Here is a 288358-nt window from a genome sequence, read left to right on the forward strand (position 1 = left end):
TCTGCAGGATTACATTGTAGCTCTTACTTAGCATCATTTGCTATGTTATAAACATTCATACATAAACACACCTTCCCGCCATTCTCTCACCACTTCACTCAATATTGTTATATTTGATCTGGTCCAGCAATTCTCCAAAAAAACTTGTTTTCCTAGTACTCTGTATGTCGTGCATTGAATCCTTTTTAGTCTCCATAGTATTGTGATGGACAGGGACAGCTGCTCAGCCACTGTGTGCTCCGCCAGCCTGCCTGTATTACATTTTTAGCACAGACTGCAGTCACTGTGTGCTTTGAGCAAAGCTAACTACAATTTAACAGTTTTACAAATATATACATCTAAATAGTTATTTGCACCTTATATTTCAATCCTAACTATGTTTAGTGAGCCCCCCCCACCAGACTCTTGTAGTGCTTAGAAAACAGTTAACAGAAGTCTTGCCTAATTCTAAAGCGCTTGAGAAACTTGGGAATGAAGGAAAGCACTAGGCTCCTTCCCAACAGGGGTTGCATTGCAACTCCTTCTCCCACTCAAGTAACCTTTCGTTACGCTGATTAAACCTAAATGGCTGATGGTAGTGATTAATTTGTACTACATTTTGTGCAGGTTACTAGCAGGCAGATTTCTGAGCTGCGTACAGCACCCCTGGGTGACCATTTTCTCAAAATGGTCCCAGTCTTCTTGTTTCGCTATTTTTCATTTGTATGTTTCTTTTGGGCCCTTCTTTGATCGTTAAAAGTAGATTTGAGTCCTTTGTGAGTTTTGCCTTCGGCGGGCTTCAGCCCTGAAATCCGCCCAGGCTCCAGTGTGTCTGGGAAGGCAGGAAGTGAGGGAGGAGCCCCAAACGTTGCTGTCCTTTGTAGGTGTGCCTTACTGTAACTAGTTCTAACTGGGTGGCTGGCTGTCCTGCAGGACAGCCTACCCCAGGTGAATGAATGGGTTCCAGCATATAAGGCTAGGATTTTTGGACTACAGGCAGAGTCAACAAATGGAACAAGGAATCCAAAGCAGAAGACAAGCAGAGATGCCAGCAGCACCTTCAAGAACCGCTGAAGTACCAGTGACACCTGCAACTGTGCCGACCCCGTTTTCATCTCGACAGGGAAGGCCCACCAAGGATGTCCTCCTTTAGGCTGGTGAGACCAACTACACTCTAGACCTTCCTTTTGGGCTATCCCCCGACATCCTGCGACTTTCCTGGGCTGCAGAATACCAATACCCAGGTTGCCTGGACCATTATCGAGTGCATCGTCTTCCGAAGATCGAATCCGGCTGACACTTTACACTTTGCAGGCATGCGTGTGGAACCCAGAGGCAGGTATTCTTCACCTAAAGGTACCCTCACAAGAGTTAAGGACTGAGTAATCTAAGAAAATCCAACCAGCAATATTAATTTCTTCGTGGTGCCAAGTAAAAAAGCACAAAAACCACATAGAGCTGCTGGAGTGAGCTGAATCCTTTGCTGGTGACCCGTTCTCCAGAGTGCTGCCACCAAAGCCCGTCACAGGTACCCCCGTTAGTCACCACAACCAAGAGCAGGAATTAGGGTCTGCATTGTTGCACTTGGAAGAGGACCAGCTACATTTTGGATCTTCGCTCTTAAGGTACTGGGGGCTTGGGTTGTACTTACTGTATGTCATTTCCGGGGTGCCTTTGCTTGGGAGTGCTGTTTTCTTCAATTGAGAGTGGGTCTCAACTCCACTGTGCAGGTCTTACAGCCTGTGTGCTATCAAGAAAGCTCATCTTGAGTTCCTGTGTTTTCTCCATGAACCACTGACTAGTTACCTAACTTTTCCTCTGATGATTATCAGAACTGGTGCTGTCCATTCGACTTTGGCTTTGCTGATTTCCCAAATGTACATTTTCTGGATCCTACTGGCTTTGGCAATGCTGGTTCCTCTATAGACTAATTGTGAACACTTTATTGTTAGGAAACAGACTGACTAAATCCCTCTGGGAGACTGTACTTGTTTTTAACAGTTACACGCTGTGTTCTGTCTAACCTTTATTTCCCTCCACACTCAATTTTGCAAAGGTGATAACTTGTAAGTGCTTTTACACAACCTCAACCGACGTCACTCATTGTGCTGGATATGAAAAGTATATGAAAAGCTACTCACCTGCATTATTGTTCCTTCTCTAACTGGATTCTATTTCTTATTCAATGTTATTGTTAGTTGCTGCATTTTAGATTTTGCTACTTCACAGGTGAGGAAGGGTGGGCGCGTGTGAATATAAGCAGATACAATCATCAGAAATAAGATCACGGTGAGTAATGTATCCCTTCTGAGGTTTGTGGATCTGCTTAGATAACATGCTATGCATAGATTAGCGAGCAGTGTCTGGAGAAGGTGGTGGGTTGTGAGAAGGTACAGCAGAAAATAAATGTTTTAGCACCGCTTGTCCCACCTGTGAATCTGCTTTAGAATGTGTGTCAATGCAGTAGTACTGAGTGAAAGTATGTATAGAGCTCCATGTAGCTGCTTTGCAAATGGCATCCGGGAGGACGTTGGCAATAAAGGTCAAGTAGCTCCTGTACCCCTGGTAGAGTGAGCTCTTGTTGTGAAAGGCAGATTTTTGTTTGATACAGAGTAGTAGAACTGTATGTATTTCACTATCCATCTGGAGACAGTGTTTTTTAAAATGTAAATCACCTTCCCTGCCAGGTGCTATGGAGCCAAAAAAGTTGGTCTGTTTTTCGTAGCGGTTTTGTTTTGTTTACATAGTAAAGAACCGCCCTCCTTACATCTAATGCATGGAGGTTTTTTGCAGCCGAGCTTGAAGGGTTTTGAAAAAGAGCGGGTAGTTCATTGGACTGGTTGACATGGAACTTAGATATGAACTTAGGTGAAAACTTAGGGTGTGTGCTTAGTACCAACTTGTCTTTGTGGATAACAAAGAAAGGGTCTTGCACACCCCAGTTTTATATATGGAAGTTATTAGACTCTTCTCAGGATTGACCAATCTTGTGCTGCTACTATCTCTTGACACACTTTCTCCGGTTCCCATAAATGTCCCACTTTCTCAGGCTGTCTTCAGATAACACCAATCCTCCAAAGACTTTGGTTCTCACAGCATTGCATGATTGACAATACCCCTCTGCTTACTCCATCCCTCACCTGGTCTCCACAGCCACAAAAGCCAGATAAGTATTTTCCAGTCACAACTACTAAGCTCATTGACATGTTCAATGCATGGCATTGCACATCCCTGAGATGGTTTGTCCTCTTTTATTCCAGCAATGATTTTTTCACACAATCCCCTCTTGCAGACATCAGTGTAATTCGAACTTCCACAACAGCTGAAGACATGGCTGTTTAGGCAAGCTGAAGGGATTGCCCATCATCCGCAGTCATTTAAGCACACTAAATTGATTAAACGTGGATGCTGGGCAAACACAGACAAAGACAAACATCCCGAGAATAGTATAAGAAATATTTTATTGGGTCTATACGGACTCTGTGCAAAAGGCATTACATGAACAATAGAAGTCTCAGGATAACGCTCGTAAAAAAGTATCTCAAAATAAAATATCTCTAGCTGTAGATTAGGATCAGAATGAACCCAATATGTAACAGTGCAGCATATACCAAACCATGGGAAAGTTAGAGTGACCTCAAGACATCTCACTTCACCTATAACCCCAATTTCTCTCTGCATGCCCTGGGATCTTAAGAGACTTGTGTCCACGTATTAAAGCCTGGGACAAACAGGGTGCCTGTATCACTTCTAGTCCAAGTCATCGCTTCAGTAATGTGTCCAACCATTTGCAAGCTCTTGGAAATTAGTTCATGTAACAATCCTGAAGAAAGGGCAGGGGCACAACACCTACTCCAGCCCATAACTCCAGATGCTTATTCCCAGCCTTCTTTGAGATCTTAGACCCTGAACCGTTGCACAAAACCAGGAGACAGACAACACTTCCAACTTGGTGTTGACCATAGCCCCAGGTCTCTGTCCCAAAAGAAGTTTACTTTGGTATTTCAGTCACTGCACTACTGTACAAATTCGAGGAAAGAGGGTCTTCTGAAAGAACACAGCCTATAACCCCAGTTGTGAATCTACTATCAGCGCACACTGGGACCTCAATCACTCTACATAGATCATAGTATGGGGGTGGGAGAAGAGGAGTGATCGCACCACTCTGAACTTAAACCCAGAGGTCTAGTTAATTATCACACCAAAAGCATGCTCCGAGACCTCAATCTCAGCACACATGTATCAAAAGGGGGCAACAAAGAGGAGGTAACCACACCACTTCCAACCCTGCCCATAGCCCCTAAAATGTGTGCTAGCTGGTATATCCTCTGATATAACAGTCACAGTAGCAATTTTACCCAAGAAAGATGCCATTGCAGGACACTGGTAGAATATAATCTGAAGCAACACCTTTTCACTTTGCTACCCTTCCCTCAACCTTTGAACCTCAGTTACTCTCAACTATTCATGGGAAGAGGCTGCATAGCTAGGAAATCTCGATGGACTTCACTAGTCTGGATTAAAAAATAAATATTAACATTTTTCCAAGTAATTTTAAAATGAAACTCATGTACAGATGAAGTGGTTTAAAAACAACAACAAAAAGAATATTGCACAATGCTAAAGATCAGCACTGATCTTGCCTGCCCACTGGAGACTCCAGCATTGGGAGCAGAAACCCACCTGGCGAGAGACTGCTTTAAACTGGGAAAGCACCACTCCATAGGACCAAAGAATGTGCCTTATACTGGGAAAGCAGACCACATAGGGAAAGGGGGCTGTGCTTCAACAATGTCAGCAGGACACAACAGAAAGCGACAACAATATACAAGAAGAGAGACTTTACCCTTTACTCAGAGAATAAGGTCACAGGATGAGGGACTGACATGAAATACTTGGAAGCACATACTACATGAAAACAAGACAAACAGGACCCAACACGAAATCTTACACTGGGAGAACACACAACATGGCAGACTGCATCCTTTACAAGGAGGGGGATAGACCCTAAAGAATGAGAGACTGACACACTTCAAGCACTGGGAGAGCAGGACCACAGTATACTTGTATACAAAAGCACAGGCAGAGCAGGGTCTATAGGGTAGTAGCATGTGCATCTTAACACCAAGAGTGAGATGCACAGTACAAGAGCCTGTGCAGCCCAACACTCAGAACAGGAAACACAGTATAATAGGCCATGCAAAGCACGCGTTACATAAAGGCCAGGGAAAGACTGCTCAGCTGTAGAGGTAGGGTTACCGCCAGGTGGTGAGTTGTACTGGGTGTGGAAATATCCAGCATCAGCTGAGGGGGCTGTGGGGTATGCTATGTTAGCATGAAGGCATTTCCCTTGTTAATATGCATCCTTCTAGCCACCAAAGCCCCCCAATTGTAGAACATATTGTGAGGGTGAGGGAGGCTACCACCAGAAACCTCAGGTGTGGGAGGTTTTTCGCTGGGAACCTTCACTACACCCTCCACCCCTTTCCCTGGAATGTAGCCACAGAGGGTCCACCACATGGCTCAATTTAGCCAGGTGCAGACATTAACACTGAAGTCCCACGGGCCACTAGAGAAACGACTCGGCAGTTGGTGAAAATGGCCCTTTTTCTTAATGCTCTCAGTTGGAATGGGATTTCTTCATGCAATTCCATCCAGTGTGGGTTTACCACTCTGTGAAAAGAACGTCTGTGTATCTCGGTGCAGGGTTATTCCTTTGTAATGCAGGCCCAAGAGTCTGGCCATTTCAGCACTGGAAAATCAGGCTGCAATATACATGTTTCCTGGTTTTCTTGTTCAAGGCCATGCACTGTTGGAAAGCAGAGCTCAGGAGGGGTGCAGAATTTGCATATCCTGGAGCAGGTCTATGGCTCTGTGTCCGCTGCATGTGAGTGCTCCGCATCAATTTTCACAAGCTGGAAAGGTGATATAGGGTGTGAACTAGCAGGGCTGAAACGGCAGCATGAACTGGGGTCTCGGCCATCGGGTGACAAACTTGCATTTGATGAGGGGGTGTGTGTCTTTGCCTCAGTGGGTACCCCTGTATGTAATGGGGATCTCAATAAATGGTTGTGGCAGTATCCTATGGCAAAGGTATAGTCTGTAGTATGTAGGTGTGCCTGCGCCCTAGGAGTGCTGCACACGCATTCTCCTGCAGCAATCATAGGTCTCTGCTACTCTTTCTCCCCCTGGCCACCAAATCAGGGAAAACTACTTTCCTGGAAATATTTCCTCCCACAACTCTTCCTCAGGGAGGGGAGATGGGCGGTCGGGCGGGCAGGAGAGTCTGCAGTCCATATCCCAGTGATGCACACATTCCATTTACTTGTGTCATAATTCTCAAACATGCGTTGAGATTTTGCCCCATCACCAGAGTTTATAAAGCATAGTGAGTGGCTAGTGTTTATGAAGTCTGGTGCTGCAGAATATGGCCTGCTGAGTGCATGGAGTGTGTGAGGTATACTGCACATCAGAGAGCATGGTGCACAGATGGCATTTGCCTGGTATGCTGCTGCATTCAATCGGTCCTAGAGTGTAGCTGGAGTTTACATGGTATGGCGGGGAACAAGAGTGGGCATGGCAAGATACTGTAATGGGTGTTGTACAGTGCTACGTGATAGGAGGCAAGCAAGAGGCTGGAGAGTGCGTGATAAAGTGCCAACACAAATCGATATGATAGTCTATAAGCATAAATGTGCCATGGTGATTTGCACCAGTGTGTGGAATATTAGTTCTCACTGGTAGGTCCCCCACACAAGTGGGGCACAGTACGTTCTGTTGGAGCATGTAATGCATAGTCTTCAGCCAAAGCATGCCTAGCATTGTTTTCCATGCAAGTGCTGAACTTCACTGGCTGCCACACGTTATGGCTACTTGCAGCACCAGAACTATTTTCCGCCAGTTCCTGCATCCACGGTAAACCAGGCATAACTCTCTTACTGCAGTGAGGATGATTGGTTGTCACAATTCTTGGTTTTCCAGTAGCTGAGGAATGACTTCTAACACTGAGGGTGCTCAGCTGACACTTCTTCGTTTACCGGTGGCATAGGCACGGCTCTTCTTGAACTGTGTAACAGTGCTCCATGCAGCTCTTGTGAAGTTGCAGCATTCTGCAAGCAGGTACATCGGTCAATTTCTAATCCGAAAAGCATAAAGCACACTCCCCTCTCTTGCACACACTCTCTCTATATATTATACTTTGGGTTTTAAATTAGTGTTTCTTATTGCTATGTAACAGTCAGGTAACTGCTTCAAGTCCACAAGCAGCAAAGAGTTCAATCCACGGTCATCCTAGGCTGAGAGAGAGTACAACCATCACCAGCACTCCACAGCAGAGTAGAGACACCTGCAGCAGTGAGTACCTGAGGAAGAGCAACACACAAGAATTAATCTCAGGAAACAAAGGGTCTGTCCAGCCCTACATTGGTTATTTATATTTTATGAACATTGAAACAATTATGCAATGTGAAAAATCAATTGAGATTAACAAGGATAGCAAAATTATAGTATTCCAATCTTCCCATTCTTTGGTTTCCTTTCTATGATGTAAACAAACATCAGACTAAAATATCTCCCATCGGGGCCTGGTTTGGTCTCATTCATCAATGGACAATCTCTGAAGAGCCATGGTTCCCTACCACTTCTCACACTGATCTAAAACACTTTCCACATTTTTTTTTTTTTTTACAAGTGTTAATCTGTCAAAAACAATTCAACGGAGATGGTCGTTCACGCCAAGCTCCCCCACCCTTCAGCACTAGCCCCACACATTCACCTCAGATGTCTGGCATTGCGCACTACTACAAGAATTGAAGCATTTAAATGATCCAACCCTAGCTTTTTGCCCCAGATCTCAGGACTACAAAGGAAGGACAACAGACAAGCAACAGAGTAGAGATGATCGCTCTATAGGACACAGGACACAGCAGTACAGCTTAGCACTCAGACATATATGTTCAAGGTAAAGTTCCAACATCCAACCTGGGAGACTTGAGCTCCCAGGTTATTTTATTTATTTGAACAATTGTTTTGCGCCTATACAACCCAATGGTGTTTCCAGGAGCCACACGACAAAAGAGGGAGGTAACAAGGGGAGTAATAAACAATAGTAAAAAGCAGTAAATACTCAAACAATCATGGTCCTACTAGGCCTTGTGACATTCGGATGTGCAAGTGCAGTGACGAGAGGACAGGGGCAAGGGAAGGGAGGGTACAGGTAAGGGCAAGTGTTAGGAGTGAGCCCAGGAGGGGAAGTGCCAAGGGGTGCCACTGGCTAAGTGCAGGGGTGGGGGGGTGTCTCAAGAATGTGGGGGGGGTACACCTCTGCCGGGCTGGGGCCCAGAGGGTAGTGGTGAGGGGGTTCTGGTGTCAACTGGGCAGAGGGCCTGGTAACCAGTGGGACTCATGAAGGACCAGGCCGCCAGTCTCAGCTGCAGTAGGGTGATGGAGGGTGAGAGGAAAGGAGGTAGAACAAAAAAAAGAGTTTTGAGAAGTTTCCGGAACTTAAGCAGGTCCGGCTCAAGTCTGAGAGGGACAGGGAGGCTGTTCCAAAGAGGCGCCAGCCAAAAGAGAGACACCTGCCCCCCACTCTCTGATTGGAGAAGCGTTTAATCAGGAGAGGGTTTGAGCTACAAGAGCGGAGGGCTCGAGCAGGGAGGTATTTGGGGAGAGAGAGTTGGAGATAGCGGGGTCCTAGGCCCCAGAAATCGTTGTGGATTTAGCATAGGGTCTTGAATTTGATCCTTGCGGTCACCGAGAGCCAGTGGAGAGATTTTAGGGCTGGAGAGAGGTGATCTCTGGTCTTGAGGCTAAGGGTAAGTTTTGCAGCCCTATTCCGGATTAGTTGGAGGGGGTAGAGGGAGGAAAGAGGCAGATTGAGTAAGAGGATGTTGCAGTAGTTCAGCCCGGAGAGGAACAGAGCTCTGGAGACATGGAGCTTCTGGGGAACGTTAAGGAAAGGAAGAATGCCTCCTAGGAGATGAAGCGGAAAGTGGGCCTTCTTGGCAATGTCCAAGATGTGAGGGGTGAAAGAGAGAGAGAAGAGACGATTTTTGGCCTCACTGGATGGTGAGGGTAGAGGGCCCAAGGAGGGCGGCTAGAGGGCAGGAGGGCAACAGGGCACAGGTGTCCCAATAGGGAGATCTCAGTCTTACTGGCATTAAGACAGAGGTCATTAGCACCACACCATGCCTAAATAGCAGTCAGACAATCAGGAATGAGAGAGGAGGAGGAGTTAGTAGAGAGAAATTTGAAGGAAAGCTGAGTCATCAGCATAGTACTGGAAATGAGGAGAGAAGGAGGAGATCAGGTGGGCAAGAGGGGAGAGGTAGATATTGAAAGCCACAGCGAAAGGATATAGCCATGGGAAACGCCAGAGTTAGAGAGTGAAGTGGTGGAGGAGAAAGGGCCAAGATGCACCTTGGAAGGGCGATTAGTTGGGAAGAAGGTCAGCCAATCCAGTGCCTGGTTCGTGATGCCAAGGGTGTCACGGAGCCGTGTTATGAGGATAGACTGGTTGACCGTGTCAAAGGCAGAGGAGAGAACAAGGAGAATTGGGGTCAAGATTAGAGAGCAGATCTTCACGGGTGTTCAGGATAACAGTTTCTGTGCCTCTGGAAGCCCGGGAATACAGATTGATGGTCATGGAGGCAACCAGCAAGTTCAGTGTGACGGATCAGTTGGGGGAAGACCAAGTTTTCCAAGAGTTAGCCCAGGAATGGGTGGTAGAGATGGAGCAATAGTTAGCCGGGTAGGAAGGGTCAGCAGACGGCTATTTTTTAGGAGAGGGTGACGAAGGGAGTGCTCGAGGGATAGAGGGAAAGAGCCAGTGGCGAAGGAGTGGTTTCAGAGATCGGCTAGAGCCGGGGGGAGAGAGGAGATGTTGTCCTTAATAGCTCTGGAAGATAATAGGAGCACCTATTTGGAGGAAACCTTCATAGAGCGGCCAACTTTATGAGACTTCATCAGGTACTATAGGCAAGAAAAAGGAGAGTGCAGGGGTTGAGGGGGGAGGCAAAAGAGCCGGCTGGGGAGTGGGGGTGGTGGAAAGGGAGGACAGGATAGAGTTTTAAATGTGAAATGGGAGGGGGAGGACAAGGCAGTTTAGAGAGTATGGGAAGGAGGGAGAGAGGTACAGACTGCATTTGGATTGGCAAGTTCCTTGCAGATTTTGAAAACTTCAGCCATATAATTAGTGGTTCCATAGATGCAGGCTTGAATGTGGGCCCTCTTCTTGGAGCGGGCAGAGAAACAATATTGGCTTTGGAGCAGGTGAAAGGCCAGTTTGTCAGCAGATCAACCCGAAGGTCTGCCACTTCTGTTCAGCAACTCTGCACTTTCGCTTCGGCTAAGCTAGATCCGAGTCATACCAGCCACTACGCTTGGAGGCAGGCTTCAGGCCGATCCTCATGACAGGGGCAAGGACGTCAAGAGTATTAGAGATGGAGAGGTGAAGGTTAGCAAGGACAGAGTAAGAAGCAGGGGTTGGAGTGGGATGAAAGTGGGACCAAAAGCAGCGACTGACACTCCATTCATCAGAATGATGGAGAAGGAGGCTGGCAGTGCGGGAGGTTAGGTTAGATGTTCCCTTCCCAAATTCACAGCTTCAATAAAGGTTTGGAAAGAACTCTTTCAATGGTCAGATTTCTACAAAGGGGACAGTCGATCGTACAGATTTTAACTCCAAAATGTGAATTTGGGCATGTATCAGGGACCAAATTCCCATTAAGGCCAATGGCATAGTCCCCTGTATATGTCAGAGACCCTTTGATAGGGGTCACAGTCTCCAGTATGGGTTACAACGCATGGATGATGGAGCACAGTCACCTTTAAACGTCAAAGCGTCAAGACAGTGTGTACAAGGCAGTTCTCACTCAGTCAGAGCTCCAACAGAGGGTAGGAGACAGTCCAATATACAGATCAGACCTTCCACGAAATTGGGGCGGTGGTGGCATCACAGGACAAAGAGGACATTTAACAAGAAACACCCTTTTGGGCACAAATCTAAAAAATTGAATAAAAACCAAACCTGTAGTTTAATAAGAAAAATGCATGCCATTTGCAGTCAACTCTACAAATACACAGAGCTAGAAAACAATCTCTGCAGTTCATAATGGTTTGGTGGAGAGGGAGAGATAAAGATGGGGCACATAGTACCAGAAATAAAATGGAAGCTGTCTTTACAGGTACAACCTCACAATATGTTCTACCTGACAATCTTCCATGAGGCGAGATACCAAGAACCTGCTTCACTTGTTGTTTAGGAGGCATACACCTAGAGGGGAGGTTGCCCCAGGTACATTGTTCACTCGAGTAAAGGCATACAGGAGTTGTACTACACATGTATGGCAGCTATGCTAGTCGGCAGGTGCTCCCACAGGGCCAGAATGCCGTTAAGACTGTCCAAAATCCCACATAGACCCAGAGAACTCAGTCAATCCAAACAAGACTCAGTGGGCCTCATTACGAGTCGGGCGGTCCGGAAATAACAGTGGCGGTTAACCCGCCGCCACTGTTATTTCCGGACCGCCTGATCTCGAGTCCTGGAGGCGGGAGGTGGCATTCCCGCCAGATATGACCTGGTGGGTTTAACACCGCCCGCCTGCAGGCGGACGTGGAAACACCAGCACCATCACGAGATGGTGCCAGTGTTTCCACTTCCCCATTGAGTCCTATGAGACTCATTGGGAATGGGGATTTACCGAATTCCGCCTCCAGAATTCCCGGGACACCAGGGTCGTAATGCCCTGGTAATTCCAGGAGGCACGGAGGCGGAATGGTAATACGAGTCTGGCGGTAACCGAGCCGTAAAAACCGACTGGTTGCCGCCGGACACGTAATGAGGCCCAATGAGTGAGTAGACAAAGTGCACGGCAAAAGTCAACTTTATTCACATCGAAACAAAGCCGGGACAGCATACAAGCAATGAATTCTCATTGCTATCGACATACTAGTAAAAAACAATTGCTTTAGTACTATAAACTCGTCATCACCAATGTCATAACATAATATCAATTTACAAAATCTACAGGGACTGGGGATAGGTTAGTGGGTTTGGCTACATATATATATTCCATAAGGTTTAAACATTTTATTGGGTTACAAGTATCTGATGGCTCCACCTGGAGCCACTCCTATATGGATAAAAGTTGAACTACATTTTCACAGTAACTAGTTGGTTGGCAACTACTTGATTGGCAGCATGTTCCTAAGGATTTTGATTGGTTGGCACATTGCTAACCAACCTTGGACACTTAACAGGTCAGGATATGAGCCAGACATTGAGTTGGGGTGGCAGAGGACCATTGCACGTTTTTCCTTAAATTAAAACTTACTATCCCTCATTCTCAGGCCATGAGATCAGGCAATTCCCTTTGTACTTGACCTTGTGTGACATCTCGGGTCTACATGTGCATTTAGGGAGTACAGCAGCTGTCCTATCTGTATTTGCTTTTAATTAATGGCCAGTGTTCACAAATTAGGGGTCACGTGCTATGAGACCGGGTTTGGAATAGATCTACCTTCCGATTATCAAGATTTCAGCTAATGTGTGTTGTGGTTTCTATTGCCACTACCGACACTGTTGGGTTATGCTTCATAGAGTATTTTGGCTTACTGTTGTACTGCACCTGGCTAACAAAGGTTGGTTGTGATCTTAGAAAACCTGTAATTAATCTGGGAGCATACTATTTGTGTCTTGGGAAATGCCATCTTGTGCCTTCATTCTGCCGTTCCAATCCTACCTAATTTCACTCTAACCTTGGCACTGGTTGCCAGCTATTATCGATGCAGAGCTCAGACATGATTTTCTGTGGATTCAGCCTGAGCTTTTTCGAGGCCTTGAGGCTTGTGCTCATTCAGAGACGTGCTTGCGCATCCATTTTTAAGAAGACTCTTCTTACTGTGTTCGTGAGCTATATTCGCGTGGCGTTCATGTTGCATTCACCTTATACATTGATCATGTTAGTGTTCTTCATGTCTGTGCATGCCATGTTAATGTTCTTCATGCCTAAATGCATATATTACCTATTGTATGTGTTAATGTGGAGTGCAGGTTTGCTTTGTGTTCAATGCATGCTCTGTTACTGTTCCGTAAGGTTGAATGCTTTTGCCATCTTCAGCTCACATTGTTTCCAAGCCCTGCTGTACCTGTGGGGGATAAGGGCAGAATGGCTGTCTCAATGAGTAACGTCTCTCACCTTTGCGGTATTGGTGCAGGGGAGGGGCAAAATCTATGGATGACATTCATCTGCCTCCCAACAATGCCCACCTGAAAGCTGTACAAAACGTAAGGCAAAGATCACACCTGCGTAGGAAGAAGTGCAGCAACCTATTTTAAACTCTGTCACTCTAAGGTGAGAGGGTATCCTGATAACAGCAAGGTGCTGCCCTCCGACGTCACCTTAGTCCTTGATTTTGCCATTGGAACCAAGTGAAAAAACAATCACCAAGATCTCAAATGCTTTAGTGATGGCATACAGGACACAGGCCGATTAAAAGATGAATACAGCGGTGAAAACAGACTGGCATTGCAATCAACCAGGTACATTGACAGTGCCCCCAGTGAAACCCACGTTTAACGGTAAGGGCATCAGACAGTCTTCTGGGAGCTTCTAGAAGTTCCAAGAGGATTGCCTATTCTGGTGAACAGGGAAATACAAACTATCAAGATAATGTGAATGAGCTCTGTTAGCGAGCTTTACTGAAGTCCACCCGTGGTAGGACTGTGGAAGACTCGCTCTTAGATGTACATGGCTCCAACTCTTCGGTTTTCTCTGAACTACCCAAAAGGTTTGGTAGCTATGGTTGAGCAACCAGACTTAGTCTAGGTAGCAGGAGGGCTGTAGTTTGAGTACAAAGTCCCTTGAGTGCACATATAGTCAACGAAACACACACTGTAGTTATATAAAAATTGGGTTATTTGGTGGGGAGTGGCTAGGCAGCACCCCGTGCGGTCGTAGCCGCCGTGAGCTCCGCTCTAGGGTGCCCGATTCAGACACTTCCAGGGGTATTAAAGGGAAAGTCCTCCCCCTCCCCCCACAACGATGCCTGAAGGTGTCCCGGTTTGAGAAACAGTGCAGAGGGGCAAAATCGCAGCTGGAGAAGCTGGCTTGGGAGCACCCACACAATTGCAGCGATCCGTCTCCTGCGGGGGATGCAAGATGGCGGGCAGTCCGACAAATCTTTGGTGCTGAAGCGTTAGACCAGACGATGCACCATATGAAGTAGCGGCTACAGTCTGGGCCGAGTGAGGAGTCGGGGATTGGAGACGACATGAACGGACCCACGACCGCTGCCTGGTAGAGCGGATACCGCAGCGCCCGGATGTGAGGAGCGCGGGTGGGGTGGGTGCCAGAGCCTGCAACCTGGGGGAGCGACACGCGGGAAGGTTTCTCTCCCCCACCCCGCCCAGTCTGCTCCTGCAGGACGGTGCAAACGGAGGAAGACTTTAACAACAACGCCGGGAACGGAGGACCCAGTAGGAGTTCTGGCCCCCATCTCTCTAATCGGCGGTCGCCACCTCCTGCATTCGGGCAGGCAGTGAAAAGAGACTGGTGCCCCGGCAAAGCCACCTCCTGATATGCCTGCTACTCGTAACACACGCAATGAAGCAGTAGGTCGTGCCCAACACCCGTTGCGGCATGATCCTGGCTTCTCCCCACTCTCTGTGGATATGAACGGGTGATCAATGTCGAGAAGCACTGATCGGATATAAGGGGATAATCAGAAACTATTGCTGCTGAAAACAACCAGGCACTCTGCTGATCATCACATTCATCAACAAGGCTCTGACACCGGCAAACTCCTAAAGAACACCCCCAGGAATTCAGACAGTACCGTTAAACCGGATTGCCTTTGCCCACCTGTGGGGCACACCAATAAAAAATCCTGAGCAATGCCCAAGGCTGCAATAAAGAACAAGGGGAATGAAATTACAGCTTTTTGGACACCCCAAGCACCACCAGACCAGAGGATGCAGGCTACGAAGGCTGACATACACGCATCCCTGGCAGCTGCCCTGCTCCCAGAACCCACCCTCTCCAAACGGGACTTTGAGGATATGCTGGAGCCCTCAAACAGGATATCACGCAGGAAATAAAGTTGGAGATAAAAACATCCAAGGACTCTCTGGCACGATCAATCGCCGATCTGAACACCCACTTGGTGAGTCTAGAGGCTAGAGTCAACAACCTGGAAAACGTGACCTGTGAGCAGGTGCATGATTGCGCAGAACTCACCAAAAGACTCGAGGGTGTGGAGGACTGGCTCGAGGAAATATGAGCAAAATAGGCTGACCTGGAAAACAGGTCTAGAAGGAATAATGTTCACCTGCGAGGGGTTCGGCGGCAAGTCTTGGATCAAGACTGTTGGGGAGAATTTTCAGTTTAGTGCTAAATTCCTCCCACCTTAGAGACCAGACCCCCAGCTCTTTTGCTGAACATTGTGCTTTTAATTCTATTTGTTTTTTGTGTTTCTTTTTAACTTTGGAGTCTGACAAACTCCATAGGCATCATCTTTTACATTGTGACATACAGCACCTTCCCTGCAGTAGCACAGAGAAGCCTCTAAGATTTCCCAAAGGTTTAAATACCTTCTCTTGGTGAAACCAAGAGCAGGGAAGTGAAATTGACTTTACTTACATTGTGCAACTTTCTAGACCCAGCACACACTACTTTCTAGACCCAGCACACACTATTTTACCATAGGGTGCTGGAGAGGTTACTTAGTATCCCCTTTGTCTAGTTTCTCATGTAACATTTTTATGTTACCCTTTCTACAATTAATGGCTGGTGGCAGTGGTTACTACTGTGTGTTTTTACCGTGGGCTGCGTTTCTAAGGCACCCATGGGTGCCCATTTCGTCAAAATGGCCCCGGTCTTCTTTCTTCACCATTTCTTGTTGGAAAGGTCCTTCTTGAGATTTACTCTGTGCGCCAAACCAGGTTTGGTCCCTTTGTTTGTTTTGTCTTTGGCGGGATTCACGAGTGAAGCCCGCCTCTGGCTCCAGTATGTCTGGCAGGGGCAGGAAGGGAGGTAGGTGCCCGAACTCCCCGTGCTTAATCCCCTTGGTTACAGGAATGCACCCAAAGGTGATTGGCCATCTGGCTGTCCAACAAGGACAGCCATCCTGCTTTGTGATTCACAGCTTGGCTGAAATGAATGGGAGAAACCTGCATAAAAGGCAAGGCTTTTTGGCTTTGAAGGTAGAGTCAATCACTGGATGAAGGAATCTGAAGAAGAACTTGGAAGAGGCGCTTGCTGCAACTCCTGGACCGTTGGTTTGCCCGGTGAAGCCCTGCTGCTGTGCTGAAGCTCTGAATTCGCCTCGACTAGAGAAGCCCTGCAAGGACGACTTCTCCCCTTGAGTTGGTGGGACCAATCAACTCCAAAGTAAGCTTGTCTGGACAGCCTCTCGGAGCTGGCTGTACTTCTGCTGCTGCTGGAACTGAAGTGCCATGGAGAGGAACACCAGATTGTGTGAGTTGCTTTTAAGTCAGACTCGAGCGCCAGGAAGATCCTCCGGACTTCCCTGAAGCAGGACTGACCAAGCCTGAGCCACCTCAACAGAGTGCTGGAACCAAGATGCGAGGAAAGTCCAGAGTGCTGACCTTCTCATTGCAGAGTAGGAGTCCCCAGATGTCCTCCCTCTTGTCCCCACGACTGAGGCTCAGGAACAACAGGATCTGCAGAGCTGTACAGGAACAGAAGCCAGCTGGAACCATTTCTTCTAACCATCGGTACTGTAAAGTCTAAGAAGAGATTCCGGAACTGTCAGCCTCAGAGATGGCAGCTTAAGTGCTGAGCTCCTGTGCCTGTTGAATACTTTTCCTAATGATTATGGCAGAGATTTCTGAACCTGTGGACACTATTCAGCCTGCTAAGAGGCAGAAGGGTGAGGAGGAAAAGAGAGATGATAAGATACTGGATCTGCTCACAAAACTAACACTTGATGTTGCAGATATCAAATCAAGGCTAATAAAAGCAGAGGAGAAGTTTATGGACCTTACTGCCAAGGTGACTGCTGTTGAAGATCATCTTAATCTGATGGATGACAAGACTTTACGTTTGGCTGATCAAGTGAGGCAATTGGAGATCAATAATGAGAAGCTCTTACTCCCGCTATCTGAGCAGGAACACCTCTCAAGGAGAAATAACATCAGGATTGCAGGATCTCCTGAAAATGCAGAGAGGGAATCCAATCTCCTTCCAGGAAAAGGCACTGGTCTCCATGCTACATTTGAATCCTAAGATATCACTGGATACTGAAAGAGTTCATAGGTCCCTTGGTAAGAAACCTGCCTTGGGTCAGCGCCCTAGACATTTTATTGTTACATTTTTGAGATTCCCAACAAGAGAACTAATGCTGAGGAAGTCTTGTGAAATTGGAGACCTGGCATGGGGAGGGAACACAATTATGATATTTGCTGACCTAAGTAGAGATGTCATGGAAAAAAGAAAATGTTTTGGAGTGGCAAAAGAAAAGACACGGCTCAAGAAAGTAAAGTATTATATGATTTATCCAGCAATTTTTCATGTGGTTGTGGATGGTCAATTACAATCTTTTCCTGATCATAGGAGTACAGAGGCTTTTTTGTCTGATTTGACTGATGTGGATTGTGAGCCTATGGAAGCTTCATCTACAAATCCAAAAACAACAAAAAAGAAGAGACAATTTTCTTTTCAGCTTGGTGTATTAACAATTTCAAAAGAATGTTTTCAACTTTGTTAATTTGCCTTTGGATTGCTATTTTGATGGGTTTACAGTTATAAAAACTGTTGGAGTTATGATTTGACTGCAACCTGTGCACAGGATGCCGGAGACTTCATTTTATGGATATCTGAGGAAGGGACCTTCAGTACGTGCTCCTATGCATGTTGTTTCAGGAAGGAGGTGACTTCGGGTTGGCGGGCCGTTAATGTGTTATAATTGTGGTTTGTTTATTATTGCGGCTGAGAGCATGGAATGCCGTTCGCTTTGATTGTGCTCTGGTGGCGGTGAGGATTGCCCGAACATCCACGGTGCTGGGTCTCGCTGAAACGTATGTATCTTGATTGAGAGACGTTAGAGGGTGGACTGATGCATGGGCCTCAGCGTCTTGGATGAAAGTGCAGCCTTTAATTATACATGACGGAGTGGTATGGGGAACATGGCGGTGATGCGACCGGGTTTCAGATGGTATGTCAGCGAACTAATGAATTTAAGTGCACATTTCCCACCATCTTAACGTACTGTCAAACTGGCATTTTGTCTCTTGATCGTGTCCAACAGCGGAGAGAGTGAGCAAGCCATGCATGTGTGCATTACCTGGCGCGTTCTGGAATTCTGCCCCATCGCGGCGCTTGCCATAGTTACTTTGCCAACAGAAAACGCATGTTCGGTGGCCGAGCAGTGAACAGGGGTGTACGCTGGCAGTACTGAATCTTGCCTGTACATGTTGTCCGTGTTATTGCACCTTCCTGGTGTGCAGCACCCTTTTGCTTTACGTCTAGACCTGCGGGAGGAGCGGCGGGGGGGCTTGCATTCACATTGAGCACAGCTCCTGGTGAGGGTCCCTCCCCGTGGAGTGCTGAGACTCTGGGATTAGCAGAGAGAACCACCAGACAATTGCAACTGATGGAGAGGCTAAGGGTGGGGGAACTGCCTACATTAAGTGGCCTCATTTTTGCTGCAGTCTTGTTCCTTGTTGGCTCCTGTTTACCCATGACTTCATTTGTTGCATTTATACCTGCACCTGTGAATTAATGAGGTATGGGTGTTGGTGTAGCAGGGACATTGGAAGTGACAAGAGACTGTGGGTACATGCAGTACAGTTATGTTAATGCCAGCTGGAGATGAATTGTGCAGGATGCTCCCAGACTTTGCCTGGTGCGGAATGGCAGTATCTAAAATGGTTATGGATTTCATTGTTGTTGGAGTTGGGGTTATTGATGGTATGGTGGATTGGGAATGTTCTTTTACCCCATTAGCAAGCTTTTTTCTGGATGCCATCGCTTTTTTGTATACTCGCCGTCTCTAGATGTGATTGTTGTGCTTCTCATTACAACCCCCGTACTTTACTGTTAGTTGTGTCTGGGGGCAGGTGAAGAACTTATGTTACCTTATGGGGCCGCTGTGAAATGGGAGGTTGGTGGTTTGGGAAGTGGGGCACAAGTTTAAAATGCACTTTACTGTTCCTTGCAGCTTTGGGATGGTTGTTATTTGCTTTCTACAAGACACTGATATGCTGCAGTTGGGTGGAAGTGTCCAATGACTATACTTAATTCTGTGAGGGCATGTCTGTAATTTTTATGTGCTCTTAAGCTAATTTTGGGTGATTTGAACTTTTCCTCCTTGCTAGTTTGCTACAAAAAAATAAATAAATAAGTGTTAGGGGTTGGCTACTAGATTAAAGGGTGCACATGGGTTAGGAGTTGTTTGTGTGCATCATTTGGCATTAGTCTTATTTATTTTGATGATTCTTACTGGTGGGTTGGGTCTTTTGTTCAATATCTTGGAAATATACGTTTTTGGATTGAAATTCTTTTGACATGCAAGGGGGGATTTTATAGTTCATAGTAGAGGGTCTTTATGCAGGGGCTGTTTAGGTTTGGTGAGGGCTCTGGGACTCGTTACTAAGGGTATTTAAAGTGAGTATGGATGGTGAGGGGCGAATCATACTTATTGACCTTAAATACGAGGGCATGTTATTGACAGTTGGATCTATATATGGCCCATGTGTGGGAGGAGGGGACTTTCTTGTCACACTGAAGGAGATGCTTGGTGATATGGGAGGTGAAATGATTGTTTTGTGAGGGGATTTTAATTGTGTGATTGCCTCCAAAATGGATAGGTCCTCGACGTGTAAATTTACCGGACAGAAATCAAGTAAAGAGTTTCGAGATTTTTTTGGAAGTATATGATTTGATTGATGTATGGAGAAATTTTCAGTGGGGGGATAGGGAGTTCTCGTTTTACTCACCGGTTCATAATTCTTATTCTAGGCTTGATTACACACTAGTGTCGGATAGGCTAATTGAAAATGTAAAAGGAGGTGTCTATGGGGGAACAACACATTTTAGACCACTCAATGGTAATGGCTAAACTGATGTTATCCGCTGAGAGGCAGGGATCTAGTAGATGGAGGTTGAAATCTTTTGTGTTAAACAATAAAGAAGCCACTGACGCATTACTGAATTTTATACCAAATTTCTTTGAAATAAATGATGGCACTGCGGACAATATGGTGGTGTGGGATGCTTTTAAGACTTCTGTTGGAGGGGAACTGATGAACTGGATTGCATGGATGCATAGGGTGGGTGAAGCCAAATTGGTAGAGCTTGAAAAAGAACTGGGAGATTTACAACGAAATTATGCTTTATCAAGAGAGGAGAGTATTAGACTTAAGATATTGGATGTTAAGGAATTACTGAAAAATGAGGTGAACTCACAAGTTGAGAAGGGATTGTATTACGTGAAGCAAAAGTACTGGTAACAAGGTGATAAGGCAGGGAAGGTATTGGCAAGTAGATTAAAGAGTTATTCAGAGGGTGTATGTTCAAAATAATTGTTGATGAATCTGGAAATATGGAGATTAATAAAGGTAAAATTGTTGAATGTTTTCATTCATTTTATGCTAAATTGTATACGGAAGATATTGCTCCGCGAATAGGATTTTTTGATAGATTCTTTGGAAAAATTGCCCTCCCAGTACTTTCTGAAGAAGGTAGATGTTTTATGGAGGCCCCGATTACCATCCTACAGGTTTTGTCAGTAATTGAGGAAATGAATAAAGGTAAATCTCCGGGGATGGATGGTTTGACAGTGGAATTTTATCAAAAATATGGCGAAGTGTTGGCACCGATTTTATTTGAGTTATGTAACTGTTTTTTGAGGGAGGGGAGGTTATGCGATTCAATGAAAGAGGCAATCATCACGGTGATCCCGAAACCTGGAAAGGATGCAACTAAGTGCAGTAATTATCGACCCATCTCTGTACTTAATGTGGACCTAAAAATCTTTACAAAAATACTGACGGCGAGGCTCAAAAAATATGGGTGAGTTAGTAGAGCGATCTCGGACAGGATTCATGGAGCGAAGGTATGGATATGATAATATTCAAACACTGTTAGATATTTTGAGTTTGCCAGACTCCGAGATAAAGGATATTTGTTTATTTTTTTAGATGCTGAGAAGGCCTTTGATGGGGTGAATTCGGGCTTCCTGAATTATACACTGTCAAATTAGGTTTTGGTCCTTTCTTTATTAAGGCTATTTAAGCACTTCAGAATGGCATATCGGCAAAGGTGTGGGTGAACGAGGGGTTTTCTATGTCATTTCCATTGTATAGAGGCACTCGCCAAGGTTGCCCTTTGTTGCTGCTGTCATTTAATTTGGTATTAGAGCCCTTGTTAGCGTATATATGTCAGATGAGGTGCATCAGAGGATTTGCTGTGGGAGATGGGGAAGTTAAGGCTCTGGCTTATGCGGATGATGTAGTGGTCATCTTGAATGATCCTGTTGTAGGGGGTCATGTATTGAGTGAGGTCTTTGAGGAAGTGGGTAAGCTATCTGGTACCGGATCAACTGGGATAAGACGGTAGTATTTCCGGTGAGGGCTTCGACTGGATGTGAACATCTGCTGGGGTGGAATTGTAAATGGGAATATTCTAGTGTGAAATATTTGGGTATCTATATTACTCAAGATGTTAGAAAGTTAGTAAGTTATAATGTGGATAAAATCATTGAGGTCCTTAGGCGGGATATTATGAGATGGGGACGTGTCAACCTAACTCTTTGGGGTAAAATGAATGCTATTAAAATGATTTTGCTGCCAAAACTTCTGTATGTTGTTCAATCTCTGCCTTTGCATTTTACAAAGGGAGCATTTGCACATATCGATAGATTGTTTCAGGATTTTTTGTGGGGATTTGGGAAAAGGGCCAGGATTCCCCGATACATTATGGTCCGGATAGTCAAAGATGGGGGTTTTGGGTACCCGGTCTTAAAAAGGTTTGTGGGAACTGGACAAGGTCTATATCTTTATGAAGAGGCTTCACTTTGGCATAATCCTGGTCTGCAGTTTAATAATAAGGTCCTGAATTGGAAAAGTTGGATTCAGAGGGATGTTCTAACTATTGGTGATGTGTGGAGTGATGCAGGGGTAGTACCTTTTGGAAGTTTAGTTGAGAAATTTGGGTTAAGGAACAGAGAATTAAGAAGGTATGATATTTTGGTAGCTTTACTATTAGAACGGAGAGACATGTTGGATGCTCCATTTTTGAAAAAGCCAGAGAATTTTAATATATTGGACATTGGATTTCAAAAAGTGTCTACTTTTATGCAGTTTATGCAACCTGATGACAATGGTTGGATTCATGGGAAAAGTTGAGGTTATCATGGACAGAGGAATTGGGAAGGGAACTTACACCAAGAGAATGGGAAAAGATTTGGAGAGTGCCGACGACTGCCAAAGTGGATTTGCAATAACGCTATATACGTCAAAGGATATTGGGCAGAATATATTGGACCCCAGTACATATGTGTAAATTGGGATTAGTTGGTGATGACCTGTGTTGGGGTTGTGGGAAAGAACAGGGTACTCTGTTACATATGTTGTGGTATTGTGAAAGGGTGGTGAGTTTTTGGAGGGAGGGAGGTTATTGACAGGATCGACCAGACTTGGGACATTGTTTACCCACGCAATCCCTTAGCGGTCATCTTACTGTTATACAGTGGTGGGCGCGATGTAAGTTGGGTGATATCGTGTGGGGTGAGCAAAGTTTTGTTGGTGGCGGCTAAACAGGTGTTGAAGGTCTGGAAGACGCGGAAGAAGCTGACAGTGGACGAGTGGATTTTGGATGTTAAAGCTTTATCAAGATTTGAAAAAATGATGTTTAGTAAACAAAACAAGGAAACCCTTTATGAGGAAATGTGGGGGGGGGCTTTATTGATCTTTATGGATGATGCTAGATTGGGTTATGGACTAGAGTGGAATGGTCTATTTTCAGGTAACATACATATAGGGAGGGAGTGTTTGTGTGGTTGTTTTGTGTAGTCTTATTTGTCTGTTGTCATTTGTTCGGTGCATCTGGTTTTGTTTTAGGTTAGTCTTAAAATGTAATATGGTGGAATACAGGGTTATGGTTTGGAATTCTACTAAATTTGCCTTCCGCTGTTGTGTATTTTGCAATTCAATGACCTATGCATTGATACTGTTTATATTTTATTAAAAATAAGAAATAAAGTGTTTAAAAAAATTTAAAAAATAAAGTCTAAGAGAACTTACCTCTTGTTGTGTAGCCTTGCTTGCTCTCTGTTGAGACCCGTCTTGGTTACCTTGCAGAGTTGCTGTAGCTTTGCCCCTCACAAGAGGAAGGAAGGAGCCCTTAAACTTAGCTTCAGTTGGTACCTATCCCCAAGCAGACTCCATGCGATGAACCCCGCCTACCTGGATGCATGCTGGCACGAATGTGGCAAATGAGGTGACCTGGCCCACATGTGGTGGCACTGCCCAGTCATACAATCATTCTGGCTGGAGATACAATCAAAAATTAAAGAAATCACTGGCGCCTTGCTCCCCATGGACCCACGAGTTTTCTACTAATCCTAACAATTTAGGATTCTCCCCTTTCATCTGCATTAACCATCTCAAGGGTTGGTGGTCGGTTTGTATTACAAAAGTAGACCCATGAAAGTATAGTCTAAACATCTTCAAAGGCCACACAATGGCAAAACACTCACGTTCTATGGTTGCCCACCTTGTTTTTCGGTCCTTCAGTTTCCTACTGATGAAACAGATAGGGTGTTCCCTGCCTTTCTCACCCAGCTGACTCAGAACTATATCTGTATTGGAAGCATCAGTTTGAACTATAAAGGAATGGTTGTAGTCAGGAGCTCTTAAGATTGGAGCTTGACAGAGGGCTTTTCTAAATCCTTCAAATGCCTTAGTTCACTCATTCCACCTGAACTTTCTGGGGAATTTGGGTGAGGAGATCACATTCAAGGGAGAAGCTTTGGTCCCATAGTTCTCTGTGAAGTTCCTATAGTAACCAGTGAGACCTAGAAAGACTCTCACCTGGGTTTGAGTAGTAGGGATGTCCCAGTCTTGTACTTTGCTAGGCAATGGCCTTATTTCACCTCCTCCCTCCTAATGTCCAAGTTAGACCACTTTACTCTAACCAATTTCAACATGTACTAGCCCTTATGGTCAGATGGGCCTGTTCAAGAGCCTGCAAAACATATCCTCGGTGGTAAAGATGCTCTTCCCAAGTGGGGCTGAACAATGCAATGTCATCCAAGTATGCCATGCATAAGTCCCCCATCCCATTCCAAACTTGATTCACCATCCTCTGAAATGTAGCAGGTGCATTTTTGAGTCCAAAAGGCATAACCCTAAACTGGTAGAGGCCTCCTGCGGTAGAAAATGCAGTTTTCTCCTTGGCATGGTCTGTCAGAGTTATTTGACAAAAGCCTGTATGTACTGAGGAACTTGGCTGAACCAAGTTTTTCCACCAGCTCATCTGTCCTGGGTAAGTGATGGGCATCAGTCGTGGTGACAGCATTAAGAGCTCTATAGTCCACACAGAATCTCAACTCTTTGGTTCCTGCGTTTGGCACTAGTACAAATGTACTAGCCCATGGACTTGTAGATGACTCAATAAACCCAGGCATCTTCTTGACCTCGTCCTTAATGTGGGATCTTACATGATCAGACATTCTGTAACCCCTGCTTTTGACAGGGAGACCGTCACCAGTGATGATATCATGCTCGCTCCAAGGGGGCAAGCTTGGTGTCAGTGAAAACAGGGAGGCAAACTGATTTAAGAGAGCCTTGCACTCCTCCTGTTGTTGCAGGGTCAGATCTGAAGAGAGTTTTACTCCTTCAATGGCCTCATCGGAGGGTTGTCCCCTGAGGAGATCAGGGAGAGGCTCACTCTCCTCCTCCTCCTCCTCCTCCTCTTGATCAGAGGCCAGAAGCAAAGCTCCTAGTTCTAGTCTGGAAATATAAGCCTTCAGGCGGTTAGTGTAATAGACCCTAGGGGTCCTCCTTGGGATTGCTCAAGTCGACAAAATAATTGACTGCTCCAAGTTTACCCACAAAATTCAAGGGTCCAATCCATTTGTCCTGTAAGGCCCTCTCCTTGTAGGTACCATAACCAAAACTAGCTGGTCTGGAGTAAACTCCACCATGTTGGCCTTCTGGCCATGCCAATGTTTGACCAGAGCCTGGCCTTCTTTTAGGTTATCAGAAGCTTCTGTCATCATGAGTGCCATTCTCCTCCAGAGACCCAGCACATAGTCAGGGACTCTCACTGGCTGTAGGGAAGGAACTCTCTCCAACCCTTCCTTGATCAGTGCCAAAGGGCCTCTAACCGAATAACCATAAAGCAGTGCACAGGGGCTGTACCAAACCCCTGCTTAAGGGACTTCTCTACAAGCAAAGAAAAGGCATGGCAGTAGAAGGTCCCACTTTCGTCTCAGGGGTTCCTATAAAGCACCCATCATGCTCTTCATAGTTCTATTAAACCTCTCTACCAACCCATTGGTTTGGGGACAGTAGGCTGTTGAGAACACGTAGGTCACTCCACAGATTTCCCACATGGTCTGCACGTAGTGAGACATACAATTTGACCCCCTTTCAGAGGACCTACCCTGGTAAAGATTCCATGGAGGGAGTCAGCCACTGCTTGAGCAGTAACAGTTCTCATAGGTATTGCTTCAGGATATTGGTAGCATGGTCTACCACAACCAATATAAATCGGTTGCCTGAAGAAGTTGGAGGGTCTAGGGGACCAACATGTCAATCCCCACCCTCTCAAAATGGACTCCCACCACAGGGAAGGGCACTAGGTGCCACATTCTTGCCTCCACTCTTGCCAGAAGTCTGACAAGTGTGGCAGCTCTTAAAGAACATTTCTACATCAGCCCCCACCCTGGGCCAGTAGAAATACAGATAACCTCTCTTTGGTGCTCTTGAAACTCAAGTGGCCAGCCAGAGGGATCTCATGTACCAACTTTAGGATCCTCTGTCTCACCACCTGGGGCACTACAAGGTTCCTGTAGTCTCCTGGGATAGACTCAGTAGGTTCACTGTAGAGGAGGCCATCCTCCCAGTAAAGCCTATGCTTCCCTGGCTCTTGCCCTTTGGCGAAGACTTTCTAGAGAGGAACACCCTCTTTGATCTCTGCCATATAGGGTCCACCTTCTGCAGGTAAAGTTTGCAGCTCAGGATGGTCTTTAGGATCCAGATTTCCAACATAGGGAAGGTTTTCCTCTAGCTCTGCGTCACCAGTAGCTGACTCTTTGGAGTTTGGTTGGTCTTCCCACTCAGCCTCAGCAGGGGAAGGGGAAGGGGTCACTGGGGTGACCTGGGACTGTCCTCTCAGGGACTGTCCTCTCAGGGATGTCCTTGTCCTGTGAACAGGTTTAGGTTTTAAACCTTTCTTTCACCCAGAGACTTTAGATTTCTCCTTTGTCTTTCTTTTTCCTGGGAATAGAAGGGTGGTCTTGCTGTGGACTGGGGGTAAGAGGAATCTCCTCAACCTCCCATTGAGAGTCACTCAGTGTTGCCTCTCTGGCCAATCGTTTGCTCCTGCTTCCTTTTACTGCAGGGCCTAGGGGTACTAGATACAACTCCAAGAGTTTTCAAATCATTCCTCAACAGGACTCTCCCAGGTACTTCATTCTGTACACTGACAGGTATTCTAACAGTCATATTATTGCACTGGATGAGAACTGGCAGAATAGGAACCATTTGGATAGGGCTGACTGCAAGTTTCGTTGGACCGTTTGGTGCCTTAGCCACATTCTCATGTTTGAAAATACTTTCAACCACTGTAATGCTTGCACCAGTGTCTCTAATGGCAGAGGTCTCCTGGCCATTTACAAGTACACTGTCCTAATAATATTCTGTGTTATCTGGTATGGAGTTGTACACAACCACATTCTGTTCCCACAGACCCAGGGACACTAAAGAAATACTGACTTGAACTCCAATGGGGTCTTCAGCCAGTAATTGAAAGCTACCACTTGCCATATCAACTTCATATGAACTCCCTCAGGGATAAAGCCTGAGGTGGCAGTGTGGACCCCTGAAGGTTTCCCCTTACATCTGGGTTCCCCTTTCACATGGTCAGTAGAGCCACACACAAAACAGTTCCCAAATGTTCTTTGGAATGGGGGTTTCTGACGACCTCCCTCTGGTTTAGCTCCATAGGTTTCACTAGATTTAAAAGTTTCCCCATGGTACTTACCCTTACTATGTTTGTGGCCCTTTTTTGGATGGTTGGAACTAGAATTCCCTTTCCCTCTTTCTTGTGCCGCTTCCAGTCTTTCTTTTTTTGAGTTGCCCCAGCGACCTTGTGAGTGGACCAGTTGGCTACCCACAAGCCAGCAGCCTGTGCTAGCTTTTTGGGATCAATCTCTTTTGATCAGCCAAGTGCTGTCTCAGCTCAGGAGACCCAACCATCTTCTTTAAACACTCACATACCCAGGTAGCCCAAGGGTTATCAGTAATTTTGAGGGTCCTAAACCTCTAAAGGTACCGGGAAGGAGTTTTCCCAAATCTGGCTATTAATACCAGCTTCACTGATTCAAAGTCCTCTCTCTCAATGGCGCCTAACTCCATTACAACATCACATCCATTCAGAGGGAGCCTAGAAATGAGCCAAGGGATTAAATCATTCCCACCGACTCCTTGAAGACCATATGTGTATTCTAACGTACCCAGCAAATCCAACACATTAGGTTTAGATTCACACATACTCACTGCTTCTTTGGGAAGGCGCGGCCTCTTGGGACTAGCAGACCTAGAGGACCCTGGAAGGGAAGCAGAATCAAGGGACAGTCTTTTCATATCCATCTCATGTGGCATTTCCCTCTCCCCAAGTTTGATATCTTGATGATTGGCTTCAGTTGAGCATTCAACTTTTTGAACTCCAACTCTAACTTCATTCTTTCAAGAGAAACATATTCTGGGCTTAATGTTGGACCTTGTGGGGTCCCAATGCAAACAGACAGAGGCAAAAGGGCAGGTTGTGGCAGAGAGGGGCTCTCTTCCTGAGACTCCTCTGGCTCCTCTTGCAGATTGGAGTTAGTCTCTAAACTCATCATCATTTTCCACATTACTTGGGATAGTAGGTGTTACAGGCCTACTACCCAAACATTGGTGATTCAACAACCTTGCAATCAATTTACATTTCTTTCCTTTTACAGGCAGACCCCTGATTTTGCACATATCCTTCAGTTGATCTACTGTCAGAACAATCAGGGCTGCCTCATCAAAGGTATCCATATTTGGCATGATACAATTGCTTCACTTTTTGATGGAGCATAGCCTTGTGGCTGGTTTAGTAGGGTACAAGTACAGCAAATAATCAATTTAACCACCCTACACAAATCCTCACCGCCTGCCACCAGTGTTAGGCAAGAATTGGAGTAGTAACCCTGTGGGAGACTACACAATCCTGGTCCTCTTGGTTTTAGGTAGCCCACCTATTGGTATAGGTCTTTACTACACAAGTTGGTAGTGTGACTGAGCAGCCAGACTTATCGCAAGAGGGGTAAATGTGAGCTGTAGAGCTGCAGCATCGGAATACACAAATACAAGTATCCAAATAACACTTACAATCAAGGTTCTCTAGTAAAATAATTATTTAAGGGTCAGTTTTAAATAAGCATTCTTTAAAAAGGACAATGTGCAACGATAAAAATACACTTCAAATACTTTCTCAGAATCAAGGTCAAGCAAGTAGATAATCTTTAGAGATGCTTCATACACACTTCCTACACCCTGAGGTGACTTCACTAACTAGGATATTAATGGCATTTATACATCACTTTGGCACTTGGTAACATTCTGAGGTTGGTAGAAAGGAAAGGTTAAGGGAAGGAAAAAGGTTAACAGGTTCTCAGAGCATGTGAGCAGTTTTCAATCTCCCAATGAAGTCTAGATAAAACCTTTACCAGCAAGGTTAGTTAAAAAACCAATGCATCACCTATGAGGGATAGTTCGAATCAAAGTCAATGGACGAGAAACGTTTGCAGGGAGCCAGGACAGCCAGAGTCAATTGGAGCAAAGTCTATGGAGCAAAGTCTGTCTATGGAGCAAAGTCTGTCTATGGAGCAAAGTCTGTCTATGGAGCAAAGTCTATCTATGGAGCAAAGTCTATCTATGGAGCAAAGTCTATCTATGGAGCAAAGTCTATGGAGCTGAGGCACTTCTTAGATAGCAAAAAGTATTGCACAAAGTTAGAGAATTGTTGTAGAAAATCACTGTTGGGCCACAAGCTGTTACACTTGTGAAAGTTAGAGCTAGAATCAACTCTAGAAAAGCAGTTACTGCAAATCTCAACCAAGAAAAGCAAGCTACAGAAAAAGAGGCAAGTACCCCTTAGTCAGAACAGTACCTTAGGTTTGAAGAAAAGGATCCAGCTAGCTTCTGTCTTGGTTGCAGTGTTGCAGATCCTGTGTTCCTTGGCCTCAGTCGTGGGGACAAGAGGGAGGACGCCTGGAGGACTCCTGCACAGCAGTTCGGAGGTCGGCAGCAGCTACGGGCGCTTTTCAATTCAGCGGCGCTTTGCGGTTTCAGAGTGCGGGAAACGGCATCATTGCAGATCTTGGACACCGGTTGGGCTTCCTTCACTCCTTGAGTCCAGCACTCTGGTGAGTTGACTAGAGCTTGGGTTGCCCTGCTTCAGGAGGGTCCTCAGGAGACTCCTGGAGCTTTTGGCTGGTTTACAGACGTTGCACTAGACTATGGATTTCACAACCCCCAGGTACTCCGTTCCAGCAGCAGCAAAGAAGTACAGCCAGTTGGGGAAGGTCTTCCAACAAAGTCAGTCTCTGGGTTAGTTGGTCCCACTAACCCAAGGGAAGAAGTCGTCCTCTCCGGAGCTTCTCTTGTCGCTTCGGAAAAGGAGTTTCAGCACAGCAGCAGGACTTCACTGGGCAGTTCAACAGTCCATGAGGATGCAGCAAGCTTCTCTTCACGATTCCTTCATTGGATGTTTCGTCCAGTGGTCGACACTGCCTTCAGTCCAAAAAGCCTCACCTTTTATGCAAGTTTCTCAGATTCATGCACAGCCTAGCTGTCACTCACACAGCAGGATGGCTGTCCAGCCAGGACAGCCAGCCAATCAGGACTGGGTGCATTCAGGTAACCAAGGAGACTGAGGACAGTGAGTTTCAGGCACCTCCCTCACTTCCTGCCCTGCCAGACACACTGGAGTCAGAGGCCAGATTCAGTACTGAAGCCTGCCAAAAGCAAAACGAACAAGGGCTTAAGCCTGGCGCAGAGTAAAACCCAAGAAAGACCTCACAAACAAGAAATGGCAAAAAAGTTTTGACACAATGTTCACCCATGGGTGCTATACTGCGGCTAAGGATTCAGCCTGCGGTACAAAAGCACAAAGGTAAGAAAATTGAACCACTGCCACCAGCTATTTAAAATAGTGAGGGTAACATAACATTTTTTACATGAGTAAGTAGAAAAAGTGGCTACCAAGTAACCCCCCAGCACTCCACATAAGATAGTGTGTGCTTGATCTACAGAGAGAAAAGGTAAGTAAAGTCAATTTCACTTTACTATTCTTGGGAACAGTAGTTCTCACAAGAAAATTTATCTAAACCTTCAGAGAAATCTGAAGGTGCTGTGTGTCACCATACAAAAAGTAGATGCCTATGGAGTTTGTCAGACTCCAAGGAAACAGATAATCCAAATCAGATCAAAATGCATGAGAGACTGAGAAAAAGAATTCACTCTCTTCAGGGTGAAAATTAAAAAGTCCTTAAATCCAGCAAAAGAACTGGTGGTCTCTAGGATTGAAAGGAATTTGCACAGAAATGAGAATTCTCCCAAACACTGTCCCCACCTCCACTAGGTTTGAGGGTAAGTGCTTACCAACGCTGCCCATAACCACTCTACTTCTTGAGATACTGCTGTCAATGTTTCTCTGGGCTGCTGCCTGCAGTGCTAAATCCATGCTCTCTATTCAAGAGAGGCGGCGGGTGTCTCTGTGATGCAGTCAGGCACTTTGCTACTTGCGCGTAGTTGGAAGTTCGATTCTTCTGTTCTTCCCGTGTGCTTTCGCCGTCACTGCTACTCCTCTTCCGTTCAGTCCAGGGCAGCACCTCCTTTCCCTCTGCCTTCTACTTTCACCAGTCTTTTACCTGCTTAAATAACTCTTCTTTCAGTCTCCGCTACTCCCACCTCCCAATCTACTGCTATCACTCCGGCTACTACTACTTCGAGAATCAATGTTTCGTCCCTCTTCTGTTTTTATTGGACAAATATTCTCAGTAGTTGGGGAACAACTAAAACGTTGTTGATTCTTATCTATTTTATCTGTGGAGGGCCTCTTCATCCTAGTACTACCCATTCTTGCCACTGGTGTTGGTCTGCACAAGTGTCTTGCTTGTTATGGCAAAACATTTTTTTTTTCAAAAAGAGTTTAGATTAGTATGTTATTGTAGACACTTTCGGTCATGTGTATTAAATAATGCTCATTGGTGAAAAAAAACGAAGTCATTCTTGGATTCGTCATAGGGGTTAACATTGTATCCCCTGTCTCACTGCCCCTGTAACATTTCTGTTACAGTAACAAGCACACCTGAATGACTGGTGGCAGTGGATGTGGCCTACCGACCTTAGTGTTATTTTTACCCGCAGTCTGTGCTTACAGTCACAGTAATGCACAGAAGGATCACCATTGACCCAAAATGGTGACTGTTTTCTTTTTTTTCGCCATTTCTTGTTTGCTTGTCCTTTCTTGGTCCTTCTGCCGTGCTGGGTTGGGGAGGTCCTGGTTGGACTTTTGCTTTCGGTGGGAATCCTTTAAGAAGCCCGCCAAGGCTCCAGAGTGTCTGCGAGGACAAGAAGCAGGGGAGGATCCCAAAACTCTGCTCGTCTTCGTCTTCTGGCATGCCTGCCTGGAACCAGTTCCAATGGGGAGACTAGCTGGCCTCAAAGGACAGCCACCCCCCAAAGCTTGAATGTAGCATGAGTGCCGATTGGCTGGGTTTCTGGATAAAAGGCGGACCTGGTGCACAGACAGTCGACCACTGCAACAGAGGATCCGAAGACGACAACCAGAGATGCCTGCAGCACCTTCTGGCAACCGGATAAGCCTGTTGTAGTGACCGCTGCTGTCCTGACCAAGTTTTTGAATCGACAGGGAAGCTCCGAAGAGGACTACTTCTTCCTTGGACTGGTGGGCATAATCAGTCCCAAGATGACCTGCAATTTGAGCCATCCCACGATGACCTGCGATCTTCCTGGGCTGCAAACAGTCAACACCCTGGTACCTGCGACCATCCTGCAGTGCATTGTCTTCCGAAGAACAAATCCTCCCGAAACCTTGGTACACTCCTTCTGGACCGCCAGAGGCAAGATTACACTCCTCAAAGTCCCCTCACCACAGTGCAGGATCGAGCAAGTGAACCGAATCGACTGGGCAGTAACCATTCTTTATTGGTGTCTGTGAAAAGGCGCCAAAACCACAGATCTGCGCTCGAGCACAAAGAATCCTTTGCTTGTGGTCCCTTATCTCGACTGCTGCTGCAAAACCCCTCCAAGAGTCCCTCCTTTCATCACCATGACCAAAGAACAGGAGACTGGGTCTGCAGTTGCTGCATCGTTAAAGCGTCCGGCTTCATCATATTTATCGCTCCTCAAGTACTGTGGGACTCGTGGTAATGCTTGCCTTGAGTCATTCGGTCGCTCCTTTGCTGCTGGTGTGCCGATTCCAGCATTTGAGTGTTCGCCCATACACGTTCGCCCAGGCCTAAGGTTTGTGCGCATTCAGGGAGCCTTTTTCCGAAATCCCTGGAACCTTTTTAATCAACAAAAGCTTGCTACTTATTTGTAACTCAAGAATTCTCTGGAACGTTGACTTTTCTAAAGCTGTGCCTTACATGCGTTTCCCTCCACTTTGACTTTGAAGAACTCATACCTAGATAGGGACGGACTGCTAAATTCTTTAGGCATCTGAAACGTATTAAAAGTCTTGAAAAGTGCTTACCTGCTATTGTTGGTCTTGTTGATTCAGTTTACTTCTACAACTGAATATTTTGAGTTACTAGAACAGTTGTTTTACTTACCTTTTTGCATTCATTAACCTTATCAGTTTTTACATTCACCTGAATTATTGTATTGGTTTTCTCTTGTGCCTAATGAGCTTTGAAATATTACTTACCCATGTGAAGATTTATCTTTGCCTTGTGTACATATAAAATAAATAACTGTTTTGATATAACTCAACTGTGTAAGTGTTTCTTTGGGACTATGTATATTCTAAGTTGTCTGTGCTAACCTACAGCTCACATCTCTCCTAAAATAAGCCTGGCTGCCCTGTCATACTACCAAACCCTTGAGTGGTACAGGCCTATGCTAGAAGCTGGAGCACTGTATACCAAGGGGACAGTTTCATAAAGTCTTACCATGGATGGACTTAAGAAAAACTCCCTAACAATATGCAAGAAGAAAGGAGTTAAAACACAATACACAATCTTATTATAAGCTTCTACACATTAAAAGCCCTTCCTTTACAAGATGAGCTGGGGCCTAGTGCCCTTAGATTTATAAATCCCAATGAAGCCCTTTGCAGGAGGCTAGGAGTCCTTAAGGTAGTCTGCACAAGTGTGGCAAAGCCAACAGGTCGTTTTTAAGTGTTTAAGGTTGAAGACCAATAGCAGTAATATTCTTAGGAGAACCTTTCCCAATCCAACCACTTTAGGGGAATCCTAGGAGAGGATCCTTTACCAAAACTCCACTGATCACGGCCGGTCAATTGCGAGGTAGGACAAGGACTTTAACTCCTGTTAAACCCTATGGATGAAAAGGGTGCCACCGGGAGGTGGAGGGGGATTTAGGTACAGCTAGTCAGCAGTTCAGCACTCTGGCAGGACAGTGCTGGACCGCTGGAAGACCCTGGAATGGTGAAGAAAGGACCACCATGTTGTCGATGACCCCAGTGGACCACCAGGATATGATGCAGGCAGAAACCAGCGATGGCCACTGCAATGAAACAGTGGAAGTCTATCCTTGTGTTGGAAACAAAGAATCTGGTCCTGCGAGACCCCTCTTCATGCAGGAGAGCAGGAACTGATTTGCAAGTTGAGGGTCTGCAGAGTTCCAATTCCGAACTTAGGACGGTGACTGATGTAGTGAGGTAGCCGCCAAGAAGGCTGGTCAGCACACAGGATAGTTTCTGGGATGTTTCTGAAGGCAACCAAGGGCATGATCTTCAAACAGTGGTTGAATCAACGATGAAAGCCTTCTGGATATCCGCAAAGGAGAAGGGTATAGTAGGGACAGTTGAAGATAATGCTGAGCTCCAGGTCTTCAGCAGGATGCTTCTCTTTGAAGGGGTCATGGCTTCAACAACTCTCTAAGGAAGAAGTCCAAAATACAAGATGGCCAAAGGACAGGGTGAAATCTTTTGGCAGAGCCATTTTAGGTACTCTATGGAATTATGCTGTCAAATGCAAAACGATCTGAAGAATGAATACAGGAGTCCTTATCATCCACGATTCGAGCTGGAGTCGCCACAAAGCCCATCAATGGAAATGATCTGCACCATTTAAACTGACAGGGGCTGTCCAAACATGGACAATCTCTGGCCACCACATCTACCAAGAAACAGATATACTTTTGCCAGGATGTGGACTGTGACCAGACAATCTCAGCCCCCACATCCAGCCACAAACATACCACTGCTTTGCCTGGAAAAGCTGAGGTTTTATCCAGGAAAGGGCATGGCATATATGGCAAATTCGGCCGGAGAGGACAGGAAGAAGTCCAAAATACAAGATGGCCAAAGGACAGGGTGAAATCTTTTGGCACAGCCATTTAAGGTACTCTAAGGCATTATGCTGTCAAATGCAAAAGTGCACATGAGAATATAAAAAATTAAAGAGGTATAAAATATCCACTGCCACTAGACGTTCTTGGAAACATCATGCAAGTAACCATAGTTGCAAAAGACCAAGTTAAAACGTACTTCTGCACCTCACTAAAGTGATGTATGCAGTTTAAGTAAACCAGGAATTCATGATGGGGAACATCCCTGCACTGATATCCATACCGACGTATTAGGGCCCACAAAACCGATTGAGTTTAGCAAGGTAAGTAGTTCCCTCCAAAAGTCGGTTCATGTTCAAATCAAAAAGTTGGGGGATTCCATAGAGGACTATGAAGGGAAAGCAGAAAAAAGACAACATCTTTCCTAACAGTGGCGATGTTACCCTTAGACCCCAGGATGCCCCAACTTCCACGTATTACTTTACAAATAATTCATGGGCTTATCTCCAAGGGCTCAATTAGGATTCATAGGACAAAAGAGCAATTACCTCCATCAAGAAACATGATTAAAGAGGCAATTGCATCACCATCACAAGATGTTACACTGCACGACTTGTACTAATCGATACTCCCTTGTTTTACCATGCACTCGTATTATCGTGGGACAGGCATAGAATGGTCACCAAGCACAACTTACCAAGGATTCTCCTCCTCCAAGAGATCAGGCACAACGTTCACCAGTGCAATGTAGAGGAATCCCCCAGATGTGAATGGCAGAATCCAGGCTATGGTTTCACCTACATAAAAAGAGACTAGAACCATAAATACCAACAGTAAAGTGGAAAATGCATGAACAAAGTGTGTATATGACTAGAATCCTAGCTAATATCGGCAAATACTTTCCAATGAATGGTAAACATGCACTCCTATCTGGAAGAACTTAACTTTTTGTTTTCAGGGAACAACCAGAGGCTTTTAGACAAGGCTCTTCATATCACTTCCTTTTCATGATAGATACTCTACATGGTCTTCAACGTTACCCTAGCATACTCCGCTCTGGTGTGTTAGGACAGTTTTTCTGAAGTCCAACTAAGGGCTTAGTAAAACCATTCAATTGAGACAGTACAAGACCCCACTCTTAGTATAAGGCTGTATCACCGGAGTACATGGTAGCTTAGACCGAGCAGCCAGGCTTATCTTAGGAGGGAAAGAGGACTGTAGAAATAGTACAAACAATTGTATTATACGTATGGTCCAAAGAAACACTGATACACTATGTATTGTTAAAGATCAAGCGTTTATATTATATAGAAGCAGACCAATAGATTCCTGATTAAGTACTATCAAAAAGCATATAAACACATTATAAAACACAACACCATGCTTTAAAGTTCACAGACCAACGCGGAGACCTTATTTAGAACACCTAACAATATTTCTAGTTAAGTCGGACATTTGTATACACATTCAGTATAGGGAACACATATTCTTGGGGAATAAAACCATAAGTTACTTTCAGTAATACAAGGGTAGTAGACCCTGTCAGGTATGCAGTGACACAACAAGGAAATCACAGTCAACCAACTTCCAAAAATACTTTTCTGAATAGTGGAACACAGATTCAAGGAACAGTATATACCTCTACTACTTTTGTGATGCCACACAGTTATACTAGGTGAGTAAGACCTTTTTGGGGTAATATACAATTACAGCTGCTTTTTTAGCTAAGTGGATCACAGGCTAAAATAAGATGCTCCGGGCAAATCAAGGTCAGCTACACCTAAAGAAACACTTTTCAGGAATGGCACACCACTATTCTAGGCAGGTAAAACCTAATGTTGCAACATACTATTACAGCTGCTTTTTAAGATCGGTGGAACACAGATTGAGAAGCAATAATAACTTGTTTTAGGATGGCACACACCTAACACAAGGTAAGTAAAAAATATATACTTTTTAAAGGGGCTATCAGCAACTTAAAAGACAAGTATAACCTTAGGCGGACACTCATTCACCTATCCTAACAGGAATAGTAAAGTGAAACTAACATTACTTTTGGGAGTGGGGGGGGGAGAAATAAGCACAACCAATTCACAGGTGAGTAAATTAACTTTATATGTACTTTTCAGAATAGTGCAACACATATATTCAAGCTAAGTACTAACTTTTGTAACTGTTCACTCAGAGTTACAGTTACCAACTAACTTCTTTTACAAGTAACTTTGCGCACTTATTATTCTTTTCAAGGCAAACCCCCTTTCATATCCAGTCCATCCCTTATTCTATGCCATGAATTCACACAGAGGCAATAGAGGGACCCTAGTGGTCTAGATGCCGGCTGTACGCAGGTTGATATAGGATTCAGTTGTAGGCAAAGTCAGAGTTCCAGAGGAAGACTGTTCAAACAAGTAAGTATTTCACTTTAAAGAAGGGGGTCCAGGGACTTAGAGGATTCCGCAGTGGGCCTGGGTGAACGGGATGAGTGCCCCTCCCCCCCCCAATCACAGATAACAACCCAAAGCTATACAGAAATCACAAAGGCTTAAGGTAGGTAAAATACCACAGCCAACACAGTACCTCAGCACAGAAGAAGAGTTGCATAAGGAAGACTTCAGGATCTGCAGCCAAAAACCCGGTCGATAGATTCCTTTGTCAATAAGACGGAAGACAGGACTTTGTAAGGACTTTTGCAGCAGGTATCACAGGAGAAGGTTCCAGGCAAGAGTTTCCTTGCAGCTGGATGCGGCTGTAGTTTTGGCGCTTTTTCAGGAGCACAGAAGATTGCTGGTCGGATTGTCGTCATTTACAAGGTCCAGCACTCTGGTGAGGGGATTCAGACCTTAATCGTGCCTCTGGAGATCCAGCATGATATCAAGTTTCAGCGAGATTCGGAAGACCGTGCACCGCCAGATGGCTCGAGGTCCCAGGGTATTGTGGTTTTTTGCAGCACAACGTGGGATAGCTCAAAATGCAGGTCTTCTTGAGTCTAGTGGGTTTCACCAGGCTCTGGGTCGGGGTCATTGTTTTTGGAGTCCCCAGGTCGATTGGGAGGAAGGGCTGCAACAGGCTCCCGTTACACAGCAGGTTCTCAAGTGGCTGGAAATAGTCACGGCTGTGGTTTGGTTTCTTCATCTTCCTCTTTTGTTTTGGTTCCAGTGGTCGACTACCTCTTCAGCTTCCAGGATCAGACTTTGATGCAGGAACCCAACCAATCAAACAGCCATGCAACATTCAAACTTGGGGGGTTGACAGTCCTTTCAGGATAGCGAGTCTTCCAGTTTGAACTGGGTTCCCACAGTCAGGCTGGAAGACAAAGGGCTGCAGAGTTCTGGACTCCTCCCTCGCTTCCTGCCTTCACAGACACTCTGGAGGATTCCCTGCCGAAGATAAAAATCACACAAAGGAATTTCCCACCCTGGATGTCAGGAGAAGGGAGAAAGGACAACCAACACGGAAACGGTGGAAAAAGAAGACGGGGGCATTTTGGTAAAATGAGCACCCATGGGTGCATTTACCAGGACTGTGGAAGCAGCCCATGGGGAAAAAGGTGCACCCAATTAATAAAAAACGTTCACTGCCAGCAGCCATTAAAAGCAAGTTTGCCCTTGTAACATAAATGTTACACTTACAATGATAAAGGGGATACTCAGTATCTCCCCAGCACTCCACATAGGGTGGGGGGTGTTGGTCCCACCTAATAAAATGTAAAAAGGATCCAAAGATCCTTTCTTCCCTTGGGAAATGTAGCTCTCACAAGGTTAGCCAAGTTTAAAGGGGAGCCCCTAGGGCAGCCCAGCAACAATAGGCACTTACTGCCCAAATATTTTCAACAAGGTGCCTTTTAAAAGACACTATGAAGAGTCTTAAAAATGACACCCATGAAAAGAGTAAGACTCAAGTGTGGAAAAAGTATCCCACTCACTGAGGTGTAGGGCCAAATCTACAAGTTCAGCAAAAAGATCAGGGGTTGACACAGTTCAGGAAGATTTATCATTGATATGAAAATCTTACCCAACATAGTGCTGCCATGTACTATTCACCGTTTTTACATCATACATTTACTCAGGGATGTCGGCAACTTTCACGGCACCTTTGGAAAATATTTCGGAATGCCAATGAGTATCACCTTCGAGGCTCATATTATGTACTCATCACTGAATTAGATTTCATTTAAAACCCTAACCTTTTCCAACCTATCATGTCTCATTGCTTTGCTAAAGTTTTGCATAACAAGCACTGACAGAAACATAATTTGGCAGAGTGGTTTAGGAATTCAGCCAAAGGTGATGGGAAACATATGGAGGACCGTGAAGAGGATGGGAAGCATTTGGTTTTACACATTGAACATATAGGCAACGAAGAGTCGGACCCAAACCAATTAAAATGTATATGAATTGATGGCAAGGGTTTAGGGTAATACAGTCTTACTGTATACCATACTATCAAAAGAGGGATATAGATAAGTACTGATATAGTATTTGATATTGGTTAAAACAGAAATCAAATCAGGAGCATTCAGAATGATGAAAATTGACTTGGTTGGGGATCGCAATCCAAGATGACATTTGGGTACATGGCAAGAATCTAGTTAAGCATGACAAGCTATGAAGGACAGTTTTGACGAGAGTGGTGGAGTTTGGGCTGACAGTAAACTAAAGAGTCAATTGGGTTGGGGAACATGCAATAGTATTTGCATAGGATATCGAGATTGAACTTGCAAAGTTAAAAAGGACCTCAACCCAAGAATAAGGAGTAACTAAGTTCGTTCCTGTACCCGAGAGAATACAATTTCAAATATTTCAGTTTAGGTAGGAGCTTTGCAACGTATAATGAAGGAAGCTGTAACCTTTGAATGAACAGAGTATAGAACAAGTGACTGGTGAGCTATTTCTGGCATTTCAGTGTGCCAACAGGGTTGAGGGTCCATCTTCTCTCAAATGGTAGATACCAAAGAGCAAGTCTTGAAAGAATCAGAAACACATTATTCCACAGTGGAGCAAGGGGCTTTATTTATCTATTTATTGTGCATTTGTTCTGACAAGCATTTGAAATAAACCTGTTTCAGTAACTCTTTGCAACCCTTGCTCGTTCCCCAGCCACCTTGCAAGACCAGGTGCGTGTTGGTTTCATTTGTCTTTATTTTTGGAGCGTTTTTCAGCCTTCACCCCCAATACCCCCATCTACCATGCACCCAGCCCAAATCACTTCCTCTTTCATCCAAAGCATGCCCCCTCTTCTCTCCATCTTGCTACCAACTTCAGTGACTCCAACGGCGTTCCTGTGGTAACAGGATTACACTTCCCCCTAAAAGCACTTCACTCGTGAATCCCACCAAAGACGAAATGAACGAAGGGACCAAACCTGGTTTGACGCGCAGAGTAAATCTCATGAAGAAACTTTCCACAAAGAAATGGCCAAAGAAGAAGACTGGGGCCATTTTGACAAACATGGCATTCTTGGGTGCTTTACTGCAGCTGTGAAAGCAGCCTGCGGTAAAAGCGCTCCACGGTAGTTAAAAGCAAACCAGTGCCACCAGCCATTCATCAGGAAAGAGTAACAAAATTGTTACATGAGAAGCTAGACAAAGGGGATACTAAGTAACCCCTTCAGCACCCCATTGTAAGGTAGTGTGTGCTGAGTCTAGAAAGTTACAAGTGTAAGTCAAGTCAATTTCACTTCACTGCTCTTGGAAACAGTAGCTTTTTCCAAGAGAAGGTATTTAAACCTTGGGGAAATCTGAAAGACTTCCCTGTGCCACTGCACTGAAGGTGCTGTGTGACAAAAGATGATGCCTATGGAGTGTTCAAATCACATAAAAAATACATGAGAGTGTGGGGAAAAGGGTCTCACTCTCTCCAGGTAAAAAATTCAAGTCCTCAAAATCCAGCAAAGTTGCTGGGGGTCTCCAAGGTAGAGAGGAACTAGTACATGTATCAGAATTCTCCCTAAGACCCCTCTTCCCCAATTCTCCAATGCTCTGGTCATCAAGAAGAGACAAGGTAGGCAAAGAATCGCAGGAACAAACTACAGGGCCCCCCTATCAAATACAGCGCACCCAAAAACAGAACCCCACAACACACAAAGCAATGTAAATTGCTGTAGCAGGATAAAGAACAACAAGAGAACACTGCCAACTCAGCATCTTTTCATGGACTAAAAACCCTCATGGTCAATTAATTGATTGTCATGAACATGGACTGATTGCGATTTCGTTATATTCCCCTGTGTTTTTATGTCTGTTAGTTTTGCCTAGCGCTACTATGCCCATGGGTTCGTCTCATGTGCCATATAAATATAACTAAATAAGCACTTCTACTGAAGTCCAACAGCCACTGCAACCCTTTTTTAGTATATTTAGTATATGGTTGCCTATAGCTCCCCTAGGACAAGGTTGCTTTCAGCAACCCGTTTTGGCCATAGGTTGATTAGATCACACTACTACAGAGAGTAGGTTGGTGGCAGACGCAATTTACTTCAGACTTTGCCAAATACAGCGCTCTGCCAATTTCTCTATTTTTGTTACTTGTTTTTATTAATTTTCGACTGATATCAGGCTTATATATATATATATATATCCCAATTTGCAACATTTACAGCACAATTTAAACTGCAACGCAATGCCCTCCCTGCCCCCCCCAAGGAATGACATGCATAACTCACCGTGATAGCATTTCTGATGATTGAATCTGCTTAGATTCACATGCTGTGCATATAGTCCAACAACTAATGGAAATAGCGGAGCATTGCATCTTTTCTTCAAAGATCGAAAGCGATGTCGACATGGGCATGTCTAACACTATCCCTAACATGACTTGTAGTGTACCCAAAATCTCTAACGCGTTGAGGTCCCACTGGTTGTTTTTTCTGCCGTCAGGAAGCCGTATGGTCTGCATGAGCAAGAACAGAAGAGAGAAGGTGTAAGAAGTATAGGTTCCTTCTACTCCATGAAGGGAGGCAGGGTGGGTACATGTGAATCTAAGCAGATACAATCATCAGAAATGCTATTACGGTGAATAATGCATGTCTTCTGATGCTTGTGGATCTGCTTAGAACACATGCTTTGCTTTGACTAGCGAGCAGTACCCAAAGATGGTGGTGGGATGTGTGACCTAACAGTAGCAAAGAGATGTCTTAGCACTGCTTGTCCCACCTGAGAATCCGACCTAGAGTGTATATCCAGGCAGCAGTGTTGTATAAAGGTGCGTACAGAACTCCAGGTTGCTGCTTTGCAAATGGAATCTAGAGGAACATTTGCAATGAATGCCATGGTAGCCCCTGTGCCCCGAGCAGAGTGTGCTCTGGGCATGAAGGGTAGATCTCTCTTGGCAAGAGTGTAACACAGTTTGATGCAGTTTACGATCCACTTGCAAATAGCCGATTTAGAAACAGGGTCCCCTTCTCTACCAGCTGCCACTGAAATGAAGAACTGGTTTGTTTTTCTTCGTGGCTTTGTCTTTTCCAGATAGCAGATAACCACTCTCCTTACATCCAGTGTGTGGAGGATTCTTTCTGCCACATTAGTGGGGTTCTGGAAAAAGGTGGGTAGTTCTATAGACTGGTTTCCATGGAACTTACATTTGGGTGCAAAGTGAGGGTGTGTGCGTAAAACCACCTCGTCTTTGTGAATCGTGACGAATGGGTCCTGAACTGGAAGGGCCTGCAGATCACCAACTCTCCTTGTAGAGATGATCACCACCAGGAAGGCGATCTTGTAGGCAAGTGCTTTACACTAGCCTTGTGCATTGGTTCAAAGGGCGGTCCCATACGGCTGATAAGAACATTCAGGTCCCACCCGGGAGCTGGTTTGGAGATACAGGGATGAAATCTCTTCACCCCTTCCATACAGATATGATATATGATATGGCATTTGTAACGAACCTATACACAAGTGTTTCAAGGCGCGACGAGGCAGGGGGGGGCAAGGGGAGACAGACAACGATCCTACTAGGCCAGGTGTCATTCAGATCGCGCAAGGGTAGAAGGGACTGGGGAAAGTGCAAGGGGAAGGGGAGAGGGGGAAAGGTGCTGTACATGGTTAGTAGAATACAAGATAAATAATAGGGCCAGCTGGTGGCAAGTGCAAGGAAAGTGCAGTACATGGTTAGTAGAATACAAGATAAATAATAGGGCCAGCTGGTGGCAAGTGCAAGGAAAGTGCAGTACATGGTTAGTAGAATACAAGATAAATAATAGGGCCAGCTGGTGGCAAGTGCAAGGTAAGTGCCGGGAGAAGGGGCTGTAGGATACAGAGACAGTCCCGTAGTGCAGGTAGGCAGTGCAGGGAAGAGTGGCTGGGCCAAGGACCGAGATCGGTGAGTGGCCCAGTAGCAGATTCAGTGCAGGTTCAGTGATTTTAGCAGGGGAGAGAGGGAGAGAAAGCGGAGGCAAAGAGGAAGGTTTTGAGGTGCTTCCGGAACCGGAGATGGTTCTCCTCAAGTTTCAGGGAGGCAGGAAGGCTGTTCCAGAGGGAGGCCCCTGCTGCGGAGAGAGATCTACCCCCAGCTCGTTGCTTGGAGAAGCGGCTGACCCTGAGGTAGTTGGAGGTGGATGAGCGAAGAGCTCGAGAAGGAAGATATTTCGGAAGAGAGAGTTGAAGGTATTTTGGCCCAAGGCTCCAGAAGGCCTTGTGGACAATGCAGAGGGTTTTGAACTTAATCCTCGCAGCCACTGGGAGCCAGTGTAGTGATTTCAGTCCTGGAGAGATACGGTCCCTGGGCTTGAGGCCAAGGACAAGTCTCGCAGTCCTGTTCTGGATGAGTTGCAAAGGGCGGAGAGTAGAGGCAGGAAGATTTAGATAGAGGTTGTTACAGTAGTCCACCTTCGAGAGAACCAGGGCTCTGGAGACAGTGAGCTTCTGGGGGAAGGAGAGGAAAGGAAGGATATCTCTGAGGAGGTGTAGCTGGTAGTGTGACTTCTTAGAGACGTCAGATATGTGAGGAGAGAAAGAGCGTGGAGTCGAAGATGACCCCAAGGTTTTTTGCCTTGCAGGTAGGCGCAGGAGGAGGGCCAAGGGAGGCCAGCCAGAGAGCTGCAGGGAAGGAGGGAGTGGGTGTGCCGATAAGTAGAATCTCAGTCTTACTGGTATTAAGGCAGAGGTCGTTGGCGGCACACCATTCCTGGATAGCAGAGAGACAGTCAGAGATGAGGGAAGGGGAAGAGGAGGCCCAAGGGTAGCCTGAAAATGAGCTGGGTATCATCCGCGTAGCACTGAAAGTTGGGACAGAGAGCGGCGATGCAGTGAGCAAGAAGAGACAGATACTGGTTGAACAGCCAGGGGGAGAGGTTAGATCCCTGGGGGACACCACAGGTAGAGAAAAAGATGTCAGAGGAAGGAACCCAGTTGGACCTGGGAGGGTCGATTGGAGAGGAAGGAGGTCAGCCACACCAGAGCCTGACCAGTGATAGCCAGGTTATCACGGAGACGGTTGAGCAGGATGGTGTGGTTGACAGTGTCAAAGGCAGAAGAGAGGTCGAGCAAAATGAGAACACAAGGGGTGTTTGAGTCAAGGTTAGAGAGCAGGTCCTCACGGATGTTCAGGAGAGCAGTTTCCGTGCTTCTGGCAGCTCTGAAGCCAGACTGATGGTCATGAAGACTACCAACAGATTCAGCATGGAGATTAAGATGGGAGATGGCCAGTTTCTCCAGGACCTTGCCCAGGAAGGGAGTGATAGAGATTGGGCGATAGTTAGCTGGGCAGGAGGGGTCGGAAGAGGGTTTCTTAAGAAGAGGGTGCACAAGGGAGTGCTTGAGGGGGGATGGGAAGACTCCAGAGGCGAAGGAGTGATTGCAGAAGTCAGCCAGGGCAGGGGCCAGGTAGTCGATGTGGTCCTTGATAGTTTTGGAGGAACAGGGGTGGACCTGTTTTGACGAGACGTTCATAGATCGGACTTGTCTCGAAACCTCGTCAGCAGAAAAAAAGGGGAAAGTCAGAGGAGGAGGGAGGAGGGGTGGCTGCAGAAGGGCCAGAGGGAGAGCAGGGAATAGAGGGGGGGGGGGGTAATAGGAGGAGAGTGAGGACAGGATGTCATGAGTTTTTGAAATTAAGTGAGAGGCCAGTGCCGTGCAGAGGGCCTGGGAGGGGACAGGAGAGGTGGAGACTGCAGCAGGGTTGGCCAGCTCCTTGCAGATTTTTAAGAGTTTGGCCGAATTGTTAAATGCCGCAGAGATGCGGGCTTGGATAAAGGCTCTCTTCTTAGTGAGAACAGAGAGCCGGTACTGCCTTTGGAGCAGGCAGCAGGCCAGTTTGTCAGAGGATGAACATGAAGCACGCCATTTCCTCTCTGCCACCCTGCACTTGCGTTTAAGGGTGACGAGATCTGAGTCATACCAGGAGTTACATTTGGCTTTGGGCTTCAGGCGGATCCTCATGACAGGGGCAAGGATATCAAGGGTATCAGATATAGCAGAGTGGAGAGTGGAGAGGGCTGTGTCAGGGTGGGAGTCAGCTGAAGGGGGAGGCTTTAATTACAGGAATTGTCCACCCATGAGATCTTGCTCTGTGACGTGGTAAATGCCAAAAGCGTGGCTAAGTGGACTTTAAGAGAATTGAAATAGAGTCCTGAATCTAACAGGTGGGTTAGGTAAAGGACGATATCTTTAGGTGAGCAATCAGTAGGATTGATGCCCTTGACATTACACCAGATAACAAAGCACTTCCATTTGCTGGAGTAGCAATGTCTGGTGGTAGGTTTCCGTGCCTCTCTGAGTAACTCATGCATCTCTGAGGGAGCTGAAGGTGCACAAACTATGACCTCAGGAGCCAGGCTGCTAAATTGAGATTGAGAGCATTGGTGTAGTGTCTCTCCATGATCTTGAGCCAGCATGTTGTACGGGCACAGCAGCTTCCTGGGAGGGGAGACTGGCATTGCCATGAGATGGGAGAACCAAGGTTGGCGGGCCCACATAGGGGCTATCAGCATTATCGTGACTGGTTCTTGGGGCATCTGGTTGCACTATTCTGTTGAGCAGGGGAATCGGGGGGCGGGGAAGCGTAGACAAATCTCCCGGACCATGTTATCCAAAGACCATTCCCCTTGGAGCGGTTCTGTGGGTACATGGAGGTGTAATCTGGGCATTGGGCGTTTTCCAGAGTGGAGAATAAGTTGATCTCTGGGAAGCTCCATTCTGCGAAGACGTTGAGTAAAATGTCCTCCCGTAGCCGCAAACTCGTGCTCTACAGGTTGGCGGAAGTCTCTGCGGAGTACGTCTGCCAGAAGATTGAGTTCCCCTGGAACATGTTGCGAAAGCAGGAACATGTGTTTGAGTGCCCACTTCCAAATGTTTTGGGACAGTTCAGACAGCCCTAGAGACTGAGGCCCCGTTGTTTAATGTAGTACATGGCCGTAGTACTGTCCGTAAGGAATAGAACTGAATTCCCCTGGAGGTGCATTTGGAAGGCCTTCAGGTTGATGTGATTGGATGCTACTGCTGGAGAACACATGCCGTGCTTCGTCTGTTGAAGGAGGCGAGCTTCCTACCCCTGTCAGATATGCGTCTGTGGTGGGAGTGGCTTCCACTGCGGGGGTGGTGAAGGTTTTCCCCTGCAGACTGTTTTCCCTTGACCACCACTGCAGAGACTGAACAAGGGCTGCAGAGACGACTACTATATCATCCCACTGGCCTGACACCATTGGCTTGAAAGCCAATCTTGCATGGGACGCATGCGCAGACGAGCATGAGGAACTAGATAGACGCAGGAAGCCATCATCCCCATCAGTCGCATGGCTTTGCGTACGGTCACTTGGTGACTGGCTACATAGTGTGGGATCTGGAACACCATGTTTCGAAGCCTTTCGTTGGAGGGAATGACGTGTCCATATTGTCTGGATTAGAGCGCCAAGAAACTTGACTTGGCTGGGGTTTAGACTGGATTTGTTCTCGTTGATAGAGAATTCTAGGTTGAAGAGGAGATCTACCATCTTCTGGGTATTTGTCTGCCATGTTCCGTACGAATCCCCGGTTATAAGCCAGTTGTCCAGATAAGGATACACTAGGATGGACTGCCTTTGCAGGTGAAGTGCTACTACCACCAGTACCTTTGTGAACACCCTTGGGGCTGAGGCAATGCCGAAGGGGAGAACCTTGAACTGATAGTGGGTGTCCTCTATCATAAACCTGAGGTACTTTCATATTTCAATGCTGCCAGTGCACAGAAAGTATGCATCTTTCATGTCCAATGTGGCCATGTAATCCCCCCCTCGTGCAGCAGTGGGATTACCTCTTGAAGTGTTGGTCATCCTGAACTTTGGAGGTTTGACATACTGGTTTGCAGGGCGCAGGTCTCAAACAGGGTGCATGGTGAGATACTTGTTGGGGTACAAGGAAGTACACTGAATAAATACCCTTGTTTACCTGGAGAAAGGGGGGGGGGTGACGTTGATGGCGCTCTTTTCCAGCAGGACCTGAACTTCTTCCAGCAGGATGCGCAGGTCATCTACCGACAGGGGTCTGCTTCTCGGTCGGTAGTAGCGAGGTGGTCAGAGAAACTCTATACAATACCCGTGAAGACAAGGGACTCCCGACCAGGAGTCCCTTGTCTTCACGGGGAGGGCACCGGAACCAGTGAGTCACTTTGAGGTGGAGGCCGGGGAGCCTCTGGGAGTAGAGTTTCTGCCTCTACCCATGTCCCTACGAGAACCTCTTTGCTGGTATTGGAAGTTACCAGAGGAACCTTGACCGGAGGACCAGGAATTATTTCATGAGCCGTATTGCCCTTGGGGTGAGCGGGGAAAGGATTGGCCATGAAAGGACCGGCGTGCGTTAGAACCTCCACGCTGGTGAAAGGGTTTAGCCATGATCTGGCTAAGTGACTTTAGAGTCTTGTGCTCTTTCTTTGACGTCTGTAGAGCATCGTCAACCGCTTTCCCAAAAAGGTTTGAATCCTCCACTGGCTTGTTAGAGAGGCCCGAGTTTCGAGTTTGAACCCAGAGTTTTTTAACCGGGCAAGTCTTAAGCAGGGTACCCTGAGCAAGGGTGCATCAAGCGGTCTCAGCAGAGTCCAGTGTGTTCTTCAGTATGTTTTGTGTAACTTGTCTACCTTCAACCACAAACGCCAGCAGGCGTAATCGGGTGGGCTCTGGAACGTCCTGAAGACCATCCTGCACTAGGCCCCACTGGACATCACTAACTTGCCAGGGGCGTTGTTTTATTTGCGATCCTTGTGGAGTAGGCCTTAGAGGCGGTGACCTGCTTACCCAGGCCGTAAAGCTTCTTGCAGTCTTTGTCCGGAGGGGATTCTACCGAGGACAGAGGTATCCGGTCCTTTTCCAAGTGGTCGTAATGACTAAGGAGTCTGGTGTGGCAGGACCCTTGATGTAGAGGGGGTCAGAGGGCGATGGACGAAATAATTTCTCAACCCGGGCTTTAACTGCCAGTGTGAGGGACGGGGACAGAAAAGCAGGGGCCAGGCGCTTCTTCACAGAATTCAGTAAAGGGATGGCGTGGCTAGTTGGAGCCTTCTCCTTGAGGATATCCTCCAGGAAGTCCGAGTCTGAAGCGGCTTCATGCGTTGCAATTTCGAAATGGTCAACTGCTCTTTTTGAAATGGAGTGGAAAAACATCTGGTTGACATTGTACCGGATGTTTGTATAAATTTTGCAGTCCTTTGCGGCTTTGCTTTCCTATAATTGGCGATTTCTTACTGTGCAGTAGTGAATAATTTCTTTGTTACCTGGATGCTGCACCTGTTGGAGTGTATATTGCGGCTGCTGCAATATTAAACAAACAATTCTTTTTAACTGTACACTTCCTTGGAGTGCGCTTCCGGTATTCCTTTTCTGAACTTTTAAATCATACAAAGATACTTCTTTGATTGGTTATGCACATCTTTGTTTATTATTTCCTTTCAAACATAAACTTTCTTCTTCAAATAACCATATCCCTTTTATCTCTCCCACAGGGTTACTACAACAATTCTTGCCTAACACCCTTCCATCCACAATGAATTCCCTGAAAGGGGAAACATTTATGGAAAACATTTATGGAAAACACTAAAACAAGACAAGAACTGGCTCCACCCAGCAAGGCAGCATATGTTATGGTACCTCAACGTTAACCCTCCAATGGACTGCGCTCTCAACACAAATGTAGGTTACAGAGTATCCTCCATTTGCTTCTTTCATCTTCCTGCTGATGCTTACAGACAGAATAGAGCATAGAACAGAAGTAGCATCTTGAAACCACGAAACAGCACAACTCTTAACGGTTGTATACGAATTGTTCGTTTTACAACTGTTTGAATTACAATTGACCTTTTCACAATTGACCGAATTGTGAAGGTCAATTGTAACATATATGTGGGGGGGAAACCCCCCACCCAACACCAAACCATATATATATGGTCAATTGTGAAAAGGTCAATTGTGACCCTTTAAATTCGGTCAATTGTTCATTCCAAACAATTGTAAACAAACAATTTGGGTAATACCCTCTTAACTATACCACTCAGTAAGAGAAGCATATTTTCGAACTGCTCCAAGCTTTGGCAGATTATCTGCTCCAGGTAATACGAACACGAAACTGAACAGCAGAGGAGCATTCAAGCCATAACTCAAAGCCAACCCTATACACACTGCACAGAGCTCCAGTATGAACGCATTTGTGAATGGCACTTCACCCAGTGTCATGCTAGCACATGTGGGGTCTCCTAAGGGGCAAAACCAGAACAGCAACACAAAGTCTGGCTCTCACCAACATCAGTTCCGGTCCCACAGATTCATAGGACAGGGGGCAGACCGCCCTATGGACTCCACAGTAGCCTTATATTCAGGATAGAGAAGCCTGTGCAGGAGAAGGGAGTCATTCTCCTGGACCTCTTTTCTTTTGTACCACAACTGCTTGTTATTGCTTCGGGACTCATCCCAGAGACTGGCAAAGGTTTAAATGCAGATTACGTTATAGTAATATCAGAAGCAGAGTGTGAACCAAATTACAATTGTTCATCCTTTCCAAATTCTTGGCCACTACCTAATCATTTAGAGTCACTACATTCAAACTTTACTAGGCATCTTCTTGTGAGGAAATAAAGGACAACATTAATTCAGCCTTGAATCTAGACATCTTGTCTGGTCTTAACCACCAAGCCCTCCCACACCCATTCCTTTGTAGAGAGTCAAGACCATATATGGACACAATTGTATCCTTTTACACAAAGGAAGTCAAGTTTAGCTGTGGAACTTCCTAAATCAAGAGTACCACCCAAGGTCTGTGCCAGAGAACATACAGTTGCTCTTGAAAGTAGATAACATTTAGCCTGCATAACTTGCAACATGTCTCCACAACTATCTTATAGAGTTTGCACAACTGGGAAAGCTTACTTGCACAGGGAAGAATGTTGTATGTTCCGGGGCATCCCACCCCGAGAGGGGGGGGGGGGGGTGGTGTAGCAGTTGCATCCCTAATGAGTTGGAAAAAAGGTGAAAGCACCAGGAACATGTAGCTACTGCGCTGAACTTGTATACATACGATTGTGGCGTTGAAGCTGCCGGTTGTAGGAATCCGTTTGGACCGTGCTCAGGTGCCCCAAAATATTGAATAAGTAGGTTATTGATAGTTATTGATTTGTGTCATTAATTCTTCATTATCACTGTGGGTGCCGACACGTGTTTCGACCATCAGAGTGTCTCTTCCGTAGTTCGGTGATCAGACTGATCACCGAATTACAGAAGAGACACTCCAGAGGCACTACGCCTTTCAGAAGCACCAATCAGTGCTCGCAACCACTCCGGGCATTACGACCCACCAATTAAATGTCCAGGATTTTTCACACTTGCCTTGATAAAGGCCTCTGATGGTCGAAACACGTGTCGGCACCCATAGGGATAATAAAGAATTAATGACACAAATCAATAACTAGTGGAGGACATTCCTCAGCTAACTTTTTAAGCCAACACTAGACAGGAATCTTCTACTATAAATGGATCAATTGTGTATAAAGTGCCAACATCGTAGAAATCCAACTTTTTGCATCCCTAATGAGGGCTTGGACAAGGACTTGGATAAAGAAAAAAAGTATGTGAATCAATAAAGGACAAGTGCCAGGACAGTTTTTCTAAAGTCCAACTAAGGGCTTCATAAAACCATATCTGAGGCAGTACAAAACTCCACTCTTAGTATAAGGCTGCACCGCCTGAGAACATTTGGTAGCGTAGACAGAGCAGCCAGGCTTATTTTAGGAGGGAGAGAGGGCTATAGATCAGTACAAAGAAATTGTGTCATACATATGGTCCACCGAAACACTATGTATTGTAAAAATAAATTGTTTATGTAAATACAAGGTGTTAGGCAGAATTCTCAGAAATGTGCCAATTCCCTTCTACCACTTTTTGCTGGACTTTAGGACTTTTAATTTCTAACCTGGAGAGAGTGAGACCTTTTCCCCACACTCCTGTATTTTTCTATGAAAAGACTTTTTTTTTTTACTTTGGAGTCTGACAAACTCCATAGGCATTATCTTTACATTGTGTCACACAGCACCTTCAATGCAATGACACAGGGAAGTCTTAGATTTCCCAAAGGTTTAAATACCTTCTCTTGGTGAAACTACTGTTTCCCAGAGCAGTGAAGTGAAATTGACTTTACTTCCATTTTGTAACTTTCTAGACCCAGCACACACTATCTAACCATAGGGTGCTGGAGGGGTTACTTAGTATCCCCTTTGTCTAGTTTCTCATGTAACATTGCTATGTTACCCTTTCTACAATTAATGGCTTGTGGCAGTGGTTTACTTTTTACTACCATTGAGTGTTTTACCGCGGGCTGCGTTCGCAGGCACATTAAGACACCCATGCTGTGTGATTGACAGCTAGGCTGCGAATGAATGGGAGAAACCTGCATAAAAGGTGAGGCTTTTTGCTTGGGAAGCAGAGTGGACCACTCGACGAAGGAATCCTAAGAAGAACTTGGAAGAGATGCTTGCTGCAACTCCTGGACTGTTGGTTTGCCCGATGAAGCCCTGCTGCTTTACTGAAGCTCCAAATTCACCTGGAGTAGAGAAGCCCTGCAGCGGACGACTTCTCCCCTTTGGTGGGACCAATCAACCCCAAAGCAAACTCGTCTGGACATCCTCTCGGAGCTGGCTGTACTTCCATTGCTGCTGCCGGAACCGATTGCCAGGGAGAGAAACACCAGATCGAGTGCATCGTTTTAAAGTCAGACATGAGCTCCAGGAAGATCCTCTGGACTCCCATGAAGCAGGACTGACCAAGCCTGAACCACCTCAACAGAGTGCTGGACCCCATATGCGAGGAAAGTCCACAGTGGTATCCGAGAACCACAGTGGTGCTATTTCTGATCTGATGTTTGCCCATTGCTGCCGCCGACCTTCCATTCATAGTGATCGAGTCCCCAGACGTCCTCCCTCTTGTCCCCACGACTGAGGCCCAGGAACAACAGGATCTGCAGACCTACACAGGAACAGAAGCCAGCTGGAAGCAGTTTTCTTCAAACCAAAGGTACTGTAAAACCAAGGGGTTGCTTACCTCTTGTTGTGTAGCCTTGCTAGCTCCCAGTTGAGACTTGGCTTGGTTGCTTTACAGAGTTGCTTGCAGCTTTGCCCCTCACAAGCCTCTCAGCTTGCGGCCCTAGAGCGATTCCATTTTATACAAAAACCTCTAAAACATTGTGCTTTTACCTACCTGCAGTGCTTCAGTTCACCTAGACTTTTACCCAACTAACATTGGCGGTCCTGGCTCCCTGAAAGACTCTTCTTACCTCTGAATGTATGCTTTGCCTTTCCCCCAGGAAAGGGTTAATTTACTTAGCATTGGAGGATTCAAAAGTATTTGCCAGCATAACAATATTTGTTAACCATTGTTTTATTCCCTCAACTTCTTCTTTTGACACCAACCTCAGTATTGCTCTAAATGTACCAGTGGTATAGTAATGTCAACAGTGTCCTAATTATTTAAGTCACCTCAGGGTGCAGGAAGATTCTGTGTGTCATCCCAAATGGGTATTTACTGATTTAAAGAAACAGAGTGTGTATTTTGAAGTATATTTTTGTGTTACATATATATTGCTCCCTTCTAAAGAAGGCTTATTTAACTGACTATTAAATAAATTAATAATTGTTTAATCAGGAAACCTTGAGCGTAAGTGTTTATATGGATACTTGTCAATGTGAATCTCTGTGTAACAACCTTACTGCTTACAAGAACCTCTCTTGAGTTAAGCCTAGCTGCTCAGTCACCAGACCAACTTGTGTAGTACACACTTATAGGCTAGTGCAGTCTCCCACAGGGTACTGAATACAATCTAGCCTAACACAAGCAGACCAATATAAATTCTGGGGAAGTAAGTACTATAACTTTCAAGGGTAGTAGGCCCTACTGGTCCAATATACAGCATTATTCGGTTTTAGACACACTTAATTAGGCCAAAATTGTTACAAGTATCTCTTGCAACACATGTAACTTTCTTCTAACTATGGATACAGTTACAACACCAATGTTACTTTTTTAACACAGTTCAGAGGCAGTAACTTGTATATTACATAGAGGCCTAAAGCTTCTCAAGCATAAGCATGGATACTGTATAATATTTTAGAAGGGCCCCAGGAGTAATTCAGGGAAAGCGCAATGCAAAAGGTGAGTAATTTATCATGTACTCTTCTAAACACTCACATATTGACTTCAGTCTTAGCTCTAATACTGTTTTCTGTATAAAGCAGATCAAGGAAAGTAAAACCCAATACTACACTTTAAGAATGACAATCTGCTATTCAAGGCAGGTAAACCCTATTGGCTTAATTTACACTCATTCACTTTAGAGCTGATAACAGTACCAACACTTATTACTTTTCAGAAGGGGGTGAGGTGGGAGGCCCCATTCAAAGTAAGCAATATAACTTGTATACTTTTTAAAGGCGCAACCAGCAACTTAAAAAGTATAAACATCTAGACACTTTGTAACTTATTCTATTGCAGAGATACAGTTATAACATCGACTTATTTACAAGTAAGTACTTTTACACTTGTTAGCATTTTAAAGACATATGCCTCATCATCAAAGTTATTCCCCAGTCTATAGCATGAGATTTCTCAAAAGGCAGAAGAGGGACCCTAGTGGTCTAGGAGCCAGCCGTGGGCGGGTCAGGATAGAGTTCAGTTGAAGGAAAGTCAGAGTTCCAGACGATTTCTCTTCAGAGAAGTATCACTTTTAAAATTAGTTGACAGTGTTCAGGGACTTCACAGAAGGCTCCCTATATGTGTTCCAGAATTAGGCCTGGGAAAATGGTATGGGCAAACTCACAACCACACGAATCACCCACTCAGCATCACAGGGTGCACACCAGACTTAAAGTAAGTAAGTATTACCCAGGCCAACACAGTACCTCAGCAGACATGAAGAGCTTCAGGGTGGATGCCTTAAGGATGGAGCAGCACAGGATCCGGTCCTTGGGTTCTTGGTCTGGAGACTGAAGAAATGGACACTGTAGGAAATCTGGCATCAGTCATCAATGGTGGAGACTTCCAACAAAGGATTCTTCTCGGATTCTCGTGGCTCTGTGGATTTGGCGCCCTTTTACAGCTACCTGATGAAGAACGAATATCGCTCGTCAGGTTTTCTTCACGCTCTTGGTCCAGCACTCTGGTGAGGGGACTTCAGGGATTTGAATTGAGGGATGGCTCGTTTTGCAGGCATTCTCAAGGCTAGTGGATCTCACCAGCCGCTGGGTAGGGGTCATTACATTCAGGACCACCCTAACCCACAAGTCGATTTGAAGGAAGGGTTGGATCAGGCTCCGGTTACACAGCAGGCTCTCTGGTTGCTGGAAATCACTACAGACATCTTTTCTTCTACATTTTCCTCTTCGGATTGAACTCCAGCGGTCGAATTGTCAGCAGCTTCCAGGTTTGGAGTATATCAGAAAATACAGCAACACTTCTGAAAACTCTCCCTGTGGTATGCAGAAAGGGGCGGGCTGGCTGACCATACAGGACAGCAGCCTCCCAGTGGGAACTGGTTCCTTTGAGGCAAGGTGAAAGACAAAGGGCTGCAGAATTTTGGACTCCTCCTTCGCAGACACTCTGGAGCCTAGGCAGGGAATACAAAGGATTCCCCCAAAGACAAAACTTCAACCAGGATCTTTCCCACCTAGAATGGCAGATGAAGATCTAGGAAACAACAAGCAACAACGTGAAAAGGCAAAAGAAGGAGCCCACCATTTTAGCAGAATGGTGAACCACCTGTGCATTACCGAGGATGATTTGACAGCCTGCGAGTAATAATGACTAAAAGTCATAAAAGTAATTTTACTGCCACCAGCCATTCAAGTATTGCGATTCTAACAAAATGTTTGCCAGCTAAGTAAGAAAGGGGATACTTTATATCCCACCAGCAATCCACATAAGGTGGGGTGTGCTGGCTCATTAAAATCAATCTAAAGGGGATGAGAAGAACAAGTTACTTCTTACCTTGTAACGTTCTTTCGATGGGATGTTCCTCCGACGTATTCCTTATCTTTGATGTTATTCATTCCAGCTTGCTGGCCTCAGAATTTCTTTCAGTAGAGGGCGCTGCGCGTCGACGTCCCTCAAGTTGGTGTCCCTCGACAGCCTCTGTATCGGCGCCAACGTCATTGTGCGTATAAATAGACTTGCGCAGCGTCCGTTGCTCAGTTCCGTTTTGAAGCTTAAAATTAGCTGTGCATGAATTGGTTATTAACCTTGAAGGAGCGTAAACTGCAACTACAAGGGAAGTTTTGATGCGGGGATGGATGGGAGGGGCGATAAGGAATACGTCGGAGGAACATCCCATCGAAAGAACGTTACAAGGTAAGAAGTCTGGATGGAGAACCTGACCTCCCTTCTGCGAGAGAAGATCCTCCCTTTGCGGAAGAAGAATTGGAGGGCAGATGGACATGTCCAGAAGGTCCGGGTACCACGTTCTCCTGGCCCAATCCGGGGCAATTAGGATCATAGTTTTTCGGAATCTTCTCAACCTCCTGATCATTTGAGGAATGACAGGGACTGGAGGAAATGCGTACAAGTGGAAACTCCCAGTCTACTACGAACGCGTCCCCCAGAGCTCCTCTCGGGGGAAATTCCCTTGAACAGAACTGATCGCACTTCCTGTTGATGCTGGTGGCGAACAGATCCCCTTGAGGGGTTCCCCAAAGGGCGAAGAACTCTTGAAGTACTTCCAGAGCTAGCTCCCACTCGTGGGAGACTGTCCTCTGCCTGCTCAGAGCATCCGCCATCAAGTTATTCTCTCCTGCTAGGTGAACTGCCGATAGAGAGATTCCTTCTTGAATTGCCCAAAACCAGAGCTGCATTGCCTCTCTGCACAGTTGCAGTGACTCTACGCCTTTTTGTTGAGGTAGTGCATGGCCATTGTGTTGTCCGTTATTATCAGGACATTTTTCCCCTGTACTGATGGCAGAAATGCTTTCAGCGCTAGTCTGATTGCCCTCAGCTCCAACAGGTTGATATGTAGGCTGGACTCCAATGGAGATCAACGACCGCTGCTGGTCAAGTCGTTGGCATGGGCTCCCCACCCCATGAGTGAGACATCCGTGACTACTGTTATCTCCGGCCATAGTTGCCAAAACTGTTCTCCTTTCAAAATGTTCCCCCGACAGGCCCACCACTGAAGGTCTCGAGCCACTCTGTCCGGGACTTGAAGGAGATCTGACATTCTTCCTGAGAATTGCAACCATTGGGTTCTTAGTGCCCACTAGAGGGATCTCATTCTCAGGCAAGCCTCTGGCACTAGGAAGATGCAGGATGCCATGAGGCCTAGCAACCTCAAAAAGTCGAAGGCTGGAAGACGTTGGGCATTTTGAAACTTGGTGACCATCTGCAGAATATCTTGAGCCCTCACCTCTGGTGGCGAGGCTTTCCACAGGGAAGTGTCATGGACCGCTCCAATGAACTGGAGTCTCTGTGATGGTATCATCTGTGACTTCTTTAAGTTGAGGGAGAAGCCCAGCTTGTGAAGGAAGTGGCAGACATAATCTAGCTGGATCTGAGCTTGTTCCGAAGATACTGCTCTGATCAACCAATCATCCAGGTAGGGGTAGACGTGGATTCCTTCCCTCCTTAGACTTGCAGCCACTACCGACATTAGCTTGGTGAAGACCCTCGGGGCGGAGGTCAGCCCAAATGAATGAACTCGAAATTGATAGTGAAGAGTTGGCAATTGCGAACCTCGGGTATTTCCTATGTTTGAGATGGATTGGCACATGGAAATAAGCATCCTGAAGGTCTAGAGATACCAACCAGTCCTGAAGCTGGAGGACCTGGAGGATCTGAGAAAGTTACCATCTTGAACTTGTCTTTCCTGAGGAATTTGTTCAATTCTCGCAAGTCCAAGATGGGTCTCAGTCCTCCATCCTTCTTTGGTACTAGGAAGTAGGGGGAATACCAACCCTTGTTCCTCTCCGCTACGGGTGCCGGCTCTATAGCACCCTTCTCTGGCAGGTCTACAATCTCCTGCATAAGGAGCGGGTCTGGAAACTTCAAAGAGTTTTTCCCCGGTGGATGACTCTGAGGGGTGTGTAGGAAGGGCAGGCAGTAAACTTGGGCAACTGTTTCCAATGCCCAAGCATCTGACGTAATAGCCTGCCATTCTGCCAGATGTTGAGTTAACCTGCCCCCTACAGGTGCCTTGTGAGGGGAGACCTCAGAGGGGTTTAGAAGCGGCTGACACAGATGGCGAGGGTAAAGTGGCGCCTGCTGCTGCGGCTTTTGTACCTTTGACCCGTCCACCACAGGTGAATCGTTTCTGGCCCCTTTGAGCCGACTGTCCTCTGCCTTTTCCGAATGCGGAGTAAAAGCGAAAGGACCTACCCCTCCAGGAGGCTCCTGAGGGGCGATTCGGAGTCTGCCAGATTGCAGCCCCAAGAGATTTCGCTGCTGCCTTGGATGTTTGTAATCTCTCCAGGCTGTCATCAGCCTTCTTACCAAATAAAGAAGTGCCGTCAAAGGGCATGTTCAAAAGTCGGGCATGTTCAAAAATCTGGCTTGTACATCTGGAGCAAAACCAGACTTCCGCAACCACGCAAATCTGCGGATTGTGGTACTTGCTGCCATGGCCCTGCTGATACTGTCAGCAGAATCAATGCCTGTTTGAAGGGATTCGCCCATTGCATCCTTTCCATCCCTGATGTTTGAGAATGCTTCCATTTCCTCTCCTTCCGGGAGACAGTCAGCCGCAGATGAAGCACACTCCCAAAGTGTATGGCTGAATCTTGCTAGCGTGCAAGTGGCATTAATAGATTTAAGCGCCATGCTACATGCCGAAAGGACCTTCTTTGACATGGCATCAAATCTTTTATCATCCCTGTCCTGTGGAATAGTAGGGTATGCAGACCTACTATTTGATGAAGTTGCTGCCTGTACAACTAAACTCTCTGGAGTTGGATGCTTGCTCAAATATTCTGGATCTGAAGCAGATACCCTGTATTTAGCGGAAAGTTTCTGGTTCACTGCCGGGATAACTTCAGGAGATTCCCAATTTGCAGAGATTTTTCTCTGCAGGGTAGTATGAAAGGAACTACAGGATGCTCCTGTGGACCTTAAGGTCATCCTGTTGAAAAGAAGGTGTAGGTGTAGACGACCCCATGAATTCAACTATCCTGGCCATCAGAGCCCTATAAGGGGTCTCAGCATGCTCCCCAGGGTCTGGTTTAGCAGACTACTTCTGGAGAAGTATCTAAACCACTTGCCTCATGTAGAGAGTCCTGAAGGTCTTTTAACCTGTTCTCGTCAGAGATGAATTCCTCTGGCATGGGTGTTGTAGTCCTTTGTAAACCAAGGGGTCTCTCATGGTCGGAATCCTCCCCTTCCTCATATATAGAGGACAAGGCTCTAAAATAGTCAGACCTAGGATATGGTTTAAAACCCATTTCTAGAGCAGAAGGAGCCAAACTTGTCACTGGCTGAGAAAACGTCGAGGTTGTTGACGTGGAAGTCAAAGGCTTCGACAATCCCGACCAGGGCGTCGAAAAAGTTTGAAAAGACCTTGATGTACCCGAGAGGATCGGGATCCTACTCGGTGTCGTCAAAATTGTCGACGGCATCCTCGATGTAATGGTCGAAGTCCTCGACATCTCTAATGTCTGAGATGTAGTGACAGTTGTAGGTCTGTCTTTTATCGGAGTCGACAACGGCGTTGAAGACGGCATCGGTGTAACCGATTTATGCGTCGAAGGGCCCTTCGACAAAGGCGTCGATGACACAGATATGTGCGTCGAAGTAACCTTCGACGACGATGACACAGTCTTACTGCCTTTACTCAAGGGTTCATGATGCCCTCGGGCAGTTTCTCTCGCCGGGTTCGACTCGCAGCGTTTTGATTTTTCGGGCTTTTCACCCAGGGTATCACCTTTAGACGTCTCTGAGGGGGTCGAGGCCGCTTTCTAGAAGACACCAAGCATTTTCTTACGGAATTCCTCCCACTTAGCTGGAGAGCTGTGTTTCTTGGGGCAGGTGACCCTTTCTGGGGAGGTAGAGGAAGAAGAAGAAGAAGAGGGAGATCTACGACACCTCTTCTTAGAGTGTTTTGATCTCGAAGACTGATGGGAACCGCTTCGAGACCTTGAAGGCAAATGTTTCTTGTGACGACGACGAGATGAATATCTCGACTCTGCCGAAGAAACTTTCGAGGGCGTAGAGGTTTTAAGAGTCTTACCTCGTTCTAGCTTCCCCTTACGTTCCTTCAAGGCTTTCGCCGTCATGGTCATACAGTCCTCGCATTCCGAACAGCGATGCTCCGATCCCAGGCACCATAAACAGATCCTGTGAGGATCCGTCAACGACATTTTCTTCCCACAGTCGCGTCACTTTTTGAAACCGGACCGTGGGGTTGATGTTTCGGATGAGAAGCCATCGAATTTAGATGATATCTTCTAAGAATAAGCAGAATCTTCCTGAAGAAAAGAACTGAGTGACATGTTTCCGAGGCCTACGAAGCATGGAAAAACAGAACTGAGCAACAGACGCTGCGGGAGTCTATACGCACGATGACGTCGGCGCCGATACGAAGGCTGTCGAGGGACACCAGCTCGAGGGACGTCGACGCGCAGCTCGCTCTACTGAAAACATTTCCGAGGCCAGCAAGCTGGAATGGATATCATCAAAGATAAGGAATACATCGGAGGACAATCCCTTCGAATCACAGTTTACCCAAGAGTTAAGAGAAATTAACAGGGAAGCCTCAAAGAGCAACCCAGCCTAAGCCCAAATGTTATAGGGAACTAGAAGTCCAAGCACACACTATGGAGAGACATAAAAAGGTCACACATAAAGAGTAAAAGACTAGGTGAGAGGGGAAAAAGATTCCCACTCACCTAAGGACAAGGTAAACATAATTACCAAGTCCAAGCAAAAGGTTCTGGGGTGGACACAGGTATGTAACATTATTCACATTCATGAGCATCTTACCTATCAAGCCAAAACTTTAGGACACTTACACCGTAGCCAGAGCTCAAGAGGTGAGACCCAAGTGACCCATTGCTTTCCAGAGCAAACATGAATGTTAAAGATGCCATGAAGCAATGTGTAAGAATGCCACATGGGCTCTAGAATTTTCTTGCAAATAGTTATTTTCTTTTGTTTGGTGGCAAACGTGTTTAATATATTGCTTTGTACAGGATAGTATCATAACAAATGAAGGATTGAATGTCATGGGAAACAAACCACTTCGGACCCCAAAGCATGGTAATTAAAATGTAACAGACAAATTTGCCTAGGCGAGTCGCAAAAAATAAACTTCCTTCTGCACTTATTGTGGCTTGCTCCTTAAAGTATCCATACTTTATTTGTAGATTCCTAAAAATGAATAGTCATTTTACTATAAAGACCTTCTAGAGATCTGACAAAGCAGTTGTAGAATGTTTTTTACATAGTGCTCTCTCCGAGCTGCACAACTGATGTAATTGACAAGTTCCAAAGCAATGCCAGATCTTAACATTCATTCTAAATGTTCAAAACCATCACCTCTTGTTTAGCTGTATTCACCCTGAGGGAAACGGGTATGCCAAGAAATGGGCCCCGTGCCTGCTGGTCCTAGAGACCCATGCTACTCCTCACTGATAAGAGCCAATAAGGCCGAAACAGGTCTGCTTGTGGTCTCATGCAGAAGGGATGTGACCAAGCAGTTTGTGTTGGACTGTCCCTTTTGTGGTGGGACCAACCCAAATTGCATATGGTCTTTCCCCTTTTGTAATGGCTTGGCAGGTGAAGAACGATGGTCTGGAGGGTTGCCCAGAGCAACGTCAGAGTTTAAGATTAAGTCTATACCTTCCAGCCATCACCTCCTGTTTTGCATTGGTAGGTTTCATTTTCAATAGTGACCCTTGTGAGAAGACTGTCACCCACAGTCAAATGCAGAATACCAAACTAAGCAGGAATTACAATTAATACATTTTAATGTAGCTGCATGGGCTTCCCAATGCAAATCAAGCATTTAAAAGTGCAATATTGCAATTTCTGAGTACATTTGCCACCCCATTGACAGCCACACAGTGTTAAGGTACACATCTGTCTTACCTGCTCCCTTTGGTGACTGCAAACAAATAGCAAAACAGGCTCCCATAATGCCACCAAAAGCGGTTGTGACTTGCATCTTGGCAGCACTCCAGCGATCAAACCCAGCTCTGAGCAGGATCGCAAAATCCCCAACCTGAGAACAATAGATCGCAGAGGTTAAAAGGTGGGTGATCTACTCGTCTGCAACTCCTACCTACACATCCATGGAACACTAGGTAAGGAAGAAGCAAAAGGTCCAAACACTAATTATATAAATGTACTCATGAGGTTAAGCACCAGCACTGGGTCACAATGAATAAGCAACAATAGGGAGAACTACTAACCCCAATGCACAATTGTTAGGGAGAATTTTCATTTCTGTGCCAATTCCCTTTAACCTTGGAGACCCCCAGGTCTTTTGCTGGACTGGATTCAGGGCTTTTTAATTTTAACTCCCGAGTGAGTGGGACTTTTTTTCTTTTCTTTTTTTTCACACTCAAATATGTGTTTTGCTGATTAGGATTTTATGGGTTTCTTACTGTTTTACAGAGTCTGGGAAACTCCATAGGCATCTGCTTTTTGCATTGTGATACAGCACCTTTTTTTCAGTGCCACTGAGAAGTCCCTTAGAAGTCTCTTAATGTTGATCTACATTTTCTTGGGTGAACTATTGTTCCCAAGAATAGTAAGATGACCCCTGTCTTACTTACCCTTTCCTTTGTGGGTCCAGCACACACCACCCTATTTGGAGTGCTGGGGAGTTACATAGTAACTTCCTTTAACCCATTTCTCATGTAACATTCTGTCACTCACTCACTTGAATGGCTGGTGGCAGTGGTTTCTTTTTTACTACCTTGTGCAATCTATCTGCTGGCTGAATCCTCAGCTGCAGTACAGCACCAGAGGGTGAGGCTGAAGCCTCAGCTGCAGTACAGCACCCAAGGGTGAGGCTGAATCCTCAGCTTCAGTACAGCACCCAAGGGTGACCATTTTCCAAAATGGCCCCCATCTTTTTTTCGCCTTTTCTTGTCAGTTAGTTTCTTTTGGGCTTTTACTCTGAATCGGGTTTGAGTTCTTTGTGTGTTTTTCCTTTGGCACGCTTCTGCCCTGAAGCCCGTCCATGCTCCCGTGTTAGGCAAGATTGTATGTAGTAACCCTGTGGGAAACTACACCAGCCTTGTCCTCTTGGTAATAGGTATCCCACCTATTGGTATAGGTCTGTACTACACAAGTTGTTAGAGTGACTGAGCAGCCAGACGTATCTCAAGAGGGATAAATGTGAGCTGTAGAGAAGTAACAGAGATTCACAATTACAAGTCTCCAATTAACACTTATACTCAAGGTTTTCTAGTAAAATAATTATTTATTTAATGATTGGTTTTAAATAAGCCTTCTTTAGAAAGGGCAATATGCAACAATAAAAATACACTTCACGAACCTTCCTCAGATTTAAGTTAAGCAAGTAGATACCCCTTTGGGATGTCACACACACACATTTCCTACACCCTGAGGGGACTTCAATTACTAGGACACTGTGGACATGGATATATCACTTTTGACACTTAATGCAATACTGAGGTTGTGGAAAAGGAAAAGGTTAGGGAAGGAAAAAGGTTAACAGGTTCTCAAAATATGTGAATACTTTACAATCTTCCAATGAAGTCTAGGTTAGACCTTTGCCAGCAATACAAGTTAAACGTATGCACCACCTATGAGGGACACTTAAAACCAAAGTCAATGGGTCAGAAGAGTCTGCAGGGAACCAGGAAAGCCAAAGTCATTTGGGACAATGTCTACGGAGTTGAGGCACTTCTTCAGATAGCACAGAAGTCTTGCACAATGTTATTTAGAGAGTTTGTAGAAAAGGAATCACTGTTGGGCCACAAGCTGTTAGGCTTGAGAAAGGTAAAGCTGCAAGCAACTCTGCAAAGAGCAGCTACTGTAAGTCTCCAGTGAGAACAAGCAATCTACAGACAAATGAGGCAAGTACCCCTTCAGTCAAGACAGTACCTTCGGTTGGAAGAAGAGTATCCAGCTGGCTTCTGTTCTGGTTGCAGTCCTGCAGTTCCTGTGCCTCAGTTGTGGGGACAAGATGGAGGGCGTCTGGAGGACTCCTGCACTGCAGTTCGAAGGTCGGCAGCGGCTATGGGCACTTTCCAAATCAGTGGCACTTTGCGGTTTTAGCTACCGGCAAATAGCAGCACCATGGTTCTTGGACACGTCATGGGCTCCCCTTGCTTCTGGGGTCCAGCACTTTGCTGAGGTGCCTCAGGCCGCCCTGCTTCGAGAGGGTCCTCAGGGTCTTCCTGGAGCTTGGCTCCGGCTTAAAGACTGCACTCGTTTCTGGTGTTCCTGACCCCTGACACTCGGTTCCAGCAGCAGCAAAGAAGTACAGCCAGCAGGGAGAGGGATTCCAGCAAAGTTCGTCTTGGGGTCAGTTAGTCCCACCAACCCAAGGGTAGAAGTCATCCTTTCTCGGGCTTCTCTAGTCGATACGAAGTTGGAGCTTCAGCACTGCAGCAGGGCTTCACCGGGCAGTTCAATGGTCCAGGAGGGTACAGCAAGCTTCTCTTCCAAGTTCTTTTGTCGGATGTTTCTTCCAGTGGTCGACTCTGCGCCTTTCTTTTTTTTAAATTCAATTTGATTGATTTTCAAAGAAAACAGGGAGCATTTTATAATCAATGTTAGGCAGAAACCTGTGCAGTTCCCTCTGGGACCACTGCAAAAGATTTAAGACTGCAGGTGTTTGGCAGTAAACCCACTTGGTAGCAGTCTGTACCACACAGATTCACTTGGTAGCTGTGGCTGAGCAGTCAGACTTCCCTCAAGAAGAGTTAGGCAGTATACAGAGTATTCACAATAGGTCAAAAGAACATAGTAGAACAAGCAAACACTGACCAGGGCTTGGTGTAAAAGAGATATAATTATTTATTTAAAACCACATCTAGAAAAACACACAGGCACTAATAGTAAGCAATTCAAAAACACGGTCACTAAAAGATATACACTCCCTTAGAAGAATATTAGGCAAGTCTTAAGTAAAGCCCCACTTATTTTCAGACAGCGGTGAAAACATCTGCTTAACGCAGATGGCACTCTAATAATTTGTTTTTAAAAGGGAGAGAAAAGCAGAGAATAAACTGAAACAGATCCCAACACTTTTACAAGAACACAACAAGAGAGGAAGGCAAAGTAAAACCGTGAAGTTAGTTCAGTAGGCCGGATCCACTTTAAGAGGATCAAACGAAATGTGTCCAAGGTCACACGGTTGCAGTGCACAAGAGTCTTGCAAAGGTTCAAAAAGAGTTGGACCAAAAGAAAGGGACCAGTTAGAAGGTCAAGGCGGCCAGCCCAGTCCAGAAGGTTAAGGGGTTATTATTACCTTGTAGCAATCTTTAGAAAGGGAGGCCTGGCGGACATGGTACCTTAAAGTGGTGAGAATAGTCCAGCGGCGGCAGTTGTTCCTGTCAGCGGATGCAAGTCGGTGCTTTGTCCGGGGGAAGAGAGGATCTCGTCGGGGAGGAAGACAGGAGTCCGTTGCACTGCCAGGGAAGAAACCAGCCGCAGAGTTCTCAGTTAAAAGGAGCAGTCCTTTAGTTCGCGGTCCAGTGGTAAGTGGCTATCCGGTTGCCGGGGTGCTTGGCACGGGCAATTCGACCACAAGCCGGGCTGGGGTGCGAAGAGAAGAAGGTAAACTGGTTGTGCCCACCAGTCAGGGGAAGAAGCCTCTCCAGCCGGGAGATCTTCTCTGTCGTCGGGAAGTGGTGAGTCGGTAACGCAGGGCTCCACCGGTGGCGTCGTCGTGGTAGGTCGGCTCAGCTTCTCCCTCGTCATTCCAGGGTGCCGAAACCCCCTCCAACACCCCCTGTGGTACCCAGACAGAGTGGCACCACTTTTGGAGGCTTCTGTGGAAAAGCCCGCCAAAAAGTGGAACAAAGGGCTCGACTTGGGTTGGAGTCGCAGAAGAGAAAACAAATGCCATTTTAGAATCGAGTCCTGGCAAAAAATACCAACCGGCGAATTAATATTAATTAAATAAACCGGCGGTATATTCGAGGCTATGAGAATTAAATAATTAAAGTTGGTAGCCTCGAACAATGGGAAAATCCCATAGGGATATATTCGCGGTCGAATATAAAAAGTAGTATCCACTGCCACCAGCCAAAACTCGATCAGGGGGGACGGAGACGTGCCCCCTCGACTAACAGACCCCGGGGCAATCGAATTGCCCCGACCAGTATGTCCACAATATGATGGTTTGTACTGGTTTCTGTTAATAATTTGGGACTAGTAAAGCCTATGGTGACTTTACATGCCCTGGGAGACAGTAGTCAGTCCCAGGGTATGGAGTCTATGGTGGGGTGTCACTATGACACCCCTGTGTTACTGCACGGAGGGTGCTGTGTAACACACATAGTAAAAACACATGAGACCCTATGGAGTAAAGGACCCCATAGCCCATAAAACACATTAACAGTCAAAGGAACACCATAAATCATGTCCAAGAGTGGGAGAAAAAGAGTCTCACTCTTGGCAGGAGAAAAAAAACAAACTCCTGAAATCCAGCAAAGCTGCTGGGGGACTCACTAGGTTAGGAAATTCAGCCTAAACAGAGAATTCTCCCTAACAATCAAACTCTGTGAACATGCCAACATGAGCACTACAAGGAAGCCCCAATTCCCTGATGTATTCTCCCCCCTTGTCTCGGGATGCAGGCTCCGCTTGTCCGTAGTGAGCCTCTTTGGGTAGCTCCGACCAGGCTGAGGAAAGTTGATAAACCGACTCCCCTAATTCGAGGGCAATATGTTCTGTATTTAGGGGGGTTTTGGGCCGGGTGTGGAGCCTGTGTGAACTTCAGGTCGCTTCCTCTGTGTAAACAAACGCTTCCATGAATTGTAGCCAATCAGTCTTTCTGTGCAGTAGAGCCCTTTATTGCTGCCGTAGGTCTTTCCATAAAATAGATGTCCTTGGCCATTGCCACCCATTCTCTCCTTGTAGGTAGAGCAGCCCTCTTCCATGTTCTAGCCCTAGCTGCTCTGCCTGCCAGTAGTAGGGAGTGTGTCAGGTCTGGGAGTTTTTCCCAGTGTTCATCTCTTCGCTGCAGCCCGAATATCAAAAGGACTGGGTCTTGTGGATAAACCCCCTCTCCCACCTCCTCCAGCCAGCTGAGCACCTCTGACCAGTAGGTTTGAACTTTATTGCATGACCACCACATGTGCCAATAATTGGCTTTTCCCCCACAGCCGTGCCAACATACAGGGACAACGTCAGGGAACATCCTGGAGAGTCGGATTGGGTCATACTGCCACCTGTGGAGGAGTTTGATGGCGTGCGTCTTATACTGGCATGAGATCGATTTATTGAATGCCCTGCTACAGAGTCGCCCCAGAGACTATCCCCGATTCCACAGCCCAGGTCCCTCTCCCATTTTCTTTTAAGACTTGTCATTGTTCCCTCCCGGGGGGTCATGAGTGCTCCATAGAGGAGGGAGATGAGCCCCTTCATTTCTACGTGGGTATCTAGAATGTTCTCAACGGGGGTGAGCTTTCTTTGTTTGCATGGCTTTAGTTTTGGCTTCATTAAGACTCCCTTGAGTTGTAGGTATAAGGGGGGGGGGGAAGTGCACCAATTCCCAGCGCCTCTTCGAGTTCCTGGATGCTTATGAAGGTGTCCTCCCTCACCAGTTGGCCGACCCTACAGAGTCCTGCGTGGAACTAAGACTGGTAATGTTCATGGCCTGGGATTTCTTCTAACACTGGGACCCATAACCATTCCCCTACTGTGACTGGTTGCAAGAGGAAATTATCGAGGTAGACCCATTGTTTGTTAGGGTCCTTCCTGAGGTGGGGGGCCAGTGCTCTTATTTGGGCCGCTCTGTGGTAGGTCCGCAGATCTGGGAGGGCAACCCCTCCTCTTTCTTTGGGGAGGGTGAGGGTCTCAGCCTATTCTGGGTCTTTGGCTTTGCCATACGAATTTCAGTATACGCTTTTTGGCCTCTATGAGGTAATTTTCTGGGGCCTCCAGCGGGAGCATCTGAAACACATAAAGCACCCTGGGGAGATGGTTCATCTTTATGGTGTTCATTCTTCCTATCCAGGATATTTGCCCCTTTCCCCAACCCTCCATGTCCTTGAATAAGTTATCAAAAAGTGGGGGGAAGTTTGCCTGACTCAGGTCCTCGCTGGGTCTAACAATGTTGATCCCCAGGTATTTTATCCCCTCCGTGCAGATCTGGAGGCCCAGCGGAATAAGTTCCTCCAAATTTCTGTCTGTGTCAGGTGCAAAGGAAAAGTACATGGATTTGCATATATTTACCCTGAAGCCTGAAAACCTTCCGAACTGTTCAATCACCTGCAGTGCGGCTGGGACTGAGCTGGTGGGCTCCCTCAGGTGTAGCAGGATGTCGTCTGCGTAAAGGCCAAGCTTAAAAGTACGGTCTCCCACATCAATACCCCATACTCTCGGGGAACCTCTGAGGTATTCCGCGAGTATCTCCATAGTCATGGCGAACAGGAGTGTGGAAAAGGGGCAACCCTGCCTCGTCCCTCTTTGAAGACTAAAGACACGTGACAAGCGCCCAATCACCGTAACTCTAGCTGATGGGGTCATGTAAAGGGCCTTGATAGCTTGCCGGATCCCTTCTTCAAGGCCCAGTTTCTTGAGTACTCCATGAAGGAACCCCCAGTCCACTCGGTCGAACGCCTTCTCCGCATAGATGGCCACCAAGACTAGGTTATTCCCCCTTTGGTGCTGCCTCTCTCATAAAATGTAGGGTTTTTCTAAGGGTGTCTGCCCCCTGCCACCCCTGTATGAAGCCCACTTGATCTGTGTGGTTAAGCCCCGGCATATGGCCATCCAGCCTCTTAGCAATCATCATGGTGTCCTGGTGAATAACTTGGCGTCCACATTCAGGAGGGAAATTGGTCTATAGGACCGGCAGTCTGCCGGGTCTTTGCCTTCCTACGGGATTACCGTGATTAATGCTTTACCAAAGGATGAGGGAGCCCTCCCTGTCATCATGATGTTGGAAAAAAGTCCTGCTAGGAGCCCCCGCCAAGCGGCCCGCGAAGGCCTTGTAGAAGCCTACAGTGAACCCATCCTCCCCTGGGGCCCTAACCAGTTTCAACCCAGATATTGCCCTAAGCACCTCTTCTGTTATCGGGGTGTCCAGGACGAATGCCTCTGGGATTCCGAGGACAGCGAGAGTGACTCCATCGAGGTATGCCTCCAGTGCGTCCCCCTCTGCCTCACCTTCCTTCCCGTAAAGTGACTCATAAAAGCCGGCGAAATTCTCGGCTATGCCTTCCGGGTCAGATCTTTCCCTACCATCCCCGCTTACAATTGTTTCCATCCATCTATCCGCCCACTGGCTTCGAAGTTTAGCTGCCAGCATTGCGTCAGCCTTGTCGCCTTTTTCGTAGTATCTTTGGCGCAGATGTTGGAGGACCGCTATTATTTTGCCCATTTCCAATTCCTTCAGTTCTTGTATCTTCCTTCGTATGGAACCCAGGTTTCTCTCCCTCTCCTCCTCTGAAGGTCAATTATCACTGACCTCATTCTGTGAGCCAGGAGGGCCCTAACCCTCTTTTTGGATGCCCCTTCACTGATCAACCTACCCCTCCAGGTAGCCTTCGCCGCCTCCCACACTGTCTCCCGATTGACTTCTCCTGTATCATTCAGCTCAAAGTATTCTCTGATTGCCGTTATCATCTCCTCCTTAAGGACTGCGTCTCTGAGTAAAAAGTCATTACATTTCCATAGGGATTCCCTGGGTTTGAGGCCTGATAAGCAAATGTCCGACCAGACCAAGCCATGGTCGGACCAGCTAACCGGGCGGACCTCACAAGCGTCTACTCTGCTCATGTGCTTGTGTCCCGTGAGTAAGTAATCTATTCTCGTCCTAGTGCCATGGACTGCGGAATAGAAGGTATATCCTATCCTAATTGGGTGTAGTTCCCTCCATATGTCCACCAACCCATGCTCCCACATTAGATCACGAAACCCCATTGGGTCTGCCCCCTCTACTACCCGATGGGATGGTCATCCCGCTATGGTCCAACTCCCGGTCTGCCCACATGTTGAAGTACCCGCCCAGGAGCAGGAGCCCCTCCGTTTTGGCCATCACTTCTCCCAGGGCTTCTTGAGTGAATTCCATCTGGCCCACATTAGGGCAATATATAGCTGCTAGGGTGACTCTGGAGTTATGCAAATTGCCTGATACCACCATGGCTCTTCCGACCTCCCTTCCCCAGCTCACTACCTCCGTAAGTTTATGATTCCTGTGAAGAACAATACCTACTCCCCCTTTCTTTATTTGGCCGGATGCCCAGAAGGTCTGACCCACATGTGTTCCTGGGACGGCCCTCTCCTCCCCCCTCATTGTTCTGGTTTCTTGCACAAAGAGGACGTCTACCACCGCATTCTTCATTTCCCTCCCCAGAAGGGAGCGCTTTTCTGGGGAGTTAAGTCCCTTCACGTTGAGGGAGCCCATCCTAAATGTCTCGACCCAGCCCCTCTTCTCATTGTTTGCCATTAGATCTTTGCCTTGTACTCTTCTTCCACCCGGTACTGCTGGAACTACTCCGTCCCTTTTCGGATCTGGATCCCTGCTGAACCCGAGATCCCCCTGCCCCCAACTCCCTCTCCCCCTCCCCCTCCCCCCGCACCCCCTTGTTCATGGTGCTTGCCAACAGCCAAGCCAACCGGGTGAGAGAATGTCCGTCCGCCGGCGCTCCCCTAGTTAACTTTGTGTTCCCGGCCGGGGATGCTTGGCTATTGGTTTTACACACCCTGACAAGATGACTAACGCACCTAGTCCTCTCCTTCGTTCATCGTCGGGGTATTTGGTTTCTTAAATCTTCTTCTGCCCTTTGTCGTCTTCTTTGTGGACCAGGGGTCCTCCGGTTCCCTCCTGGTTCCTGGCAATGCTTGTATACCCTCCTCATTTCCTTCAACCAGAGCATCCTCCTTGAGCACATGCAGCACTTGTGAGGCCTCCTTGCCGCTAGTCACTCTGTAATCCACACCGGCCCGTTCAAAGGAGAGGGCGAATGGGAAGGACCATCTGTATCTAATGTCCTGACTGGTGAGCCACTGGGTAAGCGGGTGGCACTCTTCTGCGAGTGAGCGTGAGGGTGGAAAGCTCCTGGAAGGTCCTGATTGTATCCCCTTCGAAGATATAGCTCCCCAGCCTTTTTGCCTTTTCCAGAACCTCCATTTTCTCTCTATAGCGGAGGAACCGCACCACGATTGTCCTGGGGCCTCCCCCTCACGTGCTCTTTCTAGCTGGACTTCCTTGTCCCCTTCTATCGTGAAGAGTTGGTTTGTTAGACCTTGGACTTTCCTCCCCACGTTAGTCGGTGTCTCGCCTCTTTGTTGTGTCACGCCCATAATGCGTTCCGTATTTCGAGCTCATCCATCTTCAGGATTATATCCTCTTCCCTCATTTCTAGGTCTGTTAGCCTCGTATTTCGTGTCCAGCAGGTCTGTCTGGAGGTGGTTGTTTTCCATTCCCTCCATTTTTTCTTCGAGGGTATCCACTCTCCCTCTGAGGTCAACTATTGAGGCCTGTATATCCGTCCGGATTGCTTTGATCTCCTGGAGAATGTCCTTGAGATCTTCTTTTGTGAGCGCTGCCACAGGGGGGAGGGGGTCACCACCTGTGGGCATGATGATGACTCCGTGGGCCGCACTCGGGGCTATGTGCGACCTACGGAAACGTTGGAGCGAGAGGATTGCCCTGGTGGATGTAGTCTGCTCCAGGTTCTTGCTATCTGGGTGCACCTCAGTGCAGAGTTCGCTTAAGCGGATTCCAGTGTTCCCCTCTGCGGTCTCAGCCCCTCTTCATTCGACGGCAGCCACCTTCCTGGTTGTAGGCCTTTGTGCTAGCTCAGCAATTTGTGGGGGCTCGAGCACTAGCCTCTGGGCCCTTCCTTTCCCGATGGGTAGCCTCTATTCGGTCCGGGAGGAGAGAGAGGCCACGTCGTCCCTATCCTCAGGTATGTGGTTCACTGTGAGTAGGCCCAGATGAAGTCAGGCTGAGGTGAGGCGGGGAGAGGGGCAGATCCTTACCACTATATCCTCCCTGTCCTGGTCCCCCCCCGCGGTCTCCTCACCTTCACTTGGTCGCCGCCTCTGGCTCGGCTGGATGGGTGTCAGGGGCCGGCGAGTGTCTCTGCATGTCCCCGGGACCAACACTCCAGGCCCGGGCTCCTCCTCAGACAACACCTTGTGCGGGCCGCCGGTTGGGGTTTCCCGTTATGGGGGGCGGTTGAGGGCCCCCTGGCAGAGTTCGGGTGCGGGCCGCTTGGGGACCCACAGGGTGCCCACCTATCCGGTCTTGCTCCGACGCGGAAACCCCGGCTGGGGGTCCGGCCCCAACTCCTCTCTGCTTCCCGTGTTACGCGGGGGCTCAATCAGGCCGTGTCCACGTTGTGCCCGCCGTTCCGGGTCGTATGCGCCGGGGCATCCCCTTCCGCGCCCCGCTTTTGTGTCTGCTCTGCGGGTGCGATGGGTTCCCGCTGCGGTTCGGGCTCCCCGCAACCTTCTGGGGGACTGGCGGGGCCCTGGCGCATGAAGCCTCCCGTCTCCTGAGCGTGCGCTGTGCTCGGATGCAGGTGCCCCTTGATAGCCTCCTTAGGGGGCTCCGCTCCGGGCCCGCGCGGGAATGGTCCCCTGGTCTTGCGCACTTAATGGGGTAGGCTGCTTGGGCGCAGGTCTCCCTCGGCTCTGTTCTACACTCCCGACCGGGGATTGGAAAGGCGCTCTAGGCCCTGCAGTGCTGGCGGAGCGCAAGCTTTACAGGTCTGTCATGCTCCGCGCCCCTTGGCGCGCTCCAAGACTGCGCCTTTCAAGCAGGTTTCTCCCATTCATGCACAGCCTAGCTGTCACTCAAACAGCAGGGTGGATGTCCTGCAAGGACAGCCAGCCAGCCAGCCAATCACCACTGGGTGAATTCAGGTAACCAAGGAGATTAAGGACAGGGAGCTTCGGGCACCTCCCTCGCCTCCTGCCCTGCCAGACACACTGGAGCCGGAGGCGGGTTTCAGCACTGAAGCCCACCAAAGGCAAAACAAACAACAGGGTTAAACCTAGTTTGGCGCTCAGAGAAAACCCAAGTAAGACCTTGCAAGCAAGAAATGGCAAAAAAACAAGACCAGGTTCATTTTTACACAATGGGCACCCATGGGTGCAATACTGTAGCTGAGGATTCAGCCTGCGGTAAAAACGCACAATGGTAGGAAAATTAAACCACAACCACCAGACATTAAAAGTAGTGAGGGTAACATAAACAATCTTACATGAGTAGGTAGGGAAAGGGGCTACTAAGTAACACCCCAGTATTTCCACATAAGATGGGGTGTACTGGACCTACATAGGAAAAACAGGTAAGTAAAGTCAATTTCACTTTACTACTACACTTGGGAACAGTAGTTTACCCAAGACAAGGTATTTAAACCTAGGACTGCACTGAAGGTGCTGTGTGTCACAATACAAAAGGTAGATCCCTATGGAGTTTGTCAGACTCCAAAACCAAATGAAACGCAGAGTCCAAACCAAATAAAAAATACATGAAAGTGAGAAAAAGGTCCCACTCATTCCAGGATAAAAATTAAAAGTCCTAAAGTCCAGCAAAAGAGCTGGGGGTCTCTAAGGGTGAAGGGAATTAGCACAGAAATGAGAATTCTCCTTAACACTCGTCCCTCTCCCCAGACTAAGGGACAGGAGGATTTAATCCACTCCTGGATGAATCTCCTAATGCAGTCATTTTGGTGATTACACCCCGACCTGTGTTCTACGGTGAAATCAAACCCTTGGAGGCTGATTAACCACCTTAGTAATTTAGGATTCTCCCCCTTCATCTGCATTAACCATCTCAAGGGTTGGTGGTCTGTCTGAATTACAAAAGTAGATCCATACAAGTATGGTCCAAACTTCTTCATAGACCACACAATGGTAAAACACTCACGTTCAATAGTTGCCCACCTTGTCTCATGGTCCTTAGGTTTCCTACCGATGAAGCAGATAGGGTGTTCCTTGCCTTTTTCATCCAGCTGACTCAAAAATGCACCTATCCCTGTATTAGAAGCATCTGTCTGTCCAATGAAGGATTGGGTGTAGGCAGGCACTCAAGACTGGAGCTTGACAAAGGGCTCTCTTCAGTCCTTCAAAAGCTTGAGTGCACTCCTCATTCCACCTGACCTTCTTGAGGAGTTCGGGTGATACCACATTCAAGGGAGAAGCTATGGTCCCATATTTCTCAATGAAGTTCCTATAGTACCCAGTGAGACCTAGAAAGGCTCTCACTTGGGTCTGAGTAGTAGGGGTGGCCCATTCTTGTATGGCTTATACTTTGCTAGGCAATGGCCTTATTTCACCTCCCCCTACCTCTTGTCCAAGGTAGACCACTTTGCTTTGACCAATTTGACATTTACTAGCCTTTATGGTCAGATGGGCCTGTTCAAGAGCATGCAAAACATCAAGGTGGTCAAGAAGCGCTTCCCAAGTGGGGCTCAACACTGCAATGTCATCCAAGTATGCCATGCAGAAGTCCTCCATTCCATTCAGAACTTCTCACCATCCTCTGGAATGTAGCAGGTGCATTTCTGAGTCGAAAAGACATAACCTTAAACTGGTAGAGGCCTCCTGGGGTAGAAAATGCAGTTTTCTCCTTAGTATGGGCTGTCGGGGGTATTTGCCAATAGCCTGAGGTCAGGTCAAATGTACTGAGGAACTTGACTGAACCAAGTTTGTCCACCAGCTCATCTGTCCGGGGTAAAGGATGGGCATCAGTTGTGGTGACTGCATTAAGAGCTCTATAGTTCACACAGAATCTCAATTCCTTGGTTGCTGATTTTGGTACTAGTACAACTGTACTAGCCCATGACTTGTCGATGCCTCTATTACCCCACGATCAAGAATTTTCTTGACCTCTTCCTTTATGTGGGATCTTACATCCTGTAACCCCTGCTTTTGACAGGGAGACTCACCAGTGAGAATATAATGCTAACCCCAAGGGGTCAAACCTGGTGTCAATGAAACCAGGGAGGCAACCCAATTTAACAGAGCTTTGCACACCTCCTGTTGTTGCAGAGTCAGATCGGAAGAGAGTTTTACTTCTTCAATTTTCTCATCTTAAGGGTGTCCTCTGAGGAGGTCAGGGAGAGGCTCACTCTTCTTCCTCCTCCTCCTCCTCCTCCTCCTCCTCTTGATCAGAGGCTCGAAGCAAAGCTCCTAGTTCTGGCCTGGAAACATTAGCCTTCAGCCGGTTAGTGTGATAGACCTTACGAGCCTACTTGGGATTGCCCAAGTCCACTAAATAATTGAACTCTCCAGGTTTGCCCACAATCTTGAAGAGTCCAATCCAGCTGTCCTGTAAGGCCCTCTGCCTTGTAGGTACCATAACTAGAACAAGCTGGAATGGAGTAAACTCCACCATGGTGGCCTTCTAGTCATGCCAATGTTTGACCAGAGCCTGACCTGCTTTCAAGTGACCAGAAGCTTCTGTCATCATGAATGCCATTCTCCTCCGGAGACCTAGCACATAGCCAGGGACTCTCACTGGCTTGAGGGAACGAGCACTCTCCAACCCTTCCTTGATCAGGGCCAAAGGGCCTCTAACCGGATGACTATAGAGCAGTTCAAAGGGGCTGAAACCAAACCCTGCTTGAAGGACTTCTCTATAAGCAAAGAGAAGGCATGGCAGTAGAAGGTCCCACTTTCTTCTATAGGGTTCCTCTAAAGCACCTATCATGCTCTTCCTAGTTCTGTTAAACCTCTCTACCAACCCATTGGTTTGGGATTGTAGGCTGTTGAGAACTTGTAGGCAACGCCACAGTTTTTCCACATGGTCTGCATGTAGTGGTACATAAAATGTTGTCCCATGTCAGATTACATCCTTAGGAAAACCAACCCTGGTAAAGATACCAAAGAGGGCCTTAGCCACTGCCTGAGCAGTAACAGTCCTCATATGTATGATACCTGGTAGCATGGTCTACCCCAACCAATATAAAATCGGTTGCCTGAAGAAGTGGGAGGGTCTAGAGGACCAACAATGTCAATCCCCACCCTCTGAAAATGGACTCCCACCACAGGGAGAGCCACTAAAAGGTGCCACATTCTTGGCTCCACTTTTCGTCAGACGTCCGACAAGTGTGGCAGCTCTTACAGAATTGTTCTACTTCAGACCCCATCTTGGGCCAGTAGAAATAGAGATATCTTCTCTTTGGTCCTCTTGCAAATCAAGTGGCCAGCCTGAAGGTTCTCATGGGCCAACTGAAAAAGCTGTTGTCTCACCTCATGGGGCACTACAAGTCTTCTGTAGTCTCCTCGGGTAGACACGGTAGGTTCACTGTAGAGGAGGCCATCCTCCCAGTAAACCCTATGCTTCCCTGGCTCTTGCCATTCCAGCTGGGAAGCTGTCTGTTAACGGAGACCTTCTAGAGTGGGACACTCTCTTTGACCTCTGCTGAAGCCTGCCCTACAGGGTCCACCTTCTGCAAGTAAGGTTTGCAGTTCAGGATGATCTTTTGGATCCAGATCTCCAACATAGGGAAGGTTCTCCTCCAGCTCTGTTTCACCAGTTGCTGACTCTTCGGAGCTTAGTTGGTCCTACCACTCAGCCTCAGCTGGGGAAGGGGTCGCTGTGGTGACCTTGGACAGTCCTCTCAGGGAGGACCTTGTCCTTTGAACATGTTTAGTTATAATACCTTTATTTCTTCCTGAGACCTTGGGTTACCCCTTTGTCTCTTTATTTGGCCTGGAAGTAGATGGGTGGCCTTCCTGTGGACTGGGGGTAAGGGGAATCTCCTCAACCTCCAAACTGAAAGTCCTCCCAAAGTTGCCTCTCTAGCCAATTTTGTTTGCTCCTGCTTACTTTTACTGGGAGGCCTGAGGGTGCTAGATACAACTCCAAGAGTGTTTAAATCATTACCCAACAGGACTCTCCCAGGCACCTCATTTTGTACACTGACAGGTATTCCAACAGTCATATTATTGCACTGGTGAGAGCTGGCAGTATTGTAACCATTTGGATTGGACCTCCTGCAAGTTTAGTGGGACCTTTGGGTGCCTTAGCCACAGCCTCAGGTTTGAAAATACTTTCATCAAACACTGTAATGCTTGCCCCAGTGTCTTTAATGGCAGGGGTCTCCTGACCATTTACAAGTACACTGTCCTACAATAGTCTTTTGTGTTATCTGGTATAGAGTTGTACACATCCACATTCTGTTGTTCCCACAGACCCAGGGACACTAAAGACACACTGGGGTGAGACTCCAATGGGGTCCTCAGCCAATAATTGAAAGTTACCACTTGCCATAGGAACTTCTCCCTCAGGGATGAAGGGTAAGGAGGCAGTGTGGACCCCTGAAGGTTCACCCTTACACCTGGGATCCCCTTTCATATGGCGAGTATACCCACATACATTGCATTTACCAAACGCTCTCTGGAATGAGGGTTTCTGCTGACCTCCCTCTGGTTTAGCACCAGAGGTTTCACTAGACATAAGAGGTTTTCCATGGAACGTACCCTTATTCTGTTTGTGGCCCTCTTTTGGATGGTTGGAATTAGAATTCTCTTTTACCTCTTTCTTGTGCTCCTTCCCCTCATCCTTTTTGTGAGTGGCCCCAAAGTCCTTGTGAGTGGCCCTGTTGGCTACCCACAAGTCAGCAGCCTGTGCTAGCTTTTTGGGATCATCTCTTTTGAGTCAGCCAAGTGCTGTCTCAGCTCAGGTGAGCAGGCATCAAAAATAGATTTCTTATTTCTTCAAAGGTGTTCACTCTGTAACCCTTGACCCAACCATCGAAGTTCTTCAAACATTCACATACCCAGGTGGCCCAAGGGGTACCATCAGTCTTTTTGAGGGTCCTAAACCTCTTAACGTACTGGGAAGGAGTTTTCCAAAATCTGGCTATTAATGCCAGCTTCACTGATTCATAATCCTTTCTCTCAATGGCACCCAACACCATTACAGCATCACAGCCATTCAGGGGGGGGGGGGGGGCTAGACATGAGCCAAGGGATTAAATCATTCCCACCGAGTCCATATGTGTATTCAAAAGTACCCAACCAATCCAATACATCAAGTTTTGCATCATACATACTCACTGCTTCCTTGGGCAGGCTAGGCCTCTTGGGACTGGAAGACCTAGAGGACCCTGGGAGGGAGGCAGATTCAAGAGAATCTTTTCAAATCCATTTCATGTTGCATTTCCAACTCCCAGAGTCTGATGTCCTGATGTTTGGCTTCAATTTGATTTGAGCATTTATCCTTTTGTTTTCCAACTCTATGCTTTTGTTTTCAAGAGAAACATACAATGGGCTTAATGTTGGACCTTGTGGGGTCCCAATGGAAATGGGTTGAGGCAAAAAGGCAGGCTGTGGCAAAGAGGGGCTCCTATCCTGAGACTACGCTACCTCCTCTGACTCCTCTTGCAGAATGGAGTAAGACTCTACATTTTCATCCTCATAATTTTCCACATTACATGGGATAGTAGGTGTTACAGGCCTACTACCCAAACATTGGTGATTCAACAACATTGCAATTAATTCACCTTTTTTCCTTCAACAGGCAGCCCCTAGCTTTGCACACATCTTTCAGTTGATCTACTGTCAGAATAACCAGGGCTGCCTCATTTAAGTTATCCATATTTTGCATGTTACAATTGCTTTACGTTTCCGATGGAGCTTAGCCTTGTGGAGGTTTAGTTGAACACAAGCTAAGTAAAATACTCAATGTAACAACTCTACCCAAATCCTCACTGCCTGCCACTAGTGTTGGGAAAGATTGTATGTAGTAACATTGTGGGAAACTACACCAGCCCTATCGTCTTGGTAATAGGTAACCCCTCTTGAGATACGTCTGGCTGCTCAGTCACTCTACCAACTTGTATAGTACAGACCTATACCAATAGGTGGGTTACCTATTACCAAGAGGACAAGGCTGGTGTACTCTCCAAAAGAGTTACTACATACAATCTTGCCTCACATCCAGTGTGTCTGGAAAAGCAGGAAGTGAGGGAGAGTCCTGAAACTTCTCAGTCCTTTGTCTCTAGGTGTGCCGGAGTAAAACCAGTTCTTATAGGCCGGCTGGCTGTCCTGAAGGACAGCCACCCTGCTGGGTGATTGACAGCTAGGCTGGAATGAATGGGAGAAACCTGCATAAAAGGTGAGGCTTTTTAGCTTGGAAGGCAGAGTCGACCACTGGACGAAGGAATCCGAAGAAGAACTTGGAAGAGACGCCTGCTGCAACTCCTGGACCGATGGTTTGCCCGGGGAAGCCCTGCTGCTGTGCTGAAACTCCAAATTCGCATTGACAGAGAAGCTGGTTGAATTTCCACTGTAGTCGCTGCTGGAACCGAAATAGCCAGGGAGAAGAACACCAGATTGTGTGTGTTGCTTTTAAGTTGTCCAAGAGCTCCAGGAAGATCCTCCAGACTCCCAGGAAGCACGACTGACTGAGCCTGAGCCCCCTCAACAGAGTGTGGGACCCCAGATGCAAGGAAAGGCCATCTCAACAGCCAGGAACCACGGTGTTGCTATTTGCGGTAGACACGAGGAGCTGAAACACCAAAGTGCCACTTGTTTGAAGATTGCCAGTTGCAAGCAGTGACCGTCCCATTGCAGTGGAGGTGTCCCCAGAAGTCCTCCGTCTTGTCCCCATGACTGAGGCCCAGGAACACCAGGATCTGCCGAGCTGCACAGGAACAGAAGTCATCTGCTGAAATTTTCTTCAACCTAAAGGGACTATAAAGTCTGAGAGAACTTACCTCTTGTTGTGCCACCTTGTTTGTCCACGTTGCAGACTTGTCTTGGTTGCCTCTGTATAGTTGCTGACAGCTTCTTTACCTCACAAGTCTAATTAGCTTGTGCCCCTACTTTGAATTTCTTCTTATTCTACAAAGACTTTTACTTACCTGCAAGAAGTGTTTCAGTTCACCTTGACTTTTGCTAACTTAACATTGGCTGGCCTGGCTCCCTGAATCGCTCTTCTCTCCTCTGCTTAGGTGTTGTGCCTTCCTTCCAGGAAGGGGTTAACTAATTTTGCATTGTGGGTTACCAAAAGTACTTACCTGCTTCAGAATATTTGTGTGATCTCCTGCATTGTTCTACATAACCTTTTTCCTTTACCATATTCCTAAATCGAATTCTAAATGCAACACCGATATATTAATGTCCCCAGCACCCTAACTATTGAAGTCACCCTAGGGTGTAGGAAGTGTCTGTGGGCCATCCCAAATGGGTACTCGCTGATTTAGAAATCTTAAGAGTGTGTATTTTTAAAGTGTATTTGAGTGTTACTGTTATATTGCCCCTTCTCAATAAGGCTTACTCTAACTGACTGTTAAATAAATGAAACATTGTTTAATCAAGAAACCTTGTGTGTAAGAGTTTATTTGAATACTTGTCACTGTGAATCTCTCCACTACAGCTCACATTGACCCCTATTGAGATAAGCCTGGCTGCTCAAAACTCTACCAACCTGTGTAGTACAGACTTATACCAAAGGTTGGGTTCCCATTGCCAGGAGGTCAGGGTTGTTGTAGTGCACTCAAAGGGTACTGCATAAAATCGTGCCGAACACTTGCTGAAAGACTTCATACCTCTGAGCATTACCTTTCCTCCAGGAAAGTGTTAATTTACTTTGCAATGGAGGGTTCAAAAAGTACTAACCTGCTTAAGAATATTTGTTAACCATTGTTTTATTCCCTCAACTTCTTCTTTTGACACCATCTTCAGTAGTTCTCTAAATGTACCAGTGATATATTAACGTCCACAGTGTCCTAGTTATTTAAGTCACCTCAGGGTGTAGGAAAAATCTGTATGCCATCCCAAATGGGTATTTACTGATTTAGAGAAACTGAGAGTGTATTTTGAAGTATATTTTTGGGTTACTTATATGTTGCTCCATTCTAAAGAAGGCTTATTCAACTGACAGTTAAATTAATAATTGTTTAATCAAGAAGCCTTGAGTATAAGTGTTTATTTGGATACTTGTCACTGTAAATCTCTGGTTAATAACCCTACAGCTCACATTGACCCCTCTTGAGTTAAGCCTGGCTGCTCAGTCACTCTACCAATTTGTGTAGCACATGATTATACCAAAGGTTGGGTTAACAATTGCCAAGAGGTCAAGGCTGGTGCAGTCTCCCACAGGATACTGCATACAAGCTTGCCTAACACAGTGCTTGTTCCCTTACAGGTTTTATTTGTTGAACACTTATTGCTGGGATAAAAGACTGCACACAGAATGTAACTGTTTTTATAGAATACCAGTATGTCTGATCTAACCCTAATCTTTCCCTCCTTTATAACTCAATATTGCAAAGGTGATACAAAATAAGTGTTATTACTGACCTGAAATGAGGTCACCCTTGGTGCTAAAAAAATGTATAACATATGAAAAATTACTCACCTGCTTTATTGTTCACTTTTAACATTGAATCCTAACTGGATTAATGTTACTATTAGTTGCTGCTTTTTAAAGAATTATTTAAATATCTTTGTGTATATATAAATACATATTGATGTTATAACTAAGTGTTTACTTGGATACCTGCATTTACTGATTTCAGTGTACAGCTCTACAACTCACATTACCCCTCTTAAAATAAGTCTGGCTGCTCAGTCACACTACCAACTTGTGTAGTATAGGCCTATATTAAAAGGTGGGTTACCCAATACCAAGAGAGAAGTCTTGTGTAGTCACCAGTTGGACGGCACTAATTATTACCCAACAACAATCACAGCAGCAAACAGCCAGTAGAATCCCAGAATGACACAGAATTACAAAATATTAAGAGTGTTAGGAAAGATTCTCTTTTTGCAACTTTTCGCTCCATAGTGTCTATAAACACCCTTCGTTATCGCTTGATTTTAGAACCTGCTCTCTGACCTTTTGACTTCAGCTTCACTTCCCTTGCCTTTTGCTCATAGTTATGAGAGAAACTGATCAGTCATTTAGACTATCAGTACTGGGAAACCTTGCCCTTTTCTACATTTTTACTTTTTAACAATGCACACAGCATCTTACAATGCAGTGCAATGTGGATAGCTTTGGACCATCCTAGCTTTTTCCAAATGGGATTTTTGGTGACTTTTATATGCAACTCTAGACAGGCTTGTGGCAGCAGATACATATTTACAATTCTTGCATTACTTTTAGTGTGCACATTTGCATTTACCATGAATACTACACGTGGCTTGTGCTCTTAAATGGCTGTGCCACGTGTTTTTCGCTTGCTTCTTTGACCATATTGTTTATTGGCCTGGTTCCATTTCCAGAGAAAACGTGTGTGTGTGTGTGTGTATATATATATATATATATATATATATATATATATATATATATATATATATATATATATATATATTTTCAAAAAACAAACAGCTTCTGCAGAAACTATTCAGGCGAGCAGCACTCCACGAACAAGAAAGTGTTTCAATGATTCTAATCATCACGGAAAACCAACAGCAAGACACTGCATCTTCGGTTGTGTGAAATATAACAGCCTTTATTTTAGAAATGCAGCAGATAAAAAGTGTTCTCCCAATGCAATATATGCTTTGCCAGACGGCAGCCTGACGCGTTTCACCACTAACCAGTGGCTATATATGTGTGTGTGTGTTTTTCCAGCTCGATTTAGATTTTTGTTCCTCAGTAAGGACATAGATCTGGTATGATTGTATCTGCCTTACCTTATGTTTGGGTTGCGCAACGAAACAGAGGTGACACCATTCCTTTTGTTCACCATTTCAAACTTCAGTAGTTTCAAGGTAACTACTAGTCCCTCGTGTGTGCAGCAGCCCGTGTTCTCCGATTACTATATCATTGACTGCTAATTGTGTACTCCTTCATAACTACTTTTGTTACCCCAGCGCCTCGTTCACACGGCATACCTCGATCCAGTCCCCCTGGATTTTGGATAAGAAGACTTCTGAAGCCACTCCTTCAGCTCATCATTGAAGCCAAGAATTTCACGAAGAACAGCCAGCTGAAGATCCAAAAACAACTCCTGAAGGCGAAGAGGCCCAGAATTCCTTCCTGCGTCTGGCCCAGTGAAGCCTTGTTTGACTACCTGATCTCCAAACACCCAGAGTCGAGTTTCCACTGGACTAGTGGGACCGTCTAGTCAACACTTTCTCGGCAATCCAGTCACCCTGAACCTTCGGAAGTGTCCATGGAGTGCCCGGTGGACTGACCAGCTACTGTGAGCTACCTTGCCTGAACCACTGCCGTTCCACAGTTGCACCCACAACTTTAGTAGTCGCCAGCTTGTGCTAAAATTGTGCCACAAGTTGCCTTCCCTCCAAATCTCAGCTTCCCAGCATCAAGGGATCCTGTCCATGAGCAGCTTCTGCAAAGACGCCTGCCGTCGCCTGTGTGAGGAGACTGTCGCTGAACTCCCCTTCCTCAATCGTGCAAAGTGTTTTAAAGAGGTCTGCACTGTTTCTTGCATTTTTTCATACTAAAACTGTTGAAAAACGTTTGAACTATCACCAACACAATTAACTTGCAACCTACCTGTGACATTTGGGCACAAGGCCCAAATCTTCATAGGGTTTGGACTTCATAAATTACGTAATTATCTTGTGATCTCATTCCATCATTGAGTGCATCTAAAATACCTGCTTTGCGGATTTCTTACTTGGCTAAATTTAATTTTGTGTGCTATATGTTGTGGACTCACTGAGGGACCCTGACCCCAATTCACACTCTCCCAAGAATAGCCTTGACTGCTCTGCCCATTATTCGATTGGGATTTGGCTAACCTCTCAGAGTTCCCTGTTCACTATAACTAGGGTGTCCACTTAAAATCTGTCCACCGGGCCTGATTCTAGAAATCCATCTTAACATAGCACCAGCAATAGGTGCTTATAAAACAGCAATTTGCATGGCTTCCAGCACTGAATAACACTGGATTCAAAAACGACAAGAATATCTAAGAGCAGCAAAGGACTACAAAGACTTATACATAAAAAAACCTCTCCTAAAAAAACAAAAAAAAACAACCTAGCTCCAAATATACCCACAAATTACAGTCCCATAACAACGGTCCCATTCCTGCTAAAGATCATAGATAGAGTGGCATATATCCAAATACAAAAGCATTTGGAAGATAACCTTCTTGGCCTGCACCAATCAGGTTTTAGACCCAGGAACGGAACAGAAACGGCCCTCCTGGATCTAAAGATCCAAATGGATGAAACCAAAGACAACAGCAAACTGGCTATCCGGCTCCTATTGGACTTATCAGCAGCGTTTGACCTTGTGGACCACCAAATCTTGACCGAACATCTATCCTTAGCAGCAGCATTCTCACTGAACGCTGCCAGTTGGATCAACTCCTTCCTCACAAATAGAACCACCAGAGTTTGTGCACCTATTGCGGCCGCCGAACCTGCACCCATCCACTGTGGGGTCCCCCAAGGCTCCTGTGTCTCTCCCACACTTTATAATATATTTACTAAGCTCCTCTTTGACCGTCTGACAACCTGGGTGTCACTTACACAAACTATGCAGATGCCACCCAGGTCCTCATCACCCTCACTGTTTGCTATGAGAGACGCAGAATAACTGAACGAAATCCATTGTGAAATTCAGGCCTGGATGGCCACACAGCCTCTGCTTAAATGTCAAGACGGAGCGCCTGATCGTCGGCACCCAAACCCGTCTCAATAAACTCGGCCACAGGTACAACTCCTTCAACATCGATGGCAACATCATCAAAGTTGCCAAAGAAGTTAAAACCCTGGGTGTGTATTTAGATTCCACCATATCACTTAAAAAATAGGTAAATGCCACAGCTTCCACCACCGCATACACCAATAAACTTATCAACGCCTGTAAACCTTTTCTGTCTGCAAATAGCTGCCTCACGCTTGCCAGGGCGCTGATCTTGTCCTATTGCAACACCCTATTCCTAGGCTCCTCAGAGTCCAATCTGAACAGATTACAAGTTCTTCAGACCAACGCCCCGAACAGACCTCACTCAAGCCATATTTCATCCACCAGATACGATTGTCACTGGCTACCAATACGCGACAGAATTAAACTTCACACCCTCGTCATTACACCCAAATGTCTGGCTAACATAGCTCCCCAATATCAGTCAGACAAATTCTAAAAGGCACTAAGCCACCAGATCTGTCTACCAGCATTGCCACACTGTACCTAAGTTTAAATTGAAAACAGCAGGGGGCTCGAGCTTCCCAGTGCTGGCAGCCAAATGTTGAAACTCCCTACCAACAGCTATCAGAGCTGAACCCTCTTTTTGGGCCTTCAGATCTAAAATAAAAGTTTGGCTCCTCCCTTAACTACTTTGATCTTTCTGTATTCAGAACTGTAACATGCATTTGCCTGCTCACTATTTATTCAGTGCTTTAACCTGCCTGTCTCACCCAATACTTCTTGATTACTGCCGCCATCACCCTGACCACATGTAACCTGGTCGCAAGAACTATTTAATACAATGTATTTGTAACTGTTTGTCATCTGTAACTGCAACTATTTCATATGTGCCCAAGCGGCCAGATACCTCAGGGTTAGGTGCGCGTTATAAATCATAAACTAAACTAAACTTAGAATCTAAGTCTTGCACAAATTTAGAGAGTTTGTAGAAAAATCACTTGTAGGGTCGCAAGTTGTTAAGCCTGTGGAAAGCAGAGTTGGAATCAACTCTCAAGGTAAGCTACTGCAAATCTCGACGGAGAAAAGCACAGCTAAAAGACAATGAGGTAAGTACCCCAAGTGTACACAGTACCTCTGGTTTGAAGAAGAGTGGTCCAGCTGGATTCTAACCTGTTGCAGCGATGCAGACACTGGGTTACTGAGCCACAATTGTGGGCACAAGAGGGAGGACGTCTGATGGCTCCTGCAGCGGCACTTGGAGGTTGTCGGCAGCCACAGGCTCTTTTCGGTTCAGCGGCACTTCGCAGTTTCAGCGCATGGTAAACAGCACCGTTGTGGATCTCGGATACCGGTTGGGCTTCCTTCACTCCTTGGGTCCTGCACTTTGGAGAGGAGACTGGCGCTCTGGTCATATTGTCCTGAAAGGACAGCCTGCCAGCCAATCAAGACTGGTTGCATTCAGGCACTCTTCGAGACAAAGGACAGGGGAGTTTCGGGAACCTCCCTCACATCCTGCCTTTCCAGACACACTGGAGACAGAGGCAGGCTTCAGGGCTGAAACCTGCCAACGGCAAAATGACAGAGCTCAAACCTGGCACAACGCAGACTAAAACCCAAGAAAGACCTCACAAACAGAAAATGGCCAAAAAAAGAGGACTGGGCCATTTTTACGAAATGGTCATCCATTGCTATACTGCAGCTGAGGATTCAGCCTGCAGAAGAAAAACACAATGGTGGGAATATAAAACCACTGCCACCAACCATTTAAAGTAGAGAGGGTAACATAACAATGTTACATGAGAATGGGGGTAAGGGTCTAGTAGGAGACCCCCCACCCCCAGTGCTCCACATACGATGGTGTGTGCTGGACCTACAAAGAGAAAAGGTAAGTAAAGTCGATTTCACTTTACTATTCTTGCGAACAGTAGTTCACACAATTAAAAGGTATTTATACATTCTGAGAAATCTAATGAAATTCTCTGTGACACTTAACTGAAGGTGTGTTTCACCAAACAAAAAGTAGGTGCTTATGGAGTTTTGTCAGACTCCAAAAACAGAGGACACACATAATCAAAGTCAGGTCAAAACACATGAGAGAGTGAGAGAAAGACCTCACTCACTCCAGGTTTAAAATTAAAAAGTCCTTAAGTTCAGCAAAAGAGCTGGGGGTCTCTACGGTTGGAGGGAATTAGCACAGAAATGAGAATTCTCGCTAACAGCAGATGTGTGCGTGGCAGGATGTGGGGTCTGGGTCTATCTGAACACAGTCAACATTTGTGCCAGAGTGTGTGTTGCTGAGAAAATGCAGTGGCCAGATGCTGTCCAGGATTGGACATCCTGACTAGTTTCAATGGTGCAGATCCTTGCCATTGGGGGCAACTCAAGCCTGGATCCTAGATAAAGGGGGCTGTGAGGGTGGAGAGCCAGACTCCCGCAGTCATTCTCGAGATCATCTCTGGAGCGAAGACCCTTAGGAAGTAGAGCAGCCCACCGAGGACCTGGAATTCATCTCGAGAGGATTGCCAGTTGCCCCATCTTCCCTTGGCCAGAGAAGCGGTTTCCCTCTGCAGATCTCCTAAAGACCTTTATCAGTGCCCGACACATAGACCGGTGAGAACAACCATACCAGCCTCTGCTTGAAGAACCAAACAATGGATGAACTTAGAACAGTCCTGGAACCATACTGTGGGCTAGTCAGTTACTTCGCTGCAATAGTCGCCATCCTGAGTTGAGTCTTGGGACTACGCAGATCCTCAGTTTGTGTAACAAAAACATTTCCCAAAAGTTGCAACTAACCAACAGGAAGAGGGGATTTCCTTTGTTTCTGCCAGAAGAGTTGCATTCCAGGCAGTGGCTATTGCCACCCATGTCACATCCTGAGGGTCCCCGGAGGTCATCCACAGAGTGGTGGTCCAGTAGTCTGTGTATCCAGAACCTGTTGATTGGAGCCTAGAACCGTGAACTGACGAGACCCAATACACAGGCACCTGAAGGGACCTCTGCACAAGATGACCCTGGACTTACTCAAATGGAACCAACAAACGCAGATGGCTTTGCGATTCACCGAACTCCTACAGTGGTCTTGGAGTTAATCAGAGTACAGGGGGTGAGTAAACATACCTGTTTCGACCCCTCCTCCATCTCCATAGGTTTTTATGGGCATAAAACCCTAGCCCCATCGCTCCTTTGCCTAGCCTCGAACAATGGTGTTCTGTCCTGGTATCCTCTCCTGGGCCTAACCCTAAGGTGGTTGGATTGGGAGAGGGCCTGTTAAAAGACACTTACCTTGCTCTACTGTACTTTGGAACACTTGCAAATTACCTGTTGGCAAAAGCTAACAATTATTCAATCTTCCTAAAGAGACACCTAGCCTCCTAAAGACTTTTATTGATATCTGTGGCTCTAATCTAATCTAAAGGCACCACCCCCTTTTTCCCCCCTCTAGGGAAGGAATTTTTAAAGGTTAGAACCTTAATTCTAAGGTTTGGCATGGTGTTTGCTAACTTCTTTATTCTCCACCTATTAGTTCTCAAAGTCTAGATTACTTACCCAATTCTATTCCTTTATTCACTTGCTTTGCAACACTTAAGAGTATATGGAAAAGTGATACTAACTATATTTAAAAGTAAAGTGTGCTCTTAGCAGAGCACACCAAGGTGAATATGTATATATTAGTAGTGGATGCAGTTACTTGCCTCTGGTCTTTCATTAATAAGAGTTTGCCCACGGTCTACATAAATACCTGTCTTTATAAACATTCTGCCTAACGTGTATTATTAAGAGAGATGTGTGCTTGCTTAACTGAACACTTCACCATTCTCATGCCTTCCGGAGTCTAATCATTGCTGTTTAATCACACTACCCAGATATAGCTTGTCCCTGTTTATCTAAATAGGGCTGCCTCTCAAAATGTGCCCATATGGCTGATTCTGAAGTCAATCTCATCCCTTATCAATAGCCAGCCCTCATAATCACACAGCAGACCTCCACGAACCCACCAGCCCACTCCTCACTCACTCGAAACATAACTTTACAAGCTGTAGCTCTCAAAAGCAGAACTACAGTTCCCATCTACCAAAAACAAACTCACACACAATAACACCTTGCACATCCTCAGCCTTTATCCATGCCCTCTTCACAAGCCTTAGCTAATACACAAACAGAAACGACCCCACAGTAGGAACAATCCACAAAATTCAGTCTGCTCACAGAATACCCGAAGGCAGGAAAATAAAGCATCTCCAAGGCAGCAGTAGCAAGCATGCTCAGCTTACCTCATGGGGGATCTCGTGCAAGAGAATGGCCAGTGTGGTCAGTACACCCACCTGTGGAAAGAAGCAGCATATTCTCATTACCAGACTGAGCAGAACCCCAGCAGAGAGGACCTTGCAAAACATTTGACATGTTGAAGAGAGCTCAGGTTGGAAAATCTACTGTCACACAACAAGGCATGTCTCAAACAAAACAGGTGTCAATTACAAAACAGTATTAAGAAATATGGATGGCCTACAGCGATGAAGCATTGCTGCTTAAGACCAAAGTTCCATTCTGGTGCAGAGCCCCAACATTTTTCACTTTTTCTCAGAAGGGTCCTAATCTAAAGATTCAAACATGAATACCATATCTTCCTCATGTGGAAACACAAGTCCCAAATGGAACCCAGTTTGCTATGCAGGTACCTTTGCATGGTTCGATGTGCAGGCTCAAGAGGTTAATAACAGCCTTTCCCCAATTCCAGTAGATACAGTTTGGCTGGAACCTACTGGTGAACCCTGCCAGCCCCCTCACCTCCCCCATGTGAGATCTAATGGAGACAACAGCAATCAGACATTGTTCTTAGGCTTCCTTCAGGAGAGCCACCTTTGTTCCATAGCAGACTTCACTCCACCACCAGATGATGGCTATTTATTGTCATCTGCAAAGTCCCTGTCCCTTAACATTTGATTCCAACAAAATGTATGCCTTGACAAAGTGCTACATATCGTGCAAAACATTTGTCTAATTTATAAATCCACCCCCTACAGGAGTCTACTCTGCACCAAATAAACAATGGATGTTATTTTTGAATGTGTAAGCTCCAAGATAGGAAGCAACAAAGCACTGCCCAAGTACTTTGGGGTTAACTGATGTCAGTGGGAGGGACAGTTGCAGTGGTCTCGATTGGGGCAAGATGGTGTTGCAGTAGGTCGGGTCTTAGCAAAAGAAGGCATATTTCCTCCTTCTTAGTTTGCGTGTTGCGCCAGGTTAGTCTCATGCCTTGCGTGATCTGGCTCCTAGAGGAGAGTGCCCCACTAAAGCTGCAGATCTTGCGCCTAGGTAGGCTGCTGTTCAGGCAGACTGCAGTCTGCAGAACATTTGTGGCAAAAAAGCAGTGCACAGAGCGCTAGAAAAAGAGATGCACAATAGTGCAACACGCATTCCCCGAGCAGAATGCAGAGACGTTAGGCAGGAAATGGAATTGAGCAGAGTAGGTGCCACTGGGGAGGACAGGTGTGCGGGTAGGTATGGGGGGGCACAGGGAATTATGAGGCTGAACCCCCATCCCAAAAGCAGAGGAGGGTGGAGATTGAGGGAGCAGCCTTGAAGAGGGCGGCCTTCGGTAGGCAGCCCTCTCCACCATCAGTCTTATGCAAATGTTTTTCGCTCATAGATCCATTCAGGCAGCAGCTGCCTTATATGCGATGCAGGCACTTTTGAAGAGCATCCTGACTAGAATGGTAAGGCAGTGTAAGGGGAAAATGGTCAAATTTCATTCTTAACATTCTGGGGCATGCAGTGGCAAGTTGAATGGCCAAGTGCATGGTTGGAACGCTGCAGAAGTTAGCATTCCCTCCATCGAGGCAGGAGATTACCACGGCCAAGAGCATGGTTCTGAAATACTTAGGCTGGAGAAAAGGCTTAATCTTCTGGAGAAGTGCTGATACCAGGTGATTCGGGCTTTTTTGTTGAGATGTTGACGGAAGGAGAGATGGCAGTTATGAACAAGAATTATTTGGCACATGGGACCAAATGAGGTGCGAGTCCATCAAGGTGCACCTTATTACTTTTCCAATCTTGTTGGTAGATTTTGTAAAATATAAAGCAGCCTAGAGAGCAAACCTTTTCAATTGATTGACTGTCCCATAGCACACAGTCTAGTTTGACACTAGCCAGGACTTAAACAATATTAGCATCCTGGGGAGGGAGAAGAACCAATCGGGTTGCTCGGATGATGGCTGAATCCCACGATATCAGCTCCCCCACCCCAATTTATCCTATAACCTGAGCATTTTTCAGAATCAAGTAGAATTACCATCAGCAGAGCCGTGAGGGTTCTCAATAAGAACAGCCACATGCAACAATTTATGGAACAAGGTGAGAAGAATGACAATAGCTAGCCTTCAGTCCAAATTTAAAAAAGGTTGCTAATGAGTTTGTTCAAACTTGTGAGGCCGACAAGCACACATTATCACTGAAACAAGAACTGATGATGTTTCTGAATGCTAAAGCAGTGCAGGAAGTGTTGGGAACAGAGCAGCAAAGAAGGTTGACAGCAACCAAGCACTCAATGACATGTGCAACTGTTAGGTAGATATTTCATTTTTATGTGAAATCCCCTTCACGTGCGAGTCCCACAGCACTTTTTTGCTGGACTACTGGATTTGTTGTCAGTTCTACTGAGTGAGTGGGAACCTTTTTCCACACTCACTCATTCTTTGATCCTATCTTACGGATCCTTTTGTATTTCTTTTTATTCCTTTTTCTTGGAGTCATGCTTTCCTCCAAGTTTTGTGGCATCTGTCTTTGACTTTTGCAGCACACAGCACTCTCTGCAGTGTTGCTGGGAGCCCTTTGGGCTCCCCTTTTTATTTTTTATTTTCCTTATAGAACACAGGTTTCCAAAGGAAGCAGGGATATTTTTAGCCTTCTAACCTTTTTATATTGTGAGATCAGCACACCCCACCTTATGTGGAGTGCTGTATCCCCTGTCTCACTACTCCTTTAACTTTTACAGTGACAAGCTAGTCTGAATGGCTGGTGGAAGTGGTTTTATCTTACCTACTTGTGTGCAATTTCTAAGCCCAGGCTGTACTCACATCCGCGGTAATGCACAGACGTCACCTTTGACCCAAAATGGTGAGTGTTCTTTTTTTGCCAATTCAAGGTGGTTTGTCCTTTCTTGGTCCTTCTGCCGTGCATGGTAGGGGCGGCTTTGTTTAACTTTGGTCTTCAGCAGGTTTACATGGGAAAGCCCGCCCGGTGCCAGTGTGTCTGAGGAGAGGAAACAGGGGAGGACTCTGAAACTCTGCTGTCTGTCTTCTGTTGTGCCTGCCTGGAACCAGTTCACACTGGAAGGTTGGCTGTCCTCAAACGACAGCCACCACCCACAGTTTGACTGATGCATGTGATTGGCTGGGTTCCTGCATAAGAGGCATGGATCCTGAGGTGGAAGATAAGCTGACCACTGGAACTGGAGAATCAATTAGGAAGAAGAGGAGAGATGCCCGCAGCCACTTCGACGACAGGACATGCCTTCTTTGTAACCGCAGCTGTCCGGTCCATCCATCCAAGCAGGAGGAGAGTCCCGAAAAGGACGACTTTCTCCTTTAGGCTGGTGGGACCTATCAGTTTCAAGGCAACGTGCATTTCGAGCCATCCCACGACGAGTTGTGCCCTTCACCGGCTGCAAACCGCCAATACTCTAGGGACCTGTGGCCATTGTGCAGTGCACTGCATTCAGAAGATCGAATCCTCCTGAAACCTTGGTGGACTCCTTCCGGACCTCCAGAGGAAAGAGTCCACTCCTTCAAGTCCCCCCTTGGAGAAAGCGAGATGAATTGAACGGGCAGTAACCGTTCTTCACTGGTGCTTTGACAAGGGTGCCAAAAACACAGAACCATGAATAATCCTTTGCCTAGAGCCTCTTCACTCGGCTGCTGCTGCAAGATCCATTCCAGTGTCCCTTCTTTCGTCTGCCTGACCCAAGAATCCGGTGCCCGGATCTGCTGCATCACGAGTGCATCGTGCTGCATCGTCTTCTTCGCTCCTAAGGTACTGTGAGATCTTCGTAGAACTTACCTAGAGTTGCTTATACTCCTGTTTTGCTGGAGTGCCCATTCATGTGTTTGGGAATTCACCTTTTCACGTTCACCAGGCCTACACCCGTGTGACTTCAGGGAGTCTTCTCTGAAGTCTCTGAACCCATTTTACAACAGAAAAGCTTTACTTGTTACAGAAGTCTCCTCTGGAACTACTGACTTTCTACAGATTGTCCCTTGCCTGTTCTGCTCTCCAATCTGACTCTAAGTCACTCATGACTAGATAGGGATGGACTTCTAAAGTGTTAGGCCACTGAGAAAAGTATTACAAGTGTGAAAAGTATTTACCTGCTTTACGTTGAATGTGTTCCATTTGTTCTTAACTGGAACAGTTATTAGAAATATATTTTACTTACCGTTTGAATTGCATACGGCCATTCTCAAAGTATTACAAAAGTGTTTTACTTACTGTGCATATTGCATTGTTTTTCTAAGTAGTATGTGTTATAGTATGTACATTTCTGAAGAAGCACCTTTACCGTAGCGTATATAAAAAATAAACCTCTTTTCATATAACCTTAAGTGTGTCAGTGTTTCTTTGGCCTAGGTGTATAGCCCAGATTCTTTGTACCTTTGTACTCCCTCCTAACATAAGCCTGGCTGCTCAGCCATTGCTACCAACATACTTGTGTGGTTCTGGCTGGTATTAAGATTTTGAACCCTGTGCCCCAAGTGTGAATCCTACCTTTGATGGACTTTTGCAAGACTCCCCAACAGCAACAAAAAATAGTATGCAATGAAAAGCTGACCAGCAAAGGGGGAAATGCCTTGGTATTCAGAATGCTCCTTTAAAAAACTCCCTTTACCAATGTAATTGTCTTATAAAAAGAGTGACTTACCTTTCTGCTGACCAGGAAGCTTCCAGCCACAGCCATCCCATGAGTGAAGTTATCAATGGTGTTAGCGAGAAGATTTAGATAACCACTCATCTAAAGGAAACAAGAGGCATATTATGAAGCAGGTCCTTGCAGTCATATTAAAGGTTCAGTATGCAGAGACGGGTTAGGATGAGCGGGGGTGACTGAAAAGTAGAGCCACGCCCCCATTATTAATAGTACCAAAATGTTACTTATAGGGCCATATGTTGCACCCTATTACAGTACACAGAATGACTACCAATGCAGGCTAATGTCCCATGGTTTTGCTCTGAAATTGGTCTTCTGAACCGATGCTCCCATAGCACCAACACTACAAGGTATTTCTATTTCTATAAAATTAGACTTCTCCATTCCAGCAGAACAGTTATGTATAATGAAAACAGTATCTGACAGAAAAAAACATGGAAAGAATATATTATAGGCTAAACAAATCGTTATGTGCAAGCTTTCAAGAATTAACAGACTGATGAAATGTTATTAGGTCTACTGCTCGACCAACTACTCACATTTTTTGGCTCAAATTGTTTGGAACACATTTTACCACGAAAATGTAGATGTGGGTTGGTGTTAGGCAATATTGGTGTTTTATTTTCGATCAATAGACATACATCCGATGAAAGGCAGCATACTGACTGACATTAAAGTTACACAAAAAACATACATGATCATCAAATAGTAATTTGATAATAACAAAAGAAATAGCACTGACTGGGAAAGCTCTAATCTACAGAGTATCTGCATCCCAGTGATCAAATGGTGAAATACCTCCGACCATTGCACCCGTTTATTGTTCCAACAAACTCCACTAAAATCCAAGCACAGCAAATGCCAATCTAGGTGCATTGTCAACATGGGGATACAAGAATTCCCTGAATTAAAACCTGCTGACCTCCAGTTCCTTTCCCATAGGGCAGACTGTGCTTTTCATTCTCTCATGATTGGATCATTGTATTAGGTAATAAAACATGCATTTATCAAAAGGGGGATACTCTGAGGTGTGCCACTTCTCTTTAGCAGATGCAGCTAGGTGCCCCGGTGCAATTTGCATGCACTTTCTCCACTTATCTTTGGGAAACGTTTTGATGTTGCATTTGAAAAACCTTCTTTATAAATAAGCACATGGCGACGTGTTAGGAGCAGATTTGACTCTGCAGCAACCATGCCATTCAAAGCCATGATGGGTGCTTTAAAAGACTTTTTAAATGTCTGCACTTTTGGTCAAAATCGACAAATTACATATCAGTGAGAACAACTTTAGTCAAGAGAGTTAAGGTGATCAGATTTAATGCAATGCAAATCTTGAAATTCTGCAAATGTGGGAAGTCATGACCATCCTAACTCGGCATCCGAGCCCCCCTCCCACCCTGTAGATGTCCCCCATGATGTAATTTTGTGTCATTTGGAATCCCTTCTGTTATACTATGTATGTGCTCATGGGCCTTGAAACGGCGGAACACAGAGTTAAGATAATCCTCACTTCCCACATCTGCAGAATTTCAAGGGTTTTGTTTAGTTAAATATCTTCCCCTTAACTCTCTCGTAAATAACGTTTTTCACTGTCTTTCATGGGTTTTGCAGTACTATAGTTTCTTAGGGCCCACTAGCCATGGTCTTCAGCCATGGCTACTGGCCATGACCGTTCCCAAAGACCCATTGCCCCACTCCCTATTACCCTGATAATTTCACAGAAATCATTTCCGATTATTCAGATTCCGCAGTAGCATAGCAGTGTCCAGATTCCCATGATAATGGGAAAAGTGCTTGAAAATTAAAATTCTTCCCCGACCTCACAGGCGCTCATCATGTTTGCCACTCTTTTCTTGTTGGTCCCCACCCCCCAATTGCCCTCGATTACTTTTCCCCCTCCCTTCCCACCTCCCAATACCTGCACATCCCATCCGTCTTTGGATCTTAAGGCGCCATTTCATTTCCAAGTGCCTCTTGGCGAGCTGCCACAGTAATTTTGCGAGATTTCCGTTATGACAAACAATTTTTACCCGGAACTGGATCCCCATCCCGCCCCCAACTTCACATGGTGTCCTCTTCCCCCTTCCCACCTAAAGCCTGAGGCGATTGCAACCCTTTTCCTCACCAAATGGCAGTTTGCGCACTTTTCATTTTCGTCTTTCCCCAGTATTATCACGGAACTGCTTGGATCAAAGAAAAAAATAAAAACAATTTTAATTTTTAAAAGAAGGTTTTCATTTCTGAAAATCCTCTCAGCGCCTCTGCTGCAAAGCACCATGGGAGAGAGATAAAACGTTTTTTGGGGAGCAGGGGACACCCCCTTCTCAGTCGTATGTTTTAATAACTACTGGAGTGATTTATCCCAAACTAGCAAAATAAATATCTGCAAAGCTTTGCAGCCAAATTGTTTCTTATTTGGTAGCAATCTGACCAGCGTTTTTTGTGCAACGGGTGTTCAATCGATGTGATTTTTTCGCTATGAAAAAATTAATGGCTCTAGTCTGAAAACAGCTCTTTCTTGTTTTAATAGCTTTTTCATCTTTTAACTAAATTAACTAAACACTATAAAAATTACTATAAGCAAGTAATAATACCACAACACTCATAATAAAATACATATATACAGCCCATAGAGCCAGTGCAATAAAACCACAATACCCCCACCCCACAATACTGAAGGAAAGTTAATGGTTAGATTTGCAATGGCAGTCCACAAGAATTCAACCCTAAGTCCAACCCTAAGTTGACTGGGGCCTTGTTCCCTGAAAGTTTACAAAGTTGCCAGTAGATTTGTGAGCCAGGAAAAACGTTAGGAGGAGGGTCGTGTGGATGGGAGAAAGGTTCCAAAAAGTCAGATAAGGATGTACTCTAGTAAATAAAATGGTCCGCAGCTTTCAGCAACAAGCACTGCCAAAGCCAAACAAATGGTAACACTAGTGTTCAAAGCTTTTACAGGTGGCGATAGGGGACGGGGGGCGGGGGAGTGCAGGAAGTATTGCTGTAACTCGCCTGGTTTCTCTTCAGACTTGGCGGGTCATCAGAGATCGTTTTGGCGATGTTGGTTCCGGTCTCCAGAGCCCAGGAGTCACAGGTGCAAGAGAGGTCCTGGTTGTATACACAAGGTGGTGCAACATGTTTCGGTTGATGAATGCAACTCGCACTGATGCAGCAATACTCTAGGCAGTGTACCAGATGCAAGGAAGCCTGTTTCAACGATTGTCACCCATGCACAGCGACAAAAAGGGGCTCAGCTGTCGCAGTTTGAGTCGGCCTATCTCGGATCCTGTTGCAGCTCGAATGCTTACAATTTTTTGCAAGTGGGACTCTTGTAGAGTAAGCTGAGGTTATACAATATTTTGAGCCGAAACACAGAACCTCGACAACTCTACTGTGGTAGCCCAAACTGGAGTTGGTCAGTCCACAGGATGGTTCCAGGAACACTTCTGAAGACTCCAGATGGCTGGGTACCGAGCAGACATCGAGAATTGTTGGTCCCACCACTCCAAGGGTCGAAGTACCACCAAAGGCCTTCTGAAGATCACCAGCCAGACAGAACTCCACTGGGACTACAGCAAAAGGTGGTCGCCAGGCCTTTATAGGATGGTCCACGGGTCTTGCAGTCTTCGCAGCTGGGCAGAATACTTGGCTCCTTGCAGGATTTCTCCAGGATCTCTGAGGAACGGCTGCAGGACTCCTCTTATCCAGAAAGTCAGGTGAGACAGAAACTCAGCTCACCCAAGATCGGCCTCTCACACACACACACCCCAGCAGTGGTCCAATGAGGGCCACTGGTGGTGAAACGCATGCATACACCCCACAAACATACAGAACCCAGTTTGTGGATAGGAATCAGGCAGACCCAACCCACTTCCTGGGAACACGAACACACACACAGACACAGAGTTCATGAACATAAAAGAAATTTCCTGGCAATGCAGGAAGAAGGCCAACAAACAAAATCGGTAAAAGAGCATGCAAAAGCCTTGTGGCATGGCCATGTAAGGAGACTAGCCACAGTTAGCAGGAAAACGTGGTAAACGAGATAAGGCTAACAAAACGTATTGCAAAAATAGTCAAAATGCAACTGCTGCCACCAGAAAATCCCGTTGAGTGTAGTCTAGGTTCATACAAAATAAAATAAACCCCATTATACTGCATTGTAAAATGCATTGTGCAATGTTAAAAAGTTACCCAAAAAATGTAACAAGAAAAGGTAAACAGTTTCCCAGTACTGACACCCTTAAGCACTGGTCAGTTTCCACATAACAATGAGCAAAGGTGCAGTTCGCTTCACTGGGAAAGAGTTTGAAAACAAAAGCAACACGTTTGGGGGTCCAAAGAAATGGAGGGAAAGTTGATAAAAAGATTAAAAGTTCCTAACCTTTATTTTGCCTGGTCCAGGGGCTTTGCCTCTTTTTTTAAGATAGACCAGCATTTGTAGAACTAAATCAGTTAAAGTTTCCACCATGCTGTTCACACCCCTTCTGAAATATGGTCCATTTTTGTAAAGTTCTTTGCAATAATTGAACCAGTCTCCATCATACAACATTCAAAGGGTAGACCCTCTCGGGAGGAAACAATTCTCCCAAAATCAAAAATTATTTTTAAATGCTCTCCTTTCTCGTCTAATGCTATTTAAGTTCTGTAACGCCAGAACGCGCATTAGTGATCTAGTTATGCTTACAACCATCTCCACTGTTTAGCCAGGGGTAGGAGGGTACTTCACACGTTGAACCTGCTTTCCACATTGAACCAGTAATTAAGTCATTAGTTTCTCCTTTTTCACTGTGTTGCATGTTGTTAGCAATAATATAATGAGAATTCCATACTAAGGTTGGTCAACAATGTTGCCGTCTAATAATCGTTCAAGTGTTGAGAACAGTTTCGCAAATGGCTGGAATAATCTTGTCTTTATCCAAGAAAAAACACCTAATGCACCTTCAGTTGCTACTACTCTCTAACCCACGTGTCTGCAACCTTTGGCTACCAGATGTTTTGCACTACAACTCCCATCAGCCCTGTTAGGTAAGACAAATGTGAATAATCTTCCTGAGCTGCGTTAACCCTAAAACACTTTGCTTTGACTTGGTCATTATTTGTCCTTGTGTGAATAAGAATCATTTTCCCATCCCAACTAGTCTTTTACTCTTTTCATGTTTATGTCTCTCCATACTGTGTGATTGGAGTTATGCTTTCCTATAACCTTTGGACTTAGGCTGTGTTGCACTTTGGGTTTCTCTTGTTCATTTCTCTTATTATCTCTTGGGTGAACAACTGTTAGTTTACAACCCAAAGTATAACCTTATTTAGATTACAATAAGTAGTCAAGGTGAGTCAAACCTACAACACATTCAGAATGGCAGTCCGCTATTCTGGGGGAGTAAAACCAGGTTATTTATACTTTTAGAATACAATCAATAATTCAAGGGTAGTAGACCCTGTCAGTCATGCAGTGACACTGAGTTACAGGAATCACTTAATAAACCAACCCAGTTACAAGTATACACCTTGTAACAGATATTACTTTGTAGAACACAGTTCAGAGCAAGTAAAGTAACTCATACTTTCTGGAGGGTCCTTAAGCTACTCAATGAGAAGCAAAAACACTCATTAACTATTTTAGCATATACTAAGGAATTCAGGGAAAGCAAAACCCAATGCTATATGTTTAGAAGAGTAGCAGCTGTTCAAGTTGAGTAAAGGCCATTTACATTTAACAGTGGCTACAGCAACTCCAAGAACATTTTAGATCTGTATAAAGCAGATCATTGAAAGCAAAACCCAATGGTACACTTTAAGAAAGACACAATGTATTTCAAGGTAGGTAAACCCTATTGGTAAGCTTTTACACTCATTCAGTTCCGAATAATAAAGAGGGACTCTAATGGTCTAGGACCCAGCTGTAGGCAGGTCAGGATAAGGTTCAGTTGCAGGAAAGTCAGAGTTCCAGGTGATATCTTCTTAAACTAGTAAGTATTCACTTTAGAATTCGTTGAAAGTGTTTAGGGACTTCATAGAAGGATACCTATCTGCGTTCCAGCAATGGGGATGGGCAAGTGGTATGGGAAAATGCCCAACAACCCAAATCACCCACTCAGCCTCACAGGATTCACACAAGACCTAATGCAATTATTAACCAAGCCAACACAGCACCTTAGGAGAAAAGAAGAGCTTACAGGTGGAAGCCTTCAGGATGCAGCTGCACAGGACCCAGTCCCTGGATTCTTGGTCTGGAGATGAAAGAACTTGACACTGCATGGGAACTTGCAGCAGCTGTTGTCAGGAGTCTTTTAGCAAAGGTTTAATAATTGATTCCCGCGGCTCTGTGGATTTGGCGCCTTTTTCAGAAACCAGATGAAGGCCGAATATTGCAGATCGGTTTCTCTTCACTCTCTGGGTCCTGCCCTCTGGTGAGGGGACTTCAGGTATCCGAATCGCATCTCTGGAGGTCCAGCAGGAGTCCACCAAAGTTTCAGCGAGGGTTCGCACTTCGGAAGACCATGGATTGCACTCAGGCTCGAGGTCCCAGGGTATTGGCGATTTGCAGCCCAGCAATGTCACAGCATGTTGTGGGATGACTCGAAATGTAGGTCTTCTTGATACTAGTGGATCTCACCAGCTACTGGGTAGACGTCACATTTGGGTCCCCCAGGTCAATTGGAAGGATGGGTTGAGTCAGGCTCCGGTTACATAGCAGGCTCTCAGGTCACTGGAAATCACTACAGATGTCTTTTCTTCATCTTCCTCCAGTTCTAAACCTGTCAGCAGCTTCCAGAGTTTGCATTTATCAGGAACTAGAGCACAACTTCTGCAATCTCCACCTGCAGTTTAGAGAAAGGGGGCCGTCTGGCTGTCCACAATCAGGACAGCAACCCCCCATCCCCTCCCAATTGGGAACTGGTTCCTTTCAGGCAAGGTGAAAGACAAAGGGCTGCAGAGTTTTTGACTCCTCCCTCGCTTCCTGCCTTCTCAGACACTCTGGAGCCTCGGCAGGGAATACAAAGGATTCCTGCCAAAGACAACACTTCAACCAAGGTTGTTCCCACCTAGAATGGCAGTAGACGAGCTAGGAAACAACAAGCAAACCAGAAATGGACAAAAAGGAAGAACCCGCCATTCTATCAGAATGGTGGCTGTCCTGTGCATTACCGAGGCTGATTGGACAGCCTGCGAGTAATAATGACTAAAAGACATAAAAGTAGTTTCACTACCACAAGCCATTCAAGTAAACTTGCAATTGTAACAAATATGTTAACAGGTAAGTAAGAAAGAGGAAACATTGTATCCCCCAGCACTCCACATAAGGTGGGGTGTGCTAGCTCACTAAAATAAGTGTCCATGGGATGTGAATCACACCTTACCTCTTGGGAACAGTAGTTCACCAAAGAAATAATAAGAGAATTAAAAGGAAGACACTGCATTTAAAATGCTGTGAGCTGCCATAGTACATTACAGTCAGGCCAAAGTCATTGGAAGCGATAACTCCAATCACACACTATGGAGAGACATACAAAGCTCACCCATAAAAGAGTAAAAGACTAGGTGAGTGGGGAAAAAGATTCCCACACACCTAGGAACAAGGTAGACTTATTTACCAAGTCCAAGCAAACGGTTCTGGGGTTGACACAGGTCAGGAATATTTAATATAAATATGCAAATTCCAACAGTCATGCAGAGTTCCCACAGGTTGCACTAAAATGATGTTCAGAAGCAAGCACTAATTTCCCTCCCCAGCCCCACATTTCAGAGGTCTGTGGCCGCCCAAAAGGTGCAAGCATGAAACAGACCATAGAGAAGTTAAAATGGTGAAGAGTAAATCTGAATGCGCAGGTGCATGAAGAAACCTGTGAAAGGACACCCGAAGCCATAGAAGGGTGAGAACAAAAACTGTGTGCCAAAAGGTACACACTGTTTAACAGCTGTAAAGGTGTCCCGTAAATTTATCTGTTCGACCATCTTTACAGAAGCTGCTCAGTTCTAAGCAGGCAAATGGCATCCCTGCTGGGTTTATCATGCGTCTTTGGACAACTATATCTGTACCCACAAATCTCAAAACGTTCCTATGTATTGTACAGTCCAAGCAACTGTGTGGAGTTAAACATTACCTTAAACACAAGCTGGCAAGACCTATAGCCTAAACCATACCCACAAAGGTAATATTGTTCTGGAACGATGATCCATTGCTCAATTTGGTTATAGGTGATCGGATCTAAAACAAAAGAATCAAATGCCTATTTTTCAACACCAAAAGGACTGTAAAAAAAACAGTCGAATTCTTTTTTTTTTTTTTTTTTTTTAATGGGGGGGGTTCCCCCTCCAACCCCCGTTTTCTTTTTGAAAAAAAACTTTTTTTCAACACTAAAAAAAAAAAATATATAATTAAATAAATAAAAAAGCATTCGACCCTTTTTTTCGGTCCTTTTGGTTTAGAAAAAAAGGGCATTCCTTTTTTCCCAATCCTTTGGCTGGACACTGCTCAATTTTACTCTTGGAGTTTTGGGTATTTTGAACAATTGCATAAACAGCAATGATGTAAACAGTATGTACCACTTCATTCGTTATAAAAGATGCCTGCATTGTGCAGCTATGAGGAATGATGTTGCTTACCCACACATGAATCTTCAGGGTCGCCTGTATCCATAAGTGAACCCTGAGAATGCACAGCCAAACAGTCCAAGAACCTTCTCCAACTGTCTTGACTCTACTGAGGTGCTTATTTCCAAGCAGAGTTTACAACTTCACTTCTGATTTTGCCTTAATTAATGGCTTTACAGCCCAAGGTATTGGAGGGACATCGGCTGTAGCAGGTAACTTGCCTTATTTCCATTTTGCCCCCTACTAACACCAGAGCTGCAACCATGAGAAGGGGGTTGTGTTATTTTTATTCAACATTTGTATTAGATGTGCCTGTACCACTTGCATATATTTCTTTTGTAAACTTTACCATTTGACAAGACCGGATGTAGAAAAGTAGTTGTTGCAATAATATTACAAACCAGTCTAGGTGCTTCTCAGAATGACAGCAGGCAATTTGTAAGAGAAACCAGATATCAGCATTGAAACCAAAATTCCACGTTCCAAGCTTCTCTCATTTGTGTTCAGTTGGAAGACAGCTTATGTTCTTATCACTTCCTCTAAATGATTGTTTTCGGACCTAACCGAAAGTAATAAGCCGTTACAATTACCTCTAGTGCACTCAACTGTAGACCACGCTGCCTTCTCCAAATCTTGGGCAGCAGAGATCTAATTCAACTAACATAACACAGAAGATGACATGCTTGGATTAATAGAGAGGAAGCTTTCTAATCCCTGTGACTTTAAAAACGTCCTTATAATGTTATGGCGCCAAAATGGGGGACGCAATGGGGTGAAGAGGCTTAGTTTGGACAACACAGACAGAGTTTGTTGAAGGGGCAGAGTCTGGTAGAAGTGGACTAAAGTTGGGGTGGGGGGCGCATGCACCTATTTGGGCCTAAGGAAGCATACAACCTAAATACGCCACTATATAGTATGAACTTTACATGGGCAGTTTCAACATTATATATGGTCGTGCATTAAAATATTAGAAATTTGTTTACATGGCATTAGATGCATTGATGTATAGATTTCATACTTAGGTTAGTTACACGTATACACTGTTCATTATGTTCTATGCTGCTGCTCCCATAACTTGAATGTTGAAATTGCATAACAACTTAGCTTAAAGAGTTCATTTAAATTAATGCACCAGAAAAAGACGGATTGATACATCATGTACTTTTTTGCAGAGGCAGGGGTAATTTGATAAAATGGGGAGAAAACCAAAGCTCTCCAAGGCACCAACCACTGGGGCTCTTCAAGACACTTTGCACCTTTCTTACCTAATCACAGCAGTGAGAGCCTTTTAGAAAATTCCATTTTAGGGTAAAGTGGAGCATAAAGATTGTGTTATAGTTGCAAGCGACGGTGCAATTATGCAACACATATACGGTCTTGATTTTGAACTAACCGATTATTGCTGATTCGTTCTGTAGGAGAAGGTGGGGACAAGCAGCGGTGAATTATTATTATTATTTTTTTTAAATCCCAATCCCAGCTTCCTTCTTCCACAACATTTCCAGCAATTCAATGGACATCAATTGTCAATCATGCAATTTTTCTACGTGCATTGTTCTTTTAAGCAAAATGATAGATGTAAAACTTAAACGTTATAATATTGGGGGGGGGCGCAGAGGTAGCCCTATGTCACTCACAGCCCAATTGGGGCCCAGTTAGGAAGGTGGGTAACATATAGTTGGTAAGGGGGATTTTCAGAATCAACCCTGTGTGTGTATTCCGAGAGACCAACCTATTATAGTGACCAGGAAAGACACTTAGTCTAGTCAAACTTGTCAGGGTAGGTAAGCAGAGCGGTAATGCTTCAGGAGGGGTCTGAGAGTGGTCTAGGACTACAATGAGAAACACAGAGCACGCCAATTATCCAAGTTAGACAGACGTATACAAATATACAATTAATGTTTAGGGCTTAGAATACACTCTGAGCATATGAAAACTTCAGGTAAGTATTGTTTCTAAACTAATATAAAAATACATATATACACTCACTATTGGAGGTTCCAAGTAGATCCTCTAGACTTTACATTTAAGACAGTTAATCAACAGTTAGCATAATAGGACAATTCTTTCAATAACTGAGTGGTAAAGCAAACGAAGAGTTAGAAAAATGATTCAAAACCAGTAATTCATACTCGTGAGAAATCCTAGGATTATATCCCTATCCACTAAGTCCAGTCCTGATATGAAAGGGGGCCTAGTGCCAAAAAGTCACCTGTTCAATATGGTTCAGATAGCTTTACTATTGGATTTGAGTAGCGCCTGTAGTTGCGGTTAAGAGTTCCAGAAATCAGGGAAGGTTCCGGTAAAGATCTCTCCCAGTCCCACCAAGCAAGGGAAGGCCCACAGGGGGATACTTGACCAGACCACAACTGTCCTTAGTCAGGCAGGGGAGGGATAGGGACAGGACCTATTACTGTTCATGTAACGCTATGGAGGGGGAAGGAATAAGTACCCCCCCTTACTCAGATTCTTCTAAGGACAACTTCAGGGATTCCTAGATTCACTGGGCCCACTTACTTCTGCGTTGTGTCTAGTCAAGGGAGTTCCAGAGGCCGCAAGTACCTAGGTCAGTTTCTGTTCAGGGCAGGGTCTTGCTAGTAAGTGGTTCAGGCTCCGGTATTCTGATTAAAAACAAAAGAAGTGATGGCTGGAAGGTTTAGAATTGATCTTAACCTTTGGCATCGCTCTGTTCAACCATCCAAACCATCGTTCTTCGCCTGACAAACCATTACATATAGGGAAAAAACATCTGCAAATCCAGCTTGGTCCCACCCCAAAAGGGGCAGTCCAGCCAGATCTGCTTGGTCACATCCCTTCTGCACAAGACCACAAGCAACCCAAGACTCGTTTCGCCTCATTGGGTGTCTTCAGTGAGCAGTAGCGTGGGTCTGAGAAGGCAGGGCAGGAAGAAGGAAAAATAATATGGCCAGACAACAAGCAAAAAAACACTTGGCACGGCTACCTTGGGGTGCTAGCCACCATTATTAGCCAATTGAGGCAAGTACAAAAGCAAAGGAGTAAAAAGTCACAAGAAAAGGTAAAAATATAATTGCTGCCACCAGCTTGTCTTAGGCCCACTGCAAAAGTAACCAAAATGCCATTATATTAAAAAGATATAAGGATACAAAGTATCCCAACTGCATTTCACTGTAAAGAGGTGTGTGCAATTGTAAAAATACCAGACATTCACAAAGAGGGACCAGTGGATAGTCTAAGGAAATAATCAGTTTCCCCATGAGAAACTGAAAGACAAAGGATGTTCCATGGACGCCTATAGGAGGAAAGCAGCAAAGGGAGTAAAGCAGCAAAAAGAAAACCTTTCCCAACACTGCCTCAATTCCAGGGCAGCCTGTTACCCCTCTGCTTCGGAGGGGTACACAATTGGCACTCAATTCAATCTCCCTCTTGCCTTTGGGGGCCAAAGCACAAGCTACTAGATTATGCTGCAAAAAAGAGATGCCTGTGATTTTTCCCCTTAAAATCATCCAAAGCCCATAACAGCACTCAACATGGTCGCGGTAAGTGACCCTCTCTCAGTAGGACAGTAGGACTTTTTAAAGTCAAACCAGCTAGGTGCGCGCAGCTATGCCCTATATTCTTTTTTTTAAAGCAGACCACACAGTTGATAGGTGGAAGAAGCAAAGGTAGGTTGTGCTGTAAATATCAAAGGGAAGATGTGCCGAGTCCCACTACTATTTTCATTGAGGGCCCAGTGAACATGGAGAGATGGTGGGTGCTACGGTATAGGTAGCAAAAGGGGTCAGCCCAAGGAAGAGACACTGGTGGCCTGGGATGGAAGCAGGTATTCATTGCCAGATTCAGCCTGCATTGGCCACCTGATTGGTGGACACATCTTCTGCAGGTGCTAATAGAACAGTGGAATCTTGGAGCCCCTATTCCAAACATTTTAATTGCTCAATCAGTGCAACATATGTACTAACAGACAAGAACCTTCAGCACCTGGCAAAATATTTTCCCGGTCAGGACCAGTGAAGTATTTAGTCTCTGTCCCAGCAGCACACCAAAAGCTAGCTTCAGCACAAGTCTTACCGCCGCCATGTTCCCACTTTTCCTTCTATTCACCAGTGGCTCAATGGCTGTGCTCCCAAGGGTGGTGCTATTGCCTAATTTTCACGTTTAAGCCAGCCCATTTCAGTCTACTGGACCAGGAGCACTAGGTACAAAGCTGGACAAACTACTAAGGAAGAGGGGGGGGACACAAATACTTGTACCGTAGTACTGAAAGTAGTGCCATGGGTGAGAAACACCAAGCGCCCACAAAAAGTGATCTACAAATACAAAATCAAGCTTGGCGCAATGTTACTCGTCCAATGTGCGTTTAACATTTCCCAATAATTATTACAAATTTCCCTCAGGACCAGCTACCCAACCACTTTATAAATTGTACAAAAAGGTGTGGTAGCCTCTCTACCGAGAACGAACATTGCTCACATAGACTGTTCTATGGAGTTTGTTCCACTCAGGATGGTCTGTAACCATGTTTCAGTTCACAGCACCCTTCACAAAGGGGAAAAATTAATTTGCATATCAATCTGGTACCACTCGCAAGTGAATTCCAGCACTGAAATGTTCTCCTATGAACAAGAGTACCATCAGCAATTCACTGACTGCCCTTGTGGGTGGGAAATTCCATAGAACAGGTTATTTAAACCATCTTTGTTCTCAGCACAGGGGCTCCCACACTCTTGTGAAACACTTTATAAAATGATGTTTAATAATTTCGACAAAGATTTGACCAACGGTACTAGCTCAATATGCTTTAGAACGTACAATTGGACTGTTATGGTCTCTAAACACTCACTGAGAATAATCCCCTGCCCCCCAAATTCCTCAAAGATTTTTCAAAATCATAAAAGTTTAAACCAACATAAACAGCTTACAATGGTAAAACATATCATCTGCCCCTAAATTCTCCAAATATTCTTTGGCAGGTAAGATTTTCATATTTGGGATAAATCTTCCTGACCTGTGTCAACCCCAGAACTGTTTTCTTGGATCTATGTGATTACTACAACCCCCAGAATTCTGACAGACGAAAAGGCTGACTTTAAAAAATAAATTCCCCATCCCCTTTACACCACATAACCCTTGCATTCCCCGATACTACTTTTATAACCCATACCCCCCTAGATATATATGTGGGGGTGCGGAAAATAAAATAGCATTTCGGGAGTCGGAATTCTGAGGGCTTCATTTTGGGGTATTTCCATTTTTATGGACTTGGGTATTACTTTCCCTTGTCCCTAGGTGACTGGAAATCTTTTTCCCCCTCTCACCTAATATTTTACTTTTTTTATGGATAACCTTTTTATGTATCTCCATAGTGTACGATTGGCGTTATAGTTTTCTATAACTTTTGGGCTTAGGCTGGGTTGCCCCTTTGGGCTTCATTGTTCATTTATCTTTAATGTACTTGGGTGAACTACTGATACCAAGGGGTAAAGAGGGGTTCATCCCCCCCTTTACATATTATATAGTGAGCTTATATAGTGAGCCAGCATACCCCCACACCCCTGCTGGGGTATACAGTGGATCCCCATGCTTACTTACCTGTAGAACTTTTGTTACAATTGCAAGTTTGAGTGGCTGGTAGCAGTGGCTTTACCTTAGTGACCTTTTATTCTCATTACTTGCAGGCTGTTAATTCTGCCTCGGTAATGCACCGAAGGGCCTCCATTCTCCTAGAATGGTGGGCTCCTTTTTTCATTTCTGGTTTGCTTTTAGTTTGAGGTCTTCCTCCTGCCATTCTGGCAGGAACGACCTCTGTGGAAATGTTGCTTCAGCAGGAATCCTTTGCATTTCCCCTCCCAGGCTCCAGAGCGTCTGAGAAGGCAGGAAGTGAGGGAGGAGTCCAAATCTCTGCTGCCTTTTGTCTTTCACCTTGCCTGAAAGGAACCAACTCCCAGTGGGGGCTGGCTGTCCCGAATGGAAAGCCAGACCGCCCCTTTCTGTACAATGCCAGGAGAGATTGCAGAAGTTGTGCTGTAGTTCCCGATATGATATGGCATTTATAACACGCCTGTACACAAGTGTTTCTAGGCGTGACGGGACAAGAAGGGGGAAACATAGGGAGGACAAAACAACAATCTCACTAGGCCCTGTGTCATTCAGATCATGAAAGAGCAGGGAAGAGGAAAGTGAGAAGGGCCGAAGAGGGGAATGGGGGGCGAGGGGGGTGCGGTAACTCAAAAGTGCAGCAATCGAGTGGCTCATAAGTGTAGCGATAAATACTCCAAGCTGCTGGCACTGGAGCTGAAACTGAAGAGGAATATGAAAAAAGACGGCATCAGCAATTTTCAGCGATCTGAGAGCCTGCTGTAACTCCTTCCAATCGACCTGTGGGTCCCATAAATGACGACTCCTACCCAGAGGCTGGGGGGATCCACGAGTATCAGGAAGACCGGCATTTTGAGCAATCCCACTACCTGCTGCAAGCTTGCCGGCTGTAATACCCCAATACCCTGGGACCGCAAGCCATTGTGCGGTGCATGGTCTTCCAAAGTCCGAATCCGTAACAAGGTTTGGTGGCCTCCTCCTGGTTCTCCAGAGACATGGTACGAAACCCTGAAGTCCCCTCACCAGAGTGCAGGACCGAGAGAGTGAAGAGAATCCGACCAGTAATATTCATTCTTCATCTGGCTGCTGTAAAAAGGCGCCAAATCCACAGAGTTGTAAGAATCGGTCTAGAAACCTTTGCTGGAAGCCTCCTCCGAAGACTGCTGCTGCAAGTTCCCATCCAGTGTCCAGTTCTTCCATCTCCAGACCAAAAATCTAGGGACCAGGTCCTGTGCTGCTGCACCCTGAAGGCATCCACTCCGAAGCTCTTATTTTCTCCCAAGGTACTGTGCGGGTTTCGGTAGTACTTACCTTAAGTCCGGTGTGCATCCTAGGAGGCTGAGTGGGTGATGCATGTGGTTGGGCGTTTGCCCATACCACTTGCCCAGGTCTAATGCTGGATCACATATAGGGAGCTGTCTGGGAAGTCCCTGAACACTTTCACTAACTCTGAAAGTGAATACTTACTTGTTTAAGATGATCTCCTATGGAACTTTGACTTTCCTGAAACTGAACTGTAGCTCGACCTGCCTACAGCTGACACCTAGACCACTAGGGTCCTTCTGCCTCTGAGAGTACTCATGCAATAGACCAGGGAAGGACTGGAAAAGAAAAGGATTCAACCTTGATAGTATAACAAGTGTAAACGTACTTACTTGCTAAAGAAGTTAGTGTGGTAACTAGCTCTGTGAAAGAAGTTACAAAGTGTCATGAAGTTTATGCTTACCTTTGAGTTGCAATGCACCCTCTAAAGAGTATATAACTTTGAATGGCGTTTCCCCTCTTCTAAAAAGTAACGCGTTGGTACGGTTGTATCATTGCTGGACATAATAAGTGTAAAAGTTTACCAATAGGGTTTACCTACCTCGAATAACATTGTGTTCTTCTTAAAGTGTAATTGGGTTCTGCTCCCCCTGATCTCTTTTATACATACCTAAAAGTCTAGAAGTTAATACTTGTCTTATGAGTTGCTTGAAGCCCCTCTTAAAAAGTATATGGTTATTTACATTGAATAGCTGCCGCTCTTCTCAACTTGTAACACCGGGTTGTGCCTCACTTGAAAACTGCTTAAAGCATTTCCAAAATAGTCATAGGGCCAATTACCTACCTTGAATAACATTGTGTTCTTCTTAAAGTGTAATAGGGTGGCGCTCTCCCCGTTTTGCTTAGTGCATTCTAAAATAGGTATTGTGTGTTCATACTCGTCATTGAGTAGCTTAAGGCCCCTCCAGAAAGTATACGTGCTGATTTACTAGCTCTGAACTAATTTCTAATGAGTAGTGTTGCGAGGTGTATACTGTTAACAGGTTTGGTTTATTGTGGGATATCATAACTGAGTGTCACTGCACAACTGATAGGGTATACTACCCTTGAAATATTGTTGGTATTCTAAAAGTATACATAACCTGGTTTTACTCCCCAAGAATAGCTGACTGCCATTCTGAATGTGTTATAGGTTTGACTCACCTTGAACTACTGATTGCTATTCCGAATAAGGTTGTACTTTGGTGTGTAGACCCATAAGTACTGAGTTGGTTTGTGCAATTGTGTTTACATGATATGTTATAGTACTTACTTACCCAAGATATATATTGGCCTACTTGTATTAAAAAAGAACAAAACAAAAAAAAGAAATCTTTTTACAATACATAATGTTTCAGTGTTTCTTTGGACCATATGTATGCTACAAATTCTTTGTACCTAGCTACATCCCTCTCTCGCACCTAAAATAAGCCTGGCTGCTCGGTCCATGCTAATGTTAGGCAAGATTGCATACAGTAACCCTGTGGGAGATTACACTAGTCTTGTCCTCCTGGTATAAGGTAACCCACCTATTGGTATAGGTCTGTACTACACAAGTTAGTAGAGTAACTGAGCAGCCAGACTTATCTCAAGAGGGGTAAATGTGAGCTGTAGCATTGAAATCCACAAATCCAAATATCCAAATAACACTTACTCTCAAGGTTTTCTAGTAGAATAATTATTAAAGAAGCCTTCTTTAAAAAGGGCAATGTGCAACAATAAAAATACCCTGCATAACATAACACTTTCTCAGAATCAAGGTAAGTAAGTAGATATTCGTCAGAGATGCTTCATACACACTCCCTACACCGTGAGGTGACATCAATTACTAGGAGAGCATTGGCATTAATATATCACTTTTTGTACTTGATAACACTCTGGGGTTGTGGAAAGGGAAAAGGTTAGGGATAGAAGCTCCCCCCCTGAGGTCTAGATTAGATATTTCCCAGCAATACACGTTAAACTTATGCACCACCTATGGGGGACAGTTAGAATCAAAGTCAATGGGTCAGAAGAGTCTGCAGGGAGCAAGGAGAGCCAAAGTCAATTTGAACAATGTCTATGGAGCTGAGGCACTTCTTTGGATAGCATAAAGTCTTGCACAAAGTTAGAGAGTTTGTAAAGAAATCACTGTTGGTCAAAAAGCTATTAGGCTTGTGACAGACAGAGCTGAAATCAACTCTGCTAAACATCTCAAATGAGATAAATGAGATAATGCAAGCTGCAGACAGAAGAGGTAAGTACCCCTTAGTCAAGACAGTACCTTAGGTTTGAAGAAGAGGATCCAGCTGGCTTCTGTTCTGGTTGCAGTCTTGCAGATCCTGGGTTCCTGGGCCTCAGTCGCGGGGACAAGAGGGAGGACGTCTGGAGGACTTCTGTACTGCAGTTTGAAGGTCGGCGGCAGCTAGACTTTTCAATTCAGCTGCACTTTGGGGTTTCAGCTACAGGAAAATAGCACCACTGTGGATCTTGGACACTTGATGGGCTTCCCTTGCCTCTGGAGTCCAGCACTCTGGTGAGGTGACTCGGGCTTGGGTCGTCCCGCTTCGGGAGGGTTCTCAGGATCTTCCTGGAGCTTCGGTCCGGCTTAAAGACTATGCACTAGACTACAGATTTCTCAATCCCTGGCACTCAGTTCCAGCAGCAGCAAAGACATACAGCCAGTTGGGGAAGGTCCTTCAGCCAAGTTTGTCTTGGGGTTAGTTGGTTCCACCAACGCAAGGGAAGAAGTCATCCATTCCGGGGCTTCTCGAGTTGATTCAGAACTGGAGTTTCAGCACTGCAGCAGGGCTTCGCCGGGTAGTTCAACGATCCAGGAGGGCACAGCAAGCTTCTTTTCAAGATTCCTTCATCAGATGTTTCTTCCAGTGTTCGACTGCCTTCAGTTCAAGAAGCCTCGCCTTTTATGAAGGTTTCTCCCATTCATGCACAGCCTAGCTGTCACTCACACAGCAGGGTGGCTGTCCTGCAAGTACAGCCAGCCAGCCAGCCAATCAGCCAATCAGCACTGGGTGCAATCGGGTAACCAAGGAGACTAAGGACCGAGAATTTGCTTCCTGCCCTGCCAGACACACTGGAGCCCAAGGCGGTTTTCAGCACTGAAGTCTGCCAAAGGCAAAACAAACAAAAGGGTTAAACCTGGTTTGGCACGCAGAGTAAACCAAAGAAAGACCTCACAAGCAAGAAATGGCGGAAAAAGAAGACCAGAGCCATTTTGACAAAATGGGCACCCATGGGTGCACTACTGCAGCTGAAGATTCAGCCTGCGGTAGAAACGCACAATGGTAGGAAAATTAAACCACTGCCACCAGCCATTTAAAATAGTGAGGGTAACAAAAAAATGGCACATGAGTAAGTAGGAAAACGGGGCTACTAAGTAACCCCCCAATACTTCCACATAACATGGGGTGTCCTGGACCTACATAGGACAACAGTTAAGTAAAGTCAATTTCACTTTACTACTCTTGGGAACAGTAGTTTACCCAAGAGAAGGTAGTTAAACCTTAAGAGAAATCCAAAGGACTTCTCTGTGACACTGCACTGAAGGTGCTGTGTGTCACAATACAAAAAAGTAGACGAATATGTAGTTTGCCAGACTCCAAAACAAAAAGAAAAGTGTCTAAATCAGATCAAAAATACGAGAGTGAGAAAAAGGTCTCACTCACTCCAGGATAAAAATTAAAAGTCCAGCAAAAAAGAGTTGGGGTCTCTAAGGTTGAAGGGAATTAACAGAGAAACGAGAATTCTCCCCAACAGCTACCGCACTCTCAGGTGGTACAGACTTATACTAAGAATGGAGCTTATGTACTGCCTCAGATGTATGGTTTTATGAAGACCTTAGTTGGACTTTAGAAAAACTGTTCTAAGCCTCCTTAAACCCCCTTTCGGTAAGAGTGTCCAATGTGTGTCCGCGTATGTGTTAAACTGAAGGAGGGGGGTGGCTCATAGTTTGTGTTGAGGACAGATGATGGTTTACAAAATAGCTTGTTGATCTAAGACTATTATCCAGGTTTGTCAACCACTGGTGTAAAATGCGAACTACGGGCCCAGTGAAACAAATTACAATTGGAGGTGCATCATTAGAGATGCATGTGGTTCATAGTACTGCATTAGGAAGGGGTATTGTGGGCAGGGATGGGGGGATGCAGGATGGGGGCAGGGGAATAGTAGGTGATGCTGCAAGTTACAATTGAGGTGCAATGGATGAGCTGTGTGTGGATTACACTGCAGGAATAACAGAGGATCAACATAGCAAGTTAGTGATGCATCATTAGCGTGCATGTACTAAAGTTCCAGGACTCGGAAAGCAGGAGTGTTGCAGGTCAGGATTGAGGTATCTTAGCATAGGTGTGTTTCAGTACAGACACAGGAGGGGTATTCTGAAGGGTAGGATTGAGGCACTGTGAGCTGGGTAGTTGGCTTGGTCGCCCTGCCATTATTTTAGCCTAAGCCTAGAAGACTCACTTGCCTTGATTTTTTCAGATGCACGCTTCTGGGGCAGACAGCCATTGACATGGGCACAAACTGTATTGTTTTCTCCAGCGTGACCAGGCTTCTCTGCTTCTTTTTGCAGGATGTTGCAATAACCATTGCGATTGCAGCTCGTAGGCTTGGAAGATTCCTGGATAAGCAGGAGAAACATTCATATGAAGAAGTTTACTAACACTCAAAATACAGATTCAAAATGAAAACCAAGAAATCCGGTACATGCAGTGGCCCACTGGACCAGATCCACATGCAATATCAAAGACACCTTTATGACTCAAACAATGGAGAGTAAATGGCTATGTATCACCTCTCTCTACTTCCTTTACATACACAGAAATTAAAGCAACTCTGCCTCATGTCAAGGACCAATGGCATTGAATGTGGCATCAGGTGCTTGGGGCAATGCGGTCAGATCATAAGTCTAACACAGACCCCCCACATACCTCAGCAACTGTGTTAATATGCGCCTAAAGCATGCCAATTTTTATGAGCCATTCAATTTGACCAAAAAACTTGAAATCCCTAAAAATAATTAAAAAACAAAAACATAGCTAACTCTCGAGCATACCACTCACAAAACAAGCACAGCATTTGCCATGGTATCAATCTCATCAATGCATCATCTACCCCTGCCCATGCAGCAGTCGTAGCAGATGCCACCACACATTGCAATCTGGATGCTGCAAGGGATCAAGAGAAAGGCACAGCAACAGCTTTCATATTGGTTAACGACTTATTAATAAAAATAAAAGAGGGGGTTTGGGGAAATCCTACCTATCTCCCCACTCTAGGAGGGGTTTCCCAGCCTCAATAAAACTAGGGAACGTCTGCGTCAGAATGTCCAAAGAGTTCTCAGTCCTGTCCAAAACCCTATGCCGGTCCTCCCACACTACACTCAATATAACGTGAACATGGGGATGTCTTTTAAATTAACACCTACACCTACTTCCCAAAGTTCCAAACACAAAGTTCTTAAGTGCAGAAAAGAGAATCAATAAAGTTCTGCCAGAAAGGGTCCCTCCCTCACCCAAGATTTCTCTGGCTTTTCAATGTCACTTTAATACACTCCACACTCTCAAGGGGGGGGGCACCTCTTCCCCCTGCGTGTCCTTTAGTTTCACAGCTCACCAATGTTCACACTCCATAGGGGTACGGTTCTTCCTTTTGAGACCTTCACCTTCAGCCAGTGCTCCAGATAAGATTTGGAAGTAGGAGTATTTTACTCCCCATTTTTTAAAGTTGATAATAAAATGATTTTTAGGGAGTAAAAATCTAAATCCAATTCTCAATGGAGTATTTTATAAAAGAGTAAAAACATGTTTTAACTGGAAAAAAAGGTTTTTGTAATTATCATTTCTTTTCATCTAGTTATTCATGCAAATCAAAAGACATAGGTTTACTTCTTCCGATCAGTCAGTACTAATAGTAGTTTCTTTCTGTGGCATGCATTACTGGTCCAAACTTATCGATTGAGCTATTTGGGTGAAAGCAGGGATACAAGCTCCTGTCCGTTTCCTATTTTTTGTTGGGAGTATTTGTTAGGGAGATTTATCATTTTTTTGCTGGACTTCTGGACCTTTTTATGAAATCCTGAACGAGTGGATCCTTTTTCCACTCATTCATTCTTATGGGCTCTATCTTTTGGAACGCTATTCTTTGTAGTGTTCCTATCCTACGGGGTCTATTTTCCTCCATTACTCTTAAAAGCACCTGTATTTTACTATCACAGCACACAGCTGCTTATGTGCAGTGTTGCTTGGTACCCTTAAGGTCCTCCTTTGAGATTTATTTTCTATATCCTAGAGTCACTACCGTTCTTAAGGATAGAGAGATACTTCTCTCTACGTGTGAGAGATTGGCACAAACCACCTTATATGAAGTGCCAAAGAGATACCTAGTATCCCCCTTTTCTCTGCACCAGTTAATTTTTAGCCACAGACAATCTCCTAGTTATAACTGGTGGCAGTGGACGTGTTTTACCAACTATTGTGTAATTTTTCTACCGCAGGCTATGTCCATAGCCTCGGTAGTGCACAATAGGGGCACCGAAGTAAAAACTTGGGGCATCCCTTCTTTTTTCACCATTACTAGTGTGGTTGTCCTTTGTCAGCCCTTCTTCTACCCTTCTGAGAGGGGGAGGCCTGTGTGTGTGTTTTGCCTTTGGCGGCATCACTGGGTGTCTCTGCCTAGGCTCCAGAGTGTCTGGGCAGGCAGTAAGTGGGGGAGGAGTTTTTTACCCCTCTGTCCTTGGTCTGCCCGAGTGCCTGAATGGGACCAGCACCAACTGGGGGTCTGGCTGTCCTGATGGCTAAATGCCCCTTTCTGTAAACTGCTGAGCAAGATTACAGAGGAGCGAGTGCTGGAACTATATAAAAGTTGAGGCTCCTGTAGTGAAAAGCAAGTCTATAACTGGAAGCTGAAGTAACCAATGAAGAAGACAACCAGAGACGCCTATAGACCCCTTTGCAACACTGAAGCGACCACTGCTGTCTTGACCCCATTTTCTGTGTGACAGAGGATCTCCAAAGAGGACAACTACTTCACTTTGACTGGTGGGAAGAACCAGTCCCAAGACAAACTTTGATTTGAGCCATCTCCCGAGGTCCTGTGAATTTCCAGAGCTGCGGAACCTCAATACCAGGTGACCTGCTTCCCATTTCGAGTGCATCATCGTGAAAAGGCCAAATCCGTTGAAGTCTTTGCTGAGCCCTCAAGGACACTTCAGAGAGCCAATCCAACCTGTCCAGAACCCCTCAACAGAGTATGGGACTGCAGGAACCGAAGAAGAGTGACAGTGTGAATCGCATCGCTTCGTTGGTGCTGCAGAAAAGGTGCCAAAATCACAGAGTGACCAAAGAAGTTGATGAAAGCCGTGCCAGACATCCTCCCTCAAGACTGCTGCTGTGAGATCCCGTCCATTGTCCTAACTTTCGTCATCAGACCAAGGAATCCAGAGATTGGGTGCAGAGCTGCAACATCGCAGAGCAGCCACCACAACCGTTTCCTTCAAAGCTAAAGGTACTCTGGGGGGTGGGGGGAAGGTATTGCTTACCTTTATTCCAGAAAGTCGCTCCAGAGCATTGGAGTGCACATAGAGGTGTTCAGGGCAACCCCCTTAACCCCCAATTCAAGCCGCTGCTTGTGTCCCTTCAGTGAGTCCATTAACAGGGCCTCCAATGTTGGTTAAGCCTTCTTGTTTGACTCCTGTTTCTTTTCAAGACTTTAAGCCTCTCCAAACTATCTTTTAGCTAGGGTTGCGTTTTGGATTTTCTTGGTGTGCATGGAAACTGCCTCTAGAACCTGAAGCTCGATTAGGATAACACTAACCAACTGTTTTCCTTCCCAAAAATCACTATCATATATATGTATGCTGACTAAATGCAATTACGGTATTACTTTGTGGGTGCATGTTATTACTGATAATACGGTAGACCTGTCAAACTCCTGTAACAATTGTGCACATTAAGCAAATACCACTCTACCAAGGTCTCTGAGTAGTACAGACTGATACTAGGAGTTGGGGATCTACAAACCACTGGGATAGCTTACTAAAGGGTTACCTCAAGTAGGACTTTAGGAAAACTCCCCTAACAGTATTTCATCTCCCTGTATTTATTTTCTGTGGGTATTTGCCTATTTCTAGTGAGTAAAAGTGCCAGATACACCACTTTATCTGTAAGGCTGCCTTCAGCAACTATTCTCATGGAGGGGACTTTTCCTTTTTCTTCCAATGCCCGATTTTCTCTCCTGCCAGGGTGTTTGTGAGATGTACAAGTTCTATGATGAATCCCCTCTTAGCAAGACCCCCCCAGCACTTTTTGCTGGATGTCTACTTTTTTATTCTATCCTGAATGAGGGGAGCCTTTTCCCTGCCTCATGCATTATTATTTGCTCTGACTTTTGGGAATGTTTTACTTTTTCTAAGCAGTCTGCTTTCCTCCATATCTCTTTAAAGGCATCTATGTTTATCTTGTGCAGCGCACAGCACCCTATGTGCAGTGTTGCTGGGAACCCTTTGGGTTCTCCTCTGAGATTATTTCACCATCCTTAACTACTGTTCTTATGGGTAGAGGGATACTTTGTATCCTTCACAAAATGTATACTTATGAGAGATTAGCACACACCACCTTATGTGGAGTGCTATGGGAATACCTAGTATCCCCCTTCTCTCTGCTCCTGTGACCTTCTAGTCAAAGTGACAGCCCTATCGTTATGGCTGGTGGCAGTGGACGTGTTCTATCAGCTATTGTGCTAGTTTCCTTAACCACAGACTGTATTCACAGTCTCTGTTGTGCACAATAAGGCCACCCATGTTCTAGCACGGTGGCCCCTTTCTTTTCTCACCATTTCTCTTGTGGTTTTCCTTGACCTCCTTCTACCATTCTGGGAGGGGAGGTCTATGTGTGTGTTTTGCCTTTGGCATAAACACCTTGGTGTCCCCTTCTAGGCTACAGTGTGTCTGCGAAGGCCGGACACGTGGGAGGAGTTTTTCACTCCCCTGCCCTTTGTCTGCCAGAGTGCCTGAATAGAACCAGTTCCCACTGGGGAGCTGGCTGTCCTGATTGTACATCTAGTGTCCACTTCATTCATCTCCAGACCAAGAATCCAGGGACCAGGTCCTGTGCTGCTGCAGCCTGAAGACATTCACTCAGAAGCTCTTTGTTTCTCCTAAGGTACTGTGTGCGCTTGGGTATAACTTAACTTATGTCTGGTGTCCATCCTGTGAGGCGGAGTGGGTGATTCATGCGGTTGGGAGTTTGCCCATTCCACTTGCCAACTAACTCTGAAAGTGAATACTTACTTAAGATTTCCTATGAACTTTCACTTTCCTGCAACTGAAACACATCTCAACCTGCCTACAGCTGGCACCTAGACCACTAGGGTCCCTCTTCTGCCTCAGAGAACTCATGCAATAGACTAGGAAAGGACTGAATAAGAAAAGGCTTCTGTTTTGGAAGGTATAACAAATGTAAATGTACTTAATTGCTGAAAGAATTAGTGTGGTAACTATCTCTGTGAAAGAAGTTACAAAGTGTCCTTAAGTTATACTTACCTTTGAGTTGCTGTATGTCCTCTGTTTTTCCCCTCTCTGAAAATTAATACGCGTTGGTACTGCTTTATCACTGCTTAACTGAATGAGTAAAAGCTTACCAATAGGGGTTACTTACCTTGAATAACATTGTGTTCTTCTTTAATTGTACCATAGGGTGCGACTTTCCCTGATCTGCTTTATGCAGACCTAAAACAGTCCTTGAGTTAATACTTTCCTTTGAGTTGCTTGAAGCCCCTCTTAAAGTATATGGTTCCTTACCTACCTTGAACAGCTGCTGCCATTTTAAACTTGTAACACTGGGTTGTGCCTCCCCTGAATCGGCTTAGAACATTTCCAATATAGTCATACTGTCCATTACTGACCTTGAAATACCTGGTGTCTTTCTTAAAGTGTAATTGGGTTTTACTTTCTTTGAATTGCTGAGTACATTCATAACTAGTTAGTGTGTTAATACATGTCATTGAGTAGCTTAAGGCCTCTCCAGAAAGTACAGGAGTTGTTTTACCAACTCTGAACTGAGTTCTAAATAATATAAAATTGTAACAGGGTTGGTTTATAAAGTGATTTCTTAACTGAGTGTCACTGCATGACTGACCGAGTCTACAACCCTTGAATTACTGGTTGTATTCTTAAAGTATATCTAACATGGTTTAACTCCCCAAGAATAGCTGATTGTACTCTGATGTTTAATAGGTTTGACTCACCTTGAACTGCTGATTGCTATTCTTAATAAGGTCATACTTTGGGTTGTATCCCTGTTAGGGAAGATTGGGTGCAGTACCCTGTGGGTGCACTAAAGCAACCTTGACCTCCTGGCAATAGGAACAAAACCTTATGATATGATATGATATGACATGGTATTTGTAACGCGCCTATACACAAGTGTTTCAAGGCGCGACGAGGCAGGGAGGGAGGGAAACAAGGGGAAGACAGACAAACGATCCTACTAGGCCAGGTGTCATTCAGATCGCGCAAGTGCAGAGGTAAGGGGAAAAGGAGAAAGTGCAGGGGGAGGAGGTGGGGGGGAAAGTGCAGTACAAGGTAAGTAGCGTAAAAAACAAAATAATAATAAATAAAAAGGGCCAGCTGGTGGCAAGTGCGAGGTAAGTGCAGAGCAAGTGCTGGGAAGGGGGCTGTAGGGATACAGTGACAGTCCCACAGTGCAGGGGGAGCCAGGGAGGCAGTGCAGGTGGAGAGTGGCTGGGCCCTGGACCGAGGTCGCTGAGAGTGGCCCAGATGCAGGTTTAGTGCAGAATTCAGTGGGGAGTTAAGCAGGTTTAGCAGGGGAGAGGGAGAGAGAAGGCAGAAGCGAAGAGGAAGGTTTTGAGGTGCTTCCGGAACCGGAGATGGTTCTCCTCAAGTTTCAGGGAGGCAGGAAGGCTGTTCCAGAGGGAGGCCCCTGCTGCGGAGAGAGATCTACCCCCAGCTCGTTGCTTCGTGAAGCGGCTGACCATGAGGGAGTTGGAGACGGATGAGCGAAGGGCTCGTGAAGGAAGATATTTAGGAAGAGAGAGTTGAAGGTATTTAGGCCCCAGGCCCCAGAAGGCCTTGTGGACAATGCAGAGGGTTTTGAACTTAATCCTCGCAGCCACTGGGAGCCAATGAAGAGATTTCAGTCCTGGAGAGATACGGTCCCTGGGCTTGAGGCCAAGGACAAGTCTCGCAGTTCTGTTCTGGATAAGTTGCAGAGGGCGGAGAGTGGAGGCAGGCAGATTAAGATAGAGGCTGTTACAGTAGTCCAGCCTTGAGAGAACCAGGGCTCGGGAGACAGTGAGCTTCTGGGGGAAGGAGAGGAAGGGAAGAATACCTCTGAGGAGGTGCAGCTGGTAGTGAGACTTCTTAGAGACGTCAGATATATGAGGAGAGAAGGAGAGTGTGGAGTCGAAGATGACCCCGAGGTTTTTAGCCTTGCAGGTAGGGGCAGGAAGGGGGCCAAGGGAGGCCGGCCAGAGAGCTGCAGGGAAGGAGGGAGTGGGTGTGCCGATGAGTAGAATCTCAGTCTTACTGGCGTTAAGGCAGAGGTCATTGGCGGCACACCATTCCTGGATAGCAGACAGACAGTCGGAGATGAGGGAAGGAGAGGAGGAGGCCGAGGGTAGCCTGAAAATGAGCTGGGTATCGTCCGCATAGCACTGGAAGTAGGGGCAGAGAGCGGCGATGCGGTGGGCAAGGAGTGCCAGATACTGGTTGAAAAGCCAGGGAGAGAGGTTGGATCCCTGGGGGACACCACAGGTGGAGAAAAAGATGTCAGAGAGGAAGGAGCCCATTTGGACCTGGGAGGGTCGACCGGAAAGGAAAGAGGTCAGCCATGCCAGAGCCTGACCAGTGATACCCAGGTTATCACGGAGACGGTTGAGCAGGATGGCATGGTTGACAGTGTCAAAGGCAGAGGAGAGATCGAGCAGAATGAGAACACAGGGAGTGTTGGAATCGAGGTTCAGGAGCAGGTCCTCACGGATGTTCAGGAGAGCAGTTTCCGTGCTTCTGGCCGCTCTGAAGCCGGATTGATGGTCATGAAGATTACCAACAGATTCAGCATGGAGGTTAAGCTGGGAGATGGCCAGTTTCTCCAGGAGCTTGCCCAGGAAGGGAGTAATGGAGATTGGGCGATAGTTGGCCGGGCAGGAGGGGTCGGAAGAGGGTTTCTTGAGGAGGGGGTGCACAAGGGAGTGCTTGAGGGGGGATGGGAAGACTCCAGAGGCGAATGAGTGGTTGCAAAAGTCAGCCAGGGCAGGAGCCAGGGAGTCGATGTGGTCCTTGATGGTTTTGGAGGAACAGGGGTGAACCTGTTTAGACGAGGCTTTCATAGATCGGACTTGTCTGGAAACCTCATCAGCAGAAAAAGGTGGAAAAGCAGAGAAGGAGGGCGGAGGGGCGGCTGCAAGAGAGCAAGAGGAAGAGCCGGGAAGAGGGGGAGGGAGGAGAGAGGAGGAGAGCGAGGACAGGATGTCCTGAGTTTTTGAGATGAAGTGCGAGGCCAGTGCAGTGCAGAGGGCCTGGGAGGGGACAGGAGAGGTAGAGACTGCAGCAGGGTAGGCCAGCTCCTTGCAGATTTTAAAGAGTTCGGCCGAGTTGTTAGATGCCTCAGAGATGCGGGCTTGGATAAGGGCTCTCTTCTTGGTGAGAACGGAGAGCCGGTATTGCCTTTGGAGCAGGCGGCAGGCCAGTTTGTCAGAGGATGAACATGAAGCACGCCATTTCCTCTCTGCCACCCTGCACTTGCGTTTTAGGGTGACGAGATCCGAGTCATACCAGGAGTTACATTTGGCTTTGGGCTTCAGGCGGATTCTCATGACGGGGGCAAGGATATCAAGAGTATCAGATATAGCGGAATAGAGCATGGAGAGGGCTGTGTCAGGGTGGGAGTCAGCCGAGGGGGGAGGAGGGGGCGAGAAGGTAGCAGCGAAAGCCTCAACTGACACGCGCTTCATGGGTCGGATGACCGAGAAGGTGGGTGGCAGTGAAGAGGGTGGCTTTGCCTGTGGGGTAGGGAGGGAGAGGTGGGAGGATAGGAGAAAGTGATCGCTCCAGGAGAGAGGAGTGGAGAGAGGGAGGGAGAGGGGAAGGTCAGAAGAGATCAGAGCATCAAGAGTGTGCCCTGCAGAGTGAGTAGGCCCAGACGGGAGAATAGAGAGTGAGAGAGAGTTGCAGAGTTCGCGAAAGAGACCAGTGGGGGGACAGGAGGCATCGAGGTGGATGTTGAAGTCACCGAGAAAGAGGAGTTGGGTGGTTGAGGACAGGAGTGAGGAGGAGAGGTCAGCCCACTCAGAGAGGAAGGAGGAAATTTGACCAGGTGGCCGATAGATAGTAGTCACGGTAAGGGAATGGCTAGGAGAGAGAGAGTCGGCAGACAAGACATTCAAAAGAGGAGTAGGTCTGCGTAGGAGTGACAGTGGCAAGAATCCACTCAGGGAAGATAAGGGCAACACCACCCCCTGAACGGTTGGGCCTGGGCACGGAGAGGATCTTGTAGCCGTCAGGTAGGAGTGTGTCGAAGCTGGTGGCAGAGCTGGCAGTGAACCATGTCTCAGTGAGACCGAGGACGTCGAGGTCCAGTTCCTCAAGAAGGCGACAGATATCAGAGGAGTGCTTGATGGCAGAGCGAGAATTTAGAGTGGCAATGTGGAGAAGGTTGCCACCCTTGAAAAACTTCCGGGGAGGGGTACAGATCAGAGGTACGCCCTGCGGAGGTGTTAGAGAAGGAGTTGAAGAGGGAGCAAGAGAAGGGGCAGGGAGGGAGGGGAGAGGCAAGGACAGAGGAGGGGGGACAGCGGGAGCGGATAGGAAGTTGATGAGGCGTGGGAAGCGTCTATCAAAGAGGTGAAGGTTGGCCTGAGGGCCTTGGACCAAGACGGTCCCGTTAGCATAGACATTAATGATGGCCTTAGAGGAGTGGAAAGGGGCCAAGAGGACATCCCAACGGGTGCCACCATTAATGGGAGAGGAGGAGAAAGGAGAGAGCACAGCGACCATGTGAAGGGTCCATAGGTCAGGTGAAGGCACGAAAAAGAGAATGTCAGTGAGAGTTTCCTTGGAGCAGGCGCTCGTGTAGGTGTCAGCGATAGGGAGGCCTGGGTTGGAGACCAGGATGTCCTTTTTAAACTTTTTCCTACCGGATTTAGTGAGGAGAGCAGGATAGTCAATAGAGAAGCAGTTAGAGTAGATAGGCGAGATAGAGAGCACCATGGAGTAGGAGGGGAGGCGGACGACACGAGTATGCAGACAGGAAGTGAGTGGAGGGCACTAGTTTGCCACAATACAGAGCAAACAGTAATGCGTAGTAGGTCAGGGCCACCTAAGTTTGAGAATCCTGCGAGGGGAGAAAAACACCCTAGTTACCAATAAATTGGAATAGGGGGGCGAGGCATCATGCGGATGAGGTGGGCAAGGTGAGGAGGGGTGGGCCGGAGAGCGGAGGAGCTGGCGCCTGGCGTCCCCTGCGGACACCTGCAGACACACAGGGAGCCGCAACTGTAAGAGTCGCCCTTGGCCTTGGGGCTGCCGGGCAGAGGGCTGCCCAGGAAGGGGGAGGTTATAGGAAGAGGGAGGAGAGGAAGGGGAGGGGGGGGGTGTGCGGGCAGGGCGGCGGAAGGGAAGAGGAGAACCAGGAAGTGGGAGGGGAGGGGGATCCAGCAACAACAACGCGCTCGGAGCGTAGAAGACAAATGATACTTTAAATTTTGAACAACAACACACTTTCCTCACGGATGGACACGGGCAGGGCTTCCAGGGCCTGCAGTTCCCTCTGGGCTGCCGGCGACCGCTCGACCCACGCTCGGCTGGAACAAGAAGTGAGCAGGGGAGCGGGCGTCGAGTAGCCCAGGAGGAAGGCAGCCAGGCAGCCAATCAGAGGGGGGGGTGGGCGGGCAGGGAGGCGGGACTTTGGTATAAGTCTGTACTACACAGGTTGGTAGTGTGGCTAGGTAGCCAGGATTACCTCAAGAGGGGGTCAATGTGAGCAGTAGGGTTGTAACACAGAGTTTCACAGTGACAGTTATTCAAATAAACACTTACACTCAAGGGTTCTTGATTAAACAATTATTAATGTATTTAACAGTCAGTTATATGAGCCTTCTTCATAAGGGAGCAAACATGTAGCAATTATAATAAACTTCCAAACACACTCTTAGTTTCTCTAAATCAGATGATACCCATTTGGGATGGCACACAAACTTCCTACATCCTTAGGTGACTTGAATAGCTAGTTCACTGTGGACATTGATTTATCACTGGTACATTTAGAGCAATACAGAGTTTGGTGCAAATATTAGATATGGGAATAAAACAAAGGTTAACAATGAATTCATAAACAGGTAAGTACTTTTTGAACTGTCCAATGTCAAATAAATGTAACCCTTTCCTGGGGGAAAGGTAAAGGGACAGAGTCAGAGGTAAGAAGAGTCTCTCAGCGAGCCAGGACAGTCAATGTTTGTTGTAGACAACTTTTTGGCAATAAGTCTTATGGTTGCTGGTCGCCCTAGCGGCTCCCCTTTTAACCTTCTCTGACTAACCGTGTGAGAACTACAGTTCCCCAGGGTAGAAAGGATCTTTGGATCCCTTTTATTAAGTGAGACCAGCACCCCCCACCTACCCCACCAAATGAGTATCCCCTTCTCATTTGAAATATAACATTTTAAATGTTTTTATTGTTATTTGGTTAACAAGTAACCTTTAACAAACACAAGAAAGAGAACATACCAATAGTTCATTTAAAATACAAGTTTCAAACTAATGATTCGTATAAAAGTTTAAAAATAAAAAAATACCACATATAGAGTACAGAAGTAGAAAACAAGAAAGAAATATGTAAAATACCAAACCATGAAAAGGGAAAACATAGTTAAAATGTATATCACATTGATCATATTACCCTTTCACCTGGGTCTAAAATTTCTTTTAGGAAATGAATCGCGACAACCATCCATTTGTTATGACCACAAAAGTTTATGATAAACTGCCATACGCTTCCAGTGTGAACCTGGACATAGGGCTGGATAAGATGTCCAAAGGTATGACATTCGCCTCACCTCGAATGATCTACAATGCAGCAATATGTGGCTTAACATCTCCACCTCTTCGGGCATAGAGCAGAAGCGACATAAGTCTCTCAGAACTTTATTCCAGGCACCCAGAATTTTATTTGTGAAGATCAAATTCAGTCTTACCTTTAATGGCTGGTGGCAGTGAAACTTTTGATTAATTCGGTGCACCTTCACCGTGGGCTGTTTGCACCCATGGGTGCTAATTTTACCAAAATGGCCCCAGTCTTGTTTTTTCGCCATTTTAGTGTTCTTTGTCCTTTCTTGTTTCTTCCCCTGACCTCCAGGGTAGGGAATTCCTTTGTGTGATTGTTATCTTCGGCGGGAGTACTGTGGACTCCCTGCCCAGGCTTCAGAGTGTCTCTGAAGGCAGAAAGTGAGGGAGGTGTCTAAAACTCTGCAGTCCTTTGTCTTCCAGCCCGAGTGCGAGATTCCAGTTCAAACTAGGAGGCTGACTTTGCTGAAAGGATTGCCAACCCACACAAGTTTGAATGCTGCAAGGCTGTTTGGTTGGGTTCCTGCATAAAAGTCTGATCATGGAAGCTGTAGTAGTCTGTAGGTAGTCAACCACTGGAACCAAAACCGAAGAGTAAGATGAAGAATTTGCGGCTGAAACGATTTCCAGCGACCAGAAAGCCTGCTCTGTAACCGGAGCCTGGTGAAGCCCTTCCTTCCTATCTACATAGGGACTCCGAAAACGATGACCCAGAGCCTGGTGAGACCCACTAGACTCGAGACGACCTGCATTTTGAGCCATCACACACCGTGCTGCGACCTTGCAGGGCTGCAATACCCTAATACCTTGGGACCTTGAGCCATTGTGCGGTGCACAGTCTTCTGAATTCCGAATCTCGCTGAAACTTCTTGGACATCCTGCTGGATCTCCAGTGGCACGATTCCAGTCCGAAAAGTACCCTCACCAGAGTGCTGGACCTTGCAAACGATGAGAATCAGACCGGCGATATTCTGTCTTCTATTCTGCTCCTGAAAAAGGTGCAAAATCCACAGAACCACATCCAGCCACGAGGAAAACCTTGCCTAGAGCCTTCCCTGTGATCCTTGCTGCAAACGTCCTTCCAGTGTCCGGTCTTCTGTCTTCTTACTGAAGGAATTCAACGACCATGTTTTTGGCTGTAGATCCTGAAGTCCTCCTGCTGCAAAATCTTCTGTGCGGAGGTACTGTGCTGGCTTGGGTATTTTACCTACCTTAAGCCTTTGTATTTCTTTATAGCTTTGGGGTGTTTTCTGTGCTTGGGAGGCCACTCATCCAGTTCACCCATGCCCTTGCGGAATCCTCCTAGGATCTCTTCTCTGAAGCCCCTGGACCCTCAACTAACTCTAAATTAAAATGCTCACCTGTTTGAACAGATTACTTAAGAACCTATCCTGACACTGGCTGTTGGACACTAGACCCGAGTGGCCCCCCTTCTGCAACCGAGAACACTCATGCACCATGAATAGGGAAAGACTTTTGAAAGGATTGGGCCTTTTGCCTAGAAAGATAATAAGTGTTTAAAAGTTACTTACTTGTAAAAGAGTTGGCTGGTAACTGAACAGTTATAAAATGTTATTGTACCTTAGAAATGTTCTGCCATTCTGAAAAGTACATATACGGTTGATTTACTTCCCCTAGAAATGTTCTGCCATTCTGAAAAGTAGATAAGGTTATTTTACTCACCTGTGATTTGGTTGTGCCTCGTTGCCAAAAGTAATGCCGTAGGCATCACTTAACTATTTATTTCAGAAAATTAGTGTGCAAGTTCCCCAACTGGGTCTTGCTTCCCCTGACATGCTGTTAGCCTGTCCAGAATAAGTCTGCATTAGGTTTTACCTACCTAGAATAGCTTCGAGTCATTTGTAAAGTGTAACACTGGGTTTTGCTTTCCCTGGTCTGTTTTAGATAGACATAGAAAGAGTCTTAGGTTTACACCTTCCTTTAAGTTGCTTATAGCTCCTGTAAAAAGTGTATAGGTGGGGGACGCTAGAGAGCCCGACCAAGATAGCCATGGCCCTGTGAAACTCTCCAGCACCCAAATACATCTGGCTCTTCATTCGGCAGTCCCCAGACTGAAACTTACAACCACGCTGCATAAATCAAAACCCGACAGCTTTGGGCTCCTGCAGAAGCAATCCAGGGCCAAATCGGTGCTGGAATCACCACAAACTAGCATGATACAACGACTGCCAAAGGCTGCACTGACAGCGTGGTGTGGGGGAGGAGCGGCCCCATCGAAGGCGGAGTGCAGCGGGGCGTTCCGAAGCCAACTCCTGAGTTAGAGCGGAAGAGTGAAGGGACGGAGGGGCGCCCCGAAAGAAGCAACCGTGGCTGGGGAGCACATACTTTGCGCCTGGGATCACTAGGAACGACACAAGTGAGGTGGTCATTCCAAGCCCGGTGGTGAATCCTCCAACAGAAGATTTGGCTTACTCATTGAGGCGTTGCGGTGTTGGCTGTGGGGAGCAGCGACGTGACACTGCACCGCTGCCGAAGACAGCGTCCTAGGGACGGGTGGCACAGCACACAAACTGGTCTGTAGCCGAAGCCAGCCGGGAGTGCCAGCCACCTACATCCAGAGTGCCTGCGAGGGAAACTGGTATGACTCCTCAGGGCACCGCACCGGGCCAGAGTGTCTCCCCGGTGGTTGCAGACCCACAAGCCGAGGGCTGTGCAGTCCCCCCGGTTGTTACGCTCACCTGGTTCCCAGAGAGGCATCGATCTGACCCAGTCAGCTGCGGTCTCCACCAACGTGATGCGTAGTGCCGAGATGACTGTCTGGACTGGCCCGCCTAATCTCGTCTGCTTGATCCGTAGAAGTATTCTCCTCCAAGTGGAGAAAGGGATTTAGCCACCCGTGGGTATGAGTGATAGCCCCCTCCCACTGTTCTCGTTCTCCCTTCTTGTCACCTCCGATAACCCCTTTTAGGAACCTCACCTTATGTTTTTAAATGATGAGCTCTCCATCCTGCGTGGATTGCAGGGACGCGTTGATGCCAGTTACTTCACTGGTTTGAAGGCGTGGGAGAGTTCCGGAGAGTATTGACTCTGAGGTTCCTGGCAAGGTTCGGTAAGTATCAAATTCATAGAGTTCAATATGTCCGATGATTCACTCTTGTACCCCCTTTCTTCCTTGTCTTGCAACTAAGTTCGTGATAAGATACCCCTCGTGGCAGTTGGTGGCGCTCAGGTAAGAGTCTGTATTACCCGACGGCGTCAGGTAAATGTTGCCGGTGTTTAACGCGTTGTTTTCTCTCTTTTTGCAGGTGCGGCACATGAAGATGTGGAGAGTTATAGAATAATGCCTCCGGTGGTAATCAGGTAAATCTATGATAAGTGTTTTATTTGTTGGTTTTCTCGGCTCACCTTGTTGTTTTCTTTTGTCCCTCAGGTGCCGGAGTTCGGCGAAGAAATGATGGAGGCAGCGGCGAATCGAAAGATGCTGCGAGGACTGGTGAGTATGGAGCGGCGCTGCAGCTGGAGATGCGACGCGTACAGAAATAATGTTCTTTCCAGGTCGGGACGCAAGATGGATCCGAAATCAGGTGAGGAATTCGAAATAGTTTGTTTTCTAATCTTGTCCTTTTCTTTCCTCTTGGGTTTTAGGAGCTCCAGATTCGAGGCGGGCGTGGCAGAAGATTGGATGCAGACTGCAGGCACGGTGAGCGTTACGCTTCTGGATGCAGAATAACGCGAAGCGTATGCTGTTGTTCGGGCGTGGTTTAAATAGCCTCCAAAGTAGTTCCAGGAAAGAAGTTCCATAGAACCACGCCCGAGTAAAAAATAGTCCCTGTAGAAAAATAGTCCCATCCAGGCCTCACGTTGGCTTGGACTCACTAGCAGCATGGTCTGCATCAGGTAAGTAAAGTCTATGAGCATGGCGCCTATGGCGCCAGGACTGATTTCCATGATGAGCCTGGCGCCTAAGGTGCCAGAACTGAACCCAAACAGCCTGCAGCCGGGGCTGTTGGGGTTTTAGTAAGTATCTGGATGCCTGCTTCCGGAGCCGATGGGCTTGGTCCTGATGCCTGGGGGTAGGCATCATGACAGCACTACACCCTCCCGCCCCCAAGGCCCCTCCTAAAGTTGTTCTTCCCCTTGGCCCTGGTTTGTCTGGGAAGTCCTGATGGAATTTCTTCACTAACCGAGGTGCATGAACATGGTCACTAGGCTCCCATGACCTTTCTTGTGGTCCGTAGCCCTTCCAATAGATTAAATAAAAAAGTTTTGATTTAACCATCTTGGAGTCCGAGGTGAATTCAGGTTCTCCATCTATCAAGATGGGGTCGGGTGGTTTGGTTAATCTTGTTCCTGGTTGAACTGGTTTTAAAAGTGAAACATGAAAGACAGGATGAATTCGCATATTAGAGGGTAATTCCAATTTGACGGCCACCGGGTTGATAATGGCCTTAATGGTGTAAGGTCCCAAATATCTAGGGTTAAAAGTCCAAGTTCCCTTCAGAGGTATGTGTTTTGTAGCCAGCCAAACGTGATCCCCAATCTGGTATTGTGGAGTTTCACTTCTATGTTGCTCAGCATTTTTCTTATATTTCTCTTTTGCTTGTTTCAAATGTTCTGTTGCCTCTTTAAAGGCTTGTGTAATAGTTGAGTGCAAATGACCAACTGCGGGCATTTCTAAATGCTGAGGGGAATCTAGTTCTGAGGTTCGAGGGTGATGTCCATATATGGTATAAAAGGGGCTTTGTCTGGTTCCTGAATGTACAGAGTTATTGTATGCAAACTCGGAAATCCATAAACTATCTTTCCAGTTACTTTATGTCTGTTTTAGCATGCAACGTAGGTACTGTTCAAGGGTCTGGTTGGTCCTCTCTGTCTGACCATAGGTCTGGGGATGGTGACTGGTTGATAACCTCACGTCGATTTGCGCCCATTGACAACATTTCTTCCAAAAATGTGAAATGAATTGACTACTTCGGTCAGAGACCAATACGGAAGGAAATCCGTGTATTCAAACAATTTTTTCGAGGAACTCCTTGGCCAGAATTGAAGCATAAGGTAATCCCTTTAAAGGAATAAAGTGGATCATCTTGGAAAAAAGATCCACAATAACTAGAATGGTGTTAAATCCATTACATGGAGGTAGATCTGTAATAAAGTCTAAAGATAAGGTGTGCCATGGTGTAGGTGGAAAATCCAAAGGTTGTAAAAGGCCAGCTGTTTTTTTTCTTCTGACTTTTGTTTTGGGCGCAAATGCCACAAGACATAACAAATGACTTTACGTCTTTTCGCCAGGTAGGCCACCAGAATGGTCTCTTAATTTTAGCTTCAGTTTTTGCGATACCTGGGTGCCCTTCCATGAGGGTGTCATGATAATTGGAGATGACTAGTTCTTGTAGTTCCTTGTGTGGTAGAACTAGTCGCCCTTGATAATAAGGTAAGTCATTGATGACTTAGTAGTCCGGGCCTTTCTTTACCCAGTCCTGCAGGGCTGTTGGATCGAAGAGTTGTTGGATCTTTACCTGAATATCTTCTAGTGTCTGTCAAGTAGTTATACCAAGAATTCTTTGTTCTGAAATTATAGGCACAGGCTCTGGGTTCGCATATGCTTCCCCGATCCCTATTCGGGATAAGGCATCTGCCTTGTCATTTTTACAGCCTGGTTGAAAAGTGATCACGAAATCGAACTCGGAAATGAACAATGCCCATCGAAGTTGGCGCGACGATTGGGCCTTGGCTGTTTTTAAATACTGCAGGTTTCGGTGATCGGTGATTACAGTAATGGTATGCCTAGCACCGAGAAGATAATTCCGCCAAGCCTTGAAGGCAGATTTGATGGCTAATAACTCTTTATCGGTAACCGCATAGTTTAATTCGGGTGGATGCTTTAAGACAGGTGCAGACGTGAATTTCGCTTTCAGCTCTTGGAAGGCCTTTTCAGCTTCTTCGGTCCACAAGAAGCGTTTGTTTTTTCGCAAAAGTGCAGTGATTGGGTGTACAACATGTGAGAAATCCGGAATGAATCTGCGGTAGAAATTTGCAAATCCGAGCATGCTTTGTACCCCTTTAACTGAACTGGCTGATGGCCACTTGAGAATTGCGTCCACCTTTCGAGAGTCCATTCGGACTCCTTTTGGAGTCAGGATAAATCCAAGGAATTAAACTTCTGTAGCATGAAAAACACATTTTTCCAATTTTGCATATAACTTGTGCTGGCATAGTTTCTCAAGGCAAAAACAAAGAGGTGATGGCTGGAAGGTTTAGAATTAATCTTAACCACTGGCAATGCTCTGGGCAACCCTCCAGACCACCGTTCTTCGCCTGCCAAGCCATTACAGAAGGGGAAAGACCATATGCAAATCATGCTCGGCCCCACCCCAAAAGGGGCAGTGCAGCCCAAACTGCTAGGCGACATCCCTTCTGCACGAGACCACAAGCATCCCCAAACATGTTTCGCCCTTGTTGGGGGCTCATCAGTGAGGAGTAGCTTGGGTCTCTAGGCCCAGCAGGCACGGGACCCACGTCCGGGCATACCCGTCCCACTCGGGGTGACAAAGCAAAAACAAAGAGGTGATGGCTGGAAGGTTTAGAATTAATCTTAACCACTGGCAATGCTCTGGGCAACCCTCCAGACCACTGTTCTTCGCCTGCCAAGCCATTACAGAAGGGGAAAGACCATATGCAAATCATGCTTGGCCCCACCCCAAAAGGGGCAGTTCAGCCCAAACTGCTAGGCGACATCTCAAGGACTGCACGAACGTGCTTCACATGGTCTGATTCTGAGGAGTACACTAGAATATAGTCTATGTATACGACAACACAGACGTCAATGAGTTCACGAAGGACATCGTTCATAAAATACTGGAAGGCTGCTGGTGCATTGCACAACCCGAAGGGCATCACCTGGTATTCGAATAACCCGTACTTAGTGCGAAAGGCAGTCTTCCATTTGTCACCTTTCTTTACACTTGCCAGATGATATGCCCCTCGGAGATCTAATTTAGTGTAGATGCAAGCGTCCTTTACTTGGTCTAGTAATTCGGGGATCAGAGGCAATGGGTATCGGTTCTTAACCGTGATCTGATTTAATGCGCGGTAGTCTATGCACGTTCTGAGGTCACCTTCCTTTTTAGGCACGAAGAACAAAGCTGAAGATGCAGGGGACTTGGATGGACGAATGAAGCCATTAGCAAGGTATTGGTCCAAGTATTGTCGTAGGTGAAGGTTTTCGGGTTCCGTAAGAGCGTAGATCCTACTACATGGAGGTTGTGCACCGGGTATGAGATCGATTTGACAATCGTAAAATCTGTGAGGTGGTAAGGTGTTGGCCTGTTCTTTTTGGAAAACATCCTGGAATTCTTGATATTCCTGAGGTAACTGCACAACTGGAGTAGCAACTGTGGCCAGGCCTTGGTTCAAGGGTTTTCCCGGGTAACAAGTATGTGCACAATCCGGGAAGGTTATTCTCTTCTCTCGCCAATCAATACAAGGATTATGTGTTTCCAACCAAGGTATCCCCAGTATTATTTGGAACTGCGGGGCTTTGATTAAATCAAACACAATAGTCTCCGGATGCCCATCTTGACCCAGTAATGTCATCTCTGCGGTGGAATGAGTTACAGGCTCAGAGGCAATTTCAGTTCCATCGACTGTGGTGATGACATCCGAAGTGGTCTTTTTGCAGAGAGGTAGATTCATCCTAGTAGCCAATTCGTGGTCCACATAGTTTCCTAGGGCCCCGTTATCAATGTATGCCCTTACTGCGTGCATACGCGATGGCTGCCTTAGATCCACAAGGACCATTGGTATGATGAAGTGCGAGGTCTGAGTATCCTCCTTCAAGCTTGGCAAGCGGACCTCTACGCTTGTCGGGCGTGGTCGTTCCCCGAATCAGGCTCCGTTTTCCGAATCAGGCTCCGTTTGATTTTTATCAGTAACTCAGACTACTTTTTTTGATGGTTTTATAGGGCAATCCCGTAGAAAATGTCCTGAGGCCCCACAGTACAGACATAATTGCATCTGCAGTCTCCTTTCTCTTTCCTTTTGAGTTAAGGGTCCCTTGACCCCCCCCCCAATCTGCATCGGTTCCTGGTGCATCTGGTCCTTTGAGGGTAACATTGGGTTTAACCAATACCCGATTCTCGAACTTAGCTCGATCAGCCTTTCTATTCTGAATTCGGTGGTCTAACTGGACCACTAAGTCTATATATTCTGCGCAATCCTGAGGTGGGTTCACAACTTGGGCCAAAACATCTTTGAGTTCACCCCGAAGTCCACGATGAAATAATGTAATTCGTTTTACCTCTGGCCATCTGGTTTCCACCACCAACCTATTGAAGGTTGCGATATAGGTTAGTAGATCCTGGTTACCTTGTCGTAAGGATAAGAGTTCGTTATCCAGGGCCTGTCCCTGTGAATGTCTGGCAAATAGTCTCTCCATGCTCAATTGAAACCCTTGGAAATCCCGAAGAAGAGGGTCATCCTGGTTGACTAGTGGAATTGACCAATCCGCTGCCACTAAGGTATGATAGTACAAAAGCTACTTTGGCTTGGTCGTTCGGAAAAGCTCCAGGTCTGCAAAAAAAAGTGCAAGCGGCATTGGTTCATAAACACGGCTAACTTTTTCGGGTCCCCAGCAAAACGTTCGGGTGGAGCTAAAGGAATGCTCCCTGGTAGAACCACTTGCACAGGATTGCTCGATGAAACAGGAGTTGTATTCCCTTTGCAGCAATTGTCTAGCAAGATCATCAGTGTGCTCCTTTGACACAATCAGTTCTCTCCTGAGGGCATTAGTTTCTTGGCGCGCAGAGTGCACTTCTGCCCTAAATTCCCCTAACAATAGGGCTAGTTGGTCGGTCTCTGAGGTTTCCATGACGCCCGGGTGGGGATTTGTAGATAGGCTTCGCGTTCTGTTACGCTCACCTGGTTCCCACAGGGGCGTCGATCGGACCCGGACAGCTGCGGTCTCCACCAACGTGATGCATAGTGCCTAGATGACTGTCTGGACTGGCCCGCTTAATCTCGTCTGCTTGTCTGGACTGGCCCGCTTAATCTCGTCTGCTTGATCCGTAGAAGTATTCTCCTGCAAGTGGAGAAAGGGATTTAGCCACCCGTGGGTATGAGTGATAGCCCCCTCCCACTGTTCTCGTTCTCCCTTCTTGTCACCTCCGATATCCCCTTTTAGGAACCTCACCTCATGTTTTTAAATGATGAGCTCTCCATCCTGCGTGGATTGCAGGGGCACTTTGATGCCAGTTACTTCACTGGTTTGAAGGCGTGGGAGAGTTCCGGAGAGTATTGACTCTGAGGTTCCTGGCAAGGTTCAGTAAGTATCAAGTTCATAGAGTTCAATATGTCCGATGACTCACTCTTGTCCCCCCTTCCTTCCTTGTCTTGCAACTAAGATCGTGAGAAGATACCTCTCGTGGCAGATGGTGGAGCTCAGGTAAGAGTCTATATTACCCGACGCCGTCCGGTAAATGTTGCCGGTGTTTATCGTGTTTTCTCTCTTTTTGCAGGTGCGGCACATGAAGATGTGGAGAGTTATAGAATAATGCCTCCGGTGGTAATCAGGCAAGTCTATGATGGTAAGTGTTTTATTTGTTGGTTTTCTCGGCTCACCTTGTTGTTTTCTTTTGTCCCTCAGGTGCCTGAGTTTGGCAAAGAAATGATGGAGGCAGCACCGAATCGAAAGATGCTGCGAGGACTGGTGAGTATGGTGCGGCGCTGCAGCTGGAGATGCGACGCGTACTGAAATGATGTTCTTTCCAGGTCCGGAGGCAAGATGGATCCGAAATCAGGTGAGGAATTCGAAATAGTTTGTTTTCTAATCTTGTCCTTTTCTTTCCTCTTGGTTTTAGGAGCTCCAGATTCGAGGTGGGCGTGGCAGAAGACTGGATGCAGACTGCAGGCACGGTGAGCGTTACACTGCTGGATGCAGAATAACGCGAAGCGTGTGCTGTTTTTCGGGCGTGGCTTAAATAGCCTCCAAAGTAGTTCCAGGTAAGAAGTTCCCTAGAACCACGCCCGAGTAAAAAATAGTCCCTGTAGAAAAATAGTCCCATCCAGGCCTCACGTTGGCTTGGACTCACTAGCAGCATGGTCTGCATCAGGTAAGTAAAGTCTATGAGCCTGGCGCCTATGGCGCCAGGACTGATTTCCATGATGAGCCAGGCGCCTAAGGCGCCAGGACTGAACCCAAACAGGGTTTTAGTAAGTATCTGGATGCCTGCTTCCAGAGCTGATGGGCTTGGTCCTGATGCCCGGGGGTAGGCATCATGACACCGCGAGGCACTTGAGCCCAAGAAGGAGGATCACTGTCCACAGAGTGCTGTGCGCAGTGGGCTGGGGACCTGGCACCCCCGAACACAATTAGAAGCCCGAGTGCACTTGGACGGTGCAGCAAGCTGGAACACATTCCGACCGTGCTACAGAGACAACGAAGGATCAGGATTCTCGGCTGGGGTCACTGACCAACGGCAGACACATATACCTTACTGACACTGCTGGACTGCGCCGTGTTGGTGAGACCCACCGACGATATGGGCTGCTCCACCGCCGCGCACAGCAAGCTGAGCCCCGGAGACAGGGGCCTGCCAGTACTGTCCCGGTCGGGTGGAGAATTCGGTGGCCGAAAACTGAGGTTTGGGGATTAGTCAACAACCCCAGACACCACTGAGGATCCATAGGAGTCGGTGCAGTGGCTACACCACAGGGAACATCTTTTGTGTGATGTGCTGGGGCAAATTGAAGAGGAGGAGGATCGTGGCCCGCCATGGGGCCAAGGCAGGCGGGGATCATCGTGAGTAGAAGACTAGGGCCTGGAGGAATCCCCGTTAGAGCCAGCCGGCTGGAGCCATAGTAGCGATCTGAAGTTTAGGTTGGGGTCTGCAAGACTCCCCCAGGCCGGGCCGAGGTAAGGGGCCACACCCCATGAACCACCTGACAAGTTGAGGGCTGCCCAGACACCATTAACACTGAACAGTCCGTGAAGCCCCCTAGTGAAGGCATTGGCCACTTGGCTAGGACACGTGTGTGCGGCCCCCGGCGAGTTTTCTCCTTGTCGCCTAGGGGAGGCAACCCTGGGGACTGCGGCGCTCACTGATCCAACGCTCACACAGGAACTCAAGCCCAAAGAACTGACAGAGGGACGAGACAGATATCACCGGTTTGTCGGACCACTCTCCCACTGCAACCATCAGTTGCGGCAGAACCTGGTGCACGGTGCCAAGGCCTGACCCTGACACCTGTGCGGAGGAGGGTGGGGGGATACCAGGGAGGAACCAGCAGCCCAGGCCAACACACAAAGGGAACTGTGCCAGTGGTCAGCCTGTTCTACACACCAGGTCAAAGTCCGATAAGCGAAGCAAGCAGCAATCAAACTGCACTTCGAAACGCCCACCCAGACCAAAAATAGTGGAACAATGGACGACTTACCTACGTCAAGTGCCCTAGGAATACAATCTCTGGACAGGAAACTTGACACACTAACCTGCAAAGTAGACAAATATGGGGAGAGACTGGACGAGGCATAGTGGCGAATATCCGGAGTGGCGGACGTGGCTGCCTCAGTCTCAGGAGAAATGACTGGGGTAAAGAAAGCTCTGAAAGAACTTAAGGAGAAGCAGGAGGCCCTTGAATCGAGGTCAAGAATAAATAATATTAGGATTGTGGGCCTGTCCGAGACGGCGGACCAGAGGAACATGGAAACTCTGGTGGAAGAAATACTGATGGAAGCACTGGGGTCTGAAGGCTTCTCCCCATTATGTGTCAAGGAGAGAGCACATAGAATTCCGAGCGGGAGAAGACCAATCCTGGGGGCACCACCCTGTCCACTGATCACCCGTTTGCTAAACTACTGGGATAGGGACACAGCACTTCGGAAAGGCTAGGGAGAAAGGAACGGTCTCCTATAAGGCTGATACAATCAAGCTCTTCCCTGATTTCTCAGATAAGGTACAGGCGACCATGAGAACATTCATAGATGTTAAGAAGAGGCTCTGTGATAGGAATATAAAATATGCCATGTTATTCCCGGCCAAGTTGCGGATCGAGCATGATGGGCGGTCACTTTTCTTCCAGACTCCGGAGGAGGCCACTTCCTTTCTCGACATGCTGCCAAGAGACCCAAACTACACGAGAACAATGATTGATAAGCTGTTGGGACACACTTGAGCCACAGGTAGCGTGACTTTAATTCACATTTGAGTGTGTTCACCAGTCGGGAGATGACATTCGCAGCGGTATAATGGAGGGTCAGACTCAGTCTCCCCTTGAGCGAAAGCCAACTGCACGTACGCGGAGGGCAACGGGGGAGCTGGGCTGGACAGTTGGGGTATCCAGCGTGGGAGGCTGGGTGTTCATCATTGGGAAGGAGCGGGGGGACAACGCGGGCGGGCAGATCACCGACAAGTTGGGGGGGTTGTTGGTAGTGGAGGGGGGGGGATGCAGCGGTACAGTCGGTTCAGACACAGGTGAAGGTGAGGAGAGTATTGGGTACTAATGATGACTCAGAACCTTATGGCTACACTTGACCTGGAATGTTAGAGGTCTTAACAGTCCCCCCCCAAATCCCAGAAAGTTTTCTTCCTATGCCAGAGGAGTATGAATCCTGGTACACAGCTCAGTGGGTTTCCGCCAGACCAAAGTCATAAAGGATCAGGAGAGTAGGGCACTGATAGTACAAGGGATTATTCAGGGGAAGCTATACACCTTGGTTAACTATTACAGGCCCAATCAAGATACAACGGAATCCCTGGAATGGATCGAACAGCAGCTTGGAGATATCCCTGAGGGGGAAATTCTGTGGGCTGGGGATTTTAACTCGTGTTGGACCAATCCTGGGATCGGGTGGGGGAACCCTGCGCCCGAATAGTAGAAGATCCAATAAAATCTGAGGTATGCTTCTGGTATGAAGAATTAAGGACATATGAAGGGCGGGACACCCAGCAACACAATTTACACACCACTCCACCCCATACAACTCGGCTGCACGACTGGATTATTTCCTAGTATCCTACACGATCTCAGGCGACACCTCTGGGGTAGACCTGAGAGGGTGCAAGCCAGTAGATCATGCCCCCATCCTACTGATCATTCACCTGAAGGGATGAGCGGAGGCAAGGCCCCCTTGGAGATTCAAGAGCGAGGAACTGATGGATGTAGTCTTCAGGGAAGAATTGTCGGCCGCAGTTCCCAGACATTTTGTCGAAAACAAATGGTCGACAGGACATTTGGTCGAAACCATTTGGTCGAAAACCAAATGGTCGAATTTTTTTTGTTTTTTTATTTTCACTTTTTTTTGGGGGGGGGGGGGTCCCCCCCCCCCCCCCAAACCCCCTTTTTTTCTAAAAAACCATTTTTTCCCCTAAACTAAAACCTAAAAAATATATATATATAAATTTAAAAAAAAAATTCGACCATTTGGTTTTCGACCAAATTCCGTCGACCAAATGACTTTCGACAAAATGTCTTTCGACGAAATGTCCGGACACCGTCGGCCACTATAGATAGATACTTTGAAAAAACGGATAAGGAGGGACCTAGCTGATACAGAGGAGGAGATACGTGTCCTGCAGGAAACTGCCCCACCCCAACCAAGATCCAACAAGGGGAAATAATGCAGAAACTCCAGGAGTTTCATGCCCTAGCTCAGCTGGAGGTGAAATATCTGTGGGATAAGTCGGCCCCCGACAATATGAGAAGGCCAAGCTCCGGGGCGGTCGCTCGCCAGGGACACTCGGATAAACGGGCAGGAGAGTAGGATAGCAGTGACAACCGATGAGAAGGGAGAAGATCAGTTTGAGGACGGGAAAATAGTTCAGGAATTCTATAAATTCTATAGTCATCTATAGTCCACCCAAACACGGGCTGATCAGACAGAGATAGATACGTACCTGAACCAGGTGGGATTATACTAGTGCTCAGACAAGCAACGAGAATGGTTGAACCGGCCATTGGCATTGGAGGAGGTGATAAGGGCAATTAAATTGCTGCCAGGAGGTAAGTCTCCCAGCCCGGACGACAAACTGGCACCCTATTTATTGCGGGTGTATCAGCAGGCAGTGGCCAAGGGGCAACTCCCTACCACCCTCAGAGAAGCAGTGGTCATTGTATTATTAAAGCCCGGGAAGCCTGGGGGATACTGCTCCTCGTACCGCCTGATCTCGCTTATTAACCTTGATAATAAGATATTGGCTAAAGTCCTGGCAGCTAGGCTAGCGCCGCTAATGTCAACTATAGTCAGAGCCGATCAAGCAGGTTTCATCCCCGGCCAATCGACATCCTTTGGGCTGCGAAGAATGTTCGATCTCTTGGCAGCACTGGCGGCCTTACTAGATGCCACCAAAGCATTTGACTCCGTTGAGTTGCCGTTCTAATTCACGGTCCTGCGGTGACTGGGCTTGGGAGGGCTGCTCATTTCCATTGTATCGTTACTATACAGAGACCCAGTGACCAGAGTGAGGGTGAATGGACAGACAACTAAATTAGTAACACTTGAGCGAGGGACACATCAAGGCTGTCCACTTGCCCCCCTACTGTTCACTCTGGCGATAGAGCCATGGGCGGAGCGAGTTAGAGATCTGAATATGCACCGGGGGGGTTCAATTACATACCCACGGGTTGGTGATTTTGCTACACGCGGACGAAATGGTCTTGTTTATTCGTCACCCCGGGGTTAACCTAGTCATGCTAGAAGTTCAACACTATGGGGAATTGTCAGGGCTCAAAGTAAATACAAGTAAGTTGGTCATATTCCCACTAACGGACGCAACAAACAAGTTACTCTCTTACCTGGTAATGTTCTTTCAATGGGATGGTCCGACGACGTATTCCATATCTTTGATAGTAATCACCACAGCTGTGCTGCTTCGGAAAATCTTTCGGCGTCTGCGTCCTGCGTCGATTGACGTCGATACGCCGCCCTCGAGGACCTCCTCAAACGGCCGACGTCACTGGATGTTATAAGTAGGACGCACGACGGCCATAGCCTCAGTTGTAGTTTTTTTCCCCAGAACGTGTGGCACCAGTCTTCTACCAGTCCGACCGCACAAAGCCTTGCAGAAACGTAAGCTGAAATCGCATAAAAAGAAATTCTGTAGCGGGGAAGGCAGGGAGAGAGCGATATGGAATACGTCGTCGGACTATCCTATCGAAAGAACGTTACCAGGTAAGAGTAACTTGTTCTTCGAGGGGATTGGGTCCTCCGACGTATTCCATATCTATGACAGACTCCCAAAGCAGTACCAATGCAAGGAGGTGGGAAAAGAATTTAGAAAACAGAAATTTAGAATGCCCAATCAAATTGCGGAGTAAAGGACCGCCTTGCCAAAAGCCAGATCCTGCCCCCGGATGGAATCGAGCGAGTAGTGACGTACAAAAGTATGTACCGAAGCCCAGGTGGCTGCATCACAGATGTTACGAATAGGAACACCCCTCTGTAGGGCAGTAGAGGCAGCCATACGCCTGGTAGAATGGGCCCGTAAGCGGACCGGTGGGTCCTTACCCTCCAAGCGGTAACACTCACATAGTCAAAATAATCCAGCGAGACAAAGTCTGTTTCGTCACAGCTTGTCCCAAACGCTTTCAGCGTAACCAATGAAGAGTTGATCGTCCACTCTGACCCGGGACATGCGTGAAATATAAAAGCTTAACGCTCTCCTAGGATCAAGCCTATGGAGCCTCTCCTCTTCCTAACAAGGATGTGGAGGAGGATAAAAACGCCAGAAGAACAACCTTATGGCCTAAATGAAATTCCGACACCACCTTCGGAAGAAAGGAAGGACGAACTCTAAGGACAACCCTGTCCTTATGAAACACAGTGAAGGGTGGCATAACTGAAAGTGCCTGTAACTCACTCACTCTGCGGGCGGAAGTGACCGCAACCAAAAATACAGTTTTAAGAGTTAACAGTCTCAAAGGGCATGAATGCAAAGGCTCAAACGGAGCACCCATCAGAAACTTGCGAACAAGGTTCAAATCCCAACCGGGCACCTGGAAAGGTGACAGAGGGAACACATTAGTGAGCCCTTTCAGAAACTGAGAAATTAAAAGGAATTTTAAAATAGGAACACTTCAGACTAGCGCTTAAATATGGACAGCGTCGCCAGGTAACCTTTAATGGTACCCACTTGAAGGCCCCTGTGGGCCAAAGAAAGCAAAAAAGACAGAACCATGGGAATGTCACATGCAAAAGGATCCACATTCTTAACCCTGCACCAGTCGCAGAACTTACGCCAACGGTACAGGGACTTAGCTGCGGGCCGTCTGGCCGAGAGCAGCACCTCCATCACATCTTCAGGGAGGTCCCAATCCTTATACCTCAACCTTTCAGAAACCAAGCGTGAAGGTTGAGGGATCTGACCTCTAGATGGAGAACCTACCCCCCTCCCGTGAGAGCAGATCATCTCGTTAGGGAAGACGACAGAGGACAGATGGACAAGTCGAGAAGGTCCGGGTACCACGTCCTCCGGGCCCACGCCGGAGCAATGAGGATCATTCGGGAACCGAACCTCCGTAACCTCTGCAGTACTTGCGGGATGATGGAGGACTGGAGGAAACGCATACAGCAGTGGGAATGACCACTCCCCCACAAACGCGTCCCCTAAGGCTCCTTTTGGAGGAAATTCCCGCGAGCAGAACCTCTCGCACTTCCGGTTGACACTGGAGGCGAAGAGATCCACTTGAGGGATCCCCTGAAGGGCGAAGATCTCCAGGAGAATCTCCTGAGCCAACTCCCACTCGAGAGAGATCGCGCTTTGCCTGCTCAGAGCGTCCGCCCGGTTTTCGTCTCCGGCCATATGAACTGCAGAGATCGAAACTTCCTGCTGGATTGCCCAGAACCAGAGCTGCATCGCCTCCCTGCACAGAGGAAGTGATCCTGCCACCCCCATTTTTGTTGAGGTAGTGCATGGCCACCGTGTTGTCCATCAGGATCAGGACATTCTTTCCTCGCACAGTCGGCAGAAAGGCCTTCAGGGCTAGCCTGACGGCCCTCAGCTCCAACAGATTATCGAGTCTGGACTCCGACGGAGACCAACGACCGCTGACTGTCAACTCGTTCCCATGAGCTCCCCATCCCGTGAGGGATGCGTCCGTCACGATTGTCACCTCCGGCCAGGGCAGCCAAAATGGAGCCCCCTGCATCAGATTGCCTTTGTCGGCCCACCACAGAAGGTCCTGGGCGACCGAGGACGGCACCTGAACAGGGTCTGACATCCTGCCGGAGGACTGAGACCACTGGAGCTCGAGTGCCCATTGCAAAGATCTCATCCGCAACCTGGCCTCTGGCACCAGAAGAATGCAGGATGCGATGAGGCCGAGCAGTCTCAAGAACTCGAACGCTGGGAGACTCTGGGCATGTTGAAATTTGTGCACCATCTGCTGAATGTGATGAGCCCTCACCTGGGGAGGAAAACAGTGCCCCAGGGACATGTCGAGCACTGCTCCGATGTACTGGAGCCTCTGAGTTGGTGTCAAATGGGACTTCAAGTTGAGGGAGAAGCCCAGCTTGTGGAGGGAGTGGCAGGTGACGGACAGATGATCCAGGACTTTCTCGGGAGAGCGCGTCCTGATCAATCGTCCAGGTAGGGGTAGACGTGAATCCCCCCTTTCCTGAGGTGCGCTTCCACCACTACCATGAGCTTGGTGAAGACCCTCGGGGCGGAGGTCAATACGAACGGCAGGACCCGAAACTGAAAGTGCGAGTCACCAACCGCAAACCTCAGGTACTTCTTGAAGTTGAAGGGCCTGGAGGACTTGAGAGAGAGTAACCATCTTTAACTTGTCCTTCCTGAGGAGTTTGTTCAAACCGCGCAAGTCCATGATGGGTCTCAATCCCCCGTCTTTCTTGAAAATCAAAAAATAAGGGGAATACCATCCCTTGTTCCTTTCCGCTACAGGCATCAGTTCTATGGCGCCTTTCTCCAGCAGGGATTGAATTTCCTGCGCAAGGAGCGGATCCAGACTCTTCAAAGAGAGATTCCCCGATGGATTGTCATGAGGCCTCTGCCGGAAAGGAAGACAGTAGCCGTGGGCTATGATCTCCAGAACCCACACATCTGAAGTAATGGCATGCCACTCTACAAGATGCTGCGCCAGCCTTCCCCCAACCGGCGTACCATGGGACATGGCCTCATGACTGAGCTGAAGCGGCTGCGGCGTTGCCGGAGGGCAAAGAGGCAACTGCCGAGCGGCCTTGGCACGTCGAGTACCCTGTTTTCCATCTCTGCCACTCCTACGGTGGCCCCTTTCACTGGCAGCTCCTCTTGCTTTACCAAAGGACGAGTATTAACGAAAGGAACCTCCCCTCCACTGCTGTCCCCCAGGACAAAAAGGCAGAGGTTGTCGAACTGCAGCGCCCAACGACTTTGCTGCAGCTTTGGAGGTCTGCAACCTCTCAAGGCACTCGTCAGCCTTGCTGCCAAAAAGATGTTCCCCGTCAAAGGGCAGGTTGAGGAGCCGGGCCTGCACATCAGGAGCAAACCCCGACTTCCGCAACTACGCAAACCTGCGTATCACGGTGCTCGCCGCCATGGACCGGCTGACGCAATCTGCCATGTCCAAACCCGACTGAATGGCCTCACACATGGCATCCTTGCCATCCTGAACCATGGCAAGGAAACCATCCCGTTCGTCCCCTTTAGGAATATGTTCAGCCGCTAAGGAAACACAGTTCCACAGAGTGTACGTGAAACGTGACAAGGCACATATGGAGTTGGCCGCCTGAAGCGCCATACCCCCTGCAGAAAACGCTTTCTTCACCCAGCCGTCAAAACGCTTGTCATCCCTATCAGGAAGGATGGTAGAATACGACGCCTGCTTTGCTGGGGCCGTAGCCGCCTGCACCACCAAACTCTCTGGAGTAGGGTGCTTGGACAAGTAGCAGGGGTCGCTACTGGCTGGGCGGTATTTTCGCGGGAAAGACTTGCCCACTGCCGGGAGACTCTCCGTAGCAGTCCAAGCCGCTGCCACCCTTCTCTGTAGAGCCATATGAAATGGCAGTACCGGCTCAGTTGGTGGACCAAGGTCGAGGATATCCGTAAGGTCATCCTGAAGAAACTCCCCAGAGGGAGCAGACCATCCCAAGTACTCGGTGACCCTAGACATAAGGCACGAGGAGTCGGCATGAGTGCCAGGCTCAGGCCTACAAAACTCCACATCCGGAGAGGTGTCCAGCCCACTAGCATCGTGCAGGGACTGCCTCAGGTCCTCAAATTGGCTATAGCCCGAGAGAATCTCGTCAGGCACCGTATTAGGAGCCATGCCATCATCAGAGCCTTCATCCACCTCTGAAATAAACTCAAGATGGCAGTAAGAAGGCACAGAATGAAAGCCATGCTTGACCTTGGCCAGAGCCTTTCTAGGGGGTTCCACTGAGCCCCGGGGTACCCCCGTCGACACAGCCTCGAAAGGCGTCGAGGACGTCGAGTGAATCAGCGTTGACGCCGAACGCGGCGCCGACAGCTTCGATGGCGTCGACACAGGCCTCTAGGCCGGAGCCCCGAGCGTGTCCTTCGACGACTTCTTTGGAAGCGGGGCCTCGAAAGAGTCCGTCGACGACCCCGGCGCCACCGGCGTCGACGTCTTCCTCGAAGACAACACAGGTTCACACGGTCTCGAGCGAGTCGAGGACCGGGACCTGGACCGGGCATGACGAGAACAATTCCCCTTGTCCGAGCGGGACCTCTCCCGTGAATCGTGCTGACCACCCGAGCCCGAAGGCGTGCGAGCGGTGTCTCTCGACTGATCACGACCGACCCCACTCGGAGCCGTGGACGGACTGGTGCCTTGCGATTCGAGAATCGCTAACATTTTCTTCCCGAAGGAAGCCCATTCCTCCGGTGTCGCCTGCTTGGTAGGGAAGCGACCCGCCGCTGGGCGGAGTCCTCGGAAGAGGACAGGGAAGGCGACCGATGCCGGCGCTTCCGGGAGTGCCTCAAAGAGGCAGAGGAGTGGTGGGACCGACTCTGGGACCGAGACCCACTGGACTTCCGACGACGACGCGGAGAGTCGCCTCTCGAATCGTCCGTTGAAAGCCCCGCAGACCTCGACTTCTGTGGCTTAGACACCTTACCTACCAATAACAACTTCTTGCGCTCCCGCAAGGCTTTAGACGTGGGCGACTGGCAGTCGACACAGTCATCCTTGTCATGGGCCTCCCCGAAGCACCAGAGGCAGGCTTTGTGCGAGTCCGTAACCAACATCTTGGACCCACAGTCCCCGCACTTCTTAAATCCCGGACGCGGGGTGGAAGACGAGGTAGACATCCTTCATGAAGAAGAAACTTCACAAAACGAACAGGTTCGAAGAACCGAGAAACAACAGAAACTCCAAAGAGTCGAGGGGCGCCGAATTCCCGAAGCGAACACGTTCGCGGAAAAAACGGAACTGAGGCTACGGGCGTCGTGCGTCCTACTTATAACATCCAGTGACGTGGGCCGTCGGAGGAGGTCCTCGAGGGCGGCGTATCGATGTCATCAACGCAGGACGCAGACGCCGAAAGATTTTCCGAAGCAGCACAGCTGTGGTGATTACTGTCATAGATATGGAATACGTCGGAGGACCCAATCGCCTCGAAAGGTTAGTTTCAGGACAAGTGGGGATTTCAATGCGACCTGCTCAGCACCCGCTATCTGGGAATCACTATAGCTAGAGATGAAGGGGTGGTATACCGATGTAACTACTTGAAAACACTTGAATCGGTTAAAAGGGCAATGCTGAGATGGAGCTCACTCCCCCTCAATTTATACAGTACAATCTCTGTAATTTAGATGTCCATTCTCCCCAGGTTCCTCTATGTGTTCCTCAACGCGCCCATAAATTTGGAGAATTATTCCCAAACGAGAGGATATCAATTGAACAACAAACAGAAAGGAGCCCTAACATCATTAGATGCGTTTTTGTACTACAGGCTGCGGGTAACACAGCAGCGGCTATTTCCGTCATTCCCTGCGCAACCCCATTCAGCAGAAATGCTCGATAAAATGATAAAGGGGAGCATAGGGTGTCGACTAATATCAGAATTGTACGCAATGAACATGAGAAACGGACCCATAGTTGCAATGTCACCACGGGAGGTGTGGGAAACGACACTGGGCAAGGAGATATCTGAGGCAGTGTGGGGCTATTGCTGCGAGATGACCAAGAGAGGGGCGACCTGCTCTAGATTTAAACTAATACACTAAGTTCTTGCACCAGTATTACTATACCCAGGCCCAGTTAAAAGAGTATCTCCCTCAGAAATCTGGGGACTGTATCAGATGCGGGCAATCCTCTGCAGGATTCCTTCACGTGACATGGGAATGCGAGGGGTGAGATTTTTTTGGACACAGGTGTTCGAAGTAATTGGGGAAATTGCAGGGAAAGTGATTGCACCAGACCCCGTACTGGCTCTACTGGGGTACACTAAACAGCTACCCAAAAGATACCGGCAGATTGATAGGCCTCCTGCTGATACTAGCAAAATGGAGAGTGGCTATGGGGTGGGGAACGAAGCAATGCCCAACGGTCGCTCAATGGTCAGCGGACATATTATATTGCAATGACATGGAGACCAGATGGGGCACTCTGCAGAGTAATCGCTGGGGAGGGGGGGAGGGGAAACAGACGTATGTGGGACGCATACACGCTTTACCTCCTTAAACAGCCAAGTATGGGAGGGGCTGGAACCCCCTCACAGCAGTACACTTTCCCAGTGGCGCGGACAACGGAGAGCTGCTTACTAACACATGATCGCCCCGCCAATGGGATACCAAGAATATGAGAATAAGATGTCCGGTGGACGGTGGACAGAGGGGGGGGGGGGGATCCCGGAATGTGAGGAGACAGATCCATTGTCCAGTTGATATTACTATGCGATTTCTTGCAGAACATCACAGTACAACTGATAGGGTCTACTGAAAGTAATCTAAAAGTAACTGGTTTTGACTTCCCAAGAACTCCTGTTAGGTTTTCCAAATAAGGTTATATGCTTTGGTCTGTGCACCTTCAAGCACAGCGTTATGTTTTTATAATTGTGGTTATATATAATGTGATGGTACAGGTTAGGGAGAATTCTCAGAAATGTGTTAATTCCCTTTACCTTAGAGACCCCCAGCTCTTTTTGCTGGACTTTAGGACTTTTTATCTCTCATGTAATTTTTAATATGATTTATCCTCTTTTTCTTTTGACATCATCTTTACATTGTGTCACACAGCACCTTCACCGCAGTCGTACAGGGAAGTCTTAGATTTCCCAAAGGTTTAAATAAAATACATTCTCTTGGTGCAACTACTGTTTCCCAGAGCAGTGAAGCAGAGCAGCCACGGTAAGGCACCCATAAGTGCCCATTTCGTCAAAATGGCCCCAGTCTTTTTTCACCATTTCTTGTCGTGAAGGTCCTTCTTGAGATTTATTCTGCGCACCAAACCAGGTTTGGTCCCTTCGCTAGTTTTGTCTTTGGCGGGCTTCACTAGTGAAACCCGCCTCTGGCTCCAGTAAGTCTGGCAGGGGCAGAAGTGAGAGAGGTGCATGAAACTCCCTGTACTTAATCTCATTGGTTACAGGAATGCACCCAAAGGCTGGCTGGCTGTCCGGCAAGGACAGCCACCTTGCTGTGTGATCGACAGCTAGGCTGGAATGATGGGAGAAACCTGCATAAAAGGCGAGGCTTTTTGGCTTGGAAAGCAGAGTCGACCAGAAGTCGTTCTTCTTCGGAGGAAGAAATCCGAAGAAGAACTTAGAAGAGACGCCTGCTGCAACTCCTGGACCATTGGTTTGCCTGGTGAAGTCCTGCTGCTGTGCTGAAGCTCCAAATTCGCCTCGACTAGAGAAGCCCTGCAAGGACGACTTCTCCCTTTGAGTTGGTGGGACCAATCAACTCCAAAGTAAGCCCGTCTGGACATCCTCTCGAAGCTGGTTGCATTTGCACTGCTGCAGCTGAAGTGCCAGGGAGAGGAACACAATATTGTGTGATTTGCTTTTAAATCAGACCTGAGCGCTAGGAAGATCCTCCGGACTTCCCTGTTGAAGGACTGACCAAGCCGGAGCCACCTCCACAGAGGGTTGGATCCCAGAAGCAAGGAAAGTCGGAAGTGGTATCCGAGAACCGCAGTGTTGCTATTTGCTGAAAGACACGAATAGCTGAAACACAGAAGAACCGCTGAATTGAAGTTAGCCCATTGCTGCCGCTAACCTTCCCTTTGCAGAGTAGGAGTCCCAGGCATCCTCCCACTTGTCCCCACGACTGAGGCTCAGGAACAACAGAATCTGCAGAGCTGTACAGGAACAGAAGCCAGTTGCAACCATTTCTTCTAACCAGAGGTACTTTAAAGACCAAGAGAACTTACCTCTTGTTGTGTAGCCTTACTTGCTCTAAGTTGAGACCTCTCTTGGTTACCTTGCAGAGTTGCTAACGCTTTGCCCTTCACAAGCCTCCCAGCTTGTGGCCCTTGAAGTATTCTATTTTTCTACAAACATTTCTAAAAACATTGTGCAAGACTTTTTACCTACTTACAAAGAAGATCTTCAGCTCCCCTTGAAATTGTGCAATTAACATAGGCTATCCTGGCTCCTTGAGAGACTCTTCTCACCTTGAACTATGTGCTTTATCCTTTCCCCAAGAAAAGGGTTCAACGTATTTGCCATTGGAAGGTTTTCAAAAGTACTTACGTGTTTGTGAATTATTTGTTAACCTTTGTTTTATTTCTCTATTCTATCTTTTACACCAAGCTCAGTATTGCTCTAAATGTACTAGTGATAAATCGATGTCCACAGTGTCCTAGCTATTTAAGTCACTTGAGGGTGTAGGAAGTGGCTGTGTGCCATCCCCAATGGGTATCATCTAATTTAGAGAAACTGAGTGTGTTTTGAAGTGTATTTTAAATGGTGACATATATTGCTCCCTTCTGAAGAAGGCTTTACAACTGACTGTGAAATAAAACAATTATTAATTTATCAAGAAACTTCGAGCATAAGTGTTTATTTGGATAACTGTATTGTGAAACTCTGTGTCACAACATTACTGCTCACATTGACCCCTCTTGAGATAAGCCTGGCTGCTCGACCACACCACCAACCTGTGTAGTTCAGACTTATACCAAAGGTTGGGTTCCTATTGCTAGGAGGTCAAGGTTATTGTAGTGCACCCAAAGGGTACTGCATACAATCTTGCCTAACAGTACTCATTGCCCCCAAGATTTAACTGGGCCTACTTGTATTTAAATAAACCATTTTTACAATAAATAGTGCTTCAGTGTTTCTTTTGACCATTTGTATTACAATTTCCTTTGTACCGATTCTACAGCCCTCTCTTCCTCCTAAAATATGCTTGGCTGGTCTGTACACGCTACCCCAAACTAATACTAAGAGTGGATTCTTTTACTGCCTCAGTTGAAGGGTTTTACTAAACCCTTAGTTGGATTTCAGAAACCCTGTCCAAAAACAGCACTTCCCAAGCCAGTAAGCACCGAAAATTGCACAAGATAATTGTAACCCAAGCCCCACAGTACCTTGAAAGTGAAGAAGACATTGTAGCTGGCTTCCTTCTAGGTGCAGCATTGCAGACCCCGATTCTTGCTCCTTGGTCATGGTGACAAAAGGGGGGGGGCTCTGGCGGGCTTCTGCAGCAGCACTAGGGAGAAGGGGTTGGCAGCAATGGGTTTAGCTCACTTTGGCAACTTTTTCTAAGCACCAAGAAGAAACCAATATCGCTGGTCGGATTGTCTTCGATTACTAGGTCCCGAATTCTGGTGAGGGGACTTTTGGTGAAGAATTCTTGCCTCTGGAGGTCCGCACGGATGCCTGTTCAGAAGACAATCCACTCGATAATGGTCCAGGTACCCAGTGTATTGGGATTCTGCATCTCAGGAAAGTCACAGAAAGTCACAGAAAGTCGGGGGATGGCCCAATATGAAGAAGTTCTTGAGGCGAGTTGGTCCCACCAGCCTAACGGAGGAAGTCATCATTGGCGGGTCTTCCCTCTCGATGTAAAAAACTGGGTCAGCACAGCTGCAAGGCTTCACCAATGCTTTTGCGGTCCTGAAAGGTGCTGCGGCGTCTCTGCTAGTCTTCTGCTTCGGATTCCTTGTTACAGTTGTTGACAGTCTGCAGTCCCAAAATCTCACCTTTTATGCAGGATCCCATTCATTAACAGTCATGTACAGTCAATCGCCTGGGGGGCTGGCTGTCCTCAAGGACAGCCAGCCACCCAGTTGGAACTGGTGTTAGCCAGGCATACCTACAGACAAAGGACAGTGAGGTTTCACTTCCTGCCTTCCCAGAGACACCGAAGCCTGGGCGGGCTTCAGGGCTGAAGCCCGCCAAAGGCAAAACTCACAAAGGACTCAAATCTATTCTAAAGGATAGAGTAAAAGCCCAAAAGGAACCTGTAACCTGCACAAAAGGTAGTAAAAAGTAACCACTGCCACCAGCCATTTAATTTAGCCAGTATAACAAAAGGTAACATGACAAGTGAGATAAAGCGTTACTATGTAACCCCTCCCCAGCACCCCACATAAAGTGGTGCGTGCTGGACCCACAAAGGGTAAGTAAGATATAAGTTATGAATGTATTTAAACATAAAGAGAAGTTCAAGAGACTTTTCAGTGACACGCACATAGGGTGCTGGGTGTCGCATAGCAAAAAGCAGATGCCTGTATTAAACATATGAATTTTACCAGACTCCATAGAACAGTCAAACTAAAAACCCCAGTCAGAGAAAAAGAATGGGCGAGTGGTAAAAAGTTCCACTCTCTCAGGGGATTAAAATAAAAAAAGTCCAGAGTCCAGCAAAAGTGCCAGGGGTCTCTCAGGTTAAAGGGAATTAGCACAGAAACTGAAAATTCTCCACAACACTGGTGAAGACACTGATCTGGAAGAGTTGTCATACCATCAGGTGACATGGGTCTTAAGGGCGTCAATGATCGCAAAAAGGATCTTTCTACGATATTGGAGATCTACTATCTATCCAACGAAGGATATGTGGTTGCAGAAAATGTATTCTATATGCAATATTGAGAGATTTGTTTTGAAGCAGCAAAGGAGAAGCAAAATGTTTGATAATATATGTAATGGTTTTCTGGAAGCTGATTTAGAGTAATTTGGATTATGGAGGGAGGAATGCGGTAGAAACCTGGAAGATAAGCAAAGTTATTGTTTTTGATTTTATTAATTGTCAGTTTATTTATTTCTTTTTCTTCTCTCCTTTCTTGTACATTGTCTTGATTATTTACGGTTTATGATTGTTAGGGAGAATTCTAATTTCTGTGTTAATTGCCTTCTAACTTAGAGACCCCCAGCTCTTTTGCTGGACTTTAGGACTTTTTTTTGCCATTTCTTGTTTGTAAGGTCGCTCTTGAGATTTACTCTGCGCGCCAAACCAGGTCTGGTCCATCTGTTCATTTTGTCTTTGACAGGATTCACTGGTGAAGCCTGCTTCTGGCTCCAGCATGTCTGGCACGGCAGGAAGCGAGGGAGGTTCCCGAAACTCCCTATGCTTAGTTTCCTTGGTTACAGGAATGCACCCAAAGGGGATTGGCTGGCTGTCCTTGGGAGGACAGGCACCATGCTGTGTGAGTTATAGCTAGGCTGTGAACGAATGGGAGAGACTTGCATAAAAGGTGAGGTCTTTTGGAAGGAAGGCAGAGTCTACCACTAGACGAAGGAACCGATGAAGAGACTGGAAGAGAATCTTGCTGCACCCTTCTGGACTGTTGGTTTGCCCAGTGAAGCCCTGCTGCAGATCTGAAGCTCCATATTTCGATCGACTAGAGAAGCCTGGAAAGGACGACTTCTCCCCTTGGGTTGGTGGTCCAACTGACACCAAGACAAACTTGACTGGAACCCCTCTCCCTGCTGACTGTACTTCTTTGCGGCTGCTCGAACCGAGTGCCAAGGGGACAGGAACACCAGAATCAAGTGCATTGTTTTGAAGCCGGAACCGAGCTCCAGAAGATCCTCCGGACTCCCTCGAAGCAGGACTAACCAAGCCTGAGCCACCTCAACAGAGTGCTGAACCCCAGACGCAAGGAAAGTCCACAAGGTGTCCGTGAACCATGGTGGTGCCATTTGTGAGTAGCTGAAACCGCAAAGTGCCGCTGATCTGAATTGTGCCCATTGCTGCCGCCAAGCTTCAAACCGTAGTGCAGGAGTCCCCAGACATCCTCCCTCTTGTCTCCACGACTGAGGCCCAGGAACAACAGGATCTGCAGGACTAAAACAGGAACAGAAGCCAGCTAGAACCTTTTCTTCAGACTCAAGGTACTGTGTGACTAGGGGTACTTACGTCTTGTTGTGTGTAGTTTGCTTTCTCTCCCTGGAGACTTGCATTTGCTGGTTTTTGCAGAGTTGCCTGCATCTTTAATTTTCACAAGCCTCCCAGCCTGGGGTCCAACAGCGATTCTTTTACTAAAAAAAACTTTTTAACATTGTGCAAGACTTTTGTGCTATCCTCAAGAAGTGCCTCGGCTCCCCTAGACTTTGCTCAATTGACATTGGCTGTCCTGGCTCCCAGAAGGCTCTTCTTATCCTCCGACTTTGTGTTTATCTGTCCCCCAAAAAGTCATATATACCTTACTTGTATAGCTGGGAAAGGTTAACCTATATTTCATTGGGGGATTGTGAAGTACTTACCTGTTGGAGAAACGCGTTAACCTTTGCCTTTTTCCACACCTCCAGTATTGCATGTAAGTGTAAAGTGATATATCAACGTCCACAGTGTCCCTAGCTGTTGAAGGGTGTGTTTAAGGGTGTGGGTGTGAGCGTGCATATGTGCGCATGTGTGTGTGTGTGTGCCTGTGGGTGTGTGCGAGTGTGTGTGTGCGCAAGTGTGTGTGTGCGCGAGTGTGTCTGTGAGCGTGTGTGTGTGTCTGTCTCATCCCAAAAGGGCATCTACTTACTTAACTGAACTGAAGGAGTGTAGTTTTGAAGTATATTTAAGTGTTGCATATTGCCACCTTCTAAAAAAGGCTTGAAACCTTGAGTATAAGTGTTATTTGAATAAGTAAAGACAAAACCTGGGATTGGGCTGGTAATTATGCACATCTTGATACAAATATGTAAATGGAGTGTCACACAAGTATATGCAGACCCAGCTCTACCCAAGTAGTGTCCAAACCAAGCGGTGAGATCTTTTCGTTTGAGGATGCGCACCAACTAGCTACCATTACTTGCACTGGTTTTGCAGAATATGTCAGATTCTGAATATGTTAGAGAGTCCTCGACATATATTCACTGGGTGTCCAGCTCTGGGAACTGAATATATGAAGAGTCTGGGCCATCTTGTCCAGGAGTATGATATGATTAAAAGCGATTCATTCTGGAAATATTGTTTGAATTCAGAAGTCAGGGGGTGCAAACCGCCTTATACCAACTGTGGTCCCGTATAAAAAAAAAAACTTAATAGAAATGTTGGCGTGAGTGACTTAGCACTATAATTGAGTAGCTAAACGAATACAAAAATCTTAGCCGACACAGAAAATGGTAAAGAGAGACTAATACGGGTGACTTATGGTTTTAATCGGATTGGAGGTTTTAGCATAATATTGTTTTAAGTGGTGAATAATATTAAGTTATTTGCTTATATAATACACAGATGCAAACTTGTATTAGACAACAGTGATGTGTTGCTGCACAGAAACGAACTATGTAACATGACAGATGTGTAATATGATACTATTAAATTAAGAGATGAGGAAATAATAGTGAACACACAAAATGGGAACATCTGGTGTTAATGAAACATATGAAATGTAAATGTGTAATGTCATTTTGATATGATTTTAGATGATGTAATATACATTTGTAAAGTTGTTTGATGAAACTAAACAAATAAATTAAAATAAATAAATATTTGAATACATGTCACTGTGAATCTATGTTGCAACCCTACAGCTCACATTGACGCCTCTTGAGAAAAGCCTGGCTGCTCAGTCCTCTACCAACTTGTGTAGTACAGGCTTATACCAAAGGTTGGGTTACCTATTGACAAGAGGACAAGGCTGGTGTACTCTACCATAGGGTTACTACATACTATCTTGCCTAACAATGATGAAGGGGTGAGGGGGTTAATTTGAACTATTTCTAAACAATTTGACTGTTTGTTATAGCACTGTTTAATTGGTTCTACGATTTGTGTTTTTTGAACAGGCCATACATTTTAAATAAAAAAATAAATGACTGTCTTTGGTCTGCTGGTCAATATCGCAAATTCTGCTCGATGACCCTTATTCCTTATCCCACCTGATCGTCAGCAATCAATTGGTAGTCATTTTTGCTAATCCCATTTAATGTCAATATTGCTTTGCAAGGGCCGAAACGTGGGTCTTATTGGCCACTTGAGAAAAATATTCTTAAAATGTAGCATTTGATTCCTAATTTTAAATTAAAACACAGAACAGAGAAACCATCCTACACTGCATTAAAACGGTTATGCAGTCTTGCGTAGCAAGCTACTGTATCGTCTCAAACTGGGAAAGATTTCACAGTGATCTATGGCTTATGAGGAATGGGCTTTGGTGGAAAATTTGTTAAGAATGCACACAAGCTCTCATAACCTCTGGACAGCAGAAACTGTTGTGTATTGAAAGGACATGGACTCACATGTTGTGGTTTGGGCAGCAAACAAATTGGGGTACTGTGACCTAGGTTATGTGATCCAATGGAAAAACATACTCTGAGACCCGGAAAAACATACCAATGGTAACGTATGTTAAGATGGATTTACAAAATCAATCCTGGGGTGGATTTTGGGAGCCCACCCTATTATGGTGAACAACGAGACATGGGGACCTTAGCCAAACCCAATTAAGGTATAAGGTAGCAGAGCTACATGTCTTAGTCTGAGGAGGGTCGAGAGTGATCAAACTACAATGAGCCAACACAGAACATCACCAATAATTCCAGTTAGACAGCAATTACAAAAATATACAATGATTTATTTGGCCTTTCAAATACACACTAAGTAAGTCAAACTTCCAATCAAATATGGTCACACCTACTATTAAACAGATATAAACATTCATCCTTAGAAGACAAAAGCATATAATTAAATAACCTGTGAAATGCAGGTACTCATAAGCATGAAATTAACCAAAGACCCTTTAGAATAGCCACATAATTCCTTAATGAGTCAAACCCTAAGATGGTTTGGGACCTTGCACCCTGAAGTCGTCTGTTCCAAAGTTATCCCTTAAGGTAGGTTTACGAAGCAATTTGGGCGATGCCAGTGGTTATGATTTAAAAGTAAAAAATGTAAGTTAAGTTCAGGTAGGTAAACCAACTCAAATCCAGTTACTAGAATAGGATAGTGTGCCTTCACACCTTGAAGTATCTGTGTCCAGATGGAATTACCAATAAAAAAATCTCAGACCAAATAACCAACTTTTTCAAAGGAAGGTGGTAAAATACTGCTTTAATCTCAAAGTAGTAAAGCAGGCGAATAAACACTCATCAAATTGACTCATGCAGGATCACACCATCTTTTCGACTATACTTAGAGTTTATATAATGCTAGATGCATCCTATACGATGTCATCCTAGGTGGCAAACTGCAAAACCCATTGAGGGATGGGATTGGATTAGGGGAATAAGTCTACATATATAAAATGTGCATGTTAGTCCCTCATTGGCAGTCGCTTATATGTGAGACACCCTCAGCTACTTCTATACACGTGGTATAACATACTCGTCATAACAGAGAATATGGCAGCGGAATAATACTTTGCAACATGTATGTAAAAGTGCATGGCAGGATTTTGATTGGTTGACAACCCAAATCCAACCTTGGACATTCAGCTTGCTAGCAGCACATACTTAGAAATGAAACCCAGGTGCTTGGGGATACGTCAGCCCTCCCCTTGTTTTCCCAATGTCTACCCTCTCTCATCTGTAGCCCTCATGCCAGTGTCTTTTGTTGAAGGCTGACCTTGCCCGTCTGCACTGTCTCGTGACATTCGAGGGAGAGTGTAGGCACACCATTACCTTAGCTTCAAGCCTAATGAATAGCCTTGTTTGTGAGCTCTTCATCACGTGTTACAAGACCACGAAATTGACAATTTCAACAGTGTATTCAACACTATTTGATTCAATTATGCTGGGTGCAGTTGCTCCTCTTGGCCTTTAGAGACTTGCTTACTCTATCCCCGATAAGCTTCATGCCCTTTTAATTGTCCAATATTTGGCATCCATAAATGTTCTTGTTCCTCCTAATCTTTGTCCTTTTGTGGTTTTTCTTCTTCTTTCGAAATATCATCCTTGGTTCTAAACCAATGTACTCCTCTATTTTGCAAGACAAAACAACTTCATCTTTTCCTTTTAGCATCCTGGGCTTGTATTCTGAGGTAGCTGGGTTGATTGACATAAGCTGTCATCCATCCTCTTCCAATGGTCGTCCTAAACGTTGAATATATACCTCTCATAGCAAGCTTGTACTTATTCTTTCTACCTTGCGTTTCAGCAGATTTACAGTTATTGTCCAGTGAGTTACTTCATTCTTCTTAGTGTTCATAGGTACTGCATCATGTAGCACATATTTCTGTTACTGCTTCAGTTACATAGTCATTCTTGTATTTTCATATTGTTTCAGCAAAGGTTCTAAAATCTTCTTTATGACATTCTTTCGCTGTCGTCAGACTTTATTTTAACCCACAGCCATTCTGTTCATGGCTGCATTTCAGCAACTCAGCAAAGTTCATCCTTCTTAGTAACTTTCCTCCACTGTGTCAGCTTGCGGGTACACTCTGAAGGGTTGTCCGAGTGCATATCGGGTGCAAGATAATGGCAAGGATTCAGGCATGGGTTGCCCATGACGGCTCTTCGTCTGTCGTCCCAATATGATGTGGGCAGGGACTAGGGAGAAGACTGGTGCCTCCTCCTCTACATTAGGAAGGGATCATTGACCAGGCCTCCACCAAAGTCAGGAAAGAGTAGTTTAGGGACAGGACTAACACCCATAGAATCCTATGGAGGGCCAGGGGGGAGAGGAACACTAAACACACAAAGAAAAGGTGAAGACTTCTGCAGTGCAGGCGACCTCAGGACATCTCTATGATGCAAAGAAGACGGATTGCAAGCGGGAAACATGTGATCTTCCAGGGACGAGCAAAGGAGCAGGTAATGCAAGGATTTTGTTGTTGCAGAAGGCTGAAAATGCAGGAGCAGGCATCTTGGTACACAAGTTGAAGGTCCTACAGGTTCTAAAGATGCCCTCGTAACCGTAACGGCTGCAGCGAGGTAGCCCAGGACAGTTTTTTTGAAGTCCAACTAAGGGCTAAAAAAAACATATCTGAGGCAGTACACAACTCTTCTCTGTACCACCTGAGAACATTTGGTAGCGTAGACAGAGCAGCCAGGCTTATCTTAAAGGGTAGAGGGGCTGTAGCTTGGTACAAAGAAATTGTAGCATATATATGGTCCAAAGAAACACTGAAACATTATGTATTGTAAAAATAAAGGGTTTATTTGAATACAAGTAGGCCAAGATAAATCTTGGGGAAGTAAGTACCAACACATATCATATAAACAATTATAAAAACCAACTCAATGCTTATGGGTTACAACCCAAAGTATAACCGTATTAAGAAAACACTAAGCAGTCAAGGCGAGTCAAACCTGCAACATATTCAGAATGGCAGTCAGCTATTCTTGTGAAGTAAAACCAGGTTATATATACTTATAGAATACAATCAGTAATTCAATGGTAGTTGCACCCCTCAGTCAGGCAGTGACACTCAGTTACAGAAATCACTTAATAAACCAGGCCAGTTACAAGTATAAACCTTGTAACAGATATTACTTTGCAGAACGCAGTTCAGAGCTAGTAAATAACTCCTATACTTTCTGGAAAGGCCTTAAGCTACTCAATGACAAGTATGAACATTCAATAAGTATTTTAGAATGCACTAAGCAATTCAGGGAAGGCAAACCACACTGTTACAAGTTTAGAAGAGCAGCAGCTGTTCCAGGTAAGTAAAGAACCAGATACTTTTAAAAGGGGCTACATGCAACTCAAAAGGTGTTAACTCCAAGACTGTTTCAGATCTGTATAAAGCAAAACTCAATGGTACACCTTAATGACAATCTGTTATTCAAGGCATGTAAACCCTATTAGTAAGCTTTTACACTCATTCAGGTATGAATAAAACAGTACCGAAACTTATTACTTTTCAGAAAGGGGGAAACACCAGTCAAACTAAGTAAAGTCACATACTTTTTAGAGGGGCAGAATGCAACTCAAAGGCAGGTATAAACACGTATAAACTTAAGGAAACTTTGTAACTTATTCTATTACAGAGATACAGTTAACACACTAATTTCTTTAGCAAGTACAGATCTTTACACTGCTTATACTTTTCAAGACAGAATCGTTATCTTATAGAGTCCTTTCCTAGTCTACAGCATGAGTTTTCTCAGAGTCAGAAGAGGAGGGACCCTAGTGGTCTAGGAGCCAGCTGTGGGCAGGTCAGGATGGTACCAGGTAATAATATCGCCATATATATGGTCGCCGTAATATCGCCGGGAAAATGTTGTGGCGATATTATTTGGGTGACCATATATATGGGGACAGGGGCAATACTTTTTTTTTTTGTTTTTTTATAGTTTGGGGTTTGCGGGTTCCATGCAATAATGTCGCCACAAAAAACGGCCATTTTTCGGCAACATTTTTGCATTGCGATATTTTTGTGGCGACATTATTACATGGAACCGTCAGGATAGGGTCAGTTGCAGGAAAGTCAGAGTTCCATAGGAGATCTTGTTAAACAAGTAAGTATTCACTTTTGGAATTAGTTGAAGTGTTCAGTGGCTTCACAGAAGACTCCCTATATGCGTTCCAACATTATACCTTGGAAAGTGGCATGGGCAACTCCAAACAACACAAATCAACCACTCCTCCTCACAGGAGTCACACAAGACTTAAGGTAAGTATTGCCCAAGCCAACACAGTACCTTATAAGAAAAGAAGAGCTTCCGAGTGGATGCCTCCAGGATGTAGCAGCACAGGACCCGGTCCCTGGATTCTTGGTCTGGAGACGAAAGAACTTGACACTGGATGGGAACTTGCGGGAGGAGGCTTCCAGCAAAGGTTTCTTCATGGATTCTCACGGCTCTGTGATTTGGCACATTTTTAAAGCAGCCAGATGAAGAACGAATATCGTCTGTCGGATTCTCTTCACTCTCTCGGCCCTGTACTCTAGTGGGTGGACTTCCTGGATCTCCAGAGACACGATTCAAATCCCTGAGGAGTCCACCAAAGCTTCAACGGGTTTGGAAGACCATACACTGTCCTCATGTTGATGTCCCAGGGTATTGGAGGCTTGGTGCCAAGCAAGGTCATAATACGTCATGGGATGGCTCAAAATGCAGGTCTTCTTCGGACTAGTGGAGCTCACCAGCCTCTGGTTAGGGGTTGTCGCATTCGGGACCCCCAGGTCGATTGCAAGGAAGGGTTGCATCAGGCTCTTGTTACATAGCAGGCTCTTGTTGCTGGAAATCGCTACAGATGTCTTTTCTTCATCTTCCTCTTCGGATTCAGCTCCAGTGGTCTACTTGTCAGCAGCTTCCAGGTTTGGAGCATTTATCAGGAACTTCTGCAAACTCTCCCTGCAGTTTACAGAAAGGGGTGGTCTGGCAGTTCAATCAGGACAGCCTGTGAGGAATTCGACCATCCGCACAGGGAGAGCGAGTTCGCCTGGGCTTTTTGATTTATTTAAAAGAATGATGGGCGATCAACCTCCAGAAAATATGTGGGGCCATTCTTGCACATATTTTCCACCCTCACTGCAGAGCAGAAAAATAGTCCTGTACTCTGGGAGGACAGCTTACCAGCGTCGCCCTCCCCTGTCATGTGTAGCTGACACATGACAGCTGTGGGCACATCAAAAGCCTCTGGTCGTGGCAGCCGGATTAGCATTTCAAGGCACCCATGGATTAGCATCTCCATTGTTACACCTTGCTGGTGGCGGTGAATACTAAAGAATGTTACTTAGCAGGCCTCAAGTAAGGCCTTGGTGCAGAAAGTAACAACAGACACCAGAGACCAACACATCTTTGTAATACAATGTGTCAACTTGGTACCAACACCCCACCTTGGTATGAAAGGGTAGTGAATGTTCTGTCTGGAACCACTCCTTTCAGAGCTGGGAAGTATGTGAATTGTAGGCAACGAAAGTCTGCCTGCAACCCCCTACTTAAAAGGAGGCCCATGTGACCAAGCACTGCATAGGGCTCACTTAATTAGGGAGACACTTTGATGTACAGCAGACAGGAAGATAGGTGGGAATATGTTGTCATCCTTCCCCTCTCTGTTGCCAAACGCCCTGATTCTAACCTAAAGCATCACTGATGATTGTTGGTGGAGACCCATGATTGGTTCATTAAGGTGGGCTTAGTCTGCACCAACCACTGGGGACCGTTAAGAGAGCTGGGCCCCTCACTGATCAGATCATCTGAAGACTTTGCAAGGAGTAGGGAGGACTCATTTGAACCTGAGCTCAAGGTACAGTCTACCTTACATCTTCCCCCAGTGAAGGAAGGTTAGGAGTTCCAAGAGGGAAGCAAGATCCCTCCCCTAAACATCTCCCAGGGAACAGAGGGAGATACCAGACCCAGAGGACCAGTCCAGCAGCTCCAGAACCGGTACCCAGCCAGAACACAGCATGCCCTGCTAGGTTCTGACAGCAAGCTTCCTAGGTGGGAAGTGGTGGAGACTCTCTGGACACAGGACAAGGCTGTTGCCTGTTAACACCCTCCTCAGCTTTGGCCCGTCCGCCTTGAAAGGACAAAAGCCCTGTAAAGAGGCTAAGAGGAGTGCCACATAAGCATCATCCAGCGTCCCTCTTTTTAAAGGACAATTTTGAGACAGTCGAGTGCTCCAACCACATCTGGCTGCACTGCTGACTGTTGTCACGCCACAGTCACCAGAGCCGTCCGAGACGCCTCAACCAGCATTCCAGATACGCAAACCAGCACAGAGACAACGATTCTTGGCCCAGAGCCGCTGCACCGGACAGCGTGCAGAAATCCGTCCAGCCTCGCTTACTGAACTGTTTGCTGCCTGGTACCCGCAGCCGTCTCCTGCCACTAACTCTGTCTCGTGGGCTGCGGAGGGCCCTTGAACCGCCTCGCCGCCACGTTGTTGAGCCCCAAGAACTTCTTCAGCACCAGGTACATTGTGGTTCTGCCCCCCTGGTCCTTCTCCGAAGTCCCCTAGAGACAGTTACGACCATTTGCCCCTTTGGTGTTGAAAACAAATAATCTTGAACTACAAGACTGATGACTTTACCAACTACCCTCCCGTCAGTATCCCGAGTGCATCCATTTTTCTTTGTGAAACTGTCTGTCCTCTGGGTTCCTTTACGGTGTGGGCTGTAATTGTAGTGTGCTAGAATGGGCTTTTGTAGTAATAATAAGTAGATACAACCTTGACCGGACAGTCCCTTTTATCATTGGGTAATAATTGTAGTTTCGCTGTGTTGCAACTAACCACAGACCCACGACCTTCCGGAGATGCAGTTACATCCACGTTACCAAAATTGGACAAGGAGGTTTATAATTGACTTGTGCTCCAATCTGTCTGGATCCTTTCTGGTGTACTAGAGGTGTGGGGTTAATTGATGGTTTAGAAACCGATATTCATCCCTGGACCACAGGTGCCACGGAGGTTGATTTGTCACACAGCGAGCCTCTATTGGGAATTGGTTCCTTTCAGGCAAGGTGAAAGACAAAGGGCTGAAGGGTTTTGGACTCCTCCCTCGCTTCCTGCCTTCTCAGACTCTCTGGAGCCTCTGCAAGGAATACAAAGGATTTCCACCAAAGACAAAACTTCAACCGAGGTCGTTGCCGCCTAGAATGGCAGAAGACGACCTAGGCAACAACAAGCAAACGAGAAATGGTAAAAAAAAAAAAAAAAAGGAAGGAGCCCACCATTCTATCAGAATGGTGGCCCTCCTGTGCATTACCAAGGCTGATTTGACAGCCTGCGAGTAATAATGACAAGTCATAAAGGTAAAACCACTGCCATCAGCCATTCAAGTAAACTTGAAATTGTAACAGAAAGGTTACCAGGTAAGTAAGAAAGAGGATACATTGTATTCCCGAGCACTCCACATAAGGTGGGGTGTGCTGGCTCACTATATAAAATGTTAAGGTGATGGAAATCCCACTTTACTTCTTGGGAACAGTAGTACACCCAATGAACAATAAGATAATTCAAAAGGAAGCCACTGCATTTAAGATGCTGTGTGCTGCTATAGTACATTACAAGTCAGTTCAAAGTTTTAGGAAACTCCAATCATACACTATGGTGAGACATAAAAAGGTCAGAGGGAGAAAAAGATTCCCACTCACCTAGGGACAAGGTAAAATAAAATCCAAGCAAAATCTTCTGGGGTTGACAGAGGTCAGGAAGATTTATCATAAATATGAAAAGTTTACCGAACACTGGTCAGACCAGGGACACCTCCAAAGGAACAGATCTTCAAGCAGGGGTGGAGACTGGTAGATCCCACTGGTCCAGGGGTGTAAGAACCAATGAGGGTCTTCTTGAGATTAGGCAGAGGAGTAGGGCTTCACTCCAGTTGGTGCTGGTCAGCTGCAAGGGTTGTCCTTGGGTCATCAATGTGCTGCTCTTCTTCTGAGAGGACATGGTCCAACGGTGATCTGAGGAATGGCTTCAGGAGTCCTCCTTTTATCAGATCTGGACTAGAGGTTTGCACAGGTCCACCAATAATAAGGATCTGCACCATTCAAACTGGCAGTGGCTATCCAATCATGGATAACCACTTGCAACAACATCTGTCCAGCAAAAGACATTCAGGCACCAGGATGTGTACTGGTTCCAGACAGTCCCCAGCCCCCACATCCGGGCTCACACAAACCACCTCTTTGCCCGGGAAATCAGCAGCTTTCACCGGGAAAGGGCTTCCCATATATGCAGATTCTGGACCCAAGAAGGACAAAGAACAATATACCCAAATGACAAGCAAATATCTCATGGCAAGGACATCTTAGGGGGTTGACCAATTCTTTGCAGTAAACGCAAACGTGCACAAGTAAAAAGTATAAAACACAATCGAAAAATATCTGCTGACATCATCACATCCTAGGCATATTGCAAATGTACCCAAAAAGCCACTAGAGAAATGTTATAAGGATGCAAAGAGTCCTATCCGTACTCTGTAGAGTGATGCATGCAATTTTAACAATAAAATACATTCACCAAAGGATACATAGTCTCTCAGTACCGATAGCATTCTGGACTGATCCGTTTCCCCATGAGAATGAGCAAAAAACATGGTAAGTAGAGCAGAAGGCTTTACTTGCAGCCAAAAATCAGGTCTAGAGTCCAAACAAAATGAAAGGGTAACTCAGAACTATAGGGGAGGAAAGCAGGAAAAAGAAAATATTTGCTAACAATGTGAGACAGGCCATGTGACACAGGAAATCCCACCTGTTTAGGTCTAGGACATGAGCTGTATAGTGGTGTGTACAACAGGAAAGGTCGATCACCAAAACTCAGCCGAACAGTCAAATTGATGAGAGACGCAGGCCACAGAATGAAAGGACTTTTCTACAAGTAACGTGAAAGAATTTCTGACGTGCAGTACGTGACTGTCTTTGAAAATGTTCCACGAAGGTGCTGGGCTTTGGTGACTCATGGACAGAATACTTTTGTATCACTTCCATATTTCTAGGGCAGGACCCAGGAGGTCTCGGAAAGGAGGGCACAGAACAATGCACTAACTGAACCAGTACAGGTGAAACAACCACAAAAGTTTGTTTCCTGACAAACAATCAACCAATTTCCCCATCCCTCACATCTTATTTTTTAGCTTAGTTCTTTTTTAACATTAACATACGGCTTTAGATTTCCCAGACAATTGACGAAAAATGCATGCCTACAACTTAAGCAAAAAAAGTTTCTAAACTTTTTTTTTTCTTTTTTCACCATACAGATTTCCAGTTCACCAGACTTTCACCGTTTTTTACATACACATTTTTATTATTTTCTATCACACAATACACACAGAGGTAAATCCGCTTCACAGAGCACCAAGGAGAGGGGGTACTGGTCAAGCCCTCAGAGGGGCACAACCTGCTACTGCTCCAATGTCAACTGAGTGGGAAACTCATTCAACGCAGCTCCTGGGCAGCAAGCCTTTATTTGCAAGCTACTGATACAGAAGTGCTGGGAAGGGAGGGGCAGTGTTTGGGGGTCGCGCCGGGCAAGACCGCTGGTGATCAGTAGAGCCTTCATCCATTTGAAGGAGAATGGGGCAGCCAAGCTGGCATTAGGACGGAGGAAGGACGAGGTGCAGCCCGGGGTAAGTGGCCTAGTCCAGGGATAAAAGAGTTGGTGGAAGACAGGAGTAATCGAGAAGTCGCAAGTGTCTTTGGGGGGGAAGAGATTACAGTCATGTGGTGCATGCTTTCTACAAAAGGAGTATTTTCAGTCTCTTTTTAAACGGAGGTGGTTCCCAATAAGTTTGAGTCCGAGCAACAGGTTTTTACAAGTCCTGAAGAGGGCCATCCAGAGTGACACCACCTCCTCACTTACGTATTTACTTTGGTTCCTGAATGCAACCATTAATCTTCTGATCGAAGGCTTCTCATTTGGGGCATTGTGTAGAGTTCTGAGGCCATGTACTTCAGCTCCTCATGCGCTATACCTTGGTGGACTCTAGAGAAGAGCATGAATTTGATCCTCTGATCAAGAGGGAGCTTATGAAGGTTTTTCAGCCCTTGACTGGTGGGATCCCTTCTTTTTTGCTTTTCTTTTTATTTTAGATGCAAAATGTCGTTTATTTGCATAGTCCATCATCTGGAACACACGCTTGCAAAGCCGCAGAAGTACCATTGAACATCAATTAGACTAAGCATTAGTTTCAGCTTTTGAGGGTACCCTGGGAATCCGCAGTTTGCGCTCCTCTCCATAAACATGGTATTTGATCCATCAGTATTCTCAGTGGTGCATGCTGTCCCAATACATCTGTTTCTCACAGCTTGGAGGTACCCTTTTTTTAGTTATTCCTTGTGAATAGACTAAGTGACGTACTTTCAGTAACACTGTCAATCCGTACTTTAATGCATCCTCGGTCATACAGTTTCCTTTCCACCCATTTATCTTTGCACTGTAATGGATTATGCCAAAGCACAATTCAATCAAATGTAATTTGTACATCGACAAAGGCTTAATCTGGCCATTACAAAAACAGACTGCAAACATGTCAATGAACCAGACATGGATAATGGGCCATGAATGCCAGTTACCATAAAATCGAATGGTAAATCCTGTTTCACAGACCCCGGAGATTTGGTTCGTAACCTCTTTGCCTACTTATTCACACTCTGGTGGCCATTAAGAAAGTGGTTCCTAACATTTAAGCCATTGTGGTTGGTGATCTGTTTCAATTCCAGCTCTTCCTTCTTCTCATCTCAACCACCTTCCGACTACACTAGCTCACCAATCCATCAACTGTAGCACGTGAAGAATACTACTGGGTTTTAATATTTGGATATTAACATGCATCAAAACGTATTCTTAAAGACCTGCACTGGCTGACCATAGAGGAAAGAGTAGACCAAAAAGATTGCATAGCTAAGCCTTCTTAACATCTGCAGGTGTCATCCAGTGACAACTGCTTTTTATCTGTATTGCCTCATTTCGAATTGTGCTGTGCCCATTGACCATTGGGTTTACCTGTTGTGCTTTCCCACCCTAGCTATGTTGTCTTCTCTGCTTGCCCCCCCCACCGTCTCCATTCCCCCCTACTTTCTTCTCTCATTGCCCATCCACCGCCACCTCCCTCTCCCTCCCCCCCACCACTTGAGTTATGATGCTCTCTGTCTCTCCTATCTTTTCCAACTGTTTCTCTATCGACTACCCTTCCTATCTCAAGAAGTCTGATGGGAAGAAGTTAACAAAAGGAAATCCTTGTCTCCAACCCAGGCCTCCCTATCGCAAATACCTACGCCAGCGCTTCCTCCAGACAGACCCTCACTGACATCCTCTGTCGTTCTCTCAAAAGACCTATGAACTCCTCATATGGTCTCTGTGCTCTCACCTTATTCCTCCTCTCCCATTAATGGTGGCACCCGGTGGGAGGCACCTCCTTGCCTCCTTCCACTCCTCTAAGGTAATCATTCACTTTTAGCTTAACGGCAACATCTTGGTCCAAGGAATTCAGGCCAACCTCCTCCTCCTCCTCTTCTTCTTCCTCGACAGACATTTCCCACGCCATATCAATTTCGTTTCAGCTCCAGCTATCCCTTCGTCGTTTTCCTTGCCCCCCCCCCCAGCTCTCTGCCACTTCTCTGGCACCTTCTTCCCCCTCCTTGGCTTCCCTGCCCTCTTCTCCTTCTGCCTCTGACCTCCCTCAGGCTCCTCCCACACCTCCGCAGGGAGTACCTCCGATTTGTACCCCCTCCCCGGAGGTCTTTCAAGGACGGCAACCTTCACTGTTAACTTTCAATCAGCTGTCAAACACTCCGACATCTGCCGCCTCCTGGAAGAACTCGACCTTGATTGTCATTGGCCTCATCGAGACATGGTTCACGGGCCGCTCTGTCACAAGCTTTGACACTCTCCTCCCTGATGGCTACAAGATCCACTCTGTGCCCATAGCCAACTGCACCATTGGGGGTGTAGCCTTGATCTTCCCTGGGTGGAAAAGCAGCATTGCAGGGTTCTGTGCCTCAGGAGGCACCTCAAATCCATTCATAGTGCACTATACTGGGGTCAGCACCATGAATAATATCACCCACTTATGGCACTACATTAATCACTTCCCTATGTCTGCAGACATCTCAAAAACAAAGCTGAGAACACAGCTTTGGAGTAGAACTTCAACATCTTCAGATTGATCACCAAACTAAAGCAGAACCTTTCAAGCTACATCTCCTAATACTTCCAAAAGTATCATCCACCAGGAGCGCACACTTAAAAGTGCACACTTCATAAGACAAACACCTTCTTTCTTAGAACCCAAACAAAAACATCACTGGCAGAACTAGTAAACAAACATCATGCAGGAGGCATTGCTCATCAGGGATGCCATTCACATCTTCGAAAATCTTGCACACTAAATAACAAGACCTGCTCAGTGGTTAATTCTTCTACTAAGATACTCTAGTAGTGAATCAATGTGTTTGGCTCACCTCGGTCACTGCTGCCTTTTCTCGCCTCTCCATCTGTGAACCATCATCGGGAAACATCTTCTCCAGAACCAGGAAGGTAAGGAACCCTATGATCACCCAAAGCCCCAGAAGCTTCTGTTGCTGCAGTGTCTGCCCACCACCTGCACAGAGTAAGAAATGAAAAGCGCTAAGTCCAGAGAAGGCTCCGTTAGAGGCTGTTTTGCTACAGTGTCGGCCCAACAGAGGCACAGAGGAAGACAATGGCAGTGAAAAGTCCAGAGCAAGGTCTGCTCGGGCATCTAATGCCGCAGAGACCGTCCACTACATCCACCAATGGATGACGACCACAGTGCGGTTGCACTGCTACAGTGTTAGACCGCCACTTGAACAGAAGGACCAGAACAGCGCTTGGTATAAAGCAGCTACTGCAAAAGATTTTATTCCTGAAGTGTCCATCTACCACTGGCACAAAAATGAAACTCACATATGGGTTGCGCAGTCATTGTCTGAACCAAAAGAAACAGGTTTTGCCTAGTGTTTGTGAAACCACAAAAATTGTCCAGGTTGGGAGGTGGCGGGGAGGTGTAAGACAGGATATATAGACTAGACCGATGTGCCCAAGTACGTTTTTACCAATAAGTTCATATGCAAGATAGGTTCTGAGCACACAAGTGAAAAAGAGTGTGAGGCAGACAGTGTTCCTCCCAGAACAGGCTCTACAGAAGGTCCTGCTCTCAGGACACTATGCAGCAGGGATGTTCTACTCCCAGGAAGCCCATTAGCCAGCATGTGCTCTTTAACATGTACTCTGCACTCAGGACAGAGTCTGTGCAGACCTTCTCCAAGGACAGGCCCATTTGGAAGGCTTTCAGAGGGAAGCAAGCACCACTGAAAGAACCCTGAACCTTTCTCTTCTGTTGCTCACCCACTAGGTAAACATGCTACAAACCATTAAACACGAATTATTCGACAGCTGCACATAGATTTTGTGCTTGAAGTTGGGATAGTTTAAACACTTCTTCCCTACAATGAATGTTGTTCATTTCTGGCGTCACTGTACAATAAACACAGGTGTTCCTATTGTTTGCTCAAATGTAGTTTGGATAGTCATATCGTGTCTGGAAATACCCATTTGAAGCAGCTCACACATCTTTTTCTCAGGTTTGTTTTAAAAGCTCTGTCCAGGGTGCATGGGCCTAAAGGCTTTTCTGCACACCGTGGGTTGAACAGGTCTTCACAGTATTTTTTTAGCGGAGAAAATTAGCAGGTTCTGTACATCGCTGTTGAAATAAACTTTAGAGAGAAGTTTTGCAAAAAGGCGGTAGTCTACAAGATTGTTGGCATACTTGGAACCGAAGAGAGGTTCTCAAGTAGAAAAAAATCTATGTACCCAAAGTTTTTTCTGTCAGACATTGACTGACTTCCTTATCAATGGGACATGGGCTGTAACAGCAGCCTACTTGGACAGACACAGCTCATCTTAATTTCACCCCAGGTGACAAAACTTGTATTAGTTCAATCCACCTCATTCAGTACGGGCTAGATACCTATTGCATCATTGCCCTCACCTGCATATTTATTACACCCCTGCCATGATGTGACCCGAACATTATCTAATGCTCATCCACAAATGATCAATATAATCTTTGGTCAATCCCTCTATAACTATGTATCCATTCCTAATCTGGCAAGAATGTATCACCACTAATTTGGGATCCAAACGGGAATGTCACCCAATCCCTGTAGTACCTCCCCATCACTCTCTTACTCTCGCAGGTGACCTCCCCCTTCCACCACCACCACCCTCCCTGCCATATTCTGCCTCAACCCTACAGATATTGCACACCTCCACTCCCCTTAAGGAAAGACCACGTCACCCCTGCAGGTATCTCACTCCCTCCTTTTCACACCTGCAAATACCCTATGCCCTCTCACACCCCTAACAGGCACCTTAGACCCTACCCCACCACTGCAAGAAGCTCACATCCCTACAATTCCATCACACACGTGCAGGTACACCATATCATTTTTAAACACCAGCCAGGAACCGCACACCTTCAGTTACACTAGCGCAGGTACATCACGCCACCTGTCACACCCTTCCAGAATCCTACAACCCCAATGTCTCGCACTGAAATTATGTCACAACATGCACTTCATCATCCAAGAACATACCTTTAAAACTCTACCTCATCATGAGAAAGTAAGACAAAGATGAACTAGTGAACACCCTGCAAGAAGAAGAGGACGACGGAAACTATTGGGCTAGAATTCTTGTCACCCTTTAACTTGAAAAAACATTGAGAGCATACCAAGGGGGATTGAAGGATAGCTTTGGACGTCAAACACTGCAAAGACTGCTAGTGTCAGATCAAGATATCAAGGCCCTTGTATGAAATCAGTTAATTCCAGAAGCAGGTCACCCGTCCACTTGGATACCGATGTTTAAGAAAGGCCCAATAAAAGATGTAACCATCATATATAGTGATGGGCCTCATTGACAGACAAGCTCCTCTGACAGAGCTACAAAAAGGGGGACAGGAGAAAGTGCTGCTGAAGTAGGTTGAAGGGGGTTTTCGTACCAACAGGTCAGAAATTGACCTCTTCTTCACCTTCACATATAGCAGGGCACAAAACACACGAGCCATTGGTTAGTGATTCTCTTGGCGAGTAAGAAATGGTGTGCAGTATGTATGTATAGAATTGAGATGGTTAATGACTATTTTATGGCTGGCTAGTTAGTAGTTTGCCATTTAAATTTTTGCCCCCTACATAGAATTTACATAAACAAAGCCCAAATAATAAAAAAAAACCTTATATGTTTCATAGCTGGAGAGGTTTGGGCCAAGCTGAACAGGAAAACAAATTGATAAGAGGCAATGATGAGTTTACACTGATCCCAGCTCAGAATAAGTCTGAATCAAAAGAAAAACTTAATTGCTATTTACAAGAGTTGCATATTGGCCCTACACTTTTTTGCCCACACATTAATGATATGTATGACACAGTGTTGAACACAACTATTCACATTCCTAGCAAAGAGGAATTCAAACTGTCGCTTTGTAATGCAAATAGGTCAATCCTCACTGAAATATCTAAACATGCCTTGCAAGCTCAGCTTGATGCAGATGAAGTGTACAGCCAACAGAAACATCAAGTAATACATATAAATGGTATCAGGATGCAGCAAAAAACAAGGGGGCATTGGGACTGGACATCGAGAAGCTACATTCCCTTATTTGGGAATCAGGACTGCAAACACCGCAAAACGGGGAGCCCATGTAAAGACAGCAAAATAATAAACACAATGGCCGCCACATTCTATCAAATGTCAAGGCTTTGACACCAGTCGCCCTCTCCCACCCCCAGGAAGAGAGAAAACACTACTCCCTAATGTGGCAGTGATGTTGTCAACCTATTAGAGCTTCCAGCTGTCCAATCAGGACAATTGTTGAGGTACACCTCAAGGCTTTCTCGCTAGACAGCAAGAAAACAGCAGGCAGTTAACAGATTATCACTACCCGCTGCCCTTCACACCCTGCAAAAGCTGAGAAGGGAAGAGAGAGTTCAGGAAACCTAACAGCACATAAGACAGATCACTCATCCCAATGAGAAAACAGATGCAAATAAATAAAAATAAAATTTAAAATAAAAAAATAAAATAAAAAAAAGGACCTATCCTGGGTCGAACGAGGGCCCATCTATAAGAACCCTGAGAAGACTAACCTCTCAATGGGCGAGAAAGAATCGAGGCACTGAGGTCTAGATTGCACAATTCACAGATCCAACAGCAAGAAAGAACATTTCCAGGCTGAGGGAATACTCAGTTACCAATGCCAAATAAGGAAGTCCCATCAGTTCAAGTAGAGCTCCAAAGGTTACAGGTCAATCAATGTCCAATATAGCAAAGCCTAATCAAAATACAAAGTCCAAACAGAAAACTAGTCCGAGAGCACAATACCAAAAAGTCCAAGAAACAAACTACAACCAGCAACAAACACGCAGCTGAGGAACTGTTTATACTTACCCACCTTTAAAACTATTGTAATCTTTGCCACCACTCTGTGGCAACAGGACAGTTGCCACAAACCACAAATGATCACATCATGCGATTTCCTCCGTGAGAGTCCTAACACGATGTTGCGCCCTGCCACGGACCCGTATTCTGGCAATTGTAGTCCCTACTGATTTCAGGAACAGCCTAATATCTAGGGGATGTGACAGTCTTTCCACAATACACTGCGGTATCTGATACAAGTTGAATAATCAGATTGATGAGGAAGCTCTGCCAATGTGAACAAGGTAGCAACTCCCAAAACAGGGAGAATCGTACCTTACGGAGCAGAACCCGCAGGGCTAAACCCGAAGTGGGCAAAAATGACTTGGGGGGGTAGGGGGGGGGTGGAGGGGAATATGCAAATCATAACTACAGAACAAAATCTTATGTCTTTAAATATCCTTTACTTCGACAGCATTAGCCTGTGACACTTTGGGGTATGAACCTACAGATGACAGAATAAGAAAGTAAACTGTAAAAGTTGCCATCAAGAGGGCAAACACCACTAAACTGTGTGGTTTGTGGGGTGAAATAGCCCCGGATGCCATGAATAAAGAGGCCAGAGTCAGTTATGAGGGCTCACCAAAATGAAAGGCCTGCGCTGAAATGATGCCCGACATAATGTCTATGGAAGCTAAGTGAAAAGGAAAGAAAGTGGGCGTAAAAACTTCAAGATGCTAAAATGTGCGTAATACTTTTCATGAAGAAAGACACGTGGGAATACGGTTTGGACAAATCCATGAAGAGTTGTACTGATATTCACACCACAGTGCAGAGTATCTTAAAGTAAATACCAGATTGTTCAGCAGCTGCAGTGAAACATCGTTCATTTCATGTGTAAAAAACTTAATTTCGTTTTTCCTCCAAAGTGACAATCTGCAAAGCAAAATGTTCACCAAAACCTATATACATATATATATATATATATATATATATATATATATATATATATATACATACACATACATACATACACACACACACACACACTGAAACTGTGTGCCTTCCGAGAGCTTGTTTAAAAGTTAAATGCGAGTTAAAAGGCAATTTGCGACTGGGTGCATGAAAGTTCAGGTTCTTCAGAAATATAACTGACCCCAGCATTCTTTCCCCTGCTGCCCTGAAGATCTGGCCTGGGTGTCAATCAATCAGAACCATTTCTTACAAATACAAGCCTAAATACAAGAACATACTCTTAGATGGGAAATGCAGTGAAAACCAGTAAGGTTGGGTGTGAGGTCACAAGGCCCATAAAGAAAACCCATTAGTGGCCATTAGCCCTTGAACGCGGAGGTGAAATATAAATACAGATCCCTCTGCTGACGTCATGTGCTCAAGTAGGGTGGGGGCCCAGCAGAGGAGTAGTGAAACTGTACATTGCTTAAAATGGGAGCAATGCTTTTTATTGTGTAAAATTGACAGTGTACATCGCACAACAGTAATTCTAGGATTTTATTAAAAGGTGACAGTTGACCCCTTCTAACCATGCTAAAACGAGTTGGTGAGATAAAAACACAACTAAAGTGATTAAGTAAAATGTGATTTGGGCCTCCTGTGTTTACCAGAGATGCACAAAGTTGATAAAGCATGCCAATTAGGATTAATATGATGCCCGTTAAACAGCATATTTTTCACTGATATGGTTCCAGAGTAAATGAAGAAAAACTATCTCTGCACAGGAATGTGATACAGACTCCTGACTAGTCTCATCTGATTCGCCTTAAAGTATAGTTGTCGAAAAATGTATTCATACATGTAAAGGTTTGGAGATTAAGGGTATTTGCCATATGGTGAGGTTTTTAAGTCTTAATGCAGACCGAGCCCAACTGTCGAAGTGAGATGATGAAGCTCTCTCCTTCCCTACCTGTCCCAAAGCACTCCCCCATCCCCATGTCCCATCAGCACACAGGTGGGAGTGGGGTAGTGAAGGCTAGCCAATCCCTTTTGTGGGGATTATAACAAGCTAGTGATGTAATTTGCTCTATAACTATGCCACCTTGCCTTAGGGCTGGACCTCTACTAGTTCTATGAGGTGACCTGCTGCCGAAATCTGGCGAGAAATATCCCAGCAGAGAGAGGCCTAATCTTGCAGTGGAGACAGGAGTCAGGAGTTAAGACTGATTTGGTCTTTTGGAGGACTCAGAGGAAATCCTTTACTGACCCCATGCTGTCCCAGTGGTGTGTTCTGATGCTCCCTGATGCCCAGTCCAGACCTCTCCTGTAAGTAGAAATACCCCAAGCCATAGATTGTGTATGCCCTATATGTTTTCAGCATTGTGTTAGTTAATTCCCCATTGAAAAATCTCCAGTTTGCCTGTGTAGCTCCATAGCATATTTTTCAAAGTAAATCAATTCATTCCCACATTTAATTCACGGGATCTGTATTTTTGGCATTCCAAACCAACAATCTTTTCCCAGTGTGTTGTGAGCCATTATGGTCAAAGATTTGCCAAAAGAATTAACACTCCAACCCTGCTTCCACGTGTGTGTGCAGGGTCTGAAAAACGAAATTGGGAAGTGGGAAGCCCACCAGTAGTGCCAGTGCATATGCAAGATAAAAATGAAAAATTGTCCATGTGTTCCATTGTGCCCTGCAAAACGAATTTCCATTTGCATTTCCTTTTTCACAATGCATCTGTGATCCCAACCCAAAACCGGTTTTCCCATTGTGTGCCAACTAATATTCCCCAAAGCCATGCCTCCCCTTTTTAGGTATAGAAAAACAAATTTCCCCATTTGTTCTATTCTTTCCCATAGCAGTTGTGCTAATTAATTTAAAATCTATTTTCCCATTGCTCTGCAAAACAAATGTGTCCAATTTCCTTTGTCTCCCAAATTGCTTCTGTGAGCATTACCCAAAAACCGATTTTCCCATTGTGTTCCCACTCCCTGCCATTGCCTTCCATTCAAATCAAGCCTAGTGGATGATTGGAGGGTGAGGGTTGCTGGGGGAAAAGTATAACCCTGTTTGTATTCATTTTCATTGTGTGCCTTGAACTGTTTGCTTGTATTGGGGGGTGATGTAAAAGGAAACTATTGTAACTGCATATTCTAGTGTCATCTCTGTGTTGGTACTTTACAAAAAGGATTTTTTTTTGTGTTGCCCCAACATTGGTGGCGGATGTAATCTGTTTGTCCCAATTTGACTTAAATTAATTAATAAATAAATATCTTGTTAATACACACCGGCCTGGTTCCTAGTCCATTGTGGCACCTGGTATTTGTTGGGGTTGGGTGCAAGACGGATTGGAGGCCTTATCATAGTGAACACTTCATAAAAGAAATCCAAAGCATTTTTATTGTGTGCCACATTCATTGTGGGGGAAGGGGATCTCCGACTTGGGTGTGACGTATAATAAACCGCAACAAAAATGGGGGCTCGTGCCGTGATTGGTAGAGAGTTTTCACTCGTGACAGTGCAGCAGAGCAGACTATTCATTGAAGGTATTGTTAAATTTGTGGATGGAAAGCTGTGTTGCATTGTGGAGGCGCCATCAAATCCTGTACCCTGGGTTTCAGGGTGGTGTGTATAGGTAAAAGTAATCTTTAAGATGTTATTGTGAATACAAACTAAGCAGGAACAGGGTTGAGATTTTGCCCTTGCATAGAGCACATAGTAGGTGCAGAACACATTTCATAATGAGCACTGTCAAAATCAATCTGACCAGGAAGCACCTTCTAGGAAGCACCTTCTATTCAAATTGTTTAAGGGTGAATGGATAGAACAGGAGAATGAAATGTGGCAATCTAGGATGATGCAGGAGGTTACCTCTGTAAAGGTGGATATGTTGCCGGATAATAGCCCGTTACATCAGGTCCTGATAGTCTTTTATATGACACAGACGACCAGAGATGAGCACATTAAAATGGCAAAGCTCATAGCATATATGTACTTTCATGTGGTGATCATGGAGGAAAGACACCAGGATAGCCTCTGTACAAAACCAATCTGAGCGTGTGGATAAAGCACAGAGAGAATTAAAAACAATTAGAGAAAAAAGTGCGACAGAGCCAAAATTCTGAGGTAAAATTAGAAAACACAATTCAGCAGTTGAACGATGAGTTAGTGACACAGCAGCAAACGAATTTAGAGCGAGAGTCACAGTTTTCTGCACTGAGAGAGGAATATGAAAAAGGGTGGATAATCCGAGAGACAGTCAGCAAAAATTAAGTGAGCAAGTGGTGCACAATAGAGCCTGCTTAGTGGACATATGTGCATTTCAAATGCAAGTTGTACAACTGAAAGATGAGAATAGCCGGTTGATCATAAAGGAGGTCAATTCCCAGGCGGAATTCGATCAGGAGCGCCAGAATCTGAACACTCTGAAACAACAGATCAGCTCAGTGAGGAGAATAGCAAATTGTGTCAGGAGAAAAGTGTACGAGTTAAGGAAGGACATGGAGAAAAGAGTTATGTTCTCAGGAACAGACTGACATATGGATCGAAAAGGAAACATTAATGGGACATGTAATGCAAACATAGTTTGACTTCGAGCAGGCAACACAGGCCAAAAATGCACAAAGTGAGGAGATTAGGCTCCTGCAAAGGAAGAGGTCCGAGTATGCCCAGATAATACAATCCTCATAGAAGGAAATTGAGTCCCTTTGTGAGGAGAACAAGGAACTCCGTGGCCAGGTAGTGGCACAAAACAAAGTGACAGAAGCTACTCAAGCCCTGGTAGTAGAGCTCAACACTCAGGCCTATATATCAATAAGAGATGGGGGCTGAGAAAGACAAATCTGAGAGATTGGAGAAGGAAATGTCTAGATACAAACAGGCTTGAGGCACCCCGAACAGTTAGAGTATGGAAGGGCACTCTCCGACCACGGTGCGATGACCTCCTTACTAGGGGCCTCAAGCCAACTCACCACATTATATGTGCAGGGTGCTGCTAACTTCATGCCGACCAGTTTGCAAGAACAGAGAAACATAAGGCAGCTGGACTCAATCAGGCCTAGTATAACTGAGCCGGGAGGCCAGTCCCTATCAGGTTTTGACAGACATTCATCTTTATCAAGATTTTAAAATACCCTACCAGATACTTCTGACCAGGAGGGCTCCTATGATGAGAGGATCAGAGAGTTAGACTGCCAGAAACACAAGTTACAAAAGGGACCACCTAGTCCGCTTTGCAGACAGAAGAATCAGAGTCCAGGCCTCAAAAGAATATTTTGAAAACCTTCACACATTCAGAGGTGGGGGGAATTCTCCACCACACCCAGAAGAAGGGATGAGGAAGAGGAGTACTCCCCTATGCGTAGAGGGGAGCCCAAGAAGTGACCCAGAGAGACCACAGCGGAGAAGAGCCCAGAGCCCATCATTCTGGGAGGGATTCCCAGTCTCTGGGAGGCAGGGAGCACCTAGAGGACAGGGAGTGGAGCACAAATAGTAGCAGCTCAGAACCAGAGGACAAGTGGACTCAGGAAAAACAAGGCTGCCAATCAGAAGATAGGGCTTGTAAAAGACCCAATTCGGCAAATCAATGCCATCAGAAGCTTCATCACACCATATCATAAGAATGCCAAATACTCGGTATGGGAGCATCTGGGGCTGTATGACCAGATGATGACATCATATGGCATCCAAAATGCTCACAATTTCATGGAGTTTGTCAAATGAAAATTCTCCCCGGAATAGTCCAGCTTCTTTGCCAGGCTGGAGGATCAAGATCATCAAAGATGGTCCACCCATAGGGCAGACATCTTAAAGCATTTCTCTGTGCATAGGAACCCTCGGGAGGCCAGCAAAGCTGCCTACAACCTGCAGTGTGAGAAAGACCAGGCACCTAGAGAGTTTGAGCAAGAACTTAAGCGGGCATTTGCCCACACATCTAGATGGGTGCACACAAACAGCCGGGAGTTCATCAATACTATTTCCATGCACTCCCAAAGTATATAATGACTCAACTGGTTGTGGACTTCCATGAGCAAAGGACCCTGGATTGGCACAAGCTACCCAGATATATGAGTCCAAAAGCCAGCTGAGAATAAAAATAACCACAAAAATTCCAAAACATCAACCACACCCGCTGATGCAAAAGGACTTCGAAATGGGGGGACAAAAATACTCCTCCCTCTAATAAGCAGAGGAGACCCTCCGATTCATCACAATTGGGTGGTAGCCAGTCAGGATATCCAACAAACTTCACCTGACCCTGCCACCTATATTAGCCCGAGATACAAGGATAACAGACCCATCTTGGGGTATGTATGGACTCCCCCGGTACAAGGGGGAGGTCCAATCGTACTGCCCTAGGAAATCTCCCTCAAAACATCCCTCAGAACTTCCCTCAGAAGGGAAGAAATGCTCCACCCTCCAACTGAGTTTTTTTTGCCCAGATACCCTCCAAACCCCAACTTCCAGAACAATCCTCTCTCTCCCCGCTTTTGGGACAATAGAGCCCCAAATCCGTGAGAAGGGAGACCAAGCATGGAGGGTTATCAGGAAAACCCTCAATACCCAAGCTACTCTGGCAGAAGGGACAGCTACCATTCCGAGAGCAGCAAAGTTATGACTCTAGACCCCCATACCAACCAGAAAGGATGTCTCACTGGAGCACCAGGCCTAAAGTTTTACATAAAACCTGGGTCCCATGCTGAGGGCTCAGCAGAGCCCGCAAATGAACATGGCTGCCCAGAACAGCTAAACATCCGGGTCTGGTGCCCCGGAGCAATGACGGGAGAAAACCCTGACAACCAACAGGTTCCAGGAGGAAGAGGCCCGGGGGAAGTGAGATGCAAAGCCCTAGAGGAAACTTCCCTTCTCACCCGAGAAAAACCCCTAGAAACCTCTGAACCTGAACACATCTGCTACCCCCGAAAAGCTGGATCCTAGGGAACGGAGGTTAAGTAGAAGAAATCAAGGGCCAAAGAAAACCCATTTCATGGAGGAAGTCCACGTCATCCCGTTTGAAGGGGAAGAATCCCTGGAGGAATCAGGGAAGAAAATCTTCTCTTTCAGGGATGGAAGGATCCCTCTCAAGGAAAAGTAGGTCCCAAAAGACCCCATCTTAGACTGGTATTGAGACAGACCCAGAACCACCAATTCCTAAACCCCAACAATGTCAGCCGGATGACTCTGAAAGCAATGAAGGATCCTCCTCCAAAAGGGTTCACGCAACGGTCTCCAGGAAAAGGGGGACAGCAAGGAATCAGGGGAAAAAGGAGATTTCACAATCCCACAGATATCTGGGTGCAAAATATTCTTTACAGATTCACGGACTCCGACACAGACAACTGTGCATGTGCAAGATTACACAGTGTCACAGTTCAAAATAAAGAAATTAACTGCCAAGCTGGTACAAAATGCACATTTTCTCTGCCCCCTTGAGGAGAGGGAAAGGAGATTTTATGCCTCCGTCAATCGACAGGGTCAATGTGCATTTTCAGCGTTGGTAAATACTGGATCCCAAGCCACCCTTCTGTCCAAAAAGGCCTTTGACCAAATGAATTCCCTCACACCTCTTCCTGGACAACTCTAAAACTTTAATGGAAATAATATTTCTGTCGAAGGGACTGTGGATCTGGAGATCAAAGTTGTGCGACATAGGGTGAAACACCTGATAATAGTTGTCACTCCAGAGCGCACACCTTGTCTACTGGGGAAATGACCTCTTTGGAGGTTATCACTCCTGATTGACTGCGTGAACAAGGTCTTCTGGACTCAGACTAACCGGCCAATCAAATTGAAACAAAGCACCAATTACGTGAGTTTAAAATGGCTATGCCACATGATTGAACAATGGTCTGACCAAATCGAATTCCACTCGAGGAACAATCAAGTCCCAGACATCACTATCACAGGAGAACAAACTGGTGATGGGAACCCTTCTCCCTTCCTCCAAGTTTTAAGCGGCATCAAAGACTGGATGGAAATACCCTGAAATTTTATACCAATAGACAATCTGAAGAAGACCCAAATCCCATGATAAAAGATGATGAAAAACCAGTTCAAAGTTTGACTGCAATCCAGAAAAAGGGTGAACAGCTGTTTTTCATCCATTCAGGTAAATAGGGGGTGGAGGGGCGGAGCCTGTTCGCACCAGAGTATGCCTGAATAATGGAAAAGGCTTAATCAATCAGCGAAGCATTATTCAGGAAACTCCCAAATGATAAAACCATTCCCACGTTTAAGTTAATTGATAAGTGGGAAATGGGCCTGGAAACTCCAAATTCCAAACATCTCCCGCCTAGCAGGTGCATGCTAAAAATGTCCATTGGCGACAAAAGCATAGAACATAATTGTTGGGTTGTGAGAGATGTCCCCTCCGCCTTTTACTTAGGCAGTGACATTCTCAATCGATTCTCAATTAATTTGGACTTTGGACTTAATTCATTACTAAGCCTGGTCCCGAACACGGGGTAGCCCCATGGGCTTTAACAACACTGAGAAAGCATTTTGGTCAGCTCAATTGCTGCCATTTGCAGTTGAAGTTCAAATGGGAGAAGGAGGTCACCATACCAGGACAAGTACGGCAACGCACCATTCCCCTAACAATCAAGCGAGGACAGAACCTCAAAAATAAGGACGCGTATATAACCAGTTGACCTATACCATGACACAATTCGAATATTGGTGGATAACAGCAACCCTAGGAGTATCACTCTGGGCGCAGACACCTTTATTGGAATGACGGTTGATGCCCAACATTATTCTATCGATTTAGGTAATGAGATCATGGGGCCCAATTCCAAATTACTGTTACAATTGTGACGACGATATTTTTACCCAGCAAGGGGGCATTTCTTGGTGTACTCCTACTGCCCTGTAACCTGCGACATCAGGAAGGATGAAGTAGTCAACTCCGACTACCTTCCCCTCCTTGAAATCTCATGTCCAGGCTGACACCGTAACAAGAAATCTCTCCTCCCAACAGGAGGATACCACCGAAATTGCAAAACCCGAAGTAGTTCCAGGCTTTAAGCAGATGAGGAACGAATCAACCTCGCTGATGCCTGTGAGACTGAGGAGCAAAAGCAGAAGCTGAAACAGGTGTTTTTGGATTTTCAGGAAATCTTTGCCCTGGACTCGTACGACTTGTGGTACAGAGATACATTCAACCTCCATACCAACGGACCCTGAGGCGGCTCCTGTATTTGTGAAGCAATACTGGTTGCCTCTCGCGTCTAGAGTGTCACTCACGGAGAATATAACAAAACTTAGAATGCTGTGGGATAATTCGTCAGGTCCACAAGACCTTTAATAACCCGGTACTGGGGATACTCAAACCCAGTGGCCAATGGAGACTTTGCGCAGACCATAAGGAGTTAAATAAACTGGTCCACATGTCAAGATGGCCCTTCCCTACGTCGCTCAGGGACTGGCCCAGATTCAAGGGTCAAAGGTGTATACCGCCATTGACCGGACCAACTGTTACTGGACAGAACCCATGAGTAGGGAAGACCAGTACAAGCTTGCCTTTACCTTTGGGGAGCAGCAATACACATGGATCTGAACCCCCTTTGGATACATAATCTTGGGCGAAAGGGGAAACCTAGCCTATGTAGACGATGTTTTAATCAAGAGCTCAACTGTGGAGGAACACATAGCTGAAATACGCTATGTTCTGACCCAGTTGCAGAAAGCTGGAGCAAAATGGTCCTTTCAGAAGGCACAGTGGTGTAAGACTTGCATGAACTTCCTAGGGCATGAATCACCCCGAGGGTCTCAGTCACCAGGCGAAAAAGGTGGAAGCCTTACTGAAATTAAAAAGACCCTAAGAGACTGCATGAATTACTAAGCCTTCTTGGACTTACTAATTATAGTAGGAAGTTCATAGAGGACTACGCAGAGGTCACAAGACCCTTGGTTCATTTACTAAAGGCTGTGGTCAAGTGAAAGGGGTCCAGTGCAAGTTGAGGCAGTGAAACAACTCAAGAGACGCCTATCCCAAGTGCCTTGTTTGGCTTACCCCATAAAAAACAAGGAGTTCTTCTTGGAGACAGGGTTCTCAAATACTTTCTTAACAGCAGTAATTGCTTAACAGCAGTATTATACCAAAAGCATGACAAGGTCAACAAATTCATCTCGTATGCAAGCAAGACTTTGTCCTCTGTGAAGGAAAAATTCAACAATTGCGAAAGGCACTTCTGGCAACGGTGTGGCCATTAAAGAATTACTGCCTGTTCATCCAGGAGGAGCACATCATTGTCGAGACTCCTCACCAGACCTTGCAATATCTCCAAAGTGACTGAATCTGAGCAGGGAACGTGAGTAATTCCAGAATTACTTCCTGGATTCTGTCCATGCAAGGCAATCCTGTGGAGGTCAGATATGTCCAAACACGAAGAGTCCCCTAGCGCAAGGATTGGCTGACTTGGATGACTGTTCAAGAGAACTGACTCGAGGATGAAAGTCTGAAGACCCAAGACAACATGGAGGCGTACCTTACTTCCCTGCACAAAGTCTATGAGGAAGACACGTGCCAAGGGATACCCACAGTTTATGTGGATGGGTGCTCCTACTATGTTCATAATCACGGGGAAAAGGAACTAGTGGCTGGCGTTGGGAATGCCTGCGTGAATGATGCCCTGGAGCCCTCTGCTGGGCACAAGATCTGTCCCTGAAGTAGTCTGGTGGCAGAGTTGATGGGGGCAGATCAAGCCACCCTCACTGCCGTGCAACACCAACTACAAGAACTGGTTATAATCACTGATTCAGATTATGTCAGGAATGGGTTCATGGAGCACCTGATTAATTTGAAAAATCGAGGCATGCTGTGTGCAAATCAACCGCTCAAGAATGGGAAATTAATCCAATCCAAGAATTGAATTTAAGGTTCTTTGCTTGATTTTTAAATGTGTCAACAGCATTGGCCCAGGATACCTATCAGACAAAATTAAAAAGTATGTCCCTACCCGACAACTGCGTTCAGCAGACAATCTGCTCCAGATTCCACATACTAGGTAGGGTGTTAAAGACCTACTTTCTCTGTTAAGAGCCTAGAACTGAACTCAATCTGAACTCGTTGCCAACTACAAAGATTACATCTGCACCCATATAAGACTAAATTCATCAGGTGCGCGCTTTAAATGCTCACATCAAAATCAAATATTGTTGATCTGGTCACCTCAAATGTGATGACTATCTACTGGAAAAAGATCAGAGGTCACTCCAAAATACAGGGACCAGACAAAACTGGAAATGACTTGGCTGACCAGTTGGCCAAAACCAGAGCCATCCATGGGGATCTCACAGAAACTGAATCCCAGGTCGCTGCTGTCACCAGGACCAAAACACATGCCCAACATGAACTCTCAACTGCTCAGTGGAATAATGAAACCCCAGATGCTGATTTGATCATGGCACAAAAAGTGGACAAGGGGACCAGATTATTGGGAAATTTTATCAACACATTGAAGACACTGAATTTCCTTCTAACCCAAATCCGATTCGGAAAAGAGCCTCTCTGGGTGTTGATGAAGTTCTCCAAAATGTTCTGAATTCAAGACAGTTTGTTGGTATAGAGATCCATCTCTGGATGTGACCAGTGGGTGGTACCTACCTCATTCCGAAGCCTGATGTTAAGTCACGTCCATGAGGCGGTCACTGCCGGTCATAGGGGGTTTCATACAACTTTGGAAATCTTTTGAGAGGGTTGCATTCTGGCCACACATGGGTCAGGACCTCGACCAATACATGAAGGGGGTGTCTTGTGTGTGCTCAGTTTCAGCCAAGTTCCCTCACACACACAGCTCCCCTGCAGAAAAGGGGAATGACACTGCCTTGGTCAGATTTGAAAGTTGATTTCATCGGGCCCGTGATTCGCTCCTCTAGAGGAAACAAGTGCATGTTGACAGTGACCAAATGGGTGGAATGTCTCCCAGCCCCAAACTGCAAGGCAGAAACAGCTGCTGCCCTGATGATCAATCGCATCTTCTCGCATTTTGGGCTTCTCCAAAGGATGGAGTCTGACTGAGAAAGTCATTTCACGAGCGAGGTAATGACAAAGATGTGGGAGATACTCGGGGTAAAGAGAAAACCCCACATTTCCTACCGCCCAGCCTCGAGTGGGGGAGTTGAGAGGTACAATACAACCATTGTGGGCATCCCGAAGAGGATTGTGGCGGACTCTGGGCCTAGTTGGGACATCAGATTACCGCTTGCCCTAATGGCCATCAGGTCTACACCATCTTCTGCAACAAACATTTCTCCATTCGAGCTCATGACTGGATGAAAAAAATGGTGCTACCTCAGCATCTGCTCTACAGAACGCAAGTATAGACCCTGATCAATGCGTCCACAACCACATTGAGAATTTACGAAAACACCTTCAGCACTTTTTTGTCTACACTCCAAAAGTCAGCAGAGGGGATGAAAACCCACTACGACATAAAGACCACCAAGAAAGAATACCAAGTAGGAGACAGGGTCTACCTGTACAATTTTCAAAGGAACCAGACTAAAGAGCAGAGGTTCCTCCCCTCCTGGCACAGCACCTTTGCAAGTGTAGATAAAATCTCACCTGTTGCCAATAAGATCTGCATCCCTAAAGGAGAACAAATGGAAGAGAAATGGGTTCACATCAATCAGTTGAAAAACTGTCACCCATGACAGAACTTGTGACTGATTGAAGAACCCAGTGAGGGCAGAGCTCAGGAACCCCGGATGGAGAAAAATCACACATTTACAGGGAGTAGAACAATTTATACTTGTTTTGAAGTATTACAAACAATTGTCATGTAAAAAGTTTAGTGGTGTTATAAAATGTCAGGTGTATCTTATTTTGTTGTCAATTTCTACATACCTATAGGGGAAAATAGTACTGTATGAAATACTTAACCTCTCCTTTATTCTTGGCAGATTAAATAACTCCTTGCCTCTACAGGCTGGCTGTGGAGTGCCAGAAAGGGAGGAGTCCAGGACCAAAACCTAAAATGAATCCGAAATGAGTGGACTGCAGACCAGAGCAGCACTTAGGAGCAGGAAAAGAGCAGACATGCTCTAAAGGAGAACCCTGGAATGAAGCAAGGCCCCATAAAATGGACACCCCACTCTTTCCTTGCTCTTCTCTATGCCTAATAAATCAAAGAGTCAAGAGGGGGGGATCTCGTGGGGTGAAATATCCCCAGATGCCATGAATAAAGAGGCCAGAGTCAGTTACGAAGGCTCAACAAAATGAAAGGCCTGCGCTGAAATGATGTCCGACATAAGGCCTAGGGAAGAAAAGTCGAAAGGAACGAAAGTGGGCCTAAAACTTCAGGATGCTAAAATGTGCACAATACTTTTCATGAAGGAAAGACACGTGGGAATAAGATTTGGACAAATCCATGATCTGTACTGATATTCCATAAAACCACAGTGCACAGTATCTTAGATGGAAATACCAGATTGTGTTCAGCAGCTGCTTTGAAACAGAGTTCATTTCATGTGTAAAATAAATAACATGTCATTTAGTTTTTCCTCCAAAGTGACAAATCTGCAAAGCAAAACGTCCACCAAAACCACTAGAAGTGTGAATATGATGTTCTTATATAACAGTTGTATGCAAGGGACGAAAAATGTATTTATAAATTATATCGCTGAAACTGTGTGCCTTCCAAGAGCTTATTTAAAAGTAAAATGTGAGTTAAAAGGCAATTTGCTGCTGGGTGCATGAAAGTTCAGTTTCTTCAGAAATAAACCTGACCCCAGCATTATTTTCCCTGCTGCACGGAAGATCTGACCTGGGTGTCATCATCAATCAGAACCATTTCTTAAAAATACAAGCTGAAATACAGGACATAATATGCTCTCAGAGGGGAAATGCAATGAAAACAGAAGGTTGGGAATGTTCTGCAGCCCTTGTGACCCGCTGGTCACAATGCCCATAAAGAAAACCCATTAGTGGCCATTAGCCCTTGAAGTGGGAGGTGAAATCTAAACGCAGATTCCTCTGCGGACATCATGTGCTCAAGGAGGGTGGGGGCCCAGCAAAGGAGGAGTGAAACTGTACATTGCTTAAAATGGGAGAAATGCTTTTCATCGTGTAAAATTGATAATGTACATCGCACAACAGTCATTCTGGGATTTTATTAAAGATGACAGATGACACTTGACCCCCTCCTAACCATGCTAAAACGATAAACACAACTAAAGTTATTAATGAAAATGTGATTTGGGCCTCCTTGTGTTTACCAGAGAGGCGAGAAGTTGATAAAGCATGCCAAATATGATTAATTTGACGCCTGTAAAACAGCATATTTTTCACGGATATGGTACCTGAGTAAATGAAGAAAACCTATCTCTGCATGGGAATGACATACAGACTCCTAACTAGTCTCATCTGATTCGCGTTAAAATATAGTTGTCAAAAATGTATTCATACGTGTAAAGTTTTGGAGATTACAGGTATTTGCCATATGGTGAGATTTCTAAGTCTTAATGCAGACAGAGCCCACCTGTCGAAGTGAGATGCTGAAGCTCTCTCCTCCCCTAGCTGTCCCAAGGCACTCCCCCCATCCACTTGTCCTATCAGCACACAGGTGGGAGTGAGGTAGTCAACATTAACCAATCCCTTCTGTGGGGATTATGACAAGTTAGTGATGTCATTAACCAAGCAAGCTTGCCTTAGAGCTGGACTTCTCCCACTAATTCCATGAGGTGACCTGCTGCCGAAATCTGGCAAAACATATCCCAGCAGAGAGGGTCCTAATCTTGCAGTGGAGTCAGGAGTCAGGAGTCAGGAGACAGACTGATGGAGCCCTTGGAGGACTCAGAGGAAGTCCATGCTGTCCCAGCGGTGTGTTCTGATGCTCCCTGATGCCCAGTCCAGACCTCTCCTGCAAGTAGAAATACCCCAAGCCATAGATTGTGTATGCCCTATATGTTTTCAGCATTGTGTTAGTTAATTCCCCACTGAAAAATCCCCTGTTCACCTGTGTAGATCCTTAGCATATTTTCCAAAGTAAATCAATTAATTCCCACATTTAATTCACGGATCTGTATTATTGGCATTCAAAACCAACAATCTTTTCCCAGTGTGTTTTGAGTCGGTATAGTCATAAGATTTCCCAAAGGAATTAACCCCCCCCCAACCCTGCTGCCACGTGTGTGCACACGGTCTGAAAAATGAAATTCCCCATTGATCCCATTCATGTTAAATCTGAAGTGGGAAGCCCAGTAGTGCCTGTGCATATGCAGGGTAAAAACGAAATTGCCCCGGTGTTAGATTGTGATCTGCAAAACAAAATTGTCCCCGTGTTCATTGCGCTCTGAAAAACGAATTGCCATTTGAATTTTCTTTTTCAAATGCCAACCCAAAATCGATTTTCCCATTGTGTGCTGATTAATATTGCCCAAACCCCTGCCTGTCTTTTTTAGGTGTAGAAAAACGAATTTCACATTTCTTTCTATTCTTACCCATTGCAGTTGTGCTAAGTAATTTAAAACCCATTTTCCCATTGTGCTCTGCAAAACGAATTTGTCCCATTTCCTTTCTGTCTCCCATATTGTTTATGTGAGCATTACTGTTAGGCAGAAACCTGTGAAGCTCCCTTAGGGACCACTGCAAAAGGCTTCGGACTACAGGTGTTGGCAGTAAACCCAATTGGTAGCAGTCTGTACCACCCATATTTACCTGGTAGCTGTGGCTGAGCAGCCAGACTTCTCTCAAGAAGAGTTAGAGTGTATATAGAGTATACAAAATAGGTGCAAAGATACAGTAGCACAAGCAAACACTGACCAGAGCTTTGGTATAAAAGCATATCATTATTTATTTAAAAACACACTTGTAAAATACACTAACACTACTGTGGCAAGCAAGTTCAAACACAGTCACTATCAATATATATACATCCCTGATAACTTATTGAACAAGTCTTATTTAAAACACCACTTATTTGCAGACAGAGGTGAGCGCTTAACCTAAGATGGCACTCCAATAAGTTAGTTAAAAAGGGAGGGAAAAGGCAGAATTAGGAAAGCACACAATACCAACACTTTCAAAAGAACCACAGCAAGTCAGGAAAGGCAGAGTCTACTGTAGAGCAAGAAAGTTCATAGGCCAGGCCCACTCTTGGAGAGAGCAAGGCGGAATGTGTCCAAGATCACACAGTTGAATTATACTTTAAAAGTCTTTGCAGATAGTTCAACAAGAGTTGGATCAGTTCAGAGAAAGTTAGTTAACAGGTCCCAGGTCACCCCAGGATAGAGAGTCAAGGATTTACGGGACACCTTGAACAGTCTGTTGCAAGGGAGACCAGGCGGGACACAGTACCTGAAATGGTGAGAAAGCTCCAGCAGGGGCAGTTGTTCCTGGCAGCGGGTGCAAGTCGGTGTTTTGTCCAGGGGACGAGAAGATCTCTACGTGGAGGAAAGCTGGAGGTCGTTGCACTGCCAGGGAAGAAACCAGCCGCAGAGTTTCCTGGTTAAAAGGTACTACCCTTTTATTCGTGGTAGTGGTGAAGCATGGCTATCCAGCCACCGGGGTGCTTGGCACGGACGATTCGACCACGAGACGATCCAGGAAGGCGAAAAGAGAGTGAACTGGTTATCCCCACCAGAAGACGACTCTCCGGGATGAAGATCTTCTGTCGTCGGGAATTGGTGAGGCGGTTCAGCAGGGCTCTACCGGTGGTGTCGTCGTTGCAGGTCGACTCAGCTTCTAACTCTTCGGATTCTTTGGTCCTGTGGAGATTTCTGAAGTTCCAGTCCCCAAAGCACTGCTTTCATGCAGAAAACTCCCATTCATCAGTCCTAGCTGTCACTCAAACATGCTAAGTGGTGAGCCGGGCAGCTCACCACTGGGCCATTCACACAAAAGTGAGACTTGAGTTGCCGAGGCAACTCAGTCCAGGGTGCCTAACCCCCCCCCCCCCTCCCACACATCCTGTAGACCTAGACAGAGTGGCACCACTTTTGGTGGTTTCTGTGCAGAAGCCCACTTCCAAGAAGGTCACAAGCAAAGAGAAACAGATAGAAGGGGAGAAACTTGTGACAGTTAGTCTAGATGATAGGCATTCATGCAGGGTATCTTGATGGAGGCCTCACAATGGAAACGCAGCCACAGGGGGAGGTTCACGGTCCTAGATCCATCTTTCCACTTGCTTCAGGGAATCAGAAAACATCTCCTGGTACTTGGGTTACCACAGAGGGCCAATCTGGAGGGTGAGCCTTCCCCTGCCAACTTCAGACCTGGCATTCCCCATTTCCCCATTCTCTGCAGCATTTTACTTTACAAAAGCACTTTCTCTATGCACCAAGGGCTCTCCACTTCCAAAGAAAGACGGGATCAGAGGCAAGTGCTTTTAGGTTTCCATTATGAGGAGCACTCCTTTTAGTGTGCATTTTATGATTGTTTCTTAAATGCTTACAAGAAAGGTTTGAGTAGCCAAAGCATTAACTACACCAATCATCAAACCACTTACTGATCCTGGCAATTACCTCACAACCGATCTCTCATACCTGCAGGTATAGGACACTTGTGAAATCATGCCACACCCTCCTCACTCCAGCAGTAACCCAATACCGCCTGTCTGAGCTCTGAAGGTGCTGCACAGCCACCTTCTAATACTACTACAAATGCTACTACTAGAAACACCATAGCAACATCTGTATACAGCGCTGAATCCCTGAATGTTCCTACTTCTAAGCACTGCAATAGTTGGGGTTATTACCCAAATGTATTGTAATCAGCTCGTCAGCCTCGTAAAGATGATGTAATTCAAGAAGTATGATTCGATTAATGAACACAGATCTTGGAGGCAATCACTTAACTCGCTGTGCTACTGCCTTACCGATTGTAGCTTCCACCCCCGCCCCTCTGCAAGTTCATTCCAAATCTCCAACCACTGTAGGTACCCCTAACCGGCATTTAAATGTTACAAAAAAACCCACCTCCCAAATGTTACACCTTCAAGAACCAGGTACCCCAGTCTCACGTCTGCACACATCTTACACCCTGCAGGCACTAATGCAAACACTTCAATGATTACATTAGTACATGGGCCTCAACCTTGCAAGGTTCATTCTTTAAGTACTTCCCAACCTCCATCTCGCGCTTGACACAGACTATTGCTTCAGCAGCAATCTAAAACAGTCTGCGTACAACTGTGAATTACCCATCACACGGTCTCACCTCTGCAGACACATCCAATCGTCTCTCCTTTAACCAAGTGCCTCTTACTCCCTAGCACACCTGAACAGGGGGGAGACACACACACACACACACACACACACACACACCACCACCACCCCCCCCCCCCCACCGTTACTACACATACTCCAGGTGTCTAAATAAATGCCTCATCTAAAGAGCTGGACCTGGATAACGCCATACAAATTGCAAGGGCCAAAGAGTAAACCTCGAGCAGGTGCAAGGAAGTTAGTGGGCCATCACCTGCACCCGAAATGGCTATTGTGCAATGGAAGGGGTGTAGAAAAGGACCAAAGTCGATAGAAGCACCCAAGTGTTACTTACAGATGTGCCAGCACCAAACACATGGTGAACGATAGAGATTGTCCCGCAAGGAACAAGGAATTCTCCAAGTGCAGGCGCTTTGCCCACATTGCCGTGGCATGCACGTGGTGGGAAAAGAATGTCCCCCTCATGGACGGCGACAGAGCATCGAGTGATGAAGATGATCAGTACGACAAGCCTGCAGTGATCATGGGCAACTCATCTCGAGCAAGGAGGGAGAAACCCCATTGCATGTTGAGAGTGGATGGAATGGAAACGCACGTGATGGCCGACTCGGGGTCTGAACTGACCATCCTCCACATACAGACATACTAGGACATGATGGGACGCGACTTGGTCGAAATTAGAAGCAGCAAACAAAGGCCAACAGTCTTCGGAGGAGCCACCGTAGATCCATTACGATATATCGCAGCCAAAATTGAATTCAAGGATAGGTGCACCACAAAGAAAGTCTACTTTTCGTCCGAGGGCCCAGCTGTATTGGGATGGGACGACCAGCATAAACTGAGAATCCGGCTAGACCCCAGCAGCGCTGAAAAAGTGCTGCTGGTCTCCTCAGAAGAAGCGTCAAACCTTAAAGACGCATTACCGGCATTGTTCTCTGAAACACCTGGTAAAATAAAGAATTATGTGCACAAAATCCATCTTAAATTGAATGCAGTGCCGGTCAAGCACAAGGTCAGCGACGGCGAAAAGGGCACTTGAATCCTAGCTCCAGAAAATGGTCAAAGAAGGAACCATTGAGACAGTCGAGGCCCCCGAATGGCTAAGCCTGGTGGTCCTCATAAAGAAGAAATCCTCCAACGAATTGAGAGTGTGCATAGACCTACGAAGCCTCAACCTGGAAGTAGTCACAGACATTTTTTCCATTGCCCAGCATCAACAAAATCATACAGATGAAGGAAGCGATGATATTTTCAAAACTTGATATGAGAGTTGCCTACCATCAAATAGATCTGCATAAGGCCTCACGCCCGCTCAAAGCCTTCATCACATTATTCGGCACATATCGATATACACAAATGCCATTCGGGTTGTCATCCACTGCAACGGCATTTCAAAAAATGAACTCCATGCTGCACGGCATCGAAAATGTGTCGGATTTCCAAGACGACATCCTGGTATACGCCAAGGACACAGAAACGCATGACAGAGTACTGACTGAAGTAATGGGCAAACTACAGAGCACAGGAGTCCACTTACGTCACGAGAAGTGCATATTTGGTGCAAGCGAAGTAGAGTACCTGGGCTACCGCATCTTGAAAGAAGGGGTAAGCCCCAAGAAAAACCTGACGCCCCAGCCTCGACGTCGAGAGACAAACTTCTTTCGTTCCTGAGTCTCGCAGAATATTATGTGAAATTCGTGCCCAGATTGTCCAAAAATCACATCACCTTTGAGAGAGCTCCTGAAGAAAGGTGCAGAGTACACATGGGAATCCCAACGAGTCGAGGCTTTTGCTGAAATCAAAAAGAGAATCCTGCACGCACCCGGTCTCAAACCGTTCAATCCTGAATGGGAAACCTACATAATGACAGACGCCATTGCATATGGCTTGGGCGCCACCCTTACCCAAAAGAAGGGAGACACAGAAAATATTGTGGCCATTGGTTCGAAAGCGCTGTCCATCTAAGAAAAGAACTACTCTATAGTTGAAAACGAGATGCTGGCGTGTGCCTGGGCCATGGAGCATTTGAGGTTGTACGTTTGGGGAACCAAATTCTGCTTAGTCACTGACCACAAACCCCTAGTACACATGCTGTGCCCTGGCGGCACAAAAACGGCGACACCACGTCTAGCAAGAATCACTGCCATACTGCAGAAGTACACATATGATATTACCCACATAGAGGGCTGGAAGAATGCCCAAGTAGACTGCATGTCCAGGCTACTGGACTAAAGTACCCCGGGCACCACATTTCTCAAAGACAAATGTGTGTTGGCATCCATAGGAGATCTAAGGAACAGAGACTTTATTGAGATGAGCGAGCTACATTGGCAGGAAGAAATGGAACAGGATAAGGCCCTGGGTCAAGTAGAAGAATGGGCTCGCAAAGCATGGCCCAATGAGAGAGCAGTGCCAAAGGTCTGCGACCATATTGGAAAGTTAGCGACGAAATCATTATAATGGATGGCCTAATAATGACAGGTGACTGAGTAATTCCCCCCAAAAGGCATCCAAAAGGTGATCTTGTTCAGAGCGCATGCGAGTCATCTGGGCAGCAATATGACCTGACGCAGGGTGCGCAATGCATACTGATGGCCCGGAATGGACCAAGATGTAAGAGCAATGATCGAAAGATGCCATGAATGCACAAACAGTGACAAACAACTGAAGGTGAGGCTGGCACCCATGATACCCACAGAAATCCACACGGGGTCTGGCACAAAATAGGGCTGAATTTCATTGGCCCACTGGATGGCATGTCGAGCGACAACAGCTATGAGGTAGTCATGGTCGACTATTTCTCCAAGTGGGTCGAAATTGAATTTGTGCCAGACATTACCATGGGCACAGTTCTAGAAGTACTCAGCACTGTTTTCCAAAGGGAACGTCTCCACAAAGAGATTGTGATGGACAATGGAGTGCTCTAGTTTCCAGGGAGATGGAAAGCTTCCTATAGAAGCACAATATCCATCGGTTGAGAGCAAGCCTGTACCACCCACAAGCCAACGGGCTGGTGGAAAGGGCCGACCGGTTTATCAAAGGCGCCTTACAACTGGCATGCGCATCAGGCATGAATCCATACAAAATCGTCAAAGAGGCTGTAGCAGCACACCAAGTGACGCCAAATGCCAACACAGTAGTATCTCCTTTTCAATTGCTGGGCGGAAAAAGGGCTGCATCACCGCTGGTACCACCGTGGCTACAAAAAGTCAGAGAGGACGATGACAGCGACATGAGCGACATGGTCTTCAAATTACAAAAGAGCAAGGAGATCATGAAATCTCAAGGCAACAAACGCAGAGCAGCCCACGGCACAGAGGTCAATGAAGGGGACTTGGTGAAAATACACTTACCCCACAAAGACGCTAACACAGGCTCCAAATACAGCAGGGGCATAGAAGTCACACGTAAAAGGAACAAACCATGTCCACACCAGTGATGTAAGAAGGTCGAACCTGGAAAGAGTGGCCGTGTACAAGAAAAGGTTGTCCATTACTCTTCCGACAACAAATTAAAACTTGCATGTTTTTTTCTAATTGGTGTGATGCGACAACTTTTTTTTTTTGCTTTTACACCTGAAAGTAATTTTTCTTTTTCCCCCTCCAGAGAAGTAGGACACGACCAGGAACAATGGGGATTAGCAGGCGACCCTCAACAACCAGAGACGGACGTCACGGAAGAGAAGCGAGGGGAACATGCCCACATGAGCTCCACACCCCAGTTTAAAGAACCACGCCAGGAATCAACCTCAAGGGACATAACCTCATTTGACACATCCCAAATAACCACCCAATCAGTGCAACCACCAACCAGACAGGCCCCAATGGGAGAGAAGAAAGCCAAACAGGTTCACAGACTTTGTAATGGACTAGGAACCAATTTTTCCAACTGAAGGAGGTGTGTGGGGACTCCCCTCATAAGATCTCGGGTTGAAGATCTCTCGAGATTTGGTGTGCGAATTATGAGGAAAGTGCGATCTGCGCCAGAGCGGAAGCACCACAGTACACACAGGCCTCGGCGCTCCTCCTGCTGAGGGGAATTATCCCTCCCAGAGCCTGTGACAGACAGGCCCCTTGTGCTGAACATAATTCCACGGCTGAGGACAGCCTCCTGGGAGCTCCAGCTTACAAGGGACATTAGCTCATCCTGAATGATACCTTGCATTGAAGATAACTGTACAGGGCAGAATAACAGAATTGCGAGTACTTGCCCCTTCCCTGCCCTTGCCTCAATTACCCATGGTTTCTCCACATATTCCAGGTGCCTAAATAAACTCCTCATCTACTACATAAGTGTCCTGTGATCATTCCAGGCCACCACAATATCTTCAGAGAACAAGTCCTAGGAATACTAGCATGTTGAGACTCTGACCCATCCTTAGACCAGCCACTGAAGGCGAGGACAGCAACCCATCTAAATGTGATCCTTTGGACCCAAACAACCATAGCAGTAGCGTCTCATGCAGGGCTGCAATAACTAATTATGACGGGGTCACTGTTTGTTTAAAGCTACATATGCATTATCTGAAAGCCAAAACCTCACCCATCCTCCCCAGTTGGCAGCTCAATATTTACGTGCCAGGCGAAGAAACAAAACAGGCAATATAATACGGAGTCTGGCTGTTCAAAGCTGCCCATTGCATTTTCTGTAATGATTGTGAATTTGGCATTTGCTATAAAAAAAATAAAAACCATTTGCTCTGCTGAACTACAGATGTAAACATGAATGACGCCGAGCCGCAGGACTGCTCAGGAGAAATAAAAGCACGACCTTTCACACACGCTATTTTGTAGCAGACCGTTCTAGTCTAAAAGTAGTGGAAGAGTTTGCAAATACCAAGTCACCCGTCAGGTGCAAGCTGTTCTGGAGTACTGGCTTTTAAGCCATCATTGTTTAGCACCGATACTTTGTGTAGTGCTGCATTTCAAGAAAGAAAAAAATAGTAAAACAAGTGCATTATGGGAATTCAGTAAGGAAGTGGCGTTAGGTGAGAAATGCAAGCCAGAGTTTGGCAACATTAATAGGTTTAATGGGCACCTGCAGTTACTTTACATGTAGGATACTACTGCATGGATAAGGACAACGTGTTTACTGCCAATGCCAATCGAGTGAATTCACATGAAAGGCCAGGTACAACTCCTTTTACTAAAAGGGGTCGGTACTTCGCTTACAGGGCTAATTAGCTGCTCGACACTTTTAGTACTTGTACTCTGTCTCCCCTTCCATCTAACCCCCGAGCACGCACTGCTGTATCGCAACATGTACGCTCAATTTATCGCCACTGGAGGTACCTTTCACTCTCCGTCTGGTCCTTGAGCCTACGCTGGCCAGCAACTACTACGCCAAATTCATGCAGGCTTCTCGCCATGACCGCCTGTGCCAGAAATGCAGCTCTGCTACGGAACACTACAATAGTCTAAAACCAGCGATGGATGTCCCCACTCATCATATTGGTGGGTGTGTGGACATTTAAGATGGCACTGTGCCCATCTAGAGGTCTCCCACACTCTACAAGCCTGGTAAAAAAAAAGCCGAGTCTGGTGTAGGTGTGAACACATTCCCGTTTCCTGTGCAAGTATGAACGCGAAATGAACCTCTCCCGAGCTGCACTCGGCAGCCTGCTCGGAGGAATTCATTACCCCAGGACACAAACTAATGCGCACATTATGCTCGCCGGAGCTCGTGCCCTGGCTCGACCCAACCTGCTGCAGCGGATGATGCAGAACAAAGAGGGCGTGTCCAGGAGCAGACTTCAGCACAGATCTCAAGGGGGAGAAGGGTGGCCAGTTAAAGCACCCCTCTGCCCCCAGTCCATCCACCAAGAACGTAACCAACAGAAACCACAATTTCCAACCACTTCTTCTCACAAAACGTTCATAGAAGTGCCCCCTGCTGGTACACAAGTTGTACACGAGACAGCCTTAGAAAAAGAGTAACTTATGGCGCAACCCAGCAGTCTCAGTGGCCCACAGCCAACTGCACAAGTGTATGCTACCCCCAGCAGTCTCAGCGGCCCACAGCCAACTGCACAAGTGCATGCTACCCCCCAGCAGTCTCAGCGCCCCACAGCCAACTGCACAAGTGCATACTACCCATCTCAGACTGAGCCTATCACAGAGCCAATCATACAAGTGCAATCGGCGCCTCTCAAAGTAAAAGGCCATCACAGAATCAGTCATACAAGCCCAAGGGTGTCGACCATATGGTCCTTGGGCCAGATCGGGCCCTTCACCGTGCCCTCCCGATGATGCAAGTCGCACGGCAATGTGCTCTGAAGGGAGACAGCGAACAAATGGCGTCTCCATTGGAGTGGATTTCGGTTCCATATAAAGACACAGGTCACCTGCAGGCGCGATTCTCGGCTGGTCATTTGAGTAAAGCATCACACTTAAAGCAAAACAGCCTAAAACAATGGCATATTAAAGGTAAGTAGACAACGCAGTGATGAGCGACAACGAAACCAACCAAATAAATATGGACAGTTACCTTATTATCAATAGGCTTCTTTCTCTTCCCACAAGAATGGGACACCATTTGTACAGGCAGAGAGCAATTACTTGGACCTCAAAAAGACACAGAAAGGGCCTATACAACATCACTGTTTCTTAGAACATAGAATGACAATGATGCCACAGCAGAAACCTGAAATAAAGACGAATCTACAATCATTATTAATCTACCAGCTCAAGTTACTTTGTGAATCTAGTGCAACATTGCTAGTACATTTAACGTTTTCAACAATCTTACTTTAAATGAAGAACGCAATTGTATACTTGCATCACACAATTAAACCTTCAGTTGCGATATGGCACAGAACTAGATTGGTCTACTGTGCATCCATGTTGCATCCATGTCTATTATGCACGTGCATGGTTTGCTTGAGTGAAATGCTCTCGTGTACCGTTGGTAATTTGGAACCACAACTATTCCAATATTTCACGTGCTCCCTTACAGAATCTTTTATATTTCCATGGATTTCTATTTAATTTCTCTTGAAATGTTTACTGAAAAATGCACAATTTTGGGATATTTTTAAAAAATTTCACAGGACGGAAATTCCCTGTTTTAGAGTGGCTCACTTCGCTTGCACTTATCGATTTAAAAACTCACCACCACCTGCCACTGTGAATTATGCTTTTAAACTTTTTTAAAATCCAATGGTGTGGCCTGCTTAGTGAGCGTTTGAATCGAAACTGGCCCCTTATCCAATTGAGTTTAATGCCCCCGTCATAAATCCATCAATGCAAGGACATGTTCACGGTTCGGAAAGGAGGGGCGCTGGAAGCTATTTGTCTCCTCCTTGTAGACTGGTTAGCTTGATAGAATCTACCAGGAGCTATTTTTGGACCCCTCCTGCCCCCGTCAGCTGATGTCGAACAAACACGGCTTTGGGACACACCTATACAACATTTAAAGCATAAGTGGTCATGAAGAATGGACAAAATTATGTTTGCAGGTTAGATTTGATGTAGGCTATGTACTAGCTCCTCATACCCCAGTGGTAGCTCATGGTCACTGGCTAATGCTGGATACCCAAGAGCTACTTTCAGCTCCTGCTTAGCCAATCATAATCTCGATCACTGCATTTTCCTATTCTATAGCTTGAAAGTACCGGTCATTCTGCCATTTACACATGGTAACCAGTCCATCTTGCAACAGTGAGATTTAACGAACATTGCAGGTTTCATAATCCAAGGCTTTTGACTGCCCCCCCCCCGCTTGATTATCTCATATCCCCAAAATGTTTAATACGTGGGAGCTCCTCCATGGAGAACGAAGGCATCGAAATACACTGTCTCAAGGATCGGTTCCCACTAAGGAGGGTCTATAACCAGGTTTTAAATCATTGTGCCTTCCAACGAGGAGAAATAGCCATTTGCAGATCAGTCTGGTCACACCCACACAGGGAGTCCATCAGCAAAAGGATAGACAACTCTCCTCTGCATAAAAACTATGAGCAACCCCGCAAACGATTTCCTGCATCTTTGGGCATCACCAGTGAAACGAAGCAGAGCCTAAGCACAGTAAGCAAGGGGTCCACATCTAGGTGACACTTAGTACCTTAGGGTTAAATTGCAGGTTCTTCTAAAACCTGGAAGCCCCTCTACTAAGAACTGTGCCAAAGTCGAACAAGTACGCCCTAGCCCAGGGGTCTGCAACCTTTGGCTCCCCAGATGTTGAGGATTACATCTCCCATGATCCCTAGCCAGCAAAGCCAATGAATCATGACAATTGTAGTCCAAAACATGCGGAGAGGCAAACGTTGAAGAAATCCAGCACAAGCCTGATCATAAAGACAGTTACACTCATAAAATTGCAACTTGCGAGGCTCACACCCAGACATATCTCTGGAGCAACAACCAAGTCGGCCTATAAGAAGTCCTGTTGTACAAGCAGATTCACTTTTAAAGCTCTGGTCTTTCAACTTGTGAAAGCTTCACAATACGCGATATCAAAGCCTAAAAACAGATACCAGAGCCAGGTGTAACTAAAATGAAGGTGCTTCTTCAAGAAGACAGATGAAAAACCACAGACAACTCTGAAACCAGTGTCAGACACCCTCTTCCTATCTCACACATGCAAGAGCATTTTCTGGGCCTATCCTGAGACCAATCAAACGCCTGAACTCCATCCTTTACTGATCAACAAGTCCATGATCCCATTTACCACGCACATTTCCCACACCAATCTTGCAAATCAGAACCTAACCACAAAAGGCATCTTTTTTGGTCTACAGTGAATCGGTTCTCAAAATGTTTTAAAAAACTGGCGACTTCTAACACCCTCCTTATTCAAACCTTCAACAAAACAACCCCATTCCTCCTCAACATGTTGACCAAAGCAGGTGAGCTATATGGAACAGATGTCCCAACCCAAGCTTGCATAAGTGCCATTCCCGCCATAACAAACCCACCAGGCACAAATCTAACCAAGACTAAAGATGCTGCAAAACCCTACTCTGACCCAAGAGGCAATTATTTTCAATCAAAACCAAAGATGCTATTAATAAACCTTGCAAAGTCACAGTGACGGTTGCCAGTCAGATTGACAGGTCAAAGGATCGACACCAAAGAGGGTCGACAGAACAAAGGATCGAATTTTTTCTCTTTTTTTCACTTTTTTTTGGGGGGGAGGAGGGCTTTTTTTTTGCTAAAAATCACTTTTTTCCAAAACGAAAACCTAAAAAAAAAAAAAAAAAAAAAAAAAAAAAAAAAAAAAATCGATCCTTTGTCCGGTCGACCCTTTGGTGTCGATCCTTTGTCCTGTCGACCCTTTTTTTCGATCCTTTGACTATACACCCAGAGTGACTACTTAAACCTTTACCAACCACATGGACATTGCTCCAACACACTCCCAAAAATGAATAAAACTCAGACCTCAATAGATTTTCGAATAAGCCTGCCCCCTACACCCCTGGCCAATCTCCCACTCCTCTCTGACTCCAAAGCAAGCTCTGGATCAGTCTCCAGCCCAAATAGTCTCTCAACTCAATGTGAGCAATCCAGATTCCTCCTCCTACAGTCTCTCCAGATCAGGTGAACATGTTGGGATGCTACAGTCTACTTACCCTTTCCATCCCCACCAGAAACCTATCATCTCATCCAAGAATGTTCAAATCCTTCACCCCAAAACAATAATCCCTGCATATCATCTCATCTGGATGTGGTGGAATCATGACCCCTCCAACAACAGCTTCCCCATTCAAGGATGTAATTTCCTTCAGGGTTAAAGTCACCTCTTACAAGTGGCACACAACTACTCCTGTCCGCTTGGCCAGTGACTGCATAAACATGTTAGTGCTCATGCAAAAACACTGATAATTCATCCACACACTCTCCCCACTTGAATAATGCCCAGAACCTTGAGACAACCCCCGCTTCTGGAAAGACCTTTCCATGGCCCTCCCATCCAGAACTGCAACTGTACCATCACTGGCCTCGCAGGCCACCCAAATTCCTAGATAATAATGGTAGTCACCATCTTTGCAAGTACATGGAAGCTCTAGAGCCATGAAAATCATGTTTCTTACAAAACATTACACTTTTTGACAGGGCACAACATTTCAAAATGTTATACAACTAATCAGGCTCCAAATCACTTGCCACCATGTGGCGCTTTAGCAAAAAAAACAGACTCATAGGAAAACACATTATCTATCTAGTGAATTGCCGTGCAGTGCCCACTCTACCTGCAACAACCTATTCAGTCAGTCAACCCAGAGTCCAGGGCCCTCATTCCAGTGAAAGAATAACATGTTTGGGATTGGGTAACTAAGTAAACCAATAGCACCGTACTTATCAAGAGATGTCGCATATATTCCCACAGGAAGACAGCTTGCCTGATTAACTCACTGATGAGGTCCAACCAGACCGAAACACGTGTCTGGGGTTGCTGTTGGTACTCTTGTTCAGAGGAGAATTGCTTAGCATTTCAGTGGTGGACTGCCCTAGAGCAGTACAAAGACTGATATGTTTTAGATATTTCTCCTCTGTGAAAGATCATGAGCTAAAGACTCTGTAAGTCTCTTGTAACCGGGACTAATGTCCGGCAGAGAGACTACCAGGACCCCCTCCCCTTGTTTTTTGAATGCAAGTACAATACTTGTTAGTTAATTTTCAGAAAATTGCCATTTCCAAGGTAAGCAATAACTTTTGAATTGCTATTCTAAAAAGTATATCTAAAGGTTAGCAAGAACTTTATAACTGTGTTTCAGATACTTGTGATAGAACTTGTGTTCTATTATCTTTTAACAGAGCCTATGCTTCAAGAGTCCTTCCCTATCTAGTTTGGAGTCTCTTTCAGGTCAGTGAGGAGTGGGGGTCACAAAGGCAGGCACAAGCTGCGGAAAATGCAAGAGTTCCTTTGGAAATCTCTTGGCGCAGTTAGGTAACAATTCTTGTGGGTAAAAGGGTTCAGTGAGTTCGTAGAAGACTCCCTACATGCGTTCCAGCATTAGGCCTGAGCGAACGTCTATGGGCAAACTCTCAAATATACGAACTACCCCCCTAGCCACACAGGAGTGACAGAATTACTTAAGGTAAGTATTACCTCAAGTCCCACAATACCTTAAAAATGATGATGAAGTTGGAGGCCTTCACACGGTTGCAGCTGAAGACCCAGTCTCCTGTTCCTTGGTCGTGGTGAAAAAAGGAGCGACTCTGGATGGGATTTCACAGCAGCAGTCCAGACGGAACTCCAACCAAGGATTTGGTGTCTTTTCAGAGATACCAGTAAAGAACGGTTCTTGTCTGATTGATTAGCCACACTTGCTGCATCCTGCACTCTAGTGACAGGACTTTGAAGAGTGGAGTCTTGCGTCTGGCGGTCCAACAGGAGTCCACCAATGTTTCAGGAAGATTGATTCTTTGGAAGATGATGCACTGCAGGATGGTCGCAGGTCTAAGGTGGTTTGCAGCCAAGGAAGGTCGCAGCATGTCGTGCCATGGCTCAAATTGCAGATTATCTTGGGACTGATTATGCTCACCTGTCCATGGGAGGTAGTCATGCTTTTTGGAGCTTCCCTGGCGATTTGAAAATGGGGTCTGGACAGCAGCGGTCACTTCAGCAGGCTTCGCTGGTTACTGGAAGGGGCTGCAGGCATCTCTGGTCATCTTCATCTTCAGTTCTTCTGTTCCAGTGGTCAACGCCATTTATCCAGGGACCTGGTCAATCAGCACTCATGCTACATTAAAATTTTGGGGGCGGCTGTCCTTTCATGTCAACAAGTCTCCCAGTTGAAACTGGTTCCAGGCAGGCATGCCAGAAGACAAAGGAATGTAGAGTTTCAGACTCCTACCTCGTTTCCTGTCTTCACAAACACTCCTGAGGGATTCCCGCCGAAGACAAAAATCAAGCCACAACCTTCACCATATTGGACGGCAGAAGGTTTCAAAAAGCACAAGCACACAACAAATAGCGAAAAAAAGAATACAGCCACCATTCTGGGACAACGGCGACCCTTCTGTGCATTACCGGGGATGTGAACACAGCCATGCAAAAGTAGGTAGAACATTCCACTGCCACCAGCCATTCAGGTATGCTTGTCACTGTAACACAAATGTTACAGGAGCCATGAGAAATAGGATACTATGTAACCCCTCAACACTCCACCTAAGGTGGGGTGTGCCGATCTCACAGTAGAAAATGTACAAAGGCTAAAAAGTATCCCTCTACCCTTGGGAGCATGTGTTCCCACAAGGAAAATAAAAGAAAATAGAAAGGGATGCCTAAAGGGCTCCCAGTAGCACTGCACAAAAGGTGATGTTTGCTACAAAAGTAAATTACAGATGCCTTGCAAAATATGGAGGGAAACTTGACTGCATAAAATAGAGTACAAAAGTAATGAACAAGGGTTCTCATATAAAGAGTAAAAGAATGAGTGAGTGGGGAAAAGGCTCCCACTCACTATAGGAGAAAGGTATAATATATATATTTTTTTATAAACTGGAGTCCAGCAAAAGGACTGGGGGTCTCAAATGTGAAGGAGATTTGGCATCGAAATGAAAAGTCTACCTAACAATAGCCTATAATGTAAAATGGCACACATTGCTCACAACATAAACAAGGTGAATCTCCCAGAAAACATTGCTAGTACACCCACTCAAGGTATAACATTTACATTCAGAACCCTCTCCAGAGCCCATCTATGATTACCCATCATTAAATACCCCAAAACTCTTCAAGAAGGCAATTAATCAGACTGACTTGCTGCATTGTCCAATGGCTGTTACACGTTTCTGCAAAATACTACTTTACCTAAGTATATTTTGTGGTGTAAGAACAGTATGCCAATTTGTTCACTCGAAACCAATCATGTAATGTTGACAAGGACAGTGTGGGAGAGGACAGATAATTGACTCCACTCAGTACTAATAAGCCCTCAGGCTCTGTGGAACAGGTCACTTGAGACAATGCCGCAAAGTGTAGATCTGGTGATCTCCATTACATATGGGGACGCAAATTAGTGGTCACCGGGGATCGCAATTGCAACCCCTGGCATCTCCTGTATGACCCCCCAACTCTGCCTCTGTGAACCCTCTGGGGTCTGCAGCGGCAGAGAGAAACCGAAAGTAAAGAGGGCTCTCAAGACGAGAGCTCTCTTTACATTCATTTCTTTTTTAAGACAGTCTGACATCAAAAAGAAATTATTTCCGTTATGGAAAACCGTAACAAAAATAATTTCTTTTTGAAGTTAGACAGACTTTGCCTACCTGCAGAGGAGTTCCTCGGAGCAGCAATGGAATTGGAAAAAGGTAAGGAAGTGTTTTTTTGTAAAGGTGTGTGCGTGTGTATATGTGCATGATGTGTGGATGGCTGGATGTGTGAGTGTATTGTGGATTGGTGCAGTGTAAATAAGCATGTGAATGGTGTCCCTGTGTCCAATACATAGATTAGCTGTAATCTTCATTACTCCTAGTCCTACTCTTCCTCGTCCCAGTATTTGCCTATGAAGCACCTTGTCTCATACATAAGTACTGGGAAGAGAGATGTGGAGGTAATGCTGGGCCAGTGGACTAAGTGTGGAGTTGAAGGGGGAGAGCTTGAGGGATAGGGAACGTGCATGGAGGTTGGGGCGCTATTATGTTATGGGCATCCATGATAAAGTAGGCATAATATGGGTTAATAGTGTCTAGACTTGCATTTTGGTACAGCGAGTATAGTCATTTCTTAGAGTGGCATGACATTTTTACAGGGCATCTATTATAAAGTAAGCATAAGTGTTATTACCGGTCTATGCTGGCATTTGGGTGCAGCCAGTCTAGCCATTTTGTACTGCGTCATGGCATACTTGTCTGGGCATCTATAAGGAAATAAGTATCATAAGTGTTATTACGTGTCTAGACCATTTTGCTGCAATAGATTTGCCATTTCTTACTGTGGCTTATTTTGTACTGGGCATCTCCGATAAGGCAATCATAAGTGTTTTTACCTGGCTAGACTGGCATTTGGGTTCAGCCAGTCCTTGCTGTGGTATTGTATATTTTTTAGGGGAAGCTGTGATAAAGCAAGCATAAGTGTTATTGTGTGGTTAGATTGGCATTTTGGTGCTGCAAATCTAGGTAGGTATGGCATGGTAATTTTTACTGTGCATAATCAAGGCTACAGCAAACATAGGGGTTATTATATGTCTGGCCTACATTGTGCAGCCAGTTTTGGACATGCTTTCTTATGGTGGCATTGAATTTTTAATAGCATAGCAGTAAGATAGCTCAGTGGGTTGAATTCTTGCTGCTGTGATCTGTGGGTGATCTGCATGCAGGTCGCAGGTTCAAATCCTGGCATGGCCAACTCAGGCTTTCATTCTTACGAGGTTATAAAAAGTACCAACTTTGGTTGGGATGATATTTGTATTTAAATATGAGCAATGTACAGCGCGTTTGCAAAAGTGCTATATAATTAACAAATCATCATCATCAAAGTTATAATGCTACTGTGCACTGAAAGTGACTTGCATCTCTTGGATACTGTATTATCAAAGCAACTGGCAATGTCGGGGATCTACTTTTCATACAATGACAATACCTGACGTGCAGCTATAACTGGAATAATATCGAAGTAACTGGCCATACAATGCTGAAGGGGCATATCTATGGCAGTGCCTGGGCCCATTTTCTCTGGCGTTTACAGTTTATTAAAAACTTGTACAGATTTTTAAACGTATATTTCACAACTCTTAGTTCATTGCTTGCCATTTGTAATTACTTCAAGCACAACATTCTAAAAAAAAAAACATTACAGGCATTCATTCATACAATATAATATCATATACCTATCAGGGCCTTCATTGCTTGCCATTTGTAATTACTTCAAGCACAACATTCTAAAAAAAACATTACAGGCATTCATTCATACAATATAATATCATATAGGGACGTCGATTTTACAAAATGCTTGGGGTAGTGGGCCTGACATCAGACCGGAAGACATCACAGGAAGTGATGGCCCAAGATTACATTTTCCACCTATCCGACAAAATACTCCTTTCGCCACTTCATTATGGTAGCCTATTCGGGAAAAACATTTTCCCCCAACGTTTTGTCTATCACTATTAAAATATTCACTAAAGCAATGGTCATTGAGTTAGAGTATCCATACAAGAGCCTAGCCCACTTGACTACACTGTTTAAATCCTCTAATCTCCTTATGAACTTTCCAGACCACATTTTCCTCGACTTGGTGTTGCGCTTCATCCAATCGACCAATGTTTTTGCGTTTCTGCCTCCACTGACTTTTTGCAGAGCTGACTATTTCTTTCTTGCCAAACAATCCCTCTCATAGCTTAGCATAGCATAGCTCCCTACAAAAGGTGGGGTCCCATATGAGGGATTGCTTGGCAAGAAAGTTAAGATGAAAGCGCATATAAATGCATTTATATTTTGGCCCGGGCAATCTCATCACTGAGGACTGCATCTCCTTATATGCCCTCAGGTGTGTGGTTAGCTCCCTTTGTAGTTTATACAATGACATTCTTTGTTTATCTTTCCCCATTTTACAATTTTCATTTTGTTGTACATCTTCACCGGGAATTACATCAGTGTATGCTTGTCTGTGTCCATTTCAGCAAGAATCGGGTCATAGCAATCCCCAAAATTGCTCAATGCTTTGTCATAATTATTGCTTAAAGATATATTCAAATCTTCAAATAGCGAACCCGAGCGTGGAACCAATATTGCCTCGGTCTATGTTGTACTATTGGGTATAACGCTATTATAGCATGACCCCATCCAATGCATAGGAAGGAAGCACACCCTTGTTAAAATGTGGTTGGTATGTAAAATATTCTTGTCTGCTTTGGTACGTCTTTGGTCTTTAAAATGTTTACGTTTATGTAATTTTGGACTTCCGCATGACACTTTTGGTTATGTCACCAGGCACCAGGGTCAATAAGAACTGATACCATCTGGGTCAAAGGTCAAGTGACATCACTTCCTGTGATGTCTTCAGGTCTGATGTCAGGCCCACTACCCCAAGCATTTTGTTAAATCGACGTCCCTGTGGGGACGCAGTCATGCATTGTTTTTTTTTTTATTTATTATTTATTTATTTTTTTTTATTTAAGGTGATTTAGCAGGTAAATACGGATTACATTCCTTTGTATAGGAAAATGCTGCATCTATGCAACAGGTCCAAATATACGCTCGCTGGGGTATTTCTTGGGCTGCAGGCATGTTCTGTTACAACTCGGGATTATGCAGGCAAAAGCCCAGAGCTGCCCGTTGCTGTGGGTGCATGCGAGTGCACCCAGTTACTAAACATTCCCCCTTATGTAGTACTCAAATAGTCTGCCACGAAAAGTACTGAATTTCCTTTCTTGAAACGCAATGTGAAGATACAGCTAAATGAGCATAATGTCATGCATTACATATAGCGATGCTGCAAATATGTGCACTATGTTACCTATGGTGGCGCTGCAGGTATATGCCCAGGCCTCGGGGAGAAGGTGCAGGAAAACATCACCCAAAAGTCCTCCAATTGCAAAGCTCAACAGTTGCTTCAAGCGCTGTGACCCGCCTGAAAAAAGAGAAGCCTTAGTAAAAACAGCGCCTGGGGAGATCAAAGTAATGGGAGTCAGTTGTGAGGAGATAACCAGATGACTCACCTTCAGATTTGAGTGCAGCTCCGGCCTCGATGGGGATCACCAGAAGCGGAAAGACTCCACTGAGGCCCACCAGTACCGAACCGATGAGGGACCAGAGCCAGGCATCAAGGCGCTCCTCGCTGAAGAGATCGTCCTTTCCACACCTCTGGGTCAAACTAGGAGTACAAGAACTGCAGGCTAGCACCTGGAGCAGGAGCAGAGCAGGAACAGCAGAGAGAGCACGGTCTGACACCATCCTAAGAGCTGCTCGCACCACACCACAGGCACCGCTGGCAAGTCACTGGGGAAAGAGATCGACCTAATGAGACCAGTGGCTATCAGTGGAGAAGGAGTGGCCAGAATCTTAGGAAAGGTTGCAAACAATTAAAAGCAGGAGCAAGTGCTGAGGGAAGGGTGAAAAGAAAGGAAGCAGAAACTGAGGAAAACTGGACTGAATGTGCAGGGAATGCGCGTTTAAAGCAGACTGAGGAAAGGTGAAAAGTCAGTGAAGGGGAAAAACGACGAAAGAGAGCCAACAGGATAGTTTCGAGCAGTGCGTTTGGTCAAACACAGAAGGCAGGGTCGGAGTGCAGGGATAAGACATGAGATCATATAGTGGACAAAAAGCGGCCGCGATTGGCGCTGAGTGTAAAGTACACAGACTTAGCGAGACACGCAACTCGCATTGAAGGCCGCCAAATGCGCTCAGAAAATTAGCATTCAGTTTGAAGAGTCAAGGACAGGCAACAAGAAAAGCAAATGAATGCACGGAAAGGCACTGAAACAAGGAAGCACAAGGCTAAAAAGGTGCAGAAGCGGAGGAAAGCGTTAAAGGGTGAGAATGCAGACACAGTTCTACTCACAGGACACACGTGCAGTAACTGAGGAATGAGAGCGCACACGGTAATTGTAGGAGTGGGGAGGGGTTGGGGCATCAATGGTCCAGGACAGAAGGCAAGCAAGGACATCTAGTGAGTAGCATAGCGTTAGCGATGGGGCGGGGTCTCTATGAATGAAGGTTAGGAATGTACGGCGCGTCCCGGGAAGAGGAGCAGGAGTATGCTTATTGGGGTGCCGTGACAGTGAGGTGGCCCGCGGAGGAGCACATCGAAATTGGGTGCTGGGGTGTTTGAGGATGGGTTCAGTCTATGCTAGAGTGAATTTGTTCGCATAGCTCACAGGATCCAGCCTGGGTGACACACTGGATCATGTTTGGGTACTTCTGGGTCAGTCTGAGTGGGGCTCGGGAAATGAGGTCACTCTGGGGCCGGAGTCAACTAAGGTCTTAACTTGTGCTGGAGCAGAGTTACTCTTTGCTGATCTGCGTGGTTGGGTCGAAGCGGTGATGCGGCGGGTTGGGTAAAAGGAAAGTCCTGTGGGTGGGAATCTATCAAATGGGGGTGTAGGGGCACTTTTAGTGGCGTTTGAGTCCCTTACCGTGCACTGAGCTCCTCCAGTCTGACCCTGCCATCCAGCTGCGGCTCCCTCCCACCGCTCCAGTCCAGCCTGCCTTCTCTTCTGGCCCCTCCTTCAGCACTGGTTGCAGCAGGAGCCACGTCTCAACCTCCGCCCCCGGCTCGGAACCCAGAAGCTGCGGAGTGTCCAAGCACGGACCACTAAGAGTAGCGCGCATTTCCGGTGCTGTGCGCTACCAAGTCCTGCACTGTACCTTGGGGAGCCCCCGAGCTCCTGGGGGGCGCAAATATTATACAACACCGGCAGCAGGGCGAAGGCGTTGGGAGACCTAATAGTTCTAATAAAGAACTAGAGCGCTAATCTTCGATCATAGAATGTGTCAGTCCAAGCACTGCTGGCGGTCCAAACAGTTGGGATCCGTTACTTTTCGATGCTGCCAAAAGTGTTTGCGACCAAGAATTGTCATTTTCTTTGCTGCTCCACGATGTGGCGGGTGGAAATAATGGCGTGTTATGTTTCCTTTTTATATGTTGTGCACGTGACACATATTTTTAGTCTGTGTGTCTTGTACTGAACAATCCTTTATTATTAGATTTTTTTTTTATGATGTGCCAGTTCACCACCTTAGCGGTCTAAAAGTACGTGCACCTTTTCTGAGTCAACGCATACGTGCCAACGTACCGACGCACCTGAGAGGGAGATTTCGTCAGGAAAATAGGGAGATGTAAATTTCCCCATAGGAATACATTGGGGCTAGAATGATTATAGGCGGGAGAATGTGAAAAATAGCTATATTTTTCACTGAAAAGTCAGGAGTGTCACGCCTAAATCGCCATGGTTGGCATTGAGTCCTGCCCGGTGTGGTGTATGGGGCGGCGTGTGGTAGCGGCCGCGCTCAGCGAAATAAGGAGGCTACACTCTAATGTATGGTTATGGCCTCTGACCACGTTTCCAGGGGCCCGCTTCCTTTTATTCCCTGTGTACAGGCACATCATGGCTTTGGTGCCATGCGTAAATGCCAAACCTCCCGATTTTTCTGTCAAAAATGTAGCTATTTTTGATTGGCTCCTGCCTAAAGTATCCCTAACCCCAATGCAGTTCATTGGGCAATTTCAACCTCCCGATTCCCACAATGAAATCTCCCAGGCGATCCAAATTGTTGGCATATATGGCCATGATTTGTGCAGTGGGTGCCCCTGGAACTCCTGCCACCCCGTAATTCCCTCTCGGACTGGCCTGAGATATATTCCAGACATCACACCCCTCCCCTACTTGAATCAAACGTTCTCCTGGCTCTGCGCTCGCCAGTATGTTCCCTGCAGGACGGACCTTCATAGCATGGTGGACACAGGAGGCGTTCTTGCAGCATGTACCGGGGTTCTTCTGGCTTGGTGCCCCATCGTCTTGGGGGACTCTGGTAGCCTGTATAGTGTCAGCGTTTCCACTGGGCAGGATTTGAGGTTCCTAATAATTTGGGGAGGAATGACTAGCTTTGGGTTCTCGTGCCGGCTCTCGGGTATCTTCCACTGGCAGTTCTTGTCCAATGTGCTTTTCTGGCACTCCTGGTTGTTGTGGCCTGGGGGAGGTTGGTGTTGCATATTCTGTCCACATTCTCTTTGTGAATTGTCTCTTTGTGCTGTGATCATTCCATGATTGGCATCCACCACTATCCAGGGCTGGTCCTACTCCTGGGTACCTGCTGTACTCTTCTACGGCGACAAACAAGTACGCTTCATTCGCAATGGTGCAGAAGTCGATGCTGATGGATTCCCATTTTTTGTACTGCATGGTGGATTTGCAATAGGTTCTGCAGAGTCCCTGCCGTTGAGTGCATTAGCAGGCCACGCAGAATGCCATCAGCTCCATCACCTTCTATTGTATGTTGGGTGTGCATATACATGACTTGACAAATGCCTGCATCTTAAAACGATGCCTTGGTGTCATTCATGCGCTAGGCGCAGTGTTAATTGTTTGAGTGTTGTCAGCAGGACTATTCAATGGTCTTTCAGGATGAAATCTTCTGGGGATACCGAGAATTCATGCCGGATGTTGAACAGCCCTTAGAGCTTCTCTTGAGCCACTGAAGTGCGATGTGACACTGCCCTGAGAACATTCTTGTTTGCCATTTTTAGACGGGTGTCTGCAGACGTCGCTTCCACTATGTCCTGTAGCCTCATAGCTTTTGGCTTGGCAAATGCCACGATATGGCAGACATGCTCATCTGTTTCTTGAGCAGCTTTCCGCTTTGCTTGAGTTGGTGTATTGGGGTGTCATGATAGTTAGTCTTCAGAGTTGTCAGTGCCCACTCTGAAGACTACTTCAATGTCAAATTGTTGCAGTTGCAGCATCCACCATTGTAATCTGGCTCGGAGTTTGGTGGGGGAATCTTTGAAGATGGGCTGAGCGGTTTGTGGTCTGTGTACACCTTAAGTCGATGTCCCACCACATATAGGTGGAAGTGTCGTCAACCCCGTATTTCTAGCGCTTCTTTTTCAATGTGTGTGTAGATTTGTTCAGTTTTTGTGAGTGCTCAGCTGGTGAACGCAAATGGGTAGGTCGTGCCTTCACTGTCAACTTGAGTTAGGATGGCTCCAAGGACCACTGGGCTTGCGCCTACCAGCAGTTAAATTATCTTAGCCATGTCAACAAACACCATTGTGGTTCCTGTCACTAGCAAGTCCTTTATTTACTGAAATGCCATCTTCGGGGCCCCATGTCGAGGGTGCACCTTTGCACATCAGTTCCATAGGAGTGCAGTCACTGTAGCGAGGTCTGGGATGAAGCATTTGTGTTATGTTGCCATTACCAGGAAGCTCCTTATTTCCGATACTGAGGTCGGAGGGTCATGTGGAGGGTCAGAAATGTGAGGCGGACAATTTTTGTATGATTTCTCAAATTGTGCCATTTTATTAAATTATACGTTTCGACAAACGCCTCACTTCCCCTACTCTGTCGAGGATTTACCTACCTATCCAAAACTAAAATAACCACTGTAACAAGGAATATCTGGCCCTCACACTTACACATAAAATATACAAAGAAAATATATGGCAATTCACAACAATGTCACTAATTGTATTTCTAATATATTCACAGTCTCTCTTGGTAACCTGGGCGAGATCACCTTCTCCAGGTTTCCAGTCAGTTTGTAGTTCCAGTGTTCATCCAAAAAAAGGAAGCAAGGAAATCCGGGTTCACATTAAAGTTTCAGTTCAGTTCTTGGCTCATTTGCTGTGTCAAAAGAAAACTCAGTAAACCAATATTCAACTAATAGAAAAGTTTCTCCTTTTCCTTGAACAATGATTTTTCCACTTCGGTAAATGGCATCAGAGATGTTCCAGGTCAAGATTTCCCACAATTTATAAATGTGAAAGAAGAATTACAGTTCCTTGTCAGATTTAATAAAACACATTTTCTGGCAAGGTAAAAGAATCACAGCTTTTGGCAATAATTCTTAAGCTTCTTCATAATGATATAAATCACAGTTTATATCTTTGTCAGAATGACTTCACAGCACTACTGCTTAAAATTCACTATGTGAGTATACTCACCTGCTACGTAGTGTTCCACATTCAACTGTGTTTGTGAAGTTTCAATTCTACTTTGAACACAATGTATTGCCACAACTTAAGCAATGTGTATCTTTGTTACATTTAACAAAAAATCACTTTGGTATACCTCAACACCTTCTAGTAAGCAAGGCCCTCTTCTTCTGACCATTCATTTTCAAGAAGGGCCGCCTCTTTGCTACTTTACTTCTTCTGCAATAGCAACAACCAAAATGCCCCTAAGGATGTTATTCTACATTTCCTCTTCTTGGCATGGTAATGTGAGTTATAACTTTCAGAGAACAGTCACAATCAACAAGCGTCCCTTTTTCCAACCTTGCATTGTTCTCTTTGCGTCCTGACAACCAGAGTAGTTTAACCATAGACCTTGTTATTAGTTTCTTTTAGCTTTAGGCAATGCTTGTAAACCTTTGGTTTGGCCAATGTTTATATCTCTTCTGGTCTCAGAAATTACTTGCACCACTCTTTGGCTTGGGAAAGGTTTGATTCACTCTTGGCTTGGGCAACACTTGTTTCACTCTTGGCTTGGGCAATGTTTGCTCTCCATAACTAATAAAAGTTAAAGGCATGGTCTAGTAAAATTTTTTATTGTCCCTACGGGTCGGCCATGTTTTTTTAAGCCGAAGTGGCTCGATTTTAGAAAACTTTCCTATGGACCTTACCCGAGTTTTCGTCCATTAAACGCATGCGAAAACAAGCACCAGGGAGCCGCCATTTTCTGATAATCCTATCTTTTCCCCGATCGCCCTGGCTGACCTGCTTTTACGGCACTAAATCAATTCCCCCGCCCCTGAGCCTGACATTATCAAAACATTCATATTCCCCGCCTCTTCCTGTGACGTTACTGTGCGGCGTAGGCAAATGCGCCCAGTCGTCTTCTGCGCGACTGCACACAGAACCCGGAAACCAACACAGATCAAATCACAACACAGCGCGCCACAATTCGGAATATGAAACTGTACTTTAAAATGAAACAGCAACACGGTACATTTGGTAAAGTACATTTATTTGACATTAAATGTTTAGAGAATATTCAGCAATTGACATATGAACTCCGGAAGCCATTTATTTTCTTTTATCTGTATCCGCAATAACTGTTCCATTTCATCTTGAGTCACGCGCTGTTCCTTTATGGTACACAGGGTGTTCATTTTCGTAAAAAGAATCACTTTGGAAGCACGGTGAACCGCAAGGCTGTTCCATCAACTAGGCACTAGTCCAGCCTAACGGTTGATATGTTGCTTCTAGCCACTAGTACAGCGTAAGGGCATGTGGGCCCTTGGCGATCGTCCCATAATATGGTGATCGTGCTCCAGTTGTTGACGCAAAGCTGCAGGTGCCTGCTGAAGAATCCATCCGCCGGTGTCTCAAACAGATGGCAGTGGCAGAAAGGGATCAAATACCTGTTATGAAAACAAAAAAATGATAATTAGTCTCGCTAGCCGAACTTCATTAATATTACTCATTTTATTTATTACGGCCGATCAGAAACTATTTGCTTGCAAGGATAGTTCAATGGAGTATGTTCGTCTTTAAAATCAATGCGAAAAGTAACGAGATAAATCGAGGCCAACACACAATGATAAACGACAGTCTACATGCGTGAGGAATGATATGATATGGCATTTGTAACACGCCTATACTCAAGTGTTTCTAGGCGTGACGAGGCAGGTGGGGAACAAGGGCAGACAGACAACGATCCTACTAGGCCAGGTGTCTTTCTGATCGCGCATGGGAAAGGGCTGTACATGGTTAGTTGAATACAAATTAAATAATAGGGCCAGCTGGTGGCAAGTACAAGGTAAATGCCGGGAGAAGGGGCTGAAGGATACAGAGACAGTCCCGTAGTGCAGGTAGGCAGTGCAGGGAAAAGTGGCTGGGCCAAGGACCAAGATCGGTGAGACCAGTGGACCTGCATGCCCATGTGCCCACTACGAACAGTTTTACTTGCTTTTCCTAGCTCTTCATTCATTCATTTATTCATGAATCCATTCATTAAATCTTCATTCCGGTATAAAAGCGTGTAAAGATTTACTTACATTATATTTGAAATTTCCATTGTGTCTCTTCGTAATGCACTCTGTAAAACGGACCGTGCTCTTGACAACGATTTTTCGTATACTGAACTAAAATGAAACTCGGTCTAGTTTCTGAATTTTCTGCCTTATCGTCTCTTACGTTATTGCGCCCTTCAAATGTAGTTCTTTCGGCATGGTCCCTGTCTCAAGGTCAAAAAACAATAGACCCTTATACTTCCAGTGCGACTTGTGGGCCTCATCTGGGCGCTGTCCTTCGCATTCTTTATTTGCAACATCACGCAGTATAGGCATCTGTGAGAACTTGAAGTTTAGAATCCGTCTATGTAGTGCGCCTCAATGTGCAAACGCGAACTGGCTTCTCTCCCAAATGCCACAGCCCGCTTGGCTGGCGCGTTCTAAGTGCCCCAATTTTGTCCCCGTTGTCTGCGAGCTTTGCAGCCCAAATTGAGACATTTAATTGTTGGCAGAAGGTCAGGGAAAGTATAAAGTACCACAGAAGTTGAATTAAAAGTGAGATTTATTGCTTGTTTGTTTGTTTTATTATTTGCAATACGCAAGCCTCCCCTCCGTTAACAGTGCGCAGCATTTACATTTACATGAGATGAGACATGAGAAAAATATATACATACGCATATGTGAGGTGAATAGAGAGAATTCAAAGATGACACCCAGCTTTTTCGCCACCCATGATGGTGAATGTAGGGGTTAGGTTTACAGGTACACTGTACAATAACATTTATTTACAAAAAGACAATCGTATTGCAATTATTTAAACCGGGATTTGTACTTCACAATCAGCTGTGCTTCGGGTGGGCATGGCACAGTCGCAATGTTCGGTGGCAATGGATCACTGCTCTGCACAGAAACGTCCAAAATTCCATATCTGTGCTTCTCTAACACAGCAACAATAAGGCCTTTCACAAAGTCGAACTGCATTTCATCATTGACTGGTTTGATCACCCATTGCTTACTTCGTTTTGAAAACACCTTAGTGTAGCGACGCATCCTTACTTTACCCCTAGTCCTAGATTGTTCACGTCCGACATTGCTGTTATGGGCCAAGACCGCTAGTAGAGTGAGATGTTTCATGCCCCGAAAGCTAAAATGCAAGCGCTTTGGCCTGTACTTTAGGCACATATTGTGGAACACCTCAAAATCTCCTGTGTGACAGAATTCTGTCAGTCCTCTCAAATCTCTTGATAGAGTTTTGTCGAAAACAATCTTCTCAATGGCTTTGTGTGTCGGTGAAGACGGAATCAACCACTTCTTCTTCCGTGCCTCCTCTGGGGACAAAGGGCCATGTTCACATTGGTGGAAATGTTCATTTGCTGTCCAGCGGTGAACGTTGGTACAGTGGTGCATCAGTGACCACCATTTTTCAAGTAGTATTTCCACTGACCGCTCACAAGTTTTTGAGCTCCACCAAAGATGGTTGGTGATAGAATGTGACCAATGCAAAATACTTTCAAAACCTTTTTTTTTCCCTGCAGCCGAGATTTTCTTATTGATTGATTTAGCAAGATGCCATACGTCAAATTGATGTTTAATATGTGGGAACTGCTCTCTCATTGTCTTGGCAATTGAAACATGTCTATCCGTGGCTATGAGGTCGATGTGCATTCCCCTCGATTGTAGATATTCCACTGATATTATAAAACCTAGTTTCTCCATGGCCACTGAGGATGTACATTGTGTTACCTGCACGACCACCGAACTCACAATTTTCTTACTATCCATGTCCTGAAAGTGGTAGGTGCAGTACTTGGCAGAAAATCCAGGGCTGTCGCCCTGTCCATCGCCGGCTAGCCTGAATCGTTTGCCTCCGAATGTACTTGCTAGAGACAATTGTTCAATTTTCCAAGCATCACTAAGAGTCCCACAAACTGAAAGAAAGCCTCTAACTTTCTAAAACTGGAGCCACTAAAAAGTGATGCAGCTGCACACAGTAGATTGCCTGCTGGCAGTTTCCCCAGCATCGGTTGTGCAGACCATGAGAACCTATGATTTAATCTACAGGCGGCATTTATTTTGACGTTACTGCCTTTTATTTGACGAGTCACATTAATCAATGGCTTCCCACATACTTTCCCTCTAATGGAATGCACACATTTCAGCATACTTATAATTTTCATCAAACAACTGTCTAATACAATGTATTTGCTCTCTTTCATTAGACTGTCATCCTGCGTCAACATTGTTTCGGCCTGTGACGTTGTGGAAATTTCAACACATTGGAAAGTAATATCGCTGATATCAAGTTCTGATGCATCTATGGATGCTGCGGCTGGTTCATTCTCTGTCATTTCAACATCTATTACTTCAACATTGATTGGAGAACACAACAATGTCGACAGGTTTCTTGGTGGCAAATTTTTGGCGGGTGTAGATTGTGTAAATTGATCTGCAACTACTTCAGAGCTATCTTCAATACATTCAATAACATCTTCTTGTGGTGGTGCGCTCGCACTGTAGCTATGGTCCAATGCAACTTTGCTGTAGTCTCCAAACACAATTAATTCATGTTCTGGCCATTGGACATGAGCATCTCGAGCCTGAACACGCCCCGCCTCAATTAATAGTTCCTCCATAGTGTACACGGTCTGGCAAGCCACATCTCTCATTCGCTTCACTGTCTGTGTGTGTATAGTTCTGACACCCACGGGTAACTGGAGGAGAGATTGGAAAAGGGATGTTCAGTTTAAACACAAGATGGAGTGTAGTAGAATTCACTGGAAAAAAACATAAAATAGTCCCCAGTACAAACATTTTTTTAAAGTTATGAACTGTTTGTAACCTTTTTTTGTTTTTTTTCTTTGCAACTTTTTTGACTCGACCTTCAACATCTGCACGCTGTAGCTCCGATTCGTTTCCGCATGTCCTCCCTTCCTCTTGTGCTGCAACGACTATATTTTTTGTATCCGCATAGACAGCACGGAATGAGGCTCCATCGTCTCCCTGAAACATAGTACTTTCATTACTATGTATCAAAATATTGTTAGCATAAAACACACGTGAGGACGAACACACAGGTATATCTCAATAGCCAAACACGATTTAAACATTGTGTGCAACAATCAAACGACAAGTATTCGACCAGTGATGATCTATTTCGATGGAACTGTCAGTATCCATACCTCTGGCTCTGCATGGACTGCCATGAATGGTTGTATTGGAGAGGAGGCATCCGCATCTCCCTGAAACACAGTACTTGCATTAGTATGCTTTTCAATATTGGAAACACAACACACACTTGGGGTCGACGGCACAGGTACATAAAAAGAGATAAACACAAATGATGCATTGTCCAAAAGAATCAAGGAAAATCCAAATATGATCACATTTCATCGACTTATTTCAACGATTCCTTTACATCTGCATCATCTAAATGAGATGTTGTGATTGTGGTGGAAGCTCCGTCGTCTCCCTGAAACACAGTACTTGGATTAGTATGGTTTTCAATATTGGAAACATAACACACACTTGGGGTCGAACGCACAGGTACATATAAAGAGATAACCGCAAATGATGCATTGTCCAAAAGAATCAAGGAAAATCTAAATATGATCACATTTCATCGACTTTTTTCTCCGATTTATTTACATCTGCAGCATCTAAATTGGATGTTGTGATTGTAGTGGAAGCTTCGTCGTCTCCCTGAAACACAGCACTTGCGTTAATAGGGAAGAAAGTATAGCAAATGGAATCACGTTATATGATCACGCATGATGGAGCTGTCATTATCCATACCTCGTGCTGCTGAAGAATATCTATGGATGTTGCAAATGTAGTGCGCACTTCCGAAAGCTGTTGTGCCGATTTGTATACGCATGGTCCCACTTCCACTTCCCCTGGAATTACTTGAATGTCAGGCTCTGCATCAAGTGCAGGGGTTGACGTTCCATCAACTGCCTGAAACATAGTACTTGCATTAGTGAGGATTACAATTGTGAAAACATAACACACACCTGGGGTCGACAGCACAGGTACATATCAACAGCTAACCACGAATGAAACATTGTGTAGAACAATCAAACGACAAGAATTCAAGCTCTGATGATGATGATGCTCGATGGAGCTGTCAGTATCCATACCTTCTGATGTTGAAAAACATCTAGAAATGTTGTAGATGTGGCGGACGCTTCAGCATCTCCCTGAAAGACAGTACTTGCATTAGTATGGATAACACTAATTATAACTGAAAACAAACACCAGTGGACGATAACTAAGGTGTATATCAATTGGAAAGCAGTAACCAAACATTCGGTAAAATAATTACACGATAGAATAAAACTATTACTTGACATGCATGCATAAAACAAGTATGTAGCGGATTAGCCTAGTAAGATTACCTGATACGCGCTAGAAGTGGTTGATAACTGCGACCACGTCAAGGATGTAGAATGTTCTTGCTTCAGATTCAAGGGATAGTCAAGAAGTTGTAAAGGTCAATTAATGATTGATAATGAAATGCCAATATTAAAAATAGCCATGTAAGCCGACAGAATACTTGAAAAATGCTCAATACAGCACAGTTCCCTGTCCCCATATATATATACATTGCGTTTGTGGGTTATGAAATCGAAAAAGAATATATTGATAAATGTCATTATTCAAAAAACTATACACTCATATCAATATTGAAATTATTACAAGGGATAGAACACCTACAATATCAATTAATCCATTCAGCTACACACTACCGCAAGGCCGAAAGCTAAATCCGGACACTTGACTCACCGGTGGCGGAATGTGGACGAATAGAGTGGGAATAGCGTTTTCGCGCAATTTCCGTGTCGTTTGCCGTTTATTCTTCTTTGTTACCCAAGAAGTTGTGTACATGTCCAAGGAAAAGTGCCGGCTGCAGATGCGGTATCGATCACCCCTCTTGTCCTCTAAGACTTGTTGGACTCTACTTTCCAGCTCATCCAGTGGATATCCGCAATGTCTGACCCATTCTCTTATTCGATCAACAGTTTTCGGGAATACATGCATTGTAGTTCCTTCAGATTTCGCATGGGTCTTCGAAGGGCAACCGCTAATCGAACAGGCAGGCATTGTTGATAAATCTGAAAAGTAAATATCGACATTATTATACAATCTTCAAGAGTAAAGATTTGATACAAAAGTAAATGAATCATACAATGATCAATGCAAGGTTTGTTTTGGTCGCAGGAACTATACCAGTTCATTATGTGCTGCTTAGTATTTGCATAAGTTGCAGAAATGTATAATTGATGTGACTGAAATCTGAACATGTGACTCGTCCCTTGGATGTTCTGTCTTGCACGAGAAGGAAACATGCTTACATTATAGACTGGACCCCCGAAGGATGCAATTCAATAGACACAGATGAAAATAAATAGATCTATTGATAGCATAGCAATGGAAACTCAAGTCAATAGCAATGAGACCAATGAACATAGCACTATGTGTACTCTACTCAAAAATAGATAGAAATTTAAAAATCTGCGAAATATGACCAGGATACATGGCCTTACATTGACCAACAAACAGTTGGATTTAGCAAGCAGAGCAGTATGTTGCGGGAGAATAGGTGGATGGCCACAGGTGGCGCACTGATGGGTATGCTCGAAGCGGTCACAGAAGTTCACGGATAGCACGACGATGAGCAGATTAGCATAGATCTCAGTGGTTCCCAGGTAGCACGTTCAGGTGTTGACTTGCAAAGCACAAAGATGTTCTCATGAGACATATCGAGTGGTTTTTAAAGTATTAGAAACTGGGGTGTGTTTGTGAATGAATGACGTATGTATGTCGTAGTATTAGGGGGGCGGCCTGCTTGAAGGGGAGGCCTGCTTGGAGACACGGGGTCTGAGGAGGCCATGTGACCGATGGCCCCTTGGCGTGGGACACCTTTTGAAATGTACATGTAGTTTGGCACCTTGGCCGTTTGCGCCCGTCACAGCCCCCCATGCCAACGGGCATCCCCGGTTGTGAACCGCCTTTGATAGAGGGGGGTGGGATGGATGGGCCTGGGGCATGCAGATAAGGCACAGGAAGACTGCTGAATGGAGACACACTTATGTGTATTGCAGGGGGGCGGCCTGCCTCAACGGAGGCCTGCCTGGAGACACAGGGTCTGAGGAGACCATGTGAACAATGGCCCCTTGGCGTGGTCTACCTTTTGAAGTGTACATGCAGTTTGGCACCTTGGCCTTTCGCGCCCCTGACAGCCCCCCATGCCAGCGCACATCCACCGGCGCGAACCACCTTTATATCAATATACAGTATATCACCTTTATATCAATGATAGTATATCGTTGCTTATCAATAACAAATGCCACATACTGGAGATTCTTGTGAGCACAGACCCACACTTCAACCGGTGTATTATAGTGGTCAAGACTGTATAATCCAATGGTAAATGTTAGTATAGATATATGTGTGACTTTTATAGAGACATAACCTACTGAAAGACTTTGAACAAGTGTGTTTTAGTGCATGCATTATCGAGAATATGTTATGTTAGCTTAGATCATGGGTGCAGAACTTACGGCCCGCGGGCCAGTTGCGGCCCGCCATGCTCTTTTGTCCGGCCCGCGAGGCACAAAGACTTTCCTAATCTCAGGGCGGCCCGCGGCCGCCCTCCATTAGGAAAGTCTGTGTTGTCTTCCGGGCCGGACAAAACACTGGCCGTCATTGGCTCAGCACACATGCACCACGTTGCTCCTACGAGCCACGTAGTGTGTGTGTGCTGACCCAATGGAGGGCCAGCACTACGGCTGGCGTGGTCCATAAGGCTTGATGCCGGAAGGCATTTCAGCCTTGGACCACGCCAGCCGTAGTACGATTCCAGCGTTCCTGCTTACCTGCCGCATACCTGCCTGCCTTCCAGCACGTCTCCGGTAAGTGGTCTGTTTGCGTTTGTGTGTCGGGTCTGTTTCACTTTATGTTTGTGTGTGTATGTTGCGATGAGGGGATGGGGGGTGTCGGATGTGTATGAATGTTGGAATTTGAATGTATTTTGTGTGTGTGTTGAGATGCGGGGATGGGTGTAGGATGTGTATGAATGTTGGAATTTGAATGCATTTTATGTGTATGTTGAGATGCGGGGGTGGGGGGGTGTTGGATGTGTATGAATGTTTTGATTTGAATGCATTTTATGTGTATGTTGAGATGCGGGGGTGGGGGGGTGTCGGATGTGTATGAATGTTTTGATTTGAATGTATTTTGTGTGTTTGTTGAGATGCGGGGATGGGTGTCGGATGTGTATGAATGTTGGAATTTGAATGTATTTTGTGTGTGTGTTGAGATGCGGGGGTGGGGGGTGTCGGATGTGTATGAATGTTGGAATTTGAATGCATTTTATGTGTATGTTGAGATGCGGGGGTGCGGGGGGGTGTCGGATGTGTATGAATGTTTTGATTTGAATGTTTTTTGTGTGCTGAGTTGGGGGGGGTGGGGGTTCGGGTCTGTATGGGTGCATGTTTGTGTGTGTGCTGAGTTGGGGTTGGGGGGGTTCGGGTCTGTGTGTGTGCTGAGTTGGGGGGTGGGGGTTTGGGTCTGTATGGGTGCATGTGTGTGTGCGCTGAGTTGGGGGGTGGGGGTTCGGGTCTGTAAGGGTGCATGTGTGTGTGCTGAGTTGGGGGGTGGAGGGTTCGGGTCTGTAAGGGTGCATGTGTGTGTGCTGAGTTGGGGGGTGGGGGTTCGGGTCTGTATGGGTGCATGTGTGTGTGCTGAGTTGGGGGGTGGGGGTTCGGGTCTGTATGGGTGCATGTGTGTGTGCTGAGTTGGGGGGTGGGGGGTTCGGGTCTGTATGGGTGCATGTGTGTGTGCTGAGTTGGGGGGTGGGGGTTTGGGTCTGTAAGGGTGCATGTGTGTGTGCTGAGTTGGGGGGTGGGGGGTTCGGGTCTGTAAGGGTGCATGTGTGTGTGCTGAGTTGGGGGGTGGGGGTTCGGGTCTGTAAGGGTGCATGTGTGTGTGCTGAGTTGGGGGGTGGGGGGTTCGGGTCTGTAAGGGTGCATGTGTGTGTGCTGAGTTGGGGGGTGGGGGTTCGGGTCTGTATGGGTGCATGTGTGTGTGCTGAGTTGGGGGGTGGGGGTTCGGGTCTGTATGGGTGCATGTGTGTGTGCTGAGTTGGGGGGTGGGGGGTTCGGGTCTGTATGGGTGCATGTGTGTGTGCTGAGTTGGGGGGTGGGGGTTTGGGTCTGTAAGGGTGCATGTGTGTGTGCTGAGTTGGGGGGTGGGGGGTTCGGGTCTGTAAGGGTGCATGTGTGTGTGCTGAGTTGGGGGGTGGGGGGTTCGGGTCTGTATGGGTGCATGCTTGAGAATGTGTGTGCTGCGTTGGGGGCGGGGGGTTCGGGTCTGTATGGGTTCATGCTTGAGAATGTGTGTGCTGCGTTGGGGGCGGGGGTTCGGGTCTGTATGGGTGCATGCTTGAGAGTGTGTTTGGGGTATAGTGTTTGGTTGGGGGTGAGGGGGCCATGGGGCATAGTGTTTGGTTTGGGTGAGGGGGCCATGGGGCATAGTGTTTGGTTGGGGGTGAGGGATAGGGGGCATAGTGTTTGGTTGGGGGGTGAGGGACAGGGGGCATAGTGTTTGGTTGGGGGTGAGGGACAGGGGGCATAGTGTTTGCTTGGTGGGTGAAGGACAGGGGGCATAGTGTTTGCTTGGTGGGTGAAGGACAGGGGGCATAGTTGTAACGCTCACCTGATTCCCGTAGAGGCACCGGTCTTGACTGGGCATATACCGTATCTTCAAAGGTGATGTGTAACACACGGCTGGCTCTTTGGGCTGGACCTCTGTGCACTGTATGTCTGGCTCGAAGGGTAAGATGTCTGCAGATAGAAAATGTGGGATTAATGAACTGGGTTATTGAATGTCTCTCTCTTCTTCCCTTTCTCTTCTCCTGTAGAACCCCAAAGGTTAACGCTCTCACCTTAGGTAAGTGAACGCCGTGCTCTCCATCTGCCTCGAGGCAGGGTGCTGTAACCAGTTTCTTCACTGGATAAGGGGAGCAGGCCTCTTGACTTCAGAGGACTGCTGTCCGTCGTTTACTGCACGAACGGTAAGTTTCGAGTAATTCTAATGTCTTTAAAGTCTTTAGTAATGATGTCTCTTGTTTTGCAGGGTTCCGGCGATGGCGGATGGCGGGCTGAAGTGAGTTGAAGATGGAGCCCGTGTGATGAATAGAAGCGCCTGGAAGCACGTAAGTAAGCGCTTGTTGCCTGCTTCACGATGCGCTCTAACTGTCTTTTTATTTTGCAGGTACAAGTTCGGGGCGGCTGCAGGGTGCCGGAATACCCTCTGGGTTAGATGTGGAAAGGAGTAATGGCACGTGAGTATTAAAGTTCCCCAATGTCTTTAAACGCACCTTGTTTTGTCTTTCAGATGCGGGATGCAGCGCCGAAGGCCTCCGGAGCGTGCGAAGAGTTGGTAAGCTTTTGTCTTTCAGATGCCGGAATGCAGTGTGAAGACCTCCGGAGCGCACGAAGAGTAGATAAGCCTTTGTCTTTCAGATGCCGGAATGCAGCGCGAGGCGTTGGTGACAGCCGATGGACCAGGTAAGTGAAGAGCTGTCACTGAAGACCGTAATGCTAACCTGTTCTTTCTTGTCTTTATAGGTGTTGCTGAAGACTGGATTCAGAATGGTAAGCCTTTTTCCTTAGGCCCAGGATCAGATGCAGAAGACACAATGAGCGTTCTGCTGCTGAGGATGCAGAATAACGCAAAGCAAGATTCATCCATCGGGTGTGGTTTAAATAGCCTCCTGTAGTGCTTAGGTGTCTCCTTCCACAGCCACGCCTAGGTAAGAAAAGAGTTCCTGCTTTCCAGAAGAGTTCCAATGTTCTGAATCTAGGGAGTGGCTCCTGCCCCACCCAACAGGAAAAGTAGTTCCAAACAGAAGAGGATCAGAGACTCAACTGGCAGGCAAGTAAGCAGCATGGTCTGCTGCAGGTAAGTCCACCCAAGCATTATGAGCCCGGCGCTTCCAGCGCTGGGACTGGGCATATTTATGAGCCTGGTGCCACTGGCGCCAGGACTGGGTCCAAAAGGTCCCAATTGGGACTGGTTGGCACTCGGAACCTGGGTTATGGATCTGCTTCCAAGGGAGTTGGGAAAACCCTGACCTTTTGGAAGCAGAGATCATGACAGTACCCCCCCTCAAGGCCCCTCCCAAACCGGGCTTCTCCAGGGGTTTTGGCTTGTCAGGAAATGTTCGATGAAATCTTTTGATTAGGCGAGGAGCGTGGACATATTCAGCAGGTTCCCAGGATCTCTCTTGGGGGCCGTAGCCTTTCCAGTCAATTAGGTAGAATAGTTTAGATTTGGAGATCTTGGAGTCCAGAATGCTTCTGACTTCAAACTCGAGTTCTCCATCAACTAGGATAGGTTTTGGAGATTTGGTTAGTCGGGTTTGAGGTTGCACGGGTTTTAATAGAGAGACGTGGAAGACCGGATGTATCTTCATGTGCGGGGGCAAGTCCAACTTGACCGCTACTGGGTTTACTATGGTAGTGATGGAATAGGGACCAAGGTATCTTGGGTTGAATGTGCGTGGCCCTTTTAGAGGTAGATATTTGGTGGATAACCAGACTTGATCCCCTACTTGATATTGAGGGGCTTCCTTCCGATGTTGATCTGCTCCTTTCTTGTATTGTTCTTTAGCCCTTTGAAGGTGAGAAATAGCTTCCTTAAAGGCTTGGGTGATTGTAGAATGCAGGTAGTCTACTGCTGGTGTTTCAAGATCTTGGAGGGGATCCAACTCCGAGGTTCGAGGGTGACTGCCGTACAAAAGAAAAAACAGGGTTTTCCCAGTTCCCGAATGGACAGAGTTATTGTAGGCATATTCGGCTATCCAAAGGATGTCTTTCCAAGTTTTTTCAGTTTGTTGCAGCATGCAGCGTAAATACTGTTCCAGAGTTTGATTGGTCCTCTCGGTTTGTCCGTCGGTCTGAGGGTGGTGACTGGTCGATAGTCTCACATCAATTTGAGCCGACCGACAGCAACTTCGCCAAAAATGAGAAATAAATTGACTACCTCGATCCGAAATTAGAACCGAAGGAAAACCGTGCAGTCGGACGATGTTTTCGAGAAATTCTCGGGCCAGAGTTGCTGCTGTTGGCAAGCCTTTGAGCGGAATGAAATGCGCCATCTTGGAGAATAAGTCCACGATTACTAGAATCGTATTGTATCCGGAGCATGGAGGTAGATCGGTGATGAAGTCCATAGAAAGCGTATGCCAAGGGCGAGGTGGGATGTCAATAGGGCGTAAGAGGCCTGCTGGTCTTTCCTTTTGACTCTTGTTTTGGGCGCATACTCCACAGGACATTATAAAGTCTCTGATATCTTTTTTCCAAGACGGCCACCAGAAGTAGCGCTTGATCTTTTCTGAGGTCTTGGCCATACCGGGATGTCCTTCCATTAAAGAATCGTGATAACAAGAGATTACTTTTTTCTGTAAATCTGTGCTGGGTAGGTATAATCGTTCTTGGAAATACAATAAGTTGTCCTTTACTGCAAAGTCCTTTCCCTGCAGATGCCAATTCTGTATGTCTGCTGGAGTTACCAGTTGCCTGGCTTTATCCTTAACTTCCTCTATGGATTCTGTGGCGATTACACCCAGAATTCTTTGTTCGGGAATGATTGGTACAGGTTTAGGGTTGATCAAGTGTTCTTCCACTCCCATCCGAGAAAGGGCATCAGCTTTACCGTTTTTTGTACCAGGTCGATAGGTAATTATGAAGTCAAACTCGGCAAAGAATAATGCCCAACGGAGTTGTCTAGAGGATTGGGCTTTTGCGGTTTTCAAATATTGCAGGTTTCGGTGATCCGTAATCACAGTAACGGTGTGTCGGGCCCCCAGCAGATAATGCCGCCAAGCCTTAAAGGCAGACTTGAGAGCCAGAAGTGCCTTGTCAGTAATCGTGTAATTGATTTCAGGAGGCGAGAATTTGCGGGACCAAAATGCCACGGGATGCAACTGATTGGTTACCGGGTCCTTTTGTGATAGAACTGCCCCCATGGCAAGGCTTGAAGCATCAGTTTCCACGATGTAGGGGAGTTCGGGGCGAGGGTGTTTTAAGATTGGTGCAGAGATAAATTTAGTCTTCAAATCCTGGAAAGCTTGTTCCGCCTCGGTAGACCATTCAAAACGTTTGTTTTTCTTTAACAAGGCAGTGATGGGCTGGACTATTCGAGAGAATTCGGGGATAAACCTGCGGTAAAAGTTAGCAAAGCCTAACATGCTTTGCACACCTTTTACGGAGGATGGTGATGGCCATTTCAGAACTGCATCGACCTTCTTTGAATCCATACGCACTCCGCCAGGTGATAATATGAATCCCAAGAATTCAACTTCAGTCACGTTGAAAACACATTTTTCCAACTTAGCGAAAAGTTTGTGTTGACGCAATCTTTCGAGGACCATTTTCACATGTTTCCGATGTTCAGATTCCGATGAAGAATAAACGAGGATGTCGTCAATGTAAACAACAACACACACATCTATGAGCTCTCTGAGGACATCGTTCATAAAATATTGAAAGGCGGCCGGGGCATTACAAAGTCCGAAGGGCATGACCTGATATTCAAATAGCCCATACTTGGTGCGGAAGGCCGTCTTCCATTCATCGCCCTCTTTTACTCGTACCAAGTGGTAAGCTCCTCTAAGATCCAGCTTTGTATATATGCATGCTTTTCTGACTTGGTCCAGGAGTTCAGGGATCAAAGGTAACGGATATCTATTCTTAACGGTGATCTGGTTCAGGGAGCGATAATCTATACAAGTTCTAAGGTCTCCTTCCTTTTTTGGAACGAAGAACAAAGCTGAAGAAGCAGGGGACTTGGAAGGACGAATAAACCCATTTGCCAGGTATTGATCCAGGTATTGTCGAAGGTGAAGGTTCTCAGGCTCGGTGAGGGCATAAATTCTACTACAAGGAGGAGTAGATCCAGGTATCAGGTCGATCTGGCAGTCATAAGACCTATGAGGAGGTAGAGAGTTAGCCTGATCCTTCCGGAAAACATCTTGGTATTCTAGGTATTCGGGAGGTAACTGGGGAGTCTCTGAAGAAATTGCTGCCAGTGCAACACCAGGTGGAGGGTGACAAGTAGAGACACATTCTGGAAACTGGACCGTTCTTGCTCGCCAATCGATCAGAGGATTGTGTTTCTCTAACCAAGGTATTCCTAGAATAATCTGAAACTGAGGGGCCTTGATCACATCGAACACGATCTTCTCATGGTGTCCATCTTGACTTACTAGCGTCACTTCTTGAGTGGTATGCGTTACTGGCCCGGAGGCTATCTCCGTACCATCCACCGTAGTAATGACGTCCTTTACAGCCTTGGGACAAAGAGTTAGATTCATCCTCAAAACCATTTCATGATCCACATAATTGCCGATGGCACCGCTGTCGACGTAAGCTTCAATTGCATGTAATCGATCCGGATTATCAGGGCTAATGAGGACCATAGGTATCACGAAATGCGAGGTCACGGAACTGGTTTTCACGCTCGGCAAGAGGACCTCTTTTCTTGTCGGGCGAGGTCGTTTCCCTGCTCAGAGTTTGTAACTTTGGTAACTGCAGCTCCTACTGCCTTCTTGGCAGGTTTCACCGGACAGTCTCGAAGAAAGTGCCCTGAGTTTCCGCAATAGAGGCATAATTGCAACTGTTTTCTCCTTTCCCGCTCCTTTTGTGTTAGAGGACCTTTCAGACCCCCTATTTGCATGGGTTCCCCGGAGTCTACTCCTTTGGAAGGAGTTGGCGGTTTGGAAAATACTCGAGCATCAAACTTGGAACGATCGGCCTACCTGTTCTGCAGTCTGTGATCTATTTGAACGACTAAGTCTATATAGTCCAAACAATCTTGTGGGGGATTCACTACTTGGGCTAACACATCTTTGAGCTCTCCGCGTAGACCTCTATAAAACAGCGTAATCCTTTTGTCCTCAGGCCAGTGAGTTTCCACTATCAGTCTGTTGAAAGACGCAATATAAGCCAAAAGGTCTTGATTACCTTGTCGCAACGAAAGAAGCTCATTGTCCAAGGCCTGCCCCTGTGAATGTCTTGCGAACAGTTTTTCCATACTGAGCTGAAAAGCTTGAAAATCATGGAGGACAGGATCATCTTGATTTACTAGAGGTATCGACCAGTCTGCCGCATTGCCACTAAGGTACAAAAGCACGAAAGCTACTTTAGCTTGATCAGTTGGAAAGGCTGCTGGCCGGCATAAGAAATGCAACCGGCACTGATTGATAAATACTGCAAACCTCTTTGGGTCACCAGAAAATCGTTTGGGCGGAGCCAGAGGTACATTCCCAGGTAGGTTGATCTGCACTGGATTCATAGAGGATGTAGAAGGAAGATTTCCCCCAGATGCGGGTAACGGGGTTTGTCCGGCTTGTGACTGTAGCAATTGTCTAGCAAGATCATCTGTTCGCTCCTTGGAAATAATCAGTTCCCTTCTTAGAGCGTTTGTTTCCTGACGGGCTGCATGCACTTCTGCCCTTAGTTCCCCAAGTAACTGGGCTAGCTGGTCGGTATCCGAGGTTTCCATAGCGCCTGGACGGGAGTTTTGTGGTAGGCTTTGCGTTCTTTAACGCTCACCTGATTCCCGTAGAGGCGCCGGTCTTGACTGGGCATATACCGTATCTTCAAAGGTGATGTGTAACACACGGCTGGCTCTTTGGGCTGGACCTCTGTGCACTGTATGTCTGGCTCGAAGGGTAAGATGTCTGCAGATAGAAAATGTGGGATTAATGAACTGGGTTATTGAATGTCTCTCTCTTCTTCCCTTTCTCTTCTCCTGTAGAACCCCAAAGGTTAACGCTCTCACCTTAGGTAAGTGAACGCCGTGCTCTCCATCTGCCTCGTTGCAGGGTGCTGTAACCAGTTTCTTCACTGGATAAGGGGAGCAGGCCTCTTGACTTCAGAGGACTGCTGTCCGTCGTTTACTGCACGAACGGTAAGTTTCGAGTAATTCTAATGTCTTTAAAGTCTTTAGTAATGATGTCTCTTGTTTTGCAGGGTTCCGGCGATGGCGGATGGCGGGCTGAAGTGAGTTGAAGATGGAGCCCGTGTGATGAATAGAAGCGCCTGGAAGCACGTAAGTAAGCGCTTGTTGCCTGCTTCACGATGCGCTCTAACTGTCTTTTTATTTTGCAGGTACAAGTTCGGGGCGGCTGCAGGGTGCCGGAATACCCACTGGGTTAGATGTGGAAAGGAGTAATGGCACGTGAGTATTAAAGTTCCCCAATGTCTTTAAACGCACCTTGTTTTGTCTTTCAGATGCGGGATACAGCGCCGAAGGCCTCCGGAGCGTGCGAAGAGTTGGTAAGCTTTTGTCTTTCAGATGCCGGAATGCAGTGTGAAGACCTCCGGAGCGCACGAAGAGTAGGTAAGCCTTTGTCTTTCAGATGCCGGAATGCAGCGCGAGGCGTTGGTGACAGCCGATGGACCAGGTAAGTGAAGAGCTGTCACTGAAGACCGTAATGCTAACCTGTTCTTTCTTGTCTTTATAGGTGTTGCTGAAGACTGGATTCAGAATGGTAAGCCTTTTTCCTCAGGCCCAGGATCAGATGCAGAAGACACGATGAGCGTTCTGCTGCTGAGGATGCAGAATAACGCAAAGCAAGATTCATCCATCGGGTGTGGTTTAAATAGCCTCCTGTAGTGCTAAGGTGTCTCCTTCCGCAGCCACGCCTAGGTAAGAAAAGAGTTCCTGCTTTCCAGAAGAGTTCCAGTGTTCTGAATCTAGGGAGTGGCTCCTGCCCCACTCAACAGGAAAAGTAGTTCCAAACAGAAGAGGATCAGAGACTCAACTGGCAGGCAAGTAAGCAGCATGGTCTGCTGCAGGTAAGTCCACCCAAGCATTATGAGCCCGGCGCTTCCAGCGCTGGGACTGGGCATATTTATGAGCCTGGTGCCACTGGCGCCAGGACTGGGTCCAAAAGGTCCCAATTGGGACTGGTTGGCACTCGGAACCTGGGTTATGGATCTGCTTCCAAGGGAGTTGGGAAAACCCTGACCTTTTGGAAGCAGAGATCATGACAATAGTGTTTGCTTGGTGGGTGAGGGACAGGGGGCATAGTGTTTGCTTGGTGGGTGAGGGACAGGGGGCATAGTGTTTGCTTGGTGGGTGAGGGACAGGGGGCATAGTGTTTGCTTGGTGGATGAGGGACAGGGGGCATAGTGTTAAGTTGGGGGTGGGAGCCATGGGGCATAGTGTTTGGTTGGGGATGAGGAGGCCATGGGGCATAGTGTTTGGTTGGGGGTGAGGGACAGGGGGCATAGTGTTTGGTTGGGGGTGGGGGCCATGGGGCATAGTGTTTGGTTGGGGTGGGGGCCATGGGGCATAGTGTTTGGTTAGGGGTGTGGGGCCCATGGGGCATAGTGTTTGGTTGGGGGTTATGGGGGTGAGGGGGCCATGGGGCATAGTGTTTGGTTGAGTGTGAGGGACAGGGGGCATAGTGTTTGCTTGGGGGGTGAGGGACAGGGGGCATAGTGTTTGGTTGGGAGCCATGGGGCATAGTGTTTGGTTGGGTGTTAGGGGGGTGAGGGGGCCATGGGGCATAGTGTTTGGTTGGGGGTGAGGGACAGGGGGCATAGTGTTTGCTTGGGGGGTGAGGGACAGGGGGCATAGTGTTTGGTTGGGGGTGGGGGCCATGGGGCATAGTGTTTGGTTGGGGTGGGGGTCATGGGGCATAGTGTTTGGTTGGGGGTGAGGGGCCCATGGGGCATAGTGTTTGGTTGGGGGTTAGGGGGGTGAGGGGGCCATGGGGCATAGTGTTTGGTTGGGGGTGAGGGACAGGGGGCATAGTGTTTGGTTGGGGGTGGGGGCCATGGGGCATAGTGTTTGGTTGGGGTAGGGGCCATGGGGCATAGTGTTTGGTTGGGGGTGAGGGGCCCATGGGGCATAGTGTTTGGTTGGGGGTTAGGGGGGTGAGGGGGCCATGGGGCATAGTGTTTGGTTGAGTGTGAGGGACAGGGGGCATATTGTTTGCTTGGGGGGTGAGGGACAGGGGGCATAGTGTTTGGTTGGGGTTGGGAGCCATGGGGCATAGTGTTTGGTTGGGGGTTAGGGGGGTGAGGGGGCCATGGGGCATAGTGTTTGGTTGGGGGTGAGGGACAGGGGGCATAGTGTTTGCTTGGGGGGTGAGGGACAGGGCGCATAGTTTTTGGTTGGGGGTGTGGGCCATGGGGCATAGTGTTTGGTTGGGGTGGGGGTCATGGGGCATAGTGTTTGGTTGGGGGTGAGGGGCCCATGGGGCATAGTGTTTGGTTGGGGGTTAGGGGGGTGAGGGTGCCATGGGGCATAGTGTTTGGTTGGGGGTGGGGGCCATGGGGCATAGTGTTTGGTTGGGGGTGAGGGGGCCATGGGGCATAGTGTTTGGTTGGCGGTGAGAGACAGAGGGCATAGTGTTTGCTTGGGGGGTGAGGGACAGGGGGCATAGTGTTTGGTTGGAGGTGGGAGCTATGGGGCATAGTGTTTGGTTGGGGGTTAGGAGGGTGAGGGGGCCATGGGGCATAGTGTTTGGTTGGGGGTGAGGGACAGGGGGCATAGTGTTTGCTTGGGGGGTGAGCGACAGGGGGCATAGTGTTTGGTTGGGGGTGGGGGCCATGGGGCATAGTGTTTGGTTGGGGTGGGGGCCATGGGGCATAGTGTCTGGTTGGGGGTGAGGGGCCCATGGGGCATAGTGTTTGGTTGGGGGTTAGGGGGATGAGGGGGACATGGGGCATAGTGTTTGGTTGAGTGTGAGGGACAGGGGGCATAGTGTTTGCTTGGGGGGTGAGGGACAGGGGGCATAGTGTTTGGTTGGGAGCCATGGTGCATAGTGTTTGGTTGGGGGTTAGGGGGGTGAGGGGGCCATGGGGCATAGTGTTTGGTTGGGGGTGAGAGACAGGGGGCATAGTGTTTGCTTGGGGGGTGAGGGACAGGGGGCATAGTGTTTGGTTGGTGGTGGGGGCCATGGGGCATAGTGTTTGGTTGGTGGTGGGGGTCATGGGGCATAGTGTTTGGTTGGGGGTGAGGGGCCCATGGGGCATAGTGTTTGGTTGGGGGTTAGGGGGGTGAGGGGGCCATGGGGCATAGTGTTTGGTTGGGGGTGAGGGACAGGGGGCATAGTGTTTGGTTGGGGGTGGGGGCCAGGGGGCATAGTGTTTGGTTGGGGTGGGGGCCATGGGGCATAGTGTTTGGTTGGGGGTGAGGGGCCCATGGGGCATAGTGTTTGGTTGAGTGTGAGGGACAGGGGGCATAGTGTTTGCTTGGGGGGTGAGGGACAGGGGGCATAGTGTTTGCTTGGGGTTGGGAGCCATGGGGCATAGTGTTTGGTTGGGGGTTAGGGGGGTGAGGGGGCCATGGGGCATAGTGTTTGGTTGGGGGTGAGGGACAGGGGGCATAGTGTTTGCTTGGGGGGTGAGGGACAGGGGGCATAGTGTTTGGTTGGGGTGGGGGCCATGGGGCATAGTGTTTGGTTGGGGTGGGGGTCATGGGGCATAGTGTTTGGTTGGGGGTTAGGGGGGTGAGGGGGCCATGGGGCATAGTGTTTGGTTGGGGGCGGGGGCCATGGGGCATAGTGTTTGGTTGGGGTGAGGGGGCCCATGGGGCATAGTGTTTTGTTGGGGGTGAGGGGGCCATGGGGCATAGTGTTTGGTTGGCGGTGAGAGACAGAGGGCATAGTGTTTGCTTGGGGGGTGAGGGACAGGGGGCATAGTGTTTGGTTGGAGGTGGGAGCCATGGGGCATAGTGTTTGGTTGGGGGATAGGGGGGTGAGGGGGCCATGGGGCATAGTGTTTGGTTGGGGGTGAGGGACAGGGGGCATAGTGTTTGCTTGGGGGGTGAGGGACAGGGGGCATAGTATTTGGTTGGGGGTGGGGGCCATGGGGCATAGTGTTTGGTTGGGGTGGGGGCCATGGGGCATAGTGTTTGGTTGGGGGTGACGGGCCCATGGGGCATAGTGTTTAGTTGGAGGTTAGGGGGGTGAGGGGGCCATGGGGCATAGTGTTTGGTTGGGGGTGAGGGACAGGGGGCATAGTGTTTGCTTGGGGGGTGAGGGACAGGGGGCATAGTGTTTGGTTGGGGGTGGGGGCCATGGGGCATAGTGTTTGGTTGGGGTGGGGGCCATGGGGCATAGTGTTTGGTTGGGGGTGAGGGGCCCATGGGGCATAGTGTTTGGTTGGGGGTGAGGGGGCCCATGGGGCATAGTGTTTGGTTGGGGGTGAGGGGGCCCATGGGGCATAGTGTTTGGTTGGGGGTGAGGGGGCCATGGGGCATAGTGTTTGGTTGGGGATGGGAGCCATGGGGCATAGTGTTTGGTTGGGGGTGAGGGGACCATGGGGCATAGTGTTTGGTTGGGGATGGGAGCCATGGGGCATAGTGTTGCACTCCAAGAGTGAACTCAATAATAAAGCTAAAACAGGCACAGTTAGGAGATGTACATCCTTTGCTTTTTTGAGGAAACCTGACTCAACGAAGGCCATACTCCTCTTGGGTAACCCAAACAGCAAACTATAGCAGTCCAAAATAACGGAATGTCCAATCAAGGGTCAATAAAATATATATAATTTAATTAAACAGACGATATACAATAACTAAATCGAAATAAATGATAGCAATGGAAAATGTGTAGTACAAAATGTAAGTTTGAAATGCAATAAAAATCGTTACCCCTCAAAAACATCTTTTTCCATGTGTTTAATACAAATTGGCTCATGTAAGGTACTTTCGGCCCTCTGTCAAAATCAGTTGTGCACCCCTGGCTTAGATAGATAGTGACCACCCTTCTTCACAGCAACCAGACCTTCACCCATTCGGAGCATAGATGTCTGACGTCCATCCTTGAATGGAGACACACTTGATTCATTTAAAAAATCGAGACAACCGTTGTTAGAATATATGTGGTGTTTTATTTTGTATCTTATTTTCATGACACAAAAATACAAGACTTTAAATATTATACAGGTCAGGTTGCAGCACAGCAAGAGAAAATCCCCTGTACTGACCGCTGTCACTCGGGAACGTTTCTCTAATGGCACGAACGGCACAGGCGGGTATCACTCTTCGAACGCGGTGTCCAAGCCTCCCGTGAAGCCACCATGTAGGGGAACGATAGGCCACCAGCCTGTACCACCTGTGAAAAGGAATAAAACAAACTGTTTTTAGATGACCAAGATAAGTTTAATAAACATTTGTTGTCAATGACAATTCTTGTAACTAATGGCATTTTGCACGGACAAATGCTATCTAGACAATGCACACTAGTCAACGACTTACATGCGTTACAATGATATGTAGATGTAATTTTGGATATAGTAGAAGACCATGAACTAGGAGTGGCATGACAAGCAGAGTATACTTACTCGTTACTCGGATTACGAGGACGAACAGTTGCTCGAAGTTCGTGCATAAGCACCATCATTATTCTCAACACGGCCCGTGTGAGGCAGGCTGCCCTGAAGTCTGGAAGCTCGGTGATGCATTGCGGTCGTGGCTCGCCTTCCGAAATGTAGCCCAGGCATCCCGAGTTTTCTCGGCAGCAGCAGTTCTCGTCCTCAGTTGGCATTAGCTCGCACCGATTGCATGTGCACCAGGTGGAGACGCCGTCCATGCGACTAGGCCCAGGCTCTTCATCTGTTGATTCGTCCTGCCAACTGCCGTCCGAATCCCCATCGTTTTCGCGTGCTTCCCTTTCCAGTAGTTCCTCCTCGGTATACTCGGGCTCGTACATGTAGGGCATTATTGTAGCCATTGTGTGTCAAACAAACTAAAATAATTTATAGCGGTGGTACTGGTATCTGTTCGCACGGGCTACAAGCGGCGAAGGTAGCTGACCAGAGCACAGAAACGAGTCACAGAATACTCAAAGTAACACAGAGAGAGGAATGGAATCGAAAATCAGCTGCTGTGTGTTGTGAAACTGTCTGTTTATACTTATTGAGGAGAGAGGCGTCCTGACATTTCCATGGCGACACGTCATTAGCTGAAGCGCAGCGAATGTTGACACGAGACGTGCTTTGGCGTTGGGAAATGGGCGGTACGAGTCTGCTGATGACAGGCTCAGGGGCGGGGGAATTGATTTAGTGCCGCAAAAGCAGGTCAGCCAGGGCGATCGGGGAAAAGATAGGATCATCAGAAAATGGCGGCTCCCTGGTGCTTGTTTTCGCGTGCGTTTAATGGACGAAAACTCGGGTAAGGTCCATAGGAAAGTTTTCTAAAATCGAGCCACTTAGGCTTAAAAAAACATGGCCGACCCGTAGGGACAATAAACATTTTTACTAGACCATGCCTGTAATGTTCAGTCACTTAACTTATTTTATTTATTGGTTTATTATGCACCGAAGGCCCTCAGGCATCGGGGCGCAACAAAACATAACAAACATAACATAAAACAAACATGAGAAAGTACATATGAAAACTAAGCACAATTCTTAACTTGGAAGATGATTACAAATTGCTTAATTTCACACATGAACTCAAGGACAATGGGAGGTTACACTGGCCACAGCCTATTACGATACAGTCCAGCTTGTTCTCAGTACTCCAGTCCTCAATATGTAATATTTTCAAAAGTCTGAAGTTCCGCCCACTGACATAACCATTACCAACTTTAGAATGCACCCATGACCAGACTTTATTCTCAAGAGCTTCTCTAGTTTCTAGCCTCTTTGGCTTCCTGACATTCATATTAATCATATTCCTGTGATCCATTACAAGTTCTCTTTGGGCAATGTCAGTTATCACAGGCATCCTTGATTTTTTAATATGTATGTGTTGTCCACAGGAAGGACCGGTCGATCTGAAGTACAAAGTAACTTCAGTGTTACTTTGTACTTCAACTGATTTGTAATTTATTATTAGGTTAACCTTAGAATTGCTTTTAGGTACACGCAACCCTTCTTTCATCTGTTTTCAAAGGTGTGAATGTTTAATTAACGTGTTTCTAGACTTTTTGCTCTTCTGCGACTAAAGGGAACAAAGATCACTCATACGCGAGTGCTACTTTTCACTCTTCCCCAGAGTCCGACCAATTAGCAGTTGCGGTAAGAAAGCTTTCACTACTAAGCAAGTGATTCTACTGGATACAGTTGCCTGCCTTTGTTCGCACAAGGGATCAGAACGCTCGGTAACACTCACCGGCTTCTGTTTGGCTTCCTTCGCGTGCTGCGGGGCTTAGGCTGCTTCTTGCTTCTCTTGGACACACACCCCTGTTCGGTTACAGAGTTTTCTGGTCTTGCCACACCTTTAAGAAGCTCTTCTCGCTCCTGGGACCCTAGCCTGCATAACTCCTTTCAGCCACTGTCTCCAGCACGTTTCCTGCTGCTCAATCTCTGCAATCAGGTTTGCATGGGGAAAAGCAATCTTCCTTCATGCCTTCCACTGCACAACCTCTACTTCAGATTCTGGGCGAACAGGACTCTCTCAGAACAGGCAGTTGGAATCTGCTTGGATAAAGTCCCGGCATCCCTTCTGTTCACTCACTTCTTCTTGGATTGCCAACTCCCTGCTCTGCTTCTGCTACTACTGCAACCACAAACTTCACAGCTCCATCTCCTTCTACATCTAATGACCTGCACCTGACAGGGCCTTTTAAGCCTCTCTGTTTCCCTCAGGTGTGGGTCATGTAAGGGAGGCATGGTATCACAAGTATGACACTGACATGAAAGGTACAATTTTTAAAACCTTTATTAAAGTTTAAATGGGGTTGGAGAAACTCCTACTTTTCCCTGTAACTAGGAGGGGAGTAGTCTCGACCATCAAATAATAAATAAAACAGTCCTAGTTGTGTGTATCAAATCAAAATGGTGTATACTAACAAAAACCTACTGCCTGCCCTATACCTTGTACAAAAATGTGAAAAATTAGAATATGTATGCAAAGGAAAGTCAGTGTTCAAATGTAAAGAATAACTGTGACTGATTGAGCTCTCCTCCCTACCTTGGACAGCACAGAGTAAGGTGATCCCTGTAGGCAAGATGACACACTCTGGCTCAGCCTCTTGACACAATAGGCTGTTCAAAACGTAGATCGCTTGGCCTTACACGTTAAAGTCTCTCTTTCTTGGTTTTAAAACACAGTTCGACAAAAAGTTCACACCGGTCCCCCTCTGTCAGGCTCAGACATCTCAAAGCAAACATTCAGCTAACAGTTCACGTTGGTCTCCCTTAGTCGGGCTCGGACATTTCACAGCAAAACAAAACACCAGCAGGGGTAATTCACCTTGTTTAGGGGTTCCCTTCCCCTAACCTATTGCACCTTTGGTCTCCCTCAGTCGGGCTCAGACTGTTTCCTGATGTCGAAGAATTTCAAATGTGCGTGGCTCTTTTCTACAGATGTCTGCAGGACCACTTCAACTTTCCAACGCCCAATTCACAATTCTAGGTTTTTTAACCCAGTGCTTCATGGTCTGGGTAGTTCACTGTATTATGCACCAAAGTTTAATATTCAACTTTTTACTCTTCCCTTTTCTCAGGGTTAATTTCAATCACTTCACTTTCACAGAGACTTTATCGCTACAAACTTTTCACCTTTCACAGAGACTTTCGAGTGGGCTACTTCCTTTTTACCAGACCACTCTGTTACTCAGTATCACTGACTTTACAGCTATCGTCACTTTAAGGTTCATTCATAGGCCTGCCTTTCTTCATGTCTCATCCACACGGGTCCAGCCTTCATTTGGGCGATATAATGTTTCCACTTCAATCTTTCTCCAGCACACACCGGTCTCTCAGGTCGCCTGCCAACTCACTAGCTGTGTATGTCTCTTTCTTGTTTTTCTTGTCCTCCAGTTTACGAGTCAAGGTTAGTATCACAGGCTTGGCCTCGCCTCCCCAACTCTGCCATTCACCCAGGAGGGTCGCTGGCGTCCTTGAAACACAATGCAGCATTCTGGTTTGGGATTCAGCCTTCTCCACGTGTCTTCTCCGGCCTTTTGAAGGCAACAACCTCCTTCAGGGAACTCCTAGGTTTCTGCACCCATGACACTCGTCCCTTGGTCCGTTGCTCTGCTCCAGTAGGTTTGCCTTCACCCTGGAAGTTCTGCTCTTACTCGTGTTCCACCTTGCTCAGAGTGTGTCTCTATGTTCCGCCTTTTATCTATGTGAGCAGAGCTAATTGGCATCAGTTGTATGCACTTAGAGTCAAGTGCCTGACTTTGCCTGACCCAATTAGCAGGACATGTCCAATGCAATGTGTAAGAGTTAGTATTGTTACTCTCAGTCGCCCTCTTCCTCGGCCCAGTGTTTGTGTAGAAAGGGCGAGGGAGTTGGGACATCAGAGAGTCCTATGAAATAGGAAGGATCATGGGTACGGAAAAGGGAGAAATGCCGCGTCTCGCCATCGGCTGCCCCACACCCACTCCTCGAAAACCCCTCACCCAGGTGATCCTCCCGCACTTGTACACCCCCAGGATCTGGATCCAAAGGTAATGGTTGTGACCTGGCCACCTGAGAGAGAGATCTCCGGGGACTAGCAGGTAAGACACCCTTTGGTTTCCCACATACCTTCCCTATGAGATGTAGCCGGATCTGTTTCACAGAGAAACTGGTAAAGGAAATCGATAGTAATAAATAATAATTATAATAATAATTATTATTATTATTCTCCTAGGGGGCGTGGCTGCATGGCCACGTAAAGGACGTGCATCTCGGAGCTCCTGCTGATCCGAAGACGATCCGTGGCCTTAATACACAAAGAAGTCGAGATATGCATGATATAATGGAAGCTGTGTATGTCTGAATGGCCTGTGCACAGAGCGCTGAGAAGTCCGAGCGGAAACTCGCAGCAGAGACGGAGCCCGGGACCGAAGAAGATTGGGCGAGATGGCGAGCTGGCGCAACAAAATGGCGCCTGCCCCAGACCAAAGGAGATGAGAATCTGCATAGTGCCTGATTCGCCAAAGAGGCACCGCTCGGCATGAAAGCCGCACCGGAGTGAACGGAAATCAGCCGCATAGAAGTGGAAGCTGCAGTAACCCAGCTATAGCGAAGTGACAAGCGGCATGCCGGCAGGCGTACCCTCCATGAGAGACGGAGGATACATTGTGTCAGCAAACAACAGCTGAGCGAACAGTGAGCGGCTGAAGGAAGACGCGCGGCAGCAGAGCTCACGGAGCAGCTGGGCTAGGAACGGAGCCCTCATGAGATCGTGTGATCCTCTCTCTACTAGTGGATCACTAGTGAGAGCACAGCGGGGCTGAGTGGACAGGCCCGCGTAGGAAGTGGTTAAACTGGGCGGAAAGCCAGCTGATGGGACTTGCAGGGCCTCTGGAGGCACCTGGAGAGAATAAAGGATTGAAGCGGTAATTGGCATTTTCCCCAAGACACATACGCACTAAGCGAACAGGAGAGCAATATAGCTTGCATAAAGGAGGCATGGCGGAATGGAGGAGCGGAGAGGCTACGAGACTCCCAAAGTGGGCTGTTAGAGTTGGAAGTGCAAGGGAGGAAGGGGTGAACTGGGCCTTGCCCCAGCCAGGGGAGGACCCTGAAGAGGCGATTGGGAAGGAGGCGCAAGGCTCACTGCGTGAACGGCAACTAGAGAAGCTGATGTGACACTGGAGGCTCACTGAGGGGTATGGTTGCTGGAATGCTAATGCATTCCGTAGGTGGAATTAACAAAAGCTGGTCACAGTACGTGATAATATAGGATCTGTGGCAGCTGGCAAAGCTGTTATAAAAGACATTGGAACTAAGGGTGCTAGAGACCTGGCCTGAATTGCGGGTGCCGGCAAAAGAGCGGTAGCATTGACCGACCACCGCCTGAGGAAAGTGCAATCGGTTCAATGAAGGTGACAACCACACTTATGACCATAATGTAAAACCAGCGTCCAACAACGTTCCAGGGTGCGCTCGACATGGAGGAAGCCATAGAGGCAACCTCCTAAGACCTGAGACGGTAAAGAGAGGACATATTAAGCACGGACCAGCCAGAGCCAAGACAAGGGCGCTCGCCTTAGACATTGCCAAGCGGGAGAGGAGAGACCTGGTATAACCGCAATATCGAAACGCCCACAATACAGAAGGATACACACTAACCCTCCCTTTGACTTTGCACGGTTCCCAGCAATACTTAACACCACAGGAGCCGAGATAGGAAGTAATGAACCCACATGGTTACGTGGGAGGACACAGTCCATTCCGGAAATAAGATAAGTTGCCGGGGGACACCCCTGACACGATCGGGCTGGGCCCGGGCATTTTGAGCAACTGTGCACATTCTAAAAGATGACCGCATGTGTCGGGGCTGGCCCACTTCACCCTGACGCATGAAGATGTCCAACAAACCCATCAGACTGAAAGGCAAGCAGCCCACACTGGATGATTTTGCCAAAACACCACCAGGCGTTGAAGGGGCCAGGAAGAAAGACAAGACCCCTGACGGGACCCAGATATTATGGGCAAACAGGAGATACTTGCGGCAATTGCAGACCTGAAAGTGGCCTGGGAGACTAAACTGGGTCTGGCAATGACCGAATCGAAAGCTGCACTTGAGCTCAAATTTGGAGCAGTGCAGGAGGACGTAAATCTTCTCCGGCAAGACGTATGATCGCTGGCTGAGCGCACGGGGAACCTGGTAAAAGAGATGGCTCCGAACACGACGGTCTGTGCAGCCCATAAATCTGGACTTCACGCCCTAGTGCAACGTGTGGGCAACCTAGAAAATAGGGCGGAGGAGGCAGAGGGACGCGCCTGGAGAAACAATATTCGCATAGTCGGATTCAGCCAGAGGGAGCTGAGGGAACCAACCCTACGGAATACATCGAGTCTATGCTATTGCAGGAGATAACTGGGGGAGCCCTGTACCAGGGGTTTGCTGTATAGAAGGCGCACAGGGCTCTGATGAGGAAGCCGCCGCCGGGAAACCCTCCTAGGCCAGTGATTGCTAAGATCCTAAACTACCGAGACCGGCGAAAGAATCCTTGAACACTTTCGGAAGGGTGGCACGATACAAAGAGGGGCAGCGAACATAACGGCATACCCGGATTATATCTTGCAAGTACAGCGCAGTCGCATGAACTTTGGGTCTGTGAAAAGAAGATTGCGGGAAGAGGGACACAGGTACATGCTGCTCTACCCAGCTAAACTGAGAGTATTCCACCAGAGCAGAAACTTGTTTTTCGACACCCCAAAGGATGCCATTGGATGGTTGGACACGCAGAGCTGTCCCCAGGAACCGGATATCCAGGGAACCAAAGGTGTAAATAAGTAACATGCGTTGTAGCGCCCTAGGTGTTGCAGCTTATGACAACGGGACTTGAATATAGCATTGCATATAATCGGCGGAGGAGTATGCTTAGAGCTACAGTTACACGGTGGCACTGGAAACCTTTATATAGACATAGGAGCTGCACGGTGCATGACCTCATACCCCCATAACTAGTAGTTTAGTTGGGTCACTGGTAGTCCGGTGACACCCTGCTGGGTTCTGGGCCTTGGCTTTCCAGGGCACAACCAAACGCGAGGGGGCCTGAGATCCAGGGATGGAGCTGGGCACTTGTTGGGGTTGGGGCTGAGGATGGGGTGGAGGGCAAGGAGGGTGTGCAGTGGTTTGTAGTTGGGGAATGGGGAGTTGGGAAGTGGGTGGGGGCGAAGTTTGATGGGAAGGTAAGGGTATTGAGCCAAAACGTGAATCTTAACAGGCGGGATAAGAGGCGGAGATGGAGAGCGGGATATCGTGATTATGGCGCCTGGGTGCCTTTGAGTGGTTACCTGGAATGTCAGGGGCCTTAACAGCTATCTGAAACGTGACAAGGTGATGATGTATCTGAAAAGGATGAGGATTGATATAGTACTATTACAAGAGACCCACCTAACTAGGGAGAAATTGGAGGTGATCAAGAAGAAGTGGAGGGGGTGCCTGGTGGGAGCCACATACTCGGCCCACGCTAGAGGAGTTATCATCTGGGTGGCGCCGCAGGTGCCATTTCAGCTGCTTCAGGTTACGGGTGACCCAGACGGCAGACTGATTGTGGTGAAGGGTATGTTGGAAAACCGAGAAGTGTGTATTGCAAACTTATATGCCTCTAACCAGGACACAGCGGCTTACTTTAGGACCCTGTACGGTAAAATTGGCCCTCTGCCGGGTAGCGGGATCCTGTGGGGAGGAGACTTTAACCATGTACTTAACCCCAAGGTTGACAGATCGGATAATAAGATGGACAAACCCTCCCCAGCAGCAAAGGTGCTACAGGCCCTCCTGAGAGACTTCGACTTAGCTGACGTCTGGAGGCAGCTGCATCCAGTAGATAGACAATATTTGCATTATACGGCACCACACGATCTTCACACAAGATTAGACTATGTGTTCGCCTCCATGGAGTTGGCAGGAGAGATGGAAGGTGCGGAATACAAAGCCAGGGTGCTCTCGGACTACTCCCCCCCTGGTCCTGGAGTGGTGACACCAACCTCTCAGGGCGCGGATTCCCACTTGGAAACTCAGAGCCGAGGCTCTGCAAGACCCGGGGTTCAGGGAGGACTTAAGAGAGTCGATCATTGAGTATTTTGAGATAAATACTGGCAGTGTTAGTTCTATGCAAACTGTATGGGAGGCGTTTAAGGTGGTTTTGCGCGGGGTTGCCATATCGAAGGCTAGGGGGTTCAAGGGGGGCAAAGAGCAGGAGTTGAAGGGAATTGAGGAGGAGCTAGAGAGCAGGATGCGTAAGGGAGGCACCTCTAAGGATGACAGAGACATGATAAGGCAGCTACATCAGGCAAGTGGGGAATGCTGGGACAGGCTATATAATTTAAGCTATAAGAAATATTTGGAGAGACAGCACGCAGGGGGATATAAGCCGGGCAGGTTGCTGGCCTGGTTATACAAGAGCGAGACGCCGCGAACGGTGATCAGGGAAATCAAAGGGCAGGGAGGGCGGACAATGAAGAGTTCCTGAGATTCTATAAACATCTTTATGAGGACCCAGGTGGTTCAAGAGACCATGAAATCCAGGTAACACTGGAGGATATGGGCCTACCCACCTAAGATGAGGCAGAGCACGCAGACCTGGATGCCCCTATTACAATTGAAGAACTCGAACTAGTGGTTCGCCACCTGCCCACCTGTAAGGCCCCCGGGTCGGATGGGCTTCCGAGTGAATTCTATAAAACCTATAAACAAAAGTTGCTTCCCCTGCTGCTGGCCATGCTTAACACGTCGTACGAGCAAGGCAGGCTACCGGAGACCCTGCGAGAGGCGTTGATTATTCCGCTTTTGAAGCTAGGCAAGCCTAGTATGGACTGTGGGTCGTACAGACCCCTATCAATGCTCAACCAGGCAGTAAAATCCTCACTGCTGTACTGGCAAATAGGCTTAAGGCCGTCATTGGTAAACTGATACATACTGATCAAACGGGCTACGTCCCGGGCAGGAATATAACTGATAATCTCAGAAGATTGCATCATATCATTGACCAAATGTTTCAAAAAAGGTAGCAGGCGCTCCTCTCTAGGAAGAACATGGCATGATAACCTGTTCTGAGATGAGAGTTTGCAGCAAACGCTTTTTGCTCACTGTACCTTTCACAGATGGTAAATACCCATTTGCATATCAGTCTTTGTCCCGCCCACATGGGCAGTCCAGCACCGAAATGCTATGGAAATTCCTCTCTGAACAAGAGTAGCGACAGCAACCCCATACAGGTGTTTCAGCCTTGTTGGGCCTCATCAGTGAGGTGAAGCTGTACCTCTCTGAGCACAGTGAGCAGGGAGTCCACGTCTGGTTGCCCCCAGGTAACTCGGGGGGTGACCAACGGGCTACGTCCCGGGCAGGAATATAACTGATAATCTGAGAAGATTGCATCATATCATTGACCAAACAAAAGAAGACCCAGGTGAATTGGTAATAGTTTCACTAGACGCCGTCAAGGCCTTCGACTCAGTGAGATGGCCCTGGCTGACTGCGACCTTAGAGGGCTACGGAATGGGGCGGGATACCTAAGGTGGGTGAAAATGTTACACAGCTCCCCGATCGCCAGGGTCAAAACGGGTGCTATCATATTGGACAAATAGCAACTAAGCAGAGGCGCTAGACAGGGCTGCCCGTGGTCGCCTATGTTATACATATTAGCACTGGAGCCACTGACCATCTGTCTAAGACAGCAATACGAGGAGATAGGTATCCGTACTACGGGTGGCATGCATCTTGTTTCTTTATATGCGGACGACATACTGTTGTATTTGTGCTACCCAGAAGTGAACATACAATACATTCTAGACGTGATGGAGCAATTTGCCGTTCTCTCCGGCATAGCTGTTAACCCCAAGAAGTCTAGCGTGTTCCCCTTGAGGAGATACAAGCTTGCCCTGCCCGGGAGCTTGCCAATATTACCAATACCCTGGCATACCAAGTCGTTCCTATACCTCGGAATTGACATATACCATACGGCAGAAGAAGAACATACATGCAATATGGTAAAAGCAGTAGAAGGAATTAAAAACAGCATGGGATTCTGGTCCAGGCTATCCCTGGCCATGATGGGGAGAGCTGCTCTGCTTAAAATGGTAGTCTTGCCCAGACTGTTGCATTTCTTTGTTAACATCCCGCATGTGATCCAGAGGCGCTTTTTCACTAGCCTCCATAGCCTGTGCAGGGGCTTCATTTGGAACAACTCCAGGAACAGGGTGGCCCTTTGGAAACTACAAAACCCGTGTGACAGGGGAGGGATAAATCTGTCAAATTTTGAGCTATACTATCTGGCAGGGCAGCTGCAGTATGTAGCGAGATGGCTGTCCTACGAGGAGATGGCAGAATCCAGGCTCTGTGCCAGGAACCGACCCCTTTCGTCCTCAAAGAAGTGGTGTGGCTGTCCAAGCCAAGGGTCCTGAGGATGGCTGGGCTGCTGGCACTGTGATGGGAGATATGGCACAGAGTGTGGCAGATAGCGGGATAGCCGGCTCCATACTCTATGCAGGTGCCACTAGCAGCACTATGTGGAGAGGATCCCCAGCTGATACAAAGGGTCCGCAAGTACTGGGAATCAGTGGGCCTGGCCACCCTTGGGTCCACAAGTAGTGGGAATCAGTGGGCCTGGCCACCTTGGGAGACATATGGCTAGAAGAGGAGGCATTAGAGTTCCTGAACCTGATAGAAGATATGGGGGTGCATAAGGGGCAGTATATAATTTACACCAGAATTGTCAAGAGAGCGCGAGCAAAGTGGCCAACAGCAGTGCTCACCGAACAACCGGATGCCACCATGGAGGCGATATATGATATTTCAGTGGGTGGGCATGTGATTTCCCGCATATACGAGCTGTTGGGGTCCAAGGTGGGGAAGGAACTGACCCAATTGAGACAACTTTGGGAGGAAGAGGTGGGAGAGCCCATGTCGAGTGGGCTCTGGGAAAGAGCCCAAAGATATCATAAAAAAGTGTCCCGGAACGCAAGGCTTCCGCAAATTCAATTATTTGTCACACATAGGGCATACCTCACCCCCAGTAAGATCGCCAGGTTTGGTGGCCAATCGACTCAGAAATGCCCTAGGTGCGGGGAGGAGGAGGCTGGGCTACTACACATGAAAAAAAAACAAGAGAAAATGATTATTATTCTCTTAAATATTCTCCTATTCCTTTCCTTTTCAGTGAAACATTAGTGTTGCAGGACTCAATGGTTAGAATCCGTTTGTTGACTTATCCATACCAAAGGTGAGTGGTTGGTAACAAGTTTGAACTTTCGCCCTAGATGGTAGTACCTCAGATGAATAATTGCCCATTCGATGGCAAGGGCCTCTAATTCCAATACAGAATCGTTTTTCTCACGTGGGAACAGTTTACGACTAGTGAATAGGATGGGGTGTTCTAATCCAATGCATATTTGTGAGAACACTGCCCCTAACTCTATGAGGGAGGCATCAGACTGTAATATGAATTCCTTTGGGAATTCCACCACTTTTAGTATTGGATTTTGACATAAGGTTTGTTAAATGGTAAAAGTTTGTGGAAAAACTGTAAACCTTAAAAAGAAATAAAAAACATAAGGTTTGTTTCAGGCTATTGTAACATGCATCGTCCTCCTCAGTCCACCACATTTTCTGTGGCTCTGCATTTCTTAGTTGTTCTGTCAGTCTAGCTGTTCTATCTGAAAAACCTGTGGCAAACCTATGGTAAAAAAACAATCAATCCTAGGAATGCCCTGAGATCTTTCTTGGTCTTGGGTGTGGGGGCATCTAGGACAGCTTTCACTTTTTCTTGTTGGGGCTGGACACTGTCATTCCCGACAAAGAAGCCTGGGTATTTCACGGCCGATTGGGCCATCTTACATTTGGATGGATTGGCAGTTAAACTGGCCTCTCTGAGGGTTCTCATAATAGTAAAAAGATTAAAAAGATGGTCTTCCGAAGTTGTACTATCAATGACTATGTCATCAATATAGGCCCCGCAGAAATCGGAGTACGGCTGTACTATCCTGTCCATAAGTCCTTGGAAAGTGGCTATGGCCCCATGCACTCCAAAAGGGAGGACTTTGAATTGGAATAATCCCATTGGTGTCGAGAAGGCTGTCTTTTCCTTATCAGGCCCATCTAGGGTTAAATCTAGGGTTGACAGGAATGTGGCTTTTCCGAGTTTATCTATTAATTCATTGATGTGTGGCATAGGATAGGCATCGAAAGCGGAGATGGCATTAACCTGCCTGAAGTATATGCAAGCCCTGCAAGAATGATCGTGTTTTGTTGATAATGTTTGCCTTCAGCATTTATTTGACTTCCTCAAGTACTATCTGCTTTCTTGCTTATGAGAGTCTATATGGTTTCAAAGGGTCCACTTTTCCCTTTGGAGTTCTAATATAATGATACGTACCATGTACTCTCCCTGGTTTCTCACAGAATACATCAGGGAATGCCATAAAAAGGTTGTTCAAATCTTCTTGTTTTTGTTTTGATAGTTCTTGTGGAATAAGTTCAGAGTTGTCTATCTCTTCGTGTACCAAACAGGACAATATGGAGGAAGTAGTAGCGGAAGGATTTTCTTTCCACTCTTTCAGGAGATTTACATGGTAGAGGTGGGTCCTTTGCCTTTTATCAGGTTGGGTTATTTTGTAGGTAGAGGTTCTGGCTTGCTCTAGCACTTCATAGGACCCATTCCAATTTGAGCCAAGTTTATTTTCAGAGGTAGGTAGAAGGACTAATACTTTCTGTCCCACTGAAAATGATCTTAAGTGTACCTTCTTGTCATAGGTGGATTTTTGTTGGGCTTCAGCTTTCTCCATGTGAGTATGGACTAGACTCCGGGTAGCTGTCTGTGAGAGGGGGAATAGATGCCTCTTCTCTTTCTTCCCAGCTCTCCCAGAGCATGTGTAATTTCTTTGTTCCCTAATCTAGAGTAACTCAAAAGGGGATAATCTGGTGGATGCCTGAGGGGTCTTTCTCACTGCTAATAGGGCCCACAGTATCATATGATCCCAATCCTTCCCATCCTCATCTACCAATTTTCTCAACATAATTTTGAGGGTTTTGTTAAATCTCACTACCAATCCATCCATTTTGGGGTGGTAAACTGAGGTTCTTAAGGTGATAATGTGTAGTCATTTCTTGACTTCTTGTAATGCTATGGTGGCAACATATGCCTTATATTATGGGAAATATAATGATATTAGGTTTGTAGAGTTTTGGATGCAATGTTTGTCCGATAATCGACTTTCTATTGTTTTGCCTATAGCAGAGTCTGACAGGTTGCTGAAAAGAAGTTTGAAAATACTTGGTGGCAGATAGATTAAATAACCATTGAATAGCAAATTTATGTGTGAGCTTTTCTTGCACGTGGCCCATTAGTCGTAATAACTGTTTTAACTCCTATGTGTCTTTTTGGGGGGTTTTGTTGATTTATTTTAAATGTTGTAATAACTAATGCACACAAAAAATAAACATGAAAATTGTTTGATTTATTACACCATTAATAAACAAGCAAAAATATGTTGGGTCTTAAATGCACGGATGCCATTTTGTATCATAAAGGACCTTAATACTTCACTGTTTGTGTTCCATCTAATAAAGGCTTAATTGTTTGAATACAATATTAGCAATGCAGATAATAATGCTGATGGTATCCCCAAGCCTTTAAGTGTGTTCCAGAGTAAGAAATGGGCAATACTATTGAAAGCGAAAAACAAAGATGTTCCCAGTCTCACTGCGCCAAGAAATCATAATTAGTTGTTTGTGCAAAGAAAAGCCTTTATTGTTTGTGCGAAGAGAAGCCTGACACGTGTCTCAAGCTACTTGTGGTGCAATGGTAACACGAGTAGAATGAAACAAGCGGTCATTGAGCTTTCCGCAACTGCGAGGCATTTTGAGAACTGTATCTGGCATTGTCCTACTCTAAATGTGGAGTTCTTATTGCTGCAACCTAAGCCTCTGATGAAAAGCTGTACACAGCTTGAAACACGTGTCAGGCTTCTCTTCGCACAAACAATAAAGGCTTTTCTTTGCACAAACAACTAATTATAATTTCTTGGCGCAGTGAGACTGGGAACATCTTTGTTTTTCCTCAACTATTCCTGTGGATGTGTATTGGCAGTACACCCACACCGCCCAGATACCCGCAGCCTTGATGTTTATTTTCTTAATCACTGTATAAGCGCTGTGGCCTTGTGACTTTTTCTGCCATAACTTTGTTCTTTACTATTGAAAGCGGTCTGCAAGTTGTGATGAATCGAGGAATTCAGTCACTCTCCCCAGGGGGGAGCCTTTCTTTGTGAGGCTAGGAAGGTGAGCCCGCTACGCGATACCCTGCCTAGGGGTAGTGGCAAGAGGGACCTCACTGGGACAGACTCCCCCCCTTAGGGATAAGGACTGCCATTCAGATGAAGAACTCAGGGAGAGAACAAGAGAAATCTGTGTGCATCTGTTATGGTTACATTGAATGTAAAAATCAGTACATGCCTGGTACTTTGACTCAGAAACCCATTAAGGTCAAGCTGGTTGGGAAGAGACCTGAAGAGTCCTTATGCATTTGTTATTGTAAAGAAAAGTCTTCCGCATCCGGTAAGACAAGTGTTCGGCAAAGAAGGAGGAAGTTTATCCGGTAACGCAACCCCATTGGCAAGCAGGTGAGGGGGAGAGTGGGAGACCTGTGGATAAAGGTATTCCTCAGGCAAAAAAGACTAACATTGGTGCATATATAACAAGCAAATATATAATGATTGGGGTAAGCTCCATCATCTCAGCGGAGGAGACAAATCTCTAAACAAATTGAAAGAACTGACACCAAATATAACCATGGGCTACCTGAAAATCATGTATTGAATGCAGGATTCCCTAAGGATCAACATTGTCTCCCCTACTTTTTAATATTTATTTAAAACCTCTCGATGACATTTTTTTCTGAATACAATCTAGTGTATATGCAGATGATACCCAAAATGTTCTTTTTTAACAATTAGATATTATAGTCAGATATATACTTTTTTAATCAATACAAAAATAGAATATAAATATGTCCAGGAGTGCACTGCGAGTGCTGTCAGCTGTCTCAGCTGGACCCCCTGCTCGCCACTTCCCTCTTCGCCATGCTGCCTAAAGCACCAACAACTACAACAAACTCTTTCACATCTATATTCTACGGACGCATTTCCTGATTAAGCAACACCCCCCTCCAACTGCGTGACACTACAAGAACAGGAATGCACGTGCATCTGGGAGTTCACTGCAAGTGCTGTCAGCAGCTGGACCTCCTGCACGCCGCTTCCCTCTTTGCTGTGCTGCCTAACACACCAACCACTACAACCAACTCTTTCTTTTCTACGTTCTACAGACTATTTTCCTGGTACATGGATTTGGACACCAAGCTGATCTCATAAACTCCAATTTGACTATTTATTTGATCTAACTTGCATTACTTCTATCTTGTAAATTAAGCCACGTCCATCTCCAACTGTGTGACGCTACAAGAACAGGAATACGTGCGCACTGCGCGCACTCATCGGGAGTGCACTGCGAATGCCGTCGCTGTCTGCTGCTCCACTGCGCCGTGTGCCCCCTTCTATTCTGCTTCCATGGTGGCATATCATCTCACAACAGCAATACCTGCTGAGGCCTCATCCCTCCTTTCCAATCACCCAAAGCCACTAACCATGCAACCCGCTATACCCCGCGCTAATCTCTCCTCCCGTGCGACTGCGCATAAGCAAGCTCAGATTGGCGGAGCAGATATAGGCCATTTCTGCCTCTTGAACAAAGACAACCCTGACAAACAGCAACGCCTAGACGTTTCATCTGCTAATTAACATCAAGACGTTTATATGCAGCTACACTGACTCGACTCTGTTGCCAGGCTGCCCAATTTCTGATACAACGCTGCAGGCATGTGTAACGCCTTTTGAAATAAATCAAGAGGCTGATGTATTCCTCACTCTTCCTGCAAGCACAGAACCCGCCCTGCAACATAGAGCAGTTGCTTCAATTCATGCAACGGATTCCACACAGATCCCTCCCCTTTATGCACATATTGTGCAATGCTATGTGTTTGTAGAAACGCGGGAAGGATTATCCCCAAGTAGAACTGCACCTACAAAACCAATATCTGAATTTCCCTTCCCATATGATAAGCGTTCTTTTTCCATACCTTTTGATCTCAACCTGCCTCAACTACACATGTCGAATCAAAACATTCCATTTACAAGGCTTTCAACTTGACCAACGTTATATACTAGTGAAGTGATCCTGGAAACAAATAACACATACTTCTCTGGTAACTCTTCTATTGAATCTTTCTCTAAACCAACTCCAAAGCCGTCCTTTGGTTTACCCCCTTCTACCACAGTTTCACTTGAAACTACCCTTCTGACTCTTAACACAAGCATACTATCATTAGCAAAATTGTATGGAATCATGGACAATAAGATTACTGCTCATAACTCTGTTGTACAAACCCTTGTAGCCAAAATTGACTGGATTGCACGGGAATTACTACATCAGTCCGACGCTGAAGTAACCATCCTGCGAATTGCATGTAACCTCAGATTCAGATTCAAACTGTCAAGTTAATTTGAGTCTGCCAACAGCTCAAAGAGAGAGTGACTCCCTTGCTTGCAGTACGGTACTTGATCCACTTGACCCATCTGTTACCTCTCCAAATTGCCTCCCACAACGTATAATTCCAGTGAGAAACAGCAGTGCCGGCAGCCCTGAAATTAATCAAGTTGACCCTCCTGAACTCCCTATTTTCAAGGTCCTTCAGTGGAACAATTCAAGAAAAAGGAAACACAAAAATAGAAACTCCTCTGCTATTATCCAACCACAGAAGAAGTCGAAAAATCTATCCTCCCAAAACAACAAAAATAGCAAACAAAAATCGAAAACATTCATTGATGAGATAACCCTACCGAAGAGACCTAATCCGGCCACAGTGCCCTCTGCCATTTTTCTGGAGGAAATTAACCTTAGTCTTGACCTTCCACCGTCTCCATCCAAACCTACTCCTCCTCCAGTGAGCTTGTTCCCAGAAACTCAAGGTAACTCATCTGATTTTACATCTAGAGTGTATACTAATGACGTTGTTACAAACGCCGTCAATAAGGATACAAAAAATGTAGCAACTACTGTTGTTGATCTAATGAATATGTCTGTTTACTCTGTTTCCTCTCATCCACAAACTGGCATTATACACCAAACTCTACATTACCCACATACTATAACAAACAACCCCTGTCAGATTATTTGCGTTAACCTAGATGTAGATTGTCCCAACTACAGAACACTGGAACAAAAAAGGGCTCATGTAGTTGCAGCGAGTCGTGCTTCTGAACACAAACAGACGTCACCTACAATAGATCCAACTCATCATCTAGGTCTAGCTCAAACTTCTACACAATATCAAGAGCGTAGAATCTCTACATCTCACCCCAAGTTAGCTCAAATCTCTAAACCACACCCAGAGCCCAAAGACTTTACATCCCATCCTACTCAAATTACTTCCTCATCTGGCAAGATCATGCTATTCGGAATCTGATAATCTTACCATAACAATGCTAGATAGACATCGAACAGATCCCTTTCCAAACAGATTTACTCCCTTCACAGTTTTTCACACAATTGCAGAACTTGAATGCATCCATTCTAATGATATTAATTCCATCAGTTTTATTGATACATTAAAACTTGACACAGTAGAATTAATCATTCAGTCACAGATTGTCAAAAATCCAATATGGCAAACCAGACATAAACTGGGAAACTGTGGGTTTCTCCTCCAAGTTCAGAAACAATTGCCATTACCTATCTTAGACCCATCAAATTCTAATAGACTGAATATGGAACATCACGAACACCATGTTAAACAACAAACCTCTCACCAAATCTCACGAGATCATTCCAATAGTGGATCCTTTCGCACCTGTTGCAAATGTAACTGCAATGCAAATCCTATTGCACAACAAGACCATGTGAAGCCTAATCCATCCCTCCATCCAACTTCAAGATGGGTATGGCTCTCTAAAACCCTCCACAATAACATTCATGCCAATAGCTGCTAGACGTAGCATCAATGACATGCTCACATGTGTTCCATGGCTGTGTGGAACACAAGAGGGTTTTCTCATCTACTCATGCCCAAAGCACACATTTTAGTTACCTACGATATCATCCTTCTCCAAGGAACCTGGAAAAATACCCAACCATTGTGGCCAAACTACCAAATTGAATGGATTCCTGCAATAAAAGTTGGTAAAGGCCACCCGGCAGCTGGCCTTTTAGTAGGGAATAAAATCCAAGCCCAAATACATCTTAAAAGCTGGGCCTCTCCATCTCCAGGTATACAACTAGTAAATATATCTTCTCTGGACTCTCTTAATCCTCACACAGTACTGATGAACCTATATTGGAATCTAACTGCAATATGCGAGGACCTATCCTTAGCCCATCTTGAATCCATGATAGATCTTATTCTCCTTGATACATAAATCGAGACAACCATAGTAGCAGGTGACTCGAAGGTAAATTGCTTTTCAACAAATAGAAAGTCCTGTCCTTCAAGGGCTGACAAGTTGATGTTAATGAAATTACGTAATTTCACCATGCTTAATGGCACCACACCAGATGACATTCCTCCAGCACCAACATGGTCAAGAGGCAATTCTTCCTCAACACTTGATTATATTTTTATATCTTCTATTGACATCCATCAGATTGCATCATTCCAAGTAATTCCCAATTCAGCAAGTGATCATGACATTCTACAACTGAAGTGGACTGCTTGTATCGCACCACTCTGTGAAAAATGTCATTGATGATTAATCAAGGGAGGAATCGTTTAACCTGGACTCAACACAAACTAAAATTACTAGAACTAGAGCTAACACAAAGCATGATGTTTCCCCAATAGACAGTGTAGAATATACTGACACTCTAAATCTGATTAATCAATCGACCTCTACTTTACATCAACTCCTTCTTAGACATAAGTACAATTATGATATGCGCATTCAAATTTTAAAGCTAAACCTATGACAAGCCTTGAGGAAGCTGCCTGGCTTTACACACTCGCAACAAAAACACAAGCTAAAAACTACCTATATGAATAGAATAAGTGTTACCCGCGCATACTGCTCTGAATGTGTATTGAATGTTTTTATAATTGTGTTTACATTAACTATGGTAGTATTGGGGACGTATTGGGCAGCATCTTTTATCTGAGAGTCCGATATAAAAGAAGGCGGGAGGGGCAATATGCAAAAGTGGCAGGAATGCATCTCTGAATGTAACATCAATGTATAAAAATATCACTAATCTGACCTCACAAATTGAATTTCTTCTGAACAATGATACTGAAGGAACTGTTAAGGGTTTTAAAGATATGCTGCCAACAGCTCCCATGCTTACAGTTTCACAAGCTACTTTACAACCTACCGTAATGCCTACCTCATTGCTTAGTGAAATGCATAATGTACCCCACACCCCAGCCTCTAATACAAAATCTGTTTCTTCTCTCTCCCCTGGGATGCATTGACGACAAGACCCCACAAGTGCTAATGTATATGACAATGATGGTTTCTTTCTTATGTAGTCGACAGCCCACAAATGCCCAAGGGTCACTATGTACTATTGACAGAATGTGTAAAATGTTTACAGGGCAACAACTCCCTCTTTTGCATGGTTGAAGAAAGAAAAGACAGGTACGTCAATAGAGATAGGATGCCTACCACGGGTTGGGATTAGAAACGGTTGAGGATCTTCGTCACCCTGGGCAATCTAACAGCTGGTACTCTGACATGAGTGCAACGGGAAAAAGAGCAACCAATGGCAGTTGCTATGCATGTTCCTTGATACCCCATGCCTCTGGTATGCCAAAAATGTTAGTGCCACAAGAAGCTCCCTTGGTAGAAGTCCAATGTCTCCTCCATCTCGCACTTTGTAGAATAAAATAATTCCTCCCAGGCACGCACAGTAAAATTGAAACTTCTTCCGCCAGACGAAAAGCTCTGCAAAGAAGGGTTTCAAGGTCGGATCTGTTTTAAGGAACCTTTTCTGGCAATTGAAGGCACAAGGTTTGCATAAAACAAATGGCTAGAATCGACATATATGTGCAAAGCTGAAGCACTGTGTGGTCTGTCCGATCAAAGACTAGAGTGGATGGACCAAACCTGTGCACAAATATGGACGGAACATATCACAAAGCTGACATGGGGCACAGCCCTCAAGAAGCCATTCAAAATCTGACAGGAAGAAAATTACGAACTCTGTTTCTGCAGTGAGGGAAAGGTGCCTATGGGGTGCAACACACACTGCATGTCATGATCTCTGCTTCCAAAAGATCAGGACTTGCCCGACTCCCTTGGAAGCAGACCCATAACCCCGGTTCCGAGTGCCAGCCAGTCCCAATTGGGACCTTTTGGACCCTGTCCTGGCGCCAGTGGCACCAGGCTCATAAAAATGCCCAGTCCCAGCGCTGGAAGCGCCGGGCTCATAATGCTTGGGTGGACTTACCTGCAGCAGACCATGCTGCTTACTTACCTGCCAGTTGAGCCCCTGATCCTCTTCTGTTTGGGACTACTTTTCCTGTTGGGTGGGGCAGGAGCCACTCCCTAGGTTCAGAACACTGGAACTCTTCTGGAAAGCAGGAACTCTTTTCTCACCTAGGCGAGGCTGTGGAAGGAGACACCTAAGCACTACAGGAGGCTATTTAAACCACACCCGATGGATGAATCTTGCTTTGCGTTATTCTGCATTCTCTGCAGCAGAACGCTCATCGTGTCTTCTGCTTCTGATCCTGGGCCTAAGGGAACAAAGGCTTACCATCCTGGAATCCAGTCTTCAGCAGCACCTGTAAAGACAAAGAAAGAACAGGTTAGCACTACGGTCTTCAGTGGCAGCGCATCTCTTACCTGGTCCATCGGCTGTCACCAACGCCTCGCGCTGCATTCCGGCATCTGAAAGACAAAGGCTTACCTACTCTTCGCATGCTCCGGAGGTCTTCGCACTGCATTCCGGCATCTGAAAGACAAAAGCTTACCAGCTCTTCGCACGCTCCGGAGGCCTTCGGCGCTGCATCCCGCATCTGAAAGACAAAAGAAGGTGCGTTTAAAGACATTGGGCAACTTTATTACTCACGTGCCATTACTCCTTCCCACGCTTAATCCAGTGGGTATTCCAGCACCCTTCAGCTTCTCTAAAGCTCCGAACTTGTACCTGCAAGATAAAAGGGACAGTTAGTGCGCATCGTGAAGCAGGCTACAAGCGCTTACTTACGTGCTTCCAGGCGCTTCTATTCCTCACGCGGGTTCGATCCTCAACTCTCATCAGCCCGCCATCCGCCATCGCCGGAACCCTGCAAAACAAGAGATATCATTACAAAAGACTTTTAAGACATTTGAAGTGCCCAGAACTTACCGTTCGTGCAGTTAACGACGGACAGCAGTCCTCTGAGGTCAAGAGGCCTGCACCCTTATCCAGTGAAGAAACTGGTTACGGCACCCTGCCCCGAGGCAGATGGAGAGCTCGGCGTTCACTTACCTAAGGTGAGGGCGTTAACCTTTGGGGTTCTACAGGAGAAGAGAAAGGGAGGAGGAGAGAGGCACCCAATAACCCCAGTTCATTAATCCCATATTTTCTATCTGCAGACATCTTACTCTTCGAGTCAGACATACAGTGCACAGAGGTCCAGCCCAAAGAGCCAACCGTGTGTTACACATCACCTTTGAAGATTCGGCATTCACCCAGTCAAGACCGGCGCCTCTGCGGGAATCAGGTGAGCGTTACAGAACGCAAAGCCGACCGCAAAACTCCCACCCAGGCGCTATGGAAACCTTGGATACCGACCAGCTAGCCCAGTTACTTGGGGAACTAAGAGCAGAAGTGCATGCAGCCCGTCAGGAAACTAATGCTCTAAGAAGGGAACTGATTATTTCCAAGGAGCGAACAGACGATCTCGCTAGACAATTGCTACAGTCACAAGCCGGACAAACTCCGTTACCCGCATCAGGGGCAAATCTTCCTTCAACATCCTCTACGAACCCAGTGCAGATCAACCTACCTGGGAATGTACCTCTGGCTCCGCCCGAACGATTTTCTGGTGACCCAAAGAGGTTTGCAGTATTTATTAATCAGTGCCGGTTGCACTTCTTATGCCGGCCAGCAGCCTTTCCAACTGATCAAGCTAAGGTAGCTTTCGTGCTTTCGTACCTTAGTGGCAATGCGGCAGACTGGTCGATCCCTCTAGTTAATCAAGATGATCCGGTTCTCCATGATTTTCAAGCTTTTCAGCTCAGTATGGAAAAACTGTTTGCAAGACATTCACAGGGGCAGGCCTTGGACAATGAGCTCCTTTCATTGCGACAGGGTAATCAAGACCTTTTGGCTTATATTGCGTCTTTCAACAGACTGATAGTGGAAACTCGATGGCCTGAGGACAAAAGGATTACGCTGTTTTATAGAGGTCTACGTGGAGAGCTCAAAGATGTGTTAGCCCAAGTAGTGAATCCCCCGCAAGACTGTTCGGACTATATTGACTTAGTCGTTCAAATTGACCACAGACTGCAGAACAGGAAGGCCGATCGTTCCAAGTTTGATGCTCGAGTATTTTCCAAACCACCAACTCCTACCAAAGGAGTAGACTCTGAGGAACCCATGCAAATAGCGGGCCTGAAAGGACCACTAACACAAAAGGAGCGGGAAAGGAGAAAACAGCTGCAATTATGCCTCTATTGCGGAAACTCGGGGCACTTTCTTCGAGACTGTCCGGTGAAACCAGCCAAGAAGGCAGTAGGAGCTGCAGTTACCAGGGTCACAAACTCTGAGCAGGGAAACGACCTCACCCGACAAGAATAGAGGTCCTCTTGCCGAGCGTTAAAACCAGTTCCGTGACCTCGCATTTCGTGATACCTATGGTCCTCATTAGCCCTGAACATCCGGATCGATTACATGCGATTGAAGCTTACGTCGACAGCGGTGCCATCGGCAATTATGTGGATCATGAAATGGTTTTGAGGATGAATCTGACTCTTTGTCCAAAGGCTGTAAAGGACGTCATTACTACGGTGGATGGTACGGAGATAGCCTCCGGACCAGTAACGCATACCACCCAAGAAGTGACGCTAGTAAGTCAAGATGGACACCATGAGAAGATCGTGTTCGATGTGATCAAAGCCCCTCAGTTCCAGATTATTCTAGGAATTCCTTGGTTAGAGAAGCACAATCCTCAGATCGATTGGCGGGCAAGAACGGTTCAGTTTCCAGAATGTGTCTCTACTTGTCACCCTCGACCTGGTGTTGCACTGGCAGCAATTTCCTCGGAGGCTCCCCAGTTACCTCCTGAATACCTAGAATGCCAAGATGTTTTCCGGAAGGATCAGGCTAACTCTCTACCTCCTCATAGGTCTTATGACTGGCAGATAGACCTGATACCTGGATCTACTCCTCCTTGTAGTAGAATTTATGCCCTCACCGAGCCTGAGAATCTTCACCTCCGACAATACCTGGATCAATACCTAGCGAATGGGTTTATTCGTCCTTCCAAGTCTCCTGCTTCCTCAGCTTTGTTCTTCGTTCCAAAAAAAGAAGGGGACCTTAGAACTTGTATAAATTATCGCGCCCTGAACCAGATCACCGTTAAGAATAGATATCCGTTACCTTTGATCCCTGAACTCCTGCACCAAGTCAGAAAAGCATGCATATATACAAAGCTGGATCTTAGAGGAGCCTACCACTTGGTACGAGTAAAAGAGGGCGATGAATGGAAGACGGCCTTCCGCACCAAGTATGGGCTATTTGAATATCAGGTCATGCCCTTCGAACTTTGCAATGCCCCGGCCGCCTTTCAATATTTTATGAACGATGTCCTCAGAGAGCTCAAAGATGTGTGTGTTGTTGTTTACATTGACGACATCCTCGTTTATTCTTCATCGGAAACTGAACATCGGAAACATGTGAAAATGGTCCTCGAGAGATTGCGTCAACACAAACTTTTCGCTAAGTTGGAAAAATGTGTTTTCAACGTGACTGAAGTTGAATTCTTGGGATTCATATTATCACCTAGCGGAGTGCATATGGATTCAAAGAAGGTCGATGCAATTCTCAAATGGCCATCACCATCCTCCGTAAAAGGTGTTCAAAGCATGTTAGGCTTCGCTAACTTTTACCGCAGGTTTATCCCCGAATTCTCTCGAATAGTCCAGCCCATCACCGCCTTGTTAAAGAAAAACAAACGTTTTGAATGGTCTACCGAGGCGGAACAAGCTTTCCAGAATTTGAAGACTAGATTTATCTCTGCACCGATCTTAAAACATCCTCGCCCAGAACTCCCCTACATCGTTGAAACTGATGCTTCGAGCCTTGCCATGGGGCAGTTCTATCACAAAAGGACCCAGTAACCAATCAGTTGCATCCCGTGGCATTTTGGTCCCGCAAATTCTCGCCTCCTGAAATCAATTACACTATTACTGATAAGGAACTTTTAGCTATCAAGTCCACCTTTAAGGCTTGGCGGCATTATCTTCTGGGGGCCCGACACACCGTTACTGTGATTACAGATCACCGAAACCTGCAATATTTGAAAACCGCAAAAGCTCAATCCTCTAGGCAACTCCGTTGGGCACTATTCTTTGCCGAGTTTGACTTCATAATTACCTATCGACCTGGTACAAAAAACGGTAAAGCTGATGCCCTTTCTCGGATGGGAGTGGAAGAACATTTGATCAATCCTAAACCTGTACCTATCATTCCCGAACAAAGAATTCTAGGTGTAATCGCCACACAATCCATAGAGGAAGTTAAGGATAAAGCCAGGCTACTGGTAACTCCAGCAGACATACAGAATTGGCATCTGCAGGGAAAGGACTTTTCGGTGAAGGACAACCTATTATATTTCCAAGAACGGTTATACCTGCCCAGCACAGATTTACAGAAAAAGGTAATCTCTTGTTATCACGATTCTTTAATGGAAGGACATCCCGGTATGACCAAGACCTCGGAAAAGATCAAGCGCTACTTCTGGTGGCCGTCTTGGAAAAAAGATATCAGAGACTTTATAATGTCCTGTGGAGTATGCGCCCAAAACAAGAGTCAAAAGGAAAAACCAGCCGGCCTCTTACGCCCTATTGACATCCCACCTCGCCCTTGGCATACGCTTTCTATGGACTTCATCACCGATCTACCTCCATGCTCCGGATACAATACGATCCTAGTAATCGTGGACCTATTCTCCAAGATGGCGCATTTCATTCCACTCAAAGGCTTACCAACAGCAGCAACTCTGGCCCGAGAATTTCTCGAAAACATCGTCCGACTGCACGGTTTTCCTTCAGTTCTCATTTCGGATCAAGGTAGTCAATTTATTTCTCATTTTTGGCGAAGTTGCTGTCGGTCGGCTCAAATTGATGTGAGACTTTCGACCAGCCATCACCCTCAAACCGACGGACAAACCGAGAGGACCAATCAAACTCTGGAACAGTATTTGCGCCGCATTCTACAACAAACTGAAAAAACTTGGAAAGATATCCTTTGGATAGCCGAATATGCCTACAATAACTCTGTCCACTCGGGAACTGGGAAGACCCCGTTTTTTCTTTTATACGGTAGTCACCCTCGAACCTCGGAGTTGGATCCACTCCAAGATCTTGGAACACCAGCAGTAGACCACCTGCATTCTACAATCACCCAAGCCTTTAAGGAAGCCGTTTCTCACCTTCAAAGGGCTAAAGAACAATACAAGAAAGGAGCAGACCAACATCGGAAGGAAGCCCCCCAATATCAAGTAGGAGATCAAGTCTGGTTATCCACCAAATATCTACCTCCTAAAAGGACCACGCACATTCAACCCAAGATACCTTGGTCCCTATTCCATCACTACCATAGTAAATCCAGTAGCGGTCAAGTTGGACTTGCCCCCTCACATGAAGATACATCCGGTCTTCCACATCTCTCTATTAAAACCCGTGCAACCTCAAACCCGACTAACTAAATCTCCAAAACCTATTCTAGTTGATGGAGAACTCGAGTTTGAAGTCAAAAGCATCCTGGATTCCAAGATCTCCAAATCTAAACTATTTTACCTGATTGACTGGAAAGGCTACGGTCCCCAAGAAAGATCCTGGGAACCTGCAGAATATGTCCACGCCCCTCGTCTAATCAAAAGATTTCATCGAACATTTCCTAACAAGCCCAAACCCCCGGAGAAGCCCGGTTTGGGAGGGGCCTTGAGGGGGGGTGCTGTCATGATCTCTGCTTCCAAAAGATCAGGACTTGCCCGACTCCCTTGGAAGCAGACCCATAACCCTGGTTCCGAGTGCCAGCCAGTCCCAATTGGGACCTTTTGGACCCTGTCCTGGCGCCAGTGGCACCAGGCTCATAAAAATGCCCAGTCCCAGCGCTGGAAGCGCCGGGCTCATAATGCTTGGGTGGACTTACCTGCAGCAGACCATGCTGCTTACTTACCTGCCAGTTGAGCCCCTGATCCTCTTCTGTTTGGGACTACTTTTCCTGTTGGGTGGGGCAGGAGCCACTCCCTAGGTTCAGAACACTGGAACTCTTCTGGAAAGCAGGAACTCTTTTCTCACCTAGGCGAGCCTGTGGAAGGAGACACCTAAGCACTACAGGAGGCTATTTAAACCACACCCGATGGATGAATCTTGCTTTGCGTTATTCTGCATTCTGTGCAGCAGAACGCTCATCGTGTCTTCTGCTTCTGATCCTGGGCCTAAGGGAACAAAGGCTTACCATCCTGGAATCCAGTCTTCAGCAGCACCTGTAAAGACAAAGAAAGAACAGGTTAGCACTATGGTCTTCAGTGGCAGCGCATCTCTTACCTGGTCCATCGGCTGTCACCAACGCCTCGCGCTGCATTCCGGCATCTGAAAGACAAAGGCTTACCTACTCTTCGCATGCTCCGGAGGTCTTCGCACTGCATTCCGGCATCTGAAAGACAAAAGCTTACCAGCTCTTCGCACGCTCCGGAGGCCTTCGGCGCTGCATCCCGCATCTGAAAGACAAAAGAAGGTGCGTTTAAAGACATTGGGCAACTTTATTACTCACGTGCCATTACTCCTTCCCACGCCTAATCCAGTGGGTATTCCAGCACCCTTCAGCTTCTCTAAAGCTCCGAACTTGTACCTGCAAGATAAAAGGGACAGTTAGTGCGCATCGTGAAGCAGGCTACAAGCGCTTACTTACGTGCTTCCAGGCGCTTCTATTCCTCATGCGGGTTCGATCCTCAACTCTCATCAGCCCGCCATCCGCCATCGCCGGAACCCTGCAAAACAAGAGATATCATTACAAAAGACTTTTAAGACATTTGAAGTGCCCAGAACTTACCGTTCGTGCAGTTAGCGACGGACAGCAGTCCTCTGAGGTCAAGAGGCCTGCACCCTTATCCAGTGAAGAAACTGGTTACGGCACCCTGCCCCGAGGCAGATGGAGAGCTCGGCGTTCACTTACCTAAGGTGAGGGCGTTAACCTTTGGGGTTCTACAGGAGAAGAGAAAGGGAGGAGGAGAGAGGCACCCAATAACCCCAGTTCATTAATCCCATATTTTCTATCTGCAGACATCTTACTCTTCGAGTCAGACATACAGTGCACAGAGGTCCAGCCCAAAGAGCCAACCGTGTGTTACACATCACCTTTGAAGATACGGCATTCACCCAGTCAAGACCGGCGCCTCTGCGGGAATCAGGTGAGCGTTACACTGCAACAGAACACTCATCATCCCTGATCTTCGGAAAGGCACTGCGGCTCTAGTGGACTACTATTGGGTGTGCGGCAAACAGGAATACTTGCACCTCCTGCCATCATGGAGGGGCAATTGCACGGTTGCAACGCTGCACTCTGCACTGCTGGTGATACCGGAAGAGCATGTAAAGTCAGGAGAGGTGCCTCAAGAGCAACCAAAGGGACCTCGGCCAACTGAACAGCAACCTCCTATCTTTCAAATATTTCCTGAGTAAAAGCAGCATGGTCACCGGTCCCGAAAGAAGTGTGCATCTAACTACCTGTTGAAAGAATCCTCTGACTTCCTTGCTCAAATCCCTGATGAACACAAACTCTTTAACTCAGCAGAAACTTTCTTTGCATCACTTGTACCTAGTATCCAGACAAGAGCAAATGCAAAATGGCTCCAAATCGTCCGATGGGAGCTGATCCAGCTGGCGAATGACACTGAAGAGGGGTTCAACGTCATCAAGGTGGAATTGGGGCCCTCCGACTAATGACGATGCAAAATAGGTATGTGTTGGACCTCCTCACAGCCATGGAAGGTGGTGTTTGCAAGAAAATTGGGAGTTCATGTTGTACATTCTCACCTTATTCAGATGATGATAATGGGGCATTATCACATGTGATTGCAGCTGTACATGAACTGGGCGTGAAAATGAAAAAAGAAGGAGGGATACTGAACGATGACTGGTTCAGCATGGCATTCAACTGGGTACCATTGTGATTTGGAACAATCATAAAGATGGTGGTGCCCACCATTGTGTTCTTCTTGCTAATCTTCTGTGTGTGCCAGTTAGGACTCAGGTGCTGCACAAAAGCAGTACCAAGTAGTGCCATGATGATGGTGACAATCGGCAACAGAAATGTGACCAATAAGGTTCCCCATGATACTAGGGAAGCCCAAGTGCAAACTGGCGAGAATGAGGAACCCAAGTACTGCATGGTGGCGATATACCACACAGGGGATGAAGTAGACAACTACCACCACAATACCATCGAGCAGCCCCAAGATCTCAAGAATTATAAGGAGGTGTGCGTTGACCTAGACGGAGATGGGGGATTTATTTACATGACATGCACTCCTGAAGAATATGTACAGTGTGGGGAGAGTTTGAGAAGTATCTGCAGAACATGGATGCCTATTAAGGGCACCCCGCCTGGGATGAGGCTGTGAAAAGGGCTGAGGAACGTAGACGTACTGGGGAAAGGTATTTGTTACTTTAGGAGTAACGAAAGGGAGGAATGTTGGGAAGGAGGTGGTCCAATCCCACCCCCCTCTCACCATTCCTGCAGTGAAGAGATCATGTGTAAGCTAAGGGGGGAGAGGCCCCCACCCCACAGCACCTCGCTTTGGGATATATCATAGAGATTCGCCTGCATAACATAACTCACAGCCCCACCAATAGACATTATTTTGGATTAGAACTGACGCCATCTTTTACCAGGTCCAGAAATCATCCCTCTGCAAAATTCAGCTCTCCCATCCCCAGCGCCTCGCACAGAGAACCCAAGTCACTGCCACCTCTCCTCCTCCGCCAGCTCTGCGTGAGCCTTGCTCTCATGGAAGTCCAATCATTTATTGTTGCAATTGCTTAGCATCACTTCCCCAGATCATGCTCTCCGCAGAACGTCAGATCGAAGCAGGCCCCTGTACAAGTGCCCATCCATCACCACAAAACTGCACATGCCCCTTGCAATCCCCACCCCGCCAGGCCAAGGACCACCAGTCCCAATCGTTCACTCTCTTTCATGCTGATACCCATCTGACCTCCTCATAGTGACCATTACAGAACACCCACCCTAAACTTAATCCTGTGTAGTAGTATACTCCCTACAAGTCAGAACATGTCTATCAGTGTCATAAGCAATGGAGAAACATAAAATAGTAGATCAAACCATCACGAGAATACACCTGGGTGCAGCACCCCGGTATCAAAAAAGGGCTGAATGCAGAGGTAGGAATGCCAATATATTAACCCAATACTTAGAGTAAATGCGCCTGTGAGATATATCCCCTGATGGTGTCTTGAACCAATGAGCCTTGAGGGGCATGTAAGTACTTCCAGTAAAAATGAAGGAGTCTAGCAATCAAAACCAAGATTTTCGAAAAGATGATTGCCCCTTTTCTGTTAGCAACAAGCTAATTAAATGTCTTTGCAAAGTTGAACTTTGGATCTTTGGATGCTGGAGAATGTGCTTCAATTAAATCCAAATAAGAGCGAGCTCATTCATTTGAGACCAAAACAAACATTTTCAGATTTGGCCAAATTAGGTCCTTCCTCTATGCTATTTCATGTACCTATTAACTTGGCTGATATCGTTAAGAATTTAGGCTTTCATTGGAAATCTGATTTTAACGGGAACATTGAAATAGATCAATCACTAAAATCTTTTTATTTTTAATAATCATTTTATTAAGATTTTACAGCAAATGTATCTCAACATAATGTTTGAAAACAAACAACAACCAAATTGAACCAATAAATCGAGGGGACTGTATGGAGGAACAGGAAGAGCTACATGTCCAACTAGGCAGCAGCGGGGCAATGTCACAAGCCGGAATTTCTACTTGCAGGGTCAGTAAAACAGGTGCAGTACAGGACGACAATGGGGGGAGTCCTTAGGCAGCAATGAGCCTAGACTCTGGTCTGCGCTAGGCTTGTTATGAAGTTGGGTGTCCTGTGAGGGTTTTGCTTCATGAGCCATCGGAAAGATGGGGGTTGGCGCATCATACCCGGGAATTGCTCCGCGTAGTCCAGAAATGGGGCCCAGGTAGTTTCAAATGTGTTCGTCATTCCCCCCTGAGCCACGGTTATTCTTTCTGCTACTATTGTGTCCCAGCATTTCACCCACCACATTGGAGGCGCTGGACCTGCGGGCTGTTTCCATAGTCGCGCCATAGTCATTTTTGCTGCTCTGGGCAGATGCGTACATAGTTCCACAAGGCGTCTGGTTAGCGGGAATGCTCCTTCACCTGTGTCCCCCAGCAGGACTATCCTGGGGCCCAGTGGATTGTCAGCCCTGTAATTAATCTGATCTGTTCCAGCACCTCCCGCCAGAACTGGGTGGATTTCGGGCATGCCCATAGTAAATGTAGTAGTGAGCCCGTGGCTGCGCAGCCCCTCCAGCATTGTGGTGAGATTGCTGGATTACACTTGTTTAAAGTTTCTGGGGTAAAGTATCACCGATAGCACACCTTTATCGCCCCCTCCTTGTTTGTGATGCATTTGGGACCAGATCCATCTCCAGGCCTCCAGGTCTAGCTCTAGGCCCAGGATTTATTCCCATTTCAGCAAGTAATTTTCTTTTTTTCTGTGGTCGAATTGGTCAAACAGCCTATAGAGGGTGGAGATTTTCCCTTTGGGGGCCGTTGCTGTTAGGGTATGCTCTAACGCGGTTAGTTCCCTACCTCCTTGTGTTTTGGTGCTGCTCTGTGACATCCAATGCCTAAGTTGCGTATAACGGAATCTCTCGGCCTGTCACGACTCGCTCCCTTCGCTCCCGTTCCCACCACTTGGGGGCATGATTTGGGGTATATTCCCTACTGGACCTTTCCTCCGAACCTTATGCTACGGTGCTGTGATGAATTGGGAGCGCTAAATCCCTATTTTCCAAGCTACTTCCCTTCCGGATCCATTCCAGGTTTTTGGCAGCCAGCATGCTTCTTTAACCAAATGACTATGCTTCCCAGAATGCCTGGCCCACTGCTCCACCTCCACCCTTGCAGGACAAGGTTGGGTGGAGGATAGGCAACAGCTGTGGCTGCAGGTGCAGCAATCAGCACACCTGAGGCGTGTGCTCGTTAAGCAGCTTTAAAAGCCTCAGTCTTACTTCAGTCCAGCGCTGGTCATCGTTTGCAGTGTTCCTGTTGTGACTAGTCCCTTGTTCCTTGCCTTTGTACCTAGTTCCTAGTTCCTGTTTTCTTGTTCCTCCGCCCTGAATCTCGGATTCATGCGCTAATTGATTTCTGCTCCCTTGATTCCCTTTTTGTCTTCCTCTGTTTGCAGGCAGCATTTCTCAGTGCTTTCCCCTTTTAGATGCAGCCCAGTTTGTCTGTGTTCTATATTTCTTTGACTCTGTCCTTTGCTGCTGTAAACCCGTATGCCTTAGCCTTCCTCTTAGATTAGCTTCCTGTCTTTTCCTTGGAGGGGTAGGGAGAAGTTTGCATTGGTTATTTCGTTTTTCCCTGCTCCTGATCCCTACTTTCTATTGGGATCCATTCCATGTTTTCCATTGCACTTCTACATTTATTTCCCATTTGATTAATAGGTGTGGTGTGCGGTTGTAGCTAGCTCCTGTGTGAATGTGTGAATGCTTATGTTTTCCTCACTAATTTGTAATCACTATTCCAACTTAGGAATTTAGTTTTCCTCCCATTGCTGTTCTAGCCTTTCGGGGTCCCAGTTTCATCAACAGGATTCGTGGGCTAGCTGACATTCAAGAGGTTTATCTCGTCCTCGTGAGTACATTTCTTTAGTTCCCTTATTTAATACCATCAAGAGTGTTAGTTCACAGATCCTGTCATTGCTTGCCCTCCACGTGGGTTTAGCGCTGTCAGTACCTGTAACAGCAATTGGGGGTAAGGCGCTTGCCGACTTTCCTCGCGGTCAGGTGCTTACCCCACATCCCTTTTCATATATTGGTTTTGATGTCACACTCTATTTGCACTCCTGGGTTCTAGCATACATGAGTCGCTGTTCCTGTGTGCACATTTCCCTTGCCATATTCGCTGCCTTTGTACTCGCCTGACTAATCCTGACAGAATGACCAGCCCAAAATTCCCATTGAATATGGCAAGTTTAAGAAAGAAAGGCAGCAAGGCCTCTAACAAGTTTGTACAGACAGCTTCCCCTACATTTACCTGTGACAATCAAATCACTAGTCCTGACTTAAATGAACTCCTTGTCACGAATGGGCATTTACGTGCAAAGTATTTTTCTCATAGGATGGCACATCCTACATTGCCTGATCCTAGTTCTATCTTGTGTTTTGATCCCGATTCTATGTCAGCACAAGCCTTAGCCGCAGAAAACAACACACTGTTAGACTTATTATACAAGAGTACCTCTGTTGTTGAACCCCATGATTCCAGTTGTGCTTCACCTCAGATAGAACAGTTTCATGATATAAACATAAAGAATGGAGGGGTTCCTTGCATAACTTCTGTTTTCTACCCTCAGTCTAAAGCATACTCCTTTGCACAGGTACATACTGTAGTCCCTAATGCCAAGAGGTCTAATTTCAATAGTTTGCTTAAGGGAAACACAGACCAAGTTGGTAAGAGAAACTATAAATCACAGAACCTGCAAGCAGTAGAGGACAATGTACAATCAGTGCACATCCAGATTGCTAGTGCAGGATCCAGCCCTGATGCCACTATGACTCCCCCTGTGCCTACTGATAGTGATGTACAGTTAATGCAGGGCATGCTAAGAGCTAAGCTTGAGGAGTTAAGACAAGAATTCATTTCTTTACAAGAGGAGAATAAAAACTTACACTCTTTACTGAATACACCTCAGACTTTATCTGTTGATGTTGAGGAAGTGAACACTGTTCACCCCCTGAGTGCAGAGACTTTGGTAAACTATGATATTTGTCAATATGTTAGATCTATTGGGAGTGAAGGTCTTTCGTCTAGCACAGCGCTTAATCTGGGCACAGTTTCTAACAATTGTTCTGCTGTTTGTCAGGGATTGCAGTTAGCTGAAGATTTACAAGCCACTCCTTTACCTAAAATTTCCTGTGTAGCAGTTTGTCATAATTCTGAGCTAGCACACATACAAGCTTCTGATTTCCAAACACAATCCACAATGGTGGCATACACAGATTCAGTCACTACAGTAGGCTTAGGCCCTGCTCTTGATACAGCTGCTGAGACTGAAGTAGATGTTAAAGCTGATGTGGAAAACGATGTTACCTCTGGGTTCACTCTTCCTTCTGCCAATTCTGATCAATACGAACAGTCAGAGACAGTACAGATTTCATGTTCTGATGGACTCATTCCACAGTATACAGAACCAAAAAACCGGCAGGCGATTCCTGAACTGTTGATTGATAATCTGCCTCTTTCAGAAGCTAAAACAGAGGAATGGACAATTGACGAAATCCTGATTAACAGAGACTTTACTATGGTGATTCCACTGGTTGATTTTGACTTCTACAAAGAAAGAGACTCTGTGTCACCCACTAAAGAAAGGGACTGCAAGGGTACAGCTCAGTCTTTGGTTACTGGTGCCAAGGAGTCTACTGCCCTAAAGGTGCCCTCCATTCCTGAGCCACCAATGTGTCTGTCAACTTCTGAGACTTCTGTCTGTCCTCCTACAACCATTGACTCTTCTATGATCCAATCCACAGCCCTGCAGTCATCTTTGGCACACGTGTCTTCAACCAATGAACCGCTGCCATGTCTGCCATTTACTCAAGAGCCAGTCCCAAAGACCTGGACATGTTTGTATCCAGCAACCGAGATTGCTTCAGCTTGCATGCCTTCAGCCTCAAGGTTTCCCCTGGCCTGCCTGTCTTCAGCTACAGTGACTCATCCTGCAGATCATCCTTCAGCTTTAGAGCCTCCGGTAGTCCATCAAAAGTGCATGTCTTCAGTCCCGGAGTATACTGAGTATTTGCCTTCAGTTCATGAGACGCCTGTATCCTGCTTAGCCTCGCTGCCAATATCAGAGGTATACCTGTCTACACCATCAGATCCTGCTGTATTTTCTTCTGCTCCAGCGATTCCTCCTGAATCCCAACCATTTACTGTCGATGAACGTCTAGCTTGCCTTTCTTTTGCTTCAGGAGGAGCACCAGAATGCCTGCCTTTTCCACAAGACGATTCTCCCAACTGCTTCACTTTAGCATCAGAGCCTCCTAAAAATGCAGCATCAGAGTTTGAGACTTTTGCCAGCTCCCGCTTCAGAGTCATCAAGATGGACCAAGTGGTGAGTCAGAACCACTCACCTGGGTGTGCACAGGGGGTGGTGCAGACCGGCGTATTACCTACAGGACTTGTGCAACAGAATTCCGCCAAGAAGCACCAGTTGGGTGCTAGTAGCCAAAGGAAGGGAATGACTGCTGCAGTTCAAAATGTGTCTGTTATTGCTCATTCTGCGAGTGTGCCTGAAATACCAAGTACTGCGTCTATCACTCCTATCAGTATGCCAAACGTCCCTGTTGTTGTATCCCACGTGCAACAAGGTGGTTACACGACTGTCACCAGGAGTACCAGCCTTGTACAACCCATTGGACTTTCAGGTCTCCAAGGCGTAGAACAGGTGCAGTCAAACCTTAGTCACTTTCAACCACAAGCCTTTTCCAAGATGGATGACAGAAGAAAATCTGAACCTCTACCTCAGCCGCCACCTTCTCTAATGGCTGAATATAAACCTTTCCTGAAGCCAGCAATTTCCTCACCTCCCGCATGTCCACTCTCGGCAGAAAGGCTAACAGGGCTTCTACCATTGTCTAAGGCATGTTGCACCAGCCTGCCTCCCTCCTCAAAGACTTATAAGGGTCCACTCCCAGTGACTGAGCTTCCTGGACCTTCCAACTCTGCTTCAGGTCCTGCAAGTCCTTCATGCCTTTCTTCGAACCATGAGTCTCTTCCTCACCAGAAGCCACCGTTTCCATCAGTACCACCTCCAAAGACAAAGCACTCCTATCATGGAAGTCCATCTGCCTTTGCCCACAGGCCACCATTTCCATCAGTGCCACCTCCAAAGAAAAAGCACTCCCATCATGGAAAGAAGATGTCTCGTGCGGGTGGCGGGCACCCGAAGACGGCCGTAGGAGGGGGTATACTGTCACGACTCGCTCCCTTCGCTCCCGTTCCCACCACTTGGGGGCATGATTTGGGGTATATTCCCTACTGGACCTTTCCTCCGAACCTTATGCTACGGTGCTGTGATGAATTGGGAGCGCTAAATCCCTATTTTCCAAGCTACTTCCCTTCCGGATCCATTCCAGGTTTTTGGCAGCCAGCATGCTTCTTTAACCAAATGACTATGCTTCCCAGAATGCCTGGCCCACTGCTCCACCTCCACCCTTGCTGGACAAGGTAGGGTGGAGGATAGGCAACAGCTGTGGCTGCAGGTGCAGCAATCAGCACACCTGAGGCGTGTGCTCGTTAAGCAGCTTTAAAAGCCTCAGTCTTACTTCAGTCCAGCGCTGGTCATCGTTTGCAGTGTTCCTGTTGTGACTAGTCCCTTGTTCCTTGTTCCTTGCCTTTGTACCTAGTTCCTAGTTCCTGTTTTCTTGTTCCTCCGCCCTGAATCTCGGATTCATGCGCTAATTGATTTCTGCTCCCTTGATTCCCTTTTTGTCTTCCTCTGTTTGCAGGCAGCATTTCTCAGTGCTTTCCCCTTTTAGATGCAGCCCAGTTTGTCTGTGTTCTATATTTCTTTGACTCTGTCCTTTGCTGCTGTAAACCCGTATGCCTTAGCCTTCCTCTTAGATTAGCTTCCTGTCTTTTCCTTGGAGGGGTAGGGAGAAGTTTGCATTGGTTATTTCGTTTTTCCCTGCTCCTGATCCCTACTTTCTATTGGGATCCATTCCATGTTTTCCATTGCACTTCTACATTTATTTCCCATTTGATTATTAGGTGTGGTGTGCGGTTGTAGCTAGCTCCTGTGTGAATGCTTATGTTTTCCTCACTAATTTGTAATCACTATTCCAACTTAGGAATTTAGTTTTCCTCCCATTGCTGTTTTAGCCTTTCGGGGTCCCAGTTTCATCAACAGAATTCGTGGGCTAGCTGACATTCAAGAGGTTTATCTCGTCCTCGTGAGTACAGTTCTTTAGTTCCCTTATTTAATACCATCAAGAGTGTTAGTTCACAGATCCTGTCATTGCTTGCCCTCCACGTGGGTTTAGCGCTGTCAGTACCTGTAACAGCAATTGGGGGTAAGGCGCTTGCCGACTTTCCTCGCGGTCAGGTGCTTACCCCACATCCCTTTTCATATATTGGTTTTGATGTCACACTCTATTTGCACTCCTGGGTTCTAGCATACATGAGTCGTTGTTCCTGTGTGCACATTTCCCTTGCCATATTCGCTGCCTTTGTACTCGCCTGACTAATCCTGACACGGCCTCTGTAACCTTGAATTTCATTTTGCAGTCTTCAAATGTTAACGGAGCTCCGCCAGGGAACAAGTCTGTTATTTGGCTTAATCCCCCCTTTCTCCAGTTGTCAAAACTCCCCAGTGATGTCCCTGGCGTGAATTCTGCGTTGTTCCAGATTGGGGAGAGCAGTCCCATGGTGCCCTTGCAGCCCCATTTGTGGGCTGCCCTTCTCCGCATTCCACTGTGTTTTTAGTGGCTGTTAGTGGGCCCGCGTTCGGGAGTCCCTGGGTATGGTGATGTGCAGGAGGGCTGAGAGAGGCACCAGGCTCCAGGCTTCCTCTAGTTGTTTCCAACATGGTTGATTGGCGACCATTTGCCAAGCAAATGCTTGTAATCATTTTGCTGCAAGGCAGTATCTGGTCTGGAGATGTCTGGCACTCCCAGACCCTCCAAGCTCACTCCTCGAAGCAGGACTTGTTTAGAGACTTGTGGCTTTTTCTCGTCCCATACATATCTCATTAGGCCCTTTTTCACCTGTTGGAGTTCTCTCTCGGGGATCGGAGTAGCCAGGGCTAAGCAGCGGTAGATGAGTCTCAGGACCACGTTCATTTTTATGGCTGTGATTCTCCCTAGCCAAGAGACCTCTTGGTTGTGCCAGCATTCCAAATCTTTGCGTATCTCCCTAAATAGTTGGGGTAAACTAGCCTTGTACACTCCGTCTATTCTATTTGGAATGTGAACCCCCAGATAGCTAATGTGGGATGTAGACCAAGTTAAGGGATGTTTATTTGCTAATGTTTCCCTGCGTTTCTGCGGCATGTTAACACCTAATGCATTGGATTTGGTGTAATTAACCTTAAATCCTGATGCTTTGCCAAAAGCCGCTATCTCCTGCCATAGGGCCTTCATGGATGCATCTACCCAAGTTAAGGTGAGTAGGACTTCATCTGCATACATGGCGGCTTTGTAATGACTGTCGCCCACTTTCAGACCTTGTATGTGTGCGTTTTCACGTAGTCTGGACGCAAACGGCTCCATAGAGAGGGCAAATATCAATGTCGAGAGGGGGCAGCCCTGGCGTGTGCCTCTGGGGCTCCTCATTTTGGCTGATGTGGTGCCGTTTATTCTCAGAGAGGTGGTAGGGTTTTAGTAGTTTGCTAGAGTCCATGTCCTAAATCTCGGGCCAAACCCAAAATGGAGTAATGTGTAGTTTATGTACCCCCAATCTACTAGGTCAAACGCCTTGTGTGCGTCAAATGAGATGACTGCTAGTTCTGTCCCTGCTCTGTTGGCACTTTCTATTAAGTTTAGGGTGCGTCTAATGTTGTCCTGTGTGTTGCGCCCCAGGATACACCCTGCTTGATCTGGGTGAATGCGTTTGGGGAGAAATCTTCCAGTCTAGTTGCTAGGATGTTCGAGAAGATCTTGGCATCGTAGGCCATTAATGTTATATGCCGGTAGGAGGGGCTAACTCCAGGTCTTTATCCGGCTTCAAGATGAGCACTGTAAGAGAGTCTTCCATAGAGGGGGTTATGCTGCCTGTTGCTATGAAGGAGTTAAATAGAGTTGCGAGTCGGGGTGCTAAAATATATGCAAAGGTTTTATAGTATTGAGCTGTGAACCCATTGGGGGCTGGGGCTGCATTGCTCTGGATTGCTTCAAATATCTCCTCTGTTGTGATCAGGAGTCGGGAGTTTCGAGGGAGTCGAGCTGAGGGAGGATCCCTTTTTTGAATGGCTCCCAGGTAGCCAGTGTGTGCCGATTTCTCAGTTGAGGTTCCTACCATGATTTCCCTGCGATGGTTTGTCATCGCCTCCATCTTGTCTTTCTCCGTGTACCATGTTGCCCCTCTGGCCCCCTGAGTTTCTGGAAGTTATTACGGGTGTGAAGTTATTGTAGTTTGCAGGCTAGCAGTCGATTTGCTTTGTTGCTGTTTATATAGTAAAATGGTTTCGTGTATGTTAGTGTGCGTGCCGATTTGTTGGCTGGGTGCATCTCCAGGATGGATCTTGCTTTCTTAAGTTCTCTCTCTGTTTTGATGGATTGGCGTGCTTTTAAGGTCTTTTCTAGCTCTGTCACCCTACCTTCTAGTTTGCTTTGTTGTAGTTGCCCCCTTCTTTTTTGAGCCACCACACAGTTAATTAGGACCCCTCAAATCACTGACTTCATGCATCCTAAACGGTCGCTTCAGAGCATCCCATTTCAGAGTTTTGATTGCACTGTCTTGTAGCATGGAATCTTGAAGTTTCCAATATCTTTGGGGGGATCTGGGAGGCCCTGGATGCTTATGCTAACCTCCACTGACGCATGGTCTGACACTTCTCTCGAGTGGATATGGGTCTCTCCTATGCAGGGGTAGAGCGCACTGGCCATTAGGATCAAGTCTATTGTGGAATGACTCTTGTGAACTTGCGAGTAGAATGTAAAGTCCCGTTCGCCTTCGTTAGCCAGCCTCCAGATATCCACCAAACCTGTTTCCCTCAGGAACTCACCCATCCCTAGCGCCCAGAAAAAGTCCTCCCCAGTGGGGGGCAGTGTTTTGTACTTATGCAGGTGTGGGACTAGGTTAAAGTCTCCTCCTATCATGAGGTGTTCTGCTGTGAATGCACTTATGATTGGGAGTATCTTGCAGAGGAAACGGTTTTGTGCGGTGTTCGGGCAGTATATGGATGCCACAATTAGTTGTTTCTCCATCAGGAGACCCTTTACCATTATGTATCGCCCCCTTGGGTTTCATTTCACTGATATCTGTGTGAAGGGAAACTCTCTGCTGAATCGAATTGCTATGCCCCTTTTCTTCTCCCCGGCTATAGCGAAGTAACTCCCTGTGTATCGGCGGAAGTAAACCCGCTTTTTTTGGTCTTCCTCCAGGAGGTGCGTTTCCTGCAGGCAGAATATATCTGCAGACAGTTGCGCCAGCCTGCGCTCCACCGACATCCTTTTGCCTGGGGAATTGAGTCCCTGTACATTCCATGTGACCATATGTAGTTCCTTGCCCCTGTTAAGTGCCATGCTTATTCATAATTCTACTGTTTCCATGCCCATCCCCTGTCTCTGTGTGACTCAGGGTGTGTCCCAGGTAGCCTTTGCCAATTGGGCTCTTGCCTTCCATGGTGCATAAGTTTGTTCCTCTGAGTTTCACCTTCATCCTATCCCTCGAAAAAGTCCCTCCCCAACATCCTTCTGCCCCTCTTACCACCCTAAGTAAAAGGTAGTTGAGCCCAGCCCTCAACCAGTGGGGCCATTGGCTCAAGCCCATTCACCAACTTTATTGGTGGCCAACTGGGCCTCATGTGGACGTTGATAACGCTTTGTACATGCAGTAAGGTTAAATCAAGCCTTTATCTGTGATCACCTCCGGTGCTATGTGTAATTATCTCCATTCCCGTTCACTCCCTTTGTGTTTGTGTGCAGCTAGGGAGATTTGGATTAGGGGTGGTGCAGCTCCAGTGTGAAGAACTGCCAGCATTTCGCGACCGGAGGATTGGAATTCGTTGAAGCGACGGTCGCACAAGATCAACGCTGGTTATGATTGTCATTTGGGGGAACCTCTGTACTCACTCTTCAGTCTTTATTACCTTTCCTGCTTTTGGGGGTTGGACCCCTGATCTTACGTCTGCGGTCCACCCGGGTCCAGGAGTTTGCAGCCTCCCTTCTTTTGGGGCCATTAAGGTCTGTGTTGTCCGATATCCCTGCACTTTCCCCATTGGGGTTCAGGAGCCCTTCCGCCTTTTTCATATTGTTGATCTGCCATGATTTACCCTTAAGAGTGAAGTTTAGTATGGTATAAGTTTGGCACTTTCTTATCGTGCAGCAATTCGGTTAGTGATTTTAGAGCTTTCCTCTTCAAGAGCGTGGTTGTCGCTAGGTCCTGATACTGGGTTATTGATGTGTCTCTAAACTGGATTTGTGCCGATGACCTTGCCTCTTGAATGATTTCCTCCTTGGCCCTGTAGAAGGGCATACGTGCCAGCATGTCAGGTGGTGTGGGGAGACCTTGTCTTGACCTGGTCCTGTGGTCACTGTCAGGCAGGGTTAGGATGAAGCGAAACAGGTCCAGAGTGAAGTTCCCAAGTTCTGCATCCGTGATTGAATTTGGAATACCTCGCAGGCGGATGTTGTTGTGGCAGGAGCGTTCTATGAGTATTTGAGTATTCTTCCTTTAGTTATAAGGATTCGCACCTTGCATCTGCTCCCTCCCCAATTTCTAAGGTATGGTCATATAGTGTGGTCTCCATCTCCACGGTCCTGCTTTCCATTTCATCCATGCGCTTATCTAGGACTGTGATCTTCTGCATAGCCTTCCCTGTGCCCTTCTGGAATTCTTTAGTCTTAGCCATCAGTAGCTCCTGGAAGTTAGCCTTAGTCACAACTTGTGTGGGTGGTGGGCCATTAGGTTCTGGGTCGCTGCTCTGGGCTTGCATGTCCGCTTTCTCCTCCCTTTTTGTCTTGTCCATATTGGGGTTTGCCAGTAGAGTGGAGATGTCCACTTGCTTAATTGTTTTAGTGCTTTTGGCCATTATCCCCTTCCTCCCGGTTGTTTCCAGCATAGACTTCTGATTTTGGACTGGGCTTTACTGGTACCACACATGGCAAGGAGCTGCCATCACTCGTAGCAGAGCAATTAGCTTCGGGTCAATGTGTCCCTTTGATTTTTTTAGGTGGGTTCTTCTTGCGGGGGCCTTTTCATGTGGGGGTTGAGTTTTGCTCACCCACCCAGTGGACTTTGTCCATGTGGCCGCCTCAAAGCTCAGTCCTGGCCTGTGCACAGGGTATGCTGACGGCCCCCTTATGATGCTCCTGGGGGTTGTATTGCTTTCTGGTGCAGTACCCTGTGCTTAGGGGGAGGAAGTGGCAGAGCTGCTTGCTCATGTGTCTTTCTTTAGGGATCTAACCCTATCTGCAGGAGGACTCTTCAGCTTTGGACCACGGGGCCCCGGGTGGATTCAGGGGCTTTTAAACTCAATTTGCCCTCCCCGCACCCTTCTATGGAGCTCTGTTGTGTTCACACTGTGCAGGCCGCAGGCCAAGGCGTCTCCCGTGATGTTCTATTGCTGGCCAGAGGGAGAGCTACTGTCAATTAGGTGTCAGTGGGGGAGGATCTCCAGCTGGCTGCGTTCCCCCGGTGCCGCAACGATACTCACCTAATTGAATGTGGACTGGATGGACCCCAGTCGGCCCATGTGACTGGGGGTCTCCAAATAGCCCTTTAAGATGAGTAGCAGCACCCTCGAGATAGATGGGGATGCAGATTCATACTCTTGCACCAAATAATTATGACAACTCAATAGTTTGGCAAAGGGAGCCCGTTTAATGACAAGTACAAAAAATGGGGAGTTAAATGAACATCAGCAACCGCTCAATCTTCCTTCTCGCTTAAACTCTACTTAATTTCAGAAAAAACACAGAATTTATATCAAGAACTCATCATCACTGACGCGCAATCATAAAAACCTAACATGCAACGTGATTGGTTATAGGAAGGTAACTTTAACATAGGTACTATAACTGTATGTGATAACGGGGAGAGGGGATTGGATAATCAATGTCAGGTGGGACAACTAAGCTGTTTTTCAAAATGGCCACTGTAAAGTCACTAAAAGTACGATGTCTCATTGGTTCTACTCACTATAGCACCCTAGATTACACGGTCCACTATGATTGGGTTGGCATCAACCCCACTCATACTTTTCCACTCATGTTTAGCAGCATGCAGAACAACCTGCCAGGTACAGGGAGTTTGTCTGCACCCCAGCTTCCCTCCAATTATGTTACAATCAATCATCACCTCAGTGGTCATGTGTCAATTAATTTGGCCTCGAGTCTGCTTCTTGGTATGAGAAAGTTAAGGAGTATGGGTATGGCAGGGATCCATGTGTAGATGTGAAAGTCTCATCCCTTCCTGTCTGCCTTATCACATGATTTGGACACTGTGAATTCGACCTCTTCTTCATGTATTTTCATGTATTTGATTTAATTCTGCCAGTTTTCTACCATGTAAGGCTTATCTTGACCTTTCTGAACAGGATACTCTGTTCTTTTCTCTTTAATTGTATCCACTGTTGATCTTTTCCAGCCCGATACGAACTTGGCTTCTTGCCATGGTTACCTTCAGCTGGGTTTCTCTCTGTCTTAATTCTCGATTTGTTTGCTGTAACACTCTCCTCTTGAGACCTCTAGTAACCTCTGTTCAATTCTGCTCATGTACGTAGTGGATTTTCACTCATCTATAAAGTGCTTTTTGATATATATATATATATATATATATACATATATATATATATATATATATATATATATACATATATATATATATATATGTATAGTTGGCACTTGCCACAATCTATTTTACTACCAAGCATAAGCAAGCTTCACGATTTCTTTGCTTCTTGTGGTTTCTTGCATCTGTTCACATTTAAACTAACTGAATATCTTCATCGTGCATATGGCATAAGTTTCTTCATCTTGACATCAACTGTTTCACCTTAGGCTCCAGATGTCACTTATCCATGGTATTTTGTCTCTTTGTCAGTATTCTTAGGTCATTATATCTTCTATAAGTGCGTCAGTCTGATTTCTTATGACGTCACCATTCGTCTTCCTTTAGTATCTTCTTGGCTTCTTTGGGTATTCCATTCTGACCAACGTCATTTTGTCTTGCCTGTAGATATGGTTGTCTCAATGGGTACATTACTGTCCAGGTTTTCTTAGGTGTCGGTACTTGAATAGGTGCTGTTACTCTGATAGGCACTGAGCAGAGCCCGACTGTAACTCTCTGCTGGTTTATATATTCTCCATATGTCACATATTTTGGCGTGAACGTACCTGGTACTTCGAAGGGGGCGGATGGAGTGTGGATGGTGCTTGGCACTTCCTCTTCACTCCCCCTTCTGGGCGATTCATTGACCACTCTCTCTCTTCTTTCTTTGCATTCACTTTCATTTTATCCTCTGAACCTAGACATCTAGGTCTGAAGAAATGTTCCTTTGGGGTCCATATCTTCATGACTCCCTTCAAACATCCTGCTAATCTTACATGCTCATCTTTGTTCCATGTCATTAGTTGACATTCTCCACTTGGGTCGCAATAGATCCATTTTCCCACATATTTTCTATGTTTCCTCGGATACCGGAACTTCGTTCCTTCTGATGCATAAATGCTGGCCTTCACAAAGTCTCTTATTTCTTCATCAGTTAGGTCCTTAAACTTCCATTTTGACTCGACATCAATCATGATTTTCATCCCTATAGCTTTTTTTTGTAGTTTTCTGGCACTGAGAGATTATTAGCTTGATAACACAGAATCCAAGCAATATCATCACCAACAGGGCTCCTAGGAGCTTGAATGCATCTGTCATCCATTGTGGAAGCCATGAAAACAGTGATCCAAACCAACTGTCATCATCAACTTCGTCAACTTCATCTATCATCAGATTCTGTAGTTTTGTCAGCATACCTATGTCTTCTGTTAAGGTTCCATTTTCGTCATCGTGTGACGGTATAAATGTGCAACATGATTCCCTGATTTTTGCACAAACACCACCATCCATAGCTGTGAACATGTCAAGGACATATCTGTTCTGGAGTGTCATTAGTCTGATTGCTCTTAACTCTTCCTTAATTGCATTAAATCCCTTTATGGTTGTGTTGATGGTCTGCAGTAACTCCCATCTGGTTACCTGCCACCATTTAGTATTTGCTCCAACCTGATCTCTTGGCATCAAGATCAAGGTGAATACTGAAGAAGTCTGACTGAACAGTCTATGTTCATATGGGATAGCATCAAAAGCTTCTATGGATTTTGCAGAGAAATTATTTTCTCTCTTCGTTCTCTTCATAAGGTCCATAGATCTCTTCTAATTCAGGCGAGCATCTGCTTTTGGGAAACTGTCAATATTCACCAACGATGGAACATGGACATTTACCAATGTACATATACCTCCCCAATTCTTCGGCAATCTCATGCACGCTTTGGATCCACATGCCCAGTAATGATCCATGATCACTGCAGTACCATGTACCATTCCTGGAATGTCAAAGACTCAACCACAATTCTGATTCTCTCGCATTTTTCTTGTGTCATTATTTATGCAGAATTTTGGGCTCTCCAATGGTATTATCTGCAAGGGTCCTCCTCTGTCCTCGACCCATGTCAATAGTTTAGCAAGATTTGGCCATAATGGCTTGCATCCATTTTGCACTATGTCAATGGTAGCCTGGTAACAACCAATCACTTCCCATGCTCAGCAGATCACTACTCCCTTTTCCCATCGTCTGGTGAAAGCATTGTTCCCCAGATTTGCATTTGACCTCTGTTCTTCCATCTTCAAGCTTCTTCTGAAGTTTTTCCTGCAGTCTCCAATTTCTTGTTCACTTCTCTTCTGATTTCTGCTCCTTTCACTCCAGGTTTCTCATATCTCTATTAGTTTTGGCATTGTTTCTTGTCTTTATGTCTTGAACATAATCATCTGTAAGAACAAGTAAATATCGAGGCTGAGTACCACAAAGGAAATGCACCAATCACGGGCTGAAAAGATTCACAGATCTTTTACTACTACTGTACAGTTTACAAAACAACACAGATAGCTATCTGGTTCTCAACACCCCACAATCTATACCAGCCCGACAGAGAGAGGTGAGAGAGTGCTAGACATCTAAACATTTGTACTTTTACACAATTTTGAGTAATATTGTCCAGCCCCTCTTCACGTTAATAATCTGTGGTCTAGAGTACGTGCCTGGTTCACATACGGATCATACAATATTATACAAGGGATTACATACTTTTGTATTTCCGCAGTGATACAATGACAGTGTATGTTTTTAAATCCTACAACAAGCATCATTTATGACTATCTTACAATTGAGTTCAGACTGTGTCCATGCTCGATGTTTACTTTACATTGTCCCCAGTGTGTATTTGAGGATGAGCCTTGTGAGCGTAGACAATGCTAGGACAACAGTTCATGTGTAGTACAAGGCCTCATTACCTAGTCTAAACAGTTGGCTCTTGGACAGTCTAAACATTAACAGAACTCAAAGGTTGGCAGGCTTGATTGCAAGTTGAAAACACAATCCACCATTTTAGAACAGAAAACATACGAATAGAAATCAAAATGACGGACGATACGTAAAATGACGGCGAAGTCGATCCAAAATCGGAACTTTGCAATGCGGTTTTCCTCATAGAGCGACTAGGCTTAGGCCAATATAAATATAAAGGAGGCCCTATACATTTACTGTTTCACAATCCCTCCTTTTGGCCTAAGCCAAGAGCTATACTAAAAATAGTCACTTTACTCGTAACCCCATGTTTCAATGTCTGTACATCCTGAATCACATTCATCAGATATATCAATCGCCATAAGATCTTTCATTTTAATATCCTTCATCACAAATACATTGGTCATTTTTCCCGGCGCGTGTACCTTCGGTCCTAACGTTCCCATAGTTTGTGCACAACATCCCCCTAGCATTGAACATATGACAGGAAGACATTGTATACAACAGCAACAGAACAACAGTATACCAAGAATTATCATTAATACTGAGAGAAGCTTCCATCCCCAAGACCGTAAGAAGTCCCAGAACCAAGTACTAAGATCCCAGTTTCCCTCAGGAACATGGACTTCTGAACCCAGGACGTGCAGATTTTGTATTGCCTTAAAGATGGTCGGGGAGGAATCTGGTACGAAAACACAGCAAGCGGACTCCACTAATTTGCATACTCCACCACGCTCAGCCAGGATGACGTCTAATACCATCCGGTTTTGTAGTGCCACTAATCTGATTGCCTTTTGCTCTAGTGTCATGTTGTAGAGTATGTCAGGGGTCCGGTTGATAGTTCTCTCCAGTACTCTTGCCAGTCTCCTGACATCCTTGGAATTAATAATCTGCCCCCAAAAAGGTACGAAGGATTTTGCTACATCGCCCAGAACTTGTGAAGGAGTATCACCATTCTCGTCCCGCCTAGGACGAGTCCTAGAGATTTCAGTGGTACTAGCTACATATACCCCTGGTAGCAGAATTCCCAAGTAACAAGTTCCCTGCCAATCCCTAGGTAGACATGGATAAGCTTCATTACCACAAATGAAGCAGACAGGTTCGCCTACATACAAAGGTCTGTCCTCACTGGTCAAGTTTGCAACATTGGTACAGCCCTCGAAATCTCCCATTGACTAAGTACCATTCCTTTGTATGCAGAAAGAAACAGAGTTGGGGCTATGGTTGACAGTGTAAGAAGGTGGCGTGGCATCCCTGTTACCTATGGGAGCCATTTTGAAAGAAATCAGAGATTGAAAAGGTCGAGACAGTCTATCAGAAGGCCTACTAGAAGCAACATTAAGCTTGCTCCTATTCGCAAAAAGTGAGCATCCCAGAGGCGTCAGGAGTCGCCTTTCAAATTCATTCAAATTCGTCCCATCAAAATTCTCTGAGATGCTATCATTCCACCGACCAAAGAATAGTGCACTTAGAGAGGCATAACATGCAGTAGTTAAAGGCAAAGGATGAATATACCAGCCAAACCCTTTCTCCCCATGTTGCGGCAAATGCGAACATATCCAACAGTTTGTTCTTGTTCAAAATGGCATGAGTTGCATTCATTATTAACAGACGTGTATTGTTGTGATAGCTCTGTCTGCGTTGGGAGTCCCTAGGAGATAAAGTGTGCAGGTGCACAAAAGGTGTAGACATAGTGGGAACATTCTCAGTAGGCAAGAATGTTTCAAGTGGGCGCACTTCTTCCATATACCAAAATCCAAAGGCAATGAATATTATGAAACTGGTTAACGTGATTATGAGAAAACAATACGTCTTAAAAGACCATGTATTTGCTCGTCCAATGTCATTGTTGGCCACATAATTAATTGTTTGTTTGCACGAGTAGGGACAATAGCAGGCATTGTTCCTTGAAGCTCTTTTTCAAAAAGTTCCTGCGAAAATCTCTGTAGTCCGTTTGCTGGTGATCTCCTGATCACGTAATTTATTAGTCTTTCCCAGCCACCTACTTTTCTTCAATGCAAAAAGGGTGGCAAAGGACAAGCTCGGTGGTTGTTCCCCTATGGGCACAGGCGTATTTATGCAGTGAGAATAGTGCCATGGACGCAGATTGTACCTTTTGACTCCTGGTACCGTATGATCTGCGAACAGTGCATTGGTGCTTCCTGATGGAAGTGGTGGATTGGCAACAGAACCGGACAAAGGTGCAAAAGGATCTGCAGAAGAGTTTGGAGACAAAGCAGCAGTTTCCCCAGGCCCTGCGGGCTCAGGGAGTGCCTCTGAAATACCCTCTGTGCTGCTCAATGCTGATTGATCGTTGGGAACAGAGCAAGTAAGTTTCTCCTTGTCTTCTCCGTCGTGTGGCAAAGGGAAAGGTATCCTCTTGACATGTGAAGCGTGGATCCAGTGTTTCTTTCCAGCTACTCGTACGGCAATCTGTGTGGCCAATAGGACCTGGTGGGGTCCTCTCCACCGCAGTGCGAGACAGGATGCTCTCACCAGGTCGGATGCTGTGACCTAGCCCCTTGTATTTAGCTGGGAGGGCTTCTCGCACCTGTTGATAAATCAAATACATATTTTGAGTTAACCATTGAAAATATTCAGAAAGAAGTACATGCTCTATATCCCTCAGGGCCCTTGGCTTAGGCAGATTCCAAATGTTAACTGGCCTCCCCATTACCACCTCATACGGGGAGAGCCCAGTCCTAGTCTGTGGAGTTGTGCGCATAGAAAGTAGCACTATCGGTAAAGCGTCCGGCCATTTCAGATTGGTGCCGGCACGCGCTTTAGCAAGTTTATTCTTTAAAATACCATTGTGTCGTTCTACCAATCCAGCACTTTGAGCATGTCTAACCGAATGGAACAGTTTATCGATCTGTAATCCCACGCATACTTGCAGAATAACAGCAGTGATAAAATGTGGACCATTATCCGACCAGATGACCCTCGGCAAACCAAACCTAGGAAAATATTCCTTAAGCATGGTTTTCGCCGTTGGCATCTTTTACAGGGAAGACTTCAACCCATTTACTAAAAGCAAAAATAACTACCAGAACATATCTGATATTGTTACAACGCTCCATTTCAATAAAGTCAAAGTGAATTACTTCGAAAGGGACAGAAGGTGGACCAAAACTACCCCTTGGTGTCGATGTACCCTTCCCCACATTGTGCTGTAAACAGACCATACAACTCTGGACAAAACGATCAGCAGTTTTCGGGATGTTAACATTTACCCAGACAGATTCTAATATTTTACAGATCTTCCTAGCACATATGTGAGTGGGACCATGAGCCATTGAAATCATCATAGTGACGTACGCATCTGGCAACATCCATTTTCCCTCTAAGTTATCCACCCAACACCCTTCATCATCCAACCTTGCCAAGTCCTCAGCCCATTGCTTGGTTTCTTCTAGTGTGGCATCTGCTTGGATATTCTTTATGGAATCAATTCCTTCATCTATAGTACAGACATTTGTGGCTTCCCTTGTAGTATACATATCTGAATAGAGATCAGTAGCAGTCTGTTTGGCTATCTGGTCAGCAAAAGCGTTCCCTTTTCCTACATCATCTACGATTTTCTGATGTCCTGCGCACTTCATAATTGCAAGCTGAGTGGGAAGCGCAAGTGATGAGATTAGCTGAACTATCAAGGTGCCATATTGGATCTTTGTACCATATGAGGCCAAGAAACCTCGTTCTACCCAAAGTCTGCCAGAGTTGTGAACCACCCCAAAAGCATAATGACTATCAGTATAAATATTTACTCTAAGCCCTTCGGAAAGTTCACAAGCTCGAGTTAGTGCAATAATCTCTGCGGCCTGCGCAGAGTTATGCGAGATTCTTTTGGATTCCACAATCGTGCTTAATGTAGTGATGGCATAAGCAGCAGTGGATGTACCATCCGGAAGTTTGAAGCAGGAGCCATCGCAAAACAGCTCCCCTTGTGGATCATTCAAAGGTGTATCTTTCAAATCAATCCTGCCTTTAGTTTCTTGCTCTGTGGTATAAAGGCAGTCATGTGATGTTTCGTCACTGCAAGCAATATCTTGCGGAAGAGGTAACAATTCAGCCGGATTTAATACACAACATCTTTTCATTCGGATATGCGGTGCAAATAAGATCAATTCATATCTCGTTAATCGTGCGGAAGTAAGATGTTGCGTTTGCGTTCTGTTTAATGGAACATTTACAGAGTGAGGTACCAGCAAGGTTAAAGCATGGCCTAGGACCATACCCTTGCTCTGTTTTACAGACGCAGCAGCAGCAGCGACCGCTTTCAGACATGTCCGCAAAGCGCATGCAACATGATCAAGGGTGGAGGAAAAGTAACTGCACGGCCTATTCTTCCCCCATGTTCCTGCGTTAACACAGCCAAAGCACATCCATCACGTTCATGCACATACAACTTAAAGGCCTTTTTTTCGTAATTTGGTGTGCCCAAAACTGGTGCTGAACACAGTGCAGTCTTGAGCATATCAAAAGCTTTCTGGTGTTCTAAGTTCCACAGTAGTGGCAAAGAAATGCCCTTCTTTGTCAATGCCAACATTGGTTTGATCACTAGTGAAAAGTTTGGGATCCACTGTCTACAGTAAGAAGCCATTCCTATCAAGGCTCTGACTTCCTTCTGTGTATTTGGGACAGACATGCTAGAAATTATTTTAATTCGTTCAGGTGTCAGTCTTCTTCCCTCCTTTGACAGGAGATAGCCTAAATAGGCGACCTCCTGTCGACAATATTGAAACTTTTTCTGTGAAGCTTTGTGTCCATGTTTTGCTAGATGAATAAGCAATAACACAGTGCCTGTCTTGCAAGCACTTTCTGAATCTGCAGCCAAAGGAAGATCGTCAACATATTGTAGCAATGTACAAGTGGTAGACAACTCAAGTGTGTTGAGTTGCTCTTTCAAAGCCCTACTGTAAATGCTCAGACTCTCCGTGTACCCTTTTGGCGCACGGGTGAATGTAAACGAGCGTCCCCCTAGGGTAAACGCGTACAAGTATCTGATATCCTCATGTATAGGAATGCTAAAGAAGGCATTCTTAAGATCCACGACACTAAAATGAGTAGCAGAAGCTGGAATCATTGTTAATATCGTCGTTACATCGGGCCCAATTGGAAATTGTGGAGCAACAATCTTATTGATAGGGCGTAAATCGATAATAAAACGAAAAGGAATTGTATTATCCCCTTTCTTATACACCGGTAAAATCGGACTATTGCACAAACTACCTGCAATTTCTTCAATGACCCCACTGTGTACAAAATCAGAGACTATACATTTCAAAGCTTGCTCACCATCAACCAAAGTCTTAAACTGTGGAATATGTGGCAACTTTACTCCTGGTTTCAAAATGATTTTAACAGGCTCAATCTGCAAAACACCAACATCATTGTCGTCAATCGCCCATAAACACTCCGGAACGTCAATAAATTCTGGCAGCAAAGGTCTAGTCAGAAACTGTGAGGTAGAAGATTGATGTGGTGAAATCCTCAAACACACTCCATTCGAAGAACAATGAATTACCGCATTTAATTCCTTCAACAGATTCAACCCCAACAAATTCTCTCCACAATTTGATGTCAAAAGAAACGGACAGTGATTTGTAAATGGCCCCAGTGAAATCGGTACCGGCAGAAAAACTGGACTAACCACTGGCGTACCAGAAAACCTTACAGAAACATTAGTTTGCCCTGACAGTGGAATGTCTGGAACCTGTGAATGGTCAATGGAACACTTTTGTGCTCCTGTATCTATCAAAAATAGATGTTTCCTATCACCACCATCTCAACGTAGGGACCTTTCTGATTAACGGGAATAGGTATTGGTTCCAAACCCTGCTTCGGGCAATCCTAGCGAAACAATATATCATCAAAGGGAAGGTCTTCAGAGAGATAGGCAGTAGAAGGATTATCAAACATATTTCTACTGTCTACATTAGGTTGCCGATTATCTTGCGAAAAAGACTGAGAATTGTGAGAAAACTGACTTCTACCAGGACCCCCTGCCCCAGGGCGGCCTCTGGATCTGACATGAATCCCTTAATATATAAGCAATTGACAAACTCGTAATTCGACCAAAAAAGGATACCGGTATAGTGCAACCAAAAAGGATACAATGTTGAGCCGGCTGAAGTCTTCCTCCCAAACTTCACAGATGATTCCTCAAGGAAGAACCCTTTCTATTTATTACAACCACTGCCCGATAGAAAACACGGACAGAGCGAGGAATCAATTGAAAGGGCAAAAAACAGAAAACACTCTCCAATCTATGCAAGAGAAACAACAAGGTAACTATGTATATCTAATAAGGTTGTCCCTATCCTTCTAGCACTAGTTTTCCCACTAACCTTATTAAGAGTCTTCATGATGAAAGAAAAGATCCAGTGTAGCAATCCAGTGCAGGAATCCAGAAAGAACACAACGACATGGAAAGGGAATGTTAGTAGGAAACTAACCTGAACGGCACGAGGGTCGAACTAGGGTCGGGTAGGTGCACTCTGGATAGCGTCCACTAGTTCTGTGCACAAATGAAAATATTCCATATAAGTGGCATCTTCTTGAAGTGTCCAAAAACCAAAGGTTCTCCTCTGGTATGTAATACCCGATATGCCCTTTAAGTATAATGATGTTGAAGTTGGCACTAGAAAACAAGTAAATCCCCTCTGGGATGTAATACAAAATATGGTCTTGTAAAGAATTAAGTTTGCCCAATAAATGAAACAGTTCTCCTCTCTGGGATGTAGTAATCTTATAGAAAGATATGATTTGCACAACAAATAGCTGGAAAAACGTCTGAAGTTCCTGCCTAACTTCCGTAACTAGGAAGCACGCTCGGGACAGTGTTGAATGGAGTAAATCACTGCTGAACTTTATGAACACGTATCCAGCAACGTGATAGCAACGCGGTAGTGAATAAATTGCTATGAAAACATTCACCTGGTTTCTGGCAGGGTTGGGAAGCTTACCGCCTTGCTCCGACTTCAACTGCTTCCATAGAAGGCTGATGGACTTGCGTTCGTCTCTGTATTGAACGCACCAAGAAAATACCCAGGAATTATGTCCGCCTTGCGATGGTCTCGCGTTCGTCTATGTAATGAACGCATCAGGAAAATACCCAGGAATTAGGTCCGCCTTGCGAACCGTTACGAGGAAAGGAAACAACTCGCAATACGAGTCTACACAGGGTGATGAACCGTTGAATAAATGGACACGGATGACTACCAACTGCGGTTAGGCATTAACCGCGACTTCAGGAAACTACCAAAATTGCAACAATCAGAAGCGGCGTGTATTTCGAGAAAGGCACCTAAATACATTCCCATAGTCACGTGAATAACGTCGTGACTAACGACATCACTTGGTATTTGATGCTGGAATACTGCGCCGTTTTGCTGGAAGGGAGTTGAAGAGCCTCCATCTGGTGTAGAACAGCTTTTCTGCCGTTCTGAATGCGTACTGGTTCCGAGTCCCAAAGGAGGAGGGTGAGCGAGGTGCGTGAGGTATGACAGTACCATCCCCCAAAGGCACCTCCACACCCCTCCTGGCATGAAACCTGCAGAGCAGGACAGGGGCATGAATGTTAGAAAGAGGCCCCCAAGACTGATCTTCTGGACCGTACCCCTTCCAGTCAATTAAATAATATGGCTTGCCCGCACGTAACTTTACGTCCAATATGGCTTTTACTTCGTATTCCCCAGATCCTCTGACTTTGACTGTTAGAGGCCTGACAGGTAAACGAGCATCCGTATTGCATGGTTTCATTAAAGAAACATGAAACACTGGATGCACCCTCCAACGAGCAGGTAGTTCCAAGCGGACAGCTGCAGGATTGATAATCCTTGTAATTGTAAAAGGACCAATGAATTGAGGGAGAAGCTTCTTTTTTCCCGGTATCTTCGAATTCTTGGCTGATAGCCAAACCTTCGATCCAACCCGATATACAGGGGCAGTTGTTCTCTTGGCATCCGCACATGATTTGGAAGTAAATTGTGCCTGAATTAGTTGTTTTCGGATCCGCTAACAATGACATGTCTCCTAGAGTGGTATTTGATGCTGGAATGTCCGAGGAAAGATCCGGATCCAAAGGAATGGACCTAGGATGTTGACCATACAGAGCATAAAACGGAGTGGTACCGATAGAAGAATGAAGAGAGTTGTTGTACGCAAACTCCGCTGATGGCAACATAGACAACCAGGAAGACTGGTACTGAAGACATAGACATCTCAAATACTGCTCCATAGTACCATTTGTCCTTTCGGTTTGTCCATCCGTCTGGGGATGGAATGAACTAGACATTCTGTCATCTATGAGGAGAGTGTCACGACCTGTGACCCAAAACCCCACTGGCATGGTCACATGTCAGGTAGGGTTAGGACTCAGGGTTCACTTGGGGCCCCTAGGGCCTTGCATTTTCATCATAGACTCTCCTGGAGTCAGTCCTGGTGCCTTTGGCGCCAGGCTCATGTTCAGATTGGGACATTGTCTTGAAGGAACTACTTTTTCTGTGAAGGCCTGCAGCCAACATGGAGGCACCCACACAGTCTAGTTCCTAAGAACCAGACTGTGCGGTGCAGTGTTTTAGGGTGTGGTAGACCGGACTACTTTACCTGGACTACTTTACAGAGGGCTATATAAACCGCACCCAAGCTACAGAACGTGCTTCTCGTTATTCTGCAGCCAGCAGCGTGATGCTCATCGTATTCAGAGACCAGCACCCGGCGATCCTTGAATAACGGACCTGCAAAGGAGACAAAAGAACATCATTAGCAGTCTCTGCTTACCTGCAACTTTCCATCCGTCGATTTCTGCTGCTCGCGATCTTCCATCCAGTCGGCAGCATCATCAGGACATCACGCACGCACCGGAACGAAGCACCTGGAGGGAGCGAGAAAGAAGGACAACGTTAAAACAGGTTACTCAAGGAAGTATGCTGCATTTATGAATCAATGTCGCCTTCACTTCCTCTGCAGACCGGGTGCATTCCCTAACAATCAGGCACGAGTAGCATTTATTTTGTCAAATCTGAGCGGTAGTCCAGGAGACTGGTCAGTGCCGCTTGTAAGCTATGATGATCCGTTACTACGTGACTTTGGAGGCTTCCAAAGAGAAATGGAAAAGCTCTTTGCTCGACACACCCATGAACAAGCTGTAGACAACAAACTCTTATCACTCAGTCCGGGGAATCAGGACTTACTAACATACATAGCAACCTTCAATAGGTTAGTGGCCGAAACCAGGTGACCTGAAGACAAGAGAACCACATTGTTTCACCGAGGCCTTCGAGGGGAATTAAAGGACGTCTTGGCTCAGGTAGTTGATCCACCTAGAGACTGTAGTGAATTTATCAACCTGGTGGTGCAACTAGATCATCGACTACAAGATCGGAAAGCAGATTGGTCTAGATCAGATACATGGGCCGTGTATCTGCGAACCAAGATTGCTACTCCGCACACGTCAGAGAATACCACAGAACCAATGCAAAACGGAGGCATACGACCACCATTAGCAAAAGCTGAAAGAGACAAGAGAAGGCAACAGCAGTTATGTTTGTACATCGGACAATCGGGGCACTTCCTAAAAGACTGTCCGATAAAACCCCCCAAGCGAATTGTGGGAGTTACAGTAAAGGATGAGAGTAAGGAGTCGGAAAACTGCCTAGCTCGACAAAAGTAGAGGTCAGTTTGTCGAGTGAGAAGAATGAGCCACCGACCTCACATTTTGCAATACCAGTGATCCTAATCAATCACCAACAACCTTCAAGGATGCATTCCGTTGAAGCTTACATAGACAGCGGAGCAGTTGGGAATTATATTGATCGAGATCTGGCCGCACAGATGGGCTTCCCTTAAGTTTTAAGCCTAACTCAGAAAAGGTAACCACAGTGGATGGGACTGAAATTGCTTCCGGACCAGTAACCCAATGTACAGCAGGAACAACTCTACTGTGCCGGGATGGACACCGGGAATCAATTTCCTTTGATCTCATCAAGGCGCCTCAGTTTCAGCTAATATTAGGGATGCCATCGTTAGTTGCTCATAACCCTTGGATAGATTGGCGTGCAAGAAAATTGACTTTTCCTCATGATTGCGCTTCC

The 288358-nt window shown here is 46.2% G+C and overlaps 1 protein-coding gene across 2 annotated transcripts; it reads right to left on the bottom strand.

Annotated features, from left to right (window-relative positions):
• Positions 1 to 3423: 3423 nt before the first annotated feature.
• Positions 3424 to 206669, bottom strand: SLC39A13 (solute carrier family 39 member 13). Of its 2 annotated transcripts, none has more exons than XM_069623110.1 (10): positions 206535 to 206669; positions 205119 to 205398; positions 204917 to 205030; positions 166419 to 166558; positions 112724 to 112876; positions 92776 to 92865; positions 88133 to 88183; positions 61250 to 61382; positions 35454 to 35553; positions 3424 to 7340 (listed from the first exon to the last, which is right to left on the bottom strand). In XM_069623110.1, the coding sequence occupies exons 2-10, from the start codon at positions 205351 to 205353 to the stop codon at positions 7265 to 7267; spliced, it is 1092 nt and encodes a 363-aa protein (XP_069479211.1). In that variant the 5' UTR covers positions 205354 to 205398; positions 206535 to 206669; the 3' UTR covers positions 3424 to 7264. The 2 variants fall into 2 exon arrangements, with proteins under 2 accessions (XP_069479211.1, XP_069479212.1); XM_069623111.1 differs by lacking the exon at positions 206535 to 206669 and adding an exon at positions 205961 to 206046 and having other exon boundaries at positions 7130 to 7340.
• Positions 206670 to 288358: the final 81689 nt, after the last annotated feature.

The sequence above is a fragment of the Ambystoma mexicanum genome, chromosome 11 (assembly GCF_040938575.1).
Source record: "Ambystoma mexicanum isolate Mex_15411 chromosome 11, UKY_AmexF1_1, whole genome shotgun sequence".
Classification (NCBI taxonomy): Eukaryota; Metazoa; Chordata; class Amphibia; order Caudata; family Ambystomatidae; genus Ambystoma; species Ambystoma mexicanum.

Coding starts and splice junctions, on each gene's coding strand:
- SLC39A13 (XM_069623110.1), bottom strand. CDS start 205,353: ATGGTGTCAGACCGTGCTCTCTCTGCTGTTCCTGCTCTGCTCCTGCTC. Junction 166,559..204,916: donor TACCTGCAGCGCCACCATAG/GTAACATAGTGC, acceptor TACTCTGTGCAG/GTGGTGGGCAGACACTGCAG. Junction 92,866..112,723: donor GTGCATCTGAAAAAATCAAG/GCAAGTGAGTCT, acceptor TGTTTCCTTTAG/ATGAGTGGTTATCTAAATCT.